Source organism: Sus scrofa, chromosome 15, assembly GCF_000003025.6.
Source record: "Sus scrofa isolate TJ Tabasco breed Duroc chromosome 15, Sscrofa11.1, whole genome shotgun sequence".
Lineage (NCBI taxonomy): Eukaryota > Metazoa > Chordata > Mammalia > Artiodactyla > Suidae > Sus > Sus scrofa.
Genome location: NC_010457.5, coordinates 59,050,150 through 59,300,412, shown reverse-complemented (window position 1 = coordinate 59,300,412; position 250,263 = coordinate 59,050,150). Strand labels below are relative to the sequence as shown.

Sequence of the window (250,263 nt, the reverse complement as noted above, 5' to 3'; positions counted from 1 at the left end):
AATAAAATAAATGTCTGACAGAGAAAAACAAATGTCATAATGATATCACCTATATGCAGAATCTAAATACCAATGATACAAATGAATGTATTTACAGATTAGAAACAGACTTACAGACATAGAAAACAAATTTATGGCTACCAAAGTGGAAAGGTGTATGTAGGGGAGGGATAAATTATAAGTTTGAGATTCGCATATACATACTACTATATATAAAATAGACAGAGTTTCTCTTTTGGAGTTGTTTCTTTTTTTTACTCCTATTTCTTCCTCAGTTCTGTTATTTTACTTGTATTCCATGCAAGCTTGTTTATTTTTTGTTGATTTTCAAAAGTCATTGACATCTTCCACAGCCACCTTCTCATGGTGGCTGTATCATGGGACCAATCTCTTAATTATTATACAAATATTAATAAAAACACCTTTTAAATGTCTTATTTAGGAAGTATGTGGCAATGGAAGAGACTATATAAGGAAATAATCTCCCATCATTCATGAATATAGGACATTATTATTTTTTTTTACTTTGACCATACTGGTGGCACATGGAAGCTCCTGGGCCAGGGATCAAACCTGCACAGTACCCAACCAAGCCCCTGAAGTGACAACTCCATATCCCCAACCCACTTCACCACAAGAGAACTCCTAGGACATTTGATTTTTTATAAATCAAGTAAGAAATTAAAATTATATTTTAGTGACAGTAGAGTATTTCATCAAATCCGTGCCACTGACAAACATTTAAAAGAATACTTACAAGAGTCCCTGGTGGGAGTTCCCATGTGGCGTAGCGGAAATGAATCCCACTAGGAACCATGAGGTTTTGGGTTCGATCTCTGGCCTCGCTCAGTGGGTTAAGGATCTGGCATTGCAGTGAGCTATGGGTGTAGGTCACAGACATGGCTCAGATCTGATGTTGCTGTGGCTGTGGCTGTGGCTGGCAGCTGTAGCTCCGATTCAACCCCTAGCCTGGGAAACTCCATATGCTGCAGGTGTAACTCTAAAAAGCAAAAAAAAAAAAAAATTCCATGGTGGCCTAGCAGTTAAGGATCCGACATTGTCACTGCTATGTTGCAGGTTCACTCTCTGGCCTTGGAACTTCCACACACCATGGCATGGCCAAAAGAGAAGACTATGTATAGAATTTTCAGTCCAACTTGATGAGAGCAGTAATAAGTCTAAGATGTGTAATTCTTTCAAGTTTATGTCTGTAGCTGTGGCAAGACTATCATAGGTCATATATCATATTAGTTCATATATTTATCATGTAATATTTAATTAGTGCCTGGTGTGATCCAGCCATTATCCAAAGGGGATATAGCAGTGAAAAAATATACCTTTTCTTATGGCATTTATAACTTAGTGTTGTCTAGAATGAACCTCTAATATTAACAGTAATTTAGAGAATTGGAAAAGTATAAAGTTGAACAATATAAATCGAATTTAAAATGTAGTAAAGGAATGAGAAGTTAGAGTGTAGTGAATATTATCAGAGAACAGAGCATATCATTAACATCTCTGCTGCTAATATCAATTCTGGTTGGAATCACTGTTTTATGTATCACGAAGCTCTGGTATCCAAAGAAATTTTGCCAGATCTCATTGATGCACTGACAAATGCCATGGAAGTTGTTAATTTTTGTTCAAGGAAGATCGCTGAGTAGCCAAATTTGAGCTATGTTCTGATCAGAAGCTGGGGCAAATCAGACCCACTCATTGTAAATTATTCAAGTCTTTGTTAAAAACACGGAGTTCCCCTTGTGGCTCAGCAGGTTGAAAATCTGACCAGTATCCATGAGAATGGAGATTCGATTCCTGGCCTCAATCAGTGGCTTAAGGATCCAGCATTGCCGCAAGCTGTGTTGTATGTCATGGATGTGGCTTAGATCTGTCGTTGCTGTGGCTGTGGTGTAGGCCTGCAGCTCGGATTAGAACCCTAGCCTGGGAACTTTCAAATATGGCAGATGTGACCCTAAAAAGAAAAAGAAAATTACTAAACATGGGCTATGCTTAGAATGAGAAGCACATTTTCTAGTTGAAAATCAATCTCACTCACCAAATATTTGAAGATCATATTTGGGCAATGCAATTGGCATATTTAGTTAATTTATGGCATTCTTTTTAATTACATTTGAAACCACAGAGAAGCATGATTTCAACACATTCGGGATATGTTATTATCTTTTTTGTCTTTTGTCTTTTTAGGACCGCACCTGTGGCAAATGGAGGTCCCCAGGCTAGGGGTCTAATCAGAGCTACAGCGGCCTGCCTACACCACAGCCACAGCAACGCCAGATCGAAGCTGTGTCTGTGACCTACATCACAGCTCACGGCAATGCCAGATCCTTAACATGCTGAGCGAGGTCAGGGATCAAACCTGCAACCTCATGGTTACTAGTCGGATTCTTAACCCCCTGAGCCACAACGGGAAATCCTAGGAACACTAGTTTTTTTTCCTTATGCATTTAAGAACATTTTTTTGGAGTTCTCTTGTGGCACAGTAGGTTAAGAATCCAGCATTGTCACTGCTGCAGCTTGGGTAGCTATTGTGATGGAGGTGCAATCCCTGGTCCAGGAAGATCCATATGCCATGGGTGCAAAAAACAAAACAAAACACTTTTCTGAGAAGAGTCCATAGTCTTCAGAAGACTGTCAAAGGGAGTCTGTGGGACATAACTGTTGACGAAAATCTCTATATAGAAATGCAACTGATTGATTTCTATACAATCAATTGCATTTCTATATGCTAACAGTGAAAGATTAGAAAGAGGAATTAGGGAAACTATCCCATTTACCATCCTATCAAAAAGAATAAAATACCTAGGAATAAACCTACCTAAAGAGACAAAAGACCTGTACTCTGAGAACTATAAGACATTGATGAAAGAAATCAAAGACGATACAAACAGATGGAAAAATATACCATGTTTTTGAATTGGAAGGATCAGAACTGTCAAAATGACTATACTACCCAAGGCAATCTACAGATTGAATGCAATCCCTATCAAATCATCAAGGACATTCTTCACAGAACCAGAAGAAAACATCTTAAACTTTGTATGGAAACAGGAGTTCCCGTCATGGCTCAGTGGTTAACGAATCAGACTAGGAATCATGAGGTTGCAGGTTTGATCCCTGACCTTGCTCAGTGGGTTAAGGATCCGGCATTGCCGTGAACTGTGGTGTAGGTTGCAAACTCGGCTCAGATCCCATGTTGCTGTGGCTCTGGTGTAGGCTGGCAGCTGTAGCTCTGATTAGACCCGTAGCCTGGGAACCTCCATATGCCGCAGGTGCAGCCCTAGAAAAGACAAAAAAGACCAAAAAAATAAATAAGTAAATAAATAAAATTTGTATGGAAACACAAAAGACCCCAAATAGCCAAAGCAATATTGAAAAAGAAAAATGGAACTGAAGTGATAAGATTCCCTGACTTTAGACTATACTACAAAGCTACAGTCATCAAAACAGTATGGCACTGGAGTTCCCTTTGTGGCTCAGCAGTTAATGAACCCAACTAGGATCCATGAGGATTGGGGTTCAATCCCTGACCTCACTCGGTGGGTTGAGGATCTGGCATTGCATGAGCTGTGGTGTAGGCCACAGATGCGCTTGGATCCTATGTTGCTGTGGCTGTGGTGTAGGTCACCAGCTGTAGCTCTGATTGGACCCCTAGCCTGGGAACTTCCATATGCTGCAGGTGCGGCCCTAAAAAGTCAAAAACAAACAACAAACAAACAACAAACCAGAAAACGGTATGGTACTGGTGCAAGAGCAGAAATATAGACCAATGGAAGAGCATAAAAAGCCCAGAAATAAACCCAAGCACCTATGGGCAACAAATCTGTGACAAAGGAGGCAAGAACATACAGTGGAAGAAAGATAGTCTCTTCAATAATTGATGCTGGAAAAATTGGATAGTTACATATAAAAGAATGAAATCAGATCACTTTCTAATACCATACAAAAAAATAAACTCACAAAGAATTAAAGACCCAAATGGAAGGCCATACGGTATAAAACTCTTAGAGGAAAACATAGGCAGAAGACCCTTTGACATACTTCACAGCAATATCTTGTTTGATCCACCTCCTAGAATAAAGACAACAAAAAACAAAAAACAAACAAACAAAAAAAAAAACAAATGGGACCTAATTAAACTCAAAAGCTTTTTCACAGCAAAGGAAAACCATTAAAAAAATGAATCCACAGAATGAGAGAAAATCTTTACAAATGATGGAGCAGCTAAGGGCCTAATCTCCAAGATATACAAACAACTCATACAACTCAACAACAGCAACAAAACCAAAAAAGAAAAGCAACTGAAAAATGGACATAAGACCTAAATACAGATTTCTTCAAAGCAGATATACAGTTGGTGAGTAAGCACATGAAAAAATGCTCACTGTCACTAGTTATTACAGAAATTCAAATCAAAACTACAATGAGGTACCACTTTACACGTGTCAGAATGGCCATCATTAACAAGTCAACAAATAACAAATGCTGGAGAAGGTGTGGAGAAAAGGGAACCCTCCTGAACTATTGGTGAGAATGTAAATTTGTACAACCACTATGGAAAAATGTATGGAGGTACTTCAGAAAACCAAATATAGAACTACCATTATGACCCAGCAATCCCACTCCTGGGCATATATCTGGACAAAACTTTCATTCGAAAAGACACATGCACCCCTATGCTCACAGCAGCACTACTCACAATAGCCAAAAAACGGAAAAAAACTAAATGTCCATCAACAGGTGAATGGATTAAGAAGATGTGGTATATATACACAGTGGAATCCTACTCAGCCATAAAAAAGGAACAAAATCATGCCATTTGCTGCAACATGGATGGAACTAGAGACTCTCATATTAAGTGAAGTAAATCAGAAAGAGAAAGACAGGAGTTCCCATTGTGGTGCAGTGGAAAAGAATCCGACTAGGAACTGTGAGGTTGTGGGTACAATCCCTGGCCTTGCTCAGTGGGATAAGGATCAGGCAGTGCCATGAGCTGTGGTGTAGGTCACAGACATGGCTCGGATCCTGAGTTTCTGTGGCTGTGGTATAGGCCAGCAGCTGTAGCTCCGACTTGATCCCTAGTCTGGGAACCTCCATATGCCAAGGGTGTGGCCCTAAAAAGCAAAAAAAAAAAAAAAAAAAAAAAAGCAAGAGAAAGACAAATGTCATATGATATCTATATTGTATATACATATATATATATACATATTTTTTTTTCCTCGTGGACACTAGTTGGATTCATCTTTGCTGCATCACAACCAGAACTCTGATATCACTTATATTTGGGATCTAAAATAAGGCATAAATGATCCTATCTACAAAACCGAAATAGATCATGGATAGGGAGAGCAGACTTATGGTTGCCAGTAGGGAGGAAGTATGATGGATGGGAGATTGGGGTTGGTAGATGCAAACTATTACTTTTTTTTTTTTTTTTTTTTTTTTGTCTTTTAGGGCCACACCCATGGTACATGGAGGTTTCCAGGCTAGGGGTCGAATTGGAGCTACAGCTGGCAGCCTGCACCACAGACACAGCAACTTGGGATCTGAGCCACATTTGCAACCTACACCACAGCTCATGGCAATGCCGGATCCTTAACCCACTGAGCAAGGCCAGGGATCGAACCTGTGTCCTCATGGATACTAGTCGGTTTCGTTAACCCCTGAGCTATAACAGGAACTCCATAAATTATTACTTTTGAATGGATGAGCAATGAGGTCCTACTGTTCAGCACAGGGAACTATTTCCAATCTCTTGGGGTAGAACATGATGGAAAATGGTATGAGAAAAAGAACATGTATACATATGTATGACTGGGTCACTATGCTGTACAGCAAAAATTGACACAACAGTGTAAATCTACACCTGAATTAAAAAAAAAAGAAAACCCCTACAGCTATGTTTTTATAGATTCAGATCCTACCTCTGCTACATTTCATCTGAGTCCTTTCTTATGTTTCTTTTAGCTTCCATCCTTTTGGATATGACCAGAACTCTCCTTCTGACCAGTTTCTTTTGTTTTTTCAAATCAATCCTTCCTTCCTTCCTTCCTTCCCCCCTCCGCCCATCCCTCCCTTTCTTTCTTTTTTTCTTCCTTTCTTCCTTCCTTTCTGTTCTTTCTTTGCTTTTTAGGGCCATACCCATGGCATATGGAAGTTCAATGGCTAGGGGTAGAACTGGAGCCATAGCTGCTGGCTTACACCACAGCCACAGCAACTCGAGATCTGATCCATATCTGTGACCTACACCACGGCTCACTGCAACACTGGATCCTTAATCCACTGAGCGAGACCAGGGATCGAACATGCATCTTATGGATACTAGTTGGATTCATTACTGCTGAGAAACATTAGGAACTCCTGATCAGTTTCCTTTAATAGAGGACTTTTTCTGGGGCCACACCGCAGCACATGGAGGTTCCCAGGCTAGGGGTCTAATTGGAGCTGTAGCCACCGGCCTACGCCAGAGCCACAGCAACTCGGGATCCGAGCTGCATCTGCTACCTACACCACAGCTCATGGCAACACCGGATCCTCAACCCACTGAGCAAGGGCAGGGATCAAACCTGCAACCTCATGGTTCCTAGTCAGATTCGTTAGCTACTGAGCCACAATGGGAACTCCAGACTTTTTTCTTTGTTTCTTTCTTCTTCTTCTTCTTCTTCTTTTTTTTTTTGTCTTTTTGCCATTTCTTGGGCCGCTCCTGCGGCATATGGAGGTTCCCAGGCTAGGGGTTGAATCGGAGCTACAGCTGCTGGCCTAAGCCAGAGCCACAGCAACATGGGATCGGAGCCGCGTCTGCAACCTACACCACAGCTCACAGCAACTCCAGATCCTTAACCCACTGAGCAAGGCCAGGGATTGAACCCGCAACCTCATGGTTCCTAGTCGGATTCATTAACCACTGAGCCACGACGGGAACTCCTCTTCTTCATTTTTTTGCCGCACCAGTGGTATGTGGAAGTTCCTGAGCTAGGGATTGAATCTCCACCATAGCAGTGACCCAAACCCCTGCAGTGACAACCCTGAATCCTTAACCTGCTGTGCCTCAAGAGAATTCCTTAACTGAGGTCTTCTTTGACTTGACATTTCCCAAAGGCTGCTTGTATTTATACCTCAGCTCTTGCCATGCAGCCTATGGGCAATGGACCTGCCTTGATAGTGTTAGCACAAGTTCCTGTGCCTGAAGCAAAGTTAGGCCAAAAAAAAAAAAAAAAAAAAAAAAAAGGAATTTTGAGAGAGAAAGGATTATTGCAGGGGGCCATGCAACGGGATTGGTGGTTTGTATCCCCCCAAAAGCCTGAATTGCCTGAATCAAAATTGTAAAGCATTTCAAAGTCAAGTAAGGAAGAGGGGTCACGGGGTAAGTGATCAACACAATCAGCATCTGACTGCCTGATGGTGAAGTAACAGGGTGGATGTCACAGGGGTTAATGTTATCAGTCCCTGGGCATAACTAGGAATAAACCTGACCAAGGAGGTGAAAGACTTATATGCTGAGATCTATCAAACAATAATCAAGGAATTAAAGAGGATTCAAAGAAATGGAAAGATAGCCCAGGCTTCTGGATTGGAAGAATTAATAATATTGGAGTTACTATTGTGGCTCAGCAATTAACTAATCTGATTAGCATCCGTGAGGACACAGGTTCGATCAGTGGGTTAAGGATCTTGTGTTGCCATGAGCTGTGGTGTAGGTCACAGATGCTGCTCGGATCCCACATTGCTATGGCTGTGGTGTAGGCCAGCAGCTACGGATCTGATTCGACCCCTAGTCTGGGAACTTCCATATGCCATGGCTGCAGCCCTAAAAGACAAAACAAAACAAAACAAAAAAGTTAAACTGGCCATACTACCCAAAGCAATCTATAGATTTAATGTAATCTCTGGAGTTCCCGTCGTGGCGAAGTGGTTAACGAATCCGACTAGGAACCATGAGGTTGCAGGTTCGGTCCCTGCCCTTGCTCAGTGGGTTAACGATCCGGCGTTGCCATGAGCTGTGGTGTAGGTTGCAGACGCGGCTTGGATCCCACGTTGCTGTGGCTCTGGCGTAGGCCGGTGGCTACAGCTCCAATTCGACCCCTAGCCTGGAACCTCCATATGCCGTGGGAAATGGCAAAAAAACAAAAAAACCAAAACAAAACAAAAGTAATCCCTGTCAAATTATCCATGACATTTTTCATAGAAGTAGAACAAATAATCCAAAAATTTATATGGAACAGTAAAAGACCCAGAATTGCTAAAGTGATCCTGGGGTGGGGTGGGGTGGGGGAAGGCAGAAGACATAATTCTTCTAATTTCAGACAATGTTATGAAACTATAGTAATCAAGACAGTGTGGTACTGTTACAAAAACAGACATACTGAAGTTCCCATTGTGGCTCAGAGGTAATGAAACCAACTAATATCCATGTGGATGGGAGTTCAATCCCTGGCTCAGCTCAGTGGGTTAAGGATCTGGAGGTAAGGTAAACTGCAGTGTAGGTTGAAGACAGGGCTCAGATCTGGAGTTGCTGTGGCTGTAGTGTAGGCCGGCAGCTGCAGCTGGGGTTCAACCCCTAGTTTGGAAACTTACATATGCCATGGGTGTGGCCCTAAGGAAAAAAAAAAAAAGAAAAGAAAAGAAAAAAGAAAAAAAATTCCCCTCAAAACAGAAACAGACATATGGACCAATGGAACAGAAAAGAGTGCCCAGAGATAAACTCAGATCTTTATGGTCAATTAATCGTCAACAAACGAGGCAAGAATATAAAATGGGAAAAAGAGTCTCTTCAACTCATGATGCTGGCAAAACAGGACAGCTGCATGTAAATCAATGAAACTAGAACACACCTTCACATCATGCGCAAAAATAAACTCAAAATGACTTAAAGACTTAAACATAAGATAAGACGACCATCAAACTCATAGAAGAGAACAGAGGCAAAACATTCTCTGACGTAAACCGTGTAAATGTTTTCTTATGTCAATATCCCAAGGTAATAGAAATAAAAAGAAAAACAAACAAATGGGTTCTAATTAAACTTACAGGCTTTTGCACAGCAAAGGAAACCATAAAAAAAAAAAAAGAAAAAACAACCTTCAGAATAGGAGAAAATACTTGCAAACAATGCAACCGACAAGAACTTAATTTCAAAAATATACAAACAACTCACACAGTTCAATAACAAAAAAACAACAATCCAATTGAAAAATGGACAGAAGACCCAAATAGACATTTCTCCAAATAAGACATATGGATGGCCAGCATGTATATGAAAAAATGCTTAACATCACTAATTATTAGAGAAATGCAAATGAAAACTACAGTGCGGTACCACCTCACACCAGTAAGAATGGCCATGATTAGTCTACAAATAACAAATGCTGGAGAGGGTGTGGAGAAAAGAGAAGCCTCCTATACAATGATCAAGACAGTATGGTACTGGTACTGGTACATTGTGGTACAGTTGGTGGGAATGTAAATTGGAACAACCACTATGGAAAACAGTATAGAGGGTACCTCAGAAAACTAAATATAGAACTATTATAGGATCTAGCAATCCCACTCCTGATCATATACCCAGACAAAACTATAATTCAAAATATACACGCACCCCTCTGTGCATAGCAGCACTATTCACAAGAGCCAAGACATGGAAACAACCTAAGTGCCCATGGACAGATGAATGGATAAAGAAAATGTGGTTAATATGTACAATGAAACACTATTCAGCCATAGAACGCAATAATGCCATTTGCAGCAACGTGGATGCAACTAGAGATTCTCATACTAAATGAAGTAAGTCAGAAAGAGAAGGACAAATATATATGATATCAATTCTATGAGGAATCTAAACTATGGCACAAATGAACCTATCTACAGAAAAGAAGCAGACTCACAGACACAGAGAACAGACTTGTGGTTGCCAAGGGGGAGGGGGAGGGAGGGGGATGGACAGGGAGTTTGGGGTTAGTAGATGCAAACTATTACATTTAGAATGGGTACTATTCGGGTTCATTAACCACTGAGCCACAACGGGAACTCTAATACATTTAGAATGAATAAACAACGAGGTCCTGCTGTATAGCACAGGTAACTACATCCAGTCTCTTGGGCTAGACCATGATGGAAGATAATGTAGGAAAGGAATGTATATATATGTATGAATGGGTTATTTTGCTGTACAGCAGAAATTGGCATGGCATTGTGAATTGACTACACTTTAATAAAATGTTTTTTAAAAAGAAAGAAAATTGCAAGGAGGAGGAGGAGGAGAAAAAGAAGAAGGGGAGGAGGAGGTGGAGGAAGAAGAAAGAGAAGAGGAGGAAGAAGAAAGTGAATTGGCCACCCAGGGCCACAAGGCTACCCAAGAGCTTATGGCCATTAGCAAAACAGCTAATAACAACAGCCGCACAGAAGAACCCTTCAGTTCCAGGCCCCAGGGACCTGTTCCTGCCTTCTGAAGGTGTTTGACTTTTGTGACTTCCCTCACCACTTCATTTCCTATTTAGACTTCCAGCTCATGACCTGCACTGGTATCCCCAAACAAGGCCATCCAGTCCCAAGATGTCACATTTCCATCACCCACCATCAATGGCCACAGGGAGCATGTCCACCTCTCCCAATGCGGTGTCTGCCAGTTTTCAGTAATTGGGATCTTCCTTCCAGTGGATTCTCCGTGCACACCAAACTCCCATTGTAGCTGACCCACCTGGCCGACGCTGGAGGAATTCCACGCTCCTACAAAGAACAGAATGATACCTTCCCCGGGTGGGCAAGGACCATGTTAAATCTCCTCCACCCCATCCTCTTCAAGGGAGAGCTCACCTACCATGTGCAGCTGGCCCTTCTTAGCCTTTGTGTCAGTAGCACACTCTGGCCTCTAGAGGGAGCCCTGTGAATGAAGAAGAGCAGCCCTGGGGCTTCAGGGGGTTGGGGGCAGGGGCGGGGGCGGGGTCTAGAATCTCGAATCACCAGCCGTCCTGGGGAGTGGTGCTCATGTCTGGGTCATATATCCCAAGTTCACTGATATCATTTGGGCAGGAATGCTCTAATTGGTTTACTCAATCTGATCTGCTTCCCACCACACTTTGCCTGTAGCGGACATTTATCTATGTGGGGGTCCAGATCCAAATAGATCTTTTTTTTTTTTTTTTTGGTATATGTTTATTTTTTAAATTATAGTTGGTTTACAATGTTGTGTTAATTTCTTTTGTACTGATCCCGATAGATTCTTCGCCGCTCAGGCCACCATCAGTAACCAAGCACTCCTTTAATGGAGATTCTAGATTTTAGCAAACAGGTGCAGTTGGTGTATCTAGAAAGGAACCAATCTGGGACAAATGTATGCATCTCATCCAGGCATCTATCTAGGAATAAACAGTGCTCTGCCTCGTGTTTAGCTTTTTTTTTTTCCCCCCACTTTCAGCTGATTGTTGGAAGCACTTTACCACTGTTATTTTTCTTTTTCTCACTTTTTAATTTAGATATATTTTGAACACATAGAAAAGTTGCAAGTTGCATAATGAATGGTTAGGTTCCATGCAACTAGATTCAACAATTTACAACATTTTGCACAGTTTTTTTTGGCCAGGTCCTCAGCATGCGGAAGTTCCCGGGCCAGGGATTGAACTTGTACCACACTAGTAACCAGAGCTGCAGCCACCAGAGAACTCCCAGTGATTTTTTTTTTTTTTTTTTTTTTAACGGCAGCACCCGTGGTATATGGAAGTTCCCAGGCTAGGGGTCAAATTGGAGCTATAGCTGCCGGCCTATGCCACAACCAATGTAACACCAGATCTGAGCCTAGTCTGTGACCTACACCACAGCTCACAACAACGCCAAATCCTTAACCCACTGAGCAAGGCCAGGGATGGAACCTGCATCCTCATCAATACTAGTCGGGTTCTTAATCTGCTGAGCCATAACAGGAACTCTCCTCCCAACAATTTTTAACATCTGTTTTTTGTATGTTCTCATCTGTCTTCTCATATTGATGTGTATGTGATTGTATTTGTCTTCACCCACTTTTCCCCCCTAGACCATCAGAAAGTAAGGTCAGGCATCAAGATGTTTCTCCTAGGGAGTTCCCGTCGTGGCTCAATGGTTAACAAACCGGATAAGTATCCATGAGGATGCAGGTTCGATCCCTGGCCTCACTCAGTGAATTAGGGATCCAGTGTTGCCATGAGCTGTGGTGTAGGTCACAGCTGTGGCTTGGATTCTGCATTGCTGTGGTTGTGGCATAGGCTGGCAGCTATAGCTCCAATTCAACCCCTAACCTGGGAATTTCCATATACTACGGGTGCTGCCCTCAAAAGACAAACGACAAAAGACAAAAAAAAAAAAAAAAAATGCTTCACCTAAAATAATTCAGTGTTGGGAGTTCCCTGGTGGTTTAGTCGCTAGGACTTGTCACTCTCATCACTGCAGCCTTGGTTCAATCCCTGGTGTGGGACTGAGATTCCCACATCAAACCACTGCATGCCGAGGCCAAAAATAAATAAATAAGTTCTGTATGCATTTCCTAAGAATAAAAACTTTCTCCTACAAAATTTTAATACCATAAAAATTGTTTGGATGAGCTCTTCATCCCCAAGGGACTAGGGCCATTTGTTAGTCAACTGGGAAACTGGTCTTCTCTGCACTCTGTCAGCAGCTGCAAGCTTCAGGCATAAGGCTTTTCCCACTGGGCCTGCCTTTTCTATTTCATCTGGGCCTAGTCCTAATTCTTTTTGTGTATGCATGTTCTTTTAGGACCTTACTTGTGGCATATGGAAGTTCCCAGGCTAGGGGTTGAATCCCGGCTGCAGCTGCCGGCCACAGCAATGCAGGATCCGAGCTGCATCTGCGACCTACAACACAGCTCACAGCAATGCCAGATCCTTAAGCCTCTGAGTAAGGCCAGGGATTGAACCCCCAACCTCATGGTTCCTAGTCGGATTCATTTCTGCTGTGCCACGAGGGGAACTCCTTAAACTTGTCTTTGAATAGAAAATACTTGTACATGTTATAAAAGGGTGTGCAGTACAAAGTCTCCTTCCTACTTCTGTCTCTCTGCCCCTCAAATCCCCTCAAGGAATCTTACTAGCTTCTCTCTTGCCATTCCTAAGATTGCTGATATGTTTACAAGTAAATATGTGTGTATCAATTGTTCACTTTCATTTATTTTCTTTTTATTTTTTTATTTTATTTTTTTTATGGCTGCACCTGTGGCATATGGAATTTTCCAGGTCAGGGATTGAATCCGAGCCACCACAGCTGCACCAGATCCTTTAACCCACTGCACCCGGCCAGGTATCAACCCGTGCCTCCACAGCAACCCACTTGCCACTGTACTTGGATTCTTAACCCACTTGCCACAATGGGAACTCCTCTTTCATTTCAGATGTAATAGCATATCACACACACTGTTCTGTATCTATTCCAATCAATGCTTAAAAAATATATAACTCAGAGTTCCTGTTGTGGATCAGCGGAAACAAATCTGACTAGCATCCATGAGGACACAGGTTCAATCCCTGGCCTTGCTCAGTGGGTTAAGGATCTGGTGTTGCTGTGAGCTATGGTGTAGGTCACAGACATGGCTTGGATTCCATGTTGCTGTGGCTGTGGTCTAGGCTGGCAGCTGCAGCTCCGATTAGACCCCTAGCCTGGGAAACTCCATATGCTGCTGTAGCAGCCCTAAAAAGATTAAAAAAAAATATATATATATATACACACACACACACATATATATAAAAGATAAGCAAACTCTTATATTTAAAACTGGTTCCAAAACTCTTATTTAAAACTGGTGCCTAAATTCAAACTCATCTGTTGTAATCAAGCTATAACAGCCAAATTTATATATCAAGGGCTAGAGGTTTCCACTGCTTTAGGAGATGGTTTGGTAACCACAGAAAGTAGCGTTGCCTTAGGGAGCCTCCCTTCTTACAAAGGGATTTTCCTGGAGACTCCTGCCAAGCACTATCAATTCTGCCTAATATGAAAGACCATCCTATCTAGTACCAAACATATTCCTAACCAGTTTAGTATTGACACCATCTTTCCCAGCACAATGTGTGTCATATCAACACGTACCCCTTCCAATGTGTAAGTTAACATATTAGAATTAGTAGGCAGCCCCAATGCTCCAGAACCTGCTGAAATGATTCAAACACACAATCCTACATGTGCTTAATCTGCTGACCCTGCCTAGCCCGTTCATTCTCTTGGGAAGTGTAATAAAAAACTCTTTCCCACATTTTCTCCTTGCTCTGCCTCCTGACTCATCCTGGTGGCCCTGCATCATGTACCATGCCCCTTCCTCTTGGGAACTGTGAGAAACCATGTTTTCTTTTTTTCAAATTTAATTTAATTTATTATTATTATTTTTTTGTCCCAACCCATGGAGCAAGGCCAAGGTTTGAAACTGCATCCTCATGGATACTAATCACATTCATTTCTGCAGCACCACAAAGTGAACTCCAAAATCATCTTTTCAATAGCAATTGTTTCTTGACCCGTTGGCCTCATCATACTTGAGTAATGTTTGAAACTGCATTTGAAAACAATTACACATAGAATGGATAAGCAATGAAGTCCTGCTGTCTAGCACAGGGAACTATATCCAGTCTCTTGGGATAGACCATGATGGAAGATAATATAAGAAAAGCGATGTATATATATATATATATACACACATATATATATATAAGGGTATGACTGGGTCACTTTGCTGTGCAGCAGAAATTGGTACAATGTAAATCAACTATGCTTTAATAAAAAAATTAAAAATCCAAAATATAATTTCAGGATTGTTTAATGTAATTAAGAAAAAACTAGTTCAATATTTATCCTTCACAGTGACAAGAAATTTAGCAACAACTGAGAAACAAACCAATTTATTAAGATTATAAGCATTTAAATGAGACTGTAAGTTAGAGTGATTGCATTTGCCCATAAAAAAAGGAAACAATTATGCAGTTTATAGGTCAGGGAATGTGTAGTAATATCACAAATGAATGCTAAACCTAGAAGTTTCTTATCTGTGTAGATGGATCACAGGAAAATTGCAATGGACTTTTCAATACCAGATTAAATTCCTTCCAAGACTAAATGGCAAAACAAGATTCAACATCAATGAATATATAAAATTTTTTATAAAATAAATAACTCCAAGTTAATAAATATAATACATGCTGATTTATCAGGTACACTGATCATTTAAAGAGAAAAATGCAGAATTAATCATTTGATTTCTTGACTCATAAAAGGGAAATTTAACTCTTCCCCCAGCAGTCTTCAGATTTTCCTTCTGCTAAGAGCAGTAGAGACCCTGGCACCTAGCTCCATCTAGAAATGTGTGCCATTTTCAGGTTCAACATAATCTCTCTAAAGATCCCAGCTGCCTTTTTTTGGTGCAGAAATTGACAAACTAAAATTTATGTGGAAATACAAGGGACTCAGAATAGCCCAAGCAATCTTAAAAGAAAAAAAAAAAGCATTTCCTGATTTCAAAACTTGCTACAAAGCTAAATTAATCAAACAGTGTGGTACTAGCATAAGAATATATATATATATATATATATATATATATATATATATATATATACATGTCAATGAAACAGAATTGAGAATCTAAAAATAAGCCCTCATATTTATGATCAATAGATTTTTCAAAAAGGGTGCCAAAATAATTCAATGGGGCAAAGAAGATTCTTTTCCACAAATGGTGCTGAGACACATGCTAAAGAATAAAGTGGGACCCTTTGCTTATATCGTACACAACCATTAACTCCAAATGGATTATAAACCTAAAAATAGAGCTCTAAACTTAAATTGTAAAACTCTCAGAAGAAGGAGCTCGAGAAACATATGAGTAGGCCTTCATGACATTGTGTTAGGCAAAATCTTCTTAGGTGTCCACCAAAAAATTGAAAAGACAAATCCACAGAATAGGAGAACATATTTTCAAATCATGTAGCTGATAAACAACTTATATCTAGACTATACAAAGAATCATAACTCAATAACAAAAAGACAACTGAAGGAGTTCCCTAGTGGCTCAGCAGGTTAAGGACCTGGCATTATCACTGGTGTGCCTTGGGTCATTGCTGTGGTAAGGGTTTGAGCTCTGGCCCTGGAATTTCTGCATGCCATGGGCACGGCGGAAAAAAAAAGGACAACCCAATTTAAAAATAGGCAAAGGATATTAATGGATATATCCCCAAAGGTATGCAAATGGCCAATAAACATTTGAGAAGATGCTCAATTTCATTAGTCATTAGGAAAGTACAAATCAAAAGCACCATGAGGTACTAATCCACATCCACTAGGATGGCTGTGGTAAAAGGGACTGTGAGAACAGGTAGTGTAATTGGAACCCTCATGCACTGCTAGTGGGAATGTACAGTGGTGCAGCTGCTTTGTAAAAGGTCTGTCAGTTCCTAAAACATAGCTTTAACATACGAAGAGAAATTCCACTCTTAGGATTTCCCATTGTGGCGCAGTGGAAACGAATCTGACTAGGAACCATGGGGGTGCAGGTTCCATCCCTGGCCTCGCTCAGTGGGTTGGGGATCTGGCGCTGCCGTGAGCTGTGGTGTAGGCTGCAGACGAGGTTCAGATCTGGCATTGCTGTGGCTGTGGCGTAGCCAGCTGGGTTTCTCTAACCTAAAATTACTAATTTCCCCTCTTTGTAACTGTTAAATATCTTAGGTTTACTTTGAGACTATGCTAATATCCTGTTTTGTCCACTGATTTTAGTATCCCTTAGTACAACTTGCTTCCAGCAGTTACTGCTATGGTATTTGCCTGATGACTAGTTCACATTTCCCTTATCCCTTCTTTATCAAATAAATTGATATTATTTCATAAGGAAGGGCTGTCCCTTCTTTCCAATTAATTAATTAATTAATATCAGATGGAACTTTGGATATTTATTTTATTCTCTGAGTTATTCTCCACTACTATTACTATCTAGTTTATTTCCCTAATTGCTTGAGTTTTGACCATTGAGAACTTCTGGTGGTCTCTGTGTCCTTTCAATATTCCCCCATATTTATTCAAGCACTCCCTTATTTTCTGTCATCCAACACATTCCAGACTCATATTTTCCTTTACACAAGATTCTGAAGGCGGTAAAGAATCCAAGGTGGCAATTTCCTAGACAGTCACTTCCTGAGCTTTCCAATAATTATTGTACTAGTTATCTATTACTACAAAACAAACTGCCACAAACTCACAGCTTAAAATAAATCATATGAATTATTTCACAGTTTCTTTGAGCTAGGAGTCTGCTCATGGCTAAGCTGGGTCCTCTGCTTCAGTTTCTCACAAGGCTGAAATCAAGGTGCGGGTCAGGGCAGGGGCTTCATCTGAAGACTTGAGTGGGGAGAAGTCCATTTGCAAGCTCATGTGATTGCTGGCAGCATTCAACAGTCCTTGTGGTCTGTTGGAGTGAAGGTTCCCCGCTGGATGATGGTGGGCCACCCTCAATTCTGTGCTCGGTGAACCTTGCCGACATGGCTGCTTGTTTCAATACAAATAGAAATGGCAGTAGAGGAGTTCCCATTGCGGCTCAGCAGAAATGAACCTGACTAGTATCCATGAGGACATAGGTTCCATCCCTGGCCCCACTCAGTGGGTTAAAGATCCAGCATTGCCGTGAGCTCTGGTGTAGGTCACTGACATGGCTTGGATCTGGCATTGCAGTGGCTGTGGCAGAGGCTGGAAGCTGCAGCTCCAATTCAACCCCTAGCCTGGGAACTTCTATATACCACAGTGTGGCCCTAAAAAAGACAAAAGAAAGGAAAAGAAAAGGCAGTAGAAAGAGTCCATTAGGAAGATGTCACCTTCCCTTAAAACCTCCTTGGGATGTTCTTAGAGTACAATGTGTCTTTGTTGCATTCTGCTGGTTCAAAGTAAGTTGTTAGATCACCCATATCTATGGGAAAGTGATTACACAAGAATGTGCACAGCAGGAGATGGGAATCTCTGGGGCCATCTGAGAGTCTTTCCAGCACAGTTGTGTAAATCTCTTATTTTTTTCTTGGACTATCTAGAGTGGCTTCTGTTCTCCTGATGAAATCGTGACCCACCCAGCATTCCTCTCAGGACCCCATCTATATCTCTTCTGTGACCTGGGTGACTATTCCCTGGCCTAACTGAAACCATGGGGACCATAAAACTTTGTGGCTTCCAGCACTATACACCCAAATAATTTCCCCCAATAGACCAGGCTGTTGGGACATGCACTCCATGCTGATATTATTCAACTCTAGGTGGTATTAGAAGATTAGACTCAGGCTTTGCTTGAAGCCACGTTCAACACCAGACACCATGGGCAGATCAGAGGGACCCTTCTCCAATATCTTCCTCTGTAAAGATTTGTGCGAGATCAGCTCATTGGTCAAAATTGCTTAAATGTTTGAAAATGGTGAAGATGGTGAATTTTATGTTATGCGTATTTTACCACAATAAAAAAAAAATGGAAAAAAAGCATAGTGACTGCAAAAGAAGGGACAAAGTTCTTCTTTTTAAAAATTTTATTGAAGTGTGGTTGATTTACAATGTTGTGTTTATTTCTGCTACTCAGGAAATTGATTCAAATGTATTTAAATATATATATTTTTTCTTTTATGATTTATACAGGATATTGACTATAGCTCCTTGTGTTATACAGTAGGTAGCACATTGTTGTTTATCTATTCTCTGTATAATAGTTTGTATCTGCTAATCCCAAATTCCTAGTCCATCCCCTCCCACCTTCCTTCCCCTTGGCAATCACAAGTCTGTTCTCTATGTCTGTGAGTCTGTTTCGCTTTCATAGATAAGTTCGTTTGTGTCATATTTTAGATCCCACATAGAAGTGGGATCAGATGATATTTGTCTTTCTCTGCCTGACTTACTTCATTAAGTGTAATGATTTCTAGGTCCATTCATGTTGCTGCAAATGACGTTGTTTCATTCTTTTTTATGTCTGATTAATATTCCATTACCTGTAAGTACCATGTCTTCTTTGAAATTTTTTACTTTTCCTTCTTTTATGGTGGTACCCCCAGCATATGGAAGTTCCCGGGCCAGGGATAGAATCTAAGCTGCAGCTGCAACCTATGCTACAGCTGTGGCAATGCTAGATTCTTTAACCCCACTGTGTGGGGCCAGGGATCAAACTTGCACCTCCACAGCAACCCCTCGAGGTCAGATTCTTAACTCACTCTGCCACAGCAGGAACTCCCTGTACCATATCTTCTTTATCCATTCCTCTGTTGATGGACATTGAGGTTGCATTTCTCTGATAATTAGTGATGGTGAGCATCTTTCCATGTGCTTTGACCATCTGTATGTCTTCTGTGAAGAAATGCCTGTATAGGTTTTCTTCCCATTTTTAATTTGGTTGTTCACTTTTTGTTGTTGAGTTTTATGAACTGTTTGTATATTTTGGAAATTAAGCCCTTGTCAGTCACATCTTTTGCAGATTTTTCTCCTATTCCATGAATTATCTTTTCATTTTGTTTATGTTTTCTTTTGCTGTGTGCTAAAGCTTTCCAGTTTGACTAGGTCCCATTTATCGTGGGAGTCTGAACTAAGGAAATCTTGGTATGATTTATGTCAGAGAATGTTTTGGCTATGTTATTTTTTAGGAGTTTTGTGATGGCATATCTTATATTTAAGTCTTTAAGCCATTTTGAGTTTATTTTTGTGAAGGGTATGAAGGAGTGTTCCAATTTCATTGATTTACACATAGCTGTCCAACTTTCCCAGCACCACTTATGAAGAGACTGCTTCTTTCCCCTTGTTTATTCTTGCTTTCTTTGTTGAAGATTAACTGACCATAGCTGTGTGGATTTATTTTTGGGCTCTCTATTCTGTTCCATGCGTCCATATGTCTGTTTTTGTGCCAATGCCATGCTGTTTTGATTAGTGTAGTTTTATAGTATTTTCTGAAGTCTGGGAGGGTTATGCCTCCAGCTTTGGTCAAAATTTTTTCCTCAGTATTACTTTGGCAATTTTGGGTCTTTTATCACTCTGCTATAAATTTTTGGATTATTTATTCTAGTTCTGTGAAAAATGTCATGGGTAATTTGATGAGGATCATATTATACCTATAGATTGCTTTGGGTAGTTAGCCAACAATGTTGATTCTTCTGATTCAAGAGCATAGTATATCTTTCCATTTCTTTAAACCACCTTCTTAAATTAGATTTTTTTTGCTATTAAGTTGTATGTGTTCTTTATATAGTTTAGATATTAACCCCTTATCATATATATGGTTTGCAAATATTTTCTCCCATTCCATATATTGATTTTTCATTTTTTAAAAATTATTTACATATTTTTGGGGAATAGTTGATTTAAAATATTAAGTAAGTCTTGGGTATACAACTTAATGATTCACAATTTTTTTTTTGGTCTTGTTTTTGTCTTTTCTAGGGCTGCACCTGTGGCATATGGAGGTTCCCAGGCTAGGGGTCTAATTGGAGCTGTAGCTGCCGGCCTACATTAGAGACACAGCAACTTGGGATCTGAGCCACGTCTTTGACCTATACCACAGCCCCTGGCAACGCTGGATCCTTAACCCACTGAGCAAGGCCAGGGATTGAACCCGCAACTCGTTAACCACTGAGCCACAATGGAAACTCCTGATTCACAATTTTTAAGGAATGTATTCCATTGAGGGAGTTCCCATCGTGACTCAGACAAAATGAATCCAACTAGTATCCATGAGGGTGCGAGTTCAATCCCTGCCTTGATCAATGTGTTGAGGATCTGGCATTGCCATGAGCTGTAGTGTAGGTCACAGACTCAGCTTGGATCCTGAGTTGCCATGGCTATGGTGTAGGTGGGCAGCTGTAGCTCCACTTTGACTCCTAGCCTGGGAACTTCCACATACTGTGGGTGCGGCCCAAAAAGCAAAAAAAAAAAAATCAAAAAAAGAAATGTACTCTATTGAAAGTTATAAAATTTTGCCTCTATTCTGTGTGCTATACAATATATTCTTGTAGCTTATTTATTTTAAATATAGAAATTTGTACCTCTTCACCCTCTACCCTTATCTTGGCCCTCCCCACTGGGTACCACTAGTTTGTTCTTTATAGCAGTGAGTCTATTTCTGTTTGGTTATATTCATTAGGTTTCTATTTTTTAGATTCCACGCATAAGTGAAAATAGACACTTTCTTTTCCTGATTTATTTTACTAAACATAATACCCTCTAGGTCCATCCACATTGTTTCAAATGGCAAAACTGCATGTTTTTATGGCTGAGTAATATTCCATTTTATATATGCTACATCTTCTTTATCAGCTCATCTACTGATAGCTATAAATGCCTGTGTTAAGAAACAAGAAATATCTCATTAAACATCCTAACTTTACACCTCAAGGAACTAGAACAAGAAAAACAAACAAAACTTGGATTTCCCATCATGGCTCAGTGGTTAATGAATCGGACTAGGAATCATAAGGTTGTGGGTTCAATCCTTGGCCTCGCTCAGTGGGTTGAGGATCCAGCATTGCTGTGATCTGTGGTGTAGGTCGCAGATGCAGTTTAGATCCTGCATTGCTGTGGTTGTGGCGTAGGCTGCAGCTCCGATTAGACCCCTAGCCTGGAAACCTTCATATGCTGTTGGTTCGGTCCTAGAAAAAACCAAAAAAACCCAACCAGCCAAACAAACAAAAACAAAACTCAAAGCTAGTACAAGGAAGAAAATAAGAAAGATCAGGGTGGAAGTGAATGTAATAGAGACTAAATAGATAATAGAAAAGATCAATGAGGAGTTTCGTCTTGGCACAGTGGTAATGAATCCAACTAGAAAACATGAGGTTGCAGGTTCGATCCCTGGCCTCGCTCTGTGGGTTAAGGATGTGGTGTTGCCATGAGCTGTGGTGCAAGCCAGCAGCTGCAGCCCTGATTTGACCCCTAGCCTGGGAACTTCCATATGCCACAGGTGTGGTCCTAAATAAATAAATAAATAAATAAATAACTCATGAGTCAAAGAGGAAATAGGGAATTTAGAAAACACTTCGAATTTAATGAAAATTTAAAAATACAAAATATCAAAATTTGTGGAGCACAGCTAAGTAGTTAGAGGGAAATTTAGAGCATTGAGAAGAAAGTTCTTGATGGGGAGCTCCCATCATGGCTCAGTGGTTAATGAATCTGACTAGGAACCATGAGGTTGCAGGTCCGATCCCTGTCCTTGCTCAGTGGGTTAAGGATCCAGAGTTGCCGTGAGCTGTGGTGTAGGTTGCAGACGTGGCTTGGATCCCGCATTGCTGTGGCTCTGGTGCAGGCCAGCAGCTACAGCTCTGATTAGACCCCTAGTCTGGGAACCTCCATATGCATCGGGAGTGGCCCTAGAAAAGGCAAAAAGACAAATAAATAAATAAATAAATAAATAAAAGAAAGAAAGAAAGAAAGTTCTTGAATCAATGATCTAGGCTTCCTTCTTAAGAAACTAGAAAGAGAAAAGCAAATTAAACATAAATCATGCAGAAATGTGGAAATAAAAGAGAAAATTTCACTGAAAATGAAAATGGAGAATAAATGAGGAGTTTCCATTGTGGCTCAGCAATAATGAACTTGACCAGCATCCATGAGGATGCGGGTTCGATCCCTGGTCTCACTCAGTGGGTTAAGGATCCAGTGTTGCTGTAAGCTGGAGTGTAGGTCATAGATGGAGCTCGGATCTGGTTGGTATTGCTGTGGCTATGGTGTAGGCAGGCAGCTATGGCTCCCTTTCAACTCCTAGCCTGGGAATTTCCATATACTGCGGGTTTGGCCCTTAGAAAAAGAAAAGAAAAGAAAAGAAAAGAAAAAAAGAAAAGAAAAGAAAGAATGAAAGAAAGAGAAAGAAAATAAATTTAAAAAGCCAAAGAAAGCAAAACGTGGTTCTTCGAGAAGAGTAATTAAAGTGAATAAATCTCTAATTAAGCTAATTAAGAAAAAGGTAGATTACACAAATTACCAATAACGGAAATGAGAAAGGTAATATCTTTAACGAATCTACAAATATTAAATGGAGAAAGAAGGGATGTAATGAATTTTATTTTGATAACTTGGGACATATTATGGCTTATGGGTCAAATGAACCCATGAGCCTAGAATCATTTTTACATTTTTCAAAGCTTTCAGAAGAAAAAAGAAGGAGGAGGAGGAGAAAAGGCTATGTGACAAAGAATATACCTGACCTACAAAGCCTATGAATACTTATAATCTGGACTCTTATAGAAAAAGTTTTATGATACTTTAGATGAAATAGACAAATTCTTTGAAAGACAGAACTTATCAACTTTCACACAGGAAATGAATAACATGAATAGTCCTACATGTATTAGAGGCATGGCTGGGCCTAAGTGAAGCAAATTAAGCAAAGTGAAAGTGCCAGGTTAAAAGAGGTACTTATTTTCATGATCTCCCTGATTACAGAAAATGAATGCTTTCTTTTTTTGGTCTCCTTTTGGGGGGTGGGCTGCACCCAAGGCATATGGAAGTTCCCAGGTTACGGGTTGAATCGGAGCTACAGCTGCCAGCCTATGCCACAGCCACAGCAACACAGGATCCGAGCTGCATCTGCGACTTACACCACAGCTCACGGCAATGCCAGATCCTTAACCCACTGAGCAAGGCCAGGGATCGAACCCACATCCTTGTGGATACTAGTCAGGTTCATTAACCCCTGAGCCATGATGGAAACCCCCAGAAAATAAATGCTTCTTAAATTTTGTGTCACTCTGGAAAAGTGTGTCAATTCTTTTTATAAACATACATAATATTACCTAGCAAATATTACTCCTATGTATTTATCAAAAGGAAATGAAAACAAATGCTCACACTAAATGTATTTATGAATGTTTGCAGCAGCTCTATTAATATAATCACCAAGCAACCCAGATGTTCAATGACAGGAAAATGGTTAAACAAATTGTGGTATGTTCGTTCAGTGGAGTCCTATTCAGTAATGAAAAGGAATGAACTAGTGAGTTCCTGTAATGGCTCAGTGGATTATGAAACTGACTAATATCCATGAGGATTTGGGTTCCATCCCTGACGCTGCTCAGTGGGTTAAGGATCCAACATTGCCCTGAGCTGTGGTATAGGTCACAGACATGGCTTGGATCCTATGTTGCCGTGGCTGTTGCTTAGGCTGGCAGCTGCATCTCCCATTTGATCCTTAACCTGGGAACTTCTATATGCCACAGGTGTGGCCCTAAAAATAAATGGAAAGAAAGAGAGAGAGAAAGAGAAAAAGCTGAGCTTAGAATCTAGCCTTTAGACCAGGGTATCACAATGACATAAATAAAATTAAAAAAGAAAAAGGAATGAACTACTGTTTCATGCAACATATATGAATCTTACATAGATTATGCTCAGCAAAAAAAGCCAGATTTGAGGAGATCCCGTCGTGGCGCACGGAAATGAATCTGACTAGGAACCATGAGGTTGCGGGTTCGATCCCTGCCCTTGATCAGTTGGTTAAGGATCCGGCATTGCTGTGAGCTGTGGTGTAGGTCACAGACGTAGCTGGGATCTCATATTGCTGTGACTGTGGTGTAGCCCAGGAAACGCAGCTCCAATTCAACCCCTAACCTGGGAACTTCCATATGCTGCAGGTATGGCCCTAAAAAGCAAAAGCAAAAACAAAAACAAACAAAAGGCAAAGTGTGAAAGAATATCTGAACTATGTTACCTCTTTTTTTTTTTTTTTCTTTTTAGGCAACCCCCACAGTGGAAGTGATCAAATCCCAGGCAGAGCTGAAACCTATGTCTTAGCTGCAGTAATGCCAGGCCCTCAACCCTCTTCACTGGGCCTGAAATTGAACCGGCACCTCCACAGGGAAAAGCTGTATCATTGACCCACTGTACTGCAGTGGGAACTCCCTCTTTTTGGCCACACCTGAGGCATGCAGAAGTTCTGGGCCAGGGATCTCACTTGTGCCACAGCAGTGACAACAATGGATCCTTAACCACTAGGCCACCAGGGAACTTCTAAAATATGTTTGGATAACAAAGCAACTAAAATACAACAGAAAATAAGCAAGATTACAGATTACAGAAGACTTGAAAAACACTATCAATCAAATTGACTTAGTTGATGTTTGGAGCATTTCATCCAACATGTTCAGAATTACACATTCCTTTCAAGTACGTGCAGAACATTCACCATGTGGTCCATGTCCATGAAGTATGTTGTAATCAATTTTAATAATTTGAAATTATAGAAAATGTGTTTTCTGACCATAACAGAATTTAATTATAAATCAATAGCAGAAAAATATGTGGAAAATCCACAGATATTTGCAAATTAAATTAGTCAAAAATTTGGGTGAAGTAGTAATGTCAAATATATGATCCCCAAATGTATGTGATAATGATCAGGTAAGTCTTCAAAGTTTAGAAGACACTGCTTGCATGGAAATATTTATATGTTAAAAATCTTCCAAAGCGAAAAAAAATCTACGAGGAAAAAAAAGAACAAAAGGAAATAGATGGAGATTTTGTTTTAGGTTTTCTTCTATTTTTCTTTTTAGAGCTACACCCGTGGCATATGGAATTTCCCAGGAAAGGGGTCAAATCTGAGCTGCACCTGCTGCTGCCACAGCCACAGCCACAGCTATGCCAGATCTGAGCCATGTCTGAGACCTATGCCACAGCTTGCAGCAATGCCAGATCCTTAACCCACTAAGCAAGGTGAAGGATCAAACTTGCAATCTCCTTGATTTTAGTCGGGTTCTTAACCTGCTGAGCCACAATGGGAACTCCAAAATAGATGGAAATTTTGTTTTTTTAGACCAGCATTTATAATGATTTTTATTTTTTCTACTACAGCTGGCTTACAGTATTCTGTCAACTTTCTACTGTACAGCAAAGAGACCCAGTCACACATACATATATCCATTCTTTTTCTCACATTATCCTCCCTCATGCTCTAGATGGAAATTTTAAAATGAAGATATATTTGAGAGGTAGACATATAGGTTAATTTTTCTACATCTGAGTTTCCCACATTTCTTTTATCCAATGGGTTACACTTTTTTTTTTTTTTTTTTAAATAACAAAAGCATTACCATACAAAAGAGAGAAGTAATCAGAGAACTTCTTAGCAGCTTTCAGGAAGACCTCTTTGATTTGCCTTGCTGGTGTGGTACCCTTCCTCAGCACACCACCACGGCACAGTATGGCCTTTGTCTTCGCCTTTCACGTGTTTTATAGTTATCTGTGTCTACGCCTCTCTGCCCACAGACTGGGCTCCTTGAAGACCAAGGATTTCTGGCACAGAGTACTCATTAACTGAATGAATGAAAGAAAGAACATTATGGGAAGTTCCCGTTGTGGCTTAGTGGTATCGAGTCCGACCAATATCCACGAGGATGTGGATTCAATCCTTGGCCCTGCTCAGTGGGTTAAGGATCCAGAGTTGCTGTGAGCTGTGGTGTAGGCCAGCAGCTGTAACTCCGATTTGACCCCTAGACTGGCCCTAAAAAGCAAAAAAAAAAAAAAAAAAAAAGAAAGAAAGAAAGAACATTAGCTAACTATATCCTCCCTTTTACATTAAGGAAATGTGTGGGGAATTTTGTGACACATGAACTTTGGAATGGGAGTCAGAGATACAGCTGCCCTATGTTAGGGCTAATCAGAGGCTAGAGATTATGTGACAGCCAAAATTCACCTACTTCACAACTGGTCAGTGAAGAGTTTGATCTCAAAACAAAAGGGTTTGGATGCTTAAGCCATGGACACTAGAACATAATAGTAAGTACCTCCGCAGCTTACACAATATGGTCTGCAGTTTAAAGGAAGACTCTCTGGATATTGGGTAAAGAATTGGCTTTCCCATTCAGGACAATGGAGATCCTAAATGTTCCCTGGGCAGCTCTACAGATGAAGTCAGCCCAGGATGGCATAGAAGTACAACCAGGTCCACACTCAGAAAGGTTAGTGAGCGGAGTTCCCTTAGTGGTATAGCAGAAATGCATCTGACTAGGGACCATGAGGTTTTGGGTTTGATCCCTAGCCTCGCTCAGTGGGTTAAGGATCTGGCATTGCTGTGAGCTGTGGTGTAGTTTGTAGATGCGGCTTGGATCCTGCATTGCTGTGGCTGTGGCATAGGCCAGCAACTGTAGCTCTGATTCAACCCCTAGCCTGGGAACCTCCATATGCTGCAGGTATAGCCTAAAAAGGAAAAAAAAAAAAAAGGGTTGGTGAGGGTTCTACTGTGGAAGAATGGGTAATGGAAGAGCTGCCCTGAAGTGGAAAAGGAGTCAAGTGGTAGGAGGTCCTTCTGTGCCCTCCAGCCAAAGCACTGCTACATTATTCTAGTTGTATGATCCAGGATTCGACTATCACTGAAGATCCAGAAACTGCACATCATCAAAGCTGCTCAGAGCTCCATGAGAATTACCTGGGGAGAAACTGCAGCTGAATGTCAACCTTACATACAGCTTTGCTGCCTGTCACCTTCAGGTTTTCCTTTTTCACATCTAACAAATTACAAGCTAGGAAAAAGAATCTGAAAGAGAATGGATGTGTGTACATGTATAACTGAATCACTGTGTTGTACAGCAGAAATTATCACAACTTTGTAAATCAATTATACTTCAATGAAAGTTAAATGAATGAATGAATGAATGAATGAATGAATTACAAGCTAGGATACTTTTGGTATTCTTCTGAGTTTATACCTAAATGCCAGTTCTGTGTGCTATTGTGTGTACCCAGAATTATGTATAAATGTTAAAACACCATCTGGAAAAGCAAATGGCTCTTTGAAGTCTACAGAGAAAGCAGATGGAAGCTTATAACGCTCTTGTTCTCAAAAGCCCTGTGTCTAAAACATGCTCAAGTAGTATAAAGAAATGTCATTCAGCAATCCTAAGCCTTGTTATCCACAAAATGGACATATTGTGAGCTTGCACCTATGTGCTCGAGTGGTTGGCAGAAAAACAATCTCTGAATTTTCTATGTTCTAATCCATGCAATCTATAAAGGTTAGTGGTAAAAGTAACTTCACTGATGTAACTAAGTGTATGGAAGTTGAGATGGGGAGATTATTTAAGTGGGCACAGTCTAATCACATGAGTCCTTCCAAGTGGAGAACCTTTCTGAGTTGCAGTGGGAGAGTTGCAAGAAGGGAAGAGAAGTGTTTAGTGTCCAATTACCTGCAGATGGCTATGTGCTTGGACGAAAGAGAGGACTCTAGGGGCTAAAGGTAGCATAAGATGGCAGCCAGGAAGGAAATGGGGACCTCGGTCCAATAACTGCAGGGAACTGAGTTCTGTGAAAGCCTAAAGAGTAAGAAAGTGGGTCCTTCCTAGAGCCTCCAGAGGGGAATGCAGGCCAGCCAGACTCATGTCAGATTTTATGCCTGAACTATAAAATAACACACTTGTGTTGTTCTAAGCCACGAAGGCTCATGTTGGATGCTTGACCTATAGAACTGTAAGATAATACACTTGCGCTGTTCCAAGCCACTAAGTGTGTGGTAGTTTGTTACAGCAAAACTAGAAAACTAAGCCAGGCAAGAAACCATATGCTGCATCTATTTAAAAGGTTAAAGCTGGGAGTTCCCGTCGTGGCGCAGTGGTTAACGAATCCGACTAGGAATCATGAGGTTGAGGGTTCGGTCCCTGCCCTTGCTCAGTGGGTTAACGATCCGGCATTGCCGTGAGCTGTGGTGTAGGTTGCAGACGCGGCTCGGATCCCGCATTGCTGTGGCTCTGGCGTAGGCCGGTGGCTACAGCTCCGATTCAACCCCTAGCCTGGGAACCTCCATATGCCGCGGGAGCGGCCCAAGAAATGGCAAAAAGCCAAAAAAAAAAAAAAAAAAAAAAGGTTAAAGCTTCTAAGTCAGTGTTTTCCAGTCCGTGGACCAACTATGCAAAAACCTATGACAAGTATTAACAACCACTGTGGGAGTTCCCAGAGTCCCCAATATGGTGTGGCAGAAATGAATTTGTCTGGTATCCATGAAGATGTGGGTTCAATTCCTGGTCTTGCTCAGTGGTTTAAGGATCGGGCTTTGCTGTGGCTGCTGTGTAGGCTGGCAGCTGCCACTCCGATTTGACCCCAGCCCTGGAACTTCCTCATGCTGAGGGTGCGGCCCTAAAAACAAACAAGCAAACAAATCAAAACAAACAAACAAAAACCAACCACTGTGGAAAACAGTATGGACGGTCCTCAAAAACCAAAATAATAGAAATACTGTATGATCCAGTATTTCTACTCCTGCTCCTGGGCAATATATACAGAGAAAATCATAATTAGAACAGACGCAGGCACCCCTATGTTCATAGCAGCACTATTTACAATAGCCAAGACATGGAAACAACCTAAATGTCTGTCAGCAGAAGAATGGATAAAGAAGATGTGGACATATATACAACGGAATATTACTCAAGTCAAAAAAAAAAAAAAGAATGAAATAATGCCATTTGCAACAACATGGATAGATCTAGAGGTTATCATACTAAGTGAAGTAAGTCAGACAGAGAAAGAGAGGTATCATATGATATCGTTTATATGATATATCATATCTAAAGCATGATACAAGTAAACTTATTTACAAACCAGAAACAGACTCACAGCCTTCAAAATCAAACTTATGATTACCAAAGGGGACAGGTGGTGGAGTGGATGGGGGTTTAGGATTGGCATATGCACATCATTGTGTATGGATGGATGGTCAACAGGGACCTGATATATAGCACAGGGAACTCTACTCAATATTCTGTAATAACCTATATGGGAAAAATTTCTAAAAGAAAATGGACATGTATATAACTGAATCACTATGTTGTACAGCAGGAATTATCACAACGTTGTAAATCAACTGTAATTCAATAAAATTTAAAGAAAAACCCAGATAATATCACACTTTATTTCCTAGATTCTTATTCCAAAACTGTACCCATTGTGACAAATATCGATGCCAGCTGTGATAAGTTTGTGAGTGAGATGGTGTTGCTGTCTCAAGTTTTTGTTTACAGGTATCATTTGACTCACTGATAAATGGCAATCAGTTTGACCATCACCAAGATGTAGGAGGTGGACTTGCAGCACTTAATTTTTTGGGGGATGGCTATACCTGTGGCATACGGAATTTCCTGGGCCAGGGATAGAATCCGAGTCCCAGCTGTGACCTAAACCATAGCTGTGGCATTGCCAGATCCTTAATCATCTGTGCTGGGAGAGGGGTTGAATCTACACCTCAGCAGCAACCCGAGCTGCTGCAGAGACAATTCTAGGTCCTTAACTCGCTTCACCACAGTGGGAACTCCCTGTAGCATTTGATTTTTTAAAATGAATTTGATTTTTATTGAAGTATAATTGATTTACAATATTGTGTTAGTTCCTGGTGTATAGTGATTCAGTTATATATATGTGTGTGTATGTATTATTCTATATATTCTTTTTCAAATTCTTTTCCATTATAGGTTATTAGAAGATATTTAATATAGTTCCCTATGCTATACAGTAGGACCTTGTGGGTTTTTTTTTTTTTTTTAGGGCCTTGTTGTTTATCTTTTACATATGTGTAGTTTGTATCTGCTAATCCCAAACTCCTAATTTATTCCTCCCCCTCCCCCTTTGCTAATCATAAATTTGTTTTCTATGTTTGTGAGTCTGTTTCTGTTTTGTAAATAAGCTAATTTGTATCTGTTTTCAGATTCCAAATATAAGTGATATCATATGATATTTGTCTTTGTCTGACTTCACTAATTCACTTAGTATGATAATCTCTAGGCCCATCCATGGTGCTACAAATAAAAATAGCATTATTTCATTCTTTTTTATATCTGGCTAATATTCCATTTTATATATATACCACTTCCTTTTTTTGGCTCCACCCATGGCATATTGAAGTTCCTGGGCCAGGGGTTGAAACTGTGACACACATGTGACCAGAGCCACAGTAATGACAACACCGGATACTTAACCCACAAGGGAACTCTATCTATCTTCTTTATCCATTTATCTGTTCTTGGACAAATAGGTTGCTTCCATGTCTTGACTACTGTAAATAGTGCTGCTATGAATATTGAAATGCATGCATCTTTTCAAATTAGATTCTTTTCCCCAGATATATGTCCAGGAGTGGGATTTTTGGATCATAGGGTAACTCTATTTTTACTTTTTAAAGGAATCTCCATATTATTCTCCATATTGGCTGCACCAATAGTGTAGGAGGGTTCCCTTTTCTCCACACCTTCTCTAGCATTTGATTCTTATAGACTTTTTATTTTTTATTTTATTGTTTGTCTTTTTAGGGCCACACCCATGGCATATGGAGGTTCCCAGGCTAGGGGTTGAATTGGAGCTACAGCTGCTGGCCTATGCCAGAGCCACGGCAATGCCAGATCTGAGCCACATCTGTGACCTACACCACAGCTCATGGCAACGCCGGGTCCTTACCCCACTTATCGAGGCCAGGGATCAAACCTGCAACCTCATGGTTCTGCTGCGCCAAGATGGGAACTCCCTGGAAATCCTAGAATTTTAAAGTAACTTTGTTTAATATGTTAGAGGCTTTGACAGAAAAAGTGGACAACATAGGAAACGATTTCTTTGTGTCTTCAGATGGCAGAAAGCCAATGGAGCTATCTCAGATCTCTTTTTGTGTGAAGTTCTTCAATTTTTATATGTTATGACAAACATTTTCACAGGACTTGTAGAGCCTTTTGCAATTTGCCAAGTGCTTGACATATCTTTAAATTTTTATCATAGTCCAGGAGTTCCCTGGCCACCTAGTGCTTAAAGATCTGGCATTGTCCCTGCTGTGGTGTGGGTCTGATCCTTGCCCTTGGAACTTCTGCAGAAAGGTTTATATTTTTTTATTTTTATTTTTTTTAAATAAGAGCACTAATCCCATTCATGAGGGCTCCACCCTCATGATCTGGCATATGGAGCATTAACTGTGATGTAAACTATGGACTTTAGTTAATAATAATTTATAAGTGTTATTTCCACAATGTTGCGTTTTGAGAGTCTCTCTAATACATTTTATTTTATTTATTTATTTATTTTTGTCTTTTTGCCATTTCTTGGGCCACTCCCACGGCATATGGAGGTTCCCAGGATAGGGGTCTAATCGGAGCTGTAGCTGCCAGCCTATGCCAGAGCCACAGCAATGCAGGATCTGAGCCGCGTCTGCGACCTACACCACAGCTCACGGCAACGCTGGGTCGTTAACCCACTGAGCAAGGGCAGGGACCGAACCTGCAACATCGTGGTTCCTAGTCGGATTTGTTAACCACTGCACCACGACAGGAACTCCGACAATTATATTCTTTTCTTTTTTTTTTTTTTTTTTTTGTCTTTTGAGGGCTGCACCTGTGGCATATGGAGGTTCCCAGGCTAGGGGTCTAATTGGAGCTGTTGTCGCCTGCCTACACCACAGCCACAGCAACGCCAGATCCCTAACCCACTGAGTGAGGCCAGGGATGGAACCTGCAACCTCATGGTTCCTAGTTTCCACTGTGTCACTCCTTTTTTTTTTTTTTTTTTTTTTTTTAAGGGACACACCATGGCATATGTAAATTCCCAGGCTAGGGGTGGAATAGGAGCTACAGCTGTCGGCCTATGCCACAGCCACCGCAACACCAGATCTGAGCTGTGTTTGCAGCCTATACAACAGCGCAAGGCAACCCCAGTTCCTTAACCAACTGAACAGGGCCAGGGATTGAACCTGCATCCTCATGGATGCTAGTCGGGTTCATCACCGCTGAGCCACAACAGGAACTCAGAGTTATTTTATTTGAGGATTATTCTAAATATTCCACTATGCCGATGTTACTGTAATGTACCCCACTAATGCAAGATGTTACTAACACTGGAAACTCTATTAGGTGTCCCGTGTTTGGATGGGATGGATATATGGAACTGTATGTAATATCTGCTCAATTATTCTGTCAAATTAAAACTACTCTAAAGATAGAGTCTATCAATTATTTTTATCCATTATTTTTAAAAGCTTGAGTCTCATTTTTATTTATCTTATAATGAGAAAAAAGACTTTGGGTTTTTTTGGGCCGTGGCCACAGCATATGGAAGGGATCGAACCCAAGCCACAGCAGTGATAATGCCAGATTCTTAACTGCTAGGCTGCTGGGGAACTCCTGATTTTTCCTTTTAAAAAAGAGTATTATTTTAAGACTTTAGATCAGTTTTAGATGTATAGAAAAATGAGCTGAGAGTACAGATAATTCTTGTATACCTACCTCTGAGGCCACATATGAGCCACTTCCTCTGCTACTTTTTCTTTTTTTTTTTAGGGCTGCACCTGTGGTACATGGAAGTTCCCAGGCTAGGGGCTGAATCGCAGTTACAGCTGCCAGTCCACACTGCAGCCACAGCGACACCGGATCTGAGGTGCATCTGTGACCTACACTAAAGCTCATGGCAATGCTGGATCCCTGATCCACTGAGTAAGACCAGGGATTGAACCCATGTCCTCGTGGATTCTAGTGGTGTTCTTTACCACTGAGCCAGGATGGGAACTCTCACAATTTCCCCCACTATTAATAGTGGTAACTACATTTGCTACAACTGATAGACCTAAATTGACATACCCTTACCACTCAAAGTCCATAGTTTACCTTAGGGTTTACTTCTGATGTTGTACATTCCGTGGGTTTGACAATGTCTACATATACCCATCATGAGAATATCATCCAGAATGCTTTCACTGCCTTAAAAATCATCCTCCCTCCCGCAACTCTTTAGAAATCTTTGTGGTGTTGGAAGAGTTCTTGAGTTTTAGTGGTGGTTACCCAAATCTATACAACTGTTAAAATGACAAAATTATACAAACACATTGTACAAATCTCAGATTTCTGGTTTTGATACTGTACTATAGTTCTTTGAGATGTAACTGCTAGGAGCACTTGGTGAATGGTGCATGGGACTTCACTGTACTATCTCTGCAACTTCTTGTGAATCTGTAATTATCTCAAAAAGTTAAAACAATTTTAAAAAATCTGTTTTTTGGTGAAATAAAATTGCACTGAACTTTCTGAGAAAAATTTAGCGAAACAGAAACTCAACTTTCTTAGAAATTCTGTACTATCACTTATTAACTAAGCAAAGGTTGGTGGTGTTTATACATCAATAGCAGAAGACCAAGTTAAAACAGAGAGTGAAAAGCTCTGTAAAGTGGTGAATTAGAAAACAATTCTTGGGAGTTCCCATCGTGGCTCAGTGGTTGATGAACCCAACTAGCATCCATGAGGACAAGGGTTCCACCCCTGGCCTTGGTCAGTGGGTTACGGATCTGGCATTATTATGAGCTGTGGTGTAGGTCACAAACGTGGCTCAGATCCCAAGTTGCTGTGGTCTGGTGAAGGCTGGAGGCCACAGCTCCTAGCCTGGGAACTTCCATATGCCGCTGGTGCAGCCCTAAAAGACAAAAAAAAAAAAAAAAAAAAGAAAGAAAACAATTCTCTTTTTTTGTGGAAAGCATCACATGAAAAGGGGCAAAAAACACACAATGGACAGCCACTAACACAAAATCTCCCTCAAGAAATAAACTTAAAATGGTCATTTCCAGTTCTTAAAATTATCTGCACTCCTTTTATTCCAGCAAGGAACTGAAAACCCAACAGTCAGCTAGAGGTTCTTAAGCACAGTACAAATTGAGGGGGGTGTTTTAGTCCTTGTTCTGTCTGGCATTCTCAAGGGAAGGACTGTACGCCACAATCGAGTCAGTTAAAATTGTACACTTTCTTAAATTACTTTTTAATGTACTTTTGGTTTCTAGTTCACTTTATTAGTTAAAAAATACCCTCCAAAGATGTATTCATATCTGGCGGCTAAAATGATCTGCCCAATGTCACATATGCTAAAACAATTTTACACAGATTTATATTTTCAAAAAAAAAAAAAAAAAAGAAGCAAAGGACAAAGTAATCATTGCAGATTAAGTTGCCACTGACCGTATAAAATAAGCTAAATCGTTTCATAAAATTTAAAAAAATCTTCCTTTCCCTTGCTCCCTGGAACGAAAGCTATCGAAATCTAAGGTTTAAAATAAAGTCGAAGATGCTCAAAAACATTGTCACTTTGTCCTTTACTGTGCAACAGCTTTTTTAATAAAGGGTTTAAGGAAGTAGACTTTGAAGCTCCTCCGAGTCCCAATCTGCAAAAAGTATGAAACCCCTTTCCGGTCGCACCACGTGGTGAAGCTTTTGGGTCTTAGCTGCCTGCCTAAACAACGCCCCAGGACTTGCAGACCCGAGCCTCCGTGGCTATACTAAACAGCTGGAAGCTACAAAAGAGGCGTGGCCTTCTCGGATGTAAGATGGCGGCCGCGCGACGCTCTGGGCGGTCCCCGCCGTGACTCAGTAGCCGGAAGTCCTCCGACTCCAGCCAGTAGGAAGCGGAAGTAAAGGGCGGTCGGCTGCTGGTCTTTAGCTTTGCGAGGCCGGCTTGTGAGCCGAGCCGCGGGAAAGGCGCGTGTCGGCCGCTCACTGGCGCAGCTGCTGCCCTCTCCGCAGCTGCCCCGCCCCACCCCGCTCCACCCTGCTCCGGCCTTGTCCCAGGTGCCGTCGCAGACGGAGCGCGGCCCCGGCATGGGCTGGAAAGGGGCTGCGGGCGGCGCGTGTGCCGCCGCTGCGCGGCCGGTGACAGGTACCCCTTGGGTGGCGTGGGACGGTCTCGCGGTCAGGAGAGGGTCTGGGGCACGAGGCGATTCCGTGTCCCGGTCACCTTGCGCTTCCGTTTCTTCCCTGACTCAGTTTCCCCTCCCGTGTCCCAACCTTCCCCCCTCAATGCGAGTGACCCGAGTTATCCCTCAGTGTCTTCTGGGCAAGGTATCGTTTGTGCGAGGGTAGCCGCAGGCTCTCTCTACCCCTTTGAGCCTTCATAGAAGAGCTTGGAGACCCATGTGCTCAAGTGCAGACGCAGGTGGGGGAAGTGCCCTGACATGCATTTAGATTAAGCCTGACCCTAAGTAGGTTGAGAACCAGCAGTTTGCAGGACCCCGATAGGAGAACGAACGGAACTTTTTATAGATTTCTCTTTTCCCTAAAATGAATTCAGGTGCTGAATATAGGTTGCCGTTTTCATTTAATACGAGGATCCGTTGGCTGGAAATTGGATGATCCGGTTTCACTTTTAGTGTGGGACCTGCCAGAGGAGTAAGATCTGCGTACATCGCCAATAAGTTATGGGTGTGAACTGTTCATGTTCTTTGGCCAGAAACTCTAGATTGTTTTGCATTTCTTGCCAGATTTGAGAACTAGCATATTTTGTTCATTGGAGGTCGTGGGGTCTTATGCCTTCCTGTGCTACACTATTTTGGAAAAATTCATCATGCGCTTGGCTGTCCAATTGTAGTGTGATGTTTGAAGACATTTTAAATAGCTATATGACAACACTACAAAATTTGGGATAATTATAGCCTTTCCATTTGACTTGCTTTTGATGAACTTAGCTGAAACTCATTTTTATTAAAGGAAATAAACATTGCTTTGTACAGTACCATGGCGTCTTCACAATGCATGTTTAACTTGAGGGAAATAAACTGGAGAAAATTCTATTAGACTTTTTCTCCAGTTACTGGTGGTCGTTTTCATATCAGATATACAATATCTCTTTTTAATTGGAAATTAGGTGTTTTTGGTTCAGGGCAAATGAGTTTTGCTAAAAGGTATAAATGTATATTAAGTTTAATTATTTCAGAAGTAAGTTTATTTCTCAAGAGTGAGTACTTCCTAATATTTTCCCTCGCTCTTGTCATACATGTTGAAACTCAGATGGCTGTTTTTTTACTTGGAGGGTGCAAGTGGTTTTTTTAAAATTTTATTTTAAAGCATTTGGTAGCTATTTTCTTCAACTTAAAAATGGAGAAAAAAGATTGGTACTGATTAGAATCTTATGCCTCTTCTGTTTTCCAAAAGTGAAAAACATTTGCCATAATATAACTTTGATAAGTATTTCTGATATCTTACTGTAGATAAATGAACATGGGATAGTATCTTTAATTTAAACTAAAGAAACTGGGCCACACACTCAATCTTGCAGATGATACATTTGGGCCCAGAACTTATTGAAGACTTTTTAATTTGTCCATCATGGCATAAGCATTATGCCTATGATTATGCAGTGCCACATTGCAGATTCTGACAGCTGTCATTTCCTAGACTATTCCTTTTTATAAGCAACCTTTAGTCAGGACCACTAGGGTCAGGTTGATAAGGGGTCTTTTAAAAGGAAGGTATCCTCAAACAAAAGGCCCCTCGGTGAGGTTCTTACCTTCTGCTCCTCTGGACAGCCTTTTCTTCTGGTGTTATCTGTGGTGTCAAGGATGTGGGGTCTGGATGGGAAAATTCTTCTTCAATGTATAGCTTTCTTCCCTTTCCCATCTCTAATGGTGCTATGCTGTGTCCGAAGAACTTTCTGTCTCTTTAAGACAGAGCGAGGGGATCTCTGGGTGAGTCATGGTGCTTATTGTTTTCATTTTCACTCTTTTTAAGTCCTAGGTTTTCGGTAGCATCTTTGCTTGTGGTGCCACCTTCCACTGGCTTTCACTCATCCCTTAATGAACAGTCTGTGTTGATTTTATTTTCAGTGCCTCCTGTGTTCCAGGCATTTTGCTAGGCATGTGACTGTGGCAGACAGAACTCTCTGCTCTGGAGGAGATCACATTTGGTCCCCAAAGCCAGCCCAAGTGTGGATCTGTCAGTGGTTGCTAGATTTGGTTTAGTCCCAACTTCAGACCCACACTGTTAGTGTTAAGATTGAAACTCTAGCTCTCTCACCCACCTGAGTCTGAAGGACTCTGCCTGTAGAAAATCCTTGGACTTACCTTGGGTCTCATAATAAAGCCCTTTGCTATGTCTGGGTCTCCACAGGATGAATTCTCACTCCTTCTTAAAGCCGGAGAACCAGGGCAGATAGCATGCCATTGGAGAACTTTGGAAAACAGGCAAATGTGGGTTCCAAGCATGGCTGTATATTATTTGGTCAAGTAACTTAGCCTCTCTGAGCTTCCATGTTGTTATTTTTAAAGTGGAGATGCTCCTGTGTCACCATTATGCAGCCTATTTATGGACCATCTGCTGTTTGCCAGGCACTGTGCTGTTCGATGTGGTGAACAGAGTGAACAAGGCTGCACCCTCAGGAGCTGCAGTCTCCTGGGCCATCATTTGGAAGGGCGGGGAGCTGGTGTTTGCAGAGCACTGGCAGTGGTGCTGCCAGGAGTGTAATTGCTCTGTAAATGCGGGCATTTCCACGGGGCCTTCTGACACTCTCAGTCCCCTCCCCACCCTCTGCATGCAGTGTACCCTGTAGTAGCATCCCATTTTTCATCCGGGATCAGTCAGCACTGTTGGGGGATTATAGATCTAGGTCCCATCAGGAAAAAATTGTAAACATAGCTGTAGCATAATACTACTTGAACACAGTTCATGTGTGCAGTCTCTAGTTTAGAAACTTAGTTTGGGGATAGGATTTTTTTTTTCCCCCTAGCCACAGAGGATATATTTCCAAAGCCTATTTTTAAGGCCTCGTGATAACAATCAGTTATTATTTTATAATTTAGAAGATAGTTTTTAGTTTCTCTTCCTTGAGATGACATATTTTACTGGAACAGTTAATTCTAGTGTAGTGCTTGGCACTTGACAGAGTGACTTTTCTTTTTTTTTTTTTTTTGTCTTTTTGCTATTTCTTTGGGCTGCTCCCGCAGCATATGGAGGTTCCCAGGCTAGGGGTCGAATCGGAGCTGTAGCCACTGGCCTACGCCAGAGCCACAGCAACGCAGGATCCGAGCCGCGTCTGCAACCTACACCACAGCTCACGGCAACGCCAGATCCTTAACCCACTGAGCAAGGGCAGGGAACGAACCTGCAACCTCAGGGTTCCTAGTCAGATTCGTTAACCACTGCGCCACGACGGGAACTCCAAGAGTGACTTTTCATGTTGCCTTCTCATCCTCATAGTGCCCCTGGTAGATACTGGTACTCATTTTTTAGAGAGTGGGAGAGTAGGGGCAGAGGAATTACTAGGTAACATGCTTTTGGTTAAACTGCTAGTAAGTAGCAAACTCAGGAATTGATCACAGGTCCCTGACTATAATCGTTTTTTTTTTTTTTCTTCTTATCATGACAGACTGGTTTCTGAGGTTCCAGTTCCTGGACCTACAGGGGAGGGTGTATGAGAGTTTTTGAGTTATCTGAAATTATATCTAAAAGCTTGGGTCTTTGCTTGCTCCTCTGCAGGAAATGTTGGTTAATTTTGCTACATGGTGAAAGGGGCCTACATCATCTGTAACCCCCTCCCCCCAATGACTGCGCACACCTCCCCCCTCCCCTAAGCCAGGAATCATTGCTTGCAAGTTTCATGGTCAGAGGTCTGATTTGGTTAGTCCTAGTTTTAATCAGTGTTGATTTTTTTTTTTTTTTTTTTTAGTGCTTATAAATGGGAGGCTTATTAACTTTTTTTGTTTCTAAAGAATCTGAACTTAAAACTCCAAAGCAACTTTTCTCTTTGGCATAATTTCTCTTTTGACCATTGTTCTTTAGAGATTTTGTGGGTCATGTGGAGGAAGATGTTGGCACAAACAATAATGCTGTTTGTAAAAAGAAGGTATTAATTGGTTGCCCCAATATGGAGTGTCTCCCAATGTATTTCATAACTAGTATGGAGGAGTTGGGGTGAGCTCTACCAGACATTAACATTCAGAATCACATGTTTGCTTTAGTGTTTCCCAGGTATTCATGTTCCCCTTGGATTCTCATTCAAGTGGGTGGAACTCAGGTGGGCCTTTTTATAGCTGAAGGGAAGCCTGTTAGACTTCTGGGATGAAAAATCAGATCAAATAATTCTGCAGCTGGAGACCTTTTCTAAAATGATGTGGACACTGAGGATCTCAGCGTGCTTAGCGAGGCTGCTACAGGAAATTTAGGAGGCCTGCATTCTGTGGCCTGGCTGATTGACTAGTGACCCCAGTTTTCTTATTCTGTAGGTGGGGATTGATTGAGTTCTTAGATTTCCTCATTCCAGAACCTGTATTTGAGTTCACACTTGAGACCCATCCTGTTAACCTCCTAAAGCTGCCATAACAAAATACCACAAACTGGGTGGCTTAGATAATTTTGTCTTACAAAGTTTTGGTGGCTAGACGTTCTCAGTGAACAGGACCATGTTCCTTCTGAAATCTGTAGAGAAGGATCTTTCTTTGCCTTTTCCAGCTTCTGGTAGCCCCAGGCATTGGTGGCTTGCATTGTCTTTACTTGGCACTCTCCTTGTGTCTCTTCATGTTGTCTCCCTCTGCTTGCTTGTCTCTTTGCCTGAATTTCCCTCTTTTTTTTTTTTTTAACACCAGTCATTGGATCAGGACCTACCCTGAGGACCTCATTTTAACTTGATTACATCGGAAAAAGCCCTATTTCCATTACAAGTTCACATTCCAGGTGGCTGGGGGTAGGATTTCACCAGATCTTTTTGGGGAATACAGTTCAACCTGTAACACATTTGTGTTTTCATCTGTCTCAGCTTTATTTACTCTCCTGCTTCATAGAGTATGATTGTTTGCAGTGGTACTGGGCCACCAGCTGACTTTTCTATCTCTGTGTAGCCTAGGAGATGAAGTGGAGCCTTTGTAGGAAAGAGTGTAATGAACTCCACACCTTCAGTTGTGTGTCAGTCATCAGCAAACATTTGTAGTAGGTGCTGTTGTTTTGGAAGGACTTCTTTCTGTGATGGTCATGTTTTTTTTGGTGTCTCTAAGTATTTAGATTCAGGTTTAAACATTGCCTTGTAGCAAAACCTTTTCTTTTTTTTCTTTTTTAGGGGTTTGCCATAAAATGGGCCTTCTGATCATACTCATTGGACTATGGCTGTTATCCTCAGTAAAAGCAGATTCAAAAGCCATTACAACCTCTCTTACAACAAAGTGGTTTTCCACTCCCTTGTTGTTAGAAGCCAGGTAAGAAGAGTTTTTTTTTGTTGTTGTTTTTTTTTTCCCTTTCACATGTTTGAGTGAAAACGTAGTCTCTGTTGGTGGATATTCAGGAGCTTTTTAGTGAGTGAGATTCTCATGCTCTGCCTGTAGTGAGAGCCTCTTTGAGCATGCACCATGCTGTGTGCTGTCCCCAGGCTGTTAGAACACGGAATCCGTGTCAGCAGGCTAGGGCTATAGCGATGATAGGCCCTTAGGGACTTCTTTAGACAAATATATTGAATTGGTTAAATTATTATGTCATCTTCCAGGAAGAGTATAAATGTGGTAATAAGGGAAGAGAGAGTTGTACTTAAAGGACATTTTTCTATTTATTGGAAGAAGGTGTTAAGAGGTGTTTTAATGAAAGGAAGAGAAGAGAGCTTGGCAAGGAGCGGGCGGGGGGAATGTGCCTCTAAAATCTTGGGAGGAGATCCCAAGATCAGAGAGTGCAGGGGGAAGCTGAGAAGTGATCACATTTTATCTGATTCTAGCATCATCAAAATCAGGATGAACCGAATTACATGTTATCTTACAATTAAAATTGGGTAGCATTTTTCGCTCTTGGTGTTTCACAAAACAATGATCTATCTTAAAATTGACAATGTCTTAAAATTGAGAAAATGAAATATAGTCAGTGATTTCTTGGGAGAATTTATAATCCAAGTGTACTTTTCAGTTAGTATTTGTAATATAAAGATAACCAGATACTCTTCTTTTAGTCAGTTTTTTGTTTATAGAGGGAAACTTTTTATTGTATCTCAGATAACATAGCTACAACCTGTAGAGAATCTTTGTAAAGTATACATTTAGATAAGTGACTGCTAAGCATTTGGTAAATCTCAGAATGGGATAGTCCTGGAAATTTGAACTCTTGTGTTATTTCAGTTAACTTTTGCTATCCACCTTTGTGATCTTCAACTTAGAACTTTTATTTCCTAACATCTTCCCCTCACTCCCTAGAAAAACATGAACAAAGAGTTTGTTACATTGATTGGATACTGCTAATTGTGTCTCCTAAGGAGAAGTCTCATTTGATATCGATGAGAGGCCAGTGGGAACGTGGGATGTGTAGGGGCTGGTCTTGACTTGCTGAGGAGCTTCCTAGACTTTCTGCTGAGCAGACCTTCTCCCATCACTTCTCGGTGCCTTTCTTTTCTCAGCCATAAATGGCAAAACCAAAAACCAAAACCCTAAACAAAACCGTGCAAAACTCCAAAAAAGCCAGCAAACCTCCATCCCCCCCAAAAAGCCCAATTGCATGTATTTCATAGTGATGTCACAATACCTAATTTGCTAAGTGGGGTGAACCCCTCAATATTTATCAATATTTATAAAATATGTATCAGTATTTATCAGCCCATTACTAGATCTCCGGTGGTTGTAAGTGAAGTGACCAAAGGTCAGATGAGGTCTTGGACTGCCTGAGCCAGGACTCTTATAACTGAACATTTCTTATCTTCCTTTCTGCTAATCTTATTTTGGATGATTTATCTGGTGTCAGTGTTAAGTCATCGAGATTTACTCTTCCTTTCTAAATAATTCTGAAACTACATGTAACAGATGTTTTATGATACTCTGCTCAATGTTCTTAACTGAATCACATCCCATTACTCTCACTTACGAGAACAAATTTCCTGGTTTTTGTATATTGTTTTAGAAGATTCTTATGATGTATACTTAATAGACTTTTGGGAAGGTATGCTAGAATTGTCAGCCTTAATCAATTTTTTCTTCAGTTTCTTTGATCTATGTGAAATCAGCATTGTAGACTGTTTCCTTTACCCCACTTAACCATAACAAACATTGCCCCCTTTTCATGATATTCTGGCCATTTGCCATTTTTAGTTCACTATTTTTAGTCCTCTTCTGTGACTATTTGTAGACAGTTTGTCCAGGTAATGGGACATGTAGGCAACTCAAAAACATGCTGTGCTTATTTTTAACCACTCCGTATTCACCTCCAGAGCTAGCTGAGGCCACCAGCCTTCCCTCTCAGGCCCATGACAGATGTTGCTGCTGGACTGCAGCACTGTCTGTGGTTGGGGAGGAGAAGGGACAGGGTCCTTTTCCATACATTGAGGCTTGTGGCTAACACAGACCTTTTGCCTTCCTTGCTTCTGGCCCTTAGGGACTAAAAATATTCCTGTGTGTATTTTTAGATTGGACCTGATGCTAATGGAGGGCTTGTAGCTTTCTGGTTGTACATGCAGTGATATATATTTAATTGAAGTAGAGCTCTGAATACGTTTGAGCAGCTATTGTTACCAACAGAAATATTGTATAAATAGTGCTATTATTAAAAATGAAACAAATAATCATTTATTAGTATAATGGCCCAAGTATAAATTTGGGCCATTTACTAATTCTCTGCCCTTAAGCAAGTTAAAAACCTTTCTGAATTGCAGTTTTTTGTTTGTTTGTTTGTTTTAGGGCTGCCACTGCAGCATATGGAGGTTCCCAGGCTAGGGGTCAAATCAGAGCTGTAGCTGCTGGCCTATACCACAGCCACAGCGTTGCAGGATCTGAGCCGAGTCTGTGACCTACACCACAGCTCACGACAATGCCAAATCACCAACCCACTGAGTGAGGCCAGAGATTGAACCCAAAACCTCATGGTTACACTGTGCCACAACGTGAACTCCTGCAGTTTCTTTATTCTAAAAATGATTATAGCTCAGGATGGCAGTGAGGGCATGGGTCAGTGTCCCCAGCATGGTGCCTATCACCAAGTAGACCCTCGTTCAATGTACGTTTTCCTTCCCCCTTCTCATTCTGTGTAGAGGGAAGACCAATTCTCATTTTCCACAAAACTTTGGAAAACTAAGAAGTTTACAACCAGATTTACACTATCTGGTGGACATATTCAGGTTATTTCAAATTTTTTTTTCTTTTGCCAGAGATGAAGAACTCCTTATTATAACTTTCCAAAATGTTTATAAGTGGAGAGAATGGTATATATATAATGTGCTCTCTACCTGTCACCCAGTTGTAGCAGTTGTCACCTCACATCCAATAACCATCATCACCACCACCATGGTATGTTCTCCCCCTGAAGTATTTTAAAGCAAATCCCAGACATTGTATAATTTCATCTGTAAAGCTAAAACTTTTTACTCAGTAGACTAGGTATTAGAAGGTGAAAAAAAAAAAGATTTAGAACAAAAATTATAAAACAAACAAAAAACTACAATTTCAAACAAAAAGCAAACAAACTTAAGCATAATTTAGACAAATGGCAGCATTTCTTTTATTATTATTGTTATTATTTTTTGGCTCTACCCACAGCATTTGGAAATTCCCAGGGCCAGAGATCAACCTGAGCTGCTACAGTGACAACACCAGATCCTTAACCTGCTGAACCACCAGGGGAACTCCAGCATTTCTTTTAATAATATCTTGTAATGTTCCTATCTTCCATGGATTAGTTTAGTGGATCTGGTAATTAATTTTCCTGTTTGACACTTAGCGGCCATAAGACTTATTTATGCAGAGGGATGAAAAAAGAATGTATGGGAGTGCCTGTTGTTGTGCAATGGGATCAGAGGCCTCTCTGGAGTGCTGGGATGAAGGTTTGATCATCCCTGGCCCAGCACAAGTGGGTTAAGGACTGGTGTTGCCTCAGCGATTAAGGTTGCAATTGCGGTTTAGATCTCATCTCTTTCCCAGGAACTCCATATGCTGCGGGGTGGCCAAAAACAAACAAACAAACAAACAAACAACAAGAGCAATCAAACAAACAAACTCCCCCCCCCCCCAAAAAAAAAAGAAAGAAAAAGAATGTATAAGAAGTTTTCTCGGGGAATTCCCTGGTAGCTCAGCAGGTTAAGGATCCAGCATTGTCACTGTTGTGGCGAGAGTTCCATCCCTGGCCTGGGAACTTATGTATATTAATGTTGGGCGCAGCCTCCCCCTCAAACCACGCCCCCCAAAAAAGTTTTCCTATAATTTTATGAAAAACATTTATTTATGTGCTTATGGCCTTTGTAAGAGAGTCTTAGTTAAGTGAATCCTTGTTCTCATCACTACAACTGATGAGTATTTTCTCTCACCCCTTAGCTTACTTTGTGAATGCAGTTTTAATTCATCCATTTAGCATTTGTTTGCATATCATAATCTGTCTCAGTGCCTGTTTTTTTAGACCATACGCTATTATAAGGTTGGTGTGATGTCTGTGTCAGTTACTAGAAAGTCTTAAAAAATGCCACAGTCTTTCCAAGAAGTGCTAAATAATTTAATGCATTATGATAATGGATATTTTCAGAAACCTATTTTTAGAGAAGCTGTGCATTACCAGGAAATGTTTCTTATTTTTCCCATATTTCTGTGTCTAGCTGTGGAATAGAGTGAGAGTTGTTCAGCCCAGTGTTGACAAGTAATGGGAAAGTCTTCCTTTGGCTAGGTAAGCTGAGATCCAGATCTGTAGTTTGCTTTAAGACAGGGAAAGACCACTGCTGCACTGGTTTGACTTGGAGGAGCAGATAACTGATTTACATGAATCATTCAATTAGTGCATACATTTTCTTTTAGGGCTTTAGGCTCTAGAATGAAGGGAAATTTAGAATAGCCTTGATTTGAGGTCAGTAGTGTAAAGTCAAGGAAAAAATTAAGATGGCATTAAGTTCTAAGACCTGATTTTTACTGAATCAGTGCTAACTTTCAGCTAAAATTTGGTTATCTTGAAAATTTGAATTTATAGATATAAACAGCTTATAGCATGCTGCCTTTAGTCTCCTAGAAATTTTTCTAGTATTCATGTTTTCCTTAGGCAAATCACAGTTTTTGTTCTTTGTAAGGTCTTTCAGGAAATGAGAGAGCAGAATGAGTACTAGAATGATCAGTTCCTAATTCTGCTTCCACTACTGATAGCATTTTCACAATGGAGACTTCATAACCTTTCTTTATATTGGGACTTTACCTGTTGTTACATTTTTAATATTCTAGGCTTCTTGAAGAATACCTAGTAATCTATTGAGTGAATAAACTGCTAAGCTAATTATTTATTAGTAGCTAATAAACTAGTAAGACTTGCTTATTAAAAATATATGTTGTACATGTTTGTGTATAATATATATTAAAAATGAAAAGCCAAACCTTGAACATTTGGAAACTTAAAAACCTATTTTTACTCTCCTTAGTAATATAGCTTATGTTAGATGATTTTATTAAGTTGTTTTATTTCTGATATTTCCCTCTTTTCTCCCAGTGAGTTTTTAGCAGAAGACAGTCAAGAGAAATTTTGGAATTTTGTAGAAGCCAGTCAAAATATTGGATCATCAGATCATCACGGTAAAATTGAAGCAAATATTTCTTTGACTTTGGTGTCCGGGAAAATTAGAAAAATTGGTCTCTTTCGAGTATGTGTGGCATGGCAGTTAATGGAAAACAATTTTATCTTTAATGACTGGAGTTGTGATGGTAACCAGCAGAGCCAACACAAACTAATAATTGTTTTTGAAGAAGTTTATAACTATGGCTTAAGAACTACCTTTGATTTTTTTTTTTTCCTACCCTTGTTTGTGTTCTTTTGTGTTCTTTTATTGAAAGTGGTATGTGAAAATTTTGTGGAAGCCAAATTCATTTAAAATCATTTAGTATTAACTTAATAACCATTAGATTTGATTCACTCTTTATTTTGTTATGAACTAATTGCACAAGTGATCTATTATCTGTTAAGTTTGTTATCATTAAGTTACTTCCATCCAAACGTTTTCCATTATGCATGCCAGCCACTCATAACTTGAATGTCAAGGTGTCAAATTAATGACAATTTAAACCGTATCATGTTTTTACAGTTTTTGATGTGCCTTCACAAACATTATCTAATTCAATATAAGCTATGTAGAGTATGAACATTAATAGTCAAAGATACTGATACCTGAGTAGTTGAAACCCTGAATATTACACTGACAGGCATATGTCCTTGTTGAAGAGAAAATGTGTAAAAGTTATGTTAATATTTGACTGAATTGATTGACTTTTTGGTTTTTTAAAAATTAGTACATATTTAAAAAGTTAGGAGTTCCTGTCGTGGCGCAGTGGTTAATGAATCCGACTAAGAACCATGAGGCTGCGGGTTCGATCCCTGGCCTTGCTCAGTGGGTTAAGGATCCGGCGTTGCTGTGAGCTGAGGTGTAGGTCGGTGGCTACACCTCCTATTAGACCCCTAGCCTGGGAACCTCCATATGCCGAGGGATCGGCCCAAGAAATGGCAAAAAGACCAAAAAAAAAAAAGTCAAATCTGAATTTTTTTTTTTTTTTTTTTTTTTGGAATTTAAGCACATAAAAGGTTTTGAGCAAGCATCTGTAAGCTTTAGTTACATTATTTATTTATTTAAAAAAATTAAAAAAATTTTTTTGTCTTTTTGTCTTTTAGGGCCACACCAAAAGCATATGGAGGTTCCCAGGTTAGGAGTTAAATCGGAGCTGTAGCCACGGCCTATGCCAGAGCCATAGCAACGTGGGATCTGAGCCACATCTGCAACCTACACCACAGCTCACTGCAATACCAGATCCTTAACCCACTGAGCGAGGCCAGGGATCGAACCTGCATCCTCATGGATGCTAGTCGGGTTTGTTAACCACTGAGCCACGACGGGAACTTCTAGTTACATTATTTAGAGTCAACTAGAATTGTTTGAATTAGCAAAAAAATCAGTTTATGATTTCATAAAACAAATTTATCAAAGTAGGTTTTATAATCAAACTTGAACTCTGACATTTAAAATGAAATTACTTCAATATAAATGCTGATGTGTTCCTCGGTAAAATTAGGGGAGTGTGAATTCTTGAAAAATATCATTTGAAATATTATTCACAGTCCCACCACCCAAGGTGGTGACCATTAACATTCTGAAAGCATTTTAAGATATTTCTTTCTGATCTCTTTTTCTACTTAGAAGGTGCTAATGCCATATCAAACCCTTTATTTTGCTTTTTCTTGGGGGGGTGGGGGGAGTTCTGTACTTGTGGCATGTAGAATTTCCTGGACCAGGGATCAGACTCACACCACGGTAGTGACCTGAGTCACAGCAGTACCAATGCTGTATCCTTAACCACTAGGCTTATATTTGGCTTTTTTAAATGTTAAATATTTTTCTTAAAAATTTTTTGTAATAGATAATAGTGATTTAAAAGTCAAAGCTGTATAAATATTGTACACAGAAAAATCTTGTTCCCTCTTTCTTTTTCTCTCCTGCTTTTTATAACCATTTAAAATAATTTGTTCTTCAGTGTTTTTTTCCTTTTTTACAACAAATACTTTCTTTTTTTGTCTTTTCTAGGGCCGCTCCCGCGGCATATGGAGATTCCCAGGCTAGGGGTCTAATTGGAGCTGTAGCCACTGGCCTATGCCACAGCCACAGCAACTCGGGATCCGAGCCGCGTCTGCGACCACCACAGCTTACGGCAACACAGGATCCTTAACCCACTGAGCAAGGCCAGGGATCGAACCCGTAATCTCATGGTTCCTAGTCAGATTCGTTAACCGCTGTGCCACCACGATGGGAATTCCTACAGCAATTACTTAAGTATGCATTCTTATTATTCTTTCTAAGAGTAAGAAAAAATAGCATTCAGTATACTTGTTTTGTACCTTGTGCTTTTCATTTAATATACCCTGGGGATTTTTTCATACCAGTATGTGTGTGTTTTTTCCCCTCAGATAATTTCCAATTTTAAAATTTCTTTTATTTTTTTGCTTTTTAGGGTCACACCCGTGGCATATGAAAGTTCTCATGCTAGGGGGCGAATTGGAGCTATAGACACTGGACTGTGCCACAGCCAAAGCAACACAGGATCCCAGCCATGTCACAGCAACGCTGGATTCCATACCTACTAAGAAAGGCCAGGGGTTGAACTCACATCCTCATGGATACTAGTAAGATTTGCTTCCGCTGAGCCACGGTGGGAACTGCCTCCAATTGTTTGTTTTAATGCCTTTCCCCAAACTCCAGTTTTCTCAATTTCCTTTAATACCTTGTGCTTACTTCCTCACACACTGCTTGGCCTTATTGGGTTGTTTGAATAGAAAACATGTGCCAGGCACTGGGGATACAAAGACAAGTTGTAATTTCTGCCTGTGGGGGCTCCGAGACTATTAGGGGAGAGGTAGTTAAGTGAATAAGTAAATGATGTGATAAGTGAAAGAGGGAAGTGAGAAAGTATTATGGGAGCAAAGGAGAGAAGAAGTTGGTCCCATGAAGCATAGGGTAGGGATTGGGAGGTGCCTCTCTGGAATAGGTGATGTCACAATTGAATTCTTCCTTAGGAGTTCCTGTCGTGGCGCAGTGGTTAACGACCCCGACTAGGAACCATGAGGTTGCGGGTTTGATCCCTGGCCTTGCTCAGTGGGTTGAGGATCCGGTGTTGCCATGAGCTGTGGTGTAGGTTGCAGATGCGGCTTGGATCCCGAGTGGCTGAGGCTCTGGCGTAGGCCTGTGGCTACAGCTTCAATTAGACCCCTAACCTGGGAACCTCCATATGCTGCGGGAGCGGCCCTAGAAAAGGCAAAAAGACAAAAAAAAAAAAAAAAAAAAAAAAAAAAGAATTCTTCCTTAGTCATCCAGGTAAGTAGGAAAATTGTAGTCCAGGGAGAGGGAATAGGGTGAACAAAGGAAAGGAGAAGGGAAGTCCAGTTTCATGATGTCCTCCAAGGAGCTCTGAGCACTTGACAGCAGTGCAAGACAGTGTAGTGGTGACTTTCTGTGACCAGGTACTTTTGTAACACGTGACTTTATACTTTATGAACTATCTTACTTGGATACCTCTAGTCGTGTATAACTATTTTGTTAATGTTCTTCCTTGACAGGTACTGATTATGCCTATTATCATGCAATATTGGAAGCTGCATTTCAGTTTTTGTCACCACTACAGCAGAATTTGTTGAAATTTTGTCTGTCTCTTCGCTCCTACTCAGCTACCATCCAAGCTTTCCAGCAGGTGTGTTCAGTGCTTGCATGTGACAGTATTTTTTAGGGGTTGTATAACATGATTTCATATATTGCAGTTGTCCTGGCATTGTGTTATAGAACTATGCCTTCTCAACCTGAAATTTTTTAGGATTTGCAGTTTATTTATAAATAATAACCAAAGGTGATGATATTAAATCTTCAAATAATATATTATAAAAAAATTGCACTTGTTTTCATTTAAGGAATAAAAAATGAATAGCCACACAAACAGCTGACTACCAGACTTCATTTTTATAACACAGCTGAGGAAAGAGGAGATGCACCTTTGTCAAACCCTGAGTCTGATCACAGCCTCTAGATCTAAAAGCAGTTCACAGAAAATATGGCAGATAGGAAATGTGAAGCCATATCACAGGGGTAAGGGATGCAGTCAGAATAAGCTAGAATGTGGGAAACTTTGTAGTAAATTGATCTGATTTTTTGTCAACAAATAAGTTAATAGGAAAAGAGGGGAGGAGGAACTTCAAGAGAAAGTTAGAAAATGTGTCAATTTAATGCAATGTGTGGGTCTAACTGGATTTTAAAGTGAATAAACTTATAAAAAAATAGGGAACAAGGGAATTAAAGCTGTGTGTACACTGTTTGGTATATAAGAAATGTTAATTTTAAAACTATTTTTTAAAATTCTGAAATAAAACAGGTATAGAAAATGGCTCAAGAAATATATAGTATAATGAATTATTATGAACACTTCTGTAATTTTCACCCAGGTTCAGAATTTTTTTTTTTTTTTTTTTTTTTGTCTTTTTGCCTTTTCTAGGGCCACTCCCACGGTGTATGGAGGTTCCCAGGCTAGGGGTCTAATCGGAGCCGCCAGCCTATGCCAGAGCCACAGCAATGCGGGATCTGAGCCACGTCTGCGACCTACACCACAACGCCAGATCCCCAACCCACTGAGCAAGGCCAGGGATCAAACCCAAAACCTCATGTTTCCTAGTCAGGTTCATTAACCGCTGAGCCACAATGGGAACTCCAAGGTTCAGAAATTTAACTTAGCTGGGTACCTCAGAAGCCCTTCTTGCGCTCTGTCCCCATCACAGCTGACTTTTGTCCTCAAAAAGAACCACTTTATTATATTGAATCATTTGCTTTTATTGTTATTTTTAAAATCATTTCATTGTCCAAGAGTGCATGTCCATACAATAAAGATTAGTTTTTCCCAGTTTAAAAAGTTTTGTTATATTTTTTTGGGGGGGGTGAGGGAGTGTCTCTTAATTTATAGGTTTTCCCTCCATCCCTTTCTTTTCTGATGAATAACTTAACACTGTTTGTCCTGTAAATTTTTTCACAGTTTACATTTTGTTGGTCTCACCATCATGATGGCATTTCAACTTATTCCACTGTCCCCTGTTCCTGCAAATTGGTGGCTGTTTCCAGAGGCTTGGTTAGAATTGTGTTTCAGCCCTTTGGCAAATCTGTTGGTAGTGTGCTTTTCATCCATTAGGAGGCACCTCGTTACATCTTCTTCTTCATTTTTGATTTAGCAGCCATTGCTGCTATATACTTAATCCATTTGTTCTTGGGGCTTGTAAAGTGGTGACTCGCTCTGTCATTTTTCCGTTTTTCTTTTTCTTTTTTGGCTGCCTTGTGACATATGGAGTAGGTCCGGGGCCAGGGATCTGAGCCGCAGTTGCAGCCTATGCCACAGCTGCAGCTACTCTTGATCCTTTAACCCACTGTGCTGGGCTGGGGATCGAACTCGTGTCCTGGTGTTGCAGAGATGCTGCTAATCCCATTGTGGCACAGCGGGAACTCCCCCTCTTGCACTTTTATTTGGGCCTGCTCTTTCGTTGTCTTATATCTCTGTCCTACTTGGGTTGTATTCTACCCTCAAATGTTCACCTTAGTGTGGGGCCCTTTCCTAGAAGGGAGTCCTAGCTTGTGAGTTAAGAGCCTTCAGAGTGGCCCAACTGCCCTAACTTTTACATGGGCCTCTCCTAACCACTTGATACTAGATGGAGCAATACCCATTGATCTACCATACTTTCCAGTGAAAACCTCTTGGCTATTGTGGGATTTTCTTGTTCTCAGGATCATCAGAATCTCCGCTGTTTCCCTCTACTTCCATGGATTCTGATTGCTGTGGGTCTTGTTTATGTTTTGTGTGATGGGGATTTCCTTCCACCTAGTTTTGTCATAAATGTGGGCCATTAATTTTGGTTTTGTTTTTGCTTTGTTTTTATGAGGGAACTTGGGGAGACTGAAAAACTGTGCCATCAGTGGCCGTCTATACAAAATTGCTTTTTAAAAGTGTGATAATTGTATGATATTAAACTTATATTTTATTGAGTTATACTGAAACATTATAAGTGAGATAAAATGTTAATTGGAATTAGTGTTGAAATGATCCAGTGGGGTGTGGTAGACAGGTGGAAGAAATAAGATTGACTCTGAATCAATAATTATTGAAGCTGTGTCATGGGTACTTGGGGGTTTATTGTACTATTCTTTCTTCTTACAAACTCAAGCATGTACATTTTGTAATATTTTACCAAATAAATGAGTATAATGATAAGTTTTAATATTATTTTTTCATAGCAAGCCTTCCATTTTCTCCCCCCTTTTCTTGGTTATTTGTGTGCCATCTATAGAAAAGGACATTTAATGTGAAGGTATTATGTAAATGACATCAGCAGCATCACCAGTGTTTGTCCTTATGTCTTTTTCCTTTCCCATCTCTTTACACTCATGCTTCTAGTGTGCCTAGTGTGCCTCATTAACAACACGGGTGGACTTGTTTCACTGTGCATTTGACTCTGAACATACCCTGTGTCTCATTCAGCTTTTGCTTTGAATATCTGGTAGTGCTCCTTGGATCATTTTACCTTTCTGTCTATACTCCTTTTTTTTAGGCTCCCTTGTTTCTTTGGATTCAGTGTCATACTTTCTCATTCAGGGTAGGGATTCACATTAATCTGCATATTATACTTAATTAGGACTTCACTGTCATACTTTGGCACTTAACAATTGATACTTGTAGGCTTAGCTTTCTGGAAGGTACATACTGTATTCCCTGGATATCTTCTGATATCTTCTGAGATATAATTTTAAAGTTCTGTTGTGGGGATAATAATAATATCTACCTCATGGGAGGAACTAGATGAAATATTACAAAGAAAGCAGTGAAATATAGAACTTTTACTTCCTGTCACATAATGGGTGTTCAGTAGATGTTAATGTTTCCTTTTATTTTCATGTTTATTTATTTATTTATTTATTTTTGTCTTTTTTAGGGCTGCACCTGTGGCATATGGAGGTTCCCAGGCTAGGGGTCGAATTGGAGGTGTAGCTGCCAGCCTATGCCACAGTCACAGCAACTCGGGATCCAAGCTGTGTCTGCAGACTACACCACAGCTCTCGGCCACGCCAGATCCTTAACCCACTGAGCGAGGCCAGGGATTGAACCCACATCCTCATGGATGCTAGTCAGGTTCGTTAACCACTGAGCCATGACGGAAACGCCAATGTTTCCTTTTATTGATGTTTTATTATTATTTTATTACCTGTTTAGAATATCCATGTATTTATCTTACCTTTGGTTAGAAATGATTTTAAAAAATGTCTTGTCTTGAATGGCAGATAGCAGCTGATGAACCTCCACCTGAAGGGTGTAATTCCTTTTTTTCGGTGCATGGCAAGAGGAGTTGTGATTTTGATACCCTTGAGACTCTTCTGCTAACAGCCTCTGAAAGGTAGATTGTGTGTTTATTTAAATGTCATGCATTCACTGTGCTTTCTTCTATACCAAGTCCACCTTCTGATTTTTGTAATGGGTTTGGTAATCCCTAGGTATGTATAGTGGTTTAGAATATGGATTCTAGAGCCAGATTGTCTAGATTTAAATTCCAGCTCCATCACTTAACATAGTTTTGTGAATTTAGGCAAATTATATAACCTTTCTTTCTTCACCTTGTTTTGAAATAGAGATAGTAAGAGTAATTAATTAATAAGAGTGTTTAACCATAATTGGTTATTTAGTAATGACTGTATCAGAGAGATTACATAGGCTTTGTTATCAGCTTAGTAAAGAATATTATGTGTGTTAAAGCCAGTGCCTGAAGTGATGATATTAGTGGTAATGATCTCTCAGGATAGTATTAGTTTCAGGCAAGGGAGACTATTTAAGATAATTGCACGCTTAATTTGAATATTAATTTGTTAATTGATGGGCTGGGTCATTTGCTTAAAGGTAAGTTTCCTGTGGTGGACAAATGTAAGAGGTACGTCTTGCTGTCTGGCCAGGGCAGTAACCCCTGTGGGCTTCCTCTCATGCTCTTACAAATGGAAGAACAGTGGTCTCTCTCTGGTGTTAACTCTGCTCTACCTGGAGTGCCAGAGGTGTTTCAGGTGGGGGAATTCTTTTTTAGCGAGATTATCTGTTAGCACTTGTCGTCTGCCCACCAAATGGTATGAATGCTTCCTCCTCAGGTGATAACCAGAAAATGCAGTGAGCACTTGGGCATCTTGGGGGTGGGGTGTGTACATTGGATAATGGCTGCCTGGCAAAGTGGTGCTCCCTTGGGGAAAACAAAATTGATAAACTTTAAAATTCTTGGTTAAATTTGTTATAACAATAACCTTTATAAATTTAAAACAGAGTGATAACCCTCCTTCGGAGAGGTGGTTTAACTATTTTTAATGGTTTGGCATGTATCCTTTTATACTTTTTTCTGTGGTTATAAATTTATACTGGTAGGTAGATATGTTTATTTTTATAAGAGGCATCTTCCACTTAGTACATGTAAGTGTACCTCCTTAAGAGGGATGGTAGGTCATAACGTCTATGCATTAAGACCTATTAATATCTTGATGCCATTCTCTGAGGAATTTTTCTGAGGGGGATGTTTTAAAATTTATGAAGAAAACTGAAATGTTAGATCCATTAGTAGGATGATTATAGTCGTAAAAATTCTGGAGAAGGAGATGCTGTAAATGGGAAATTATATGCTTAAAGTTATCCTTTGCTTTTTTGCATTATTTGCACTTAGGTTTTCAGACAAAAAGATAATTCTGTTTATATGGTAGAATAATTTACTAAAGTTTTAGTACTGTGAGGTCTGGATGTATGTCCTTTTTCTGGTTCCCCCTTGTCCCTGACCCACAGGAATTGGTAACAATTATTGGTCAAAATCTACATTTTATAGTTAATCATTTTTTTTTTTTTTTTCCGCTTTTTTTGGGGGGGAGGGGCCACACTCACAGCACATGGAGGTTCCCAGGCTAGGGGTCTAATCAGAGCTATAGCTGCTGGCCTAGGCCACAGCAACGCCAGATCTGAGCTGTGTCTATGACCTAAGCCACAGCTCATGGACCTAACCCACAGCTCATGGCAACGCTAGATCCTTAACCCACTGAGCAAGGCCAGGGATCAAACCCACAACCTCATGATTCCTAGTCAGATTCGTTTCCTCTGGGCCACGATGGGAACTCCAGTTAGTATTTCTATAATGTACATTTATTATTATTATTTTTCTTTTGGGCTACATTCACGGCATGGGGAAGTTCCCAGGCCAGGGATTAAACACATGCCACAGTAGTGACAATGCCAGATCCTTAATCCACTGTGCTACCAGGGAATCCCACATTTATTATTTTTAATTAGGAACAAATAAGACTCATAGTATTCTTACTAACTGAAAGATTGTGTTGCTTTTTATATTACGATGCTTATAATTTTTGCTTAAATTATCATTGCTATAGCTACATTTTATACTGTTTTTAGTGTTTAAAAATTTACTTAACAATTTTAAGCCTTTGATATTTATTTTCAGACCCAAACCTTTATTGTTTAAAGGAGATCACAGATATCCCTCGTCTAATCCTGAAAGCTCAGTGGTTATTTTCTACTCTGAGATTGGCTCTGAGGAATTTTATAATTTCCACCGACAACTTACATCAAAAAGCAATGCAGGCAAAATCAACTACATATTCAGGCATTATATACCTGTAAGTAATTGACTTTTTAAAAACTGTTTTAAGTATCAATATCAGCATAACCTTAGCACTTAAGCTAATAATTTCCCCCTTTATAAAATGATTTGAAGTACTTTTTTTGAGAAGTGTAGTTCTTTCATCAAATCTTTTTTTTGGGGGGTGGGGGCTGCACTTGTGGCATATGGGGGTTCCCAGGCTAGGGGTTGAATTAGAGCTGCAGCTGCCAGTCTACTCCATAGCCACAGCAGCTCCAGATCTGAGCCGCATCTGCAACCTACACCACAGCTCATGGCAACGCTGGATCCTTAACCCACTGAGCAAGGCCAGGGATCAAACCCGCAACCTCATGGTTCCTAGTCACATTCATTTCTGCTGTGCAATGACGGGAACTCCTACATTCTATTTCAAAATGAACCATGTAAATTATACTTAATTTGGTCCAGATTTAGTATGGTCATCATACTGTGGAACTGATCCTTTTTTTTCCTTTGTATTTTTTAGGGCCACACCCATAGCATATGGACGTTCCCAGGATAGGGGTCAAATCAGAGGTGTAGCTGCTGACCTACATCACAGCTCATGGTAATGCCAGATCCTTAAACCACTGAGAGAGGCCAGGGATCGAACCTGTGTCCTCATGGATGCTGGTCAGATTTGTTTCCACTGAGCCACAAAGAGAATTCCCTGGAACTGATTCTTGAATTTGGTATCTTTCTAAACTTTTATTTTTCTTTTTGGAATCTTTTCATTTGATGGAAGAGGGAAGATTTTAAAATAGGTAAAATCAGGCAGAATTGATTTAAAATTAATCTTTTAAAACCTTGTGATGCATTTAGCACTTAAAATATTTATATGTTTATTTATTTATTTTTTGCTTTATAGGGCTGCATCAGTGGCATATGGAGGTTCCCAGGCCAGGGGTCTAATTGGAGGTACAGCTGTTGGCCTACACCACAGCCCCAGCAACATCAGATCCGAGCTATGTCTGCGACCTACACCACAGCTCATGGCAGTGCCGGATCCTTAACACACTGAGCAAGACCAGGGATCAAACCCACAACCTCATGGTTCCTAGTCAGATTTGATTCTGCTGCGCCACCACGGGAACTCCAAGCACTTAAAATATTTGTAGGTAAGATTGTTAGCCTTTAAAGTTTCTATGTCATATTAAGCTCAGTAAATATCGGATATTAAATCCACGCAAAATTAAAATAAAAATTTTAAATGAAAATTTATATGAGCAGAAACAAATTTATCAATATCCTGTTTTTGACATCCCTGCCCAGTGTTCTGTTGGCTGGTATTAAAGGGCCATCCTCATTCAGGATGACAGTAAACCTATGACATTTGGTAAGACCAAACCGTGCCTGAAGACATTTAAATTGAATTAGAAAATGTGCACATACACGTTTACACACATGTTCTCAATAAAGTATTTCTGGATTTGAAACCTCACTAGTGTTCAACACTGTGTAGATTCTGGAACTTCTTTTTTGCATTTTCCACTTCCCATGGTTTGGGTACATTTGCCCTTTTAGTTGTCCCTTCATCTGGTTTTGCTTTTTCTTTGGAATTCCTGTTCTCGCACTTATGGCAGGATGCACAGTCTGATTTCCAGGAAAGTTTAAGCACACTTTGAGTGCACAACCCTGAGTGATGGCTCAGTGACATTAACGTGGTGGTGTCACGTAATGGTGATGCATTTGGGGCTAGGCGGTAACAATGGCATGGGGAGCTCTCTGGTGATGTGGAATACTTGCTCTGCTTGCAGAATCCCAGGAAGGAGCCTGTTTACCTCTCTGGCTATGGTGTGGAGTTGGCCATTAAGAGCACTGAGTACAAGGCCAAGGATGATACTCAGGTGAAAGGTGAATTTGTAAATTAAGACCAGAGTGTTTTCTTTAAATATGAGTTAAAGGAGAATTTCTTTCCTTAATGAGAAAGAATAGATTTAGGAGTATGAAGAACTGTGTTTGAATCCTGCTTCTGTTACGTCTGAGTTGGGTGACAAATTCTTTAGGTCCTAATTTTTTCCTCTGTAGAGACAGATAATGATATATGCCTCTTAAAGTATTTGTGAGGAGAAAATAATGTATAGATAAAGAATTTAACAGATCTTTTTGCACAAAAAAGTTCAGTAAGTAGTAGCTATTGTTACTGATGGTAAGTAGTTCATGAATAGTGATTAATTTGTGACCCGGTGTGAAATCTTAAACAATTTTATGTTTATAATAAACAATTTTATGTTTTTTTAATTATTTTCTGTGCTTGGAGCAGTGACTGTGGATACTTCCTATTGTAAAGTTCTAGGGTTTTGAATTGATTATTTCAACAGGTTTTATGCATAATCTTTGTATGTCTTTTGAGCTTGTTTTAAAGGTAAAAATGATTGGTTTTAGTACATGGAAGGTAGCTTAGTATATCATCATTCTGTTCTCAATAATTATATTTAGGATTAAGTTACCTAGTTGCAGATTCTTCAGAATTTTGGTATTGAAAAATCTGTCATTCACAATTTTAAGGTATTTTGAAATATTTAAATATAAAAATTTCTAAAGTTTAAGGAATAATACATTTTTACTCTATCCAGGAACACAGGATATATCAAAAACACATTTATTCTGTTTGTTAATGACTACAAAAGTGTTAGCTGAGGTATTCAACATTTTAAATGTTATTGTTATAATTTCAGTGTTTCTAAGTTTTTTTTACATTTTTCAGATTTTATGAAGTAAGTATTTTTATTTCTAATCTGAGTGATTAGACATGTTTTTGCTGTGCCTTTGTAGGAACTGAAGTTAACACCACAGTGATTGGTGAAAATGATCCTATTGATGAAGTTCAGGGATTTCTCTTTGGAAAATTAAGGTATGTATATTCTTTTAGGAAACAGTCTCATTCTCTTTAAACCTCCAGGCTTCTTATATTATAAACGTCATCTTTCTCATTGTTGTCAGAGTTAGAGATTTCCCAGTAGTACTTTATATATGTAATCTGATATGAAGAGATGACCACTTCGTTTGTAGTACAGCTTATGATTGCTATTAATTCTGAGGCATTATTCTTACCTGATACTTTGACTGACTGCTTATGGCTTAAATTGATTTCCTTTTCTGGGCCTTGGAGTTGATGGCATAAAGTTACATGACTTTTTTGGTTTACATAATAGGAGAAATTTAATTGTCTTATGCAATCTTTTCCTGAGAAAATTAAATGTATTTTAAGTCAGAGAGGTCATAGCTATTTTTTGGTTTGTTTTTGTTTCTTTTTAAAATAACATTTATTTTGGAGTTCCCTTCGTGGTGTGCAGTGGAAACGAATCTGACTAGTATCCATGAGGATGCAGGTTCGATCCCTGGCCTCACTTAGTGGGTTAAGGATCTGGCGTTGCTTTGGCTGTGGTGTAGACCAGCAGCTGTAGCTCCAATTTGACCCTTAGCCTGGGAACCTCCTATGCCGTGAGTGCAGCCCTGAAAAGCAACCCCCCCCCCAAACCAAAAACCATTTATTTTATTGAGGTATAGTTGATTTATAGTGTTGTATTTATAGCTATTTACTTATGCTAAATAGTTTGAAAATTGCAAAAGAAGTATAGTTGGAGGTGTGGTAGATTTTATGCATGTCCAATTGAAATACATTTTATAAAAAAAAAGAAATACATTTTATTAGAATTTGCTTTTCAAGAAAAGGAATAGAAAATGGTTTGAAGAAAATTCCATAACTTTTATGAAAGTATCACTGAATTTTATAGCTGGAAAGTGTTCTTAGCTGTTATTTTAAACGTTGCAGTTATTTCTGATATAACTTGATAAATGGTCAGAGCCCTAAAATTGGCTTTATAGGGAAATCTTATTTAGGGCATCTATGGTATGCTTTTTTTTGTTTGTTTGTTTTTTAAATCGAAATTGTATGTGTAGGTGCAGTTTCATATACTTTAGCTTTATCATTTGGCTGAGTGAAATGACTTAACTAGACTGATGGGTTAGCAGAGATGACTTCATTCATGTTGAATTTCTGTGCACACGTTGAGTTCATCCTGTGCAAATAAATATGCATGTCTTTGTGTTGAACACCAGTGATGACCTCATTAATATGCAACCAGGTTTCATTTTTATTGGACCCGGGTTTCTAGAATCCCTTTTCATATTCATGTCTTATATGTTTGCTTTTTGAATAGCATCTCATGTATTTATAGCACAAAGGTATTATGTAGAATATTGAAGATATTTTCCTTTTTGGACATTCAGAATCGTTATTTAGCTATCTAAAGTAATTGGCCCATTTTAAGATATTTTTATCATGAAGAATTTGTAGTAAGTAGAATGGGTTGGTTGGAAAGGGAAGATATGAGTAGATATTTACTTTATGCATGTTGCATTTAAGATTTTTTTTTTTTTTTTGCTTTTTATGGCTGCACCCATGGTATATGGAAGTTCTCAGGTTAGGGGTGGAATTGGAGCTACAGCTGCCGGCCACAGCCACAGCAATGTGGAATCTGAGCCTTGTCTGTGACTTACACTGCAGCTCGCAGCAAAGCCAGATCCTTAACCCACTGAGCAAGGCCAGGGATCGAATCCGCATCCTCATGGATACTAGTCAGATTCATTTCCACTGCACCACAATGGGAACTCCGCATTTAAGAAATTTTGAGTTTCTAGTCTATAAAAAGAGAATCACTTTTTTCTGTCTGTCTGTCTGATCTAAATAATGTATCTTTGCCTCTGAAAAACTCTAAGTAGAGTGCACTATATTTCAAAATCTAAACAAAACCCATTAATCTTGGTTAGCTTGAATTATATCCATGTAACTAAAGGATTTATGAGCATGTAGCTGAAAGAAATTCATTTTGGGACTGGCAGCAAGGTATTTCCAATTTTATTTTGAGAAATTAAAAAGATTCAGGAAAGGATGGAGAAAAATATACCCATGCACTCAGCGCCTCCCCCTTCCCCCCGAATTGATTGGTGCTGTCATACTTGCTTTTCTGTACCAGAGAACTATTTATCAAGTTTTCTTTTTCCCAATATAATGCCTTTTTTTACTTAAAGAATGAAAAAAAGAAACAAGGTAAGTAAAACACAGCAGATAGAGTTGAATTCCCCTCTGTTCCCTACTCCTAGTCCCACTTCTCTCCCTCCTTCAACATAGAGAATCACTATTGTAGTAATTCATCTTTTAATCTGTAAGTTTTATGGTTTTTAAATTAACTTATACTTTTCTATATTAACTCATTTTTTTAAGAACAGTAACTATACTTTAATTTTTTTTCTTATATTGTAGGAATTTTCTTATTACTAAGAGGGGAAAGTCATGACAACTTCTAAATGTGCTTTGAGGAAGAAAAGCGTGTTTTTCATGTGAAAAGGATTGACTTTATGTTTCTTCCAGAGACCTGCACCCAGACCTGAAGGGTCAGTTGAAAGAACTTAGAAAGCATCTTGTTGAGAGCACCAATGAAATGGCACCTTTAAAAGTCTGGCAGTTGCAAGGTAATAAAAACACAAAGGAGAAGTTCCTTGATGGCCTAGTGGTTAAGGACCTGGTATTGTCACTGCTGTGGTGCAGGTTTAATCCTTGATCCAGGAATTTCCACATGCTATGGGTGCAGCAAAAGCAAAAATCCCATAGAGGAATCATTCTAAATTTTATGGTATTAAACCACAATTTGAATTTAATTATATTTATTCACAGCTTTTAAGGATAACATAATTATGATTTATCAGAAAAGAAAGGAAGTCCTTTTATGGACAAATAACACTATACAGAGTAATATACTTTTTTTTTTTTTTTTTTTTTTTTCTTGTCTTTTTGCCTTTTCTAGGGCCACCTCCATTGGCATATGGAGGTTCCCAGGCTAGGGGTCTAATCAGAGCTGTAGCCGCCAGCCTATGCCAGAGCCACAGCAGTATGGGATCCGAGCCACATCTGCGGCCTACATCACAGCTCACAGCAATGCCAGATCCTTAACCCACTGAGCTAGGCCAGGGATTGAACCCGAAACCTCATGGTTCCTAGTCGGATTCGTTAACCACTGCACCACGACGGGAACTCCAGAGTAATATACTTTTATAGATGAGTGCCAGATTTTTCTCTATGTGACCAGATGCTACAAATTGTAATACTAAAAGCAAATTTGTCTCAATCTTTATGTCTTTATGTATATGCATTTTTTAACAGTTTGATGGCAGGATGTGTATGTGTATTTCTGTTCCAAAGAACTATATATCAAGGGTTTTCCCTCAACATAATTTACTAAATAAAGTCTTTTGTGTACTTTGTGATATTTTGTAAATTCAGAAGGAGGAAAAGGATGTGGGATGGATTTACCCTGTGCTAAATGTATTAGTTTATGCGGGCAGATCAAGGAATGGCTTCAGTAAACACTCTAGGGGCCTAAGAAGTGACTAAAACCCGAACTTAAACCATGGACACTCTCTGAAATGGAGGCATGGTAGGGAATCCTTTTTTGTTTTCCTTTTTATGGCCACACCTGAGGTATGTTGAAGTTCCCAGGCTAGGGGTTAAATTGGAGCTGCACCTGCCAGCCTACGCCACAGCTATGGGAACACTAGATCTGAGCCCTATCTGTGACCTATGACATAGCTTGTAGCCACACCAGATCCTTAACCCACTGATTGAGGCCACGGATTAAATCCTCATCCTCACAGATGTTGCGTTGGGTTCTTAACCCATTGAGCCACAATGGGAACTGTTACCATTCTTAATTACCAAGAAAAGAGTAGGAAATTATATTTTTTCCTGTTTCTCATTGCTTTACATTAATACACTTTATATTTAACATTGTTGCAGATCTAAGTTTCCAGACTGCTGCCCGGATCTTGGCTGCTCCTATTGAGTTAGCTCTGGTGATTATGAAGGATCTTAGTCAGAATTTTCCTACCAAGGCCAGGTAACATGGAATAATAATGCTTTGAGACATTCTTCTTTTAACATGATACCTAATTATCTTTATTTGTAAAATGAAGCCATTAAAATATGAAAGTGCTTAGAAAATTAAAGTTCTACTGCCAGCACTGTATTGCTAGTGGCACCGTTTTTCTGAGGAGGCGACAAGCCCTATTTTGTGTGGTTGAATACACCAGTCTGGGTTGTATTCCTGGCACTGCCTCTTGCTAGTTTTGTGGACTTTGCAAATAAACGACCTCTCTTTAAAACAAAAATAGAAATACCTACCTTTTAGGATTGGATGAATTAACAATATTTAATGTATGTAGACATAATTAATCTGGATCTGGTACAGACTCTGGTGTTCTTCTTCCTGAGGTTTCGTATATGTCATCTTGCTCATTCCTGATGAAGAAAGTGAATTATAGAGGCTGATTTGTTCATAGTGACTGGTTAAGATTTTGAATGCAGGTTTTCTGCTCTTGCTTTCAATTCTATGATGATTCTTCACATCCTATACATAATTTTTTTTTTTTTTTTTTTTTTTTTTTTTTAAATCTTTAGGGCCTTACCTGTGGCATGTGGAAGTTCCCAGGCTAGGGGTTGAATTGGAGCTGTAGCTGCAGGTGTACACCACAGCCACAGCAATGTGGGGTCCAAGCCACACCTGTGACCTACACCACAGCTCATGGCAATGCCAGATCCTTAACCCACTGAGGGAGGCCAGGGATCGAACCTGCGTCCTCAGGAATGCTATGCTAGTCAGATTTGTTTCCACTGAGCCATGATGGGAACTGCCACATACATACTTGTTTTAAAACTCGTTTTAAAAGCCACATTTTTAGAAACTTAAATGATTGTCAGTCTTTTTCTTGAGTTGCTGCATGAGCTGTTTTGACGTCTCATATGAGGTGTTTTGTAAATAAATTTATTTGATTAGTCTAGGAAAATACTTCTCAGATAGGACTTGTCAACATTCTCATAGAGTCAAGCATGCTGTTGAAGATAATTGTGTAAGATTTCTGCCTCCACCACAAGTGGTAAATGGGATGAGCAGTCTACTGTCTTAATTTGTTTAACATTTTCCTGTGAGCTGTAGAGATCATATAAAGAAATAGTGTTACATATGTTTGACTAAACATTAAAATGTAACTTACTACCATTGCTTTTCCTTGGTTTTTTACCTTGTGATAATGAAATTATACAAATCTAAGAAGAGAAATGTATTCATCATTGTAAAGATTTAAGGCTTTCTCCATTTAGTTTTTTGTAATTTATTGAACAATGTGTTGTTTCATACTTAAATATAGGGTAATTGAAGATGTTTATATCAAATACTAAACCAAGCACTGATAATGTTTTTATTTCCTTAGAGCAATTACAAAAACAGCTGTGAGTTCAGAACTTAGAACCGAAGTGGAAGAGAATCAGAAGGTATAAACCAGTGGAAGACAGTAGCCTTTCTGTTCTGTATTATAGTTTTAAAGATATGGGAATCAGAGTTAAAGTAGTGACATTCAATAATTCTTTTTTCAAAGATGATGGTATTTTGATTCATTTCTGTAATCTTTTTTATACTTCCTTTTTTTAAAAATTTTTTTTACAGAATGAAATACATATATTTAAACACAATTACATTCACACAGTATACTTCCGGTTTTTAATCAAAGTTGAATATGAGTATAATTCAGAGCATCATGGTGCTACCAGTTTCTTTAGAAAAACAGCATCCTCTGAACATATCTCACTCCCTCTGTGTCCCCCTTCCCAGAAGCACCTGCTTTCAACTCCTGGTTGATTCTTTTTTTTTTTGGCTGTGCTTGCAGCATGTGGAAGTTCCTCAGCCAGTGATAGAACCTGTGCAGCAGAAGCAACCTGAGTCACAGCAGTGACAATGCTGGGATCTTAATCTGCTGAGCCACCAGGGAACTCTTCAGTTGATGTTTTTTTTTTTTTTTTTTTTTTTTGTCTTTTGTCTTTTTTGCGGTACATGGAGGTTCCCAGGTTAGGGGCTGAATCAGAGCTTACAGCTGCCGGCCACAGCCACAGCCACATAGGATCTGAGCCGCATCTTCAGCCTATATGATAGCTCATGGCAATGCCAGATCCTTAACCCACTGAGCGAGGCCAGGGATTGAACCCACAACCTCATGGTTCCTAGTTGGATTCATTTCCGCTGTGCCACAAGAACTCCATTTAGTTGATTCTTTTGATATTTATCTCCAGAGTTTTAGCAAGCTTAAATTGGTACTTTCTCAGTTTTAGATCTTGTATATTGGCCTTCTCTTACAAGGATGAAGTTTGAATTTATTCCACTGCTTCTCCCCATCTTCCTATCATCTAGTATTCCACTTTCTCCATCTCTCTACCATCCGTATATTCTTGTCATAATTTTATGTCATAATTTATTCTGCCACTATGGAGTGGTTCTTTATGTCTGGTGCCTATCAGTCATCCTGTGACTTTCCTTTAACCTTTTTTGTTGGATCTCCTATTTCTTGAATTCCAAGTTTTTGCTTACTCCCTTATTTTGGTGCAGCAAATCATGCTTCCTGAGAAAAGTTGCATGCAAGATAAATTTCAGACTCTGAGAAATCAGCTTTCCATTTCTGTTTTTTATTTGCCTGTATATAGAATTCTAGGTTGGAAGTCTTTAACCCGCTGGATCCTTAACCTGTTGAGCCACCAGGGAGCGCCTCATTTCCTTTAGTTTTGGGAAATTTTCTAGAATTATTTGTGTTTTTTCCATTTGGTTTCTCTCTCTTTATCTATCTATCTATCTATCTATCTATTTATTTATTTTTGTCTTTTTAGGGCTGTGCCTGTGGCATATGGAGGTTCCCAGGCTAGAGGTCGCATCAGAGTTGCAGCTGCCGGCCTATGCCAGAACCTACACCACAACTCATGGCATTGCCGGATCCTTAACCCACTGAGTGAGGCCACGGATTGAACCTGAAACCTTGTGTTCCTAGTTGGATTCGTTTCCACTGCGCCACGATGGGAACTCCTGGTTTCTCTTTTCTGCTTTTTTCTAGAACTCCTATTTATTTAGTCTTAAGATGTTATGCCTTCTAGGCTAGTTTGGCCTAATTCAAAACTTTTATTTCAAAACTGTTTTCCAGTTCTTTTGTCTTTTATTTTCAAACTTTCTGGGAAGAATTTTCAGAAATTTTTGTTGAGATTTTTTTTTTCTTTAGTTATCGAATTTTTGATTTACAATGATTATTGTAATTCCTGGATTCTTCTTTTTATGGTGTTCTCTTATCTTTCTGAAGATGTGAGTGGTTTACATCTGTGTTTTCTCTGCCTAGTCTATTTCCTTTTAAGTTGCCTCTCTTTTTGTTTTGGTCTCTTATCTTTTTTTTTCTTCTCTTGGGTGTGCCAAAGGCATCAGAAGTTCCTGGACCAGAGATTGAACCCCGGGCCCCAACAGTGACAATGCCAGGTCCTTAACTGCTTAGGCCACCAGGGAACTCCAGATTTGTGCGATATAGTCACAGTGGCCTTAGAGGGAGTTCTTTGACTTAGTTTCGTTTGGCTTTGCTTGCAGCATTTGGAAGTTCCCAGGCCAAGGATCGAATCTGTGCTACAGCAGTGACCTGAGCCATAGCAGTGACAATGCCAGATCTTTAACCACTAGGCTACCAGGGAACTCTTTGTCTCTTGTCTCTAATGTTAAAGGCTTTCCTTAGATGTCTGGTGATCTCTAGCTGACTGGTCATATTGTAGAGTGAGGCAATAAAAAGCTGATTGAGGAGTTTTCCATTATGGCTCAGTGTTAATGAACCTGACTAGTATCTATGAAGAACCAGATTCGATCCCTGGCCTCACTCTGTGAGCTGGGGATCAGGCGTTGCTCTGGCTGTGGTGTAGGCCAGCAGCTGTAGCTCAGATTTAACTCCTAGCTTGGGGACTTCTATATGCGGCCCTAGAAAAGCAAAAAAAAGCTGATTGGAAGCCCTAAGGGTGTGGCTTTGTGACTATATGCTAGGTAGTGTGACCATTTCCTAGGGAACTCCAGGGACAGAGTCTTTAAACCTTTCCTTTTTGAGTTGTTTAGTTTCCAGAAAAGGATCTTCTAATCTTCTGCCTAGAGAGTGAGATCTGGCTGCCAGAGATGTCCTAGCTCAGTAGGGCAGAGCATTTGGTAACTTCCGCTGAATCCCCTCTTTTCAGAAGGGAACTGAGGCACTTTGCTCTATAGCAGAAATTAATACAAAATTATAAATCAACTATACTATGTTTCATTTCATATAGTTCCCAGATTTTCTGTTTTACTTTTTTCAGGGAATGAGCCTCCTTTTTTTTTTTTTTTTTTTTTTTGGATTAGAGGGAATTGTGACAGCAGTTACCTGCCTGTATAAAATCAGCAGGGGAGTGTGGGGGCTCTTATCTTAAAAAGGCTTTCTATCAGAATTCATTTTTGCCTAATAATTACCCGCTCATGTACCTGCTCTTTTTGCTGCCAATTCTGAGCCTTTCAGGATTGTTCCACTGGGTAACTTGGGTTTCTTATGGGCTTTCCCACAAGAACACATTCACGTTCGGCTGTCCCAGCATTGCTGAGACATTTGCTATTCACACCTCCCCTTTCCAGCTTTCAGAATTAGTTGTCCTTTTTCTTTCCTGTTCTCTCTTTCCTTGTGGATTTATAATTTGAAGAGAGTTCCTTCCCTTCTTAAAAGACTCACATTTCAAGAGAGTTTCAGGAGGGAAAAAAGAAGAAATGCTTGTGTTCAATCTGTTCTTTACCCCAGATTTTCTTAATCTTTCTGTGTATTAGTTAATTCAATAGATTTGAGGAATAAGTAAATCAAACAGATCTCAAATATTTACTAAACTGAAGTTATTTCAGTCACTGATAGTTTTTATTTACTTAATTTTCAATATTCACAATAAATGAATATTATTTTATTCAAATATTATCAAATATTCTCTTAATTTTAGGCCCCTTCCCCCATTAAATTATTATTATTATTATTATTATTATTTTGTCTTTTTCTAGGGACGCACCCACGGCACATGGAGGTTCACAGGCTAGGGGTCTAATTGGAACTGTAGCCGCAGGCCTACGCCAGAGCCACAGCAAAGCCAGATCCGAGCCGCGTCTGCGACCTACACCACAGCTCATGGCAATGCTGGATCCTTAACCCACTCAGCGAGGCCAGGGAGCGAACCTGCAACCTTGTGGTTCTTAGTCTGACTCGTTAACCACTGAGCCATGGCAGGAACTCCATAAATTATGTAAGCTTTATGTTGGTACTTCCTGAATTCAAGTATAAACAGATTGAATAATCAGCAAGGTCCTACCATTAGGACAGGGAATTGTATTCAGTACCCTATGATAAGATGTAATGGAAAAGAATATGAAAAAGAACGTGTATAATGTATGTATAACTGAGGCACTTTGCTCTATAGCAGAAATTAATACAAAATTATAAATCAACTATACTTCAGTACAGGCTTTAAAAAATTATAAAGCACATACAAAAATGTGCACAAATGCTACCTCTTTAGTGTAATGCATTTTCTCACAGCAAACCCACCTGTCTTGCCAGCATCCAGATGTAGAATAAGGTAGGAGCTGTGTTCAGGCAGGAGTCAGTCTATCTTATAGTCATAGGATGCTGGGTGCAGTCTGGGACCAAGTGGATATGGAGCTTGTTTCCCCCATGTAAGAAATTCTGGGAGTTCCTGTCGTGGCTCAGTGGTTAACGAACCTGACTAGTAACCATGAGGTTTCGGGTTTGATCCTTGGCTTTGCTCAGTGTGTTAAGGATCTCGTGTTGCCATGAGCTATGGTGTAGGTCGCAGATGTGGCTCGGATCCCGCATTGCTGTGGCTCTGGCATAAGCCGGCGGCTACAGCTCTGATTGGACCCCCAGCCTGGGAACCTCCATATGCTGCCGGTGTGGCCCTAAAAAGACAAAAAGATGAAAAACCAAACAAATTCTTACTCTCATCGACACAACTTTCTATTATCCCCTTATGTCACTTGTCATTTAATCCCGGCTGGGCAAAGAAGCAAGGGCCATGGCTTCTGCATTGTTTTGTTTTGTGTTTTTCCCATGCAGCACTAGACCTTATCGTTCATTTCTCTTGATCCACTGACTGTGAGGGAGTGAAGGGAACTCTGTGGTCCCTGCCCATCTCTCCCAGCCCTGGCAGAGTTAGGGGAGTAAAGTTCTCTCCTTTGTATCGGATTCGTTTCTTCTCTTCTCTGCTGTGTGGTATTGGATATGTGACCAGTAGTCCCAGTTTCCTTAGAAAGAAAGAGGAATTGAATGGAAAGATTGTAAGTCAGCAGAAGCTACAGTGTGGCATCAAGCGGTGTTTTCAGAGGCTCAGGCTGGTCTGTGGGCTGCAGGGGCTGCACATTTACGTGTGCTCCACCACTTCAGGGAGCAACAGTTGGAGGGCCTCACAGAGGCTAGGTTGCATGGAGGTGCTGTCCTGAGCTCAGCTATCCAAAGATTCTTGGCGCGCCTTGGTTCGAAGATGTTTAAAGGAAGTATGGGGCTTTGAAACCCTTTTTTCTGTCTACCTACCTACCTACCTACCTATCTATCTATCTAATTATCTTCTATCTATTTATCTAATTATCTTTTAGGGTTGCACTCATGGTATATGGGAGTGCCCAGTCAGGGGTTACATTGGAGCTATAGCTGCTGGCCTCCACCACTGCCACAGCAATGCCAGATCCAAGCCATGTCTGCAACCCACACCATAGCTCATGGCAATGCTGTATCCTTAACCCACTGAGGGAGGCCAGGGATCAAACCTTCTTCCTCATGGATATTAGTTGGGGTCATTACCACTGAGCCATGACGGGAACTCCTGAAACCCTTTTAGATTAGACGCCTGGACTTCATGAAGAAGGCCCAGCTCTTAGTAACTGCTGGCACAACCTTGGCTGGCGTCACACACAGGGAAAGAACAGAAAATTGGCTCTTGGCCCTTGGCTTATTTAACACCCTCCCGCGCCCCAACATTATAGCAGAGTTTTCAGTTATTGTTGGAAGGAGAGAAAGGGAGGGTGCATGCCACATAGACCCATAGTTTCCTTGCAGTGGAGCAAATGATGAGAATGGTCTGTGGGAGAGCATGAAAGGAAATCTTAACCCAGCCTAGGGTTTCCTATAGTAAATAAGAGGATGTCAACATCTGTACATATAATAAAGTTAGAAACATAGAAGTTTTTGTTAAACATTCTCTTCCTGTTCCTTAATAAGTTTTTAATGTTTCAGTATTTCAAGGGAGCTTTAGGATTACAGCCTGGAGATTCAGCACTGTTCATCAATGGACTCCATATTGATTTAGAGACGCAGGATATATTCAGGTACGGATAATATTTTCCACTCTCTGAAAAGTATTTAGTGTGTGGCTCCTTGTGACACGTCCAGACGGTTGTTGCTCCTTGATGTGACATGTTGCAAAGCCTGATGATTTATCGGGCCCAGTGAGTGCATTTATGTAGGCTTCTGTTCTGGCTGAGATGGGGAGGATGATAACCTGATCATTTTTTATCATAGTGTACATCTGAGACCTTGTATGTTTAAGGCTCAAGTGTCTTTTGAAGACGCCCTTTTAGAGCTGCAGTTTTCCTGTTAACCATAGAAATGAGAAAGAGCAGGTTCTGTTGCTTCCAGGAACAGTGTGAAGCAGGTTTATTCACAGTGTTGCCTCTGGTATCTTAGAAGGTGTTCTGTCTTGCACACATTATTTGAATACCCATATTTGTTTTGTTAAAATGTAATTCAGGACTAAACTGCTTTAAATTGTCCTCCTTAATTTTTGGAGGGTGGGTGTAGTAGACATTTAGGTATAATTCAGATCTTATTCTTGAAATTAGAATCGGCACAGGTGACACTATGGCTTCATAATAGTAAAAACGAAAGCTATTGTTAATGCTTCAGAAAAAGCAGTTTTCACAGAGCTATTTTTCATGTAATTATTTTAATTGAGCTTTTATGTCTGCATATTGCTTTAAAGCTATATGCTTTTAGAGCTAGTAAAGCTTTAAAGCTATGTGCTTTTAGAGCTAGTAAAAAAAAATAGTAAAGGACACATTAGAAGATTGCCCATGTTTTTTTTTTTATTAAAAAGATATCATCTTAATGTTCCATAGTATTAAAACCGTGTATTTGCTTATTTTGAACGGTTTTAAAATAACACAGAGATAAGGGAATGAAAAGTATTTCCTTTTCTTATTTCTCTTCCTCACCCAGCCAACCTCTCAGATGGGTGTGGATTCCTGGAGACCTTTTTCTGTGATCACATGTGTGTGTGTCTGTGTAAATTAATACTGATATTGAAACATATTAAACCTATATCATTTAGTATATATATATGTTAAATTATTTTCAGTTAATTATAGGTTCATGTGTTGTAAGAAATAGCTCAGGGAGATTACTTCAATGTTTTTAAAAACTTACAATATAAAATCCAGATTTAGGATGATTTCACCCTCAAATTGTGTTGTTTATATTTAGAGATACTGTCTATAATTAAACACGAACCAAGAAGCAAGTCCTACCTACTTTGTTCTACATATTTTGACAAAATGAAGCAAGGGAATAGTTGCCTTTTTGAGTTCTCAATTAGTTTCATAGGGTGTTGAGTTTGAACTGATTTTTTTTCATGGTGAGAATTGCTTTTTTTTTAAAAAAGCCTTTCTACTAAATACCTATTTTTTTTTTTCAGTCTGTTTGATATATTGAGGAATGAAGCTCGGGTGATGGAGGGCCTGCACAGATTGGGAATAGAGGGCCTTTCTCTGCATAATATTTTGAAACTGAACATCCAGCCCTCTGAGGCTGACTATGCTGTAGACATCAGGAGCCCGGCCATTTCGGTAGGTATTCCGTGAGCATGTCCAAGGGGCACTCTGGCCAAGTATTTTATTATGATTTTTGCATTTGTCTTTTATGAGAGGTAAGTTATTCCTAGTATCTCTTTTGTTGGCATCAAAGATTAACAACTGTTCATATGGGGCTATGTGTGCATAATAAACTAGCCTCTTAAATGTTCCAAAAAGTTGAGTTGTTGTATTTAATGTGGTTAAAATAGTGATTTTCCCACTTTCGTATCCCTTTAGGGTTCAGCTGAGCATTCTTAGGAAAATGTTTAGCTTGTATTTTCCCAGCTGCATGCAAGACTTGTGTGATCCTCACGGATTCTAGTTGGGTTCATTAACCGCTGAGCCATGACAGGAACTCCACTTTTAGATCTTGAAAGATGCCATATCAATATCCTTCATCGATTTCTTAATTACTCAACAGTTTTTTAAAGACTTAATGTAGGTTGAAATATATAGATCTAGTGTCTCATATTTTGTATTTTACTTATTTTTAAAAGATGGGGGCTGGTAGATGCAAACTGTTACGTTTAGAATGGATGAGTAATGGGGTCCTACTGTACAGCGCAGGGAACTGTGCCCAGTCTCTTGGGTTAGATCATTATGAAAGATAGTATGAAAAAAGGAAAAAAAAAAAAGAATGTGTGTGTATGGGTGGCTGGATCGCTTTGCTGTATAGCAGAAATTGAAGAAACATTGTAAATAAACTAAAATTGAAAAAAAAATGCTTTTGCTGTGTGCCATAGGGAAAAAAAATAAAGGATATATTTAAATATCTTTTATAAATTCACAGTTTAGGAGTTCCCATTGTGAAGCAGTGGAAACGAATCCGACTATATCTATGAGGATGTGGGTTCAATCCCTGGCCTCACCCAGTGGGTTAAGGACCCGGCATTGCTGTGATCTGTGGTGTAGGTCATAGAAGTGGCTCGGATCTGGCGTTGCCGTGACTGTGGTGTAGGCTGGCAGCTGTAGCTCTGATTTGACCCCTAGCCTGGGAACTTCTATATGCTGTGGGTGTGCCCCCCCAAATAAAAATAAATAAATAAATAAATCCACAGTTTAAAATTTAAGACATGCTAAAGAGTATTTATTGAAAACCTCTTCACCCAGATGTCCAGTTTTTCTCCTCTGAAGCAGCAGGCAGTATCAATTTCTTGTATATCCTTCCAAAAATAATCTATTTACCAGATTAAGGTGGTAGACACATACTTCCCACCTTGCTCTTTTTGTACAAATGTTATGTACTATTTATTTATTTATATTTAGGTTCGCACTCTAAGTGGAAGTTCCTGGGCTAGGGATCAAATCACAGCTGCAGCTACTAGCCTGTGCCACAGCCACAGCAATATCGGATCCAAGCCACATCTGCGATCTGTACCACAGTTTACAGCAATGCTGGATCCTTAACCCACTGAGTGAGGCCAGGAATCAAACTCATGAATACTAGTTAGGTTCTTAACCCACTGAGCCACATTGGGAACTCCACATACTATTTATCTATTCCTTTCTTTATGGATGTTAAGTTGTTTCTGATTTTCTACTGTTATAAGCAGTACTATTATGGCCCTTTTTGTACCTTTGTCTTCGTGCATAAGTGTGAGAATTTATTTGGGGTAGATTCCTAGAGCTGGAGTACTTAGGAGTAGGATGGAATGAAAGGCTTTAACTTTACTAGGTCATCTCAGAAGTGACTGTTCCAGGCACCAGAACTGGATGAGAGCTCCCATTATTCTGCAGTTTTGCCTATTCTTGGATTTTGACAAACTTAATTTTTTTTTTCAATGTAATTAGTGTGAAATTTCATTGTGCTTTTTCAGTTTATATTTCCTGAATTATTAGTGAAAGAGTACATCTTTCCTTGTACTAACTGCCCATTTGAATTTCCTCTGTAAGTTTCTTACTCATATTCTTATTCCATTATTCATATTCCATTTCTCATATGTTGCTTGCCCTTTGTAATTGATATTTTAGATTTCTATAGATATTCTTGACATCGGACCTTTATCGATTTTGTAGGTTGTGAATACCTTATCCTGTTCTGTGGCTTGTGTTTTAGTCACACACTTTTCTACTTTATCTTTGTGTTTTTGAAAATACTCTTTTCCTGTGTGATTCTTTTTGAAATAATTTGAGGTCTTACTGTTATTTCTGCAAATTTCACTATTGGTGACATAAGTGTATGCACTGTGTTGTGCTTTTTTTTTTTTTGTAGTGGATCAACAACCTAGAGCTTGATAGCAGATATAGTTCATGGCCTTCTAGTCTGCAGGAGTTGCTCCGCCCCACCTTTCCTGGTGTCATACGACAGATCAGGAAGAACCTGCACAACATGGTAAGTAAAACTCCTTATTGCTTGGCTGTGATCTCTGTTTCTCCCTCGCCTTCTCCCCTCCTTTTCTGTCATACCTAGAATGTTCACTCCTATCCATTACCAGCTGCTTCTCCCCATCACTACCATCACTAAATATGCTCTTTTTTAGCTCCATATTCAAACGGAAGGGGTTTGGAAATGCACTGATCATTTGTAGGGCTGAGACTCAGTGTACAGGGAAATGCTCCTCATCCTCAACCTGAAGGTTTAGATTGTGTTGATTTAGTTTGTTTTTTTGTTTTTTTTTTAGCTACACCAGCGGCATACGTAAGTTCCCCAGCCAGGGACTGAACCCCTGCAGTAGCAGCGACCCGAACCACTGTGGTGACAACACCAGATACTTAATATGCTGAGCCACACAGGAACTCTGGTATTGTTTGGGTTTTAAAATTGTTCTCCTTTTTCACTCAGATGACTATGTCCCTGCCATTTTTCTTGAATATCATAATCCCTAAAATCTAATAGTTTTGATTATTCCCTTAAATAAATCTGTCAGCTCCTCCTTTTTTATCCTCATTTCACTACTTGAGAAAGATGGAGGAGGAGGAGGGCTCTTAGTTGGTCCTCTTTGCCCTCTCCTGTCTTTCTCTGTCCTCAGGTGGCTCCCAGAGAGATCGGGGGCAAGTTAGTGCCAAGATTCGCTTCCTCAGAGCTTTCAAGGGAAATGATCTTCTGTACTTTCCTCACTCTTGAAACTGCTTTTTTCCTTCCCAGTCAAAATTTTGATCTCTTAACCATATGAGATAATTTATTCAACACTGTTAGATGTGTATTTCATTTGATTAATGAGATTAAATGAGATGATTATTATTTCTTTAAAGTGCATCACGAGAGCCTAATACGGGATAGCTATTATTATGATTTTAAAATTGGGTTTTAGGCTGTTCCCTTATGGCACAGAGGGTTAAGGATCTGGTGTGGTCACATTAGTGGCTTGGGTCACTGCTGTGGCATGGGTTTGATCCCTGGGCACGGTTTAAAAAAAAAAAAACTAGGTTCTAAAATTTTTTCTTTCTTTTTTTTGGCTTTTTAGGACTGCAGTAGGGGCATGTGGAGGTTCCCAGGCTAGGGGTTGAATCAGAGCTGTAGCCAATGGCATATGCCACAGCAGTGTGGGATCCAGTCGTGTCTGCGACCTACAGCACAGCTCACGGCAACGCTAGATCCTTAGCCCACTGAGCGAGGCCGGGGATCGAACCTGCAGCCTCATGGTTCTTAGTCATATTCATTTCCACTACGCCACAATGGCAACTCCCCTAAATGAATTTTTAATTGAGAAATCCTTTGAATGAGTATACAAGAAGCTAATCTCCATTTTCTAGGCTGGGAGAGTTAATAAAACTGGTTTTGTTAGATGTAGTAAAGAATAGGTATTAAGTTCCCTGGTGGTCCAGTGATTAGAACGCAGTGCTTTAACACTGTGGCCCGGGTTCAATCCCTGGTTTGGGAATTGAGATTCCACATTAAACCACATGCTGTGCCCCACCCCCCAAAAAAGAGTATATTTAGCCATCTGGATACAATTCCAGTGTTATTAGCATAAGACCATGAAAAAATCATTTAGCCTTTTAGTGCCACATTCTTTACAAGGGAGGGTAACTGCTATTGTATAACTTCTTTTTTATGGGTTCAAAAGTGGCTGGAAAAAGGTGGCCTTCTGGTGTAAAGACTAGGGCGTTTTTAATGGCCCCATGTCATTTCATGTTTTCTTTCCCCTTCCTTTCCAGGTTTTCATAGTTGATCCTGCTCATGAGAGCACTGCAGAGTTGATTAACACAGCTGAGATGTTCCTCAGTAATCATATACCACTAAGGTAACACTGTATTGATTCAGCAATAGATCTAATTTAGCTGAGATTATCTTTGCCATTTTTAAATGCAAGTCTGGTTCTACTGAATTGTAGGTTAATTAATCGTGGGGATTGTTAATGGCAATTTTATCTTTTGTTCAGTATGAAGCCAGTATCTTTTGTGATAGAGAATTTGATTCTCAATGAATAAAATTTTACCATCATTGCGTTATTAATAAATAACCCGTGTAAGAATAGCATCTGGTTTCAGCTTGCTTCCCAATGAAAGAGAATTTTCCTAAGTATGTGTCCACATCACATAGTTATCTGCACCACTTTCAGCAGAGATAAGGAACTTTGCCAAGAACTTTTTTTGGACTATCAAGTAAATGTATGTTCAGCTTTTTGTCAATGCAAATAGGCACATTTATTCACTTGTGTTACCAGATCTACCAGCAGGGCCAGCAGGGTTTCCACTGCCTTTTAAGAACCATGTTTTAAGGTTTTACATATAAGGATTAGATCATCTCACATTCTGAATAATATCTGGTAATTTTACATATTGATAAAATTTTAATTCTTTGAAAACATGAAAATGAAGAAAAGAGCTCTTAGCTAACCAATGCTACTGTGTATTCTGTACTTAGCACTGAGCTACATGCTGTGAGTGCTATATAAGCCACCTTTCTACCTTCTTGGAAAAATTACTGTGCCTACTTTCAGTAAGATATTTGACCAAGTGCTGAGTCTTGTCCGTGTATTAGTTATAAGTGCTTTAGAGTTTCAGGTAAACAAAAGATTATAGACAGATATTTGGGAAAGACAAAGGATTCATGGAAAAATTGGATTCAAGATAGGCTTTGAAGAAAATAATGGGTTTTCATTGTTGGAAAAGCAGAGATTTTGAGTTTAATGAAATTTTTAATGTAAACATGAATACCACCTGGTTGGGTGGAGAATTACAGCCAGAGCTATGTTTTGGTTAAAAGGGAAATATAAGAACAGAAAAGAAGTTGGCTCATGATACAGAGTGGGCCATGATTAAATAGCTAGTGAATTGCATTGAGGGACAAGAAGAGGGTATGTGGTTTTCACATTGCAAAGGCGGTAAGATGAAGGCATTTAATGCATAGGCAACAGAGAGGGAAGTTGTGAGCACCTGGTAGAAAGACCCAGGGCGTAAAGATGCTTGTGTGTTGTTAGTACACAGTTAGGGAATATGGTTTCTAATGGTTGGACTTTAAGGGACCCTCCCTAAAGAACGAGTTTTGTATCTCCAGTGAGTCCTTTTGAATTAATGTTCTTACGTTTTTTTCTAAGTCTGTGTAAGTGCTTATGTATAAGTATATAATTGTATAAATATTTATAAATATATTTATATAATTACAATTTCAAAAAAAAAAAAAAAAAAAAGGGGAAGATCCCAGGCAGACGAGCTATTGTTTGGTTTGAGTTGATGTGTTAGACCAAGGAGAGGAAGGGATGATTGTGCTTGATGATGGGCCTGGGAGAAACAGGAGTCTGAATTTTGGAACTTAGCTAACAGAAAAACCCTGATGCCCTTTTTAAAAACTGGATACTTGGGAAAGGAAATTACTCTGTGAAGAGATAACTAGGTTCTAGCCCTTATCTTTATTTTCATAAGTATAATACTTAGGTCATTTCTACCTGGAGCTCTATTACGTCAGAAGAGAGATTTTTTAAAAACAAGACAATTTTCATTTAAAAACAAACATTCTCAACTACCTCATCCATATATGTACAAATTCTACACATACCTGCTGAGAACATAATGTTTGTTATAATGTTTATATTTTCTCTATTTTTTTAGGCTGTACTATTTATTTACTTATTTATTTTCTTTTTAGGGCTGCACCTGCAGTATATGTAAGTTCCCTGGCTAGGGGTTGAACTGGAGCTGCAGCTGCGAGCCTACACCACAGCCACAGCAAAGCCAGATCTGAGCCTTGTCTGTGACCTGCACCGCAGCTCATGGCAATGCCAGATCCTTAACCTGCTGAGCTAGGCCAGGGATTGAACCTTCATCCTCATGGTTACTAGTTGGTTTTTTGTTTTTGTTTTTTTGTCTTTTTGCCTTTTCCAGGGCCACTCCTGCGGCATATGGAGGTTCCCAGGCTAGGGGTTGAGTCTGAGCTGTAGCCACTAGCCTACACCAGAGCCATAGCAACTCGGGATCCGAGCCGCGTCTGCAACCTGCATCTCAGCTCACAGCAACACTGGATCCTTAACCCACTGAGCAAGGCCGGGGATCGAACCCACAACCTCATGGTTCCTAGTCAGATTTGTTAACTACTGAGCCACGACGGGAACTCCTAATTTAGTGTGAAACTTCTGATTTTTTTTTTTTTTTGACCTGAAATAACAGAAAAAAGAATGCTAATATCAGTGGCTTTTGTGATTTGCTATAGAGGTAGGATTTTTTTTTAATTTTTAAAATTTTATTTAAAAACTTTTATTTAATAAATTAAATTTATTAAATTAAAATTTATTTTATTTTTTAATTTAATGCAGTTTTGTATTAGCTTCAGCTTTATAGCAGAGTGAATCAGCTATACATATACATATATCCATTCTTTCATAGATTATTACAGAACACTGAGTACACCTCCCTGTGCTATATATAGTACGTCCTTGTTAGTTCCCTAATCTTTATTTAAAAACAAAATCTCCATGTAAAACTATAGCAATACCTTTCATTTCAGTAATGACCTCCTTTCATTGATGTGGAAACAGCTTGCTTTCATACTTAAAAAGTCTAAGCCACCTTTAGGAACCTGCTTTTCTAATCTGTAAGTGATGGATGCCTTTGCCAGCCGTGTTAGAGTAGGATACAAACTGTGGTTTGCAAGAGAGGACTGTTTTCCTCTTAGCCAGAGAATTTGTGGTGGTACAAGGATGCCTTTCTTTTTTAAGTGGTTGCATTCTTTGAAATGTTTCTTTTTCTTCTCCTCGCCCTTCCCCTTCTCCCCTAGACTTGGTTTAATCTTTGTGGTTAACGACTCTGAAGATGTGGATGGAATGCAGGATGCTGGAGTGGCTCTTCTGAGAGCATATAACTACGTTGCCCAAGAAATGGATGATTACCATGCCTTCCAAACTCTGACACATGTATGTTTTCATTCAAAGTGGCAAATAATATTTTAAAATCCAACTTACTCTGAGAAATAATATGTGGTAAGGGGATTAAAGAGGAAAAGGTAAATTATTCACCCAAACTTTATGCATTTGACATTTCAGGAGTTGCTTTTACTTTATTGATATACCAGGGTTAATAATAGATTGCTGTGATTTCAGCTAAGATATGATTCCTTAGATACTAATTCTGTAGATACTAATACACTAATGTATCTTAGGCTGCTGCCTTTTGGTGATTTAAAATCACTAATTAATGCCTTTGGTAAATGTGATATTCTCTACTTCTTCAAAAAAAGTTTGTTTTTTTTCCGTTTAAGACCATCATGATAATTTTTGTAAAGAATCAGTTTAAGGAAGTTCCCGTCGTGGCACAGCAGAAATGAATCTGACTAGGAACCATGAGGCTGTGGGTTTGATTCCTGGCCTTGCTCAGTGGGTTAAGGATCTGGTGTTGCCGTGAGCTGTGGCATAGGCCTGTGGCTACAGCTCCGATTCGACCCCTAGCCTAGGAACCTCCATATGCCTCGGTGTGGTCCCAAAAAAAGAAGAAAAAAAGAATCAATTTAATGTTCAAGTCATGAAATTCTTTTTTTTTTTTTTTTGTCTTTTTGCCATGCCTTGGGCCGTTCCCAAGGCATATGGAGGTTCCCAGGCTAGGGGTCTAATCAGAGCTGTAGCTGCCCGCCTACGCCAGAGCCACAGCGACGCGGGATCCGAGCCGCGTCTGCAACCTACATCACAGCTCACGGCAATGCCGGATCGTCAACCCACTGAGCAAGGCCAGGGATTGAACCCACAACCGCATGGTTCCTAGTCGGATTTGTTAACCACTGAGCCACGACGGGAACTCCCAGGGACACTTTTTATTAATTGAAATGTTCATTTATTTATTTGGCCAACTTTTCTTAAAGACACACCACTTGCCAGGCTGCTAGGGTTACAAAGAAGAGTCGGATTTCCCCCTGTCCTCAAGGACTCTTGGGGGATACCTCCCCACATATGATTTAATACAGTGTGGGAAGCACAGCTGGTTACAGCAGCACTAGGACCTCGCTCCGCTAGGGATGGCCATGGGCATTTTTGTGGAGTTGGAAGTTGTCCCAGCTTAGTATAGGAGGAAAACAGGAGTCAGTTGAACAGTGGCTGCAAATCAGAAGTAGTGATTCCAAGTTGTTAGCATGACTTGAGTGGAATATGTTGAAAGCAGAGTGGAGAGGAGAACCTGGTCATTGAGGCCATTAGGCAGGGTAACAGGTGTCCAGATTGCAGAGTTAAACTCCAATTAAAACCTTATGATAAGCCATAAAAAAGAACAAAATAATGCCATTTGTAGCAACATGGATGGAACTAGAGACTTTCATACTAAGTAAAGTATGTCAAAAAAAGAAGGACAGATACTGTATGATATCACTTATATCTGGAATCTAATATATGGTACCAGTGAACCTATATCTACAGAAAAGAAACTCATGGACTTGGAGAACAGACTTGTGGTTGCCAAGGGGGAGGGGGAGGGAGTGGGATGTACTGGGAATCTGGGGTTAATAGATGCAAACTATTGCCTTCGGAATGGAAAAGCAGTAAGATCCTGCTGTATAGCACGGGGAATTATATCTAGTCAATTGTGATGGAACACGATGGAGGATAATGTGAGAAAAGAATGTGTGTGTGTATATATATATATATATATAATATATAGATAAAATGTATGACTGCGTCACTTTGCTGTATAGCAGAAATTAACAGAACATTCTAAATCAATTATAATAGAAAAAATGAGTATCTTAAAAAAAACCTTATGAAAACCTTATTCTGATGGAGCTCCCTGATAGCTTAACAGTTAGGACCCAGCATTGTCACCTCCTTGACAGGCCCAGGATGTTATGCATGCCACAGGCGCAGCTCCCCACTCCAACTCCCCCTAGAAAACCCACCTCAATCTGATGCACATAGGGAGATGAATCTGATGAAGGGTAAAGAAGGGTAAAGAAAGTGGCCAAGTAGGAGAGATAGGGGAGGGATGGATTGGGAGTTTGGGGTTAGTAGATGCAAACTATTGCATTTAGAATGGATAAACAACAAGGTCTTACTATGTAGCACAGGGGAATTCAGTATCTTGGGATAAACTATGATGGAAATGAATATAAAAGAGAATCTATAGGTGTATAATTGAGTCACTTTGCTGTATAGCAGAAATTAATACAACATTGTAAATCAACTATATTTCAATAAAAATAAATTAATAATAATTAAAGTGGCAGAGATACTAGTTTGTGAGCTGTTGCTGTGATCTCTGAGAAATGATTGTGGACTATAGTTAACAGTAGGGCTATGAGAATGAAATAAATTCAAAAGAAGTTGCTGAGGGTAAGAAGGTTTTAAAGTCTGCCTTTTGGGTTTTTCCCTTCATAGCTATGTGTAGGAATGAGAAGATATTGGTTTCTTATTTTTTGTCTTTTTAGAGCTGCACCTGCAACACATGGAAGTTCCCAGGCTAGAGGTCGAACTGGAGCTGCAGCTGCCGGCCTTCGTCACAGCTGCAGCAACACTGGATCCTTAACCTGCTGAGCAAGGCCAGGCATTGAACCTGTGTCCTCATGGATATGTTGGGTTTGTTACTGCTGAGCCACAACAGGAATTCCAAGAGGATATTGCATTTTCTTTTTTTGTTTGTTTATTTTTAGTTGCAACAGGAAAGAAATATGTATGTTCATTATAAAAATTTTTAAAAAAAATTAAAGTGTATTGATTTAAAATCTTTCTCCTGTTTAATCCTGCTCCTTAAAGGCAGCTGCTGTTAAAAGCTTGCCTTGCATCCTTCTAGATGCTTCACTGTACATGTGCAGACATAGTTTTGTTGTTGCTTTATGTTTACCTTTATAAAACACAGATTATGCCATATATATTTTGAATGTTTTTCCCTTTAAACATCGTGGACATGAGTTTTTATTTCAGTATTTATAAATATTCAGGTTTTAAAAAATTAACACAATTTAGCATTTGGGACTTAACATATGAACCAATTGAGTCATTTTAAGAATGTGTCATTGCTAAAGAAGGCATAAGGAAATACATGGAAGAGTTGTTAATATGTCCCATTTGCTCTTTTGAGAGAAATAGCTCTGTTTTCCTCTACATTCTGATATCTTTTGTAATAAATATTCCAAAATTTGTATTTAAAAGGGTAGTTGGTTATCTGGTTTTTCTTTCTTCAGATATATAACAAAGTAAGAACTGGAGAAAAAGTGAAAGTTGAACATGTGGTCAGCGTCCTGGAAAAGAAGTATCCGTATGTGGAAGTGAATAGCATTTTGGGGATTGACTCTGCTTATGATCAGAATCGCAAGGTAACATTCTTCAGCTCTTGTCATGTGATGGCAATACTGTATTTTCCTTCCCTCCCCTCAGTGGGGGTTGCTCTTAATAAAAGCGGCAGCGGTGAAGTATTTAGTTACTTAGCATTTAAAAATTTAGAAACCAGATCACTTTTCTGTCTTTGCAAATATAGTTTATGTTTCAATTTTGTGACAATATTGTTTTTTAGCTGACTTATTGACTGTTAAATTGAAAAACAATTTCTCTTTACAATGCAGTGATGGTACTTGAGTGAAGCATATTCTGGATAAATCTGTTGGAAGTATATGATACATGCTGTCAGGATATGACATATAGCTTAATGTGTGTCATGTATTTAGTTGTTTAGGCTAAAGATGGAAATGCAGTAGGAAATATAATAAATCAAATAGCAAGATGTGATAATAAGAGTATAGGGAAATATTAAAAAAATTAAATACAGTAAAAGACCTTTATAGTAAGCAGAAACAACATGGTCAGTTTATTGAAAATAAATGTTAAGTCAAGGAATCAAAATATAGTTCTGAAACATTGTAAACAGTAAAAATGTATTTTTTTTTTAAAATGAAGGTCTTTGGTTCTATGTTTGGAGATCAGAGCTATTATTCCATTAGAAACCATACTGATAATGCATTGTTTATAATTTCTCTTATATCTGAGTATACAATCCTAGATTTTTTATAATCTTCTCGTCAAGTCTTACCCACACCTAATTCAGCACCTGTCGTTTTAGCCTTTTTGTTTTTCTAGTCATTCAGTTTGTTTTCATTTTCTTTCTTCCTTCCTCCTCTTCTTCCTTCCTTTTGTTTAATTAAACCTAATGTAAATTTTAAGATAACATTGATTTATAACAATATATGTTTCATTGTATATTATATTTCTACTTCTTTATTCCCTACAACTTGCTCAAAATTTAGTTTCCGCGCTCCTCATTCAGGAGGATGCTCGCACCCACGCTTCTCTTTTGTATTACTGCTTTGCTTCTGACTTAAATAGATAAACTGTTTTTCTGCATGCCCACCCAAATGTTGCACTGTGTCTCTAACCATAAACTCTATACTTGTGGAAAAAAAATTTAGTTTCCATCCATCACTGTACAGTTGATCCCCTTTACCTGTTTACCTGCCTCCATATCCACTACTTTGTTCTCTGCAGCACCATGTTTGTTTTTGTTTCTTCATTTGTTTTGTTTTTGTTTATTAGTTTTTTATAAGTGAAATCTTACGGCATTTGTCTTTTCCTGTCTGACTTATTTCACTTAGCATTTCAACCTAAAGTTCTATCCATGTTGTCACAAATGGCAAAATTTCATCTTTTTTCAATGGCTGAGTAGTACTCTGTTTTTTGCGCGCGCACGCGCGCGCGCGTGTGTGTGTGTGTGTGTGTGTGTGTGTGTTTGTATCCCACATATTTATCCATTCATCTGTTGATGGACACTTAGGTTGTTTCTGTTTCTTGGCTATTGTAAATAATGCTGCAATGAACTTAGTGCATATATTTTTCCGGATTAGAGTTTTCATCTTCTTTGGGTAAGTAACCAGAAGTGGAATTTCTGGATCATATGATAATTCTGGTCTTAATTTTTTGAGGAATCTCCATACTGTTTTCCGCAGTGGCTGCATCAGTTTACATTCTAACAGTGCAAAAGTGTTCCCTTTTCTCCATATATTCACCAACTTTTGTTATTATCTGTTTTTTTGATAGCAGTAACTTTGGCAAGTGTGAGGTGAAATCTCATTGTGGTATTGATCTGCATTTCCGTGTTTATTAGTGATGTTGTGCGTCTTCATGTGCATGCTGGCTGGCTGTATATCTTCTTTGGGAAAATATTTAGGTCCTTTGCCTATTTTTAAAATCAGGTTGGTTTTTTTATCATTGAGTCATATGAGTTCTTTATATATTTTGCATATTAATCCTTTATTGGGTGTATCATTCACAAATATCTTCATTTAGTGGGTTGTATTTGTTTTATTAATGATTTTCTTGGCTGTGCAGAAGCTTTTTGGTTTGATATAATTCCATTTGTTTATTTTTGCTTTTGTTTTCCTTGCTTAAGGAGACATATCTAGAAAGATGTTACTAAGACTGATGTCGAGCGTACTGGCTATTTTTCTTTCTAGGATTTTTTTTTTTTTTTTTTTTTTTTTTGTCTTTTTGCTATTTCTTGGGCTGCTCCCTCGGCATATGGAGGTTCCCAGGCTAGGGGTCGAATCGGAGCTGTAGCCACCGGCCTACACCACAGCCACAGCTACGCGGGATCCGAGCCACCACAGCTCACGGCAACGCCGGGTTGGCAACCCACTGAGCAAGGGCAGGGATTGAACCCGCAACCTCATGGCTCCTAGTTGGATTCGTTAACCACTGCGCCACGACAGGAACTCCCTTTTCTAGGATTTTTATGGTTCAAGTCGTATGTTAAAGTCTTTGATTCATTTTGAGTTAATTTTTGTTTGTGAAATGAACTAGTGCCTAGTTTCTTTTTCCTTTTCTTTTTGCATGTGGCTGTCCAATTTTCCCAGCATCATTTATTGAAAAGACTATCATTTCTCCAATGTCTGTTCTTTGCTCCTTTTTCATAAATTGTACATATATGTTTGTTTTATTTCTGAGTTCTCAATTATATTCCATTGATCTATGTATCTCTTTTTCTGCCAATCCCAGGCTCTTCGGATTCCTTTGGCTTTGTAATGTAGTTTGAGGTCAGGAAGTGTGTTACCTCAGGTGGACTGACCCCATCATTATTTTTAATGACCTTATTTCTCTTGTTATGGTTTTTGGTTTAAACTCTGTTTTGTCTCATATAAATAGTGTGCTACCCTGTTCTCTTTTGGTTTCCACTTGCATATTATATCTTCTATCCCTTCACATTGAGTCTGTGTCTTTGAAGCTGTAGTCTCCTACAGTTGGGTCTTATTCTTTAATCCATACATCCATTCAATGCCTTTTGATTGGAGAATTCAATACAGTTACAGTTAGAGTAATTATTGATAGGTAAGGGACATACTAATTCCATTTTATAAGTTATTTAAGGCTGATTTATGTATTATTTTTTAAGGACTGTAGCTGCAGCATATGGACGTTCCCGGGCTAGGGGCCTAATTGGAGCTATAGCTGCTGACCTACACCATGGCTATAGTAAGGCCAGATGTGAGCTTGCACCACAGCTCACGGCAACACCTGATCCTTAACCTACTGAGTGAGGCCAGGGATTGAACCTGTATCCTCATGGATACAGGATTGTTACTGCTGAGCCATGGGGGTACTCCCTTAAGGATTTTTATTTCCCTTGTTCTTTTCTTCTGCTCTTGCTCCTTCCCCTTGTGAACTGATTATAATGATATTCTTTGGTTCCTTTCTCTTTATCTTTTGTGAATCTACTATAGATTTTTGTTTTGTGGTTGCCACAAGTCTTACTTAAAACATTTCATAGATGTAAGTCTCTTTTATGCTGATAAATTAACTTTGATCACATACAAAAACTACTCTTATTCCCTTCCCCTTTCTATTTTGGACACCTCAATTTAACTCTTTATACTGTGTATTCAATAATAATATGCAAATTATTATAGTGTTTTTTGTTTGTTTGTTTTTGGTCTTTTAGGGCCTCACCTGTGGTATATGGATGTTCCCAGGCTAGGGATCAAATCGGAGCTATAGCTGCCAGCTGACACCACAGTCGAAGCAATGCCAGATCCAAGCTGCATCTGTGACCTACACCACAGCTCACTGGCAATGCTGGATGCTTAATCCACTGAGCAAGGCCAGGGATTGAACCTGCATCCTCATGGGTACTAGTTGAGTTCGTTACCATTGAGCCACAACAGGAACTACCTAGCCATAGCTGTTTTTAATTCTCTTTGTTTTTTGTCTTTTTTCTTTTATGTTTTTTTTTTTTTTTTTTTTTTTTTTTTGCTTTTCATAAGCATATTCTTTATATTGAAAAACGGCAAGGTGGAGTTTTACAGCATGAACAGCATCATCATTAGAGGGAAGTTGATGCAGCTGTCACCAACCCTACATGCTTTCAGTATGGAGGGCATTGTTATAAAGTTCATGGTTGAGGGTCCTCTTTGCTTCATCCGAATCCTCTTGTCCTTTAACCTATTTTATGGAGTTAAGTGGTTAGCACACTGTCATAATACAGTATTAAAATATTCTGTGGAGTTCCCATTGTGGCTCAGTGGTAACAAACCGGCTGGCATCCATGAGGACATGGGTTTGATCCCTGGCCTTGTTCAGTGGTCAAAGGATCTGATGTTGCTGTTGAGCCATGGTGTAGGTTGGAGACATGACTTGGATCCCACCTTGCTGTGGCCGTAGCTGTGGCTGGCAGCTGCACCTCTGATTTGACCCCTAGCTTGGGAACTTCCATATGCCTTGGGTGCAGTCCTAAAAAGACAAAAAAAAAAAAACTGAATTTGACTATATACTTAGCTTTACGGTGTGTGGTATGTTTTCATGCATTTTCATGTTACTAATTAGCATCCCTTCGTTTCGACTTGTAGGGCTCCTTTCAGCATTCCTTGTAAGGATAGACTCTCTTAGCTTTTGTTTGTCTGAGAATGTCTTTATCTCTCTTCCACTTCTAAAGGATAACTTTGCTAGGTATTGTTTTCTTGGATGGCAGTTTTTTTTCCTTTTTCTTTTCTTTTTTTTTTTTGCTTTTTAGGAAGTTCCCAGGCTAGGGGTCAAATTGGAGCTGCAACTGCTGGCCACAGCCACAGCCACAGCCACAGCAATGTGGGATCCAAGCCACATTCTCGACCTACACCACAGCTCACAACAACATTGGATCCTTAACCCACTGAACGAAGCCAGGGGTCAAACCCGCAACCTCATGGTTCCCAGTCAGATTGTTTCTGCCGCGACACAATGGAAACTCTGGCAGTTTTTTTTCTTTTAGAGTTTTTTTTCTCTTTGGGCCTACAGAGTCTTTGATGATAAGTCCACTGTTACCTACCCTTGTAGTTACAAGCTTCCATTTTATTACTGCTTAAGAGTCTGTACGTTTAGATTTTCGATAGTTTTATTATAATGTGTCTTGGAGAAGTTCTCTTTAAGTGATCTTATTTGGTGATCTATGATCTTCAGGAACTTGGATATCCAAATCTCTCTGTAGATTTGGGAAGTTCTTAGCTATTTTTTCTTCCTCCTTCCCTCCCTCCCTTCCTTCCTTTCTTTCTTGGTTTTAACCAGGCTGCAACAGTGAAAGCACTGAATCCTAACCACTAGACCACCCAAGAACTCCTCATTATTTCTTTTTATAAGATATCTGCTCCCTTCTCTATCTCATCTCTTTCTGGAACTCCAATAATTTGAAAATTATCCATATATCATTTCTTTAATTCTTTTTATCCTTGTCGTCTGACTGGATAATTGCACAGCTTATAGAGTTTTTTCTTTTGTTTGATTTTATTCTAATGTTAGTGCTGTATCATTTTTTTTTATTCATTATATTCTTCAGCTCCAGAATTTCTGTTTGGTTCTTTTTTATGTTCTCTCTCTCTCTCTCTGTTAAACTTCTAAACTTGTTTGGAATTGTTTTCCTGATTTTTTATTTATTTATTTATTTATTTTTTTTGGTCTTTTTGTCTTTTTGTTGTTGTTGTTGTTGTTGCTATTTCTTGGGCCGCTCCTGCGGCATATGGAGGTTCCCAGGCTAGGGGTCGAATCGGAGCTGTAGCCACTGGCCTACGCCAGAGCCACAGCAACGCGGGATCCGAGCCGCGTCTGCAACCTACACCACAGCTCACGGCAACGCCAGATCGTTAACCCACTGAGCAAGGGCAGGGACCGAACCCGCAACCTCATGGTTCCTAGTCGGATTCGTTAACCACTGCGCCACGACGGGAACTCCCTGATTTTTTTTTTTTAATGGCCACACCTGTAGCATATGGAATTTCCTGGGCTAGGGATCAAATCTGAGCTGCAACTATGGCAATGCTGGATCCTTAATGTGGCTCCACAGTGGGAACTCCTTGTTTTCCTGATTTTGTTGAGTTGTCTTTCTGTGTTTTCTTGTAACTCACTGATTTTCCCTGAAACAGCTATTTGAAGCCTTTACTGGGTAAACTGTAGACCTCCAGGTCTTTGGAATTTATTTATTTATTTATTTTATTACTCAAATGAATTTATCACATCTGTAGTTGTATAATGATCATAACAATCCAGTTTCACAGGATTTCCATCCCACAGCCCAAGCACATCCCCCCATCCTCCAAAGTGTCTCCTCTGGAGACCATAAGTTTTTCAGTGTCTGTGAGTCATCATCTGTTCTGCAAAGAAGTTCAGTCTGTCCTTTTTTCAGATTCCACATGTCAGTGAAAGCATTTGATGTTGGTGTCTCATTGTATGGCTGACTTCACTTAGCATGATAGTTTCTAGGTCCACCCACGTTGCTAAAAATGCCAGTATTTTGTTCTTTTTAATGGCTGAGTAATATTCCATTGTGTACTACATCTTCTTGATCCACTCCTCTGTCGAGGGACATTTAGGTTGTTTCCATGTTTTGGCTATAGTAAATAGTGCTGCAGTGAGCATCAGAGTACATATGTCTTTGCGAGTAATGGTTTTCTCTGGATAGATGCCCAGGAGTGGGATTGCTAGAGCAAATGGTAGTTCTATGTTTAGTTTTCTAAGGAATCTCCATACTGCTTTCCATAGTGGTTGCACCAATTTATAATCCCACCAACAGTGTACTAGTGTTCCTTTTTCTCCATACCCTCTCCAGCACTTATTGTTTGTAAACTTTTTGATGATGGCCATTCTGGCTGGTGTAAGGTGGTACCTCATGGTGGTTTTGATTTGCATTTCTCTAATAATGAGTGATGTTGAACATCTTTTCATGTGTTTTTTGGCCATCTGCATGTCTTCTTTGGAGAACTGTCTGTTTAGATCTTCTGCCCATTTTTTGATGGGGTTGTTTGTTTTTTTGGTATTGAGCAGTAAGAGGTGTTTATAAATTTTGGAGATTAATCCCTTGTTAGTTGATTCATTTGCAAAGATTTTCTCCCATTCTGTGGGTTGTCTTTTTTGTTTTGTTTAGGGTTTCCTTTGCTGTGCAGAAACTTTTCAGTTTAATTAGGTCCCATTTGTTTATTTTTGTTTTTATTGTCAATACTCTAAGAGGTGGATCTGAGAAGATGTTGCTGTCGTTTATGTGAGAGAGTATTTGGCCTGTTTTCCTCTAAGAGTTTGAGAGTGTCTGGTCTTATATCTAGGTCTTTAATCTATTTGGAGTTTCTTTTTGTGTATGGTGTTAGGGAGTGTTCTAATTTCATTCTTTTCCATGTCCGTTTTTCCCAGCACCACTTATTGAACAAGCTGTCCTTTCTCCATTGTATATCCTTGCCTCCTTTGTCATAGATTAATTGGCTGTAGGTGTGTGGGTTTAATTCTGGGCCTTCTATCCTGTTGCACTGATCTATATTTCTGTCTTTGTGCCAGTACCATATGGTTTTGATAATTGTTGCTTTGTAGTATAGTCTGAAGTCCAGGAGCCTGATTCCTCTAGCTCCATTTTTCTTTTTCAGGATGTCTTTAGCTATTCTGGGTCTATTGTTCTTCCAAACAAACTTTATTTATGCTTCCAAACAAACTTCTATTCTGCCATCTTCAGGATTTTCGAAGATTATGGTAGAACTGCTAACCCCTTTCCTCACTTTGGGACCACTTCTCTGTTGATGCTGTATCTTCATGCATCTACTCCTCTGCTTCTTTATCCACTTCATTCTGTTCTGTAAGAGTAAACACATATGTCATCTTCATTTTTTCCACACCATATATTGGTAAAACTGGTTTTTAAAAAGGCTGGTTCTCTTTGAAATCAGAAGGCGGGGATGACCGCTGCAGTGGAGGAGGTGACAACCTCTTTGGTCTGGCTGGGAACTGGAAAAGAGATCTGCTGGCCTCAGCCCTGACTCAGCCAAAGGAAACAGCACCTGGAATTTATTAATGGAAGATTATTGTGATCCTTTCGTGATATTATACTCTCTTAATTTTTCATGTTCCTGTACTTTCACATTGCTTTCTTTGCATTTAAAGTCTTAGTCAGTTCCACCAGTCTTTACTCACTACTTTGGGAGAGAAATATCTTCCAAAAGCCCTGCTAGGAATTCTGAGCCTTTCTCAGAATGCCACCAGTCTTTACTCACTACTTTGGGAGAGAAATATCTTCCAAAAGCCCTGCTAGGAATTCTGAGCCTTTCTCAGAATGTCTGTGAGTACCCCCACTCCATGTTGCTTTTCTCTTCTTGTGTAGAATTCTGAAACTTGTTTATTAACTCCTCGTTATTCTGTAGTGCTCCAGGCTGGGTACTGACAGCAGCCCCCCCCCCCTTTTGTTTTCTCCAAAGTGGCACTAAAGATCAAGTTTTTTGTCTCTTTCTGGCCCGTAGATGTGGGCTGGCCTTCTGTATGTGCTCACTAGCTAGCTGACAAAGCTCACTCTTGCTGTTGTTGCCAGGATTGTGCTCTCAGAGCCAGCCATAGGGTGTGGGTATATGTGGGTGAGGCGTATAGAGCACTTCAGGGTGTCCTTGAGCCATCTGGGGGGATCTGTGAATGAGATGTCCTGGGTGGCTCATAGGAGGTGGGCTTCTTGATGCTGGAAGAAAGATTTGTCTTCCTTAAATGCCCTCTGAGAGCATTATCTGCTGCCTTCCGAGCCTCTTCCCACCTGGTGATGCTGGTCACAATTCAGTATTCTGCATGGGGTGGGAGAGAAGCCTTTTTGGTAGCATCCCACATAGGTGGGCAAATTGAGTGCTTAGTCTCTTGCTCTCACTTCCCTCGTAGGAGAAATCATAGGCTCAGAAGATCTCTTGTGGCCCTCGGGTATGCTGACTTGGGAGAGGGGTGATGTGAGTAAAGTCAGACTTTCTCCTACCCTTTCCAGTGTGTCCAGACTTATATTATTTTGCTCCACATGTGTACTGGAACTTCTCTGCTGGGCACCTGGACTTCCACAGAGGCGCTTTTGTGTGTGGGTGATTGCTTAAGACAGTCTTTTTCTGGGGTTCCTAGGCTCTGGCCAAGGGGGCCTGGAGCCAGCTCAGAGTCCACGGCCAGGGTCAAAAGGGTCAGATCTGTCTGCCTGTTACCTGCTGCATGGGAGGGCCACTTGGCATATGATGCTGGATTCCAAAGCTCCCACAAAAGATGCTTTTGTCTGTGGATCAATGCCAGATCGTTGTTGTTCTGTGGGGGGGGGGACATTATGAGGGACATCTCACTCAGCCATGACGCTGACATCACTCCTGCTTCAGTGTTAAATCTCCTTGGTTTAAAGTATATCGCATCGGGTTTGGAGTTGAAGCTGATCATAAGATCTACCCAGTTTAAACTGAACATGTTTCCTTTATTGCATTGCAACCTTCTGTACAGTCACTTACCTTTTATGGTTTTTAAAAATAAAATTATATTGATATGGACACCTAGTGATTTTTCACATTTTCACAAACAGCATAAGCAGTACTCTATAGAAAAAGAAAAGGTGACGTGAAAGAAGGGCCACTTTGGGATACTTGAGAAAATGATTGGAATTTTCTCATGTTTCACATTTGGAAAATGTTTAACTCTAATTTTCTGTCATCCTGTTGAAGAAAAAAAATGCCTTTTTATTGTGGATGATTGCTATATCAAAAGGATTTGCTTTAAAATATTGAATACAGTGGACAAATTGGGAAAAAGGGCATTTTTACATTTTATCTTTTATGCATTGAAATTGTGATTTTGCTGAAGAATCAAGTGGGGTATCACAGACCTATCTCCTCAGAAGTTCCTCATATTTAGTGTTGTCCTCATCTGTGCTGGTTAGAGGCTCTTCCCATATACATCCAGATTAAAATTTAATAGGTGTTTAAGTAGACGTGTACTCTCAAGAGAAGGATGTATTGAGGTTCTCAGATGTCCTATGAATCTAATGATCAATGAGAAATTAGTTGCAGGAGCTGTACCCCTCATATGAAAAAGCCCAAGAAAATAGATTTTTTTTTTTTCTTTTGAAAAGGAGGAGTGAGTGCATTTTTTAAAAGGAGAAATGATACGGTTAGCAAATGTTACTACACACATGCTTTTTTTTGTAAATCTGAAGCTATGTTATCTTTTATTTTGGGTATTTGAAAGAAGTAATTATTTCTAAAGCTAGGTAGTACAATTAAAGTAGATATTTTAAACTGAAGAGAATATAGTCTGAGAGGTGCATATTTATATCTTTCAAAGTCAAGGTAAAAAAGAATTGTAACTTATTCATGCGAACATTTTATAGTTGGCGTATTAACTCTGAGTCTTTATTAATCTGTTATTATTTGTGAATGGCTCATTCATGATTTTGCCTGTAGTTTATGTTGTAAAATTATTTATAGGAAACATTTTTAATGATCATTTGATAGAAATTCTCACATGTAATTTTTAATAAATATAAATTTGATAATTAGCCTTCATTTTGTTATTTGGTCTGATAACCATTTGCAGGTTGTAAAAATGGAAAGTGTGTAGTCAAAACTGCCCCCTCCCACTCTTGAGTTTTACTCAGTTACCACTTTAGAGAAAACTACTGTTACTTATTATTACTTAGAGTTATAATTTGGGTTTTGTTTTGTTTGAGTGATTAATTTTCAAAGCTCAAAGTATATTAAAATTGAGTTTTTGTGAACTTCTTTGAAATAGTTGAGATGTCAAAGAACAGAATTTATGTAACCATTTGGGGAATGTACCTTAGAGAAATGGCAGAAGTCAACCTAGAAAGCCTTTCTGGCTGTGCCATCAGTTAAGTCTGCACTATTAGTTATCACTGTGGCTAAATCTGATTAGAAACTAGGCAGTCTATTGCTGGTGACTGGTTTTACTTACTGAATTGAAATACTTTTCTATTTGTGCTATCTAAAAAATTATATACTCAAAAATTTTGCTGTTTATCAGTTACAAGATATTTAACAAGAATGCTTTAAGGAACTCTTTTTATATCTTGAGTAGTAATGTAGTTTTTACTCTGAAAACTTACTCTTGGGTCTGGTTGATATTTGGGGGAATGTACCTATGCTGATAGTTGGAAAAGTCTCAGGTATATTTGTTCACCTGGTGTTTCCCTGTCAAGGGACCTCTTTTGTCCTGGATAAGGAAAAAGATTGAGCTTAGTATATTATAGAACAATTTTTGACACTGTTTTCCCACCAACCTTGTTTTGTTTTCTGTAGGTATAATTTCTTTTTTAGTGATATGGACCCTTTTAGATTTAAAATTGGATATGAACATTTCATCTCAGGCTATCTGCCCAGGAACATTAATAATTTATGACAGTCTGTAGTTGTGCTGCCCATTATGTCAGCTTCTGGCCATATGAGCTTTTAAAATGGAAATTAATTAATTTCATGTGCTCATTAGTTGCATGTGGTTAGTGGCTGGCTATTGCTTTGGACAGTGAAGATGGAATATTTCCATCACTGCAATAAGGTCTGTTATATAGTTTTGGCTCTAGTATGTATAATTCAGTTCTCTTAGCCTGGGCTGCTTAAAATTACCCTCATCCCCACCTTCAGTCACTGTCTAATTTGCAAAGTGTTTTGGTTTTATTAAAACTCAGTAATTTAAACCCAAATTTACCTAGTAGTATATTAACTATGATATTGTTTTTAAACATGTTTTTATTTATTTTGTTGTTTTAGGGCCGCACCCATGGCACATGGAGGTTCCCAGGCTAGGGGCCTAATTGGAGTTGTAGCTGCCGGCCTATGCCACAGACACAGCAATAAAAGATCCGAGCCTTGTCTGTGACCTACACCACAGCTCATGGCAATGCCAGATGCTTAACCTATTGAGCAAGGCCAGGGAACGAACCTGCAACCTCATTGTTCCTAGTCAGATTCGTTTCCACTGCGCCACGACAGGAACTCCTAACTATATTTTTAAAAAGAAATTTCTCTGGCTATTTCTTGATTTCCATATTTCTGTTGATATTTTTTGTTTGTTTGTTTCTTGCTAGAACATGTATATGTGAAAAAATGCTTTGTTCCATTTGTCTCATGAATGACAAAATGTGCTGTTTGTGGTCCCATGTGTTTTAGGAAGCAAGAGGCTATTATGAACAGACTGGGGTTGGTCCACTGCCTGTTGTTCTGTTCAACGGAATGCCCCTTGAAAAGGAACAGCTGGACCCTGATGAGTTGGAAACCATTACAATGCACAAAATCCTGGAGACCACAACCTTCTTCCAAAGAGCAGTGTACTTGGTAAGTAGTGTTTCAAGGCTGATTTTGAAAGAGAATGTTTTGAAGAATTTAACATATGGCATGGTGACCAGAGTACAAAATATTGAATTATATATTCGAAAGTTGCTAAGAAAAAAGATTTTAGAAGTTCTTATAATAAGAAAAATATTGTAACTATGTGAAGTGAATTGACTAAACTTATAGTGGTAATCATTCTGGAATGTATATACATATCAAATCAGTTTCCTATACACCTGGAGCAATACAACGTAATGTGTCATTTGTATCTTGTTAAAACAAGAAAACTAAAAAAAAAAAAAAAGAAAGAAAGAGAATGTTTTAAGTGCTCCAGTGGCACAAGCGGTTAGCACTCAGTACTTATATGAAAGAGAATGTTTTTCTTACATTTTTGTAGTCTCTGCAGTAGGCAATAAAATGCTTTAAGTATCGCTGTTTTCTCTACATAATTGATTTGTAGACTCTCAAGTTCTGCTATAATGAAACTATACATGAGATTTTCTATGCATTGTTTTTGAAATAGCTTATTTTATTAGCTTCAAGTATCCACAGCAATGAAGGATCTGAGCTATGTCTGAGACCTACACCATAGCTCATAACACTGCCAGATCCTTAACCCACTGAGCAAGGCCAGGAGTCAAACCTGCATCCTCATGGATACTAGATGGGTTGTTACCACTGAGTCACAATGGGAACACCGAGATTAAATTTTATTTTAAAATCTTTTCTTCTTTTGCTTTTTAGGACTGCACCTGCAGCATATGGAAGTTCCCAGGCTAGGGGTTGAATCAGAGCTACAGCTGCCAGACTATACCACAGCCACAGCAATGCCAGATCTAAGCCGCATCTAGGCCTACACCATAGCTTGTGGCAACACTCGATCCTTAACCCACTGAGTGAGGCAAGGGATCGAAGGGTCGAACCTGCATTCTCATGGATACTAGTCAGATTCATTTCTGCTGTGCCACAATGGGAGCTCCCTATTTCAAAAATTTTTAAGAGCTTAACCAATTTCAGGGACATTTGTTCTACCTGAAAGGAACTTTGACATAGAAAAATTCAAACATATTATACATATATATATATATATATATATATACACACACACACACATGCATATATATATACACATACACACTAAATGAAGAATTAATTACCATTTCTTCTAGACTGTTCTTAGTTTTCACATATATATATAGTTATTGTTGAGATATAACTTGCATACTATAGAACTCATTCTTTTAACGTGGACATATTCAGTGGGTTTTTGTATTTACACAGAATTATGTAACTGTTACCTCTGTGTAATTTCAGTTTATTATCATCACCCCTAAAATAAAACTGACACCCAGTAGCAATCCCCATTTTCTCCTATCCTAGCCCCTGGCAACCATGAATCTGTTTTCAGGCTGTATGGATTTGCCTATTTTGGACATTTTATATAAAGGGATTCATACAATCTGTGGTCTTTTGTGATTGATTTCTTTCACTTAACATAATGTTTTCAAGATTTATCCTTGTTGGAGCACATGCCGGTGTGTCATTTCTTTTTATGGCCAAAATATAGTCCCTTGAATGGATATACCACGTTTTATTTATTCATTCAACAGTGGTGCATGTTTGTGTTGTTTCCACTCTTTGGCTACTGTGAATAATGCTGCTGCTATAAGGAACTGTGTACAAATTCTGTACAGACATACTTTTCAACTTCTTGGGTATATACCTGGGAGTGGAATTGCCTGCTCATATAGTCATTATGTCTTAACAGTAATTCTCTTTTCAGCAGAACTGCTAGATTTTTCCAAAGCTGAGAAGATCTCAGTACACTTAAGTATTCTTAGTAGCTTGAGAGGGAAATCAAGGTCCAGCACCCTTATCGGTGATGATTATTAAGACAGAGCTAACGGAAAGACTGAAATGATTTCTCAGTTTGGCTCAGTGTATTTAATTTAAAAATTCCCATGGTTATTAAATCATCATAAAAAAATAGAAAATAATCTCCCTCTGTATGTTGCCATCCAGCTACCCACCTTCCAACCTTCCAATAATAAGTAGTTGCTATTTTAAATTTCCTCAGAATTCTTTCAAAGCATTTACGCATCTGTATGCTAATAATGAATATTTACTCCTTCTCAATCTTTATTCAAAAGTGGGAGCATAAGATGTAACTATACCTTGGTTTTTTTCACTTAAAAATGTATATATTATAGGTCTCTCTAATTCACTGCTTGAGAAGATTAAGGTGGCTCTAGTATTCCATTACATCAGTGGATCTCAGGAAGGAGCACTTGTTATTCATGGAGCTATGGAATGAAACATGAAAACTGTTTTCATTTGAATGGGTTTGGGTTTATTTTCCAAAATTAAGAATAGTGTGGTAGAAATGGTAATTACTTTAATTCTTTGTTTAGTAATATTAATGAAAAGAGAAAAAATATTTCAACTATCCAGTCTCCATTTAAAAAATTTTGTTCAACACTTTTGGATGTAAAAATTTAGAAGAGTTTTTCTTTTTCTTGTTTTTCACATATCAGCATATCTGTGGCTTAAAAGGAATGATGATTTTCAAACATTATTCTCTGTTTGAATACCAGTTTTCCTCTGTTTCTCTTTGTAATGCTAGTGAGAATTTTGGCTTGATCTAGATAATAAAGGTTTTTTTTAAATTTTTTTAATGGTTCCTTTACAATGTTCTTTCATTTTCTGCTGTACAACAGTGACCCAAAAAATATATACATTCTTTTTTCTCACATTGTATTCCATCATGTTCTATCATAAGTGGTTGGATATATAGTTCTCTGTTCTATACAGCAGGATCTCATTGCTCATCCACTCCAAATGTAAGAGTTTTCATCTACTGTCCCCTGACTCCCAGTCCATCCCATTCCCTTCCCCTCCCCCCCTGCAGATACGAGTCTGTCCTAAATGTCCATGATCTTTTTTGTTTTGTAGATAGATCATTTGGGCCATATTTTAGACTTCACATGTTAAGTTATATCATATGGTGTCTGTCTTTCTCTTTCTGACTTACTTCACTCAGGATGAGAGTCTCTAGTTCCATCCATGTTGCTGCAAATGGCACTATTTTTTGTGGCTGAGTAGTATTCCATTGTATATGTACCACATCTTCCTAATCCATTCATCTGTCAATGGACATTTAAGTTGTTTCCATGTCTTGGCTATTGCGAATAGTGCTGTGATGAACATATGGGTGCATGTGTCTTTTTCAGTGAAAGTTTTGTCTGGATATATGCCCAGGAGTGGGATTGCCAGGTCACATGGTAGTTCTATATCTAGTTTTCTGAGGTATTTCCATACTGTTTTCCACAGCAGTTATACCAATTTACATTCCCAACAATAGTGTAGGAGGGTTCCCTTTTCTCCACACCCTCTCCACCATTTGTTATTTATTGACTTGTTAATGATGGCCACTCTAACTGGTGTGAAGTGGTACCTCATTGTAGTTTTTATTTGCATTTCTCTAATAATTAGAGAAATTATTGGTATTGAGCATTATTATGGTATTGAGCATTTTTTCATGTGCCTTCTGGCCATCTGTATGTCTTCTTTGGTGAAATGTCTATAGGTCTTTTGCCCATTTTTCAATTGGGTGGTTTGTTTTTTTGTTGTTGTAGATAAGTTTTATTTTAAATATTATGATAAAAGTTATATGTGCTTCCACACATATTTAGAAAATCCTAAATTTGGGAAATACTGAAGTATATTAGAAAAATGAAAGTTCTTCCCCTCTTCTCAATCCATAGAGAAATATTTCTGTGGTCTCCATGTATACTGGTTTTTATATATGCATATGTGCATTTTTAGCTTACCTTTCTAATTATATTTTAGCTCTACATTTCTGAACATAACACCTCTATCCCAATACTTTTAGATTGTTACATAGTAGTTCTTCTTAAAGATGAGCAATCATTTATTTTGTCCCTTAATGTTGGATGTTGCTTATAGATGTTCGCTTTTATAAATAATGCACAGTGACTGTTCAAATATGTGTATCTTTTTACCTTGTAAATTTTTTTGAGAAATAACCAATTATTAGTATTGGGTCAAAGGGTAATAATACGCATTTTAAATTTTACACTAAATTGAGTATAAAAAGATACAACATGCAGACAGTGTAAAATTCAAATGCATGGAGGTATAAATGAAGAGAGACTGTCACTTCTTCATTTCTGTTTCTGTGCTATTCATCTTTTCTTTCTGGAAACAGCCACTGTATGTGTGTGCAGATGAGCTGCATTAAAATGTATGTACATTTATTGAAATATGGTTTTGTATGAAAATACATTGAGTGAAAAACATGCATTTACACTAGATCACCTTCACAGATCACCTTCACGAAGTGCCAGTATTTCTCTACCATGAGAAGTGTGAAAGGGAAGAGTTGATGATAAATGACTTATCATTATCATTGTAATAATCAAGTAATGTAGGATTAGTTGGATGCCTGAGATTGAAAGTCAAGGGGTGATTTTTATTACAAAGTATATTAACTCCTTGAGTACAGTCATTTGGTTTTCTTCTTTAGGGAGAAGCTAACTGTGAGTAGATCTCAGGATGGATTTTTGCTTCTCTTAAATTTTAACTGATTTCTCGAGCTTGCTTCTGTGATGAGATCAAATAAACATGGGTTTGCATTTCATATTCACTTCTCATGAGCTCTATGACTTTGAGTAAGTTATTTAACCTTTCTGTACCACATCTTCCTCACACTGTGGAATGGGTTAGAGATACTGTATGTAAAGCACCATGCTTGGGATCCTAAAACATGGTAACTTCTATTTTTATCTGTTGCTAGTACATTAGAAGTTGTTATAAAGTTCATGCTTTTTTAGTTCCTAAGAGGTTGATCAGTTTTGTTTAATGTGCATCCCACCCTCGTCCTGTTTCTTTTCTTTTCTTTTTTTCCTATAGGGTGAACTGTCCCTTGATCAAGATGTGGTAGAGTATATCATGAATCAGCCAAATGTGGTTCCACGAATCAACTCAAGGATTTTGACAGCTGAGCGCGAATACCTGGACTTAACAGCAACCAGTAAGGAGTGTTTCAGGAACAACTCTGGGCTTTTTTGGTCTGTCTTTGAGAATCTTTGCATTTATTGGATTGTAATGTTCAGAATATAACCCGTGATTGTGACAAAGTTTTGTGTAAGCTCATTGCATCTTCAGTTCATTATATGAGCTTCTAAATTCACAAGAGTTTCCTCTGAAAGGAGAGAAACTCTTCCTTTGACAAATCTTTGTAAACTCTGAAAGGTATTCAGTGCTTTTCAAATGCTAACTAACCTTAAGCCTTAGATGGTCAGAATGGACCTGGATTGTTGTCTAAAATCAGTCAGCAATACTGTTGATAAATATCTCAAGTAACTTTACTCTGAGAATGCTTTTTGGAAAAATAAAGCTTCATCAAGAAACAGCGTATATGCCATAAAACTCAACCTTTCAGAGTATATAGCTGTAAAGTGTATAATTTTTAGTGTATTCTCAAAGTTATGTGATCATCACACTAATTTTAGAACATTATCATCTCCCTCTGAAGAAATGATGTACCCTATTAATAACCACTCTTCACTTCCCCCTTCTTCTGTCCTTCAGCTACCACTCATTTAGTTTCTGTTTTTATGGATTTTTCTATTCTGGATGTTTCATATCATTGGAAGTTTTTGGTGACTGGCATCTTTCACTTAGCATGAAGTTATATTAAGGTTCATCCAGCGTTGCCGTGAGCCAGGGTGTGTAGGTCGCAGACACGGCTCAGATCCTGTGTTGCTGTGGCTGAGGCATATGCCTGCAGCTACAGCTCTGATTCGACCCCTAGCCTGGGAACTCCATGTGCTGCAGGTGTGGCCTTAAAAAAAAAAAAAAAAAAAGGGTTCATACGCATTGTAGCCTGTCTCAGAACTTTATTCCTTTCTATGATTTCAATATTCCATTGTATAGATAGGTCACATTTTGCTTATCTGTTGCTTAGTTGGTGAATGTTCAGATTGTTTCTGCAAGAATACCTTTTTAAGAGGCTAGGTCCAGGTACAGTTTGTTCCTTTCCCTTTCCCTTTCCCTTTCGCCTCTAAAGGCCACTTTAACAAACTGCTGAAATATAGTAGAGCTGTCATCACTTGCCTAGGAAGCTTCACTGGGGAAGAAAGGATATTTGTAATGGGGAAGTCAAAACCGAGTGTATCTGTTGTAGTTGAATACAGTGAATACGTAGATCTGTTTATGGTTGTTACTTTATCGCAGCTATCTCTAGTCTACTTGAAACTAAATTCCTTTTTCAGGAAGAAGAAAACACTTAAGTATAGGCAAAGGAAAATGCACATGTGTTCTTATATTTGAAAAAGAAAGCAGTAAGAAAGTGCTTCTTACTTTCTTATTCTACTAATACTTTCTTGCTCTACTAATACCTAAGAGTATAGTATTATGAGTCTTTGTCCTTAGTTTTTGTTGTTTCCATCATTTTAAATTAGTCTGTAAAGAGTTATCTTCGGAGTATTCATTAATAAGGAATATAAAAATAGTTCTATGTTTTTGCATATCTTTCTGCTGGGAGTGTTGTAGTAATCAGCTATGAAATGATACTAGTCCACAGTGGCCAGGATGCACTAGCAAGTGTGCTTGGTGAGCATTTTAGAGCTGTCAGTGAAGGAGCAGCTGGCATCCTCCTAACCCAGTAGTCTTAGCTCCATCACCTACACTGCTCTTGGCCTTTACTCTCTTGGACTAAGTTTTAAGGCTATGGTGTTTCCTTCTCGCCCCTACATGAAATCATGGGCCATTTCTGTCTTATTCACCATTGCTTATTACCTTTACTAGATTTTTGATTGAATGCATAGGCCCCTTGTTGATTGAAAGGATAGATGGGTGAGTGGGTGGACAAATAGATGGGTGGGTGGGCAAGCAAGCTGTGCTTGGAGGAACGTGCAAGAAGCATGGCATTTGTACTGAGGTGTAAATGATGCATAAGCAATCCAGGGGATTGCTGGAGATAGAGGGTTTATGATACCAGTCTGGAAACCATCTTGTAGGTAGGAAGAAATTACTGGTATTTAGAGCAAGGGAATGATTTGATGAAACTGGAATTTTACCGGGAGTAATCTGAGGGGCAAATGATTAATAAGAGCATTGCCCCTAGGCACTAATCTGAAAATGGCCTTTTGTTTCTCTTAAGGTTACAAATGTATATATATTGTCTTTTTAGGGCCAGACCTGCAGTATATGGAGGTTTCCAGGTTAGGGGTTGAACTGGAGCTGTAGCCACCAGCCTACACCAAAGCCATAGCAACATCAGATCTGAGCCGTGTCTGTGACCTACACCACAGCTCACAGCAACGCCGGATCCTTCACCCATTGAGAGAGGCCAGGGATTGAACCTGTGTTTTCATGGATACTAGTCACATTTGTTTCTGCTGAGCCATGATGGGAACTCCTACTGATGTATTATTGGTAAGAGTTTTCTTAATATTTTCTCTCCAGTTTATCTTTTCTTACCATCAAATAGGATAGGGAAACATTTCTTATGTGAGTGGACTATGGAAAGCAGAGATGAAGTTCAGGGGATCTCTTATTTTATTTTATCTTTGTCTTTTTGTCTTTTTTAGGGCCGCATCCGCAGCATATGGAGGTTCCCAGGCTAGGGGTCCAATTGGAGCTGTAGCCGCCAGCTTACGCCAGAGCCACAGCAATGCAGGATCTGAGCTGTGTCTGTGACCTACACCACAGCTCATGGCAACTCTGGATCCTTAACCCACTGAGCGAGGCCAGGGATTGAACCCGCAACCTCATGGTTCCTAGTTGGATTCATTAACCACTGAGCCACAATGGCAACTCCTGTTTTATTTTATTTTTTAGGGCCTCACCCAGAGCATATGGAAGTTCCCAGGCTAGGGTCAAATTGGAGCTGCAGCTGCTGGCCTATGCCATGGTCACAGCAACGTCAGATCCAAGTTACATCTGAAACCTGTACCACACTGCTCACAGCAACCCAGAACCTTAACGAGGGGATCTCTTTAAAAGATCCTCCTCAGGACTCACAGCTGAAAGTCAGCTAGCTCAAAAAATGCTTGGTGAGTGGCATTAAGGTGGCAGAATAGAAGGACTGGAGCTCAACTTCTCTCCTAAAAACGACAAAATTCACAACTAAAGACTGAGCAATCTCCACCCAAATGGACTGGAAACCTTAAAAAAGATACCCTACTCCAGAAGAAAAAGAGGAGGACACATCAAGAGATAGAAGGGGTGATTTCACAGAGACTCACCTATAGGAATGAGAGTTCTGAGCCCCACATCAAACCCTAATGTTTGGGGATCTGGCACTGGGAGAAAGAGCCACTGGAGCATCTGGCATTGAAGGCCAGTGGGGCTTGTGTGCAGGAGCTCCACAGGACTCTGGGAAACAGAGACCCCATTCTTAAAAGGCGCACACAGACTTTCACGTGCACTGGGTCCCAGGGCAGAGCAAGGTCTCCATAGGAATCTGGGTCAAACCTGACTGTAGTTCTTGGAGGACATCCTGGGAAAACAGGGGTGAAGGTGGCTTGTTGTAAGGGAAGGACATTGAAAGCAAAGCTCTCGGGAATATTCAGCAGCTGCCTTTCTCTGGAGGTGGCCATTTTGGGAAAATCTGGCCCCACCCCATCAATCAGAGCTGGGAAGCCCCAGGAAAACAATAATCCAGGTGGGATCACAGCCCCGCCCCTCAGTAAACAGGCTATCTAAAGACCCCTCAGGCACACAGCTGCCTCTAATCCCATCCAGAGACAAAGCCCCACCCACCAGAGGGATTAGAATCAGCTCCACCTACCAGTAGGCAGGCACAAGTCCCTCCCATCAGGAAGCCTACAGCAAGCCCCCATACTGACCTCAGCCACAAGGGAGGCAGACACCAGAAGAGAGGCAACTCTATTATCTATAAAAAGTCATCACACCAAAAACCTATACAAATGAAAAGACAGAGAACTAGAACTCAGATGAGGGAGAAAGGAAAAACCCCAGAAAATCAGCTAAGTGATGAGGAGATTCTCAGCCTCCAGGAAAAAGACTTTAGACTGTTGATGCTGAAGATGATGCAAGACATTGGAAATAAACTGGAGGCAAAGATGGATACCTTACAGGAAACACTGACCGAAGAGATACAAGATGTAAAACTTAAGAAGAGATGCAAAATACAATAAGTGAAATAAAAAATTAACTAGAAGCAGCTAATAGCAGAATACAGGAGGCAGAAGAGCGAATAAGCGAGGTGGAGGAAAGATTAGAAGAAATTATGGATGTGGAACTGAAAAGAGAAAAAAGATTGAAAACAAATGAAGAGAGTCTCAGAGAACTCTGGAAACACATTAAATGCGCCAACATCTGTATTATAGGGCTGCCAGAAAGAGAAGAGAGAGAAGGGGACAGAAAAAATATTCTAAGAGATAATAGCCGAAAACTTCCCTAACATGGGAAAGGAATCACTCACTCAACCAAGGAAGTGCAACGAGTAACATATAAAATAAACCCAAGGAGTAATATACCAAGACACATATTAATCAAACTGATCAAAATTAAAGACAGAGAAAATCTTGAAAGCAGCTAGGGAAAAGAAACCAGTAACATACAAGGGAACCCTGATAAGGGTATCAGCAGATTTTTCAGCAGAAACTCTGCAGGCCAGAAGGGAGTGGCATGATATGCTTAACATGATGAAAGGAAAAAACCTCCAACCAAGATTACTTTACCCAGCAAGGCTCTCATTCAGATTTGAAGGAGAAATCAAAACCTTCACAGATAAGCAAAAGCTGAGAGAATTCAGCAACACTAAACCAGCCTTACAACAAATACTAAAGGAACTTCTCTAGGCAGAAAAGAAAAGACAGCAACAGGAAACAAAAATTCCACAAATGACAAGGCTCACCAGTAAAGGTATATATACAGTAAAGATATGAAATCATCCATGCACAATTATACCACCAAATTTAGAAATCATGAGAAGAGGTAGGTACAAATGCAGGACACTGGAGATAAACTTGCAATTAAGAGAACAACAACTTAAAACAATCTCCTATATATATAGACTCTTCTATCAAAACATCAGAATAACTGCAAACCAAAAATCTACAATTGATACACAAACAAGGAATCTCTGGAGAAGAAATATATCTCATAGTAAATAAGTGCATAATCCACCATGAAGGGGGTCGTTTGACATCATTCTTGGAATGCTGAAGTCTTCTTAGATCTGATTCTGATTTCCTCTCCATCAAAGAATTTATGATAATTATAATTAAATAATGCAACTGTACAATTAAATAATACAGTTCTACAATTGTATTATTAATAATCATTTCTCTCCATGGTACAATGTAAGGTCTATAATGTCTTGTTTATCACATCACCTAGAATGGTGTAATTCTTATATTGAAGAATCAATAAGATGTAACAAGTTGTGAGGACATATTTATATAGTTACACTGTTTCTTTAACCAATTTATGCATTTTATATTTTACCTATTTTCAGAGGGTATATTATTTTTGTCATTCTTACCAGTTAAGTTATTCTTTTTATTATGCTATATAAAATGTTTAATGATATATAAGGCTTCTTTATAAATTTTAGTTGCATAATATATCAATTTTAATATAATGCTAATTTTTAAGGAAAAATTGAAATGTAATAGATAATACTAAATAGTAAGAATGAAAGCCATACAAAATGGGATAAAGTATAGAATATATTTCCTATTTGTCTCAGCATATTTTCCATTCCACTTCAGCAGAGGGAGTCACTTAATCTGTTTCTTAAGATCCATGATATAATAATCTGTGTGAATGTAATTGTGTTTAAATGTGTGTATTTTATTTTGTAAAAAATAAAAATTAAATTTCAGAATAAAAAAAAAAATGCTTGGTGATGCAAGTTTCTACCTACTCTGTGAAAAATGAAGCAGTTCCCTGAGCCCAACCCTAGCCCAAATTGTATGACGTGTATAAAATTATTTTGTTATTTTGAAATTCTTTTCAAACGTGGAATGAATAAATCAGCAATAGATCTCCCAATCATAGGTCGTAAATGTATTAGTTTGCGAAATAAATAAATAGTAATCCTCCTGATGTAAAGTGTAGGAATAGAATAAATTTAAACTATTAATTGACAAATACATATATGACTTAAGTGTGAGATATGTACATTTTTTGTTTGTGTCTTAAAATGCCATTAATGGGTAGGCGTCATGTGAACTTCCATAAAAGTGAAACTTAATATATTTCACTCATGTATTTTATTAAAAAGTATATTATGGTCAAATCATATTATCAATTGAATATTAACATTAGATTGAATTTAGGCATATTAATTATAAATCCACTTTGTTTTTTTCCAGATAACTTTTTTGTGGATGATTATGCTAGATTTACTGTCTTGGATTCTCAAGGCAAGACTACTGCTATAGCCAATAGTATGAATTATCTGACTAAGAAAGGTAATACATTTTAGGCTTATCTTGAATTCTACTTTTTTCTTTTAAGTATTTGCAAAAAATTTTAATTTTTAGTGTCTGTTAGGAGACTCCATAACTTCTTTTATTAATTATTTTGTATAATTATTTAAGTCTAGTTGAAAATTAATCATTTAATACATGTTGAAAATTTGTTTTTATGCACATTTGAAAATTCAGATATTGTAAGTTTTAGATTAAGGGCAAAAGGAAAATTTTTTTTTGTGGTTCAAAATGGAAAAAGAATTATGATGAAGAATGGGTTAAATGGATTGAAAATTGGTTTGGCTTGCTTCTTCAATGACAACATTGGGTTAAATTTTTTAAGGCTTTATAAGATAAAATTGGTTCAAGAAATCCTTTGCATGTTCTTAAAGTCACTTTTATGTAGAGTTATTTATTTAGAAAAAAACTGTATAAAATAATAATCCTTTTAATGGCAGACAGATGCTTTCCCCCTCTGGTCACACTTATTACTCTTTCAAAGCATTGACTGTCATTTAAGACAGATGTTCTTATCCCTGTTGTGGTCTTCCCCCAGAGAGAGTTTTTCAGTTTCCAGATATTTGTAAGTACAGGCAAGTCCTCCATTTGGTTCCTCGAGGAAGTTGGTTCTGAGGGTTCCTGGAACAGTGCTGTAACACTAATGGGCCTAAACAGCAGAAAGAAGCATAGATGATTTAAATTTTGACTCTTGTAGTAGGCATTAATTATAAAAATGACATTTTCTTTTCTTCTACTCCTTTTCCTTTACTTTTGTCCAGGAATGTCCTCCAAGGAAATCTATGGTAACTTGAAACTTCAGAATGTTCTATTCCTTTTATTAATTATCTTATGTGGTTTCAGGCACCGTTGTAATTCAGTTTGTTGAAACTTTTTTGAGATGTTTCTGGAACCTGTGGGTATTAGAAAATTTATCAGTGCAGATAAATTCTGTATAAGTATTTGCAAAGAATGATATTTTGGAAAGTTACCAATGATTGTGATTAAAGACTGTAATGTTACCCACACGTTCAAGAGCTCTTTTTCATTTTATATGCTAAAAGATGCCCAAACCAAAATAGAATTAATAAGTGCATGTTTGTAGTTTGTAATTAAGCCACATGGAAGGTTACCCTGCTTTCGTTCTAGTATCAAAGTTTCACTACTTCTGCTTTGAATTTTTATTAAACTTTTATTTCTCATTTAATGCATGGTTTTTAGAAATTATTTGGTTTAATAACAGTATTGAAACATAGCATTTGCTTTTTTCCCTCCAACTCAATACGTTGTTTTAATTTTTCTGCAGATGATTCTTTTATTAGGCCAGTAACTTTTTGGATTGTTGGGGATTTTGATAGCCCTTCTGGAAGGCAGTTATTATATGATGCTATTAAACATCAGGCAAGTATCTACAACTTCATTCTGTATCTTTGTTTTAGGGGGCAGTTATCTTCATGGGCATCTTTGTGCTGTTGTTCTTGTGGGAAGGCTGGATTGTGCTTTTTTTGTGCTTGAGGGAGAGAAGCATTATTTTTTCAGAGGTCTGGCAGCCAATGAGAAAATAGAGAAGACTACAATATTCTTTTTGTAAGGAAACATTATTTTATTTTATTTTTGTATTAGTCTTTTAAAAATTTTTTTTATTATAGTTGATTATTTAATCATAGGTTTTTATTGTTCATGTTCTTGCTGCAAGGATGCTGCAAAGTTCGTGTTGTATGGGAGAGACAGGGTCCTTACCTGAAAGGAGAGTCAGATTTTTTTGAAAAAGGTCCAAAAAAGGAAGAAATAGCATGTAGGCGCATCAGGGTGCATATAGTAGAAGAGAAGTAGGCGTAGGTGTGCAGAGGGAGGCACATACAGGTGAGCTGAAAGCTATGTGACATGTAAAACACAGAAGTGGAACAAATGGCACTGGTGAATGGTTGAAAAGAATTTGACTCTTTTGGAGATGTCATTGTCAGAGAATGAGATTGTTACATTTCCTTTTCCTCAGTAGTTTTCAGATTGGATCTTTTTCTTTCTTTCTTTCTTTTTTTTTTTTTTTTTTTTTTTGTCTTTTTAGGGCTGCACCCGAGGCATATGGAAGTTCCCAGGCTAGGGATTGAATTGGAGCTGTAGCTTCTGGCCTATGCCACAGCCACAGCAATGCCAGATCCGAGCCACGTCTGTGACCTATACCACAGCAATGCCAGATCCTTAACCCACTGAGCTAGGCCAGGGATCGAACCTGTGCCCTCATGGATACTAGTCAGGTTTGTTACCGCTGTGCCACAACCAGAACTCCTCATATTGGATCTTCGTTCAAGTTTCACACCCCTCCCGTGTCCCCTTGTCACTCTGTGTCCCATGGAGACTCACTAAAATACTGAAATATCCAGGTGACTTCACCTTCACTAATGTGCTGAGTACCTTTATTGTCTAAGGGAGCTGACTAGATGGTGTGGTCAGTTCAGTGTTATATCAGGAGTAGTCCCAATGAAGAATGATATATGTATAACTCACTCTAACTCAAACTGACAAAGGCTCAAGTGGTGGTAGAGTGGGAGAACAGAGAGAGAGAGAGTTAGATTTTTTAAAATAAATATTTAATTGAAGTAAAATATAGGTTCAAAAGAAATCAAATCAAAACAAATCAGCAAGATATATAGTGTCACAGAGTGAACACACCCATGTGACCACCGTGAGGTAAAGAAATAGTGGATTACCAAATTCCTGAAAGCATACTCTGTTTGTGGCCTTGTCACTACCCCTCCCTTTTCCTTCTTCTCACATCCCAGTATAGGTTTGCCTGTTTTTTACTTTATTTAAATGGCATCTCATTATCGATATTTGTTTGCATTTGACTTCTTTATATAGCATTTTGGAGAGTTGTCCATGATATTACAAGTAGTGATAGTTCTTTTTCATCAGGTAATATTGTATCATATGGCTATACCAGAAAATTTTGTTTGTTTACTCTATTTGATGGACAATGGTGTTGTTTCCAGTTGGGGGCTAGAAGAAAGCCGCCCACATGTGTGATACTCTTGTACATGTTTTAGATGAACATAAATAAGTAAACATAAGTTGTTTATGGTTTTGATACAAGCCCTTTTTTGGTTTTATGGGTCCCAGCTATCTTCTCCCATGTGGATTTTTGTCTCTTTACCCATGGAGAGATGAACTTTTACCAGAAATCTGGAAAGGCTGTGTGAATGAAGGACGATTTGAGCCGAGCCCTAAAAAATGATTGGGACTGAAAGAAGTAAAGATAGGGTGTAGTTGGGGTTCACATGCAAATATGAGGCATGAGATGTTTTAGAAAAATACAAAATGTGTTGGGGAAACATAGCACTCTCATGGTCTGTAATGTATGTTGTACTTGTAGGGATGGTAAGAAACGAAATTGGAAAGGTAGCTTGGGGATCAATTCATGTAGTGGTTTAAATGCCTAATCGTAGGAGTTAATAGTCATAGAGCAGCGGAAATGAATCCGACTAGGAACCATGAGGTTGTGGGTTCGATCCCTGGCCTCGCTCAATGGGTTAAGGATCTGGCATTGCTGTGAGCTGTGATGTAGGTCACAGACACTGCTCAGATCCCACATTGCTGTGGCTCTGGCGTAGGCTGGCAGCTACAGCTCTGATTCGACCCCTAGCCTGGGAACCTCCATATGCCGTGGGTGCAGCCCTAAAAAGACATAAATAAATAAATAAATAAGTAAAAGCCTGATTATAGCACTTCAATTTTATTTGGTGTGCGGAGGAGAACTACCACAACTTAAATGTTATTTGCTACTTATGGAATATGATTGATGTTAATGCTGCTTTTCAAGTTCAAGCCATCGACCATATAATTCTCATTTCCCATTTTGTTGCTAGAAATCCAGTAACAATGTTAGAATAGGCATGATCAATAATCCTAGTGAAGACATAAGTTATGAGAAAACTCAGATCTCCAGAGCTATCTGGGCAGCTCTCCAAACACAGACCTCCAACTCTGCTAAGAACTTCATCACAAAAATGGCCAAGGAGGAGACTGCAGAGGCTCTGGCTGCAGGAGCCGACATCAGCGAGTTCTCTGTTGGGGTAAGTTTCTGTGTTTTGAAGGAGGCTGCCTTGTGCTGTTATTTCAGAAGTTCATTCCCATGGGCTGATGTGTCTGTCTTGTTGCTGTTCATGATCAGGATTTGTTACTTTAGTTCTGAGCTCAGAGGATTTTTTGTTAAGTTGGAAAAGTCTTTTCAAGAAATGATCGTTTTGCCATATTCCCTTTATTACTTTTAAACTGGCTAGGTTTCAAGATATGCATATGTTTTGAGCACAAAGCCAATTGTTTTGTATAGTTTTTAAAAGATAGACAATATTTGATTTGTTTGTAGAGCAAAAAATAATAATTTGTTTATAGAGATTTAAGCCACTTCATGAGTTAGCCACTTCATGGCTTATGTGCTGATGTGTTTCTAATATAGGCTCATGTTTATTCATGTTACATAGTTTTAACTGTTTTGTTAGTTTTAAATTTACTTAAAAAATGATGAATGTACTTAATATTTTAGTTGGAAGAGAGCTCTCATTTGAAATTAGAGGATTTTAAAATGCAGAATAAAGGTATCATGAATTATAGTTTGCCAGTTGAACAATCACATAAAAGAACAGGAAAAGGAAATAAGCATTACTTGATAAGTGGGAGGGTGGGAAAAAATGGGAGGGAGAATGGAGGCATCATAATTATTAAAATTAGTTATTACTTTCCACTAAAAAAGCATTTTATGATTTATTAATGTGATTATTCATCTTTATAGTTTTCTTAATAACAATTCCTTTTCCTCAATAACAATTACTTTCCTAGGGCATGGATTTCAGTCTTTTTAAAGAGGTCTTTGAATCTTCCAAAATGGATTTCATTTTGTCTCATGCCATGTACTGCAGGGATGTTCTGAAGCTGAAGAAGGGACAGAGGGCAGTGATCAGCAATGGAAGGGTGAGAATTTTGTCCTGAGACAAGGTTGACTTCAAATTAGATCAGTGAGCAGATTTGGCAGCATTCTTCTCTGAAGCTAGTAAACTCTTCAAACAGAGCCACTTTTCCCAAGGTGATTAGGGCTTACGCAGTGCTAATGATCATTTCTGCTCCCTTGTTCAAAGGAATTTAGCTCATTTTGGCATAAACTTCCTTATGTGCAACCTTCTTCCTGTTTAATTTTGTCCTGCCATTGTGTAAGGTGGTGAAAGTATGGTGGCTCTCTAAACAAAAATCCATTAAGACCTTCGATACATAAAGTATTCCTCCTGTGTGGGGACCATGTTTATGGTTTGTGCAGTCTATATGAATTTAATCGGTTTATGCTTAGAATTTTTCATAAGTATCAACAGCCACTGAAATGACAGTATGGCAGACATATCAAATTTTAAACTCTTAGCTCTAAGGGTGAAGTCTCTGGTATATACCATTTTATTTCCATATTTGTTTATATTCAGTGAGAATTAATGAAAACAATATTGCTATTTTATTTCAGAGTCTGCTTACTGTAAAATTATTGTAAAGCATTCAGGTGTACATACACTCTGGGCCATTGGGGAACTGATAAGTGCATAATCAGATGAGTTGACTTGGGTTTATTTTCACTTTTTTCCTTGGTTTGATTTAGGTGTAAATATGACTCAGCTCTATAAAGTGATTTGGTTTGTAAGATAGCCCGAGGACAACAAGGGACTTCTCTGTAGCCTGCTAATTCCAGCACTGACCACCCTGCTCTTCTTCATAGATCATTGGGCCACTGGAGGACAGTGAACTCTTTAATCAAGATGATTTCCACCTCCTAGAAAATATCATCTTAAAAACTTCTGGACAGAAAATCAAATCTCATATTCAGCAGCTTCGGGTAGAAGAGGATGTGTAAGTTTTTCCAGAGAAGAAATTAATCAGTTTTTAATGTTATGGCTATATTAATTGAACGTTCTGCATACTACCTATTCCACGATGTTTTATTTACAGCTTTAAAACATATGTTCTTCAATCCAAGTGTTTGTTCATACTTTTTTTTTTTTTGCTCTTTAGGGCTGCACTTGTGGCATATGGAGGTTCCCAGGCTAGTGGTCCAGTCGGAGCTACAGCTACCAGCCTACACCACAGCCACAGCAAGTGGGATCCGATCGGCATCTGCGACCTACACAACAGCTCACAACAACCCACTGAGCGAGGCCAGAAATCAAACCTGCAACCTCATGGTTACTAGTTGGGTTCGTTTCCACCATGCCATGATGGGGACTCCTGTTTGTTTATACTTTTGTTGAAGCAAGTTAATTAATTTTGTTGTCAGTTATTTTAGCTCTCTTAATTTTTTTTTTAAACTTTTGATTGTGGAGAATTTCAAACATGCAAAAGTAGAGAAGTGATTTTATTTATTTCCTTGGAATATTTATGTAAAGAGGTATTTTCCCTCATTATCCCTTTAGTTACCTTTCAGTTTTATTTTGTTCAGAAAAGAAAAGACAAGTACTTCTTTTCTTTTATTTACTAGTATGGAATAATGAATGTTTTTCTTCCATATTCCAAAGGTGATGATGAGTTGGTTATTTTTGGTTATTATTTTAATTCTTTTCAGTGTTATTACTACCTTATATATTTTAATGAGTTATTTCTCAATGGAGAAAGTTAATTATTTGACTGATATATATATACCTGGTGGGAACCTGGAGCTCATATTCATATGGTTTCTGCATTAAATATCAAATGACTGCATAGTTGGAGGATAAATGTTTGTTTAATTTTTGAGAAACCATTATTCCTTTTTCCACAGAGGCCGTACCATTTTACTTTCCTGTCAGTAATGGATATAGTTCTAATTTCTCCACATCCTCACCAGCACTTCCTATTTTCTGTTTTTTTTCTTTCTTTCTTTTTTGTTTTTATGGCTGCACCTATAGCATATGGAAGTTTCTGGGCCTGGGATTGAGTCTTAGCTGCAGCTGTGACCTATACTGCAGCTGTGGCAATGCTGGATCCTTTAACCCACTGTACTTGGCCAGAAATTGAACCTGTGTCTTGGCGCTGCAGAGACATAGCTGATCCTGTTGCACTACAACAGGAACTCCTACAAGTCCGATTCTTAACCCACTGCACCACAGCAGGAATACCTGTTTTTTTTTTCTTCCCTAATTCCCATTCTGGTGGGTGTGAATTGTATCTCTTTAAGGTTTGATTTGTGCTTCTCTAATGATTATTGATGTTGACCATCTTTTCATGTGCTTATTTATCATTTGTATATCTTTGGGAAATATCTATCCGAGTTCTTTGCTCATTTTTAATTATTTATTTTGTTTTGTTGTTGTTGAGTTGTAGGAGTTCATTATATATTCTGGATATCAATCCCTTATAGCATGGTATGCAGATATTTTCTTTTTTTTTTGTCTTTTTGCCATTTCTTGGGCCGCTCCCGTGGCATATGGAGGTTCCCACTAGGGGTCGAATTGGAGCTGTAGCTGCCAGCCTACGCCAGAGCCACAGCAACGTGGGATCCGAGCCGCGTCTGCAACCTACACCACAGCTCACGGCAACGCCGGATCGTTAACCCACTGAGCAAGGGCAGGGATCGAACCTGCAACCTCATGGTTTCTAGTCGGATTCATTAACCACTGCGCCATGACAGGAACTCCCTTTCTTCCTCTTTATGAGTTGACTTTTCACTCTCTTGATATATTGTCCTTTGATGCATAGTTTTATCTTTTTTTTTTTTTTTTTTTTTTTTTTTTTCAGGGCTGCACCCACAGCATATGGAGATTCCCAGGCTAGGGGTCGAATTGGAGCTACAGCTGCCATCTACAGCGACAGTAACGTGGGATCCAAGCCATGTCTGTGACCTACACCTTAGCTCATGGCACCACTGGATCCCTGACCCACTGAGCAAGGCCAGGGATCAAACCCACATCCCCATGGATACTGGTTGTATTCATTTCCACTGAGCCACAGCGGGAACTCCTTTCTCTCTCTCTCTCTCTCTCTCTCTCTCTCTCTCTCTCTCTCGTGTGTGTGTGTGTGTGTGTGTGTGTGTGTGTGTGTGTGTCTTTTTAGGGCTGCACCCATGGCATATGGAGGTTCAGGCTAGGGGTCAAATTGGAGCTGTAGCTGCTGGCCTACACCACAGCCACAGCAATGCATGATCCGAGTTGAGTCTGTAGCCTTCACCACAGCTCATGGCAATGGTGGATCCTTAACCCACTGAGTGAGTGCAGGAATCGAACCTACAACCTCATGGTTCCTAGTCAGATTCGTTTCCGCTGTGCCACCAATGGGAATTCCACCTCATTGGTTCTTGAGTGATGCCCTTTGTTTTAGCCTATGAAATATTTTGCTGATGCAAGCCAGGAGGTACCCCATGACTTGAAGCCACTGTGTCACAGGCATAGGCTTGATGTGGCCCCCTTGGACCACTCCCTTTCTCTGTGGTCCTTGGAGACCTTGTGGACTGTATAATTGCCAGACTATGTACTATGCACACTTATAAAACTCATCAAGTACAAAATCTGTACCTTTTTTCTCAAGCCTCTTGGTGCAGAGTTTATACTTTGTTCACACCGTCTTGTTAGCATTCAGTACTTAGGTTGATTATATTATTTCCGGCAACAATTGCAAACCTTCAGTTAAAGAGATGCTAAGTTTTCACCATGTCTTTCAGAGCAAGTGACTTGGTAATGAAGGTGGATGCTCTTCTGTCAGCTCAACCAAAAGGAGATACGAGAATCAAGTATCAGTTTTTCGAAGACAGACACAGGTATCGAATCAGTGTTGAATTTGTTCATATTTACCTTTACCTCAGCTCCTTTATTTTTCCATATAAATTGTATATAAGTTCTTATAGGAATGGAAAACTTGGCATGCAGTTTTCATATATAAAACTCATATAACAGATCTCAGTTGCATAAAAGTTGACATTTATTTCTAAATAAATCTTGAAATAGTTCTGAATACACCCTTTAAGAAAATAGTACTTAATGGAACAAGTCAGTTGCAATTTTCTGATATTAAAGAATAAACAGGTTGTTGGAGCACTTGTCTCCTCTCATTTTTTATTGAAAGCTGTCTTGTTTTCAATAAAACATAAATAAGTATAACATTATAAGGAAGTCTTTGTCTTTCATTTTCCAGTTTTTTGATTTTGACAAGTTCAAAGTCAGAGAAGGTTTGAAAGACTTTTTTTTTTTTTTCCCCTGCTATATAGCATGGGATTCAAGTTATCCTTACATGTATACATTTTTCCCCCACCCTTTGTTCTGTTGCAATATGAGTATCTAGACATAGTTGGTTTGAAAGACTTTTACAGTGACCACCCAAATATCTTTAACCTAGCTTTACCAATTATTAACATTGTGCTACACTTATCCCTGTGTATATGTGTGTGCATGTGTGTATGTATAGTATATGTTTGCATATAAACATCCATGCATTCACATTTTTTGAACCAGAGTATGTTGTAGACATCATTGTACATCATGCCTAAATTCTTCGATATGTATCTCCTGGGTACTAGGAGTAGCTCCATAGTACTATTAGCATACTTCAGCAATTAAACCTTGATAAAGTAATATTATGTAATTCAGAGTCCATTTTTAAATCTCTCCAATGCCTGCTAAGACCTTTTACAACTGCTTTGTTTTTTGTTTTGGTCCATATCTCACACACACTGCAGTTAGTTGTTGTGTCTCTTTAGTCTCTTTTAAGCTACAACAGTTCTAATTCTTTTTTTCTTTTATGACATTGACTTTTTTAAGAGTCCAGGCCAGTTGTCTTGTGGAATGTCCCACAGTCTGGGTTGTTTCCTTGTGATTACTTTTAAGACTAGCTTGTATTTAGGGAAAAAACCCATAGTTGGTGTGTGTAGCCTTTGCCTTACCAGGTGGGTATGTAGCTTGATTGCACCTCAGAATCACCAAGGAGGCTTTAGTTACAGAAGCCTTTTTCCTGCTTCTCTTATGATTCTGGTTTAATAAGTCCGGGGTAGATTGAACTTTGGTTTAATTGGCCTGTACTTTCTCACAGCCAGTCCTTATGGGGAATCAGATTTGAGCAGACTGGTGATTGTGGGCTAGAATGGAGTTCCTCTCCTTTCTCACTGGCTGTGGCTCCTTGCTAATAACCCTGGTTTGGATTTTGCCCGCGAGCACCATCCTCTTCCTTCTGTACACTTTCAGGAAGTGACTTCTTATCTGGTTACTACCGCAGGAAACATCCTTAATTGACCTGCCATCTTGTTTGCCTAAGAACTCTTCTCGTTTTAGAACATTGTTTCCTCTGTGAGTTGTTTATAATTAAAATGCCCTGGTTACAAATTCTGTTATGATACAAATTATAGAGACTTTCTTCTTATTGGAATTGTGTTAGTTAAATGAGTGTTTGTTATATTTAAGTCAGAAGTTTCTTATTTACACAAGAAACAAAAAGGCTAAATTATCAGTTATATGTCCTCTCTCCCTGAAAATGTGTTCCATGGAACAGGAGCAGGGCATTGTCCGGGAATCTGTTGGAAATGCAAGTCTGGCCCCAGCATCTACAATGTAATAAGATCCCCTAAGTGACTCTTGTGCACATTAAAATCGGCGAAGCAGGGTTCTTTGACACTTGCTCTACTCATATTACAAAAGTGTGTGTGATCCCCTAATCTTGTTTCTGTCCTGTCACTTTCAGCCTTATTCTGATCTTTTCTCTAGCAAATGCAGCAAGTATATTTAAACATCATTGTTAGTTTATATTGTTCTCCAGTTCCACACCAATATCCCTCTTTTCTTGGTTTTTGTCTTGTCCTCTTTTTCTTGGTACAGAGATGGAGGGTGGTTAAAAAGGTCTTACAGGGCCAGTTTCTGGGTGTGCCTGTTGTGGATCACCTATAACACCGGCTCAGAACATGGACATGTCATACAGAACTCTGCCCCAGACCCTCCAGGCTTACAGGCCTGACTCACTTGCTGTTCTGTAGGGGACTGTCTGGGACTCCTCTTCTTGTTTCCTTTGCAGGAGCTTGTATAATGCTCTTCTCCAATGAGCCCTGCCTTTTAGGTAGCACAGAGGTCCAAGTTATCTGACAGCAGTGACACTTATACTTTGATGTTTACTTAGTTTGTTAAAATTCAGATTGCTGGACCTACTCCCAGAGTTTCTGATTCAGTACATCTGGGTTATGCCTAACAGCTTGTCTTTAACAAATTCCTGGGTAAAGCTAATGCTGCTAATCTGGAGCCACACTTTGAGAACAGCTGTTTTAGAGTTAAAAAAAAAAAAAAAAAAAAAAAAAAAAAAGAATACTATATTGGAATAAGTATTGGTAGCTGGAATTTTTGTTTTTTGGCTGTGGTAGCAGCATGTAGAACTTCCCAGGCCAGGGATCGAACTTGAGCCACAGCAGTAACCAGAGTCACAACAATGACAACACTGGGTTCTTAATCTCCTGAGCCACCAGGGAACTTCCCAGAATTATAAATAATTAAAAATTGAAAATGTGCTGCGATACAGTCACAAAGCTATTCTGTTGGTTATTTATAAAAACAGTTTTGGATTTGAAATAACCATCATTACCATTTAAACTGTATTTACCCAATTTTGTTGTCACATTCTGTTTTGTACTTTTGTTTTCATCCTGCAGGGTAAATGTTCTTATATAAAAGTGGTGATTAGTATCCTAACCACATTAAAATATTGTTCAGAGCAAACAAAGATAAGCATTGATGTCTGCAGTTAATGTTTAGGGAATATTGGATGTATTTTAAAATCCTTTCAAGTTTATTCCTTTTAAAGATATATCAGAGGATCCTGCTCCTCTTAAGTCACCTTAAAGTCAAAGTGGCCTTTAGAAGGAGGCCAGGTAACTGGAAAGTACATGTGGGAAAATGACATTCTCCCCAGAAATCCTAGAAGGTGTCATTTTTCACTTATTAAGAACAGACAAAATATGTTTAACTTCATACTGAAACAATGTGGTAAAGTTCATTTCTTGGCCTTGTAAAATTGTTTAGTTCTTCAACAAATGTGATTGACAAGAGGTATTAGCCACAGAAATATTTATATCATTATGATTCAGTAATCTCATGTCTAGGATGACGTTAATCCTAAAGAAATTTCCAAGTATGAAAGAAAACGAGATGTACGAAGTTCATTCCAGGTTGAAAGCCATCTACATGGCCAGTGAAAGAATAGCTTAAATAAACTGTGGCAGGTTTACTTGGAAAATCAAAGATTATTTCATATTCAGGATATTTGATGAGTAACAACATGGAAAAATCTTTATAATAAATTTCTGGCAGAAAGAATGAACTTATTATAAAGTTGCTGATATTCTGTGGGTGCATCTGATCATTATATAGGCATTTAAAGAGGATTATGTAGAAATTTGCCACAAAGTGGTTGAATTGGAATGGTGAGATTTTATTATTTATTTCCTTTTTTCTCTCTTATGTCAGTCTCTAGTATGTAATATTCATATGTTCCTTTAATTATTTTAAAAAACCAATTTCTCTGGTCATAACCTTGGCAAGAAATTAAAATTGGCGTAAAGGTTCTCTGACTATCAAAAACAAACTTTAGAAGCTTTTAGAGGGTTTTGCAAACTTTTAGATGGACATAATCATGTAGTTGACCACGATGTAACCTTGTTTTAAATCTAAATTTTTTCTGAAATGCCAAGAGGGCTGACTGGTTATGTTGGATGTCCCCCATCCCACCCCCCAAGAAGGAAATCAACTGCTTCCTGTTTTCTTTCAGATTAATGTTTTATCTTTTTGATCTCTAGTGCAATTAAACTGAAGCCAAAGGAAGGGGAGACGTACTTTGATGTCGTGGCTGTCGTTGACCCTGTCACCAGAGAAGCACAGAGGCTTGCCCCACTGCTCTTGGTAGGGACAACTGCAGAGGCAGTTCACGTCATCCATGTTACATCATATTATGGCAAGTGGTCACATGCCCTGAGATTCTCTGGGAGTGTCACTGTTCCCTCAGTTATCCTTAAAAGGCATTGGAAAATGCTATGGGGCATCTTGGGCAGAGCAAGTGTTTTCAAAAAGATTGGTTATGGCTCTGAAAACAACTTTATAACCTTAGAAAGTGGGTACAAGTTTGGTTGGTTACATCATGTAATCAAGGAAAAAAATTATCTTTAGAGCAAAATGTCTCCAGATTACCTTTATTTATGATACATTTTATTTTATATTAGCAAAGAATTAAAGGTAAAAGAATTCTTCATCATTTTCCTTTTTTATAAATAGCATTTTTTGAGTAGCATGTCTTTTAGATATGTACTTAGATATTGCTGTTTTAAAAAAAATTTAAGAGGGGGAGTTCCCGTCGTGGCACAGTGGTTAATGAATCCGACTAGGAACCATGAGGTTGCGGGCTCGGTCCCTGCCCTTGCTCAGTGGGTTAACGATCCGGCGTTGCCATGAGCTGTGGTGTAGGTTGCAGACACGGCTCAGATCCCGCGTTGCAGTGGCTCTGGCGTAGGCCGGTGGCCACAGCTCCGATTCGACCTCTAGCCTGGGAACCTCCATATGCCTCAGGAGCAGCCCAAGAAATAGCAAAAAGACAATAAATAAATAAATAACTAATAAAAAAAAAAATTTAAGAGAACTCTACCAAAAATACAGTAGTTGTCTTGACTTTTTTTTTTTGAGTTTTGTTTTTTTTTTAAAGTAAAGTTTTGTATTTTTCCTTGAGATATTAAGAAATGTTCTCTCCCTTAACTCAGTATCAAGTGATACATTTCTAGAGGAAAAAATATAAATATTTTGTCTCAAATATTAGTCACTTTGTAGAAGAGATTTTTTATGTTTTGTTATCTGGTCTTCTCTTTAGGTTTTAACTCAGCTGATCAACATGAATCTAAGAGTATTTATGAACTGCCAGTCTAAACTTTCCGACATGCCTTTGAAAAGGTAAAACAAGCTGGTTAAGAAAGCATCCACCAGAAAAACCACACTAAATCTGAAAGCTGAAATTAGATGTTAAAGATCAAATGGGTTTATATATGGATGTTCTATTTGAAAAAAATCACTTACCGAAGTTTGGTTTTGCTGAATTTCTGCTCTAATCCAAAGTTCCAAAAACTTAGGTGGCATTAACCCAGACTACTTGCACTGTCCTTTTCTTTCTTTCCTCTTTTTGGTCAGAATTATATAGTTCTCAAACAATATTTGCATCGATGTAATGTAAATTTACATTAAAATGTGCTCTGCTGTAGAAGGACACTCGTTTGTTTTTCTTCTTAGAACAGTTATTTCTATAAGTTAGACTGCATATGTGTCAGAGGAAGCTTGCTGTGGCTCATTTGCATGTATCTTCAAAAAGAAGGCAAGCTGAGCATTGGAATGGTCATTTATGGAAAAGGTTATATGAGAAGCAGTTAATAGTAATAGTGTAGCACATTTGGGGGCTTTGGGAAATTCCTCACTTGCACATGTGCTGAGTTTTAGAGGTTAGATTCTAAGTGAATTGAAGCAGGGTTTGAAAGTGACAAAAGAATTCCAGCTTTCACCATTGTCCTCATATAGGAGAAATGTTTAAATTATTTAAACATGTAATGTTTTCAGGGCCCACCAGAGAGCTCAGGTACTGTTTAGGACTTTGTTTTTGAGAGAGAGAAAAATGAGTTTTTCTCACCAAGGGGAGGCAAGTGCTCAGAAAATGCTTGTGACCCCCCAGCAGCAGCCACTCCCAACCATTCAGGAAGGAAAGACCTCCCACTTAATCCCTCCTCTCCTCTGGCATCTGCAACAAGCACAGGAGGTATGATTGGGTCAAGAGAGAGTTTTAGAAACACTCCTCAATCTGGAAGGACCTTCTAAATCCGGTTTGTCTTGGAGTTCCTGTCGTGGCTCAGCAGTTAATGAACGTGACTAGGATCGTGAGGACGTGGGTTCGATGCCCGGCCTTGCTCAGTGTGTTAAGGATCTGGTTTTGCTGTGAGCTGTGGTGTAGGTCGCAGATGTGGCTCGGATCCTATGTTGCTGTGGCTGTAGTGTAGGCCAGCGGCTGTAGCTCCAATTCAACCCATAGCCTGGGAACCTCCATATGCCATGAGAGTGGCCCTAAGAAAACCAAAAAAAAAAAATCAAATCTACTTTGTCTTAAGCCAGTTGTTTACCTGTCTGGATGCCTATAAACTCAAGGACTATGCTTGTATTTTTAAAAAACTAACATTTTTCTTTTCAATTTCAGCTTTTACCGTTATGTTTTAGAACCAGAGATTTCTTTTAGTTCAGACAACAGCTTTGCTAAGGGTCCAATAGCAAAATTTTTGGATATGCCACAGTCTCCTCTGTTCACTCTAAATTTGAACACACCTGAGAGTTGGATGGTAGAGTCTGTCAGAACACCATATGACCTGGATAATATTTATTTAGAAGAGGTAAGTATATCGTGGCTTCCTGATATCTAATCGTGTGTAAAGCCTCTTGAAGATGTAATGGTGGTAGTCACTGGCTGAACAGACTGGATCACAATCTAGGTGATCTTCTGAGACATCAGTGTTCAGGTTTATTTGTATTTTTAATAAATAACAGCCTCATTGAGATCCAAGTCACATACCACAAAATTCACCCTTTTAAAGTGTACAGTTCAGGGGTTCCTGTTGTGGCTCAGCAGTAGGGAACCTGACTAGTATCCATGAGGATGCATGTTTGATCCCTGGTCTGCTCAATAGGCTAAGAATGGGACATTTGCATGAGCTGCAGTGTAGCTCACAGATCTTGCCTGAATCCTTTGTTGCTGTGGCTGTGGTGAAGGCCAGTGGCTGCAGCTCTGATTTGACTCCTAGCCTGGGAACTTCCATATGCTGCAGGTGTGGCCCTAAAAAGGCAAAAAAAAAAAAAAAAAAAGAGAGAGAGAGAAAAAGTGTATAGTTCAGTAGTTTTAGAAGTTTTAATATTCTAAAATATATCTAATTTTATAATGTTTTATGCACCCCTAAGGAAACTCCATGTCCATTAGTAGTCATTCTCTACTCCTTTGGCCCCCTGGCAGCCACAAATCTACTTTTTCTCTCTGCAGATTTGCCTGTCCTGACATTCATCTAAATAGGATCATGTATTTTTATGACTGGCTCCTTTCGCTTAAATTATTTTCAAGGCTCATTCATGTTTTAGCATTAGCACTTCATTTCCTTTTTGTTGCCTAGTAGTAATCCATTGTATGGATATACCACATTTTATTATTAACTTATTTATAATATGCATTGTATGGCTAGATCCCTGATAGACATTTGGGTGGTTTGTACTCTGGGGTTATTATGAATAATATTGCTATGAGCATTTTTGTAGATATGCTTTTATTTTGCTTAATATCTATTAAGAGAATATATATGTACATTATATGTGCATAAATATGTATATGTATACATAAGAGTGGGATAGCTGAATTGTATGGTAACTCTATGTTTAACTCTTTTTTTTTTTTTTTGCTTTTAGGGCCGCACTTGTGGCACATGGAGGTTCCCAGGCTAGGGGTCTAATCAGAGCTACAGCTGCTGGCCTACACCACATAGTCACAGCAACATCAGATACGAGCTGCATCTGCAACCTACACCACAGCTCATGGCAATGCTGGATCCTTAACCCACTGAGGGAGGCCAGGGATTGAACCCTAAACCTCATGGTTCCTAGTTGGAACCCACTGCACCATGACAGGAACTCCTGTTTTCTTTTTAAGGAATTGCCAAGCTGTTTTCCAAAGTTAGTGAATCATTTTTCATTCCTGCCCTAATGACAAATGACATTGTACATTTTTTTATGTGTTTATTGACCATTTATGTATCTTCTTTGGAGAAATATCCGTTCAAATCCTTGGCCTATTTTTAAAAACTGCCTTGTCTTTTAATTGTTGCGTTGTGAGAGTTCTTTATATATTCCGAATTCAAGTCTTTTATCAGATAATAAGTTTTCCAAAAATTTTCTCCCATTGTATAGGTTGTCTTTTCACCTTTTTGTGGTGGAAAAAAAAGCATAAAAGTGCCTTTGAAGCACAAGAGTTTCTGATCTTGACAAAGTTCAATTTACCTATTTTTTCTTTTGTTGCTTTTGCTTTTTTGCGTTGCTCAAATGTTTTCTTCTAGTCTAAAACACCTACATTTTAGTTATTTGATTCATTTTGAATTAATCTTTGTAAATGGTGTGAGGTAGGATTCAAGCTTTGTTCTTTGAATGTGGATATCCAGTTGTCCTAGCAACATTTGTTTTAAAAAACTATTCTTTCCCCCACTGAATGGTCTCTACACCTCTCTTTGGGATCAGTTAACCCTAAAGGTGAAGGTTTAATTCTAGGCTCTCAGTTCTACTCCTCTGATCTATATATCTATCCTCAGCCAATACCACAGTCTTGTTAACTGTAGTTTTGTATTAGGTTTTGAAATTAGCAAGAATGAGTTTTCCAGTTTTTGTTTTCAAAATAGTTTTGGCTATTGTGGGTTCCTTGCCTTTTGGAATCAGCTTGTTCATATCTGCAGAAAAGACTGCTGGGTTTTTAATAGGGATTGCATTAAATCCCTAGATCAATTTGGAGAGTACTGCCTTCTTAGCAATATTAAATGTTCCAAACCATGAATATGGGCGGTCTTTCTATTTATATAGGTCTTAAATTTCTTTCAACGATGTTTTATAGTTCTTAGGTACAAGCCTATGCAAGATCATGTCATCTACAAATATAGTTTTACTTCTTTCCAGTTTGAATGCCTTTCTATGGTTTTCTTGCCTAACTGGAAAATTTTTAACTTACCGATTCAACCCCTTGTTATAGGTCTGTTTAGATTTTCTATTTTGTCTTGAGTCAATTTCTGAAGTTGGTGTCTCTTAGGAGTTTATCCATGTTATCTAGGTTATGTAATTTTGGCATACAGGTAGTCTTAGCATTTCCTTATAGTCTTTTTAATGTAAGTTTAATAGAGATGTTTCTTTTATCTTTGCTGATTTCAGTAAGTGGGCTTTTCTCTCTTTCTCCCAGACAGTCTAGCTATAAGTTTGTCAATTTGTTGATATTTGTGAAGAGCCAGGTTTTGGTTTCATTGGTTTTTCTTTATTGTTTTTCCATTGTCTATTTCATTTATTTCCATGTAACTGTATTTGGAGTCTAAGGTAAATGTTCCTTTTTCCCTCACCCATTTCACCCATTTTCAAAGATAGCATGATTTCACTGATGTGTCTTTAATGTCACTTCACAGCCCTCATTCTATACCTAGCTCAGAGTGGGGTTTTCTTTGTTGTTGTTGTTTTGTTTTGTTTTACTTTTTAGGGCCAAGCTCGCAGTATGTGGAAGTTCCCAGGCTAGGAGTCAAATCGGAGCTGCAGCTGCCAGCTTATGCCACAGCCATAGTAATGCCACATCTGCAATCTGCACTGCAGCTTGAGGCAATGCTGGGTCCTTAACCTACTGAGTGAGGCCAGGGATCGAATCTTAGGGATACTAGTCAGGTTCTTATCCTACTGAGCCACAATAGGAACTCCAGAGTGTATTAACAAAAGAATTAATTTTCAGAGTTCCCATCGTGGCGCAGTGGTCAACGAATCCGACTAGGAACCATGAGGTTGCGGGTTCGGTCCCTGCCCTTGCTCAGTGGGTTAAGGATCCGGCGTTGCTGTGAGCTGTGGTGTAGGTTGCAGACGTGGCTCGGATCCCATGTTGCTGTGGCTCTGGTGTAGGCCAGTGGCTACAGCTCCGATTCGACCCCTAGCCATATGCTGTGGGAGCGGCCCTAGAAAAGGCAAAAAGACCAAAAAAAAAAAAAAAATTAATTTTCTTCCAGGGGGCTTATAGTGCTTAAGAGCCTCCTTCCTTTTTAAGACATTTGTGTCTTCCCTGAATATCTCCTGCCCCAATTGAAGGCTGCTTTCTGATTCTATCTTCTGGGAAAATAGGAGATAGACTTGAAGATAGTTACCAAAAGGACTTTGTAGCCTTAAAGAAACTAGATTGAATAACTCTAGTTTCTTTAAGGAGAATCCCTTTGGTACTAAGTTGGGGGGAGAGAGGGAGAAAGAGGGAAAAGGAAAGAAAAAGGTACGTGTGTGCGTGTGCACATGCACACATGCAGACACACATGTCTTTTTCTCCACCCTAATCCTATCTACTATATTTTTTAAAAACAGGGAATACATATTTGCCCTTAAAGAACCAACTTTTGTTGAAGAAACTATAAAATGGCCATAGCACTAAAGAACAGTGCAAAGAAGTATAGGATCAAATACAAAGCAGGTTTCTTCTGTATCTTCGGAAATTTTGCTGTTCTTTCTTAGACTTCCTCCAGTTTCTCTGCATTCTGTTGAAAATACAGAGCCTGAGGTTGTGAGCATGTGGAGGTTTCCCTCTTAGCTCTTATTATTATACATTTGGAATTTAGTGTTGCAATAACACGTTAAGCTCCAAATAGTTCATTATTAGCATTAGATAGGCTGTAAAACCAAGCCTGAACTAGCCTAGAGTAGAAACTCTTTAATTAGCTAAAGCCGAACTGCCCTAAGACTTTGTAGTTATATCATATTTTCTGCAAAGAATTAGCAGTAACTTAGGCAGTTGGTGCAGAACATGAATGGTTTTATGCCATTATGGAGCCATTAAATACATCTTGGGCATTTGCATTTAGAACAGCAGTGTTTTCAACTATATAAGGCTAAGATGAATTCTCATTTTTCTCTGAGGTTTTTTTGATTTTTTTCAATGTTTCTCTGTTTTCTTATGTAAATTAATCCTTGTAGGATTATCTTATTCATCTTCTCCATTATTTGCTTTTATTTTTAAAAACTTTTTAAAATAATGCAGTGAATTTTATTGTATTTATAGTTGTACAACCATCATCACTACCCAATTTTAGAACATTTCCATTCCAAACCCCCCAGCATTATTTGCTTATTTGCTTTTAGATCTGTTCATTCTCTCAACAGCTTTTTTTTTTCTTTTTCTTTTTTGGCCACCCTGTGGCATATGGAGTTCACAGTCCAGGGGTCAGATCTAAGCTGCAGTTGCGACCCAAGCTGTAGCTATGGCAATGCCAGATCCTTAACTCGCTGTGTGGGGCTAGGGATTTGAACCTGTGTCCTAGCACTCCCTAGACTCCGCCAATCCCCTTGTGCCACCGTGGGAGCTCCTCTCTCAGCAGTTTTATTTTACATGCTTTTTTCTCCAATACTGCCTTCCTAGATTAGCATCTTATCTTCTCATCTGTACTTTTTGGAATAACCTTATTTTTTTCTCTGTGTCCTTTTCTTTGACTCTCCTTTCACCCACCTAAGTTTTTGAAATCATATACTCTTGTTAGCTACCAGCACAATCAAAATACAGAGTATTTCTATCACTCCAGAGTATTCCCCTTTTCCCCCCTTGTAGGCAATCCCCTCCTCTTTCCCCTGGCCCCAGGCAATGGCTGATCTGCTAGAATTCTATCTGTACAGTTTTGCTTTTTCTTAAATTTTTTGTAAATGTTATCATAGGGATATAGCCTTTTATGTCTGGTTTCATTCATCTTGCATAATGTATTTGGGATTCATCCATGTCATTGCATTGTACCAGTCATTTGTCTCTTGATTGCCGAGTAGTCTTCAAGTAATTTAATTTTGGAATTGCAGGTGGACAGCATAGTGGCTGCTGAGTATGAACTGGAGTACCTGTTGCTAGAAGGTCACTGCTACGATATCACCACCGGCCAGCCCCCACGAGGATTGCAGTTTACATTAGGAACTTCAGCCAAGCCCGTCATTGTGGACACCATTGTCATGGCCAATCTGGTAAATAATCAGTACATCAGGAGGCAATACTGAGTCATGCTAATTTGGAAACCACAGTTTATGATGGAGTGGTTAGCATTCTGAACATGAGTGAGATGAAGATTCATGATTGACTGAATTTGGTCAGTGTAAAAATCGTCAATTTGTAGTTCCCTATTTGCTGGCTCAGTCGGTTAAGGATTTGGCATTGTCACTACTGTGACTTAGGTTTGACTCCTGGCCTGGAAACTTCCACATGCTGTGGGTCTAGCTGAAAAAAAAAAAATCAGTTTAGTTAAGCTTGTAGATTTGAATGACATGATAACTTAAAAGAAAATATGCTAGAATATTCTGCCCTAACCACATTGGCTCAAGAGAATATGTTGCTTATGAATAGGCAATGATTTTCTTTTTTTTTGGTCTTTGTTTTGAGATTTGAGACTTATTCGCACATCATATATTGGTTCTTCATTGAGGTACAGCTAAAGGGCAGTCTTGGCTTGATGAGCCTGTATTTTTCTAGTGTTTCTAATGTATAAATTTTAAAAGATGTATTGGTTTGTTAACTATCTTGTTTAAAATATAGGTGACTGAAATTTCAGAAAAAGAAACAACTATCCCTCAGAAACAAAATTTTGATGATTCCAAGAACTAAAATTTGTCTTTTCATCTTGTTCCTAGGGCTACTTTCAGTTAAAAGCCAACCCAGGTGCCTGGATTCTCAGACTAAGGAAGGGACGTTCTGAAGATATTTATAGAATCTACAGGTAGGATTAAGTGATATGGTTACATTTTTTTCAGAACATTCTGCAGTGAGGATCAGTTTGAATTGAATACTACACTGACAGGCAGTTAATAAGAATTTAATTTGCAATTGTATGTGTGATGAAACCACGCTTTTCCAGGAAATTAAATACGGTGGAATTGTCAAGGTGTAATTGGATAATAAGCAGTATGAATACTAACCATATATATAGTCAAATTTGACCCTATAGTCATTCTTTTTTTTTCCCTTCAGTCATTCTCTTCTGCTCACAGTATCCCAGAATCATATCTTTCTGTCACTGTGATGAAAACTCTAGGCAGATGAGAAATTGAGTCATATTGAGAAAGGAGAGAGGAAATGAAGAGCAGTCAGAGTTTTCAACCCAAGATAGTATATTTCAGTAGCCTTTGCAAGTTGCAGATTGACAAGACTTGTAAGCTCTGCCCTTGTAATCTTGGTGCGAGCCCCTGTCTTCCCATACCTGTGGTGGTCTGGAAGCACTCCCACAGCATCTGCAGAAACTTGCTTTTTGCTTTAAGGTTTGCTGCAAGTGACTGTCAGTTTAAAAAAAAAAATTATACTGCCTTTCAGAAGGATGTGGTCTAAATTTTGCATAACATAATTTAAATTAGTCTTAAGTTATGTGAGATTTCATGTCAATTCATTTCAGGAATGATTTTCATTAGAGTTTATTTAAAACATTGTCCTGTCTTGTCCTCATCTTAGTTTCACAAAATCTTACCCGACACACATGAAAGCAGTATGGATTTCTGCACATTTCTTACCAAGAAAGTAGAAGACTTCTCTGTTATAATAACATCTTCATTGTAGGTAGTAGGGTTTTCTCCAACTTATGTTTTCCTCAGATATGGTTTTAAAAAATTTTAGTACTGTCATCGATAGCTTATATTTTGTCTTTCTGAACTCCATCCCTTATGTGTGCCCTTTTCCTGGCCACTCTTCCCATGGTGGCCTCCTGCACCCAGCAGTCCAGGGCGCTTATCCTCCTGCACTTACAATGCTCTGGAATGCTTCATGCTCCCTGTCAGAGTGTTACCTTTGCCCCAGAACTCTGCTCTCTGCTGGATGACAATGAATCCAGTGAATTCATCTTTTATCCTGGCTTCTGTAGTTAATACCTGAAGAAAATTGGTGACTGGAAATTTTAGGCATTGCAGTTGGTTGGTAGGGAAATACTCTTTTTATTTTCCTCCTCTGCCCCGTGTGCTTGCACACAAAGCTTGCAGTAGGTCCTTGTTATAGGTCTTCCTCCAGAGTGTGGGTGCCAGGTTGAGTACAGGGCCCAGGCACCCAGGTACTCCTTTATTGAAGGCTCCGTGCTTGGCTGAAATTTTGTGAACACAGATGGTGGTTCCGTGCTCATTGTGTGCCCGCCAGCACTGGTAGCCTCTCACTCTGTGGAAGGTAATTCAGAGAGAGACCCAAGAAGGAAGCTTGGGCTCAATGTGTAAGAACAGAGATTTTGACGAGTGCTTCTGTGTTGCTTGAAGGGATTTCCTGTAGGTTGTGAGAAAATAATTTGTTCAGGAAAACTCCTTTATAAGAAAGATGATGGACTAACATGGCAGGTTGATGTCAGATCATTTATTGCATTTTGAGAATTATGATTATCTAATTTCCTTTCTTTTCTCTCCAAGTCATGATGGTACAGATTCTCCACCTGATGCTGATGAAGTTGTTGTTGTCCTCAACAATTTCAAGAGCAAAATTATTAAAGTGAAGGTGAGTTTGGTATATTAAGGCAGCCACTCTATTATAGTTGGTAAAAGTAGCAGTAACTTAGTATTTGGTATCTACTATGTGAAAATACGTATTTTGAAACCAGACCCAAACTATGTGAGGTGATAGAATGTGTTAACTCCACAAATAGTGCTCTTGTTGTGGTGATCATTTCACAATATATACCTGTACCGGGAGTCACACATTGTACACCTTAAATTTACACAGTGTTATTTTTCAGTTACATCTCATCACAGCTGAAGAAAAATGAAAGAAACCAGCCCAAGACTTCATTCAGCTTTGGAATTTTACTGTAGTGTTTACGGAAATGCTGCTTAATATGCGCAATATCTTTTGTCCATATGAGTTTGTGGCCTCTTCAACTGAGAAACTTAAATGTCAGTTGTGGTGTTGGGGTTACCTCTGTGAGCAATGCAAGTCTCATTTTACATAAGATGTTTCCTTAGATACTGTGTTGCTTGTGCAACCACAATTGACATTGTTATTCATGATTTTATTCTCAGAAATTTGGAGAGAATGCCATTGAGCATTTTAACAGCAGTAATAAATGGTAGCTCCATTTAATTTCTCCTCATTTCTGCTTTCTATTTTCAGCATTTTTTTTTTTTTTTTTTTTGTCTTTCTTTTGTCTTTTTGTCTTTTGTTGTTGTTGTTGCTATTTCTTGGGCCGCTCCCCCGGCATATGGAGGTTCCCAGGCTAGGGGTTGAATCGGAGCTGTAGCCACCGGCCTACGCCAGAGCCACAGCAACGCGGGATCCGAGCCGCGTCTGCAACCTACACCACAGCTCACGGCAACGCCGGATTGTTAACCCACTGAGCAAGGGCAGGGACCGAACCCGCAACCTCATGGTTCCTAGTCGGATTCGTTAACCACTGCGCCACGACGGGAACTCCCCTATTTTCAGCATTTTGAAGTTCTTAGTGCCTTAAATTCAAGTGAAGGATATTGTGGAATAAATAATTACACGCAGTAAAATATAAAGCAGGCCACACGTAGTTGAGCAGAACAGTGATCCCTATGCTGTAGAGAAGATTCAGCCCCTCTTTGTCCTAGTCAGTCCTCAAAAAAGGCTGTGACATGAGATGACTCCTTCGTGACATGTATAGTGTGTGCACTGTATTCTTTGCCTGGAACTTGCGGTTAGCTTGGTGAATTGTGCTTCTGTTTTTACTTAAACTGTAAGGTTCTCTTCCCCTTTTTCGAAGTGCAAACAATTAAAAGGGGTTACTGGCTCCTCACTTAAGACTTTGAGGTGATGTGAATGCACCTAGCCTCTGGATGGGTCCCGGCTTGCAGGAGAGTTAATTCCCAGGTGTTGGCAGTACTCAGCCTACATCCAGTGAAGGTCAGTTTAAACCTGACCTGTTAAACCCAGTAGGAAGAGTAAGATTCATTACATATGACTGATTGCAGGTTCAGAAGAAAGCAGACATGGTGAATGAAGACTTGCTGAGCGATGGAACTAATGAGAATGAGTCTGGCTTTTGGGATTCCTTCAAATGGTAAACTGGCATTCTAAAGAAGTAATGTTCTTAGAGTTCTCTGGTGGTGCAGCAGGTTAAGGATCCAGTATTGTCACTGCTGTGGTACAGATTCTGTCCGGGTTCAGTCCCTGGCCCGAGAATTTCCACATGCGGTGGGTATAGCCAGAAAAAAGAAGTTATGTTCTTAAGGAAGAAATGAGGTCTTTCACTTGAATGTAGAGTAGATGAGTGTTTCCCCCCTGGCTGCCCTCTCATGGTGGGGTTACTTCTGTGCCACACTTCTTAACTCCTGTTGGGTTTTGCCCACTCTTTGGAGAGTTGAATGGCAGTTGCCCAGTTAACTTTCCATTGTACATTTGTCATTCTGTGGACTAGCTTGTATCCAGTCTACTCCTGCAGTAGACTCCCTTCATTGTCTGTCCTGTGGGCTGCTTTTTCTGGCCTTGCATCCACCTCCAGAGCGTGAGCATCCTCTGTGCATGTGCTCACGGGAAGGAACAGGGATGGGGAGGCACCGCCTCCTTCCCTCTCCCTTTCAAGGCCTGTGTGTCTGTACTAGCATTTCAAGTGTTCTTGTCTTTACCTTTATTATTACAGGGGCTTCACGGGAGGACAGAAGACTGAGGAAGTGAAACAGGATAAAGATGACGTCATTAATATATTCTCTGTTGCATCTGGTCATCTCTATGAAAGATTTCTTCGGTTAGTCATGTTGGTTATTTCAGTGTATGTGCATGAATTTGTCATAGGGTTCTTATTTAGGGAGTGTTTTACGGGATCCTGTCTGTCAAAATTCTGTGTATTTGAAGTACTCTGAGGATTATATATCAAGTACATATATAATTGTACTTGATTTGATCCAGCCAACCTCATGAAGTGGAGCTAAATATAGAAAAGGTGTTTGTACAGCTCTTACAAGGCTATAAACCTTCACTGTATATCATAAACAATGGCATTTATAGAGTTCCCTGTAGCTCCTTGGGTTAAGGATCTGGCATTATCACTGCTATGTTGCAGGTTTGATCTCTGGCCTGGAAACTTCTACACGTTACTGGTGCAGCAAAAAAAGAGAATGGTGTTGAATTATCTACCAAGCATTGCTTAAACCATAAATTAGGAGGTTGATAAAGAGTAAGGGTGGAATAGGGCCATGCACCTGCCTTCCCACATAAGAACACCTCTGTTTAATAGGCCGAGACTCAGGGTCACCCTCTGAGGTCATGCAGCCAGAGCTGAGGAGAGGCATAGACTTGGGCTGGTTGACGCAGCCCTAGTCACCAAGGGGTTGCCTTGTGGTCAGTGGTTAGGAAGCCTCAGCTATGACTGTGTACCTCTGCCTTGAGAGTAATTTTCCTAATGCCAGAGTTCTTTTTACTGCTTAATTTTCCACTGCAAATCTAACATAGCTAATAATCAAAATGTCACTTTACTCATGTTAACCCCTCATACTTCCAAGAAGTAATATCTGACCTAAAATAGTAATGTCAGATGTTAGTATCAACTGAATTTAATTAAATTCCTTGATTCAAAATTTGTTTTTGTTTGTTTTCAAAGTAGAGGATCCTGAAGCTCTACTGAGCTTCCTTATCCATTTGCCATCCACTTACCTCTCTTTGCTCTCCCCCCTAGTACAGGCTGTTGGGGAGGGAACAGTGCTGCCGGAACTTTACAGGCTTTCTTTTTTGTCCTATCTCTCTCTCTCTCTATCTTTTTTTTTTTTTTTTTCCTTTTTATGGCCACACTGGGCCAGTGGTTGAATCAGAGCTGCAGCTGAGGCCTACATCACAGCTTGCAGCAATGCCAGATACTTAACCCACTGAGCAAGGCCAGGGATTTGAACCCTCATCCTCACGGAGACTATGTCGGGTTCTTATCCCGCTGAGCCAGAACAGGAACTCCTACAGGCGTTCTTCTTAGAGTGATATTGTCAGTTCAGCACAACCTCCATCATTCATTTGTGCCATAATTAACATCAGTTCATGGTGGGGTTTAAAGACGTGTCATAATTAAAACGTGCCTTTTTCTGTTAGGTGTATTTTTATAGGTAATAAGTACTCCTTCTTTCCTGTCCAGTGGTAATGCTATAAGAAGGAATAAGTGCAGTTTTCCATTTTCAACTGCCAGGGTTTCTCTCTTCCTAATTGAGCCATCACTTAGCTCTGGCATAAAGAACACTGAGTGATCTTGTGGTCAACTCTACTTAATTTTGTTGAAATTAAAGAGAAGATTTGGAAGATTATGATTACTATTTGCTTTTGTTTGACAGCATAATGATGCTTTCGGTCCTGAAGAATACCAAGACTCCTGTGAAATTCTGGTTCTTGAAGAATTATTTGTCCCCCACATTTAAGGTTTGTTCCTCCTCAGGCTTTGAAAAGGAAAACATTCTTGCTGCAGATGCGGCCCTAAAAAAGAAAAAGAAAAGGAGAACATTCTGATTAAGGAGATCTGTACAGTGTTACATACTTTTTACTGTTTCTACATAAATCTGTATAATTTAAAAATTTTCCTTTTATTAGGTTACCCTAATTCAACTGCATAATTCTATGTTGGTTATTCTTCCAGACTGGTCTGTCTTGGGGGAGTAGTTGTCATAAAACCGAACACAAAATTATGACTTGTTTGAAACTTAGGTAATGTAGGAAGAGAGACTATTGTTTGATGAAGTAACATCCTTCTTCTGAGCAGACATGTCCTCCTTTGATTAGAAAGCATAGTGCTGGTTTCTAGGGAGAAAGATGATTAGTTCTATCACTAACAATTACCCAGTGATCCATCTATGGACGTGACGTATCATCTGTGTAAAACAAGCACACCTGGGAAGTTTTCTGCTTTATTTATATCAGTTAGTATTTGTCATCTGAATTGATTTGTTTACATCTTTTTCTTTGCTGTTGTTCTGTAGAATTGATTGGGCTGCTTTTAACATAGTAATATCTCCCCTAGATAGGTAGTTCACATTTGATTCCCTGAAGGTAATGTATTTTGAATCTGGAAGACTTAATGGCAACAAATTTGTTCAGAGTATTTAGATTTGCCATGGCATTCTCTGGGTTAGGCTGAGTGGTGAAAAAGGATTAAATCAAGCTAAAAAAAAAAATGGGTTACTGGAGTTCCTCCTGCTGTGGCACAATGAGGTTGGCGGCGTCTGTAGCACCAGGATGCAGGTTAACCTCCAGCACTGGGTTAGAGGTTAATCTCCAGCAGTGGGTTAAATGATTGGATATTGCCCCAGCTGCAGTGTAGGTCACAACTGCAGCTTGGATCTGGTCCTTGGCCTGAGACCATATGCCACAGGGCAGCCAAAAAAGAAAAAAAATAAGGCTTTACTGAAGTCAAGTTTAGGCAGATGAACTTAATTTCCCACTAAAATATGGCATAGATGATCCTATCTATAAAACAGAAACAGAGAGCAGACTTATGGTTGGGAGAGGGGGAGGGGGTGATAGTAGGATGGATGGGGAGTTTGGGGTTGGTGGATACATTTGGAATGGATGGGCAGTGGGACCCTACTGTACAGCACAGGGAACTATGTGATTGGGTCATTTTGCTGTACAATAGAAATTGAACGTTGTAAATTGACTGTATTTTTTTTTAAAGTTCATTTCCCTTAAACACTTCACATATACTCCCACCCACTCACAGATATAAATCAGTTATCTAAAGGCCTTTACTTAAAGATTTTTGGAGTTCCTGTTTTGGCACAGTGGAAACCGATCCGACTAGTATCCATGAGGATACAGGTTCAATCCCTGGCCTCATTCAGTGAGTGAGCTGTGGTACAGATGCTGCTCTGATCCTGCATTGCTGTGGCTGTGGTATAGGCTGGCAGCTGCATCTCTGATTCGACCCTGAGCCTGGGAACTTCTATATGCTGTGGGTGCGGCCCTAATAGGCAAATAAATAAAGGCCTTTACTTAAAGATTTCTGTTATTTCATGTGTTGATTAGAAGTCATTGAAAAACAGGGATTTGACAAAAGTTCATAGATATTCTTATGTAGCCTCAAGTGAGGCCATGTTTCTTTGATAAATGTGTTTTACTTGTGCCATAATCATGTTGGTTGACTTTTACCTGTGAAGTTGTTTTTCCTAAGCAAAGTAAATGATTTTTGTTCCCTTTTTCTGAAAATAGGAGTTTATACCTTATATGGCAAACAAATACAATTTTCAGTATGAGCTTGTTCAGTACAAATGGCCGCGGTGGCTTCATCAGCAGACTGAGAAGCAGCGCATCATCTGGGGTTACAAGATCCTCTTCCTGGACGTGCTCTTCCCTCTGGTGGTAGACAAATTCCTCTTTGTGGATGCTGATCAGGTAAGCTCTGAAAGGCTTTGTTTCAGCAGCTCTATTAAAGGCATTAGACTTCCTTTTCCTTTTTAAATGGTTTTATTTTTCCAAGGGTGAAGAAATAACATGCTTATTTTACATTATTTAGAATATATGGAAAGGCATCACCCAGATGTGATCACTTTCAAAATTTGTATTTGATATAACTCCTTTTCATCTTATTTCCTGTGCCTCTTTTACATGGTCATGGTTATCCTGCATGCAATTTTGTATCTTTAATTCATTTAACACAAACTAAAAATTGGAAAATTCAACAGTCTAACACTACTTGCTATCATCTCCAGTTATTTGCTCCAAAACTAGGAGTTAGTCACAGGGGTAAGAGAGAGAAAGCTCAAGTAGGTAGGTGCCTGGGCTTGATAGTGCCAAACTTTTCAGATGGCCTTCCTGTTGTCAAAATTGACTTAATTTAAAGGAACACACAAACTGGAGCATACAAACTAAGAAAGTGTAAGTATATTCCGTTCTATAGCCTGTCCCCTCATCCTGAGCTGGCCGAAACCCAAGTCCATTATGGTGTTGGTGTGTGCAAAGGTTATTTGGACAAAGCTTCCTCCAGCTCTTTGGTGTCCTGCCTCACCTGGCTCATTTGTAGCACAACCAGCTCAGCCTGAAGCCGGCTTTCCTAATTGTAAAATAATCACACTTAATCCTTGTGAGCACTTACTGGGTGCCAGGCATCATTCCCCATCTGTCCATGCAGTTCACATCATCCTCTAACCCTAACCCTAACCCTAACCCTAACCCTAACCCTAACCCTAACCCTAACCCCAGCCCTGGGAGCTATCCATTTCAGATGAGAAAACGGAGTCACAGAGAGGCTGTGTACGAAATGTAAATTTGTTTTATTTCTACTTTTTTGGAAGACTTAGCCTACTGTGTGCCAAGCACTAGGCTGAGTGCTTTACATGTTGGTGCCTTTGGTCAGCTAATCAGCAGAGCAGTCCAGGCTCATGCTGGGTCTATTGCCTGTGCTGTTGGCCCCTGAGCCACCCTCTCTGTTTTAAGGAAACTTCTCTTTGCATGATTATTTAATAAATGACTGTGATCCTCTCTTCTTCAGATTGTACGAACAGATTTGAAGGAGTTAAGAGATTTCAGTTTGGATGGTGCTCCTTACGGTTATACTCCCTTCTGTGACAGCCGCAGAGAAATGGATGGCTACAGGTTCTGGAAATCAGGCTACTGGGCCAGTCACTTAGCTGGACGCAAGTATCACATCAGGTATGGAAAAAAGAAGGCCTCTAATGCTCTCATTTGATTTTCTTTAAAGTTAATTTTGCATATTTAAAATTATAAATAAACTATACTTCAATAGTGGATAAGACATTAATGTGGTTCAAAAATTGAAATTACAGGAGTTCCCGTTGTGGCTCAGTGGTTAACGAATCCGACTAGGAACCATGAGGTTGCAGGTTCGATCCCCGGCCTTGCTCAGTGGGTTAAGGATTCGGAGTTGCTGTGATCTGTGGTGTAGGTTGCAGACGCTACTCGGATCCCGAGTTGCTGTGGCTGTGGCGTAGGCCAGCAGCCACAGCTCCGATTGGACCCCTAGCCTGGGAACATCCATATGCCGTGGGAGCGGCCCTAGAAAAGGCAAAAAGACAAAAAAAAAAAAAAATTAAAATTACAAAAAATATACAGTGGAAAAAATCTTCCCAGTTCTGCCTCTCTTCTTCCCAGTTCCTGTTCCTACAACTGATAATCCTCTTCTGTTAATTTACTGTGTGTCCTTCCAGAATTTCTTAATTCTTAGGTAAAAATTATGACTTTTTACACAAAATATGTACTATGCTATTTACAGTTTTGTGTCTTGCTTTTTTTTTTTTTTTACTTAATGTCTCTAGTAGACCTTATATCAACCTGTAGGGGGAGATCAACATATTATTCCAGTGTATGTATGATTTATGGACTTGCTATGACATACAATATTATAGTGGATAATTAAATACATTACTTTGTATATTTCAAGTATATCTGTAGGATAAATGCCTAGAAGTAGAACTCCTAGGTTAAACAGTGTATGCATGCTTGCTTTGGCAGCACATATGCTAAAATTGGAACGATACAGAGAAGATTAGCATGGCTCCTGTGCAAGGATGACATGGAAATTCGTGAAGCGTTCCATATTTTTATAATGATAGAAATAAAAATCATTATAAAAAATAACCAGTGTATGCATTCGTTGCTTTTCTAATGAACACTACATTATCTTCTCTGGGCACAGTGTGATTTGGAGGGTGAGGGGCCCTGTAGGAAGCAGCATGTATAGAGTTAAATGATGGGGTATGGCGATTTCAGTATTGTACTTTATGTTCCTAGTCCAAAAGAATTGTCACACTGGATTGTTTTGTTGTTGTTTGTTTTGTTTTTTTCCCCTCTGTAACATTTAAGACATCATCAGGATATCTTTGACTAATGAGTATAGTTACTATAGCTTTATTACATCTGCTGACATTTACTAGAACTCTTCTTCTGTCTCGATTATTTACTTTGGAAGGCAATTAAATAAGAAAGAGTGACACAGCTTGTGGTAGCAGAATGTGGGTTTTGTAATAACTTCGAAGTGGCATCTTCGAAGTGTCACGTGCTGGCTCTGGGCTCCACTGTAGAGCCTAAGCCTGCCTTTTCAATGAGAACCCAGACTGTTTGCCTAGTGATCTGCTCCATTAATCATTGAGATTACTTTTCCTTCCATAATCCATGGTTATAACAAGTGGATCTTCTCTCTTCAGCGCCTTGTATGTGGTGGATCTGAAGAAGTTTAGGAAAATAGCTGCTGGTGACAGACTCAGGGGACAGTACCAAGGTCTGAGTCAGGATCCTAACAGCCTTTCAAATCTTGATCAAGTAAGTGGCCGTTTTTTGTTTAACAGTTTTAGTGATGGGTATACGATGTAATGTCAGAAAATACAGTATTATTTGCTTCTTAGTTCTCTCCTCTGTTGGGACAGACAGTGTTTTGTTTCTTCCTGGAAAGGAATTTATGCACTGTGTGTGACATTTTTATCTGACCTCAAGAGAGGACATATTGGTTAAAAATGTCATAGGCCTGGGAGTTCCCATTGTGGAGCAGCGGGTCAAGAACCTGTCTAGTATCCATGAGGATGCAGGTTCGATCCCTGGCCTTGCTTGGTGAGTTAAGGATCCAGCAATGCTGTGAGCTGTGGTGTAGGTTGCAGATGCAGCCAGATCTGGCATGGCTGTGGCTGTGGCAGCAGGTGCAACTCTGATCCAATCCCTAGCCTGGGAACTTCGATATGCCGCAGGTATGACTGTAAAGAAGAAAAAAAAAAGAAGAAGAAATACATTGATATTGTCTTTTATTTTTACCTATATGCCTTTAGTGGTGCTTTTTTCTTTCTTTTCTTTTCTTTTTTGTCTTTTTGCCTTTTTTAGGGCCGCTACCTCGGCATATGGAGGTTCCCAGGCTAGGGGTTGAATCAGGGCTGCAGCCACCGGTCTACGCCAGAGCCACAGCAACGCGGGATCTGAGCTGCGTCTGCAACCTACACCATAGCTCACGGCAACGCCGGATCCTCAACCCACTGAGCAAAGCCAGGGATCAAACCTGCAACCTCATGGTTCCTAGGCAGATTCGTTAACCACTGCGCCACAACGGGAACTCCATAGTGGTGCTTTTTTATTTCTTATTTGAATTGCTTCTAGTGTCCCTTTATTTCAGCCAGAAGGGCTCCCTTTAGTATTTTTGGTAGGTTGCTCTGGAGCTACAAACTCTTGGGAGCTTCTCTTTTTGACAGTTCTTTGATTGCTTTTATGGAGAGGTGACGTTTCAGAGCTCTTTATTCTGCCATTTTTGCTGATGTTGCTCCCCATTGTGGTTTTATTTTGTATTCTCATAATTAGTAACAAAGTTGAATACTATTTTGAATGTTTATGGTTAGCATTCTCTTTTGTGAAGTGCTTAGTTAAATATTTGGGTTGTTTGGTGTGTGTATATATATATATTCTGATCCCTGGCCTCGCTCAGTGGGTTAAGGATCTGACATTGCCATGAGCTGTGGTGTAGGTCGGATCCCGCATTGCTGTGGCTGTGGTGTAGGCCAGTGGCTACAGCAGAACTTTTTGTTTTTATTTGTTGTTGGCATCTAGAATTGCAAATAATTTTTTTTTCATTGTAGTATTCAGCTGCCTTGCTAATCTGTATTACTTTTGGATTTTTTTAAATATACATAGTCATATCATCTACAGATAATGACAGTTTAGCTTTTTCTTTTCCAACCTTATGGTTTTTTAATTATCTGTTTTTTTTATTAAAGTATAATTGATTTACAATGTTGTGCCAATTTCTGCTGTACAGAAAAGTGACCCAGTCATATATAAATTCCCTTTCCTATATTCCACCTTGGTCTAGCCCAAGAGATTGGATATAATTCCCTGTGCTGTATAGTAGGACCGTATTGTCTGTCCATTCTGAATGTAATAGTTTACATCTACTAACCGCAAACTCCCCGTCCATCCCACTCCCATCCTCCTCTCCCTTGGCAACCACAAGTCTGTTTTCTGTGTCTGTGAGTCTGTTTTCTGTTTTGTTTTATAGGTTCATTTGTGCCATACTTTAGATTCCACATATAGGTGATATCATATGGTATTTGTCCTTCTCTTTCTGGCTTACTTTGCTTAGTATGAGAATCTCTAGTTGGGAGTTCCTGTTGTGGCACAGCAGAAAAAAATCCAACTAGTATCCATGAGGATGTGGGTTCGATCCCTGGTCTCGCTCATTGGGTTGAGGATCCAGCATTGCCCTGCACTGTGGCATAGGTCACAGACACAGCTCAGATCCCACATTGCTGTGGCTATGGTGTAGACCGGCAGCTGTAGCTCCAATTCAACCTCTAGCCTGGGAACTTCCATATGCCACTGGTGTGGCCTTTAAAAGCAAGAAAAAAAAAAAAAAAAAAAAAAAGGGAATCTCTAGTTGCATCCACATTGCCGCAAATGTGGCATTATTTTGTTCTTTTTTATGGCTGAATAGCGTTGCATTGTATACATGTACCACATCTTAATCCATTTATCTATCAGTGGACATTTAGGTTGTTTCCATGTCTTGGCTATTGTAAATAGTGCTGCAGTGAACATAGGGGTGCATGTATCTTTTTGAATGAAAGTTTTGTCTGGATAGGTGCTCAGGAGTGGGATTGCTGGATCATATGGTAGTTCTATATTTAGTTTTCTGAGGAACCTCCATACTGTTCTCTGTAGTAGTTGTGCCAATTTACATTCCCACCAACAGTGTAGGCAGATTCTCTTTTCTCCACACCCTCTCTAGCATTTGTTATTTGTAGACTTATTAATGAAAGCCGTTTTGACTGGTGTGAGGTGGTACCTCATTGTAATTTTGATTTGCATTTCTCTAATAATTAGTGATATTGAGAATTTTTCATGGGTCTACTAGCCATCTGTATGTCTTCTTAGGAAAAATGTCTATTTAGGTGTTCCTCCCATTTTTGATTGGATTATTTGCTTTTGTTTATTGTTGAGTTTTATGAGTTGTTTGTATATTTTGGAGATTAAGCCCTTTCCAGTTGCATTGTTTGCAGAGATTTTTCTCGTGTTTTTTGTGGGTTGTCTGTTTGTTTTGTTTATAGTTTCCTTTGCTGGGCAAAAGCTTTTGAATTTAATTAGGTCCCATTGTTTTGATTTTGTTTCCAACCTTTTATTTAAAAAAAAAATCTTTTTTTCTTATTTTCTTTATTTGCTAGGACTTCCATATTGTTGAGGAGAAATATTGATATTGGACATTTTTGATTTAAAGGAAAAATGTTCAGCATTTCACCACTAAGTATGATGATGTTTTCTATGGATGTTTCATAGATACCTCTTACTCAGATTAAAGAAGTTTCTCTTATTCCTAGAGTGCTACTTTAAAAAAAATCTTATGTTAAATTTTGTGTGTTTTTGACATTTGCTGAGATGATACTATTTTTATTCTGTAAAAATAGTTAATTATATATCTAATTATAATTTATTCCACCTTGGTCATGATTTGTTATCTTTTTAAAATATATTCCTGGGTCCTTTGTGCTGGTGTTTGTTTAAGAATTTTGCATTTGTGTGTTTGTGTGGCATTGGCTTGTAATATCTCTGTCAGGCTTTGGTATCAAGACTATGTTGGCTTAATAAAATGAGTTGACTTAATAAAAAGAAAATAAAATTTGTTCTTTCCTGTAACTGGTTTGTGTAAGATTGGCCTTATTTTTTTTCTTAAATGTTTGGTAGAATTCACTAGTGAAGCCACATAGAGATTTCTTTGTGTTTGAATTCTGACTCCAACTTCTTTAATAGTTGTGGGTCGTTGGCGCTTTCTATTGTATAAATCAATTTATTATACCTAAATTTTCTAGCATATCATTATGTCATTTATACTGTCCTCTCATTATCTTTCTTTATTGGGATATAATTTATATATGGCGACATGCTTAGGTTTTAAGGGCACTATTTAATCAATTTTGCAAAATGTGTATCAGGCACCAGTTAACTTCAAATTAGTAGAGTAGAGCTCTCTCTCTTTTGCAAAAATTCCAGGCATTGTTTATTTGGGCTTTCTCTTTTTTTCCCCCCGATTAGTTCACCAGGAATAAATCACCTTTATGAGTCTTTCCAAAAAAACAGCTTATAATGCTTTTAATATTGTCTGTGTGTTTCTTTTCTGTTTTTCATTGTTTTTTAGCTTTTACTTTCTTTTGTTGATTTTTTTCTGATTTCTTGAGACGGATGTTCAGGTCATGATTTTTAGTCTTTTTTAATGTGTGCATTTGAAATCAATCATTAAATTCTGTCTCAGCACGACTTTGACCATATTCCACATATTGAATATGTAGCATTTTCCTCATTTGCTTAAATATGTTTCTAATCCTCATGTGACTTCTTTGACTCATGAGTTAATCATTCCAAATACCTGGAGATTTTCGCAGGGTTTTTGTAGTTGTTGTCCTGGCCCAGTTGCTCTAGTGTGAGAAAATACTCTGTATGATTTCAGATATTTGAAGTTTGTTGAGCTTTTCTTTTTGACCCAGATATAATCAGTTTTGGTAAACATTTCATCTCATTTTATATTCTGCAGCTGTTAGGTGTAATGTTTTTCCATATATGTGCATTAGGTCAGGTTTAGTGATATGTTGTTTTGTGTGATTTGTCCATATATTTTTCTGTTAGTTACCGAGAGAATTGTGTTAAAAATCTTTTTCCATATTGTGAAGTCTTTCTTGTCTTTAGTTTTGTTAAATTTTGCTTGATGTCGTTAGAGACTATGTCATTCACTACCTCAAAACTTAGAAGTCATATACATTTCTGATGGATTAACCTTTATTATCTCTGTTAACACCTTTGGGGAAGGAAAGCTTTAAAGTATGCTTCATCTAATAATATTAGTGCAGCTACACCAGATTGCCTTTTAGTTGGTGTTATATGGAATTTTTTTTTTTTTTTTTTTTTTTTTTTTTTTTTTTTTTTTTTTTACCCTTCTCTTTTCAGTCGTCTTTATCCTTATGTTTCTTATAAAGAGCTTTTATCTGTTTGTTTTCTCATTTGGTGGGACAATCACTTTGAACATTAGTCTGTTTTAAAGTTAATGTAATCACCAGTAAGTTCGGCTTTTCCATAGTCCTCCTGCTTGTCCCATGTGTTCTGTTTCTTTTTTCTCCTTAGTCAGTTTCTTTCAGATTGATTGAGGATTTTTTATAATTTTATTTTCCCTCTATTAGCTTACACTATACACTTTTTAAAAATAATTTGAAAATATTATCCTATAGATAATCAGTATGCATTTCTGTCTTCGCAAAGGCTAATATTATTTTTTTGACTTACTGAATTTTATTACATTTATAGTTGTACAACAATCATCACAACCCAATTTTATAGCATTTCCATCCCAACCCCCCTGTGCACACCCCCACCCCCCAACCTGTCTCCTTTGGAAACTGTAAGTTTTTTTCAAAGTCTATGAGTCAGGGTCTGTTCTGCAAAGAAGTTCATTGTATCCTTTTTTTAGATTCCACATGTAAGTGATAGCATTTGATGTTGGTGTCTCACTCTCTAACTTCACTTAACATGGTAATTTCTAGGTCCATCCATGCTGCTGCAAATGCCATTATTTCTTTCCTTTTTATGGCTGAGCAATATTCCATTGTGTATATGTACCACATCTTCTTTATCCATTCCTCTGTTGGTGGACATTTAGGTTGCTTCCATGTCTTGGCTATTGTATATAGTGCTGCAATGAACACTGAAGTACATGTATCTTTTTCCATCATGGTTTTCTCTGGTTAGATGCTCAGGAGTGGGATTGCAGGATCAAATGGTAATTCTATTTTCAGTTTTTTGAGGACTCTCCATACTGTTTTCCATAGTGGTTGCATCAATTTACATTCCCGCCAACAGTGTAAGAGGGTTCCCTTTTCTCCACACCCTTTCCAGCATTTATTGTTTGTAGACTTTTTGATGATGACCATTCTGGCTGGTGTAAGGTGGTACCTCATAGAGGCTTTGATTTGCATTTCTCTAATTAGTGATCTTGAACATGTTTTCATATGGTTTTGGCTATCCGTATGTTTTCTTTAGAAAATTGTCTGTTTAGATATTCTGCCCATTTTTTGATGGGGTTATTGGGTTTGTTTTGTTTTGTTTGTATTGAATTGCAGGAGGCGTTTATAAATTTTGGAAATTAATATCTTGTCAGTCACTTCATTTGCAAATATTTTCTCCCATTCTTTGGTTGTCTTTTTGTTTAGGGTTTACTTTGCTGGGCAAAAGTGTTTAATTAGTCTCATTTGTTTATTTTTGTTTTTATTGTCATTACTCTAGGAAGTGGATCTGAGAAGAGATATTGCTGTGGTTTATGTCAGAGAGTGTTCGGCCTTGTTTTCCTCTAAGAATTTTATAGTATCCACTCTTATATTTAGGTCTTTGATCCATTTGAGCTTATTTTTGTGTATGGTGTTAGGAAGTGTTTTAATTTCATTCTTTTCCATGTAGCTGTCCAGTTTTCCCAGCACCACTTATTGAAGGGACTGTCTTTTCTTCATTGTATATTCCTGCCTCCTTTGTTATAGGTTAGGTGAGCATAGATGTGTGGGTTTTAATTCTGGGCTTTCCATCCTGTTCCACTGATTTATATTTCTGTTTTTGCGACCATACCGTCTAGTTTTGATGACTGTGGCTTTGTTGTATAGTCTGAAGTCAGGGAGCCTGATTCCTCCAGTTCCATTTTTCTTTCTTGGGAATGGGTTTGGCTATTCTGGGTCTTCTGTGTTTCCAAACAAACTTTCAATATTTTGTTCTAATTTTGTTTAAAAAAAAAAAAGATTTTGTTAATTTGTTAGGGATTGCATTGAATCTGTAGATTGCCTTGGGTAGTATAGTCATTTTGACAATATTGATTCTTATAGTCCAAAAGCATGGTATGTCTTTCCATCTGTTTGTGTCATCTTTGATTTCTTTCATCAGCATCTTACAATTTTCAGAGTACAGGTGTCTCTTGTCTCTTTAGGTAGGTTTGTCATAGGTATTTTACTCTTTTTGATGCTATGTTAAAAGGGATTATACTTTTCTAAGAATTGCAATCTTGGAAGAATGTACTTTTCTAAGAATTTGTCCATTTCTTCTGGGTTCCCTAATTTTTCTTTCTGATCTTTCATTGTTATATAGCATATAGAAATACAGTCGATTTCTGTGTATTAATTTTGTATCCTGAAACTTTACCAAAATCAGGAGTTCTAACAGTTTTCTGATACAGTCTTTACTATCTTCTTAGTATCATGTCATCTGCAAACAGTAATAGTTTGCAAACAGTAATAGTTTGACTTTTTCCTTCCCAATTTGTTTCCCTTTAATTTCTTTTTCTTCTCTAATTGCCATGGCTAGTACTTCCAAAACTATGTTGAATAGTAGTGGCGAGAGCAGACATCTTATTCCTGATCTCAGCAGGAGTTCTTTTACCTTTTCACCATTGAGAATGATGTTAGCTCTTGGTTTGTCATATATGGCCTTTACTACGTTGAAGTAGGTTCCTTCTATGCCCACATTCTGGAGGATTTTTAGCGGAAATTGGTGTTAGATTTTGTCAAAGGCTTTTTCTGCATCTACTGAGAGGACCATATGGTTTCTATTCTTCAGTTTGTTAATGTCATGTATCACACTGATTGATTTGTGGATATTGAAGAATCCTTGCATCCCTTGGATAAATCGCACTTGATCATTGTGTACAATCCTTTTAATGTATTGTTGGATTCAGGTTGCTAGTATTTTGTTGAGGATTTTTGCATCTATGTTCATCAGTGAAATTGCCCTGTAACTTTCTTTTTTTGTGGTATCTTTGTCTGATTTTGGTATCAGGGTGATGGTGGATTCATAGAATGAGTTTGGGAGTGTTCCTTCCTCTGCAATTTTTTTGAATAGTTTCAGAAGGATAGTTGTTAGCTCTTCTCTAAATGTTTGATAGAATTTGCCTGTGAAGCCGTCTGTTCCTGGACTTTTGTTGTTGCAAGTTTTTTAATCACAGTTTCAAGTTCAGTACTCGTGATTGATCTGTTCATCTTTTCTGTTTCTTCTTGATTTAGTCTTAGAAGATTTCACTTTTCTAAGAATTTGTCCATTTCTTCTAGGTTTTCTGTTTTATTGGCATATAGTTGCTTGTAGTAGTCTCTTATGATCCTTTGTATTTCTGTGGTGTCTGTTATAACTTCTCCTTTTTCATTTCTAATTTTATTGATTTGAGGCTTCTCTTTTTCTTGATAAGTCTGGCTAAGGGTTTATCAATTTTGTTGATCTTTTCAGAAAACCAGCTTTTTAGTTTCATTAATCATTTCTGTGGTTTTCTTTGTTTCTATTTCATTCTTTTCTTCTCTGATCTTTATGATTCCTATCCTTCTGCTAACTTTAGTTTTTTTCTGTTCTTCTCTCTGTAGTTGCTTTAGGTGTAAAGTTAGGTTGTTTATTTGAGCTTTTTCTCGTTTCCTGAGGTAGCTTGTATTGCTATAAACTTTCCTCTCAGAACTGCTTTTGCTGTATCTCATAGGTTTTGGATTTTTGTGTCTTTGTTGTCATTTGCTTCTAGGTATTTTGTAATTTCCTCTTTGACTTCTTCAATGATCCATTGGTTGTTTAGTTTCCACATGTTTGTGTTTTTTGCAGTTTTTATTCTGTTATTGATTTCTAGTCATATAGTGTTGTGGTTGGAAAAGATGCTTGATATGATTTCAGTTTTCTTAAATTTACCAAGGCATGATTCATGGCCCAGAAAGTGATCTATCCTAGAGAATGTTCCGTGTGCACTTGAAAAGAATGTGCATTCTGCTACTTCTGAATGGAATGTCCCATAAATATCTATTAAGTTCATCTGGTCAAATGCATCATTTAAGACCTGTGCCTCCTTGTTGATTTTCTGTCTAGATGATCTGTCCATTGCTGAAAGTGAGGTGTTAAAGTCCCCCAATATTATTGTGTTATTGTCAGTTTCTCCTTTTAAGGTCATTAACAATTGCCTTATATTTTGAGGTGATCCTATGTTGGGTGAATATATATTTGCAATTGTTATATCTTCTTGGATTGATCCTTTGATCATTATGTAATGTCCTTCTTTGTCTCTTAAAAATTCTTTATTTTAAGGTCCATTTTGTCTGATATGAATATTGTTACTCCAGCTTTCTTTTGATTTCGGTTTTCATGGAATATTTTCTTGCATCCTTTCATTTTGAATTTGTATGTGTCCCTAGAAGTGGAGGAGGCTCTTGAAGACAGCATATATATGGGTCTTGTTTTTGTATCCATTCAGCCAATTTATGTTTTTTGTTGGGGTATTTAGTCCATTTACATTTAAGGTGATTATTGCTATGTATGTTCTTATTGCCATTTTATTAACTGTTTTGGATTTGTTTTTGTTGGTTTTTTTCCTTCCCTTCTTCTCTTGTTCTCTTTTCTTGTGGTTTGATAACTATCTTTAATGTTGTGTTTGGATTGCTTTTTCTTATTACTGTTTGTATCTATTGTAGATTTTTGGTTTGCAGTTACCCCGAAGTTTTGTTATAGTAGCATGTGTATACACACACACACAAGATTGTTTTAAGTTGTTGGTCTCTTAATTATAAATGCATCTCCATTGTCCTGCATTTGTACCCTGCTCTTCTCATGATTTCTGATTTTGTTAGCATATTTGGGTGTGGATGATTTCCTACCTTTACTGTATGTATGCCTTTACCTGTGAGCCTTGTTATTTGTAATATTTTTGTTTCTAGTTGTGGCCTCTTCTTTTCCACCTAGAGAAGTTCCTTTAGTATTTGTCGTAGAGCTGGTTTAGTGGTGCTAAATTCTCTTGGCTTTTGCTTGTCTGTAAAGCTTTTGATTTCTCCTTCAAATCTGAGTGAGAGCCTTGATAGGTAGAGTAATCTTGGTTGGAGGTTTTTTCCTTTCATCACTTTCACCACTCCCTTCTAGCATGCAGTTTCTTGCTGAAAAATCTGCCTATAACCTTATTGGGGTTCCCTTGTAATTTTTTTCTTTTCTCTAGCTGCTTTCAATATTTTTTCTTTGTTTTTGATTTTGGTCAGTTTGATTATATGTGTCTCAGGGTGTTCCTCCTTGGGTTTATTTTATATGGTAGTCATCGTGCTTCCTGGATTTGAATGAGTGATTCCTTTCCCATGTTAGGGATGTTTTGGGCCATTATCTCTTCAAATATTTTTTCTGGCCCTTTCTTCTTCTGGCAGCCCTATAATATAGATAGATGTTGGTGCTTTTATAGTTGTTCCAGAATTCTCGTAGACTGTTTTCATTTCTTTTCAGTTTTTCCCTTTTCTGTTCCACATCACTGATTTCCACTACTCTGTCCTCCATCTCTCTTATTTGTTCTTCTGCCTCCTGTGTTCTACTGTTTATTGTTTCTAATTTCAGTTTTATTTTGTATTTCTGCTTGCTTATTCCTTAAATCTTCTTATTTCTTTGCTGGGTGTTTCTTGTAATTTATCAATCTTTGCCTCCAGTTTGTTTCCAAGATCTTGCATCATCTTCACTATCATTTTTCATGGAGGTTGATAGTCTCCAGATCACTTAGCTCTTTTTCTGGTGTTTTTTCTTCTTTCCTTATCTGAGTCATAATTCTCTGCCTTTTCACTTTGCATAGATTTTTCATGTGGTCTCCTTTTTGCAGGCATTAGTCATAGCCTCTCTTCCTTCTGATGTCTGCCCTCCTTGTGGCTGAACTTGGTTCAGGGGCTTGCTGTAGGCCTCCTGTTGGGAGGGACTGGTGCCTACCCACAGGTAGATGGAGCTGATTTTTATCCCTCTGGTGGGTGGGGCTTTGTCTCTGGGTGAGATTAGAGGTGGCTGTGTACCTGGGGGATCTTTAGGCAGCCTCTTTGCTGGTGGGTGTGGCTGTGATCCCACCCAGATTATTGTTTGGCCTGAGGCTTCTCAGCCCTTGATGGGTGGTTCCAGATTTTTCCAAAATGGCTACCTCTACAGGCACACACACTGATGATTATTCCCAAGACCTTTTTCTCCAGTGTCCTTCCCCCACAGCAAGACATTGTCACCTGTTTTCCCAGGAGATCCTCCAAGAACTGCTGTCAGATCTGACCTAAATTCCTATGGAGTCTCTGTTTTGTCCCAGGACCCAGTGTGCATAAAAGTCTGTGTGTGCCTTTCAAGAATGGGGTCTCCATTTCCCTTAGTCCCATGGAGTTCCTGATCACAAGCCCCACTGGCCTTCAATGCCGTATGCTCCAGGGGCTCCTTCTCCTAATGCCAGATACCCAGGCATGGGGACCTGACCTGAGGCTCAGAACTCTCACTTCCTTAGGTGAGTCTCTGTGTTACAGTTACTTTCCAGTCTGTGGGCTGCCTACCCGTCAGGTATGCGGTTGCTTATATTGTGTAATTGCCCCTCCTACCTTCTTGACGTGGCTTCGTCTTTGTCTTCTGGAGTAGGATATATTTTTTAATAGTTTGCAGTCTATTTGGTTGGAGGTTGTTCAGCAGTTGGTTGTAATTTTGTTGCTTTTATGAGAGAAGGTGAGCTCTAGTCCTTCTACTCAGCCATTTTAATCCCATCTCCCCAAGGCTAATGTTATTAATTAGTGTATTTTACCAATCTACCATATAGTATAAAAACATCATAATGTGCTTCTCATATTTTAGCATATATAAAAGAATCACCTGAAGAACTTATTAATTTCTGGGCCCCATCCCACAGGCTAATCGAATAGGTATATGGTGGGCCTAAGAATCTGCATTCCTAGCAAACTCTGTGCTGCAAGTCCACATAGTACTTTTATTTTGGGCTTTTTTTTTAAGGGCCACACACTCGGCCTATGGAGTTTCCCAGGCTAGGGCCACACCTTAGCCACAGCAACATGGTATCTGAGCTGTGTCTGTGACCTACACCACAGCTCACAGCAACGCCAGATCCTTAACCCACTGAGCAAGGCCAGTGATCAAACCTGTGTCTTCATGGATACTAATCAGATTCATTTCTGCTGAGCCACAATGAGAATGCCACAAGTTTTACATTTTGAGTAGCACTGTCCTAGAACTCACTAACTCCATTTATGCTTATCCCAGCCTAAATGCTCTGTTGCCATATAGTTCAGATCTCTCTATATTTTAAACCCCAGAAGTTATTCTTGTTTAACATAGTTAGTATCTATTTAGTCACCCTTTTGGTTACTCTCCATTCTCCCCTGCATTTCTGGGCTCCTACGTTGGATCATTTTCCTTCTGCCTGAAGAATATTCTTTATTTTGCCTTAGTATTGAGCTCAGTGGTAACAGTTTTTTTCAGTTTTTGCTATCTGAAAGTGTCTTTAACTCCATGTTTTCTCCTGCCTCCCAGCTTCTGGTAACCTCTATTCTATTTTCTGTCAGTATAAATTTACCTGTTCTAGGTTCTTTTGGAATCATACAATATCTTTCCTTTTGTGTTTGGCTTATTTCACTTAGCATAGTTTTTGCAAAGTTCATCCATGTTGTAGCATGTATCAGAATTTTCTTCCTATTAAGATTAAATAATATCCCATTGTATGTATATACCACGTTTTGTTTATCCATTCACCTGTTGATGGGTATTTGGCTTACTTCCATCTCTTGACTGTTGTGAATGCCTCTGTGAACATTGGTGTGCAAGTGTCTGCCTCCCTTCTTTCAGTTCTTTAGTATATATACCCAGAAGTGGAATTACCAGGTGATATTTGTTGTTTGTGTCTAAGACGATGGAGCTTTTTATTGTCGTCAATTTGAAAAGTTTTCCTAAGAGGAAAGCTTTAAAGCGTAGAGTATAGTTGGCTAGGAAACACTTGGGATCAAGCCTTAGTAGACAAGGTGGATTCAGAGCTTCCTTCAAGCAAAACTTTGAAGTATAAGAAGCATGCTCCATGCTTAATTGGCTTTTAGACGGTGGTGGTGTTTTTCTTAGAATGGTCCTTGCAGAGGGAAGTCTAGGTGCAGGCTATTTTAAATTTTAAACTGAAGTTTTTCAGGTGCTTATTATGGGAAAATATTTTATGGATCCTGTAAACTTTGTGGTTTTTAAAAACACCATAAATAAATATTATAGCTTCTCTAAGTGTTTCGATTAGGCCCCTTTCCTTTTTGTGTGTGTGTGTGTGTGGTCTTTTTAGGGCCTCGCTGGTGGCATATGGAGATTCCTAGTCTAGGGGTTGAATTGGAGCTGTAGCCACCAGCCTATACCACAGCTACAGCAAACGCAAGATCTGAGCCACATCTGCGGCCTACACCACAGCTCATTGCAATTCTGGATCCTTAACCCACTGAGTGAGGCCAGCAATCGAACCTGCATTCTCATGGAGGATACTAGTCAGATTCATTTCCACTGCGCCATGACAGGAACTCCCATGATTAGGCCCTTTTCCATTCTGAAAATCTGTTACTGGGGAGTTCCCATTGCAGCTCAGTAGTAATGAATCCAACTAGTATCCATGAGGACTTGGATTTGATCCCTGGCCCTGCTTAGTGGGTTCAGGATCCAGTGCTGCTGTGAGCTACAGTGTAGGTAGCAGACACAGCTTGGATTCCATGTTGCTGTGGCCTAGGCTGGCATCTGCAGCTCTGATTTGACCCCTAGCCTAGGAACTTCCAGATGCCATGTGTGCAGCCCTAAAAAAAATTTTTTTTTAAAATCTGATTGGCATATTATTTGTAATTTACTGTGCATTTATTTAAACTGCCCTTAGCAATTTAGATTGTTGTGTTTTATTCCCTTTACCAAACAGGATTTGCCCAATAACATGATCCATCAGGTGCCAATTAAATCACTCCCTCAAGAATGGCTTTGGTGTGAAACGTGGTGTGATGACGCCTCTAAGAAAAGGGCAAAAACAATTGATTTGGTAAGTTGTCCGTGGCTCTTTTCTGTATCTTAGTCCAGTCTGATGTATGACTAGATATTTCTGTAATTCAGGAACTGCAGAACTTCTTACAGTAACCCCAGCAGAAAGCCAAATCCTCTAGTGTCTGATAGAGCTGTTATCAGTACTTAAAATCAGTGAAGTTACCACATGTCTTCCAGATCACTCTGTGCCTTGTAATTTTTCCAAATGGACTTTCTTTTCCTGCCTCCAGTAGGACTCCAAATGGACTCTTTTTCTGCCTTCACATCTTCTCTGCAGAAGCTTTGTGTAGCCCAGTACCAGATTCCTTCTGATAATGTCATTTGGTTCCTCAGTATTGTTCTTTTGGTCCAGTTAGTTAGGACTTGTAACCCAAGAACAGAAACGCCTTTAAATTCTATATATATGAAATACACTTTCTTCAACTCAGCTGAAGTATATTATTTTGGCTTTCACAGTGTAATAATCCAATGACCAAAGAGCCCAAGCTGGAGGCAGCTGTTCGAATTGTCCCTGAGTGGCAGGACTATGATCAGGAGATCAAACAGCTACAGACTCGCTTTCAGGAGGAGAAAGAAATGGGAACACTGTATAAAGATATGACAGCAGAAGAGCCAAGCCGAGAAGGTATGTATAGACTTGTGGCTTTAGGCAAGTACTTCTTGGCCTTTCTGATTTCTGTTTATTGCAAAACAGAATAATGAATAAAAGAAATAGAAAAAGTGGGAGTTCTCTCAGCAGTAATGAACCCAACCAGTATTCATGAGGATGCAGGTTCAGTCCCTGGCCTCACTCAGTAGGTTAAGGATCTTGTGTTACCCTGAGATATGGTGTAAGTCACAGATGTGGCTCAGACCCTGTGTTGCTGTTGCTGTGACGCAGGCCAGCAGCTGCAGCTCCTATTTGACTCTTAGCCTGGGAACTCCACGTGCCACGGGTGTGGCCCTAAAAAGACAAAAAAAAAAAAAGAAAAAAGAAATAGAAAAGGCAGTTATTTAATCCCGACATCTGCTAGTGTATACTTTTCACTTTCCTTAGTTAATTGGGCTTATAAATAGTATTTATTAAAGTAATTGCTGCCCTTGTTTTTTCTTTCTTTTTCCTTTCTCCTTTTTTTGAATGCTTTAGTTATTGTTATATTGTTTCATGAGTTTTATGATATATAAGCAAAACCTGGCATTATTTGTGGGGATCTCACAATTTCTTGGTTTTTCATTAAATCTGTGAATAAACACATTTAGGATCAAGTCTAAATACATACTGATTTGAAAAAAGTATTCTTTCAAATAAGCATATTGGAGTGAGGATGGAGTGTTTAATTTAGGCTAAGAATAGAAAGGACTAAGTCTTCATGTAATATTTTCTCTACTATGTGTACAATCTAGAAGGTAGCCAGTCTAAAAAAAATCATTAAAATAGAAAAGTGACCTTTTGTAAAACATTAATAAGCTGAGCTCTGGATTTTAATTTACTCAGCTCAAAACTAATTCTAAAAAAAAGCAATTACAGAATAGAACATGGATCTCAAGTGATTCACCTAAACATTCTGAAAACCATGATATTAAAATCACAGCTAGGAGTTCCCTGTAGCTCAGTGGGTTAAGGATTTGGCATTGTCACTGCTGTGGCGAGCATGGCCAAAAAAACTAAAAATAAAATCACAGCTACAAGGTTTAAATAATTAAAATTCATGTGTAAAATCTCAAGGATTTTCATAGATAAATGAACAAGAAATGTAGACATACTGTTTAAATAAGAACAAAACAAATCATAAATGAATTTGAGGAAACTAATCAAATTAAAGGAATATCATTAATATTTCTACATAGAAAAATGTACATATTGCTAATGCCATTTTTTGGGGAGACGGCGATGAAACTGTTCTGAGCGTACCTTGTTGAAGCTTCATGCATTAGAACAGTTCTCATTAAAAAGCACTTAATCAGGAGTTCCTGTGGTGGCTCAGTGGTAACAAACCCAACTAGTATCCATGAGGATGTGAGTTCGATCCCTGGCCTCCCTCAGTGGGTTAAGAATCTGGTGTTGCCATGAGCTGTGGTGCAGGTTGCAGAAACGGCTCAGATCTGGTATTACTGTGGTCCTGGCGCAGGCTGGCAGCTGTGCTCCGATTCAACCCCTAGCCTGGGAACTTCCCTATGCTGCATGTGCAGCCCTAAAAAGCAAAAACAAAACAAAACACTAAAATCAGTCATCAGAAGCCAGTAAGATGTTTATATTCTCTATAATTCCTCTCTTGAGAACTTAGCTTAATAAAATAATTCAGGGAGTTCTCTTCTGGTGCAGCAGGTTAAGAATCTGGCACTGTCACTGCAGTGGCTCAGGTTATATTGCTTGATGTTTTCACAAGCTTCGGTGTAGGTCATTTGCAGCTTGAATCCATTGTTGCTGTGGTGAGGGGTGATCCCTGACCCAGGAACTTATGCATGCTGCAGGCATGGCCAGACAGACAACAAAATAATTCAGCACACAAAAAACGTTATATACCTGGGAAAATGTATTTTACTATTATTTACAAACCAAAAGCATTAAAAACCATTTAAATACCCAAGAATAGTTAATGGTATTTACTGCTACATAGGAAAATGTTTATGTGTTATTAATTAGAAAAGAAGTAAAAGGTACACTGCTACATAGGAAAATGTTTATATGTTATTAATTAGAAAAGAAGAATCCTGACTAAAAATATGTGCATTTTGCTAGAAGTAAATATTGTATCTGTGAAAACAATTTAGATGGAGTTGGGGTATGCAGGTAGTTTGTTTGTTTGTTTTATGGTTGCACTTGTGGCTTATGGAAGTTCCCTGGCCCGGGGTTAAATGCGAGCTGCAGCTGCCGGCCTATACAACAGCCATAGCAATACTGGATCTGAGCTGTATCTATAACCTATGCTGCAGTTTGTGGCAATGTCAGATCCTTAACCCACTGAGTGAGGCCAGGGATTGAACCTGCACCCCCCACAGCACAGGTCCTACCGAGCCACAATGGGAATTCCTATTTCAGTGTTTTTAAAAATAAATTTTTCTAAAAAATAATTTTTTTTAAATTTCGTTTTTGCTTTCAATATATAACGCAAACACTAAACCAAAATTTAAAGAGGTAGAATGGAGATGAAGGCACAAATAATAGGTTTTCAATATGAGAAAATGCTCAGTTTGTACTTTTATAATTTGACAATAATCCATTTCTTTTCAATTGTTCTCCTTTTCTGTAGGACCTCAGAAACGCGAAGAATTATGATCTCCAGAGGAGAACAGGAAATGACACCATTTGAAAAACACTTTTTGTATTAAATGCTAGTTTTTTCCAATCTGTCTATACAACTGCTGATGGACTGGCCGGGCAGCTGAGCCGCACCACTGATTTTGCCTCCTGCGCCCGGCGGCCTCTGGATCCTCGGAGTTAAGGCTCTGTGGGATTTGTGTACCTCAGAGGAAGACAAGCGGGTGCTCTTTGGGGACTCTATAAAGAGCAGTCTTCTGACCAGAAGGGTAAACGGCAAAGGCAACTGGAAGAAAACCAGCCCTGCGGTGCCCACACCCAGGAGCACACATGCTGCAGTGTCACGGGAGACAACCAGCTAGAGCCGCCGTGTCTTCCTCGCCTCGGTCCTCAGCAGCGCAGCTCAGTCTGCACCCTGCGCCGCGGTGCAGGCGCCGCCACCGCCGCCGCCGGAGTCGGAAGCTTTGCCCAAGGTCCCGCACCTCGGGTTGGTGCCCTGTGCACCTGCGCCCTTCCTCATCATCAGGTTCACTGTCAAATTGAAACCCAATCCACACTCGTGTGTCTTCAGGGTCGGCTCGGGGCAGATCAGTTTGGGGGTGGGGTGGGGTGGGGTGGGGTGAGGGTAGGGAAAATACCAGGAGCAGGAGGCCTCTGGAATGGGGGTAGGGGCGCGAGGAAGACCAGAGATTGGCCCTTCTCTTTTATAACCCGCGGGTACAATTGTGACTAATTTGAAATGGAAACATTATTCTTATTCTCCACCCAGTCCCAGCAAACTTTTTAAGTAATTGTTTTGTAAGCAATTTTTGTACTTGTAAAAGTCTTTGCTTTCTCTTCCCACTTTCTTAAAAAATGCCTGTTATCTCCTTACTGGATACAGCCATTGTAAGCGCCCCCTAGTGACCATCTCAAAGGGCTCAGGGTTCCTCAGGAAGGTCGCTGCCTCATCTCCTCTTTTTACAGGATTTTTTTTTCAGACCCAGGGCAAGTTGGCTTTGACTTTTCTCTACAAGAGACTCCCAGATCTGAGATCAGGAGAGATTTGGATTGTGTAATTCATTTTTTCTGTCCATTGTTCTATATTCCTCTTAGTTTAGTGCGGCAGGCTGCCTTCGACTTGTAAAACTTGCCACTTTTTCTGCCCATTGCATCTTGAAGCCAGGTTAGCCCTTTGGTCCCAGCTTTTTATACTCTCACCTCAACAGCCCTGAACGGCCCTTCTGCAGCAGCCTTCCCTGCGGAGCAGGCAGTACAGGGAGGCACCTGCTAGGAGTCCTCCAGCTGTTGCTGGCGTGCGTGGCTTGTCTCCAGGTCCTGCCCTCCTATGTCTGCCCAGGCTGCAGGGTACAGCGGTGAAGCACACCTAGGAATTCTGCTTCCTTCAAAGATTTTAGGACGAATATCAAGTAATTAATTGTTTCCACACTTACACAGGAAAGTTAACTCAGGAGTCTCAGTCTGAAGGAGCTTCTGAGTTTCTTTTGTAATTCCATTCAAAATGAGGGAGAGGGGAGCCAAAAATGTTTTGACTCAAATGCTGAATTGACCCAAGACTAAAAAGGTCCCCCCGAGTTGTTGCCATTGACAAAGGCTGTAGCAGGAGCCCCGTCCCCAGCCCTCACCCCCTCCCTGGCCCTGCTCACCTGGCCAGAGCAACTAGAGGGATAGAATCATTCAGAGTGAAAAACATTGGTACAGCTTCATCTTAGATTTAATTAAGCCTTCAGAGAGCCTTCTGCTGCCGCCACTTCTGCCTACAACCGTGGGCAGAGCTGTGCATTTTCCCAGTTTATTTTCTGGAAGATGGAGCAGGAACTAAAGTCACTGGGATGTGCTTTGGGACATAGAAGAGGCTCCCTCTCTCCAGGTCTTCCTGCCCAATCCCTCAAGAATATTCTGTGTGAGGAAGGAGCAGAATGAAATCTGTTCTTTGTATATTGTGTGTGTCCTCATGGCCCCTTATCTGTTACCACCCTAAATTTAAGTCTTATGGATAGTCAAATCTAAACATAACAGACCCAGCTGGCTTCTGGAATGGGCTAGGGCCTTCCCATGCCAGTCGTTCTTGGTGCATGTGGCATAAGCAACTTTCAAAATGAACCCTTAATACCCTGGGAAATGATGCTGCCACTGAAATGTGGTCTTAGCTTTGTTGTCTCTACTGTATGAAAGCAAATTGTGACTGAAGAGAGAGTTTTTTCTCCCAAGAAACATGAATTGATTTCACTGGAAGTTTCAAGCTTCTGGAAACTGTTTACAGTGTGTTGCTTTTAACCATCATTTATATGTAATGGATTTTTTTTTCCCTCCCATCATGCTGTAATGGAAAATTTTTCCTTCTGGATCAGTGCCACAGAGATATGAAATAATGTGACATGTCAGAATGACATGCAGCGGTGTGGGTTTTTATGTTCTGTGAACAGTGGGTCGGCATGGGTGTACACAGCCTGCTTTGGGGGCTGTGGGGACATACCTGTGTTTTGTTTTAAAACTATATTCAATACAGAGAATGATGGTATGTTCGTTTTCCATACCATAGTGTTGAATTTGTCAAAATGGCATTTCAAATGGAAGCACACAGCTGTTTGTCTGTCTGCTAAGTGTCCATGTATTGTATGAATTCAGCTCTAGGGAGAGCAAAGGTTTTAGAAAAATTAGTAGTTTCCAAGAATGGAGCTTCATACACTCTACCGTCCTCATGACATGAACCTTGTTAAGGTTCTGACTGAAGGAATAAACAGTGTTGAGGTGCTTGCAGAGTCCCTGAAGGAAGGGCTGACCACCAGGGATGGCAGTGGTTTCCAGAAGAGACTGGGAGAAAGACCCCACTTCCCTTTTCACTGGGAGTTACACTTTACTGACAGTGTAACTTGGAGCGGGTCAGACACCACTGTCATAGCAGTGGGTATAAAATGATTCCTCTTCCCCCACAGTCCCCTAGGAGTACATTTGAATACCTGAAAGCATATTTTTTTTCCTAAAATTACCATAAATGATTAAAAGAAGTAATTCAGTTCAAGTGTTTCAAGGTAACATTTTTTTTTCTGAATAAGATGTTAGTACTGTGGTATCAGATTTCATGGAAATGGAAGTGTTTTGGTAAAGCTACACTATGGAAGCTTTCTCTTGGTAACAGCAAATGGAGAACACTTGTGTGCAAAGTTATTTAAATATATGTTCCATTAATAATTATTTTAATAATTTTTTAAGTATTTGATCTTATGGGGGTGTTGTGTGATGAATAGTTAATCAATTTAAATATAGCTATGTGTCTAGTCTGGCGGGATAACCTTTTTAATTTAAATTTATGTTTTCCCTGTCTTGATATAGTGAGGAAAGATCTTTATCAGAACTTTTGTAATAATCTGACTGAATTCAAGCAAATTGGATTTCATTAACTCAGGTCGTTATTGATATTTCATAGTATCTGGAGGGCACCAGTTTCTCTTTCATTATTTGGTCTTGATCTCTTGATCTAATAGAGAAATGACTCTTCAGGTGGCAGTGACTCAGTGCACTGAGTGGGGATCTCCCCCCTCAGGGTGTCATTGAATGCTGACAATTTACGAAAACAAACCACAAAATTAAGAGCAGCTGCATGCTCCTGTCCAGAAGTTTAAACTCCACGGTAATGACTTTTGCAAACAAGAGGCCATCTCCTGAGTCTCTTCCAGTTACCTGGCAACACAGAGGCCAAGTGTGGCAGATTTAGGTAGGACACAAGTTAGGGTGTGAGCGCAAGCCATCATCCCATCTGTACTATAGGCATTGCCTTACTTGTCAACATTTAGATTTCCAGAGAAATGGGCATAATTCCTCTTCAAAATTAAAAAAATAGCAAAATACATTAACCTCAAGTCAACAATTTGAGAAGCAATTATCAAGTACCATGTTCTCCAACCAGCTGTTTTGGTGTAATAATAAGGAAAACATGGAAAAACAAAAATATTAGAATTTTTAAAGAAACTATGTACCTTAAAAACAACAAAACAAAACCTTTATAACTATTCTGTTTTACTGTAATCCTGTTCTATTAAATGCGATGTGGCTCCAGGTGCTGTGCCTTGCTTGGGAACAAGCCTGGGGCACTAAATGTCTGAAGAGCCCTCTGAACCTGAAATAACTGAGAATGAATTTCCTGGTACTGTAAAAAAAAAATAAGGTCTGCTCAACACAATAAACTTTTCCTTTTCTTCTTCAAAACTGTCTGGTCTGTCGACGAGCTTTTATGCTCAGGAAGGGTTTGAAGGTCCACCCTTTCGTCTGACAGAAGTAGCAGCCTGGACAGGGGAGAGAGCTTTACCTGAACATCTTGTGTGGTGACAGAGCTGGGACCAGTTGCACAGCCAGGTTTCCTCTAGGTCCCCAACCTTGGAACTGCCCCAGGCAGGATTTGGCAGGCATGCTACCCTAGAAGCATTGCAGGAAGGAGGGTATGGAATTTGTTCCCTTTGCAGATTCTCTGAGCTCCTACTCGGAGGGCTGGATCGAGGTGGAAGATGGGGTTCCCGCCATCTGGGTGCTTACTGAACACTGCAAGCTAGTGTCACGGGAGCTCTTGCAGAGGTCAAGGTTGGCAGATGGTGGGGACCTTGTGGCTGCGAGAATACTATAGAGGGCACCCAAGGTGACAGTGAGAAGGAGGAAAAGCCTCTGAAACCTGAGGAATAAGTAAGAGTTATCCACGTAGAATGAGGTGGGGATGGAGGAGCAAGAGCCAGTGTTTCTCATTTAGGGACCAATAAGGGAACCTCTGTGGCCAGAGCCACAGCCAGGAGAGGTGCTGGAGAGGCAATCTGACTCCAATCCTGAGGCCACCAGAAAGCCCCTCAGGGGTTTTAAACTGAGTGCCAACATGAAATCATTTTTTTCTTGTAATAACTTACTATTGATTTATAGCACATGAAGGCACAAGTGCAAAACATACACCTTAACAGACGCTCAAAGTAACATATTTGGGAAGGTTCCCTTTGGTTAAGGGGAAGATTCCCTTTGGTCACAGCTATGGTTCGGGTTCAATCCCTGGCCCGGGAACTTCCACATGCCATGAGTGTGGCCAAAAAATAAGTAAATTAATAAATGGGACAACTGCTAACCGAAAAATAAAAGGGAATTTCCATCATGGCTCAGCAGTAACAAACAATATCCATGAGGATGTGGGTTTGATTCCTGGCCTCGCTCAGTGGGTTAAGCATCCAGCATTGCCATGAACTGTGGTGTAGGTCTCAGATGTGGCTCAGATCCCACAGCATTGCTGTGGCTGTGGCTGGCAGCTGCAGCTCCAATTGGACCTCTAAACTGGAAACTTCCATGTGCCATGGGTGCATCCCCTGAAAAGAAAAACAAACAAACAAACAAAAAACCAAAAACTTGTCTAACCATAAACCAGATAAAGTAATAAAAGGAAGCTGGCTTCCAGTAGTAGCAAGAGCAATACATCAGACTAACCCTTCAACCAATAATGACACACTGTTGAAGTGCACTGGAAAGTGACCAGAAACAGGCAAGAACTGGAGGGCACTCAGCCTCTGAAAGAAGAGAAACACATCGGCTAAGATGCACACATAGCTGACTATTTCTCAGGTGGCCCACAGGGAGTGGAATAGTGGAGCCAAGTCAGAGTTCAGGGAGCAGCTGGAAATTGAAGGAGGAAATCCTCGGAAAGGAGGAAGCCACAGAGCTTTGAGTTTGCCTTACATACTCAGCTCAAATCCTAGGCTGATTCCTAAATTAGGCTTGAACAGGGCAGGATTCCAAGAGGCCCAAAACGAAAGCAACAGCTGGAAGGCTGGACAAGCTCAGTAGAGATTTCTGCAGATGTCTGTTTGGTGCTGAGGAGGAAACATTTGGCATTTATATCTCACCAAGCGAACTGGTCTGAGAGTAATACAAGATAAACTATGATAAGCTGAGAAAGCATGTTTTTTCTAGAGCAACCATTTGAAAAAATATTTATACCAAAAATCAAAACAAAAAAAAGGAGATAGAAAAAATTTAATTTAAAACTGTGAAACCCAAAAGAGGCAGGAAAGGAGGAACGAAAGTACAAGAGAAAAATAGTAAACAAATTGCTAAATAGTAGGTTTTAAACTGAAAAAAAAGTATTTGCATTATATGTTAATGATTTTAAATACTCTAATAGAATCCTGAGATTTTCAGATTATATTTAAAAAATCAATTTATAGATACATTAAATAGAAATGGGTTGAAATTAAGACATATCTCACATACACCGTAAATCAACTATAATGAAAAAATAAAAATCTTAAAAAAATATCTCACACAAACACTAATAATGAGAAAACTGGTGTGGCTATATTCATATCTGACAGAGAGAGATATATTCGTATCTTCAAGATAATGTTATTTACCAGAGGAAAGAGAAGGACATTCTATGATGATTGAAAATCAATTAATCAAGGAGACATTAACAATACTAAATATGTAGCCACCTAAAAACAGTAGGAGTGACAAGTTGAAAAATGATAAGACTACAAAGATCTGGGGTCAGTCGCTCTACTGAAGGAATTACTAAGCTGGAAAGATCAACTGGAATGATCAACTGGAATAAACTATTTTGGAACTTTGGAACATGTTTAGACACTTATAATAAGCAGGGGAGCACCTCATGAAGGGAGAAGCTTCTGATCTTTTCTAAGTGAGGGGCAGGCACAAACCAACTACTATTCCTTATTCCACAGCCCCATCTTGGCCATGGGGACAGGGTCTGAGTTCTTGGAGTAGCTGGCTGGTGCAGGGTTGGCAGTGGTAACCTTGTTCTCGAGACATTTGGATTTATGCATTTGGTCTGGAACTGAGGAACTGACACAAATACCTGCCTTGGTTTTGGCCCTCAGTAGCAGTGGCTGACCCTGGGGTCATTGATCAGAAGATTTAAAGAGACAGGAGCATTTTTTCCCCCTAGTTTGTGACAGACAATTGAAGAAATTGTTCTCAGGTCACTGCTTAACTGCAGAGATAATGAAATAGAAACTTCAGGTACTACACATAACAAGGAATACATTTCTTGCAGACATAGTTCAGAAAAGTCACAGATGGCTCCGCCCTCAACAAGTAAAAATTATCAATCACTGAGGAATGAGAGAATCAGATTTCCAAAGCTAACATAATACCTTCTGGGTATTATATGTCCATTTGTCAACAAAAAGTTTAAAAAACTTATAAGGATACAGGAAAGCTTGACGCAGTTTCAGGAAAAAAGAACTTGACAGGAACTATCCCTGAGAAATCCCAGACCTTGTAGACAAAGACACTGAATCAACCGATTTAATATGCTCAATGAGCTAAAGGAAGTCATGGACCAAGAAATAATGGGAATCAGGAAAATGATAAAAATGAAAAAAGAAATTATATAAAGGAACAAGACAAATTCTGGAGTATACTAGCTGACATGAAACATTCACTAGAAGTCAGGAAAAAAAGAGAGAGGGAGTTCCTGTCGTGGGACAGCAGAAACGAATCTGACTAGGAACCATGAGGTTTCGGGTTCGATCCCTGGCCTTTCTTAGTGGGTTAAGGATCCAGTGTTGCTGTGAGCTTGGTGTAGATTGCAGACATGGCTTGGATCTGGCATTGCTGTGGCTCTGGCGTAGGCCAGCAGCAACAACTCCAATTAGACCCCTGGCCTGGGAACCTCCATATGCCGAGGGTGTGGCCGTAAAAAGACAAAAGACAAAAAAAAAAAAAAAAAAAAAAAAAGATGAGAGAAACGAAGATTAAGATAATTAAAATTATAGAGTTTCCATTGTGGTTCAATGGGTTACAAACCTGACCCATGGGGACATGGTTCCAATTCCTGACCTCACTCAGTGGGTTAGGCATCCAGCGCTGCCATGAGCTGTGGTGTAGGTTGCAGACGTGGCTCAGATCTGGCGTTGCTGTGGCTGTGGTGTAGACTGGCAGCTGCAGCTCTGATTCAGCCCCTATCCTGGGAATTTCATATGCCACAGCTGTGGCCCTAAAAAGAAAAAAAAAAAAAAGAAAGAAAATTATTGGTATTGAGAGTTTCCATCATGGCTCCTGGTTAACGAATCCAACTAGTATCCATGAGGTTTCGGGTTTGATCCCTGGCCTCGCTCAGTGGATTAAGATCCAGTGTTGCGGTGAGCTGTGGTGTAGGTCGCAGACGTGGCCCGATCTGGTATTGCTGTTGCTCTGGTGTAGGCCGGCAGCTGTAGCTCTGATTGGACCCCTAGCCTGGGAACTTCCTTTTTAGGGTGTGGCCCTAAAAAGACAAAAGACAAAAAAAAAAAATATTGGTGTTCTCACTGTGGTGCAATGGGATTGGTTGCATCTTGGGAGCACTGGGATGCAGGTTCAATCCTGGCCCAGCACAGTGTGTTAAGGATCCAGTGTTGCTTCAGCTGCAGCTTAGGTTGCAACTGCAGCTTGGATCTTATCCTGGCCCAGGAACTCCAAATGCTGTGGGGTGGCCAAAAAAAACCCAAATCAAAACAAAAAACCCCCTACAAGTTAATTAAAATTATCCAGCCTGAGAAGCAGAAAGAAAAACAGGGTCTGAAGGACCTCTGGGACACTATCAAGTACACCAACATACGCATCACTGGCATCCAAAACAGAGAAGAGAAACATGCAGAAAAAGTATTTGAGGAAATAATGGCCACAATATTCCCAAATCTGTTGAAGGACATGAATCTATACCACTAAGAAGCTTAATGAATTCAAAGCAGGATAAATTCAAAGAGATCTACACCAAGACACATAGTCAAATTGTTGAAACCCAAAGACAGAATTTTGAAAGCAGCAAAAGTAACTCATCATGTACAAGTGTTCCTCCTAAGATTAACCACCACATTCTCATCAGAAACCATGGAAATCATAAGGCAGCAAGATAAGATGACATAGTTTTGTCCTTAAAAAAATAAAACAACTTTCAACCAAGAAGTTATATTATCTTGCAAAACTATCTTTGAAGAATGAAGGAAAAATTAAGATACTTCTATATAAACAAAAACCAGAGTAATTCATTACCAGTAGACCTACCCTACAGAAATGCTAGAGAATAAATATTTCAGGCAGAAATAAAAAGAAATGAAATGGTAACTTAAAGCTATAAGAAGAAACATTGGAGGGCTCCTACTGTGGCACAGCACTTAAGGATCTTGTGTTGTTTCTGTGGTAGTGTGGGTTCAATCCCTGCCCTGGCATAGTGGGCTGAGAATCCAGCACTGTTGTGCTGTGGTAGAGTTTGCAGCTTTGGCTTGCATTCAGTCCCTGGCCCAGGAACTTCCATATGCTATGGGTGCAGCCGAAAAAGGAAAGAAAAAAAAAAAAGCATTGGTAAAGGTAAGTACATAGATAAATATAAAAACAAGTATCATTTAGTTTATAACTCATCTTTTATTCCTCTATGATTTAAAAGGCAAATACACAAAATACTAAGTAAAAATTTGTGTTAAGGATATAATTTGTGATAACACAATGGAGAGTGGGATAGAGATATATAGGGGCAGAGTGTATATACTATTGAAACCAAGTTGGAATTATTCAAGCCACATTGTTTTGTGTCTTTTCTTTCCTGTTTTGCTTTTTAGGGCCGCACTTGTGGAATATGGAAGTTCCCAGGCTAGGGGTAAAATCTGAGCTATAGCTGCTGGCCTACACCACAGCCACAGCAACGTGGGATAAGTTGCATCTGCAACCTATACCACAGTTTACAGCAACGCTGGATCCTTAACCCACCGAGTGAGGCCAGGGATTGAACACACATCCTCATGGATATTTATCGGGTTTGTTATCACTGAACTACAGTGGGAACTCCTGGTTTTTTTTTGTTTTTTTTTTAGTGTTTTTGATGTTAATTGCAGTCCTAAGATAACCACTAAGAAAGTAATTTAAAAATATATAGAAAAGGAAAGAAGGGAATCAGACTGATACACTTCAAAATTTCAAATAAATACCACCCCCCCAACAAATCAGTAATGAAGGAACTGAGGAACAAAACATATACATAAAGCAAATAGCTAAATGGCAGATAAATAATTTTTACCAATACTTAACTGTATTGATCATGGCTCAGTGGAAAATGAATCTGACTAGAATCCATGAGGATGCAGGTTCAATTCCTGGCCTCGCTCAGTGGGTTAAGGATCCAGTGCTACCATGAGTTGTGGTGTAAGTCACAGACACTGCTCAGGTCCCACATTGCTGTGACTGTGGTGTAGGCCAGTGGCTACAGCTCTGATTCAACTCCTGGCCTGGGAACCTCCATATGCTGTGGGTGTGGGCCTAAAAAGACAGAAAAAAAAAAAAAAACTTAATTCAAATGTAAATGGGTTAAACTCGCCTGTTAAAATAAAAAATTGGGAAAAAATTAAAAACATGTTCTATAGTTGGTCAACAAGTGACACATTTCATGTCAAATACAAATACAAAAGACTTGAACAGAAAAAGATAGCAAAAGATATTCCAAATAATAGCAACCAAAAGAGAGCTGGATTGATGATATTATTGTCTGATAAAACAGACTTCAATTTCAAAAAGTTACAAGAGACAAAGCATATTATATATTGATAAAGGATTCAATCCAAGAAGATATAATAATGATAAACTTGTACACACGTAACAACAGAGTCCCAAAATATATGAAGCAAAAATGGACAGAATTGAAGGGAGAAATACAGTTCTATAATAATAGTTGGACACTTCAGTACCCAGTTTTAAAAATGGATAGATCAGCCAGACAGAAGATCAATAAGAGTAGAAGACCTGAACACTATAAACCAATTAGATATAACAGACATAAAAACAACATTCTAAGAAAATAGCAGAATAAGTATTTTCAAATGCACATAAAACACCTACCAGGACACGTTAGGGTACAGAAAAATTCTTAATGAATTCTATAAGGCCGAGATCATACAAAGTATCTTCTGATCACCATAGAATTAAACTAAGTATCAATAATAGAAGAGAAGCTGGGAATTTTGCAATAATGAAATTCATAAAAATTAAACACTCTCTTAATAACAAATGGATCAAAGAAAAAATTCATAAGGGAAATTATTTTAAACTTGAGATGGATAAAAATTGCAACGCAATATCCCGAAACTGATAAAAAGCAGTGCCAAGAGGGAAATTTACAGCCATAAATGCCTATATTGCGAAGGCAGAGAAATGTGATGATTTAGGACGCAGGACTGAAATCTGAGCCCTCTCTCCATGGCTGTGTGGTCTATGGACTTATGCTGCAGTCACAGGGGTCTTTGTAAACGCAGTGCCTACAGGACATCTGCGTGGACTATGGGTGCTCCTGTGGCTGGAGTGGGTCTGGAATTAGCAGCTGTGGGCTTTGTGGATGCAGGCATATAGAGACAGGGCTGAGGTTTGAGCTGCTTCCACAGTCCTGACACCTGACTTCAGTGAATCTGAGCCTACAGATCTGAGCTGGAGGCTTTGTGAGAACTGCATCTGAGGGATACCTGGGCTGATTGCCTGAATTCCCATGGTTAAGGTGGGGCTAAGGACAGTGGCTGCAACAGTGTATGTACTTTGTGCCACTGCCTTGTGGTAACACGTGACACCACAGAGCACAGTCACCAGTGGACGGCTCCAGCGAAGGAATAGTCCGTGGTTCCTCTCCCAGCAGGAGAGCTCCAGTCCCACCTGCCTCACACTGCAGTGCAGAAATGGTTCTGGAGGCTTCTACTTTAACGACTGGGGAGCAGACTCTGCTCCCAACAGTGCTAAGACAACCACAGGGCAAAGAGGAGGCTCTGCTCAATGTCCAGTGTGGGTTTTGGTCACCACAACACCAGTTGCACCCTTATCAAGGGCATAATGGCCAGCACACACTAAGCAAAGACACAGCAGGCATCCATGCTAAAAACAGGCCTTGCACGAAAAATATTAAACACACACAAGCTACACAGGGATATTTTCACCTAAAAATAGCCCTCTGAGACCATCGTAGAAAATCATTTCTCCTAAGCTCGTAGAGTCGGTGAAATAAAAGTAAAATGAAGAAGGAGCGAAACCACTCCCAATTAAAAGGTCAAGAGAATTTCCCTGAAAGAACAAACAATGAAACAGCCCTCTCCAGTCTAATAGACTCCAAGTTCAAAAAGGAGGTAACAAAAATACTGAAGGAATTAAGAAAGGCTATTGAAAAGAATGCAGATTACTGTAAAAAGGACCCAAGAAAAATTACAATGCTCATTTGCCAAGATGAAAGCTGAGCTAAAAGCAATAAACAGCAAACTGAATAATGCAGAAGAATGAATAAGTGATCTGGAAGATAGAAATAATGGAAATTATCTGATCAGAACAGCAAGCAGAAAGACAAATGAAAAAGCAAAAGCAATACACAAGATCTACCGGATAGTATAAAGCATGCCAAACTATGAATAACAGGGATCCCACAAAGAGAAGAAAGAGAAAAGGGATCAAAATGTATTTGAAGAAATTATGGCTGGAAATTTCTCAAACATAAAGAAGGAAACAGATATCCAGGTACAAGAAATACAGGGGGTCCCAAAGAAGATGAACCCAAACAAACCTACACCAAGACATATGATAATAAAAATGGCAAGACTTAAAGATAAAGAGAGGATTCTAAAGGCAGCAAGAGAAAACAAAGCATCAGTTACAAGCTATCAGTTGATTTCTATAGTTGATAGCTGTAAAGCTATCAGTTGATTTCTCTATAGAGACGTGGGAGGCCAGAAGGGAGTGGCAAGATATATTCCAAGTTCTGAAAGGGAAAAACCTGGAACCTAGGACGCTCTGCCCAGTAAAATTATCATGTAGAATAGAAGCAAAGAGAAATAATTTCTTGGACAAGCAAAAGCTAAAAGAATACAGAATGCTAAGCCTACCCTAAAAGAAATATTGAAAGGTCTTCTCTAAATTGAAAAGAAGCGAGAATCTATAGCAAAGAGAAAATCATAACTGGAAAGTAAATCACTTAAATAAGTACATAGATTAAAAAAGAAACAAAAATGTGTTACAGTGATGATAACTACAATGAACAGCAAATCAGAAACATGAAGATGTAAAAGAAGACATCAAAATCATTAAATGTGGGGGAGGAGAGTAAGAAAATGTAAATTAGTTTTTAGAATGTGTTTGAGTCTCTATTCCTACCAGTATAAAGCAAGTAGGTAAAGTAATGGGTTAACATACTTGAAAAACAGGGTAACTACAAATCAAAAATTTACAATAGATTCACAAAAGGCAAAAGAAGAGAACACAAGGAAGTTCCTGTTGTGGCAAAGCAGAAATGAATCCAAATAGTATCCATGAGGACTTGGGTTCTAATCCCCGGCCTAGTTCAGTGGAGGATCCCACATTGCCATGAGCTGTGGTGTAGGTCACAGATACGGCTCAGATCTGGCATTGCTGTGGCTGTGGCGTAGGCCAGCAGCTGCAACTCTGATTTGACCCCTAGACTTGGAACTTCCATATGCCACAGGTGATGGCCTAAAAAAAATAAAAATTTAAAAATTTAAAAAAAAAAGAGAACGCAAACATAATACAAAAGAAAACCATCAAACCCCAAAGGGAAAAACAAAAGGAAAAAAAAGAACAAAGAAGAAGTAAAAAATCAACTGGAAAACAAGGTTTAACATGTGAATAAACACATATCTATCAATAATTACCTTAATGTAGTTCCCACTGTGGTTCAGCAGGTTATCCATGAGGATGCAAGTTTGATCCCTGACCTTGCTCAGTGGGTTAAGGATCTGGCTTTGCTGCAAGCTGCTGTGTAGGTCACAGAAGTGGCTCAGATCTGGTGTTGTGGCTGTGGCATTGCTGCAGCTCTAATTCAAGCCCTAGCCTAGGAAACTCCATACATGGCAGGTGCAGCCCTAAAAAGCAAAAAAAAAAAAGCCTAATATGCCACCTACAAGAGACCGACTTTAGGGCAAAGGACACACATAGATTGAAAGTGAGGGAATGGGAAAGATATTTCAAGCAAATGGAAGTAACAAGAAAGCAGGGGTCACAATACTCATATCAGACAAAAGAGATTTTACAACAAAGGCCATAAATAATGATAAAGATAACAATAAAAGGATCAATACCAGAAGAGGATATTACACTCATTAACATATATGCACACAATATAGAAGCACCCAAATACAAAACAAATACTAACAGACATACAAGGAGAAATTGATGGGAATACAATAACAGTAGGAGATTTGAACACCCCACTTTCATCAATGGGCAAATCTTTCAGACAGAAAATTAATAAAGCAACAGAAATCCTAAATGATACAATAGAACACTTAGACTTAATTAATATTTTCAGGACATTACATCCAAAAAAAAAGCAGAATACACATTCTTTCCAAGTGCACATGGACTATGCTCTGGGCTTGAGCCCATACTGGGAAACAAAACAAGCCTCAACAAATTTAAGAGGATAAAAATTATTTCAAGCATATTTTCTGACCACAGGGGCATGGAATTAGGAATCAATGACAAAAAGAGAAATGAGAAAAAAGAATTACACAAACCCTAAAAACACACTACTAAAAAAAAAAAAAAATGGATCAACAATGAAGTCAAAGAGAAAATTAAAAAATATCTTGAGACAAAAGACAATGAAAACACAACCATACAAAATCTATGGGATGCAGCAAAAGAATTTTTTAGAGGGAAATTCAGAGTGATACAGGTTTTCCTCTAAACATAAGAAAAATCTCAAATAAAACCCCTAAATTATCACCTTAGAAAAACAAACAAAATCTAAAGTCAGCAGAAGGAAGGAAATCATAAAAAATCAGAGAGGACATAAATTAAAAAGATTTTTAAAACATCAGGAAAAAAAAAATCAATAAAACCAAGAGCTGGTTCTTTGAAAGGGTAAACAAAATCGACAGACCTCTGGCCAGGCTTGCCAATGAGAGGACCCAAATAAACAAAATAAGAAACAAAAGAGGAGAAATAACAACCAATAGAACAGATATACAAAGAAACCACAAGAGGCGGGTGTTCCTGTTGTGGCACAAAGGAAATGAATCTGACTAGCATCCATGAGGATGTGAGTTCCATCCCTGGCCTTGTTCAGTGGGTTGGGGATCTAGCATTGCCGTGAGCTGTAGTGTAGGTCCCAGATGCTGCTCCGGTGTTGCTGTGGCTGTGGCATGAGCCTCAGCTGCAGCTCTGATTCAAGCCCTAGCCTGGGAACTCCCATACACTGCAGGTGCAGCTGTAAAAAGAAAAAAATGAATAAACTAAACCAAGCAAAAGAAAAACTGTACACTGAAACTAAAAGACTGCTGAAAGAAATTAAAGAATAGCTAAATAAATGGAAGGACATACTGCACTCATGGATTGGAAAACTTAATATGGTTAAAATGATAGTTTTTTTTGTTTTTTTTGTTTTTTTTTTTTTAGGGCCATATCCACAGCATATGGAGGTTCCCAGGCTAGGGGTCAAATCAGAGCTGCAGCTGCCGGCCTACACTACAACCACAGCAACTTGGGATCGGAGAAGCATCTGCAACCTACACCACAGTTCACAGCAACAACGGATCCTTAACCCACTGAGCAAAGTCAGGGATCAAACCCACATCCTCATGGATACTAGTCAGATTCATTTCCGCTGAGCCATGATGGGAGCTCCAAAATGATAGTACATCTTAAATGCAGGTACAAATTCAATGAATTCTTATCAAAATCCCACTGGCATTTTCTTCAGAAATAGTAAAACTCATCTTAAAATTCATATGGAATTTCAAGGGACTCTGAATAGCCAGAGCAATCCTGTTATAGAACAAAGTTGGAGGAGTCATACGTCCCAATTTGAAAACTTACTGCAGAGTTCCCATTGTGATGCAGTGGAAACGAATCTGACTAGGAACCATGAAGTTTCAGGTTTTATCTGTGGCCTTGCTCAGTGGGTTAAGGATCCGGCGTTGCCGTGAACTGTGGTGTAGGTCTCAGACATGGCTCGGATCTGTCGTTGCTGTGGCTGTGGTGTAGGCCAGCAGCTATAGCTCTGACTGGACCCCTAGCCTGGGAACCTCCATATGCTGCGGGTGTGGCCCTAAAAAGCAAAAATAAATAAATAAATAAAAATAAAAACTTACTGCAATGCTACAGTAATCAAAACAATGTGGTACCAGCATAAAGATACAGACTGATAGAGAGCCTAGAAATAAGCCCTCACATATATGGTTAACTGATTTTCAATGGGTCTCAAGACAGTTCATTGGGATAATGGCATTGTTTTCAAAAAACAGTGCTGAGGAGTTCCCATTGTGTTGCAGCGGGTTAAGAACCCAACTAGTATCCATGAGGATGTGGGTTTGATCCCTGGCCTCGCTCAGTGGCCCACATCTTCACGACACTAGTTGGATTAATTACCACTGAGCCATGAAGGGAACTATTAAAAATAATTTTTTTTAAAAAGCAGTTTTTGCTTTTTAAAAATCTGATTTATGTATTTTTTCTGTTATAGTTCATGTTCTTTGTATCATAGTAATAGCATTTTTGCCAAACCGAAGATTACTGTATTGTTAACTACTGCTGAATAATAAATTACCCCCAAACTCACCAGCTTAAAAAACATATACTTGTGGAGTTACCATCATGGCTCGGCAGAAACAAATTTGACTAGTATCCACGAAGATGCAGGTTCAATCCCTGGCCTCACTCAGTGGGTTAAGGATCTGGCATTGCTGTGACTTGTGGTGTAGATCACAGACGTGGCTCAGATCCCAAGTTGCTTTGTTTGGCTCTGGCGTAGGTCAGCAGCTGTAGCTCTGATTGGACCCCTGGCCTGGGAACCTCCATATGCCATGGGAGTGGCCCTAGAAAAAAAGAAAAAGGCACACACACACACACACACACACACACAAAACCCCACACATTTGTTATTTTCACATGTCAGGAATTTGGGAGCTGCTTGGATGGGTAGTTCTGGCTGAGTCTCGAATGAGGATGTAGTCAGTTGAGAGTTGTTGGCCAGGCTGCAGTCATCTTAAAGCTCAATGAAATGAGTATCTGCTTCAGAGGTCACTAAGGTGAATGATGGCCAGCTTTCTGTTCTTCACCATATGGGCCTCTTCTCACAACGTGGCAGCTGGCTGCCCCCAAAGTGAACAATAAGAGGGAGAGGAAAGAAAGAGGAGGGGAGAGAAAGAAAGGGAGGGTGAGTGAATACCCAAGGTAGAAGCTGCAGTCTTTTAATAGCTTAATCTGGGAAAGGATAGCCCATCACTTCTGCCTAATTCTATCTGCTAGAGGTGGATCATTAAGTCCATCCCACATTTAGGAGGAGGAAAATTAAGCTCTACTTTTTTTTTTTTGGTCATTTCAGGGCTGCACCTGAGGCATGTGGATGTTCCCAGGCTAGGGGTCGAATCAGAGCTGTAGCTGCTGGCCAACAACACAGCCACAGCAACATGGGACCTGAAGCGTGTCTGCCACCTACATCACAGCTCACGGCAAGGCCAGATTCTTAACCCTCTGAGTGAGGCCAGGGATCGAAACCAAGTCCTCATGGTTATTAGTCGGGTTCGTTATCGCTGAGCCACCACAGGAACTCCTCTACATCTTGAAAGAAGGAATATCAGAGAATTTGTGAACATAAATCTTTTAAAAAACCAGAACAGTCACTAAATTTTTTTCCCCAAGTTTTCTTCGGGAAGTTTTATACTTGAGCTCTCACACATTTATGATCTATTCCAAGTTAATTTTTGTCTATGGTGAGAGGTAAAAGATTAAGATGTTTTGTTTTTCATACTGCTATTTGTTGGAAAAATTATCTGTTCTCTACTGAACTGCCTTGGTACGTTTGTTAATAATTAATTGGGTCTATTTATGTGCTCTATATGTTGTTCCATTCATCTATATATGTCCATCTTCATATCTATATCACCCTGTGTTCATTTCTGCTACTTTCTAATTAGTCTTGAAGTTAGGTAGTGTTAAGACCTTTTTCAGTTATTTTGGCTATTTTAGGGTCTCTGCATTTCCGTGTACACTTTAGAACCAACTTGTCAATTTCTACAAAAAAAAAAAAAAGCTTGCTGGGATTTTGGTTAGGACTGCATTAACCTTTGATCAATTTGGGGAAAACTGACATCTTAACAATACTGTGTCTTGAACAGAGTCTCTCTCCATTTATTTAGTTCTTCTTTAACTTACCTTAGCAATGTTTTGTACTTTATGGTGTATAGCTCTTGCACATCTTTTCACATCCATGGGGACGGGAGAGCCTGGTGTGCCTCTTAAGGACAGAGGTTTGGTCTGTAAAGAATTCTTTCCCTTGGGAGTTCCCTACGTGGCTCAGCGGTTCGCAAACCTGACTAGTAACCATGAGGATGTGGGTGCCATACCTGACCTTGCTCAGTGGGTTGGCGATCTAGTGTTGCCGTGAGGTGTGGTGTAGGTTGCAGACTCGGCTGGATTGGATGTTGCTGTGGCTGTGGCGTAGACCAGTAGCTGTACCTCGGATTCGACCCCTAGCCTGGGAACCTCCATATGCCATAGGTGCAGCCCGAAAAAGCAAAAAAATAAAATAAATAAAAATATATAAAGTTTCAAATTTTTTTAGGTATATATATTCTAAATATCTTTGTTTTCTTTTTTCCAGTTGTTGCTTGATTTTCATTTTCTTCAGTGTCTTTTAAAGACCAGAACATCTTAATTTTATTGTAACAAGTTTAAAAGCGCATTTTTTTTTTGTTTATGTTCTTTTTTGCCTTAAGAAATCTTTCCCTGCCCCAAGGCCACCTCCTAGGAGTTTTCACTGCCCCCCTCGCCCCTCTTACAAAGTCTTTGAGAGGTCAGACAACTCGCTTTGCTGAGCAGATGAAAGGAGGCGGGCGGTGGCGAGTGGAAGTACTCCTCAGTCACTCGCTGGTGGGTCAGGGTGCTGCTCATTGGAAGGTGCAACCACGGAGACGGCAGGTGGCGCCAGCACCCCGCTCTCCTGCACCTCCTGCCCTCTCATGGGAGCTTCTTGCAGCTGCTTCTACCCTCCCCTTTTCCTATCTGTAAAACCCGCCAGCCCTCAGGATTTTAAGATTAAAGATGAGCTGGAGCTGGAGGGGGTCTGCTTCCTTCAGAGCAAATGGTTCTCTGTAGTCCCCACCTCTCCCTATTGCCTTTTGTTCAGCTCTGCCCTCTCATTCACCTAACTCGTCCAGGCCCCTGGAGTTTGCATTCTTCCTTTTCAGACTTTAGCCCTCCTAGATGGAGAGGAATGCTTTGTGAGTAAACCACTGCTTTAAAACGTTTATCCTGGTGATATCTACGCAATTTAGAAAGTCTAAAAGATACAGAAACACAAGAAAATAGCCTATATTCTCACTTCAAAACTAAATACTTTGAACACGGCTTGTGTATTTTTTGTCTTCTTTCTGAATTCTTTTAAACGCCTTTGCAGAGCATCTTCTTTGTCCTCAGCTGTGTTCGAGGCTGGGGCCCCAGCCCGGGGATGGCTCCTAGGACTGCAGATCGCAGAGACAGACCCAGGGCCGGTGCAGGCTTGCAGCAGCCGCACCATGGACCACACCTGGCTCACTGCCAGAGCGCCTCCGTCTAGCGTTCTGTGTCACGTGGCCCAGGGGCTGCCTGCGGTTCCCGCGGTCTGTCAGGGTCCGCCCCCGGAGGTGGCCTAAGAAAGTCGTGCGGCTGGAGCGCGTCCCGCCACTGGTCCCCTTTTGGCCCTAAGGCGGCATCTTTCTACCTCATCCCAGGCCCCTGGGAACAAGCTGCGCACAGGTGGGGTCTCGGGAGCAGGGACCCCGGCGCCTGTGCTCTATGCTAGCGACGACCCCTGAAGCAGGCTCCTACCTGGTTAGACAACGTCCCAGCCCAGGACCCTCCTGTTCTTCCATACTTTACCTGATTCTTGCTGGCCCAGGCGGAGGGGCAGGGGGCCAGGAGTCCGGAGCCCGGGGGAGGGAGAAGCGCTAGCTGCGCATGCTCAGTTCTGGGGAAGGCGCGCCCTCTGCTGGACACGCTGGGAGATGCTGTCTTCACATCAGACGACACTGCAGCCCTTTAAGCCATGACCCTGTCTTCGTAAAGCTGAGTTTCAGTGCCATGTGGAAGTCACCCTGGGGCAGGCTACATACAATCTGATTGCGAGGATTGAGAAGCTGTGCAGCGCCCCCAAAGTCCACATACCCCATTAATAACTAATGGTTGCAGTTATGTAAAAATGAAATAAAAAGTCTCTTAAAATTCATGTACATGACTTTCAAACAGCTACTAAGTTCTTACCATATACTTACTTGTTAAGGTTTGGACCGGTCTACTCAATAAATGGACACTTTAGGTATTTCTGAGACGCTAAGGGCTCTCCGGATCTGAGAGAGACACGTGGTTTAGATGATTCTGCCTCTGATAATACCCTCAGGCAGGGTGGCCACAGGTGTGTGTGGTTTGCCAGCTCCCTCTGGGGAAACAGGAAACTAGAGGGGCTGGATATGTGGAGAGGGAGGGACAGGTGTGAAAATGACAACACTTATGACTCAAACCCAGCCAGAACCCCAGACCAGGACTTGAACTCACATGCAGAGATTCTTACCCAGCCAGAATCCAGATTGGAACTTGAACCTATGGTTTTTAATTTAGAATCACTTACCCAGTGTCTGCACTTACTGAGGTTTGGCTTCCTTGTGCCTCAGTGCAGAAGGAATTCAGTGAGAGACAAAGTGATAGGCAAGAAATAGATTGATTTATTAAGATAGGATGCTTGTGAGAGGCGCAAGTGGACAGGCAAGGAGGCTCTGCCCTGGGGAGTAGCTGGGTGACAGTTTTATAACCCAAGGGAAGTGGGGGTGGCAAAAGACTGCCTCTTCTTCTTTCTTTGAGCAGTAGCTCCTCTTTGGTATCTGGTAAGAGGGTATTTGACCCTAAAAGGTCAAACTAGGACTGTCATGGTGCTTATTCAAATCAGCGGAAGAGCGGTCCTTAAACTCCTGCACTTGGTCATAAAGGGTAATGACCTGAAAGGCATATCTCCTGCTTTTATTTGTGGTAAGCCTACTTCGATCCGATGGCTTTCTTAAGTGATTATTAACTCACAGTGATCTCCCAAAGTTCCCTAGGTTTCCCTCTCTATCTATGGTACCTTTTGGGACTTCTACAAACTACCGGAGTAACTATCCTACTCCATCCCTATTAGGGTTGGAGGTCCAAGCTCCTCTTGTCCTCTGGACCACTAATAGGCAGCGTTTCTTCTCTGAGGCAAAACTCTACAGGGGAATTTGGCTGTGATTTTTTTTTTATCTACACCCAGCAGTGTTGATCAGCTGATGAAGTTTAGTTGGGCCTGAGAAAAGTCAGAGAAACAATGGGACGTGGTTTTGAGGGAGGCTTTGCACAGATCTATGTGGAACATGTGGGGAGCTGGAGCAAACTGGTCCCTGTGCAGCTGTGAAAGCCCTGCATAAGGGGGACCTCTGTCCACTGCAGAAAAAGAGCACAGTTCTTCCTGGGTTTGGACATTAGGGAAGCAGTTGGGTAGCATCTGTTAAAATACATCAGCCCTCCCCCAACCCCAACCAAAAAACCATCAGGCCCAGCAGATACAACTTGGTTGATTGATTAATCCACTTTAAAACACACACACACACACACACACACACACACGCCTCAATAGCACTTGGCCTTGTGTGGCTGTCCTGAAGCTGGAGTGGGGGTGTGGGGGGGCTTACGACCATGAAGCTGGGGGTGGAGGACAGGGACAAAGGTTGAGTTGGCTGCACTGAAGTGTGACAGGGCAGCTGTGGCTGGAGATGCAATGAGCATCTCCCTCAGGATTGGAGGCCAATTCTACCCAAGAGGGAGGTCGGGTGTTTGAGTTGGGAGGAGGGGGCCAGGGGCTAGGCTGCCTGAGCACTGGCCTCCCAGGAAGCTGTCTGCAGCTGCCTGTCAAATGTGTGTACCTAGGAAGTAGGGCTGCCACTTCTGCAAGGACTGGCGGTCAGTGGCCTCCTGAAGGACAGTGGCAGGGCTGTTCAGCTTGGATAGGCCACAACTGGCTGAACCCTGACCCCTGGGCACTGTTGTGTGAAAAAAAAAATGTGGAGACACGTAAATAAAAATGAAGTTGTGGGATTTTTTATTCAAGCTAGTGATTCATGTTCTGCAATTTGTCGGTCAACATTATGTTTAAAAAACTGCAGTGCCAGCATTTTTCCCAACTTCTTCTGAAATTTTTCTAACAGTCAAGGAGTTCCCACTGTGATGCAATGGGATCAGCATGTCTCTGGAGTTCTGAGATGTGGTTTGACCCATAGCCTGGCACAGTGGGTTAAGGATCCAGCGTTGCCACACTGTGGCATAGGTTGAAACTGTAGCTCGAATCTGATGCCTGGCCTGGGAATTCCATATGCTGCAGGGCGACCAAAAAAGAAAAAATAAATAAATTGAAAAACCAGTTAGAATAACACCCATACACCTACTACCTAGATTCAACACTTAACTTCTGCTCCATTCAAGGCACACCTGAACCTGCCATTCTTTTTTGCAATAAACCTCTCTGACTCCTCTGTCTGCCTTTGAATCTTTACCAAAATGCACATGATGGTGGCTAATTCCACTGGTACACAACCTCTGAATAACTGATCTTTGCTGGTTCTCATTTGGATGGTCTTAATTTCCACTATGAGATTGTGATTTCTTTCTGAGTGAAATTTACTAGGTAAATCTAACTTTCACAACCAGAGAAAAAATGGTGGTCCCTAAAGTGGACCAAGGGGTCTGGAAGACAAGCAGATGTTGTTGGTGGGGGCCTTGATTTGGGCCTGGCAGTGCTGGAGGGACCCGCTCTGCCAGGCCAGCAGGCAGGAGGGCCGGCTTCCCTGGGAGGACTGTGTAGGGTGTGAAAAAGGCTGTGCTGGGTGGACACCTCACTCACCACCACACCAGTCCCCCCAGCTGTCCAGCTGCCCTTGGCTGCATGGGCACTCTCTCAGTCAGCCGGGGCTCCTAACAAAATGCCACAGGCTGGATATGGCTTAAGCAGTTTCTCACCATTTCTCACCATTCTGGAGGCTGAAAGTCCAAGATCAAGGTATCTGCAGGTTGGTTTCTCCTGAGACTACTCTCCTTGTCTTGTAGTTGGGCATATTTTCCTGTGTCTTCACCTGGATTTTTCCTCTGATGTCTCTTCCTCTTTTTTGTGGTATCTTTTTTTTCCTTTTTAGGGCTGTGTCTGTGTCATCTGGAAGTTCCCTGAGCTAGGGGTGGAATTGGAGCTGCAGCTACTGGCCTATACCACAGCCACAGCAACTCCAGATCCCAACCTCATCTGTGACCTACACCATAGCTTACAGCAATGCTGGATCCTTAACCCACTGAGTGAGGCCAGGGATCGAACCTCCATCCTCATGGATTCTAGTCGGGTTCTTAACCCAGTGAGCCACAACAGGAACTCCTTTTTTAAAAAATGGCTGTACTCTCAGCATTCCTGGGCCAGGGATTGGATCTACAACCACTGTTGCTGTGGCAACCCTGGATCCTTTAAACCACTGTACCAGGCTGAGGATCAAACCTACACCTCTGCAGCAACCTGAGCCACTGCAGTAGATTCTTAACCCACTGGCCACAGTGGGAACTCCTTTTCTTATAAGGACCTCAGTCCTATTAGATGCGGGCTCCACCCATATCACCTCATTTAACCTTTAGTTACCTCCTTAAAGGCCCTATTTTCAAAGTTTGGGGGGGCTGTGGTTTCAACTTATGGAATTTGGGGGAGAGGCACACAATGACAAGTCCCAAGGGTAGCAAGCTGCTGTCTATTAGAGGCGCGTTGGAGGCACTTGTCCCTTTTGGAGAACTTGTCACTCACTGGTTTATTCCCACCACACCCCAGTTAACAAGCTGTCCCAGTACCTGGAGTGGCTGCCTCCTCACTCTGGTCCTGCGTGGAGGTGACACACTGTACCATAGGCATTCTTACATCAGTAAGTTAATGGTGAGCTTCCTGGAGGCAGCAAATCTCTGAGGCTGTGTGCATATTTTGTGGGTATAGGTATCTGGGGGTTTTACATTTTCCAGAGAGATGATCAACAACTTTCACTTGATTCCCTGAGGCATCGGGTGCAAAAGATGATAAAGACTGTTGCTCCAGGCAATGGGGGGTTGGAGGAGGGGGTGGGGCTGGGCCTTGATCTGGGCTCAGTGTGAAGTTTGAGGCCAGGCTGAGCATGTGGCCCTCAGGACACTGGGGGCAGGACAGAACCTCCACGCTGTACTGCAGGGACACTAGAAACTTGTCTGGATGTGACAGACAAGGCCATTTGAAGTCCACAGTCTTACTTGACCCTCGCAGCAATTTGGGGACCAGGCAGGTGTATTTCTTTCTTTTGTTTTTTTGTTTTTTTGTTTTGTTTTGTTTTGTCTTTTTGCCTTTTCCAGGGCTGTTCCTGAGGCATATGGAGGTTCCCAGGCTAGGGGTCTAATCAGAACTATAGCTGCCGGCCTACACCAGAGCCACAGCAACACGGGATCTAAGCTGCGTCTGCAACCTACACCACAGCTCACCGCAACGCTGGATCCTTAACCCCTGAGCAGGGGCAGGGATCAAACCTGCAACCTCATGGTTCCTAGTTAATTCGTTAACCACTGAGCCATGACAGGAACTCCAGGCAGGTGTTATTTCTTATAGGATCACATTTCAGAGGAAAAAACAGAGGACCTCAGAGCTTGTAATTGGCTCAGGGTCTTTCTTCTGGAAGTCAGGATCCATGTCCCACAATGCATGTTACCCCAAAGAATCAATCTGTTTTATTGGCTGGCAGGTGTTGACTAGATTTTGAGGCATGACTTAGAACTCATGAGTTCTGGAGTTCCTTTTGTGGCACAGCAAAAATGAATCTGACTAGGAACCATGAAGTTGCAGGTTCGATCCCTGGCCTCACTCAGTGGGTTAAGGATCTGGCGTTACTCTGAGCTGTGGTGTAGGTTGTTGATGTGGCTCGGATCCCACATTGCTGTAGCGATGGTATAGGCTCACAGCCATAGCTCCAAATTGGACCCGTAGCCTGGGAAACTCCATAGGCTGTGGGTGCGGTCCTAAAAACAAAACAAAACAAAACAAAACAAAAAAAGAATTTATGAGTTCAATTCTATTTGTATCTCACAAATCTCTTTGTTTGCTCCATTTCTCACCGGAGGCCAAAGCTCAGCCACCTAGACCATTATGCCCATACTCTCAAGCCAAGAAGAAAGCATTGATTGGAAGCACCAATTCTCAGTCTTGACAGCCCTGGAGGGTCCCCTGGTTGTGGTGGGCGGGGGACTACATCTTATTTGAAGAACAGAGTGCCATATTAAACCCTGGGCATCCCCACTTTTATAAGCCCACTAGGTGAATCTGCTGGCTGATTTGAGAACTTTTTAATTACTTTAACTAATTTATTTTTAAAGTATATTTGATTTACAATTTTGTGCCAATTTCTGCTGTACAGCAAAGTGACCCAGGCCTACATATATATGCATTCTTTTTTTCGTACTATCTCCCATCATATTCTATCCCAAAGAGACTGGATATACAGTGCTGTACAGTAGGAGCTCATTGCTTATCCACTCTAAATGTAATAGTTTGTATCTACCAATCCCAAACTCCCTGTCCGTCCCTCTCCCTCCCCGCTCCCCCTTGGCAACCACAAGTCTGTTCTTGATTTGGAGAACTTTTGAAACTGAATGAAAAACAGAAGGGTGATTAGTGAGTTTGCTCATGGATCTTTTTATATATCAATTAGGATTCAGCGCTGAGGAACAAAGTCCTGAACCACAGAGGCTTATGTAAGATGGAAGTTGATTTCTATTCCATATGGAAGACTGGAGGTAGATTGTCTTAGGGCCAGTACGGTGCCCTCACGATGGCTCAGGGTCCTTTTCTCTGTGGCTTCCATTCCCAAGATCACTTCCTTGTCTGAGATGGTTGCTAGGGTATCAAGCATCACGTTCGTGTTTTAGGCACAAACTTCTCAGAGGAAAGAAAGGTGAAGGACATGCCCTGTCCTTTATGAGGAGGCATCCTGAAGGTCTTACATATAACATTTATGCTTGCATTTTTTTTGGCCAAAAGATGCACAAAAAAACACTAACCACAAAACAAAAATGAATAATTAAGACTTTATTAAAATTGAGAACTTGTTGTCATCAAAAGAGGAAAGAGTCAAGCCAAAGACTGGGAGAAGATATCCCACATTCATACATCTGACAGAGATTCCCATCAAGAAGACATAAATAATCCCTACAAATTAATAAAAAAGACAAACAACCCAATTTTTAAAAAATGAGCAAAAGAGACATTTTACAAAAGATTTCTAAATAACTCATAAGCATATGAAAAGGTACTCCACATCATTACTTGTCTGGGTAGTAAAAATTAAAAACCACATGAGATATCATTATTCAGCTGCTAAAATTACAAAAAATTGAAAAGATTGACAACAACAAAGGTTGGCAAGAATGCAGAGCATCTGGTGCCTGTGGGGGAAATTAGTTCAAACACTTTGAAAAATTGAAAGTTTATCATAAAGTTAAAATGCACTTTTATATGGCTCAGAAATTCCACTCTTTGGTATTACCCAGAGAAATAACAATGTATCTCCACATAAGTAATTTATAGTAACTTATTTATACATAGCTAAAACTTAGAAACAGCCTAATGTCCCACAAGAGAGAATGAATAAAGAAATTCTGGACATTCATCTGGCACTGATATAAAAAACCACAAAGGTGCCTTGCTCTGGGCCATGCTCTCACGAGGGCCAGCTAGGAGCATGGGCTGCCTCATCCCAGAAACTCTGTGGGTCTGACATGGCATCTTGTGGCAACACCTTGGCTGGCAGAGTTGGGAGTAAAGGGAGCTCAGGATCCAGGAGGGTGCAGCCTGTAGCAGCTAGTGTCCCCTCTCCTGGACTTATGTATATCACGCAGCACATATAACATGTAATACACTGTGTGAAGCATGCATAAGAGCACACACACATATATAACATAATATGTACCATGAAACACATACTATAAACATGCATAGTATGTAATACAGCATGTGTGCATGCATAGCACATGACACAGAACACATAACGCAGTGTCTAACATATAGCACATAATATATAACATGTAACACACAGTGGACAATATTACAGCATGAACCATATATAGCAATAATGTATATATAACATATAACATATACAGCACACAACGCATGACATATAACACAGCATGTAACAACATAATACAGTACATGCTGCACAGTACACACAGTGTATAACATGCCTAGTATGTAACGTGTGGCATGCAACATACTCTACACATAGCATGCAAGAAACATACTGTGGGAGTTCCCATCGTGGCTCAGTGGTTAACGAATCCGACTAGGAACCATGAGGTTGCGGGTTCGGTCCCTGCCCTTGCTCAGTGGGTTAAGGATCCGGCATTGCCGTGAGCTGTGGTGTAGGTTGCAGATGCGGCTCGGATCCTGCATTGCTGTGGCTCTGGTGTAGACTGGTGGCTGCAGCCCCGATTTGACCCCTAGCCTGGAAATTTCCATATGCTGTGGGAGCGGCCCTAGAAAAGGCAAAAAGACAAAAAAAAAAAAAAAAAAAGGAAAAGCAAGAAACATATTGTGCGCACATGTATAACACATAACACAGAGCATCTAATATGTATAGCACATAACATGTACAGCATGTAACATTTATGACATGAAGCAAACAGCATGTAGAAGACACGGCCTGTAATGCACCTAGCGTGCGCCCTCCTTTTTTCTGGCTGTGGTTTGCCTTCCATGAGGCACATCTCCTGGGGGTCTGCCCTAAGGTGGAAACTGTATTTCTTGTGGGGGTAACTAGGCATGTTTTGCTCCACCCCTCACCTGCTACCCTTTATTTTCTTCTTGGGCCCAGGCCTGTATAAGCTGGGATAAAGGAGGGGGCATTTGTAATGTGGCTATGAGCAGAGAATCACTTGTGGCATGTGGAGCTTCCCAGGCTAGGGTTTGAATCAGAGCTGCAGCTGCTGGCCTACACCACAGCCACAGCAACATGGGATCCAAACCACGTCTGTTACCTACATCACAGCTCATGGCAATTCCAGACCCTTAACCCACTGAGTGAGGCCAGGGATTGAACCTGAGTCCTCTTGGATACTAGTGGGGTTTGTTACCTCTGATCCACAACAGGAACTCCGCCCAGGAGGCTCTTCTGTATTAGTCCCTGGAGCATGGAGATGAACCCTCTTAGCTGTGCCAGAGACCAGCTGCCTTTCAGGCCCAACCTCCAGGCTGAGTGTGTGAGGGAGGCTGGCTCCCTCTGCCTCATCCCCTTGTGGTGCCATCAAAGGAGAAGCAACATGGAGAAGGCCTTCTGGTGACGGCCCCGGAAGCAGGGTCTCTGAGCTTGTGCTGCCCAGAAGCAGGCCTGAGGCAAGGATTCAGCTGTAAGCAATGTTTTCCAGAGGTGCCCCCAGGAAGCTCCAGCATGTGAATGAGGCTGTGGAGTGGACAGCAGACAGTGCTTATGGAGCAGGGCCCACTGGGCAAGGGGCGTCCAACCCTTAGGACCTCAGAAGACTTATCCTCTCTGTTGCTGTTCATTCTCCAGCTACAAACAGCATCTCACAATCGACTACCTGCCCGCCTCTCAGGTGGAATCTAACACCTCATCTTACAGTAGAAGCACAGGTGCAATAAGAGCAGGCAGTTTGCTGCAAAGCAGGCAGGGGAGCTGGGAGGAGAATGTCCATGCTGGTTCCTAAGCTGCTGAGTTAGGACCAGAATGAAGGTCAAGGGTGGATGTGGAAGGGAACTGTGTGTGTGGGGGGGGGGAAGCATACTCACGGGAGCCCCTTCCTTCCTGACCTATAGCATGTGAGCTGAGCTGGAGCTGAGGGGTGAGCCTGTCATGCTCATCTCCTGGCTCAGTGATCCCTTGTCACTTGACCCCGCCCGGTGAGGCCCCGTAAGAGGAACCTGAAGGGAGGCCAAGGCCCATGCAGGGAAGCCAGCCCCACACAGCTCACACAGGCTGCCGAGGGACAGGCTGCCAAACCAGCTGGAAAAAGAGCCAAAGAGGTAATTGCAGTGGAAATGATGGGGCCGGTCCTGTTCTCACCTGGGTCCTTGGATGGGTGGAGCTGGCCTTGGGAGGGAGTCCAGGCCGAAGTTGCTGCTGGTGAGGTCCTGAGTCAGGAACAGTAAGGACAATATATGGTCATTGTTCTGCTTCATGTCCACTTTCTCAGTGACTGTGTCTGAGGGCCTTCTTGTGGAACCCCTGTTATTATTATTATTATTATTATTATTTTGTCTTTTGTCCTTTCAGGGCTGCTCCCACAGCATATGGAGGTTCCCAGGCTAGGGGTTGAATCGGAGCTGAAGCCACCAGCCTACACCAGAGCCACAGCAACGCAGGATCCGAGCCGCATCTGCAACCTACACCACAGCTCACGGGAACGCCGGATCCTTAACCCACTGAGCAAGGGGAGGGACCGAACCCGCAACCTCATGGTTCCTAGTCGGATTCGTTAACCAATGAGCCACAAGGGGAACTCCAAAAGGTAGCTTGATTATAACAGAAGCTTCATCTAGATAGGAAGGTTCTGCTCCGGGGAATATGGACTAGACATACTTTTCCCTACTCCTCCTACTAAATAAAACTATATCTCTCCCCATATATCTATGTAGAATAGCTATCTATAACATAAAATCTATAACTTATGTAATCTATCTACCCACTATCCATCATTTATCTATTATATCTAGCATCTTTATCTATCTAGACTCTAATAGGCAAAGAAAAGAAGACTGACCAGCTAGAGACTTTGAGACCCAAGGAATGACATGGTGGTAAGTTCCTGAGTTTTCTTTTTGCCTCGTGTATCCCAGAGTTGGAGCAGAAGCATCCAGGAAACCAGAGATGCCAACTGGCACAGGCAGAAAAGACCCAGGAGAGCCTGCCATCTTAAGCCAAAAGGGGTGGAGAATGGAAAACTAAGAGAATGGAAAACTCTTAGGCAATAACCACCCTCCTTCAGCCAATCACCACAGAAAAATCTGTGGCTCTCTCCCCACCCCCACTGGGGATTCCAGTATCCCTTGGGGAGGGGGTGGGGTCTGAAAAGGAAAGGCCAATCGGGAGCCAGGACTTTTATCCCTGATGGCTTGTAATAGGTCTCCACCCCCCGCAGGATGGTCAGTAGTGAGGAGCCCCTACTTCAAGTGAGATGCCAATGAGGAACCTAATTTCTGGAATTCCCATCGTGGCCCAGCAGAAATGAATCCAACTAGCATCCATGAGGACACAGGTTTGATCTCTGGCCTCACTCGGTGGGTTAAGGGTCAGCTGAGTTAGGTCACAGATGCACCTCAGCTCCTGTGTTGCTCTGGCTGTGGTGTAGGCCGGTGGCTACAGCTTGGATTTGACCACTAGCATGGAAACCCCCATAGGCTCCGAGTGCGGCCCTAAAAAAAAAGGAACCTGATTTCTATCCATACTTGGGGCTGCAGGACAGGGGACAGAGGAATGTGTGGGAAGGCTGGGCCCACACTAGGGAAAGTCACAACTGCCCCATGATTCATCCACATGGAGCAAAACCTCTAAACCCCTCATCCCCAAGCCCCATGTGTCTCCTGGGCCTGGCTGTCTGCCTGGGCCCCTTCCTGTACCAGGAGCCTGAAGCCTGAATGGCCTGAGTTTCTGTGCCTGCCTTATGGGCAGGCTTTTCACGATAATGATTTTATTTTGAGAGACCTAAAACCATACAGAAAATTACAAGAATAGCATTACAAGTTAAGTTCCCATTGTGGCTCAGCAGAAACGAATCTGACTAGTATCCATGAGGATTCGGGTTTGATTCCTGGCCACACTCAGTGGGTCAGTGATCCAGCATTGCCATGGGTTGTGGCGTAGGTTGCAGATGCAGTTCGGATCCTGTGTTGCTGTGGCTGTGGTATAGGCCAGCAGCTGTAGCTTCCACTCAACCCCTAGCCTGGGAATTTCCATATGCTGCAGGTGTTGCCCTAAAAAGAAAAAAAAAAAAAAAAAAAAAAAAACCAAAACAATAAACAAACCTCCATGTACTCACCACCCAGAAGTGACAGTTGATATTCTTTGATGTGCTTTGCTTTAAAGTTGAAATTCCCTTTTTCCTCCAGCCCACCTTCTCCCCTGCTCACCAATTCTGAGAAAATCACTACTGTGAATTTCTCTTCCATTTCGCTTTTCATTTTCAGCCACTTTGGTTTGAATAAGTAATTCATTCCTATGTTTCAAAATTCAAAAATACAAAAGGGTACACAGGATAAAGCCCCCCTTTGTGCACTGTAACACAGCCACCTGCATGGCCAGGAGCAGCAGGTGGGCAGTCTTGGAGTGGCACAGCCCCAGAAGCTGGTGGAGTGGCTATGTTGTCCTTTGGGCTGTAGCCTCTAGCTAGGTTCCCTTTGCAGGAATTCACATTTGGTGGTTGTGCCATGTGGCTCATCTTCATTCATACTAGGTTTAGTAGAGAGCAACAGAACCTGCAGGGAGCAACAGATCACAGTAGCTGCACATTTGTTCTACTGTAAGAGTAAGGTGGTGGAGTGGACAGCTCAGAGCTGGTAGGGTGGTTCTATAATCATCAGGGACCTATCTTGTTGCTCTGCCATTCTCAGCACAGGCTTCTACCTCATGGGCTAAGATGGCTGCTTGACCTCCAGCCATCACATCCTCATCCTCATTTGGTAGGATGAAGGGAGGAAGAAAGGCCAGTGTTTCCTCCAGGATTGTTTTCTGAAGCTGCACGTATCACCTCCTCTTGCACACTGACAGCCAGAATTCATGGTGTAGCCAAGTGTCATTGTGAGCCGCTGGGAAGTGTCTTTTTGATCTTGGCTGGCTGTGCTCCCATGCATAGCGGAGGCTCTATTGCTAAGGAAGGAAAATATCAAGGGAAAACCAGCAGGCTCCGCTGTGATGCCTGAATTTTAAATCTTTTGACATGGACAAATCACTTCCCACGTGGCATGGCAGCTGAAGATGGGCAGAGTCCAGGCCCTATCTCGTGCAGGACCTCTTAACGAGCTCTGGAAGCACAGGGGCACACTGTGCCTTAAACATCTTTCCTGTCCATAGAAGACAATATGTGAGTATACGAGCACACCTCTGCTGCTCTGGAAGCCCCCTGGCAGAGCCCCTTAGAGTACTCCGTGTGAGGTCCCCCCTGAAGATGCCTCCGTGAAAGCACCGAGCTGCTGTATTCAGCCCCTCGCACACAATACTGTCTGGATCCAGGCCTTGCAGCTTCAGGGGAAGGGCAGGCGCGGCACAGAACAAAGCAGCCCACGGAGCCCCAAGATGCAAGGCTCCTGGCTGGCTCCCTCAAGTCTTGGAGAGGCTGTGTCTTGAATACTTGGCTTTTTGTTCAAGAAAGAAGTGTTTCCACAGTCCCTGGGCTTCCTTTCACAGAAAATCCCGGGGTTCCAGTGAGTCACAGAGTAGGGTAGGGGGATGGGGTTGCAGAGGACAAGTCCTTCAGAGGGAGGGGTTTCTGGGGCCCCAGGGTGAGGGGCCTCTGAGGCAGAGATGAAGGGAGGCACCCTGAGTCTGAGTGCTCCATGCCTGTGCCTTTGCCAGGGCTGGGAACTGGAGCCCGTGTACCTGGGCTGAGAGGGCGGTAGTAGGAAAGGGGACCACATGCAGCCTGTTTGGAACTTCGGGCCGTGTGTTCACAGGATGGATATGTGGAGTGCCAGAGTTGCTAAGGAAGAGAATTGGCCTCCATGGCTGGTGGGCTGGGGACACCTGTCTGAGGGGAGGTTAAGAACTGCTGGGTGGTAGAGGTAGTTCCTACTGAGGCTCAGAGGGTTAAGAACTGGATTAGTATCCATGAGGATGTGGGTTTGATCCCTGGTCTTGCTCAGTGGGTTAAAGGTCCCTTGTTGCTGCAAGCTGTGGTGTAGGTTGAGAATGTGGCTCGGATCTGATGCTGCTGTGGCTCTGATTCTACCCCTAGCCTGAGAACTTCCATATGCTGCAGGAGTGGCTGTAAAAAGACACACACAGAACTGTGGGGGCGGTGGTGGTGGTAGTGGTGGCAGTTCTGTGGCAGGAGGAGGGGCTGGAGAGAGGGCCAGCCCCCAGGAGAGATCTCTGTGTCTTATCCAAGCCAACCCTGAGTTCCTTCTGCCCTGGACGCCCTGCGGTGGACTCAGTGAGGTTGGCAGTCCTGGCCATGGGCCTGATGTCCTCCTCAAGAAGGTGGTAGGGAGAAGGTGAGGGGGAGGCATGCGTAAACACCCTGTCACCCATCACTGGAGAATAGGAATGGCCCCTGTGCCCAGATGGCCACCCAGAGTGGAGAGGAAGCAGAGGAGGAGCAGGGACCCCTAACACACTGGTTCCATCCAGAAGGGACTGTCAGCTTGAACGGGAAAATTAAAAACATTCAATTATACTTCAGAGGGAATGGAAATTTAGTCAGAATATGAGCAATTTCTTTAAAAGGGGCATGTTTGGGGCAAGTCTGGGCAGTGCTCTGTATTCAGACCCCCCCTCTGGGCCTTCCAGGAACCCAGAGCCCCCCTGAAGCATGTGCAGATGTCCCAGGACTGGGAGTGCTGGGCTGCGGGTGCAGGGAGGTAGTAGGCCCAGCAGGCGTGGGACCCGGAGGGTCTTGTCTTTGGTGGAGAGAGAAGGCGGTAGTGGGTCACCCTACTCCTGGGGGCAGGAAACCAGATGGCACTGGCCAGGTGGGGGTGGATGGGGCTGGTGGGTGATGTTCCTGGAAATTCATGCGGGTCCTTTGAGGGAAAGAAAGGAAGAGGACAATTGTCAGGTGTTTCCACAGGAGAGGCTGCATCCACGTGGCTGTGCTCTGTGTGGGCAGTGCAGTGGCTGAGACTGAGTCGATGGTGGGGAGGGTTAGGACTCTGTGCTTGCAGCCAGCCCCCTCCTCAGCAGCTGGTGAGTGGTCAGGGCTGGAGTGGAGATGATGGCGTGGTTCGGGGTGGCTGGTGTGGCCGGCCCCGGTCCTGCTCCTTCTTCTCCTCTGGGAGCAGGGGCAGGGCACCAGTGGGAATCCACCTGACCTGACAACAGGCTGTACTCCCGGAGGGCTCTTCTGCTGCTGCGGCCTCTGGGTCTTGGAGGTCCCCGAGACGAGGTGGGTGCTCTGCAAGGGGACTTTGGGCTCCTGTCCTCTCAGGTTTGGCAATGTCCCTAGGGATCCCCCATGCTCTGGGCTGGGAGCATGGTTCTTTCTGTGCCCTTGCAAAGGGTACCTGCCTGGGCGGGTGAGTCACGACTGCCTTCCCCAGGAGAAACCCAGTGAGCGTGTGCGGAGCCCTGTGAGGTGTAGCGTGTGCCTGGAGGATGGAGCTGAGGATCCAGGGAAAGCACAGAGGTAGCAGGCCTGCCCCAGGAAGTGGCAGCCAAACTGTGCATAGCTGGAGTGAAGGGGAAACGGCAAGGGGTGCAGGGGTGGGAGTGGGGGCTGGGTTGGAGGGCAGCTGGCCATGGGGGTCAAGGGAGATGGAGGAGCAAGGTCAGACAGAGGGCCGGGGGACCACAGAGAAGTGGGTGGGCTGACAGGCTGGGCTGACACAGGGGTGGCCACCACCAGTGCAGGAGGATCTAGAAGTGACCTTCAACCTTTGGAGAAGGAAGATGAAAACTCCCATCTTTGCGGGAAGGTGTTTTCAGAACTAACTTGGCCTGTCTTTTCACATGGGCCCACAGGGCTGAACAGAGCCACGGCTGCGGGAGCTAGGCGCAGACTGAGCTCCACAGGCATGTCCAGGAGGGGCCTCCCTCCGCCCTGGGCTTCTTCTCAGGGTCTGGTGGGGTCTGGCTCTGCCCCTCCTTGCGAGACTCTGCTTCGCTGTGAAAGAGGACGCTCCCTCGAAGACTCCGATGGTGAAGAACACACTCTGTGCTTGGACCTCAGTGGACAACTGTGTCTGCCTCCCACTCTGCCTCTTCCACGGGGGAGAGAAAGCTCTGGTGACCTGGGAGCGGCCACCTCTGCCCCCTGGTGTGACCGCACGTCCTGGGCCTCTGGTTCCTGCTGTGACCGCATGTCTTGGGCTTCTGCCTCGCCCTTTCTCCTCTCTGCAGGCAGGGGTGGGTGTGGAGGGAGCCTGGGCCACCCTGTCCTGTCCTTCCTCTTCTTCTTTTTTTTTGTCTTTTTGCCTTTTGTAGGGCTACTTCCGTGGCATATGGAGGTTCCCAGGCTGGGGTCAAAGCGGAGCTATAGCCAAGGGCCTACCAGAGCCACAGCAACACTGGATCAGATCCTCATCTGCAACCTACAGCATCACTCACGGCAAGGCCGAATCCTTAACCCACTGAGTGAGGCCAGGGATCGAACCGGCAACCTCATGGTTCCTAGTCGGATTCGTTAACCACCACGCCACGATGGGAACTCCTTCTTCTTCTTTCTACCACAGGTCCAAGGATGAGGTATCCAGATACAGACTGGGAGGGGAGGAAAAGGAGGCCCCACTGGCCTGGGGCTCTGAACACCGTCTTCCTAGAGTCTTGCACGTGACAGCACCTGCCGGGGAAGGTGCAGGGGCCAGTACCCGAGGCCCCCAGCCCTCACCCCATGCAGCAACTACCAGCCCCACCTGCTGGCACAGCGGATCCATTTCCATGAAGAAAAAGCAGTGAGCCCTGTGGTGATCACATCACGACCTAGAGAGCAAGCCAGGGCCTCCCTCTCCATTCCATGGGACAGAGGACTAAAATTCATCGCTGCTAGCAGCCAGAGAACCGCCTTCCTGCAGCATGGGTGCCCAAAACGTTTAACTGAATCATGAGAAAACAGACCTGTGTGGAGACAACCAGCCTATGTTACAGTGTCCACGATAAGAGAGGTGAAGAAGAGGGTGAAGCGGGACTCTGCGGGGTTAAAGAAGGTGGAAGAGGGAGTTCCCGTCGTGGCTCAGTGGTAACAAACCCGATTAGTATCCATGAAGACACGGGTTCGATCCCTAGCCTCACTCAGTGAATTAAGGATCTGGAGTTGCCATGACCTGTGGTGTAGGTCGCAGATCCGACTCAGATCTGGTGTGGCTGTGGCATAGGCTGGTGGCTACAGCTCCGATTCAAGCTCTATGTGCCATACGTGTGGCCCTAAAGAGCAAAAAAGAAGAAAAAAAGTGGGAGGTGACAGCTGAGCACTGCAAGTATCACAAAATTATTCTGAAGACACTGTGGGGACAACTGCATGTCCAAATTGAGATGGGGACTGTACACCAGCTAATATGTTAAATTTTAGGAATAGGATAGTGGTTTGCGTGTGTGTGTGTGTGTGTGTGTGTGTGTGTGTGTATGGCAGAATGTCATTTTTAGGAGGTATTGCTGAAGTATTTAGTAAGTATTCTGGGGCTTGCAACTTATTTTCAATGTTTTGGGAAAAGGTGCGTGTGTCCATGTGTGAACATGCACGATGTGTGTGTCCAGAAGCAGAAAGCGAGTGGGAATGCAGGATAAAAAAAGGGACCCGACGCTAATCCAGGTGAACTTGGCAAAGGGTTTATGGTGTCCATGAACTACTCTTTCAACCTGTCACTAGCAATCTTTCGTAATTAAAAGTTTAGGTGTTCCCTGGCAGCCTAGAGGTTAAGGTAATTTGTCGTAGTCACTGCTGTGGCTCAGGTTCAACTCCTGGCCTGGGAACTCCTGCATGCTGTGGGTGTGGCCAAAACAAAAAAACAAAAAAGTGGGGGGGAAGAAGCTCACTGAGAAAATAAGCACACGGGGCCCACGTTGCTCTTAGCCTTCTTTAAGCTGGGCTCATCCTTTCAAATCCTCTAATTAACGACTGACACGTTACCCTTTGAGGTGAGGACAGTCGCATCTCTTACTTTCGCAAGGTCTGACTTAGTGACAGCATGTTAACTCCTCTCTCACTGGGCTGCCCACCCCCAAGGAAGCCTGCCTGCTCCTGTGTGATTCCTGCGCTCACAGATGCTCTTTTCGAAACCAAAGCAGGACGGCGCCTCACCAGGCGGGTTGCTATGTGACCACAGACCACACACACCAGCGTTCCTTTTCAGGGTTTATTTCATCTGCTAACATTCATCTTGACCTAGACAAAAACAATTAGATGATTATGACTTGCTTTTCCATCATTGACTCATTTTTTTGTATGAGTAACCAAAAGGTTTCTTCTCAACACTTTTTTTTTTTTAATAAGAAGCTATAAATAAATAAAGCTTTAAACGCTCCTGGGTTCAAGTTAAACACTTCCAGTTCCCAAAAAAGTTCACAGACTCGTTGTTCGGACAGTTCTGTCGTCTCTGGCTCTTCCTCCAAGAGAGGATGTTGCAGGCCTGTGTGGCGGGGAGCTGCTGGCTCACTGCATGTTTGCTTCTTCTGTCTCTCCATCCTGGGAAGAGCCCGGGGGTGGGGGCCACCCCTCCCCTGGAGCCCCAGCCCCGTGGCATTGGAGGAGATGCTGCGGGCACAAGATGCCTCCACCGCAAAGCAGGCAGCCTGGGTGGGCAGTGCTGTATGGGAGACCCAGGCCGTCGAGGGGCACTGCCAGCAGGCGCTGTCACTGGCACCTCCCCCTGCGTGCAGGGATCCCCTTCCAGGTACAGCAGAGAAACCAAGGAGACTGTGTTTCCATGTGACTTGGGACAACGGGCCGTAAATGAAAACATTCCATTACGTACAAAACAGATCCTCCACTCAGGTCCACCTGTTCAGGAGCCCACCTGGAGGAGGGCTGCTTGAGCCAGACCACTGCCCAGGAGCCCAGGCAGAACAGGGCTGAGCTTTCCTCCTGGAGTGGGGGTGGAGGGAAGCCAGGGCAAGCCCCCAGCACCTCAGGCGCTTGTGTGAAACCCCAGTGCTCTCGGGAACATGCCCCGCCCTCCTCCCTGGGGCACACCATGTGGGTATCAGAGCAGCACCCCCCCCCCGCCCTGGCCCCATGCTGACCTTTGCATCACTTTAAAAGAACCACTGAATCACCTGGATGCTCCCCTCCCCAGCACAATGTCCACTCTGGGAGGTGCTCCTGGGTTGGACTGACATGGTGCCCACCCGGCCTGCTGACGGCTCTGCCCCTGGGCTGCGAGGCAAAGTGGCCAGTGGAGGAAGCTGGAAGGGGGGCCATTATGCTAGATGAGCAGAATAAAGACTCAGCCACTTGGATGGCCACTTTCCAGGACACCTTAACTTTCCTGGTGCCACAGCAAGTTCTCTGCTCCCATGCCTTCACTCCACAGTAGGGCAGCTAGGGTGGCAGAGGGGCAAATGGGGCAGGGGATCCCGGCAGGATCTGCCCACCTGTCTGCCGGTGGCCAGCAGCTCTCACTGCAGCCTCTGGGCACACGTCCGCCTCAGATGCAGGCCTCACACTCAGCTCCCCACAACCCAGGTCTCATGCCTGATGGGGGAGGACATGAGCAGAGGAGATGCTGGCCGGACCCCTGGAGCACAGGAGAGAAGGGCGTGGGGAGAGAGTTTACAGTGAGTTGAACATGGCTTCTCCAATCTGCAGGGCCTCAGGGAACAGGCCTGACCAGCTGGCAAGGCAAGAGTGCAGGAAAATGTGGGGAGAGCCCAGGGTGGGGGGCTGGGTATCTGGGTACTAGGAAGCCACCCAGAGCTGTTTCTTCCAGCCCCAGATGAGGATCTGAAAGCCTGAGTACCTTTTCCTGGCCATCCTGAACCACAATGGCCCCAAAGTATGGCTCATGGGCAGTGGCTGTGCTCTGCAGTGTTCTAGCCAATGGCAGCCTGCTTGCACTTTACACATGGGATTCTTGGGGACACTGGGGCATGAGCCCCTAAAAAATGTCCAAGTGATGGGCTTGCCGGGGGTAGTCTACTAATAAAGCCCAGAGGTTGGGAAAGGAGAGCAGGACAGGGGATAGCTCTCGGCTTCTACGGCCTTCCCATCTGAGCTGGTCTGGCTGGGTGGTCACCCCTAAAGGCCAGCTGGGGGTTGCTGCTCAGACACAGGTGGCAGCCCCCTAAACCACGGCCTTCCCGCTCCTGGGAGACACTCTGCTGGGCAAGGGAAGAGTGGTGTGCGGCCCACCTCCCCAAGGGTCCCCTCAGTCTGAGGACTGTGGAAAATGGGGTGGGGGACCCCAGGTGATGTGCTCTGATCTCCTGACCCAAAGCATGAAGCCAGCCTGTGGGTTTTGACCTTGGGTCAGAGAGGGGAATGGGCTTCCCAACTAGAGTCTTGTTGGCTTCAGAAGGGGTAGGCCTTGACCTTGAGGATGGACAAACAGGCTCCATTCCTGAGGCTACCTCAGAGGGCTGCCCATGTCCCCAGGGAGGGGATGTCATGCAGGTCCTGGGGTAAGGGGGTCCCTGGAGGCTGAGGGGCGACCGGGTGGCCCAAGCCCGGGGGGAGGGGGTGTGCGCCTGGTGTGACCATGCTTCTGGCCTGGCAGGTCCACCCTCTACTGCCCTGGCTCTTTCTAGTCTTCAAACCTGCGATTGTTGTGACCATGAGGTGGGGGCTTTGGAGAACAAGGCCACACCTGCTCCCAGCCCTGCAGGCCTGGTGCGGCGTCCTTTATGCATGCTTTCCTCTAACCCAGTAGGTCCCCAGGTTGATTTCTCAGACCCCAGCCTGGGAGGGCAGCAAGAGCCAACCCGCTCAGCCCACCCAGCCCACCCCTTCCTGTCCCCTTGAAGGCTCAGGGCGCATCTGCCTTCTGGCGAGCGGATGGGGGCTCTTCCCAGAGTCCTGGGACCATGTGTTGGTCTGTGTGGTCCCACCTCCCCCCGCCGGCCACCACTACCACTTCTCGATGATGTGGCTCATGTAGTCCTCAGTGGGCACTCGGCCCGGCTCCTCGGTGTCCCCCCGAGGTGGCGCCTCCTTGGCCCGGTGCAGCAGGCGCTCCTCGCGGCTCCGGAGGCGCTGCTGCCGGCGCTCCAGCTGCCGCTTGTACTGATAGCGCTGCTGGAAGAGGTCCCTGGCGTAGTCGTACAGCTGCATGTCCAGGTCGTTGAGCTCCTCAATGCGCCGGATGGTGTCCTCACCCACCTCCACGCCACCCGCTCGCGTGCTGTTGTACTGCATGAAAGGCCGGATGAACTTGAGGTTGAACGTCCGCTCGAACAGGTACTGCGTCTTGCGCTGGAACTCGGTCAGGCCGAAGAAGGCCATGCCCCGCAGGTTCTTCTTGGCGCTTTCCAGCAGCAGTTGGGACCGCTTGCCCTCGGGGATGAAGGACAGGTTGTAGCAGCCCACCAGGCTCAGGTCGGCCAGCATTCGCACCTGGCGGTTATTGGCCAGGTTGTAGGGGCAGTCCATGAACTCCTGCAGTGTGCAGCCCGACCAGTCCGTGCCCTCGTAGCAGGGTGGCAGCTCCTCAGGGGTGGGCGTGCGCCCGTCACACATGTGCAGCGACGTCTTCCATGTGGCCCCCCGCTGTACATGCCGCCACTCACTCAGGTAGCGGGACACGGGGTCTCGCAGCAGGGTGATGTAGTAGAACTTCCTGCAACGAGAGGGGAAGGCAGAGGTGAGGCCAGGGCACCAGGCGGGGGCGGGACATGTGGGGGCAGGACATCAGGGACTGTGTTGGGGTGAAGGTGGGGCTGACTGCTTGGTATCCACACCATGGGAGCCAGGCAAGTGACTTCACCTGATGCCAGACATCACATCTCAGTTCTCTGAATGGCCACTGCTGAAGGTCTGAGATGTGATGTAACCTGCAAAGGTCACAGGCCACCACTGTGGATGCTGAGTGTTACTATCACAGTGTCCTGCACAGCCCAGCCTTGAGGCCCTCCCAAACCCTGGCCCAGGGTCTCCTCTGGGGTCTTCTCTCATGGCCCAGGTCTGCCCTCCTGCCAGCTTGCTCCTTGGGAGGGACAACCTGACTTTGCCCTGCAGCGGGGTGGAGAAGTGTGGCTCCAGAGCCCACACCACGGGGACTGAGCAGTTTAAAGAGCTGTTCACAGTGGCAGGCTTGGTGCCACCCAAGGGGCCACTCAACAGACGTCATTTACAGTCCCAGGCCTCCCACTGGGTCCAATCCATCCTGGGCTCCTGCAGAGGTCCACTGGGGGAGCGGCACCAAGAGACCACCTGGCCCAGGACCCTCCAGATGAACCGTAACTCATAATTTATATTGTCTCCCAGGAACTGTCCCAACCACCACGAAGTCATCTGTCAAGATGGCATCCCTCTAGATGCCACCTCCCCACGCTGCAGGGGGCACCTGTCAGTGACTTAGAAGAGATGGCTCAAGGAAGGCTCTTGCTCCTTCTCCCCCCCTCCCTTTGGGGGACAGGCCTGGCAGGTGAGGGGAGCCTCAGGGGGGTCTCTAGACCTTCTTGGAGGCTCCTCCTCCAGGGCTGTGTGCAGTGGGGCAGGTCCCAGGTCAAGGAGAAGCAGGGACCAGGGCAGGACACCTTGAAAGAGGGCAGCAGGAGTCTACCGGGCTCCACACACCACTCTTGGGGGATCCACTCCCCCCCACCCCCACTTGCCCCATAGAAGCTGTACCCACACTGCCCCACAGAAAGCCATGGGGGCACAAGGCACCTGGCAGGCCCTGATCTAACTATACCAATGGGGGACAAGGGGACCCTGGGGTGCAGGCATGGTAAGCAGCAAGGGCAAAGGGGGTGGGGTACTACTGGGAGTCACCCCGGCCTAAGGGGACACATCCAGAAAACTGCAGGGGTGGTAGGCAGTGGGGAGAGGGCCAGGGCAGAGGGAACTCCAGGGGCTGGGGGAGGGAGTTGGCAGGGAGTGGAGAATAGGGCCGGTGTTTTGACTCTGGGCTAGCCCCGGAGCCTGGGTGCTCCTGTTCGTGCACTCTGCCTCAGCCCCCAACACCCCAATCAGCTCTACAAACATTCTTCCCATGTGCCCAGCCACAGCCCAGGCACTGACAGCTTGCTCCTGGCCTCTGCAGGCAGCTCCCATTCCAGCCCCTCCAGTAGTGGTGGTGAGGGGGCGGCAGCCAGAATCCAACCCTCTCCCCCAGCTTCTGTGGAACACTCTTTGGTGGCTTTTGGGAGAAGAACAAAGGCTCACCCATGCTCTCCCAGCTCCCCTGGGATCATGGACCCCACTCCCAACCCCTGCCAACTCTCACGCTGGCTCCTGCAGGAAACACTCCAGGGCCTTTGCATGAGCTGTGCCCCCCTCTCTCTCTACTTCATTGGCTGACTCTGACTCACACTCTAGACCTCGGCCAGGCCACCTCCCAGGCAAAGAAACCTTGGGCTGCAGCCCATGCCTTGCTCTTGGGCCTCTGCCACCACAGTAATTTTACACTGACCTCTTAGTTCATCCTGGGGGAGGGAGGAGGCAGGGGGTGGGGGGGAAGACCTGGTTTGTGTGTGTGGGAGAAGGAAGGCCACGCCACCTCCCTGGGGACAAGGGAGAGGCCACTTGGTCCCAGACAAAAGGTGCCTTGGAGTGGGCCACTCATACCTTCAGCCCCCACGGGCTTTGGTGCTGGGGTGGGAGGGTGGCAGAACCTGGTTAGGTGAACCTGGGCTGGTGAGAAGGCCCTTAAATGTGGCCAGAATGAGGAGGGCAGTTCATCCCAGGGCCAGCTTTCTAGAGATTGAGTGTAAGACATTTAAAATATCCTGACCATGACAACTGCTTCTGCAGAAGCCACAACAGACAGGCAGACACAGTGACACACCCAGAAACGTGTGGGGAAATGCAGTGTTTCATGAAGCTTGCTGGCACACACTGTGTCCACCACTGCACCCAGCTGGGTCCCCCATCCTGCCCTCCGCTCTCCCCCAACCCTGTGTGTACAAGGGCTGGTGTGGTGGCCTCTCCAGATCACAGAAAATCAGAGTATGACATGTCAATGGACATAGATTTGTTTACGTGGCCTAGGCCACTCAGGGTTCAATGTGGTTGCAAGGTGACCTCTGAGGATAAGGACATGGTGCATCTGGCAGGGCCCTAGCTCCCCACCCAGCATCTTTGCCCTGCACGCCTTTGCAGTCACTTCAGTCCGAGGTTCTGTGTTGGGTTAGGGTTAGGGTTAACAGAACATGAGGGGCAGGCCTGGAGGAGCCCAGCTGTCCCCAGACCCTTATGGATCTCATCCTTGATGGGGGACAGGGCTGCTAACCCTCCCACTTACATTGCCCCCCGCGGCTCCCTGAGCACCACATGGGTGCTGGCCAGGCCGGACAGAAGAAGGGGCTCGTCCATGGCTGCAGTGACTGGCGGGGTGGGGTGTCAGGATGGGGCATGCTGGGCATCTTGCCAGGCCCTGGGCCTCCAATTCTGTCCCCCCACCCCCCGACATGACCTGTGGTGGAGACAAAGGGTGCAGGCAGACTGGAACCTGTGTGTGGGCCAGCAGCTTCTGGTCACTGCCCAGCCCTTGCCCTGCTCCTGCCTGGATGGTGCGGCACTGCCCATGGGCACAGTCCTGTACTTTGTTGGCTTCCTTGGGAGTGCATGCCCCCTACCTCCCCTTCCTTGTCCACAGGCCCGAGCCCTGGCCATCCTCTGCCCAGAGCCCCACTCCAGTCTCCCTCGCTCTGCCCATCACACACATCAGCAGACATGTCAGCTTCAGGTTCCAGTTTACCGTCTATTGAAAGGGAGAGCAAGGGCACTGATTAAAAGTGAGCAGAGAGGAGGTGTGGTGTGGGGCAGAAGAGACTCAGATGGCCGACCCCCCACATCCAGGCACCCCCTGCCCAGGATGAGATTGGACGTGTGTTCTCTGGAAACTCAGAGACATGAGACACTGGGCAGGGGAGCCTGGACAGTCTAAGGCTTGCAGGGGCCCTAGCCTTGCCCCAGAGGAAACTTTGAGGTCTCTGCCCAGAGTGAAGTTCTTCCTGCACTCACATCTGGGTCCCCCCCTAAACAGGAGGCTTTCTGCCTGTCACCCCCAGTGGGAGCCCTCTGTCCAAGCTGTCCAAGGGTTCCAGAAGGAGGGGAGAGAGGACTAGGGGGAGGATATGGTGGAAGAAAGCCATGAGAAAGAGAGCACATAATTGGTTTAGTGAAATGGCTCACCCACTGCTCAGTGAATGACTCTGGAGACCAGGCCCAGGACTTCAGCGGTGACCCCCTGAGCACGTGGACAGAACACATAAAGAGGACTGGGTGTCACAATGAGCCTCGGCTTCTCTATGAAACAACATACCCTAAGAATCAACAGAGCAAAGGCTTCAAAACGCTGAGGGAAGACGACCAGCTGGGTGGCTCACTCAGCCAAGCCAGGACCAAGTGTGAGGGGCGAGGAGGGACACCTTCAGACACATAAGGCCTGTGCGGTTTACTTTCTGTGAATCCGCTTTACGAAGATACTGGTTCCTTAACCTGCTGCCCCACAGAAGTCCAAAAGGAGATCAGATATTGAAGGACCAAAAGCTGGATTTCTGTAAAAAGGCTTACTCTCCTGAGCACTGCACTAAGGGCAGCAGACGCGGCAGTGCGCCCAGCTCAGCGTCAGAAGATGCGGCCAGACGCCATGGTGGCCCAGCATGATTGGCTCCGTGAACCCCGAATGTGTATGGCCCCCAGACCGCTCCTCCTCTGGTCTGCCCAGCCGGGTGCCCCTCAGACCTGGCACAGTCTGTGCTCGCCCCCTCCCTTTCATCTCCCCATCCCCAAGCTTGCTGCCCTGGACCCTACCGCTGCCACCAGAGAGACCCCTTGCTGAAACTCCAACAGCCTAACACTGTGTGCCCAGCATTCCAACTTACCTCATCAAGCCCCAAAACAAAGCAAGTAAAAAGTGGGGCAGTCGTTAATTCCAGGAAAAATAAGAAGTTACATAAAAAATGAAGTATACTGCCAAGCTCAGAAAACACTGGTTTCAGAGACATTGTGATGTAAATGGTGGTTAGTGTTAGTAAAAACTTGATCTTTGACTCTATTTGGAGGATGGGGGTGGTGTGTGGTGAAGGATGCAGGCATAAGAACACTTCATCTACCAAGACTGAAGGTACGCAGGTAATGCTTAAACCAACCAATCAAGACCCAGCACGCGACATTACTTAGAAACATGGAGGCAGATACATGAGGACTATTGAGAAGAGCTGCAAGAGGTTCTTTGGGGGAGGTCAGAAAGGAAACGCAGATCTGTTGGTTTTTATCATAAGCCTCTTGGAGCTGTCTTTACGCATGGGTGTGAATTCTTACATCTCAAAACATTAAAAGTCAAACAATGAGGAAGCTGGCTAAAAAAAACAATGGAGAGACGCTTGCCCTCATTAGTCACTGAGGAAACGACACACACAGACACACTGTGATACCCACTGGGATGGCAACACAGAAGTGGGGCCATGCCAATTTCTGACCACTCTTCCGGGATGTGAGTGGGGGACAGTTGTTAAGGAGCGTCTTTGAGGGAAGGCTGCCACTCACTCCTTGGCCCTCAAGCCCTCTCCTCGGCATACATCCTGGGGAAGCCTCGCCCGAGTGCACTGACAGGTGTGGACAAGACTGTCTGCCTCACGCTGCTGGTGACAGCCCAAACGTACACATACAGGGTATATTCTTCCAACAGAATGCCGCTCAGCAACAAAAGTGAACAAACTCCAGCTACTCACAGCAACTCGAGTAAATCTGACAATGTGTTGCAGGAAAAAAAAAGCAAACTAAGAAAATTTAATAGAGTACAATATACGGTTTATCAAGTTTCCAAAAATAAAACCAAAGAAAATACTATTTAGTGGCACCTACATATATACTGCAAATACTACAAAGAAAAAGGGGATGAGGTGACACACAGGAACATTTGGTTAGCTTCAGGAGCGGGAGTGGGGGTGGGGGCAGGGGGATGGCACCAGTTCACAGTGGCTTCCATGGCACTCATCATGTCCTTATGCTTAAGGCAGTGAGGGTGCAAATGTTTATCTTTATGCTTTATTTCTTAGGTACCTTTATGCAACCCCCTCCCCCTCATTTTTTGCTTTTTAGGGCAGCACCCGTGGCACATGGAAGTTTCCAGGCCAGGGGGAGAACCTGAGCTGCAGCTGCTGGCCCAAGCCACAGCCACAGCAATGCTAGGTTCCAAGCTGCGTCTGTGACCTACACTACAGCTCACAGCAATGCTGGATCCTTAAGCCACTGAAAGAGGCCAGGGATAGAACCCGCAACCTCATGGATATTAGAATTCTTAACCCACTGAGCCACAATGGGAACTCCCAGAAAGCAGTTTTAAAACCAAGATTCCCTAGGGTGGTCTGTGAGGCCCCAGCATTCCTGCCGAGCCTGGAGCTTGGTTCCCCAAACTGAACTTTGCTCCAATACCCCCTCACACCTCTGTACCAGCCAATTCCAGGTGTCTGCAACCCTTCTCTCATCCACCCACCCTGCCATGGGAGAGGGTCCACGGGAGATGGGAGGATCCCCTAAGGGTGGCCAGTCGTCTGGGTCAGCTGGGGCTGCCCTGTGGCTTGTGAATTAACCACACAATAATGAGCCTGCTGCTCTGGCCTCTGGGAAGGAACCACAGCTCCTTCCAAGCCAGAGCTTCTGGCTGGTGGCCAGCTTCCCATCCAGGAGGACCTTGGGGGTTGCAAACAGGGTGCTCCACCCTGGAGCTCCCCTTCCCTGCTGCCAATCCCAACGTAAGAGACCAGGGACCCTGTGTAGTGACTTGCCTGACAAACTCTGCTCTTTCAAGGTGGGAAGCTTTTTGGTACCTTCTGGCCTAAGTGTGTGTACCCACTGCACTCTGACATCTGCGGCAGGTCTCTGTGGCGCATGCCTGCCAGCCACATGCGAGGACAGGCCGAGGAAACTGCAGAGCATGTCTCAGCCCAGACCGTTCTGGAGAGCAGTGAGCAGGACTCACAGCATTGTCACCTGCAAGGGGCACACACTGGGACCAGAGGAATGATGAGGAGGTCCTGCCCACACCTCTTCCTCTGAAGCCTTCCACCACTGGCTGCTCGCTACCAGCCAGCCAGTGTCCCACACAGTGGTGATGGAGGCAGGATGTGGCTTGAGGCCCTCCCCCTGCAGCCCTCACCCAATGGGCTGGAAGGCTGGCAGGCACACTTGGGCCATTGCAGGGTCCTGCTCAGTGCTGAGATGGCCCATGTTGTCCAGGGCTACAGAGACAGCTGAGACGGTTCCTCTGCTGTCCCGTGGTGAGCTGGATCATGCCCAGTGCCCAGACTCGGCCAAGGGTGCACGTGGGGCCTGTGTGACCCGCCTGGGCCGCGACGTGCCTACAGGGAAAGGGCCTTGCACATAGCCCCTCTGCCTCCAGCACCAGAGCTGGCACAAACTCACAGGCAGGGGGCTGTCACCCAGAAACTGGGAGGATCCACAGTGGGGATGACTGCAGCTGGGGCTGGGGGGGTGAGGAAGGAGGTGGGAGCCAGCCATGGCCCTTGGAAGCCTCAAGGCACTCCATGAGTATGCAGCAGAGGACACTAACAGGCAATGCCCCCAGGCTCGCAGCAGGCCAGGCACAGCCCAAGACCCTGGTGCTTCTCCCTCCTCACAGAGGAGGAGCCCGGGCTCAGAGGCGGTAGGGCCCTCAGTGGTCCAGTTTCCGAGGGCTCTGGGTTGGGTGGATGTGACCAACAAGGATGGCAGGAGGTGATGGATGGTACCACTCACCCACAAGGCAGGTCAGGAAGGCTTCTCAGAGGCAGTGGGACACAGCCTTTAGTGACTTGAGGAGGGTCTTGTTCTTTTTGCAGGAAAACAAGCTTCGATGGGAAATGGCAGAGGGCAAAAATTCACGTGGATTTCAACAATCGAACATGGGGCTTCAAAGGAACGTCAGGCTGTGAAAAGATTCTAGCCTGCACGGGCCGCCACCACTCCCAACAGCCCACAAGAAACCGCCTGTATCATGCTTCCTCGCATTTAATTACACTCAGTTTAATGCTTTCTGCGATGTCGGCTGTTGTGACATTTTTGCGTGCCCTGGTTCGGTGCACCCCACAATCACATAAGATCCTAGTGGACAAGGAATGTGTTCTTGGGTGTGAACACTGCTGTCAAGAGAGGCCAGCTCTAACATGAAGAGTCTGAGCGCTTACAGGACCAGTGGCCTGGGAGCCCTGCTCTACTGATGACAAACACACAGAAAATTGTGCAAGGTGCAGCTCTGCGTTCCTTCCTTGGAAGGTGATAGCTGGAAGGTGGCTGAGTGGCAAGGTGCTGGAGGGCCTGCCCTGCAGCAGCGCTAAGGTCAGGGAAAAGGTACTTCTCACTCTGTCCTCAGAAGCCCCTCTCCTTCCTGCTCCCTGTGGTGGGCACCAGGCAAGCCGGAGCCCATGGCCTGAACTGGAAGGTCCACTCTGTACCACTCACGCTTCATCTGTGACGAGGAAACTGGGCTCATGGAGGCAGGTGGCTGATGCAAGGCCAGAGCCGGCTGGCACCTGTGCTCTGAAGCAAAGGTCACACTGGTGGCCAAAGGGGCTTCCTCTCCTCTGCCCTAAGAATGTGAGTTTGAGCCAAACCCCACTCCTGATCCTCCTTCTGGGAGCCCAGAGTCAGGGTGGGTGCTCAATTCTGCGGCTTGATCAGCAATTCCATTTCCAGGAAGGAGTCTGCCCTAAAGAAAAGGGCTGTGACATGGCCAGGCTGCTGCAGGATGTTGGTGGTACGTTGGCTGTCACAGGCACATGGATACAGAGGAGGAACTGGATAGCAGTCGCACATGGCCAAGGGCACAGACGCGCATAATGCTACTGGTACAGAAGGTGACCCCTGCCTTCCATGATCCCCACCCAGGACGAGGAGGCATTGTTAAGTGGCTCTCAGGATGCCAAAACAATGGATTTCCTCTAACATTTTATCACAAAAAATTTCGCACTTAGGGAAAGTTGAAAGTTCAGTGAACAAGGAGTGATGTTAACTTTTTTTCCTTTCTTTTTAGGGCCATACTTGCAGCACATAGAGGTTCCCAGGCTAGGGGCTGAATTGGAGCTGCAGCTGCCAGCCTACAACACAGCCACAGCACACCGGATCCTTAGCCCACTGAGCGGGGCCAGGGGCTGAACCTACATCCTCATGGATACCAGCTGGGTTTGTTACAGCTGAGCCACAACAGGAACTCCCAATATTTTCTTTTTTATATACTCCTGCATTGCATGCAGTGAGCTCACATTATCTAAGTTAACTGAGACAAAGTAATGAAGGTTATGAAGCATCCCTGTCGTCTGGAGTGAGGTGCTATGGTGCAAAGAGGCCATCAGAAAGGCCAGCTTTGCAAGCTGTGTTCAAGCTGGCTGACATCCTAAAGGGTGCTGCCCCCTCCCCTCCCCTCCCGAGCTGCAGGCTCCCAGGGCAGGGGTTTTCCAAACAAGGGTCTAACTCACAGGAATGAACCCAGACCCTGAAACAAAGGTGCATTTTTCTACCGGTGCTAACAGAGCTATAGCTCCCTAATTGTGGGTGAGGACACTGTTATTTGGGATTAGAATGACATTTTTTTTTTTTTCTTTCTGAAAGAAATGCTGTTGTACTACTTCCAGATATACAGCTAAAAAAAAGTTAATGTGGGGGGACTGGCTTCACAGATACTTTTTTCCCCTCAGAACGAGCTTTGGGATCCCAGTACAGCAAGGGAAACCCTGTGAGGGGTGCTGGAGCCCCCTCCACCCCAACTATGTACTGTGGTCTTCCAGGGCCCAGGAGTCCCTTCAAGAGGACAGGGCCACACCATGAAGCCAGGATCCAGATGGGAAGTTTTTTAAAACCATACACTGAGAGGTCCCTGGAACTTCCAAAGGGGGACCTGGGACAGAGCTCACCACTGCACGGCTTGCTCATGTGTGTGGGAGCAGGCTGCTCTGATGACTGTCCCACCCCAGGGCCCATGGGCATCCCAAATGGGGGAGCCAGCTCCCTCACCTGAGTCTGGGTACCCCTCTCAGTAAGAAAATGACAACTTCAGGGGGTGATGGTGGGAACCCCCTTGGCTGTTAGCTCACTGAGCAGAGTCCCTGTCAGCACTGCGTGTTGCTGACCTCAGGCTGGGGGCCCCCCAAAGCCCATGGCCTGGCAGCACTGCTGCCTCTGAGGTTCCCCTGGCCCTGGGAAGTGCCACATGGGGGTCAGGCCTGCATAAACAACACAGCACGGAATCCAGATGAGCAATTTGGTGCCTCAGGAAAGACACAAGCCTGACTGAGCTCAGATTCCCATGGTGAGGGGGAAGCTGCTGAGTGCCGTGTGGGGCTGGCCGCCTCCTTCCCTTCCTGTCACAGGAAGGGGCTGCAGGCACGGCTCCTCAGGACAGGGCCCGGCTTCTGTCAACGTGTCACCTGCCTCTCCTCACCCCAAGTGAGAGGAGCCTGATGGGAGGAGAGGTGGGCCCTGCTCTGAGAGACCTGGACTTTCTGGGGGAGCACCTGAAGGAGTAGACTGTCTTCACTGGCTCTGGCCGGCACTCCCCTCCTGGCACAGGAGCACGGTGCCCATCCCGGGTACCTGCAGGGAAAACCCAAGTGCTGAGCTGGCAGTGCAGGCTGGGCAGCCCCTCTCCAAATGCAGGGAGGAAATGCTGGCCTAAGGCATTCTCCCTGGGCAACATGTCCACAGAGCAGCTGTGAACTCACAGCCGATATTTTTGTTGATGTACTCACTGCTTCCCAGAATACCTGGGTTAAGAGCAGCCCCAGAACGTCAGTAACCAGGTACTATGTGCCTACAGGCAGGCCAGTTCCTGCCCTTCTCCCAGAGCCCCTGCGCCGTGGGACACCCAGGGCAGGCAGAGCTTAAAGCTGACACAGTCCTTGGCAGAACCAGAATGCAAGCCCTGGGGAGGGCACAGGCCCTATCAATCATCCCAACTGGATGGGGAGGAGGGTGACGGCCCGAGGCCACTCGCGCACAGGAACCCTGTCATCCTCCAGCAGGGGACACATAGCCTCCTATAGGCTGGTGCCCAGCTGGCTTCACAACTCACGGCTGGCCCTGCACACCTCCAGCAAAGTGGGGAGGCCCTCCTTGGCTGACCTGTGAGCTGAGTTCTTACAGACAGGGGGAAGAAAATTCAGGTATAGGGGGTAGTGCTCCCAAAGGGTTAGGAACAGCATGAAAATCCCTAAGGAGGAAGAAGCCCTGGAAATGTCTTATAGCCAGGTGTGGCTGTGTGACTAACCTGGCTATCAGGATGTCCTTAGAGACACCTCCCTCTGTTCTCCTCCTGCTGACTGGAACATGGGTGTGACTGCAGAGTGTCAGCAGTCATCCTGGACCATGAGGGAGAAGCCTTGCTTTCTGGGCATGGTAGGGCAAGAAAAAGAGCCTGGGTTCCTGGTACTTCCTGCACCTACACTTCCTGCCTGGCCTGCCTACTCTATTGCCACCATATCTTGGTCTCTGAATTTAATTTATCTACCAGGACCTGTGCATGAAGGACCCAGGCATGAACAGAGGTGAGGCCAGGTGTATCAGGGGATCAGTAATGACTGAATTAATTAATTTGGTTTTAAAGCTTTACTCTGGTCATCGTGGACACTCCCAGACTCTCTACAGGAAGGAAGTACTCCCATTTTGCAGATGAGGAAACTGAGGTCCAGAGAAGTTAATTAGCAAAAACCAGCCCAATAGCTGGCTGGTGGCAGCACTGGGGTTGGAGCTCAGGCTCCTAGATACTATAATGTCTGATGAGAAGTGTTCACTTGCTGAGCCACAGTCCCTAGAAGGCACATAAACATGTCACCTGGCAAGGCAGGTTCTGGCCACCTGCTGACTGCTTGCCAAACAAGAGTCAGGAGTGGTGGCATTTTAACTCAACTATGGACACAATTTACAATCCATTTCATTTAAAGGAGACTGAGTTAATTTAGAATCAGAGCAGTCTGCATAAAGAAAAAAACGCATCCTGATCTGGAGTGAGGACAAACCAACCCTGAGCTGAACCGCTTTACCCAGCAGTGTGACGGTCTTCCTGACAGCCATCCTGGGAGGGGAAGAGCCAAAGTCCTGGACTTTGCCCGACCCTGGACTTGGGCACCTTGCTGTGGGACGCTGGGCAGGCCTTCTGGACAGTCTCTCCTCTGGTCCCAGCCCCACCCCGGCCCTGCCTCCTTCTGGCTGATGACATGGCTGCAGATACAGACTCTCAAGGGGCTGGCGTGTCCCTGCCAAGGCAGGAGCAGCAGGGCTGAGCCAGACCAGGTGACTGCACCCTTCCACCTCCAGGCCCAGCACCCTGTCTGGGATCCATGGTCCCCTCTGGCTGGACTCATCCTTTCCTCCATCACTGGACTGAGGCAGCCCTGCCCTCGTGTAGCATCTGAAGGGCTGGACATGTGACCGTGAGACATGCAGATGAGCAAGTGCCAAGAGGTTAGGTGCCACGCGGGGGCAGGGTCAGGCAGGGACTGGGGTGACAGCATTCCTGATGACCCCCCGAGGACAGAGGACAAAGAGGAGGGGTCCAGGTCGGGTGGGAGGTAGGTGGGGCGGGCACGGACTAGTTCTAAGTTCCCAGGGTGGGTGAGAGGTGGAAAGGAGGTCGTGGTTTTAACAAGGAAAAGACATTGTTATCAAACAGTGGGAAAGAAGGAAATGTCTGTCCTTGTTTCAAAATTCCAAGCTGTTGCAAAAATATGTATGAAAAACACAAGTCTTCCTGGTTTAGGCTTAGGAAATACCTCAGCAGACCCTCCTCTGCCCACAACAACATCCAGAGTTACGGGGGTGGGGGTGGGAGTGGTGCAGATGAAAATCTTTTCTCGGGTGATAAACAAGGTTAGCAAAGTTTCAGGAGAACAGAGCTGGCTACTTTAGCCCCTGGCTCTGCGGCACAGAGAATCTGAGGCACTGCCGGTTGGCCAGGGGATGGCAAGGGGGTCCCCAAGGCAGGTGGGCCTGTTGAGTGCCTTCTAGGGGCCTAGAGCCCCCACTTTCCCCTCGAGGCAAATGACCAGGAAGTGGGACCTCACGTCTGCAGGAAGCCTGAGCTTTTCCTCCCCAGCCCCCTGACCTTCAGAATCCCATTGGACACTCATAAGCCCTCCAGGAGACCCATGGGGAGGGAGACTTAACTGCCAGGCTGAAAGGCACTGGGGGTACTGTGCAGGCCACAGCTCTGAATGGGCACAGATGGGAGGAAAGGCCCAAAGCCAGGGCTGGGTGCCATGAAGGGCAGAGCTGGGCCTCCAGCCATGTCCCCAGCACAAATCTGCCCTCTTGGCTCCAGCCTGTGTGCTGGTCCCCACTCTTGACCAGGGATGAGGTGCAGGTGAGGCCACCTCCCAGATACATGGAGGGACAGATGCCACAGTGCCTGGCAAGGTCACAGAGGCCCACCACAAGCCTCCCACTGGGGAGCCATTCTGATAGCACTGACGTGGTGGGGGGCGGAGAGGGGGACCCAGGATGGATGTCAGGCCCCTGACCACCCCTCCCGGCAGGTGACCAGAAAGGACATGGCTACTGGGGGTTCTGGCAGCCCTACCTAGGGTTGGGGCCGAAGGAGGCTGAAGCAGCAATGTCCTCCCAGCTGAGGCCAGGCTTGGGGTTACTCTGCACCCACTCAAGCACAGGCCTCTCCCGAGGTGCCCTCTCTGATGAGTGAAGGTCAGACCTTCCCCACCATGGCTAGGGTCAGCCCCAGACCTGGACTCTTGACTTGGCACTGGTGCTCTGGCTGGGGCCTTCCTGAGGCACTGGGGAGCCCCCCTCCGCCCTTCCACTCTACTGGGCTCATGCCAGCTGCTTGGGAGGTGACCCTGCCTGGCTGCTGGGGCCTCAAAGGGCTGCTGCTGACGTTTCACGCCCACCGATCTGGTGCTGTCTGGCTTCTGACATCAGCAAGGAGACTCCACCTCTGCCGGAACACACAGGCTCCCAGCTCGGGGTGAAGGGAGCGTGACCAAGCCCTCTGGTCCCCTGGGTGGTCCGTGCACTCGCTGACTCAGCCTGAGACCTGCCTCCAGAGCTTTCACCTCCTCGTCATCAGCTTGAGTGTCGGCCAGGACCTCACTGGTACACTCTTCCTGCTTCCAGGCCTTTGCTAGTCCCCCATGTCCCCATAGCCTGTACCACGGAGGGCCCAAGGAAGATGACGCACGGGAGACCCATAAACACAGCTGGGGACAGTGTCAGGCCTGCTGGGGCACGCAGCACACAGCCTGCCCCTCCCCCGCCATCTGCCAGCCAACATCAGCCTCTGGGTCTTGGCGCCAGGGACACATCCAACCGCAGCCAAGACCCAGCACAGGAGGCCCACGCGGCATGGCATAGCTCAGCAGACGCTGTCCCTGCCAGGTCGCTAACAGTTCAGGGCCTAGCATGCTCGGGGGGCTTGAAACCTATGTCTGATGGCTCCACGGCAACGGCCCTTCTGGGGACTCAGCAGTGACACAGGAGCACACACGATGAGCAAAATCTCCACATCAAAGCTCGATGTTACACCTGACACCAGGTTTGGAAAACGCATAAACCAGGCACGGAGGAGACACAACACATACCAAATGTGGGGACGGGGGTGGGGGTGGGGGGGCTTGTGTGTGTGGGGGGGTGCTGTTCCCAGGCCTGGTGCTCTGGGCAACTTTTTCTTCTGCTTTCAATTTTTTTTGGTATTTTTCCAATTTTACATAACCAAGCATGCATTATAAAACAAACAGATGAAAAGATTAAGGGGCTTTTTTATGTACCTAAGCCAACCTGATCTTCTCACTACAGGTACAGAGTTGGGGGCATGGGAGGCCTGGACCCCCCAATGGCTGTGCAAATTTCTCCACAACCAGGAGACCAACTACCTGCCTGTATGGAGTCAAGAGGCCAGAGCTGGTCTGGGGACCCTGGGCCCTTCCTCAGGGCACAACCTGCTGACCCCACAGCTGGTGGGTGGCTCTACTCCCCACAGCACCCCTTGTCCCAGGATCTCAGGGGAATCCTCCTGGTCCCCTTCCTCATGGCCCCACCCTTAGAATAGAGAGGAGGCGGCTCTGCGCATACAGTTGCCCACATGAGCAAGAAGTGGGCCAGTGAAGCACGGCCTCACGTGCTCTCTGGACAGAAACTGTTTTTTCTAGAGGGGGGAATTCAGAGCCTAAATAGCACACTCCAGACAGAAGCCATCTGATGTCCAAATTAACTGCAGTGTCCCTCTTTTTCTTCAGTGGTCCCTGCTCTCCCAGAGGGACAACTGCCTGATGCACTGGGAAGGCAGTCATCTCAGCTGTGACCCTTGATCTTGGGGGCTGGAGAAACGGATGTTTCCAGAACAAGCACCCCCAACCCCCACCACTTCAGGGGCCCCTCCATCGAGTGCTTCTGTGGTTGGGGTGGGGGCGGGAGCCGGCACTCACTTGGTTTATTCCTACAACCTCTGGGGCAGATGCCCTCTGCAGACAGGCCAACTGAGGTTCAGAAGACCCTGGGCCAGTCTCCTAGTTATCAGGGGGTCCACACCTGGTACGTGTGTCTGCCTCTGACTGACCCCAGATGCAGGGTCTCCTGGAGGAGTTGGGGCAGGACACACCAGGAACGGGTCTCCCTACCTGCCATGAGCTCAGCCATGTGGCAGCTGTGTGGCCCTGACAGGTAACCTGAGGAAATGCATCTGTGTCCTCACATGAGGGAGGCTGTCCCAGGGACCCCCAGACCAGCCATGTGGGAAGGAGATGAGGGTCATGGTGGGGGCAGGGTGGCGGAAGGGAGAGAAGCCATCAGTCAGTCAGAAAAATCATGGAGTTCCCATTGTGGCCCAGCAGAAACGAATTTATCCATAAGGATTCAGATTTGATCCCTAGCCTCATCAGCGGGTTAAGGGTCTGGCGTTGCCATGAGCTGTGATGTGGGTTGCAGATGTGACTCAGATCCCACATTGCTGTGGTTGTGGTGTAGGCCAGCAGTTGCAGCTCCGATTTGACCTCTAGCCTGGGAACTTCCATATGCCACAAGTTCAACCCTAAAAAGAAAGAAAAAAAAAAAAAAATCACAAGGAGCCCCATAAACTTAAAAAAAAAAACAACCCAAAAAACAAAAAACTAAGCAGTAGTTAAAAACCTTTCTATAAGTTTTCAAGTACTGGGGAATGTCTGCACCCTAATTTCACATAGTTCCACCAAAAAGCAACAAAACAAAAACAGGTACACATGCACACAGGTACATATATACACACAGAGAACAAGACACGTACATGCAAGGGCACGTATGCCAAAATGACAGATGTTAACAATCAGTGTGTCTAGGTGAAAGGTCTAGGGTTTTACTGCTATTCCAACTACTGTGTAGGTCTGACATTTTTCAAAATAAAAAGTGGAGGGACATTTCCTACAAAGAAAATTTCTACCAAATTTTGAAAGAACAGATTATCCAACTTTATGAAAACTCTTCTAGATAATAGTAAAGAAATGCATACCACCCTCCCAACGCCCAACTCATCCTCTGAGGCCAACACAACCCCGATACCAAAATCAGACAAACACACGAGAAGAACGGAAAATTATGGCTCTTTTCATTCTCAATATAGATGTACAAAACCGCAGACAAAAATAAGACAAAATCTTATGAAATCAAATCCAGTAGAGCATACAAAAGCTATGATGCTATGACCAAGTTAGGTAATCCAGGTAGGCAAGGATGGCTTAATAAGAGAAAATCCATTTCTACAACTCATCACATCAACAGATTACAGATGTCAACAGGTGTACAAGAAGAACACGCTAAAATTAGGTAATTATGCATGATTAGAATAGAATTCCCTTAAGCTGCTAAACTATCCTAAAGAACCTAGAACCAACAGGGTCTTTGTAGGGAAGAGTCGCATACTTTCCTCTGAGACAACGAATGGGGGCAAAGGTACCCCCTCTCCTGGTTGTGACCCTTTGCTCTTATGATAAGATGGCAAGGAGGCCGTCTGCCTACCTGTCTCTGGTGAGCACCTGTGTACAGACATGGGGCTGGGGCCTCACCCGCAGAACCTGGCTGCAGGAGGGGGCCGCTTAGCACATCTGCTGCTCTCCGATGGATCCCACGGCTAAGGGTGCGGATTGCTTTTGGAGGGCAGAGGGTCCTGGAGGTTTGGGGCAGCCATGCAACCAGGAAAGCAATGGCCTCATCGGTCTGCATCCTCCCTGTGCTGGGCCTCTTGAGGCTTGAGCCTTGGGCAGGGAGGGCCCCAGGCCCCAGGTGAGCTCAGCAGGTACGTCAGCCAGAGTGCCCGCTTCCGAGTGAGCTCAGTGGGCTGGCCTCCGACCCTGAGGAAGAACCCCTGGCTGCATGATCAGGTCTCCAGAGGCCGATGCCCCATCTGTAGCAAGTGGAGAGAGAGTGTGCACATGCAGCCGAGGGTGGGCCCAGGCCTCTCCAAGTCTGTTTCCTGTTTTGTGGCGCCAGCCCTTGCAGCCTTACATCAGCTGGCCCCTTCTCCATCTGTGGGAGGTGTGGGTGCTTAGGAAGCAGAGGCAGCAACAGGATCTGAGGAGGATGGACAGCCTGTAGAAAAACAATTCCTGCAAGGATGCATTCTAACAGCTCTGCCTGGGGCCCCCGGGGCCCTGCCCAAGCACACAGACCTCCTGGTACATGATTCTAGGCCCTTCCTTTCTTCCATCCAGCACCCCCACAGCTCAGGATCATCTGAACATATGCTCTCCCTGGGCCGACCCAGGCAAACCCGTCAAGCCTGAGCCCAGGGTGGCCTTGGGAGAGGGTCTTTCTTGGAAGGCCCTGCACGCCTGGCAGAGGAGCCCAGGCCTGCTTGGGGGTGAAGGGGGCCAGCTGGGAGCAGCTGTACTAGGAAGCAGTGAGTGTTAAAGTCTGGACGGGGAGAGTTGGGCAGGTGGCCAGTGGGCCAGGGGCTTGCTCAGCCCAGGCCCTCCCACCATCACAGGGACCAGCTTGGGTGAAAAGGGTGAGACCTGAGAAGGGCCATCCTCAGCTACAATGCCCATCCTGTCTCTGGCAGGATACTGGCTTGGACAGGCTCCCAGCCCACCCAGCACCACACCCAGGCCCAGCATTCGAGGCAGGGACACCCATACCACATGAAGACAAGGAGGCAGCGGGCCCAGACTCATAGCAGTCTGGACACAGAAACACCCAGGGCTTAAGCCTTGTATGAAAGGGGAAAGTATGTTCAGTGCCCAGGACCTCACGTGCTGCTTCCCAGGAGCAGCAGTCAGAAGTGTCCGTCAGCAGGGCCCTCAGGCCTGGGGGTCTAGCTCCCCATGGGAGGGCTGACAGTCTAACTGGGAACCCCAGGTATGATGCCTATGTGAACGGGCAGCGGCAGCACATGGCCAGAGCTCTCTGGGCTGTGGGCACTGAGCAGAAGCCCGGCTGTCCTGCAGGGCATGGGGCTGGTGCTTAGGAGGGGACAGTGGAGCCCTGGAGCAAAGGGAGAAGTGTCTGAGGAAGTGAGCGAGGGCCCCAGGTTCAGGGCGCTCTGAGGCTTCAGGCCAGGAGGTGTGACTCACCAGGTGCATGGGGAGGAGGCTGGGGGTGGGGACGGACTTGGGGGGCAGGCAGGCTATAGTCAGCTGACAAGCCCAGCTGGAAAAGTGGAAAAGACGGCTTGACTCACCGGAGAGAATGCCGGAGGTGCAGGAGATCCCGGAAAAGGCTGTAGAAGGCAGGGAGGGAGGCAGCCTCCCAGTGGGGCTGTGGCCAGGCCTCTGCCTGGTCACACCAACGCCTCTGGTCACCTGCACCCTTTTCCTGGGACAGAGGACACGCCCCCAGTACTGATACGCTGCCCATCATCCTGTTGCAGCAGCAGACAACCCGGGGGGCCTCCCTCCTGGCTCAGAGATGGGGCATGGTTAGCGTGGTGGAACCTGGGAGGGAGGGCCCGGGGCCCAGGCCTGGAGATCAGGGCACTGAGGGTGCAGGCTCTGACTGTTGAGTGTCAACCTCTCAGGGCGTCTCCAAGCAGCACAGGGTTATCCCCCCACTGGAGGGCGGGCCCCCTTATGTCTTTCCCCCAGACATACACAGTCATGCTTCAGGGCTGGTAAAGCTCACGGCCAAGGCCTACTGGTGGGGTTCCTGGTAGGCCTGGCCCGCTGTGGCTCAGGGAGGGTCTATGGTGAGCCACCTGATTGCTGCTGACCCTTGCACCTGGCACTGCTGATCCTGGGCCCACCCCAGGCCCGGTCTTCTCAGCACTGCCAAGGGACTCTGGGGCCACTTTGTGTTATCTGGAGACACACGTCCTTTTCAGGACTGAGGTCCCTGTGCCGAAGGAGCCCATTCAGCACCAATCACCACCTTGGGAGCAAGGGCTGACCCCACACCTGCCCTGACCAGGTGTGGTCAACAGCTGCTCTCTGCATGACAGGGCCCCAGGGGAGGGGACTCGCTTAGGGATCTGAGTCTAGTCTGGCTTCTTTCCTGTCTGGTCCCATGGCTCTCCAGGCACCACACCAATGCCTGCACCTCCCAACTTTGATCCCACTACTGCCGCAAATGGGTCCCCAGGCCCAAGTCTGGGGTCCTCTGTGTGGCTGCAGGCCCCTCAGCTGTGCATGGTCTGAAGTTTTCTGTCACAGAGGCCCCAGGGGACCTGCTCCCCTGCTCAACCCTTCAGGATGTGTTCTACCACCCCCACACCAAGTGCTCTGTGTGCAGTGGGGCCCTCAAAAGGGCCAGGCACCCCAGTGCCCAACCACATACCCATCTCCTTGTCAAGCAGTGCTGCCACCCAGATCTGCTCTGGGGACCCTCCTTCTCCCCTCGGACCCTCCCTGCCCTGGCCCACCTCTCAACCATGGGCACATCATACAGTACAGACCTGTCTCCCACTAGCCTGGCCCGTCAGCCCAAGTACCCAGGGCCAGCATAGGGCCTTGGCAGAACAAGGACTCACAGCACGACTTAGGCTCTGAGGCTGGAATGAAACTGACCAGGGGCACGACCATCAGCCCCTAAAACCCAGAGCAGAAGCAGTCAGTGGTGGTGCCTCCATCACCCACCTGTCAGGCAACTTCCTGGCACAGAACAGGGCGGTCAGGAGAGTGGACTTTCTGTGGCACCTCCACCCCCAGAGGAGGGGGCCCTCCTGTCCAGGGTGAAGGTGCAGCAGCAGCAGCAGCAGACCATGGGCCCCAGTAGACCTGGGGATGGACTCCCTGCTGGCAGAGGCCACAGCCTCAGTGGGTGAGCAGCTTACGTGGAGCAGCAGCATGGGCCTGGGTACGGATGGCACCTCTGGGACCCAGAGGAGGAAGGCGCTGACAGGTAGGGTCTACACAGCCCTCTGGCACCCATATCTTTGTACCCCATGGCCAATCCAACCTGGGCTCTGGAGTCAGGGGAGGGGACACAAAGAACCAAGCTTGCCAGGCCCTAGAGGACTCACAAGTGGGGACCCACACACGTCTAAAACCTCACTAGGAAGAATAAACACGTGGCCCAAACTGTGTCAGTAGGGTTTGCTAAAGGCCTATGTCTCCAGCCCTGTAGGGCGCTGCCATGGCCTTCCTGCCAGATGAGAAGATGCCCCTGTGTGTCCAGGGCCTCGGCTGCTGAGTGATGGCTTCAGAGGCAAAGGCCCTTGCACTGTCCCTGACACCACACCAACCTTGGCAGGGGTCAGGAAATAGGATAAAGGCTGCAAGTGGCACCAGCTGGGCCATAAACATTCTGCCTGTTGCCCAGAGCCCTGTGCCCAAGAGGGGAGCACCAAGCCCACTGCAGTCCAAGGCCTGGGAGCCTCCAGAACCAAAAACTACCCAGTGTAGGGGTCCCTCATGAACCCAGGGTCCCCAAGGCTGTGAGAGCTTGGCACATGTTGCTAGTTCCCTCCAGCCTGGCTGGTGTGGGGCCTCTGGGGACAGATAGCAGAGGGGACAGTGGAGTGGCATGGCCACTGGGGAAGAAGGCAGGTCTTACACCTAAGACCAGACACAGCTGCTTCCCAGCTGCCCAGAAGGGCTGAGGAATTAACACCCAGCCCAGGAGGTGGGAAGTTACAGGGATTCCCGTGGCCTATAGGGCATGGTCTGTGGTCACAATGGGACCCAGCCGGTCTCCCAGTTGCTTCAGACCACGAAGTGGCCTTGCTGAACCAGGCAGGCCTAGCTCAAGTCATGGGTCCACACCGAGACCACTGCAGAGCTAAGCATAGCATGCAGCTGCCTCGCCTCCTGGGCAGGGGACCTCCTACCCATCCCTCCATCCACTAAGACCCTCTGCTAGATGCCTGACCCCAATTCCACACAGTGCTGTCCCACACCTCAGCTTCTCCCAACTTCTGGGCCTACGAGTCTGAACTTGGCCTTGCCAGACTCCTCCTGAGACCCCAGGGAACTCCTGCTGCAGCACTTGTGCACTGCATTCTGGATCTTCCTGACCTAGGCCACGACCAGCCATTAGCCAGAAAAGAAGATATGCTGGTAAGGGTATGGAGAAATTGGAAGCCTTATGTACTTTTTTTTTTTTTTCTTTTTAGGGCTATACCTGCAGCATATGGAAGTCCATACGCTACGGGTTGAATCAGAGCCGCAGCTGCTGACCTATGCCACAGCCAATGCTGGATCTGAGCCAGATCTGTGACCTGCACTGCAGCTTGCATCAATGCCTGATCCTTAACCCATTGAGGGAGGCCAGGGATTGAACCCACATCCTCATGGACAATAGGTTGGGTTCTTAACCTGCTGAGCTACAACGGACACTCCACTTAGGTGCATTCTTGATGGGAAGGTAGAATGGTGGTTCTCTAAAAAAATTAGACATATAATTACCACAAGATCCACCAATTCCATCTTTTTTTAAAAAATCATTTAGGGCCGCATTTGTGGCATATGGTGGTTCCCAGACCAGGGGTCAAAACAGAGCTGTAGCTGCTGGCCTACACCACAGCCACAGCAATGCCAGATCTGAGCCACACCTGTGACCTACACCATAGCTCGGGGCAATGTTGGAGCCTTAACCCACTGAGCGAGGCCAGGGATTGAACCTGCATCCTAATGGATACTAGTCATATTCGTTTCCGCTGAGCCATGATAGGAACTCCCACCAGCAATTCCATCTTAAGGTACACAGCAAAAGAACTGAAAGCAGGGACATGAAGAGATATTTGCGTGCCCATTCACAGCAACGTTATTCATAGGAATAAGAGGTAGGAAGCAACCCCTCAAGTGTCCGTGGAAGGATCAACAGAAAAGCAATACAGAGCATATACATACAAGGTCATGTTCAGCCTTAAAAAGGACATTCTGCCACCTGCTGTGACATGAAGCTTGAGGACATTATGCTCAGTGAAATAAGCCTGTCACAAAAAGAGAAATGCCATTATGACTCCACTTATATGGGGTCCCTAGAGGAATCATATTCAGAGAAATAGAGTAGTAGAATGGAGATTGTTATGGGCTGGGGGAGGAGAGGGAGTTGTTTAATGGGGACAGTTTCAGTTGGGGGAGATGGAAAGTTCTGGAGATGGACGGTGGTGACGGTTGCACAACAATGTGAATGGACTTAATGCCCTTGAGCTGTACACTTAAAAATGGTTAAAATAGTAAATTGCATGTTATGTATATATTGCCCTCCCTCCCCCTGGCTCTCCTTCAATGGAGCATCTGCAGCCAGCCCTGGGCTGACAAGTCTCGGAGAAAACCACAGAGGCCCTTCAAGGAAAGAGGACCGTCCTCTGGGTACAGCCCCTCAGTGAGGGGGTAACAAATGGAGCCCGCCGAGTCTAAACGTGGCCCCACTGCAATGGAGGGGGGTACTTCCTCAGTTCTCTAGAGTGATGACAGGACTGAAGATGAGGCTGAAGGCACCAGCCTCAGGCCTGGCCAAGAGCCCCACTTTTGTCCTTTGGCTGACAGAACAAAAAGAACCTGCCCCCCTCCCACCCTGCACCCCACATCGATGTTGGTGACCCCAGCCTTGACCCCCGTGAGGTGGTGCCCTGCCACCCAACCTCCAATCAGCACCCTGGGGCTCCAAGAGGCTGGCCAGCAGGAGCTGGCCCCCTGCCCACCAGACCCCAGTGCCCTCAGCAAACCACGAAACCAACATTAACACTGGGGGTTCAGCCCAGGGTGACAGGGAAATGACTGGTGGCCCTTTTAGGAGAGAACTCAGGAAGCTTGAGCTAGGCTCTGTCTCTAAAGGTCACAAGCTACTCTGTGCCAGATCCGCAGCAAAGAGCTGGGACCCACAGGCGAGTCACAGTGGCCCAAGACTGTCTTGAGGATTCCTGGCTGCTCATGGGACAGAGGCTGACAGGGTAGGGGTTGTGGTAGAGAAGCTCACAGCCCTCACCTGCACCCTGCCCTGAAAATGTTGCCCATCTGTCAGGCAGAGGCTGGTGGCTCCCAGGCTGCACCCCACCCAGGGCTAGGGGTCCTGCTGGCCTCTTATGTCACATCTGACAGCTAGGCTCCCCCTTTGGGGCCCAGGCTGGGGCAGCACAGCATATCAGACTGGGCCAGGTGAGCCATGCCTGGCTCTGCCTGGCAAACAGACTCCAGGGCTCCCTCTTTCTGCCCCAATGGGGGACTCCTCCGGGGACCGCCCCCCTCCCCAGCCCCAGCAGGTTTTAACCCAGAGTTCCTGCAGCTAATTCACTGCTACTGCCACGTGCACCCCACCCGCCATGCCTGCCTGAGAAACCAGGGCCTCTGTCATTGCTGTTGGCCAAACTCCCTCTTCTTGCGGGTGGGGAGGGAGGCAGGGAGCCCCAAGGACCAGCTGTCTGAGGGGTCTGGCCTTTCACACCATGACGGCTGCCTGCAAAGTCTGGAGCCTTTTGGGTGGGCAGGGGGCTGAGGGCTTGGCTCCAGCTGCCCCTCTTCCCTTCCTGCAACGACAGCCAATTTTCCACAAACACACATTTCCCTCATGTCCTGGCCTGGGAGGGAAGTGGCAGGGATGAAGGGGTGGCCGGGCCCTGGAGTGGAAAAATCACTCAGCTCCTGAAGGGGGCTGGCGGGAAGGAATTTCAAACGGGAGGAAATGTCTCAAAGTGCCAAGCACTTGTAAGGGAAAAAGGGCTTCTTGTTCCAGGATATTTGAGTCACCGCTGCACAAGCTGCAGCCAGGAGTGTGTGTGGCCATCAGAGCCTGGGTGCCTTGTGCAGCCCAGGGTCAGCCCTGGGAGTGGGCCCGTGTCCCTGAGGTCCAGCCCCAGCCCGAGGCCGCTACTCTGTGAGTTGGGGGATAGCCTGTGGCTGGCATGACATGGAACAGGTGTCACAGAGAAGGCCTCCAAACCAGAGATGGAGCCATGCCATGCTCCCAGTCAGCTCTGCCCCTGGTGGTGGGTGGACATGGCAGGCGTGGGGGTGGGAGGAGCTGGGAGCTGGGTGGAGACCCAGTGGTCATCCGACCCAGCTGTGTGTACCATCTGTGTCCAGGACACTGGTAGAGATGCTTATCCTAACTTGGGGGACATGTATGTGCTGGTTCAAGGCCGTGGCCCTGACTGCCAGAGCCTGGTCCCCATGGGATCCCCTACGTGGAAACTATGGCTGAGTGTGTCCCTGGGGCATGGCTGGCCTGTGTGTCCCCAGCCAGGACCCTTCAGAGGCCCCACCTGGGCCTGGGGGCAGAGTGCCAGCCCCTCCACATGCCCACTATCCTCTCCCTGGAGAAGTCAAGGCTCTGTCAATCAGAAAACACTCCCGCCTGACCCTCCAAGTCAATCCTGTCTCTTGGGCACACCTATTGGCACCTGGAACCTGGAAACCCAGAGGGCCGCCAGCTGGCCCGATCCCTCGCCGAGTGGTGCAGCTGCAGCGAGGAGGTTTCAGCCAGGCCCTGCCCACAGCTCCCTGGCCAGCTCCTGGGCCACATAAGTATTACAGTTTTATGGAGAAAGAATGGAAGGAAGGTAAATATTTTAAAAAGTTTTCAAGCCTAGCACTAAATTTTCCACAATCCCAAGCCTCCTTTTTGCTGCCTGTGGGACTGAGGAGCTGGCTCTAGGCGACCTCTGGCTCTGCCAGGATGCTGCCTGTGTCCTGGGGCAGGGCCGGCAGCCCATCCTGTACACTGTCCTTTGCTGGAATGATAACTGCTGGGCAGATGCAGCCAGGGGTAAGTGCGGGACAAACGGGGCTCCAGGGCGATCGGGTCTGCTGCCTGAGCCCAGTGACCCTCGGCAAGTCCCTTGACCTCTCTGGGCTTCTGCTTCCCCAAGGGAATCAGAACAGTGGAGGCACCTCATGGTGTACCTGGGGTGGTGCCTGTCCCAGGCCCACTGGTCCTTGCCAAGCCCAGGGCCAGCAGAGTGACTGGGTGTACCCGAACTGGGGCATGTGTGGAGGGACCCTGACCTGATGTCACCTGGAGAAAACCCAAATGTGGCCTGTCCCATGGATGGCAGTCACCATCCTGGGGGCCAAGGCCCTCATGTTGCCCCCATGAACTCGAGGCAGGCTGCCAGTGCTGCCTGAGGGAGGTGCCAGATGCCAAGACCCCTGGGTCCTCCCACACCTGGGCTGCTGTCAGGTATGGCTGGGTGGCCGGGCAGGGAGGGCCAGGGGCTGGGATCCCACGCTAGTGCCCTGCAGACTGCACAGAGTGAGGGCTCAGTTAAAACCTACTAAACAGATACAAACTGTTACATTTGGAATGGATGGGAAGTGGGCCCCTACTGTACAGCCAAGGAAACTGTTATGTGATTGAGTCACTCTGCTGTACAACACAAATTGAAGAAATACTGTAAATCAACTACACTCTAATAAAAAATTTAATTAAAAAAAACCCTCTGCTAACCGAGTTTACAAACACTCAAAGGGGGTCCCTGCACAGAGCCTGGGCTGGTCAAGGTGGGGGTTTTCTGTGAGACATCAGCAGGCAACAGCTGCTGGCCCACAAGGGCTGGGCTCCCAGGCCAGCTGACTGTGCGGTCAGGAGCTCACAGCTGGGGCGGGTAGGGGGAGACCAGTGACCAATTGCCACACAGGCCACCCACCCCCAGGCTCTGTGCTAACACAATGACCCTCTGAAGGGCATTTCCTCTGCAAATGACCCGGAACAGCTCATGTGGTGTGCTGGCTGCACTGGGGCGCTGTTCTGTACAAGGCCCGCTGATCCAGCGAGCCACACCACCCCATCTCTGACCCATGATGGAGACTGTGCTAGGTTGGCTCCCTTGCAACTCTGACATGGCCCCTCTGCAGCTGCAACCACCTCAGGCTGCCTCTGATCTGGCCAGCAGATAGACAAGTGACCAAAGCCAGCAAGGCTCAGGCTGGGGGAGGGTGAAAGGGATGGAAGGGGCTCACTCAGCATGAGTGAGCACAAACACTCCCCCCACCCCCCCGCCTCCGAGTGAGGTCCCCTGGCCTGTGGGGGCAGGTACTGCACTGTGAGGGGCCTCGGTCACTGGCTGTCAGCCTCTGCTTCTCAAATCTTCTGTGCCTCTGATGGGCAAAGAGGGGCCCAGGAGGTTAGAGGGGCCCATGCAGCCCAGGCGCCCTAACAGTCACACTCTGGGCCTCAGCTGGCCTGGTATGCATTCCGTCCCTGGGCTGAGCCCTGCCTGATGCCCACTGGGCCCCCTTTCAACCTGATGCTTGAGGTTGGGGTCTGCTCCTGCTGGGGCCCAGCAACCCCCCGCCCCCAATCTCCCGGCCGGCCTCTGACCCACTTGGCTGAAATGTGACCGCCTCCGACTTGATAAAAAGGTGTTTTCCTCTGGGCACTTTGCCAGCGGAGCTTCCAGGAAAGCGGAGTGAACCTCTCCTTACAGGCCTGGGATTCCGAACTGCAGGCGATGGACAGTTTCAGAGCAGGACCTGGTAGGCCCTGAACTTCGGCAGGGTTCAGCCAGTGGGCCAACCAGTAGCCTCCTGTCTGGACTTGTCTAAGCAAAACGAAGTGCCCAGACCTGCTTGCCAAGGGAACAGGGCGAGGCCCTGGAGGGGGAGGAGCACCATGACTGGGGATCAAGGCTGCGGTGCCCCAGGCAGGGGGGAGCCCATCTGCTCCCCAGCTTTGTGCCTGCCTGGGCCCCTCCTCACAGGTGACATCAGAAACCACTAAGCCCCTGGGAGACCATCTGCCCTGCCTCTGCCGACCCTCTCCTCCGTGGAGAGCGAAACATCAGACCCAATGGCTTGGCTGTTTCTGGTGGGCAGTCACTCACCCAGCTGGGCCCTGAGGAGGGAGGGTAGGTGGTCACTTGGGGCCTCCTCTGGGACCCTGTACCACTTCGGGCTGCTGCGAAAGCCCGTCCCTTAAGAAGCCGCATTACCCTCCAGCCAGGGCAGGCAGTGTTGCGAGTGCAAACCTTACACCCGGGTGATGCCTGGCTCTCCCTTCCTAGGGGACCCTGCCTGCTCCCTGTCACTGGGGAGGGGTCAACAGGAAACTCTGGAGCCACAGGCTGAGTATGAATCCCAGCCCTGCCACATGTGACCCTGCATGACAAGTTACTTAGGCTCTCGGAACCTTTGTATCTGCATCTGCAAAGTGGGGCCCTAACATTGAGGTGGGAATGAGGAAGGCCTGGTGCCAAGTATGGCTGTCGGTCTCAGAGTGTGTCCTCTGGGTGAGGACACCTGCTCATTCCGCCCCCAGTGTGGCACACATCCTGCAAGTGGGGCGCACAGGGGACAGAGCCTTACCCAGCCCCTCCCCCCACCCCCAGGTCTCCTACCCCCCAACAGGGACGGGGAACTGGGACTCAGAGAAGACTCTTAACTTACTGCTCAGAGACAACACCAACCCCACCTCCTGCTGTGGTGATGCAAACACAAAACCTCCACATTGCAATCCCTCATCTTCCAAGGACACCAGTGCTCCAGGGAGGTCAATTATCACATGGGAGCCTTTACAGCTCTCAACTTAGAGATGCTCACCCACTGCCCAGGGGCCGAAAATCCGTGCTGGTGTTGGTTCAAGAGGCCCAGTGAGCCCTGTGGTGGCAGCAGCTAACTCTCAGATGGACAGTGATTTACAGGCCACCCCTCCTGGGCCAAGTGGGGGTGTGTGTGGCGGGGTGGTCAGTGGCCTAAGGAGCAAATAGGGGCTAGGGCCAAGTGTGGGGGGGGTGGTTCATTCCAAAACTGCCCCCCCCCGCCCCTTTCCAGGAGGATGTGGGAAGGTCTATCCCAGAGGCAGGCCATGCAGAGTCCAGCCCTGAGGGGTGGCTGCTGCAGATGGGGACCAGGCATCTGGCTGGAGGTACAGGACTGGGCTGGGGGTTGTGGGGCAGGTGACACAGGCAGGCCTCACTCTAGAAAAGCCTAGATTTCCATCAGGAGGTGAAGGAGAGTCCTATGACCTCAGAGAAGTGGGCAGTATGGCACCACCAGAACTCTGGTTTTGGCTGCAGGATCCTTTCCGACAACCCAAGCTCACAGGGACCCCAACGAGCCAGGGGTGATGGGTATGAGTCACGGCAGTGGGGCTGCTGACCTGTCTGGCTTTCTGGGCTTGTGCAGCTGCTGCCCCAGGCCCTGCTGAGGACTTTGGAGGGAGGTCCTGGGGGCGTGCCTACTGTAGGGAGGATGACTGGTCAGCCAGCCCCCTAGCTACCCACCCAACCTTCCGGTCCTCTAGCTGATTCCCCACCTCAAGAGGTCCGAGAGGGGTTCAGAGGTCAGCGGATATTCTCACATGCACTCAGTGCTGTTGGCTGGAGGGCAAGGGTACAACCAGCCCACCCAGCCTCTACTGGTACAGGTGCCAGGGAATCAAATGCCTGGACCTGAAGGCAGTGGAAGGACAGTCAGGAGGAGCTCACCATTCACAGAACTTGTACCAGGATACAAGCCACCTCTCGGGAAGAAAGAGCCCAAAGATGTGAACAGGTTAGAGGCCGGGAGGAAATCTCAGTGGCCAGTAGCCACACAAAAGGAGGCCTGTCTCACCCCCGAGAGATCTCAGCATACCATCTCATGGCTGCTGGCTTGGTAGAAATGGCAACACCTAACAGGTCAAATGATGGGGACCTCAGGCATGGCTGGGGTGGGGATGGGTGGCTAGTGGAGCCCATCTGGATAGTGCTGGCCACGTCCGGCAGAGCCAAGGATGGACTCTCCCCACCCCTCGATCTGCTCCAAGCGACATGTTGGGAGGATGGGCAAGTCTGGTTACTGTCACCTGTCTGTGAAACATGCCTCCCGTCTGGTCTCAGAACAAAGCACAGGAAAAAAAAGGGATATGTCTAGACAATCCCAGCAGTCAATAAATTAAATATGCACATCATGGACCAACACGGATAGGTCTCAACAACAAGGTTGAGTGAAGGGAACAAGGTCCACAAGGCCAGGTACAGCCTGACGCAGGGTCTAGAAAGTGTGCAACAGCTAACAGTGCTACGTGCTGTTTAAGGGATGCATGTGTCTGCAGTGAGGGAAGGTATAAAAAAGGGTACAGGGGAAACAGGAGATGTGGGCGGTGGGGTGGGGGTGGCAAGGAGGGGCAGAGGTACTAGCAGCATGGACCACAGCGATCACTGAGTGAATGGGAGCCCACCACTCCACTCCTGGCCATGTCTGTGGGTGGGTGACCTTGGCCCCAAGCCAGGGCAGACGGGGGCCCTGGGAGGGGAAAGGACTACCACGTGCCTAGGTTTCTGGGGGGCGGGGAGGGGAAAGAACTAGGCCACCTGGCATTTCTTCCCCCACCCCCCACCACTGAGTTCTCAGTTGGGTCTCCAGGGTTCTCAGAGGGAAAGATGGGCTGTTGCCAACACAGACCAGACACCAGGACTGACTTGCACTGGTACCCACAGGCCAAGATTACAATGACATCTGGGCTGCTGGCCAGGTAGGCAAGGACTTTTGGATAAGGCCTTTTTGTCAAGTGGGCACAGGCAGGAGTACCCAATGCTACAGCCTGGGGTGAGCAGGAGACCCCCTTGGCCGAAGCATGGCACATCCCTGGTCACCATGTTGGAAGGCCATTGATACATCCCTGGTAACTGCCCAGACGCCAGCTGCTGTCAGGGAAATGCCTTGCTGACCCCTGAGCTGAACAATTCAGAGTGACTGGCTCTGAAGGGCTTGTCCCTGTTCCCAGAGAAAGGGGTGCATTGTAGCCTCTTGTGCAAAAAGAATCCCCAGCAATAGGCGTACTTCCAAGTACCAACCTGAGAGGCAGGCACTGCCAGTGCGCCCATGTTACAGGTGGGAAAACCAAGGTGGAAGTCAGAGCTTGCAGTTGCTAGAATCACTATTCAACCCAGCAGGTATGCTCCAAGCCTGGGCGCCCACCCTTGCTCTGCTGCCACTCCTTCTGCGGACCTGGGTTCCCTGGCCCTGAGGCAGGGCCTGGCCGCCTGCTGCTCCTGCTCCCTCACTGCGCTCGCTGGGCGGCCCATGGAGGATCGCTAACTTTTCTTGTTGTGGAGGGCAGAAGCTGATGGAACTAAACAGCACTCCCTCCACCCCCGCTAGTGGCCAGGACATCCTTATGGAGTCCTACCACTGCTCCACAAGGCAGGCCAAGAAGATGATGCTCCCAGTCCCATGGTCTCCAGGTAGGAGCAGAGCTGGATCCCTGGGCTAGTGACTCAGGAACTCCAATGTCCACCACGGTGCATCAGGGCGAGCGTGACTTGTGTGGGGGGACCTGGCCTGCAGAGACAGGGGTCCCAGGTCCTGCCTGTGACCAACTGGGGCCAGTCTCCCACAGCTACTGACTCCCTTTGATTCCACAGCTTCATAAACAATTAACTCCAGGGTTTTCATCTCTCTAGGTACTATCTTTCCAGACAATTAGTGATTTGCTCTGATCCCCCGTCCCTACCCCCTGGGCCTTTACATTCCCCATTTAAACAGAAAAATGGATTAAGAAGATGCGGTTCATATACACAATCGAATGCAACTCAGCCATAAGAAAGAATGAAATAACAGCATTTGCAGCAACATGGAAACAACTAGATATTCTCACACGAAGTGAAATTAAGTCAGAAGGAGAAAGACAAACACTATAGGATTTCACTTCTATCTGGAATCTATCTACAGAGAACAGAATCAGACTCATGGACATGGAGAACAGACTTGCGACTGCCAAGGGAGAAGGGGAGGGACTGGGATGAACTGGGAGTTTGGGGTTAGTAGATATAAACAAACTATTGCGTTTAGAGCGGATAAACAATGAGGTGCTGCTGTACAGCACAGGGAACTATATCCAATCTCCTGGTACAGACCACGATGGAAAATAATATAAGAAACGGAATGTATATATATGTATGACTGAGTCACTCTGCTGTATAGCAGAAATTAGCACAACATTGTAAATCAGCTATGTGTTAATTAAAAAAAAATTATAAAAGACAAAAAAAACCCCAAACCCCCAAACTGAGGTGCTCACAGACTGCCGGACACTTGCAGGCTGCCCCAGCCCCACCCCCTTCCCTTACATTGCTGTGGGAAGCTGCCTACAGCCTGATGGCAGAGGACGTGGATCCCACTCCCAGCAGTGAGACCCATGCTCATTCCTGGATTGCAGAATTATACGGGGTTATGAGTGGCCATGGCTCCAACAAGACTCAGACACAATCTGGGGCTGGAAGGCCCTCAGTCACAGGAGATCATGGGCAACAGGCCACGGGTTCCAGTACAGAACCAAATGACAAGTTCTCTATCCCATTTTAGAGGTGGGGAAACAGGCTCAGATGGCTGTTTCCTCTGTGGCCATGAGACCCCCTGGCTGCAGATACAAGGTGAGAGGCTGCCTGGGGGCTCCCCTCTCCTGCTCTGGTTCCCAGTTGGGCTTCTTGGGGCCTAGAGTTGTGGCCTGGGCTTCCCAGAAGGAACCCTAGTGCCGAGTCCCCACACGCCTCTGTCCTGCCCCGGGGTCTCAGAGCCCCTGTGAACTCCTTGCGGGATGTGGGGTGCAGCAAGCCCCGCAGGCAGCCCTTGGAGTCCAGGCCCCGGACCCAGGATGCTGGGTGGAGTGAGCGAACAGACGCACAGCCAGGGTGGGGATGGGGCCCTGGAGGGCTGCGTATCCTTAGCCAAACTCCTGGCAACCCCAGAGCTGGTTGGGAGCCTGACCAGGGCCGTCGGTGGCTGTGGGCGAGTAGGGCAGCCCACATTTCTGCTGGTTTCTGCTCCCCATTAAGGGAAACAGGCCTGGGACCCACCCCAGGCTGGGGTAGGGTGTGTGTGGTACCTCGAGACTAGACAGCCTCCTCCCTCGGCCCAGCCTGATGACCCTGATGTCTCCTGTCCACCTGGGAGCCGCATTAATGCTCTGGTATATGGGTACGTCCACATGATGCTTTTCCAAAACAACAGGCCCTGTAAGCTGGGGACCTGGGACAATGCCACACCAGGAAGGAGACATTTTACCCACAGAGAAACAGAAACTGGGCCACAAATCCTATAGCCAGAAAGTGACAGGCCTGCCTTTGGGGACGGATTGTACACTGGCACCTGGGTCTCTGGGAGGGTGCGTCCCCACTGCCCTCCTTTGTCACCATTTGTCTGTGTGACTGGCTGTGGCTCCAGGGCACTGCTTCCTGCCTATACTCCTAGTGATCCTGCAAAACCCCACGTGGAAGCGCCTCCTCCAAGTCCCTCAGATAGCCCTGCTGTCACCACTCACGTGCCTGCCTATTTTTGTGGCTGGAGCAGCATCTCAACCCCTGGGGCCCCTGCCAAGCATAGGACCTTCTTTCTGCATAATGTCCCTCCCTCAAAAAAAAAAAAAACAAAAAAAAACCCAAAAAACCATAAACACCTCAAACCAAACAGCAAAAAGTGCAATAGGAAGAGAAAGAGCCAGCTGAGTTCTGGGAATGCCAGGAGTAAGGCTGTTGAGAGATGGAGACCCTGCAAACACACCTCTCCACCTTCGAGTGCTGGCCAGTGAGGCAGAGTAAGGCTGCCGGCAGAGATGGCTGGCAATGAGACACCTCCACGTGGCTAGAAACCACTGTGAGAGTGGGACATTCAGAAACCATCCGGTCAGGAGCCCTTGCCCCTTCCCATCCTGCCTCCTCTCTGCAGACCTGCTGAATGGCATCTGGCCTGAATTCCACAACCCTTCTAGCAAGGCTAGCGGCTGCAGGCCCAGGACTATCCAAGAAGGACCCCATCCCTCGGGGGAGGTGATGGGAGCCACTGGCCTTGCTGCAGAGCCAGGAGGACATGGCCTCATTCCTGTCTTGCTACTGCATCATGAGGGCTGCCTGATGTTCTGCTGTAAACCCACCACCCAGGTCTGTGTGTGAAAAGACCTGCCTCCACCCAGGGTCTCAGGTACCCGTGTTGAGCCCAACCTGATGGCTGGCTTTGGTTCTCGCCTGCCAGTCCTCCCAGCTGGGGGTACTGACGGAACAGACAGACATCAGGATGGCAGCTCCCTAACTTTTCTGAGCCTTGACTTCCTTGTAGGGAAAACGGGGACAATTGTCACATTTGCTTTGCGGGGGTGGGGGGGACCAAAGGAGACGACCCATTCCAAGAGCTGCCCCCCGCCCCCCCGTCTGCACCCTTCCCTCTGCAGACCCTGGCTCCTCATCACCTCTCTTTCAGCCCCAGATGGCAGAGAACTGCACCCTCGCACTAAGCAGGGGTCACAGGCAGACATCTGTGACCAGATGGGCAGACATGTGGGGTGGCTGGGCACAGCCAAAGTGATGGGCCACCCAAGGGTGCCACTCGTCACACGGGACTTCATAAACCACAGATAGAGACAGTCCGCTCACATGTGACAGCAAACCCTTTAAACCCAATATTTAACACAAACACTCAAAGACCACGCCTGACTACAGAGTCAGGGGAAGACTTTCTGAAAAGTAACTTAACATTTACATGGAGAGCATTTAAACATTCAGACCAGTCTCAACAAAGAAATGCCACTCCTAGGAATTTCTGAAGGAAATCAGGGCTATGCCAAATGTTTGATGTACAAGGATGTCCACTGTGGCCTTAGGTACAGAAGCAGAAATGGGAAAGCTGCATATTCAACGACAGAGGAGAACTGACTATGGTGCACCCAGGGGTGCGTCACCTGCAGCCACCCAATTATTAATGTTTCATGACATGGAGAAGCATCTGCAGAGAGTTTACATGATGGCTTCAATTACAATAAAAAGAAAACCTGGAGTTTCCTAGTGGCCCAGCAGTGAAGGATCAGGGATTGTCATTGCTGTGGTGTGGTTCAATCCATGCCCTGGAAACTTTTGCATGCCTTGGACACAGCCAAAAAACTAAAAATAAATAAGTAAAATTTTTTAAGAAGAAAATGTATGTGTAAAGAATGTGGTGACTTTCCTTTTTCATACTTTTCTCCCAATTCTCTCCACAATCACTACTTTATAACAATAACGAAAAAAAGGAGCAGAGAATGTAAAAGAAAAAGGCGCGGGGTCCTTTGAGGATGACAAGGCCAGGCCCCCACTGACTGCCTGTCACTTTCCAAGGGTGGCAGCCAAACCTCTCAGTCCAGCCACTGAGAAAGAAACCCTGGCTTCACTGGCCCCCAGGTCCCGGGGCTGGGAGCTACACCCACCGGGAAGGCCCTCTGACCCCCGGGAACAGACAAGTCCAGCCCACTCGGCACCACCCTCGTGTTTACAAGGGAAGTGCCCAGGGAACAGAAAGCCCTGGTCTTGCCAGTTCTATGGTGCTTTAAAGACAACATGAGCTGTGGAGCCTGATGATTTCACAAGCCAGGGTGTCACTGAAAGGGGCTGCCCAAAAGTCATTTGAAAGTTTTGTCTTTTTTTTTTTTTTTTTAAGAGCTGCACCTGTGGCATATGGAAGTTCCCAGGTTAGCGGTCTAACAGCCACAGCAACGTGGGATCTGAGCCACATCTGTAACCTACACCACACCTCGTGGCAACGCTGGATCCTTTAACCCACTGAGTGACGCCAGGTGGCGAACCCCTGTCCTCATGGACGTTAGTCAGGTTTGTTACTGCTGAGCCACAATGGGAACTCCGAAAGTTTGTCTTATTAGGCATCTGCTTACCAGGAAGAATTTTTGTTGTTTTTGTTTTTAAAGAAGATCGCTCTAAACTTCTTGACCTTAGATTCCTTTCATTTCAACCCAGGATCTCTCTGCATGATTCAGGCCATGGTGTCACCACAACCATGTCCCTCAGGTGGCCGGGCCCTGTTCATTGGTCCCCGTAACCAGCTCTGGGTAAGACCTGCCCCCACTGCAGGCAAATGCAGCGTCTGTCCCTTGATTGCATGTAAAATTGTGCTTGCAAGGGCAAGGTGGAAATTGTTGAGTGCCCCAGAAATGCTCCTATCTAACTAGGATGGGCCCAGTGAGAAACCCCCAAGGTTTTCTGGGACCAGCAAGTGAATGTTCTCAGTGGTGCCACATGTCAGCAGCACCCGTTCTGCCTCCGGCCAGTGTCAATATGCTGTGGACATGCCAGGATAGCAGCTGCAGAGTGGCCAGGGGCACCTAAGGCAACAGGCACTGCCAGGGAAGGCTTCCTGGAGGAAGGGGCAGCAGAGCAGAGGCTGAAGAGGGAGGAGGAGCCAGCAGAGCAGTGGTAGGTGAGGAGGGTGTACTGGGCAGAGGACAGCACCAGAGGGCACTTTGCGAAGGTGGAGGGAGGAGGGAGGATGTGACTAGAGCGAGGCTGCAGGACCTGAGAAGGCACATGCCAATGATGCCAGGGCTCCTCCTCCTGCAAGGAAGCACAGCCTCTGCTGGGTAACAATATGATGCTGGGAGCTACCAGGGGCTCCTGCTGCAGAGAGGACCCCATGAGGGGGGCCCAGAAGCCATGCTTGGGGCCCAGATGACCTCTGCGGCTCCAAATGAAGCCTCCATGATTATAGGGACATTTCTAGGGCAATCCAGGCAAGACCTTGACTGTGTCTCATCTCCTTCAGGCCGATGGACAAGGAAGGAGGAACGTTGTGATCCTTAGAAGCAACAGCTCAACCCTATGGGGTGACGTGGGAGCAGGGGGTGCTGAGGCACTCTAACCAAAGAGGCCCCTGGCAACAGTTAGTCCCCTGCCTGCTGCCATGGACAGCCACACCTCTCTGAGGCCCATCCTTGCAGGGGGCCATACAAGTACTCCTGGCAGATGCCAGCAGGTATGGCAGCTCCCTTGGCAGACACAGGATGAATGAGTGACCTGCCAATGCTTTGCTCACACACCTGTTCCTTTTTTCCAAGCCTGAAAGCACCAACAGATGCCAGAAGTTCCACACCACATTCCAGCAAGGTGCTGGAAACCCGTCAGTCTCTGTTTGTCACCTTGACGCATGCCCAGCCCAGAACCACCTGGGCTCACGCTGCGTGGCACAGAGGTACGGGAGCTGTGAAAACCCTTACTTTTCTGTGTGCAAGGTCCCAGAGCACTGCAAACTTTGGCACAGAGAGCCTGGAGAGGCACGGTGGGGATTCTAGAAGCAGGGAGGCATTTGTCCTACACACACCAGGTGCCTGATCCTAGGGACCAGAAAGGAGGAAGAGAGCACCCTGTCACCCCTCAGTTTGCCAGCCAGGTGGTCACTCTGCCACCACAGGGCCATGGGGAGGAGGCTGAGTGTGACATCTGAGACTTCTGACACCAGGCATCCCATGGAGGCTGGGCACTGCCTCCGTTCCTCTGGGTGCTGGGTCCTGGGCCAATGGGGAGTTGCAACCTGACCCCCCAGACCAGGAGAGCACTCAGCAGATGAACCTCATGCATTGGGCTTGTAAATTAAATGCACAAAGCCAAGGTTACCCCCCTCCTCTCCAGGAGGCTCTTTAAAGACGCAATCTACCTAGCGCCGCGGGGGACAGAATGGAAGGGGGGAGCATGACATGGCAGGACAGCAAGGCTGTCACCTGCCTGGTAACACAACCCACTCCCCAAGCAGACGGCAGAGGGCAGGCCACAGGAGGACCCTGGAAACCCCTCCTCCGTGGTCGGCATGCTGCTGAGCTCAGCAACTTCCCAGCGGGCGGGCAGGTCGGCGGCCCACCACAGCAGGAGGCAGCTGGCCTCAGCTGACCACGCACGGAGTCTTCCATTCCTGCTCCACATGCCCACCTGGAGGAAGGAGTGCTGACCTCCCTTGTGCAGCACTTGGTGGCCCCCTTCTGTGGGGTGGCTGGGCCTCTTGTTCTGGTGGACAAACTCTGGAAAACGGAGGCCAGGGTCCTTCATCCTGGTGACCCAGAGGGAAAAACAGCCTCAAGAAGTGGGGCCGCAGGACAAGTGTCCTGGTCGCAAACTAGAGCCCAGGACTGCTTGGCAAGCTTGACTTGGGTCTCCAGTAGTCCTGGAATGAGGTCTGCACACTGTCCCCTCCAGGGCTCTGGAGGGGCCAGTGTGGCTGCCAGCCCCCAGGTCCAACCTGGTCTGGCACAGAGTGGTTGGACTCTGGGGAGTAGCGGGGTGAGGGTGGGTGGCTACCAGCCCCCAGGTCCAACCTGGTCTGGCACAGAGTGTTGGACTCTGGGGAGTAGTGGGGTGAGGGTTGGTACAAGGCCAGGAAAGTACATCTACGTGGTGCAGCCCAAATGCTGGGCAGGAAGCAAGGCTTCAAGGGCCTAGATGGGCAGACTGAGAACCGACATAGCCTTAAGGGACCAAAACATTACCCCTCAGGCTGGGAGCTGCTGCTAGTGGGGGGGACAGCCAAGGGAAAGTGGTGAGCCACACCCTCCCCCCAGCTCTAGGGCCCCAGTGGCTGACAGTCTGGGAAAGACCATGAGGGAAGGACTGAAGGCTGAGCAAGGACAGTTCCAAGCTGGCTGGATACCAAACCTTCATTCTCCAAATGGACCAAGATCTGCACCTGCAAGCTAGGAAAGCTGAGGAACACAGCTCCCCAATGGCCAGGCTGGCCGAGAGAGAACTCGGTCTTAAGACAAATGTGGAAGAGAAACAAAAGGCAGGCAAGAAGACCTTCCTCCTGGCCCTTCCCAGCCCCAACGTCCTGGGGAAAAGACCCCATAGGGCACCATCACAAACAGAAGAAAAAGAACCCCAACTTTAACCCTTGGAAATCCAGTATCCTGGGGAGAGAGGAGGGTCTTTCTGCATACAAAGTGCTTCCCAAAAGAGCTCCCCGCCCCCCAGATCAATCTTCACAGCAGTGGGGGCCCCCAGCGAAGGCGTCTGGCTGCACAGGTGCCCCTGGCCAGCTCAGCTCCCCACAGCCTGCTGCTGGCCTGCTTCTGCTCCTCTTTGCCCTCGTTTTGGCCCACCTCTTAGGGGCAGGCAGTCCTGCCTCCTCCCCGCCCCCAGCCCCAGGTGACACTAGGGCCTTTGTTCTACCTGCCACTTGGGCAAGGCTGAGCCAACCCCCTCCTCTGGCAGCTCCTCCCCAGCCCTCTCAAGATAGACTGGCTGGGGGGGGGGCGTGGAAGGGGGGCGCTTCACTTCTCTCACTTCCGATGTGGACTGGAGCGGAACAGTGAGGGTGGCACACCAGGTGGCCTTCACACACAGAGGAACGCGTGTTCCCATCCGAGGATAGGCCAGCCTGGACTGCCAGCGCGGTCTTGGGGCGGGGGCCCCGGGAAGCCCGGGCGCTGTGCAGCTCTGCGAGCGGTGGGGAAAAGTAAAGAGGCACGGAGGAGGAGGTGAGAGCGGAATCAGAGCGCAGGGACCACAACGGGCCGCAGCAGACCAACTGGGGCACCTCGAGGTCAGGAAGGGGTCCAGAGGGGCTGCGGCGAATGGGGGCCCCCGAGAGGGCAGGAGAGAGGGGCACGGTGGGAAGGGCCGGCCCAGGACCGCCCGGCGGGGGTCCGGGCCCGGCCGCCAGCTGGCACTCCGCCGCCCTGGCCCGACGGCGGGATCGGTGGCAGGCGCTCACCTGGGCGTGCGCAGCGCGGCGGGGTCGCGGCGGTCCAGCACGCCGGGCACGCAGTTGGTGAGCTCGGTCCAGTCGGCGTGCAGTCCGCAGCTCCAGCCCGTGGAGAAGCGGGAGAAGAGCCAGGTCTCGCGGCGGTTGGGCCGGTAGCAGGTGCACTTCTTCTGGCCGGGCCGGCAGTCGCAGGGCACCTCGAGGCGCACGTTCTGCACGAGGTGACGGCCGAAGGTGGTGCCGCCCGTTTTCTGGATGTGCAAGAAGACTATCACGTCGTCGCCCTTCATGTCGAAGTGCAGCGAGCGCTCCAGCTCGCGCACCGGGAAGTAGTACTTCTTCTCGTAGTGCGGGTCGGGCGTGGGGAAGAGGTCCAGGTCGTCGGGCGGCGCGCGGCCGCCGGGCGCGCCCAGGCTCAGCCCCGGGCCCGCGTACTGGTAGAGGATGAGCATGAAGCACGCCGAGCCCGCCACGACCAGCACGAACTTGCTGGCGCGCTCAACCATGGTCCTGCTGCCAGCGCGCCGCCGCCGCATGTGTCACCATTGCCGGCAGCCCGGGCGCGGGGCGCGGGGCCTGGAGGGCGGGGGGCGCGGGAGCAGTTGCCTCTGCCGCCGCCGCCCGCGCTCCGGCCCGGCCCGGCTACTCGGCGCCCAGGCCGCCCGCAGCGGCGCGGGCCGCGGCCCTGCGTGGCGCCATGGCTGTTCTCCACCCGGCCCCCGATCCCCAGTCCGACCCCAGTTTGGCTCCGGCTCGGCTCCGGCCCGGCCCCGGCCCGCGCCCCCCGCGGCCCCGCGCCGGCCACTCCGCTCCGCGCCGCGCCGCGCCGAGAACGCTCTGCGCCGCCCAGCGCGCCGCCGCGTCTCCGCAGTCCGCCGCCGCCCCGCCCCTGCCCGCCCCCGGCCCGCCCCCGCCGCTCCTCTTGCCGTCGCCGCCCGCGCGAACCTGGGCCCCGCCCCCAGAGCTCAGAGCTGCAGGCCGGCACCCAGCTTCCGCGACGCGGGTCTCCGGCCTCGGCTAGGCAGCTCCGAGGCGGGCAGCGGGGTCTGTCTTTCCGTTCACAGAGGCGTGGAGAACGGCTGGGGAAACGTGTAGCGGGCGCGCACTGACCTTCTGGGCTGGAGGGGGCCCCGTGGCGGCCGGTGCTTTGGGGCCTGGGTCCCTGTCCCTGCTTCAGTGGAGGGAAAACCTTGACTTTGCACACTGGATGTTCTGAAGTTCCAAAAGCGGGGGGGGGGGGGGGGAATAGATTTGATGGGATGTGAGGCTGGGGGAGCGGTCTAGGAGAAAAAGGGACGGTAGGGGGCCTGGGTCTAAGGGCAGTGGTCAGACTCTCTTCCCCCTCCCCCCACCGTGGCTGTGGGACAATGACCCAGAGGCCCTCTTGGAGAGATGCCGAAGGGTCCGCGGAAGCTTTGGGAGCTTTATGCAGTCCCTCATTCTTTCAAAGGGCTTTTAACCAATGTGCATTTTTTCCCTCCAGGTTTATTCAGATCCCAAGGAAGAAGTTAGAAAAAGTTGAGCCAATATTTAAAATTGTGAGGGTCCACAAGAACACCCCAACCTCTGGCTTTGGAAGGTGGGTCAGTGGATCTGGCGCCCTGTCCCGTCCGCTTTGGGACCGAATGTCCCTGTCTGCTTTAGCCCAGCTTGCCCTCCACCTCCTTCCATCTTGGGCCCTGGGCCAGAACCTCTGGAACCCACACTGCCAGGAATTGCACAGAACAGGAGGTGGGTCGGGATATAAAATGACCTGCTGAGACTCTCAGCGCCCCTGGGTCTCTGGGCTGGTCCCTTGTTTTTGAACTCAGGCCAAGTGGTCTCCATCGAACCTGGGCTGCCTGGCCTGGGATCAGATGCCCACATCACCCCCTTTTTGGGGCTCCCAGTGGTTTCCATTCTGTTGTAGGTCCTGAAAGCATGGGGGAGAAGGGGTTGTGAGGTTTTATTGTGTCCATTATATTTCAGTAAAGCTCTTGAAAATATATTGAATCACACCAGAAATCTCTTCTGGAAGCAAACCTGGAGAACTGGAAAAACAACCAATGACACCCCAAAATCCAACTCAGGAGGGAGCATGCAATTGTCAGAAGTGGCTGAAGGCATACCCACTGAGCACAATACACAGTGACCAAGGGCCTGTTGCAGGTGGGTGGGGTGGGGTGACCAGTCCCTGGTGTGACCTGGGGCCCCAAAGTCCCCTCCCATCCTGTGACTGCTTTAAAGTTGTACCTGGCCCAGGAAGCCTTGTGGGTGGTTGGGTCAGACTTCTCCAGCAAGGACTCATTCTTGTCAGGAGTGGGGGCTGGGCTGGCACAGTGGCGAGCCTGGAGTCACCTGCTTCTGTCTGTTGTCACTTGACCTTGTTTTGGCCGGAGAAGTCTTCCTTCACCGCCCAGCAGGCAGCAGCTCAAGCCTGGAGGGCACAGCTGCCCTGGGTCAACTCAGTGGGCGTCCTTCCCCAGAGGACAATCCTCTACCAAGTGTTGAATCATAACTGACATTTTTTTTTTTTTTTTTGGTCTCTTTAGGCCGCACCCACAGCATATGGAAGTTCCCAGGCTAGAGGTCAAATCAGAGAAGCAGCTGCTGGCCCACGCCACAGCCACAGCAATGCCAGATCCTTAACCCACTGAGTGAGGCCAGGGATCGAACCCTCGTCCTTGTGTATACTAGTCTAATTCATTTCTACTAGACCACAAGAGGAACTCCCATAACTGAGGGGTGTTCTATATCCAGAGATATGGGGCACCATTCACTGCAGATGTGTCATTTCTGATCCCATCAGTGAGTCTCCAGAGTAGAGTCTGACACCCATTTTTTTTTTTTTTTTTTTTTTTTTTTGCTGTTAGGGCCAAACTCCTGGCATATTGAGGTTCCAGGCTAGGGGTCTAATCGGAGCTGTAGCCACTGGCCTACACCACAGCTCATGGCAAAGCCAGATCCTTAACCCACTGAGTGAGGCCAGGGATTAAACCTGCAACCTCATGGTTTCTAGTGGGATTCGTTTCCGCTGCGCTACAACGGGAACTCCTGCCACCCATTTTACAGAAGAGAAAACTGAGGTTCAGAGAGTGAAGACACTGGCCAAAGTCACATGGCTGGCTGGTGGTCTCCTCTCTCTGATGCTTCCTCTCCTGACCCATGAGAGCAGGGAGACAAAGCCTGAGCAAAAGCCTCTCCCTTGGCCACCCTGTCCTCTCATCCCTGGATGTCTGGGCCTGGACGTGGAGACCCTAGGTATCCTCCTGGCCTAGTTGAGCTCCAGTCACTCTTGTGAGAGTCAGCAGAGCTGGGATTCTGATCCTGCCCTGCCTGGCCCTTACTCACCCTCGAAGTCCCATCTGCTCCCTTGGCGGGGGGGGGGGGCGGGGGGGTGCGGGCAGGGGACTGGGGCACAATGCGACCACTTCTCACGGTCTTCTGCTGCCAGATGGGAATGTGGGTCCAGAATGTTCAAGAGAAACCTGGAGTGTTACTGAAAGCCACCCAGACTATCCCAAACTGTCAGTGTTTGGTCTCTGGCCCCATCTTGTAACAATCTTATTGTCCCAATGGGGAAACTGAGACCCAGAGAAGGTAGAGGGCCTAGTATAGGGTCCCTGGTGGGTAGCTGCTCCTCCCATGAGTCAAGACGGGAGCCAGAGCAACCTGACTCATGGCTTAACTGCTACTCCCAGGGAAGCTGTTTAATCCAGCTTTGCACCTGCCAGAATGGCTCAGAGGGAACCCCTTATTTAGTTTAGAAGCCCTTTCTTCCTAGATTCTCTTGGGGGAAGAAAATCTTCCTAGATGGTGGGATTTTATTGTTATCCCTTTTGATTTAAGTGCTGCACAGATACTGTGAGACTCCCCAAGGCTGTAGGTGGGTTTTTCCATATCAAAGTCAAGTAAGAGGAGCCACAGGAATTCCCTATGTGGCTCAGTGGTTAACGAGCCCAACTAGGATCCATGAGGCTGAGGGTTCAATCCCTACCCTTGCTCACTGGGTTAAGTATCCAGCGTTGCGTTGTGTTGCGGTGTATCAGATCCTGTGTTACGGTGGCTGTGGTGTAGGTGGGTGGCTCTAGCTCTGATTCTACCCCTAGCCTGGGAACTTCCATATGCTCAGGTGCAGCCCAAACAAACAAACAAACAAACAAAAAACGAACAAAAAAAGAGAAGCCACAAATCCTGAGGCCATTTGCTTTAGGGGAATCAGTCGACCTTTGGAAGCAGGATGGTATGCAGACTCCCCTGCCCCCATTGCCCACTGGCGCCACATCGACCTACTTTGAGCTCAGTGTCACCCCTTGACAAACCAGCAGAAACTCCACCAAAGGGCACATCAAAGGGCAGTGTTGATTTCAAGTGCCAAGCTCCTGGTGCTCCTCATCCGCTGTTTCCTTTCCCTTCCCACTCGATCGTCCTGTTAGCCAAGGTTCCCCACAGTCCTAAGACTGTGTATAAGGCAGGCGACGGTTTGCTGGAGCCAGTGGCCAGCCTTGAGGGTGTTCATAGTTCGGGAAAATCAATCTCCACACTTTGGCTCCGTAACTGTTTTTGTCCCCTAAATATCCACTTCACAAACGCCTTAATGTAGGATCTCTGGCTTAATGACCAAGAAAAAGAAAAGAACATGGCTAGTGGTAGGATGTGATGATCAAAAAAACCCCAAGTCATTGTATTCTGCTTCGGGAAAATGCAAGCAGTGAGACGATTTCGGCTTTAGAAATGAAATGTAATTTCCTGTGAACCTAAAATAGCCTCAAGAACGCAAACTTGAGCTTTCCCTTCCCCCCTGCCAAGCGCCTCAGAGTCTGAGAACCAGGAGATCAACCCGTGCCGCCCCTCCCTCCAGGTCTGCAGTCCCGAGGAAGGGCGCGTGGGGGCAGCACCGCAGCCGCCTGTCACCGCACCGTGCGCCCAGCCTTGACATTGCAGGATTGGGGGATTTTCCACCCTTGATTCACTTGTTCTCTTTCGGCCGCTCGCCCATTGTTGTTTCCAGGGGGTGGAAGAGGGCAACCGCGTCTGTCCTCGAAGCCTCCTCCGGAGATGACCCCGCTTCCCAAGTGAGAAAGAGCGGTTTACTTGGGGACTAACTTTTAAAGGGATTCAGAGTCGCGGGGGAATCCGCGTCGTTGCGATTGGACCCGCCTGGGGGGGTGGCAGGCGGCGGGAGCTGACCCCAGGGACTGGCCCAGTAGGATCTGGGAGGGTAGAAGCTCCAGGGGGCTGAGCCGGGCGACTCAGGGCCACTCTGGTTTAACCAGCGCGTCCTTCCTTGTATGAGGCCTATCTCTCCTGGGGTCCTCACGCTTGCCCCCTCGTGCCTCCTGACTTTGCTCCCATTTACCGTCTGCCTTGGTCTCCTGGGGAGCCCACCCGCCTATCTAAGGCCACCTCCTCCAGGGAGCCCTCTCACCTCTCCCTTCCCACCGCAGAGCTGTCCCCCTATCCAGGGCTCGCTTGCTCTGCAGGCTCTGAGAGGTACCCGATTCCTTCCACCCCAACCGGGCACCAACGCTGCCCAGCGTCTTCCCAGGGCTCCGTCTTGTTGAAGGGCTGTCCCTATCCCCCACCTGAACTTTGGAAGGGCCGGGACCTACCAGGCTTGGGGGAGGGGCTCCCCAGCAGCAGTCCTAACCCTTCCCACCTGTCCCGACCGCTGAGTGGCCGACCGCTGAGTGGCCAGTGGCTGGACGGCAGAGCAGAGCTGGCCTGAGCAGGACCCCGCAGGTGCTTTTCCGAGCAGTCTTGTGAGCCTTCTTTTCATTTCTCCTCAGTTTTTTGGTGTTCTCTCCTGCTGTATTTTAAGGCATCCTTACATCTTCTTCGGAAGAAGGTGGAAGTATAAATAGATTGAGAATCTGAGCGGAGTTCCCGTTGTGGCTCAGCAGATTACTAACAGACTAGGATCCATGAGGATGAGAGTTCCACCCCTGGCCTCTTGTTCAGTGGGTTAAGGATTCAGGGTTGCCTTGAGCTGCAGTGTGGGTCGCAGCCTGGGCTGGGATCCACCTTGCTGTGGCTGTGGGGTAGGCCTGCAGCTGTAGCTCTGATTTGACCCCTAGTTTGGGAACTTCATATGCTGCAGGGGTGGCCCTAAAAAGCCAAAATAAATAAATAAATAAAAAAGAATTGAAAATCTGAGCAATTCAAATGGATACAACTGTGGTTCACACCCTCTATGCACCGTCGGAAGCACAGGTTTGTGACCTAGGGGTGGCCCAGGGGGGAAACTGGTGTGGGTGGCTCTTCTGCAGCCCCTCCTCAGCCAGACCCAGGTGACTATCCACCCTGGTAACTGCTCACATCTGGAACTTTGCCCTGCCCTCTCTTGGCTCCTTTTTAGAGAGAACTTATGGTGGGTGGTAAGGCAGGGGCTGGACCCCCGGTACAGCACAGGAGGCCCTGTTCTGGGTCTCACTGCCTACCCTCCACACAGGGTGCATCCCTGCTGATGGGGTTGTTGACTGGACAGTGCCTGAGCCAGGCGGGGCCCATTTCTGCCAGCTTGCTGAGGCGTGGAAGGGCATGATGTGACCCCGAGGGCATTCTCATACTTGGAAGTGTCTCAGAAACGGACACGCCTTTGGAAATTCCAGGGCAAAGGAAGGGGTGGGGAGAAAGGTGTCTGTTGGCCTCTCTGGCTCCCAGCGGACCTTGTCCCAGGTTTAATATTGAGCTTTATTATTATTTTTTCTTTCTTTTTAGGGCTGCACCTGTGGCATATGAAAGTTCCCAGGCTAGGGATCAAATTGGAGCTGTAGCTGCTGGCCTATGCCACAGCCACAGCAACACCAGATCTGAACCATGTCTGTGATCACGACAACACCGGATCCTTAACCCTCAGAGTGAGGCCAGGGATCAAACCTGCATTCTCATGGATACTAGTCAGGTTCTTAACCCACTAAGCCACAGTAGAAACTCTTCTTTCCCCCCTTTTGTCATAGCTACAGGTTAATGGCTGACCCCTCCCTTATCTGCTTGGCTCTTTTTAACAGATTCTTCCGTTATTTTAGACCAGTAGGGTTTACCCTCCTGATAGATCCCAGTTGGTATAACAGTTGATTTTTCTGGTGGAAGCTTCTTTCCTGGCAGGTCACAGGTCCTTTAGTGGACCCTGGGCCCTGGGTGGGTGCACAGAGTTGGGAAGACTGGTGTCTATGGAGAAGGTCCCTAGGTCACTTCCTGTGTGGCCTGCCTGCCCTGTGGCCCTGTGGGGAAGGGGCTCATCTGTCCTGTCCATGGCCCCTCTGTCCCCCAGAGCTAGCAGCTGTGACCTGGTTGGCCATGGCATTTCCTTCTAGCTCTGCAGTGACCACCAGTCTCTGTAAATGGGCATTTTCATACTGTTGTTCATTTTCTCCCTTCACCTCTGTAACCTCCCCTCCTTTTGTGGTAATAGACACAGGCCCAGCAGGACCCTTGCCAGGGGATTCAGAGCAGTCAGCAGGAGGAGGGTGGCATCTGATCTGGGCACCACGAGAGGGATGGGGGCTCTCGGGGGGGCTAGCCCACAGCTACAGCATATATTTCAGTTCCACAGTTGCTGGGGGCAGGGGTCACACCATTGTGGGGTCAGGGGGGAGGGCAGATGAGTCAGGACACCCACCTGGCTGTGGCTTGGGTGGGGACAAGGCCCTGTGGTGGCTCCACGTGGTAGTCAGGAAGCAGGTCTGCTTTCGGCTCAAGTGTCTCAAGGAGGCCAGGTGACCTGCCAAGGCCATAGGCCCAGATAAAGGAGGAGACGGTCAGGGAATGGAGACCTCTGCTTCCATAGCTGAGACCTGTGAGGCAGATGAGGAGGCCTGGGGGAGGGGCCTGCTTTCCCTGGCCACCCCAGGGCTCCATGAGAGCCTCCTTATGGGACTTTGGCTTTGGGGTGACTAAGGCTTTGGACGCTCCTTCCCTCCTCAGGCCGGTCCCTTGAGGCCCCATGGAGAAGGGCGTCAGCCTCATAAGAACAAAGTCAAGTGGGGCTGTTTGGAATAAGGGTGCTGTGTTCACTTCCCATCTCTGTCTAACCATCTCTGTGACCCAGAGCAAGTTGCTTAGCCTCTCTGAGCCTCAGTTTCCTCATCTGCAAAATGAGAATAGACTACTTCATAGGATCTTTGTAAGGAATAAGTGAGCCAACATACATCAGGGGCTAAAGATCCATAGTAAGCCACTGTGTTGAATACAGATGACCAGCTCCTTCTGAGGGCCTAGCCCTGGGCTTTTCTCCTCTGTACATTATTTTATTCAGTTCTCTCAGCTGCCATATGGACACCATTCCCCCGTTGCACAGATGGGGAAATTGAGGCTAAACAAATGTGAAATGACTTGGCCAGGGTTATGCTGTCCCCTGCTTGGTGAGAACCATGGCTGGGGGTTCTCTCACTTTCTCATTTCTGGGCTGCCCAGCCCTGAAGGAATCTAAAAACTGGGTTCTGGGGAGGGGTCTAGGCCTCCCATCTCCCCCTGGGATGGCCCAATTTTCCTCAGCTTGGAAGGATTCAGAACCATGTTCCCACTTTGGGACCCTACTGAATGTGCCCCTGGGCCCTTGTTTCCCTCACACAGCCTTCCTCGCTTTTTTATGGGAATAATATGTTTTGAATACGTTCATATGCCCATCTCATTTGCAGCTCCTGGTCTGGGCACTGTGGGCATTCAAGAACTATATTCAGCTTCGGGACTCCAGAATGAGGCTTTCTGAGTTTGCACCTGGCCAATAGGCTTGAAAGGCTGACTTTGTTTGAGGGACGAAGATTTCTAAATCTTTTATCTCTTAACACTTCAAGAGGAAAGGTGTTTGGGAACACAGGGTGTCTGTCCTGTTGGAGCTGCGCAGGGTAGTCTGCTCTGCGGGTGGCCTGTGCCAAAAGCGGGAGGCCCCAGAGGGATGAGCATGGTAGGCTACGTGGTCTAGAGGGTGGGTGGCCTGAATTTGTTCTCCCAAGGAGCCCCCAGTTTCTATGTGGCTGAAATGGGATCCAGAGGCTTCAGATGGCCCAACTGGGGAGACAGAACTTGGCTGTGTCCTGGGGCAAGGCGTCTTCCCGTGGGCCACCTGGCCAGGCTGCTCCTGACAGCCAGGTCTGGGGGCTGTGGCCAGGCTGGTGCCCATGCATGTGGGCAGGCTCTCCCAGCCTCCCCACTGAGGACAGTGGCCAGATAAGTGCAGCAGCCCGCCCACTTTCCATGAATCTCACCTGCCTTCTTGCTCTGGGGCCATCTTGGACTCCCAAAGAATACAGAATTCTGAAAGATCGTATATTGACCTGAGCCAAGCAAGTAGAGACCAGGCTGTCCAGAGAGTGATCCATCTGAGGACCATTCTTAGAGACACAATCTGAAGCGCTTATGGACTTTGCTTTAACAGGTTCCCATGGGTAGGGGCTGCCTGTGGAACCTGATGGCCGTAGGCCACTAACCAGAGATGCTGGGGAAGGGCAGGTGCAGATTCACTATGCTGCCCTCTCTGCTTCTGTGTGAATTTCAATTCATCGTACACAAAAACTAAGGAAGAAAATATAGCCTTAACAGTGATCTGATCAGACTAGAATGACCGGATCGGGTCAAGTCAGATTCTCTACTGTTGCACTGGGATGGGGCTGTCAGGCAGATTAGAGCAGATTGGAGAAATCAAAAACAATGTTTCAACTTCTTGTCTGGACAAAGTGCCTTGGTCCTGTCTCTGGCTACTCTTTTAAGTACAGTCACAAACCCTGGAAATGGCAAGAGAGGCAACACCAGGGGGACTCTGGAAGGTGGACAAGGAGGGCAAGCTGGCTTGAGACCCCAGGACAGGAGGAAGAGCACAGACCCCACCTGGCAGAAGAAGGCACCCAGGCCTGACATTTCCTGCCCTTCCCCAGCTGGAAACATAAGGGACCTGGATGGCTCATTCCTCCCCCCAGTGGGAGGAATGAAATCACAGCTGAGCCAGGCAGTACCAACAGAGGAACTCAGTGGGGGATTCATGACAATGAGTGGCCAGGTAAGGTGCTTCCTGTGGGCCTCAACTCCCCTCCCCAATGATGGTAACAGCAAAGGGCAACTGTACCCCGACAAGTGGTCCCACCCAGGAAGCCTGTTCATCCCTGTGGGCTTGGAGAATTCACCCTATGCAGAGGTCCCCAGATGGCTGGGCCTGGGGAAACCCCATCTAGCACCCTGGCACCAGCAGGGACAAGTGAGAGCTCCAGCAGTAGGATTTCAACCAACAGACCAAAATAGTGCTGTAAGGTTCTGAAAATTAGATTCTTGTTGGAAACCCAGTCCATAAAGGGAGTCCAGAACCTTGCAGTCTACACCTAAACTGGTGACTGACTGCTAAAATGAAATGTGGGATGGTACACACAGTCTCCAAGTGTGGGAAAATGTTAAGAATACCATAAAAAAATGAGCTGTCCTACAATCAACCGGGAAAATCACAACTTGAATATGAAAAAAAAAAAAAATCAATGAATGGCAACCCAGAGAAGAATCAGATGTTGGAATTATCTGGCAAGGATTTTAAAGTAGCCACCCTAAGAATGCTTCAACAAGCAATTAGAAATTCTCTTGAAACAAATTTAAAGCATAGAAAATCTCAGCAAAAAAATAGGTTATGAAAACTATACCTGAAATGTACAAGTATGGAAATTTTAAAAAAGCCCACTGGATGTGCTCAGTAGTAGAATTAATGACAGAGGATAGAAAATCAGTGAACCTGAGGACAGAACAATATAATCCATCCGATCTGAGCAAAAGAGGGAAAATAGGCTAAAAACACTCTCCCCTTCCCCAAACAAAAAGCCTCTGGGACTGTGGAGCAATATCAAAACATCAACCTTTGTATGATGTATCGTTGGTGCCCAGTTGGAGAAGGAGAGTGGGCTGAAAGAGTACTTGGAGAAATAATGACTGAAAACATTTCATATTTGGCAAAGCACATAAACCTACAGACTCACAAAGCTAGGTGAGCCCAAATAGGGTAAGTTCAAAGAAATTCATGTCAAGGCACATCATAATTAAACTTGTTAAAATGAAAAAGTAAAAATTTTATAGCAGGCAAAGAGAACCTTGCCTTCTTTTTCTGAGACTCATCTTTTAAAAACACTTTCCCTTAGCATTTGTTATGTTGTTGCATTTTGAAACCTTACTTCCAGGTTACATAAGTAAAACATGGTGATTTCAAGAAAATTAAGGGCATTATTTATGAAAGAGATAAAAATCTGAGCATCTCACCACTCAGCAGACACTACCATTGATGCTTTGATATTTGTATTTCCAGACTTTTTCCTGTGTACACAAATGTATAGGAATAAACATTTTAGCTCAAATGGAATTATAAAATATATATCATTCTATAATCTGCTTTTCCACTTTAAAAACATATTGTGAGCATCTTTCCTTGTCAAGAAATATTGCAACTATATCATTCTTCTTCTTTTTTTTATGGCCACACCTGTGGTCTATGGAAGTTTCCAGGTTAGGGGTTGAATTAGAGGTTCAGGGAGTTCTTAATGACAATATAGAATGCCATTGTATGAATATATGCAGTTTCAGTAACTACAAATGTTGAAAGTTTAGGTTACCCTGTTTGTTTTCAATAGTAAATAATACAGTGATGAATGTTTTTCTATGCATACCCTTGTGCACTTATCTGATTATTGCCTCAGGATAAATTCAGAAAATTTGAACTTGGAGTCAAAGGATATATGTAATTTAAGGTTATTGATAACTATTGTCAAGTTGTCCTTCAAAGGAGAAGTTGCCAATGAATATTTCTGCCAAGAGTGTATGAGAAAACTAGTTCCCAGGAATTCAAGGTCTCTGACTCCATCATTTTTTTTAGGGTCACATTCGTGGCATATGGAGGTTCCCAGGCTAGGGGTCTAATCAGAGCTACAGCTGTCGGCCTACGTATGCCACAGCCACAGCAACGCCAGATCCGAGCCTCATCTGCGACCTACACCACAGCTCACGGCAACGCCTGATCCTTAACCCACTGAGTGAGGCCAGAGATCAAACCTGCAACCTCAATGTTCCTAGTCGGATTCAGTTCCGCTGCACCAGGATGGGAACTCCTCTAACTCCTTTTGTTCTGGAAAGGATGGCCTCCCCACTGTTATCTTCAGTGTCCCTCACATGTCCTACCCTCTGGGCCCGTTGACTTGCTGATCCCTCTGCCTGGAATATTTTTCCCCAGACATCCAAATGGTCCTCAGTTTCTTCAGGTCTCTGCTCAGATACTCTTTGATTAGAACTGCCTTCCACATTCATCTTATGTGAAAGAGCCACCCCTTCTCCCCCATTAGTTCTTAGCCCCCTTTTTCTTCCTTACCTTTCTCTCTTAGGCTTATCACTTTGTCTTGTCCACAGTAGGTCCTAAGTGCAGAGACTGTCAGTTCACTTCTGGATTCCAGCTCCCAGGGATACATACAGGTTCTGCATGTAAAAGATGCTGAACAGATATTTATTGAATGAAGGACTCTTACTATTTTCAAACTAAAGTAGGTTGAGAGGTGAAAAATGGTATCTCACTGTTGGTTTAATTGTACTTATTCAATTATTAATTACAATGAACTGTTTTCATTCTTTTTTGGCCATTTACTTTTTTCTTTTGCAAATTATTCATTTTCTTTGTTTTTCTATTGAAGTCTTTATTTTTAATTATTGTTTTTTTTTTTTTGTCTTTTGTCTTTTGTCTTTTTAGGGCTGCACGCATGGCATATGGAGGTTCCCAGGCTCGTATCAGAGCTGTAGCTGCCGGCCTATGCCACAGCCACAGCAACGCAGGATCTGAGACACATCTGCAACCTACACCATAGCTCATGGCAATGCCGGATCCTTAACCCACTGAGCGAGGCCAGGGATTGAACCTGAGTCCTCATGGATACTAGTCGGTTTTGTTAACCACTGAGCCATGACGGGAACTCATATTTTTAAAATTTTTAATAGTTCTTTTTTTTGGCCATGCTCTTGATATGTGAAAGCTCCAGGGATCGAACCCACACCACAGCAGTGACATTGCCAGATACTTAATCTGCTGAGCCACCAGGGAGTTCCTATTTTTAATAGTTCTTTAAATATTAATAGTGCTAATCCCATGTCTATCATAGATCTTAGATTTTAATAGATTTTCATTTGTATTTTAATTCATATTTTTGTCATATATATAAGTTCCAATTTTCTGTTTAGTTAAATACATCCATTTTGCTTTCTGTTTTCTTATCTTGGTGTTGTGTTTAGACTATCTCTCCATGCCACTAGGCTATGTGAAATTCATATTGTAAATTCTTCTGGTACCTTTATTGTATCTCTTTCAATATTTATATTTTAATTCCATCTGGAATTTATTTTGCTATAATATGAGATAGCGATAGCTTTTTTCAAATTCTAAGTCAATTTTCTTAATAATCTTTATTGAGTAATTTATCCTAACAGTGAGAACAAGTTGATAAACTACAGAAATTATGGTTTTTAAACAAGTATTTTTAGGACTGCACCTGTGGGATATGGCTAGGCTAGGGCTCAAATCAGAGCTGCAGCTGGTGGCCTATGCCACAGCCACAGCAACTCTGGATCCAAGCTTCCTCTGTGACCTACTACACAGCTCATGGCACTGCCAGATCCTTAACCCACTGAGCAAGGCAAAGAATTGAACCTGTGTCTTCATGGATACCAGTCAGGTTCATTGCTGCTGAGCCACGATGGGAACTCCAGCAATTATAGTTTTAAAAAGCCTACCAGAGAACTATGGAACTTAAATGTACCAAATTCCAGAAAGTGGAAAAATCCCATGGCTACGTTTATCCCTGGTGAAATTGGGAGTGTGGAGAAATCTGTTATAAATGAGAGTAAGAAGAAAACAGCCAAATAAATAGAAATACAGAATAAAACAATAAGTTGTAAAAAATAGAAAACAAAAAAAATGGATAAAAAGAGAATGGCATCTGGGCTGGCAGAGTGGATTAGAATTCTGAAGATCCCAATTGCAGAGCAAGTATGCACCCATCTGTTATGTAAATCTTCACTAAAGCCTAGATCTAGCTCAACTCTCCACAATAGTGGTGTGACAGAAAAGGGGGCATGTCCTTTACTGGGGAGTAAATATCATTAATGTCAATCTCAATGACTGCTTTGTAGATATAGTCTAGTATACCCCAAAGCAAACCAAACCAAATCAAAACAAGACAAAAAAAATGATGAGGCATACAAAGAAACAATAAGATGTGACCTATGGTCAATAGAGGAAGTAATCAATAGAAGAAAACCCAGAGAAGGCCCAAAGGTTTAATGCAGCTATGACACATCCATTAAAGGATCCCACCAGAAAAGATAGACAACTTGTGCACACATGTAGGGAATTTCAACAGATCGGGAAATTCTGTTAAAGAACCACATGGAGGGAGTTCCATCGTGGCTCAGTGGTTAATGAATCTGACTAGGAACCATGAGGTTGCGGGTTTGATCCCTGGCCTTGCTTAGTGGGTTGAGGATCCGGCATTGCCGTGAGCTGTGGTGTAGGTTGCAGACACGGCTTGGATCCCGAGTTGCTGTGGCTCTGGTATAGGCCGGTGGCTACAGCTCAGATATGACCCCTAGCCTGGGAGCCTCCATATGCTGTGGGAGCGGCCCAAGAAATGGCAAAAAAAAAGACCAAAAAAAAAAAAAAAAGAACCAAATGGAAATTCTATAAATGAAAAATACTTTATCAAAAATACAAAACTTATTTGCTGAGCTAATGAACATTGGAGGAAACCATCAGTGAACTGGAAGATAGGTCAAGAGAATCTCCACACTGAAATACAAAGATAAAAGAATAAATAAATTAAAAAAAAAACCCAGAAGAGATTATCCAAGATATGTGGGACAATACCACGTGATCCAACAAATGTGTAAGTAGAGCATCAGAAAGAGAGGTGAGGAGTTCCTATTGTGGGCAGCAGAAACGAATCCTACTAGTATCCATGAGGTTGCGGGTTTGATCCCTGGCCTCACTCAGTGGGTTAAGGATCTGACATTGCCACAGCTGTGGTGTAGTTTCAGATGCAGCTCAGATCCAGTGTTGCTGTTGCTGTGGCATAGGCTGGCAGCTGTAGCTCTGATTCTACCCTTAGCCCAGGAACTTCTATATGCCACAGGTGTGGCTATAAAAAGAAAAAAAAATTCACACACGCACAAGAATAGAAGGTCTAAATAGCTCTATGTCTATCAAAGATACTATGCTTATGATTAAAAATCTTCCTACAAGGAAAACTTCAGGCCCAATGGCTTCATCAGGAAATTCTATCAAATATTTTTGAAAGAACTAATGCCACTCTGACAGAACACCTTGGAGAAAATAGAAGAGGGAATACTTCTCAAATAATTTTATAGGCCAGCATAGCCATGATGTCAAAACTCAATAAGAAAATTATAGATTAATTAGACAGATATCCATCAAAAACTTATATGCAAAAAATTCTAAGCAAAATGTTAGCGAATTGATTTTAGCAATATATAGAAAGAAAGAATAAAATATAATGATAAAGTTGGATTTATACCAGAGATAAAAAAATTTATGTAGTATTCCAAAATGATTCATATATATGAATTTCTAGAACAAGCAAAACTTAGCTGTGGTGACAGAAATAAGAATGGTGATTGATTCTGAAAGTTGGCGGGTGGATATTGGCAGAAAAAGAGAATGAGGAAGCTTTCTGGGGCAATCTAAATATTCTGGATCTTTTTTTTTTTTTTTTTTTTTTTTTTTTGGCTGTGCCCACGGCACGTGGAAATTCCCCAACCATGGTATGAACCCTCGCCACAGCAACGACCCGAGCTGCTGCAGTGACAATGCTGAATCTTTAACCTGTTGTGCCACAAGGGAACCCATTATGGATCTTGATTGCTTGTTTGCAACTGTTAAAATTCTTGAACTGAAAGGTCAAGATCTGTGCATCATTTTGTTGTATGCTGAAGATACATCAGTGAAAAAGAACAGTGTGGTGAAAGAAAATTTCTACCTAGATACTTATTTTTTTATTGCTGTTATAAATATAATATTTTTTTCTATTGTACTTTCTCACTGGTGCAAGCAATTTTATGTCAGTCCATCAAACTTTAGGTAAGTGAGTCCCATAGGATTTCCTTGACGTCAACACCTGATCAAGTTAATACCCATGCGTGCATATGTGCACTCACCAGGATGCAATGCGTGCACACAGCTATAGACCAGGTTCACTTTTGGATATATATGTAAAAACACTAAATAGGAGAAAATTAAATCCAATGACACGGCATCATGACAAAATGGGATATATTCTAGGAACACAAGGAGAAAAAGCACACGATCCTCTCAAAACACGTGCAAAAACCTTTTGCAGAGGGGGTGACATAGGATGGTTAGGAGACAGGCTTAACATTTAGAGGTGCTTGAGTCATAGGCCCTGGGCCATCAGCCCCAAAGGTGTGTCCTCTCTGGTAGCCCCGGGCAGGCTCTCTGGGGCAGCACCTGGCATGTAATAGATGCTCCATCAGCACTGATCAGACAAAGACATGAAGGCAGCTTTTATCCTGTTGTAACCAGTGGGCACACTGGACCTTTGTCCTTCCACTAGGTCATCTCCTCATTCCTTTCTTTTTAAGAAAACTCTTTTTCTTTTTCTTTTTAAGGCTGCACCTGCGGCATATGGAAGTTCCTGGGCTAGAAGTCAAATCAGAGCTGTGGCTGCTGGCTTTCGTCGCTGCTCTTGTGGCAACACCAGATCCTTAACCCACTGAGCGGGGCCAGGGGTCAAACCCACATCCTCACAGACACTATGTCAGGTTCTTAACCCACTGAGCCACAACGGGAATGCCAAGAAAACTCTTAATCTTAGCCAACAATGAACTCGGGCACATAAAGCAAGGGCTTCTCTCATTCAGCTCATTTAATCCAGGTGGACACCATCTCCTTTCCCCTCTCCTGCCCACTGGCAGGTGGGAGCAGTGCCTGGACCGTCAGGGGTGTTGCGGTCACTCAGCCTGTCCTTGTCCTCTTCATTGGCTGGAGGTGTTTGGTGGAAACCACACCAGCTGAGGGGTGGGGATCCCTGGAAAAACCCTGTGCAGAGGAGAAATGGGGAAAAGCACCCAAGGATTTTAGGTGTGGAGATGGCCAG

The 250,263-nt window shown here is 43.6% G+C and overlaps 2 protein-coding genes across 3 annotated transcripts; one reads left to right on the top strand and one right to left on the bottom strand.

Annotated features, from left to right (window-relative positions):
- On the top strand, positions 35,360 to 158,831 carry UGGT1 (UDP-glucose glycoprotein glucosyltransferase 1). 2 transcript variants are annotated; one of them, XM_021075941.1, is made up of 41 exons: positions 35,360 to 35,610; positions 40,774 to 40,909; positions 46,128 to 46,210; positions 49,731 to 49,861; positions 53,473 to 53,585; positions 55,665 to 55,839; positions 57,599 to 57,695; positions 58,617 to 58,695; positions 61,216 to 61,316; positions 62,638 to 62,737; positions 64,107 to 64,167; positions 69,981 to 70,072; positions 71,437 to 71,587; positions 73,806 to 73,925; positions 75,692 to 75,777; positions 78,747 to 78,882; positions 82,125 to 82,256; positions 94,326 to 94,490; positions 99,420 to 99,540; positions 105,863 to 105,961; positions 106,741 to 106,764; positions 107,265 to 107,359; positions 109,822 to 110,028; positions 110,792 to 110,923; positions 111,708 to 111,838; positions 114,618 to 114,713; positions 118,719 to 118,821; positions 119,777 to 119,856; positions 121,139 to 121,328; positions 126,529 to 126,687; positions 127,348 to 127,433; positions 129,091 to 129,175; positions 130,609 to 130,697; positions 131,277 to 131,381; positions 132,946 to 133,030; positions 134,813 to 134,995; positions 136,092 to 136,252; positions 137,764 to 137,878; positions 151,269 to 151,385; positions 151,844 to 152,012; positions 154,618 to 158,831. In XM_021075941.1, the coding sequence occupies exons 1-41, from the start codon at positions 35,553 to 35,555 to the stop codon at positions 154,641 to 154,643; spliced, it is 4,674 nt and encodes a 1,557-aa protein (XP_020931600.1). In that variant the 5' UTR covers positions 35,360 to 35,552; the 3' UTR covers positions 154,644 to 158,831. The 2 variants fall into 2 exon arrangements, with proteins under 2 accessions (XP_020931600.1, XP_020931601.1); XM_021075942.1 differs by lacking the exon at positions 106,741 to 106,764.
- Positions 191,633 to 233,965, bottom strand: HS6ST1 (heparan sulfate 6-O-sulfotransferase 1). Its single transcript, XM_003133399.6, has 2 exons — positions 233,165 to 233,965; positions 191,633 to 195,063 (listed from the first exon to the last, which is right to left on the bottom strand). The coding sequence occupies exons 1-2, from the start codon at positions 233,689 to 233,691 to the stop codon at positions 194,355 to 194,357; spliced, it is 1,236 nt and encodes a 411-aa protein (XP_003133447.4). The 5' UTR covers positions 233,692 to 233,965; the 3' UTR covers positions 191,633 to 194,354.

Coding starts and splice junctions, on each gene's coding strand:
- UGGT1 (XM_021075941.1), top strand. CDS start 35,553: ATGGGCTGGAAAGGGGCTGCGGGCGGCGCGTGTGCCGCCGCTGCGCGG. Junction 57,696..58,616: donor GGATGATACTCAGGTGAAAG/GTGAATTTGTAA, acceptor GTGCCTTTGTAG/GAACTGAAGTTAACACCACA. Junction 137,879..151,268: donor GCCTTTCAAATCTTGATCAA/GTAAGTGGCCGT, acceptor TTTACCAAACAG/GATTTGCCCAATAACATGAT.
- HS6ST1 (XM_003133399.6), bottom strand. CDS start 233,691: ATGCGGCGGCGGCGCGCTGGCAGCAGGACCATGGTTGAGCGCGCCAGC. Junction 195,064..233,164: donor GCCGCGCTGCGCACGCCCAG/GTGAGCGCCTGC, acceptor CTCTCGTTGCAG/GAAGTTCTACTACATCACCC.